The following is a 288,358-nucleotide window of genomic DNA, read 5'->3' as shown; positions in this document are numbered from 1 at the left end:
GTTATCCTTTTTATTTTGCCCCTTTTTCTAAAGTGGCACGGGCAACAAAGTCCAAATTAAATGGAATCTTCTTAGTTGTTGGTAAAATCATATCAACATTTCAGAACAATTCGTCAACCACAACTTGTGTTATCGCACGGAAACGAAGTGTCCATAGACGACGACGACTGCGCCATAACATAATACGACCGCAAGTTTTTTTTCGTCGTATAGTTAAAACGGGTGATTTCGTTCTCAAATTTTCTCAAAAAGGGAGCTTTGCCAAGGTTTTGTTTTCTCGAAATGTTTGGCAGTGTTTTATGTTTAGCAACAGACCTTAGAATTCCAAAACTAGTACATGTATTCGGAAATTTCAACATACCATGTACATCTACATTAGAGATATAAAACCAAATATATATAGGAAAGAAATGAAGTCACTTTATACGCTTCCACAATTTGATTTCCGGGGGGAGGGGGGGGGGGGTTACTGACTTTTTTTGCTGGTAGGTTTGTTGGCTTTCTGTTTTAGTGAGGATGTTTTACTTTTTTTAGCGCATCAAGAAATATGTTTTCATAATTCCTAACATTTTTCTCATTGGATAAAATTTCTTTCAAATCATTTTTAAATGAATGATGCCATACTATTTACCATATCAGGATGTAATTTGATCATTTCAATTGACCAAAACGTACTAAAAAATAATATCGAATCCGATAAATAAATAATAAAACATGTCGTTTGTGTTATTTTATGTAAAAATTTAAAGAAGCACAATTTTTTTTACACGTAACAATTATAGAACGATGTACGTCGCAATAAAAAAAAACGTCGAAATTTTGCCGATTTCGACGTTACCAAATATGACACCAACACCGTACGCTACGTCAGAGTGTTGAAAGCCTTCCCACCCGGTTTGTGCATCTCAAGTGATATTAGGGGGTCCCGATGTGCTCATCTACTTGATGGGCTTTAGACCTTTTACCTTGGAGACCTCCCATTCCTGAGTTCGTAAACCTGGCGGCATTGTTGGAGGATCCCCTCTGTGTTCTTCACCTTTAATGGACAAAAGGCCCTTATCGTCCCTTGTCGGATCTGAATGGGGATATGCAACATGTAGTTGCATTGATTGGTCACCTGTGTTTTCATCACCCTTGATGGACATTTGACATTTTCCATGGGATCACCCACTGTTGCGAATGGGAATACTTGGTAGCATTTGGGAACCTTGGTTGTTCATCCCCAAGGAAGTACTGTCCTACATGTACCTGTGTACCTAACTCACTTATGTCCGAATGTGATGAGTCAGATTCATACCGCTTTTTAGGAGTTTAGGCGGCATGAGCTGGGCTCCCATGAGTTGACATTTCTCTGTCTCGATTGGGTTTAAGTGGTACCCAATGGTCTATTGGACGATCTTAAGTACCCAGGCATGGGGCTGTCTGAATTGTTGTTAACCACTGAACTTAAATGTGCCTTTTATTTCTGGGCAATGAGAGCGGGTCATCCGCTTACCCTCTTTTTGGCGATGGACTACGGTGGTGAGGGATTTGGCCTGGTGAGCCTGCCTCAGCTCTGGGTGGAGCCTCTGGCATTGCTATGGTTGGGCCCTTTTTGTCTTATGTAAGAAACTACCTTGATGGGTTTTGAGCCTTTCAGGAGTGGTTTGTCTTGGAGGGGTTCTACTAGGTGAGCATGTCTTGTCAGTTGATGGACCCTCTGATTTTGCTACGGGTATAACCCTTTCTGACTTACATAAGGAACTGCTTTGATGGGCTCTTAGCCTTTCCTGAGAGATTTGCCTTCGCCCTCTATCTAAATTAGCATTTTGCAATAGTTGATTTTTTTTAGAATCGACCTCTTCCTTTAATGTGTACCCTCTGACCTAACTCTGACCTACCATAAATAGCTAGGTGAGATGTTCCTCTTTTCGTGGTGTGTGATGTTTTTTTTCTATCCACTATTGTAATGCCTGATGTGAGTACAGTGTTGGTTCAGCCCAATTACAAATTAAAATACTGGAAATATTACACCTCACTTATAGCTATCAAATTGATCAATAGTCTAGGCCCTGCTGTCATACAGCACCTGGTCCCTTCCGACAATCTCCTTTGTTAAATTGGAAAAAAAGAGTACAAATAGTACCAAATAGCAGTAACAAAATATAATACAAAAATATCAGCTGTGATGTCTTTCAGTGTAATTACATACAAAAAATCTAGGTATTATTCCCTTTCTGGCTACAGAATTAACCAATTGTCCAGGCCCTAACGTCGCACAACACTGGATCCCTTCTTACAATTTCCCAGGTTAAATGGAAAAAAGGAGAAAAAATACCAACAGTGAAAAATATAATATAAAAATGTTAACTGCTTATGTTTATCCGCCAACATCAGCACAGTTGAGTGAAAACAAGTCCCTTTTCCTCCCAAAACCGGGACAAGAGGTCAGAACCAACTTTAAGATGGCTGTTGCTGGAACGTATGGTCAGGCAGCACTTTCCTAAAAAATGTTTAGAGAGCCTGTGTTTTATTTTATTTTATTTTTTTTTAATCAACTACCCACATGTGAAAAGTCACAGCGCCAGTTAAGTAACTGGTACTACTTACTTGTAGTTACTTTTGGGTGCTTCTGGGCTCCAGTTTTTGTGATTAACTTTGAACGTCTGGAGCTAGAAGACTGATACCTAATTTCTGGGCAGACCAACCATGATCGGAGTCATCACTACAACATCAATGGACTTGTTTACTTAATTAATGGCAGATGTTGGGAAAGAATTTTTCAAATGAGCCGTTTTTCAGCACTTTTTACAAATATTCAAAATTATAATAGGTCATATTTAACATTCGAAATGAAATCCTGTAACTTTAATGAGCTATTTCCAGCTTCAATGGGCGTATGGTCCATGACCTATACCTTTCCCAATCTCTGAATGGTTGTGATAAAGTGACCACTTTATGCCCAGTTAAAACTAATTTTTGTAGATGTTGTTTTAGTACCATTTTGCCCGGGTTATTCCTGCGTTTGGAACCCCCTTTTCGTTGAATTTTTCGAATTTTTTTTATTAATACCGTGCATTTGTTTTGGCAATAAACGACCATCAATAGCTTAGAACCCTTTTGTGAATTTCTAGATCGGACCAGACCTTGTTTACATTATGTTTTATGCTTCAGACTGCACATAGACAGATAGTGTAAGAAAAAAGAAGACACTTCAGTTTGAATTCTGGCACTTCGTTATTCTATGGAACATGTAAGTTCAATTTACTTCTCATATTTGGTAAAGCATTTAGATGTAAAAAAAAAAGTACCAGGTCATGTAGGTATGTGCTGACAGTTTGCATTATATAAAATAAAAAAGTTACTGTTTGCGTGTACGAATCAGCGAAATTGGAGGGACCCAGGCTGGACATCGAGAACATATACTTTATGTATACGTTATGATGTATCTTCATTTGATCTTAAGACTTTCAGTAAAGCTGCTGTGTCATTTTTTTACCTAATTCCGTGTACTGCTTTTAAAATCAAGATTTTATCAACCTTTTGTTGTGATGACTTTAGATTTGGGGATAATTTATTCAAAGGGATTGAAAATTTAATAGTTTCTAATGTGTTTCATTGTCATTTACGGAGTTATCTCCCTTAATTTTGAACTCTATAGTACAATCTTTATGATTTATATCTCCTATGAACAAGGGTTACAGGAAAAGCCACTTGTTAATTTATGTTTACAATAACATTTTAAACAACATATCGAAAATAAAAATATGTAGGTTTTCCAACCATGAATCAAATTTCGTATAATTTTAGCTGGAATACTACGTAAGTTAAATGTCATTGTCAACTTAAATTATCTTTCAAGATAATAAGACGTCATCCTGAACTATTTATTATGTTTCAGTGGCCATGTCTGATACGGTGAAGACCGTTGTACAGCTGGTAGTGATGGGAATCTGTTTTTACAGCTTTCTCTGGATATGTGTGAATGCCGATAAATTTTTACTAATTTTACAAAGTATTGTATAATACGAGGATGTGTTTTGAGTCATTGACATATTTAATCTTCATTGGATAACATACTGATGGACGTATGATGTGACATTTTTCTCAAAACACAATGCACATGGATACATCGCTGTTTATCTCCGTCCCATTCCTTTCCATTTGCCATCTTATGATATGTAGCTACAAATATTTTACGATTTAAATATAATATTTATTTATCCAAACGCATTGAAAATATTCTATGTTGCAAAACTGAGAATATAATTAATATTTTATTTTTACAAGTGATTTGCGTCGATTGGTGATGTAATTTACGACAGACCCCATGAGTGACAAAGTTATATGTTTGTGTGTGTACCACGTATATAAAGTTTGGATTTCTTGTATAGGGTTAAGTTTGTTATTCCTAAAATATAACATATCGTCGCTTTATGGTCTTTGTTATACCAATTGTCGTTCTTTTAACATGGATGCACACGAACTCTGTCAAGTGTACAGTATATTGACGGAATCGTTGTATGAAATATTTGAGTGTATTAATTCAAGTGTGAATATACTTGACTTTTTTCGGCAACAGTTGGAGGTCAACAGAATTATTTGAAAATCTACATTTTTAAGTGATGGGGTTAATATTGAATCCGTTTTTTTCTGTCCATGGCTTTTTGCACAAATTTGGAATATTTTATTTTTGTTTTCTCAAGATAATCCAGCCCCCCTTTCAGAATAAAATGGTCGGTGCCTGATATATTGTCCTTTTTATGGGGTTTGGTAACATATTTTTAAGATTCTTTTCACGTGCATATTTAATACAGAATTCTTAAAAATAGAAAGGTAATGTGAGAAAAGCAATGGCCTTAAGTGCGAGGGAAAATCCGAATTATGAAGTATAAGGTTCCCTTTCAACGAAGGCGAATTCATGCCCTTTATCATATTTGCCGAGTTCATTAAGGACATTTTCATTAGTGGGAAACGGCAAAGGACATTCCAAATATATGTAAAATAATAGGTCGTACAGTTTCGGATTCGGCGTAGAATGCAGAGTTTTATGAAGATCTCTCAAACCAGAAGTTTTTTGTTTTTTTTTGTGCACCACTTATTGTGGACTTCTTTCTGTACTGTTGCGAATTACAGTTTATAGCTAGAATAAATTAAGGCTCTTCCAAGCAACATTTGTTTGAAAATTTCATAACACCTTTAGACATTTGGACGATGTTTCGGGTCTAAACGATGACTTCAATATTTATCCTAAAGACATATATCCTGTATTACTACCTTCGAATAAAGCAAATATTGATAATAAAGAATTGTTTCTTTATCTTAGTATCCATATCAATAATGGTAAACTTAATACTAAAATTTATGATAAAAGGGATGATTTTTAGGTTTTTGTTCCTTCCAAATACCTTACGTCACCGGTCTATCACTGGAACTTCCCTACTCTTTCTGAACACCACACAAAAATATAGCCCAAATGTAATTCCTTTTCTATCATTCAATACCTCTTTATAACAAGTAAATATATTACAGTTGCGATCACTTCTAACCTCTGTTAAATTCTGTCAGAATCGGCCAGGAGTTCTGTTCTACGACAGCAGATAGAACAGAAATCCTGACAGGGTCTGACAGAGGCTGTCCTGGGTCGTGACAAAGAAAATACGAAGAACTGTTCTAAACTGTCATACCCCTGGACAGTTCCTGACACTAAATCTCTCTATTCTTTGTGACGTAATTTAGAACAGGAAGTCCGCGATTAATAAATGAAACTGTGTGACTAATGTATATTAGCTAACCCGATTGGGAAACAATTCTTGATTTCAAAATTTACATTGAATTTCCAATTGTATATAGAGAACTCGTCGTGATCATCATCTCACATTCACTCGATCTTGTTCATGTTCCAATTTTCGTCGATCACGGTCCAGTCACTCATCGTTCAAAAATTATCATTGTTTACATGTATATTTTTTTTTTACATTCTGTCATACATCTGTGATATTAATTAAATCAAATTATTTAATTATAAAATTAAAGGTCTATGTTTCTGTTCGAAGTGTATAAAAGTCGTAACAGATAACTTTCAGAATTTCGGTAATTCTCACGAAGTTCAAGATTGACAAAGTACTCTTTGAGTGAAAGCTACTTTTAACAATATAACGGTCACAAATCATTCTAAAAAATGTTAAAATTGACAATTTTGCATTAAATGGGTGACTGATACCTAAATATTTCGGTAAAAAATTCTTCAAAATGCCACTTTTAGCAACGAATATGAGTGATAACACTTCCAATTTCCCTACATAGTCTGTCCGTAGAAAATGAAGAAACTAAAAATGTTAGGTTCATATTAGTGACTGTGACGCCATTATTTCAATAAAAATTCTGCAAAATGTATGAGTGCAGGCAGTTTTGCTTTTCATGAGGTAGTCCGAATTTTCTCTGACCCTGTAACCCTCCTCTTTTTTATTTGGATATAAAAAAGAGGAGGGTTGCAAGGTCAGAGGAAATTTGGACTATTCATGAGGGTGTAAAACTATTGACGAAAATCTTATTTGTTCAATACAACTATCCTGTGAGTGACTGTGACTCATATATTTCTGTCAAAATTCTACAAAAATGTCATACAATGTATTCCAGCATATGTATGAGTGCCCACACTTTCAATTTCTGTGAGGGTCTAAAATTAATGACTAAAATGCTGAATTTTTCAATATAACTATCATGTAGTGGCTCTGACACATTAATTTGAGTCAAAATTCTTTAAAAATGTCATATTCTTGCAAAATATACAAGTCTGTACACTTTTAATTGGTATGAGGGTATAAAATAAATGATTAAAATGATAAGTTTTTCAATATTACTATCATGTGGTGGCTGTTTTTTGTGAGCCATATTCTTGAAAAATGTATGAGTGCCCTCACTTGTAATTTCCACGATGGTCTAAAATTAATGATTAAAATGCTATTATTTTCAAAATAACTATCACATAGTGGCTATGACATATTAATTTGAGTCAAAATTTTTCAAAAATGTCATATTCTTGCAAAATGTATGAGTGCAAGCACTTTTAATATGCTAGAGGTAAAATAAAAAATTCTTGACCTAAATGCTAATTTTTTTCAATATAACTGTTATATAGGGGCTGCAACATATTATTTTGTGTCAAAATTCTTAAAAAATGTCATATTCTTGCAAAATGTATGAGTGTGCACACTTTAAATTTGCTAGAGGGTCTAAAAAGAATGACTGAAATGCTAAATTTATCAATATTATTATCATGTGGCTGGCTGAGTCAAAATTCTTTAAAAAAATCTTATTCTTGCAAAATGTATAAGTGTGGGCACTTTTGATTTCCACGAGAGCCTAAAATTATTGACTAAAATGCATTTTTTTGTAATATAACTACCATGTGGGTGACTGCGACTAATATATTTCGGTCAAAATTCTTCAAAATGTCCTATTCTTTCAAATTGTATGAGTGTGAACACTAAAGTTCCATGAAGATCTAAAATTTCTGAATAAACTGTTTAAAAATGTCAATATATATAATAGGTGATCTGTATCATGCCGGTGTCTAGATCTGCAACCAAATAGAATTCAGTACAAATTCTTTCAAGTCAGGGGCGTAGCAAGTACAACATGCAATAATTTTTGTTGGTACTGCATGCCATACATAAAAGTCGGGTAAAATTTGAAAAAAAAAATCAAGTTTAAACATAGCAAGGTTTCCTTCCCGTCGTACGAATCATGATTCGGATGCTACGCCTTTTTTTGTAATCACGTTCATGTACTGTATGAATTTAGGTTACAGACCACCAATTCAACCAATGAGCATTTGGAACGTAGGCAAAAATAGTCCTACGCAGAAATTACCCCTGTTCCTCATAGTGCTGTGAAAAAAGTTCTCATCTCATTTAAAAAATTTAAAGAGTTTCTGAAAGGAAAAACATTTCTGTACATTTTATAGGTGCATTTTGCTTCTTGTGATGTGAAGCCTAATCTCCATAATGATTTCTAAATATACCCCTATCTTGTGAAAACACTGGGATTTCCCATGCTATTTATAGACACTTCACTTCCAGTGACCAGTACTGCACTGCAAGTCTGCTAACCCCACATGCCATTCTGAGGATTGTGAGCTGACATATGTAGAATCATGCTGATATATAGTCCTCTGCAGGTTAAAAATAAGGTAAAGTCCAGAGAAGCCATTGAATATTGTGAAATTAGCATAGAAGCCTATGGGAAGTGGTTTCTAGCCAGAAATTCAGTCAGAGAAGTATTCTCGAGCTAATTACTGTCAGAATCTGTCAGGAACTCTTCTAATCCAAGTATCTGTTCTACTTAGAATAGTTCCTGACAGGAAGATGTCAGGACCCATGACAAATTAAGACCGAGCTTGTCTCGGAAGTCCTGACAGACCCTGACAAGATGTGTCGCGGGTCAGAACAGTTTCTGACAGTTTAGAACTGTTTTATGACAGCGAATCCTGACAGGATCGAAGAGAGGTTAGAAGTGATCGCAACTGTACTTGCAATTTATCAGCTCAGTAATATTTTATTATTTGTGCAAATGAAATTAGTCTTCATATCAACTCAAGATATGAGGGACTCTTTTTTGGCTTTGAAAGATATTTAGTAATAAATTTACATTTAGGGAATTTATTTCTTGCAGTAATGTGCCTGGAAGGATAAAAAGTGTTAAATATTTTCATTTTAACACATTTAAGTCAAATTATCCACCCTATCATTAATATTTTACCATTTGTAAAGAGGAAGTGAAAAGCAGTGATTTTAACCAAGTATAATTGGCGGGAAAATTCAAATTGATAAAAGTGTCAAGTTTTTGAAATCTTGTATTAAAGAAATTATTTTCTTAAGATGATATTGGGTTTATTTAAGTTAATATTGTTATGTAGGATAAATACTCTGTTGATATAGCTTTTGAACGTTAAAGCTCATTAACTTTTTGATAGGTGAAAAAAAGGTGAAATGGAACAAAATATGTACATGTGTGTGAAGTTGGATCAGTAGTATAGATTGACTTTCAGTTCTTAATAGTATTTAAAATGCAATTTATGGTCATTATTTTATTTAACATCATATAATCTTTGAAATTTTGTTCCATGCTACACAGCACTTTGATTCATTCCCTAGTGGCCACTATTCGTTTTTAAATGTGACATCCCCATGTCACCATCATATGATGGTTTACATATCACAATTGGTTCGATTTGTTCTGTTCGTAATTGTAACAATATTTCGGACTTTAACCAAAAGAATCGTAGTATAACTGAAAAATTACTATATCAAGGTCCACATTCATTCTGCTATAATCTAAAATAAAACATTTCGATAATGTGTTTTATACAGTAATTGCCGTTTAAAACCTCAGTGAATATTTATCGGAACTTCTCTAGGGTGATCGGATTCACATGTCAGCAGTATTTGACAAGCATTTGTTGGAGGTCCGTCTAGTGTGAATAAAACAAAATCAACTATATATGTACTAATTTTCATCAGCCTATGCAGAAAAAACTATATAAGACTTTAAGCAACCGGCCTCAAACAAAACAAAAATAAGTGATATGCATTTTTATGAAAAATACCATTACCGTTGTTATATGATCGAAACTCCAAACATCCACCATATATGTATAAGATTATTTAACATTATCAAGTGATGGTAAAAACAACAATATTTCGGATAACTGATATCCTTCGTCGGTATTTTGAAAAACAACGCGATTCTGTCTTACGCGATCTTAGATTAACAAAGTTCCATTTAGGTTAAATATGTCTTTTGTAATTTCTTCCCGTTTCAAAATCAATTTTGTTATTTTGATCTTGAACTTTGTGAAATTTTGCTAATCCAATATCTCGTTACATAGCATCTCATTGTTTTACAATTGTAATACCGATGAAGGATATACAAGATTGATTATAACTGACTATTATTAAGACGGTTTATACAATGTACATACAAAAGTTTGTACCGATATGGATATTACGTTTTAAGAAAATTTATACGATTTTGCGTTTTGTTGACCACTCGTGATTGGTTAAATATTAAACATCCATCCGCCGTTGATGAAAATATTTGAATCAACAATATGCAAATGACTATAAAAGGAAAATCCATCCACCAATGATGATATAGCTCCATAAATGAAACGACGCACTCTAAGTGCGCACGTTCAAACCAGTTTAATCTGAATTACGTGCCTGTGTGTGCATTGTAATAATTTGACCTGGACGCCGAGACGAAAAATATATTCTATCTATTATCCACCAAATGATTTTTAAAAAAAATCGTAGACATTTAGTTCGATACAAAGATTAACTTATTTCCAAAATTAGATAAGCAAACTTTTACCACCCGTAACCATCTGTATATGATTATTTAGACAGCCAGTAGATCTGTTGGAGGGGAACGCCTCACCCTCCAACAGAATCTAATGATTGTCTAAATCACATGAGAGCTTATTAGTTATAATACAATAAGCAAAATTTTCAGTCGGCTAATGACCTTATTCGGTGCCTTAAGCATATTTGAATAGTAATTTATATTACTGATTCAATCAAAATTGTACTTTTTCTTCAAGGGTATCGATAAAATTCACAGGTACACCTCGAATGCTCACAAGCACATAGCACACTTTTTTAAATATTCGTTTATACTTAAAATTAAGTCGGGCAATAAATATATTTAACGACCCTAGGGTCGCTTATGATATTGAACTGCAGGGAACTAGTGAGATAACTTTACTTTTCTCATAAGGTCATGTGAGAAATTGATACGCGTGGGATGGATGGCGACTGTTCAACTATCACCACATGATCAAGCAGGCCGATGAAACAAGTTGGAAAATAGTGCGAACTTATTATACGGACTTCTAAATGAAATGAAAGATGCGAAATTTCTCTTGCTTGCTGATTTTTATAAACTATGTATTTAATGGTTATTTTTAACCCTTTTCATTGACTGTGGTCAGGGCTTGGAAACTTGATCGCGGATACTTGTGAGCTCTACTGTAAAATATGATATCCGCTTAACGAAGCAAGATTTCGCGTGATGCCCAGGCCATTTTCCGCCACTCCCGTGGCTTCATTTACAAAAAAGGAAGAAAATGAATGTTAAAAAGCATTTGAACTCAAGTATTGTAGAGATAACTCCTAATAGTACAGGTTGTTTCAAAATTGTAAAGATGTCATATATTGCGAATATTTTAACTTAATTTTTCTATGTGTAAACTTTCATTTTAAAACCAGCCTATATATTGATTTATTTGCTTTGATGTATGGACTTAAATATTTTTGTGTTCTGTATATTTGGGCCGTGTCTGTCCTTTTTTTGGTTTTAAGTCAACTCAATATGTGAAAACGTACCAGCCAACTAGGACCAAAACATAACTTTGGCCTTATGTAATCCGCGTTCGGATTTTACAGTATGCAAAACGAACATTTATTTCTTCAAAAGATATAAAAAAAAAAACATAAGTAGTATAGTAGGAGCTCTAGCCTTATTATTTTTCAGGTGGTACACCCCAATGCGTATGCGGATGATGTCATATCCGGTGGTCGTGGACCGGAAGTGACCGGTAGGGGAGAGGGAACAGGAAGTAGACTTAGATGGGGATCCATGACCAATAAAGGGAACATGGGGACCTTTTGATGTAGGAAGGGGGCTTAAAAGTAAGGAGGGCGGAAATAACCTCCATAGGTACCCTCATTAAGTGTCCTATTTAGTGTCATTATACAGAATGGTGTCAACAGGTAAGTATAAAAGGGTGGTGTATTATGACTAGAGTTATCTTTCTTTGTTTACATATTTTTCATTTTTCATTAACCTTCATTGTTTTTTTTTTAATTATTTTTGCGAATTATTTGTGCGTTATTTCATTGTCTTTGTGTAATAATGTCAAATTGAATGGGCACTTTGAATAGATTTTAAATTTTGATTTGGATTTCTTTGTGTTCAATGGATTGTGGAATTTAAATAGTTGTCTCACGGATTAGACAGATGTTTGAAACTTCCTATTTTACTGGTGATTTCAATAGCCCATGTATTGATTTTTAACCGTTTTTTATTGTGCTTTATGACTACATTATGGATATAAGGACGTGTTGTGCAATGTTTGCCCCTCGGACATTAATTTCTATTGTTGCTTTAATTATTTTTGTTTAATTATATTTAATAGTTTTTGTATTCAGTTTGAAATTTTGACTAACCAGTATTGATTATCCTGACAATTGTAAGGTTTACAATTGATGTTTACAGTCGGGACGTTAAGAGCTTTCGAAAGGTGTATTGCCTTTCATTTTTATTATAATTAGATTTTCATAGTCGACCATTTCATCACCTATTACAGTCCCACTCAACCTTTTCATCAATTTTATCCGTCTTATGGGGCACTATCGGGTAAACCGACTTTTTTTCATATTTTCAGTGTTTACATAACGCGTGTACTTGATTTGACCCGTTATGGGGTTGTATTGGGTAAAGCATTGATTTGTTGCTTTTTTTTCCCTCCATATTTTCATTCATAGTTTGTTTCCTACGACCTTTTTTCGTTTAAGTTTGAGACTTGTGTGCTCATTTAATGTTTTTATTTTGTTATTATAAGGAGATAAGGAGATTGAACTTTTTACTGCTATAGCATTTTCGATATTTACACGTCGCGTACACCCCAAACTTGCTTTGAACGTGTTATGAGGCTCTATCGGGTAAACCGATTTCTTGTTCATACTTTCAATGTTTACATGTCAGGTGTACTAGATTGGACCCGTTATGGGGGTAAACCATTGAACTACGGTATTTTATTTTTCTCTCCATATTTTCATTCGTGGTTTGTTTCCTTCGCCCCCTGTTTTGTTTAAGTATTGTATGATGGTTTTTTTATAAGGAACTTTTTACTGCTATAGTATGTTTTCAAGTTACTTACACTCAATTTTGACCCGTGTAATGATGCTCTGATAGTATATATATTTGCTATGCTGTCGCTAACGGTTTTAATAGGTGTTATTGGTTTTGAGCTACCCTGTTTTGTAAGGATTCTTTCTTTAGTATAGTTTTATTACACAACAAGATTTTTTTCTTTTATATTTGCTTTACAATTCACATTAATTGTTCCATTCGTCGTGGTGTCGTCTGTTTTTTGAAACCGGGTCCTGCTCGATTGTTTGTTCCATAAAGTGTTCTTCCCCTTTAAATAACACTTCACGATACGATCTTCTTATGATTCTGCTTTACTTGCCGTCCAAGTATCATTGGCGTCAAGGCTGTTTTTCCACTCTATTTAACCTTCTATTCCTTTCATTCCTCGGTAACATGACTTCTGGTGGTGTTCGTTGTATTTCCCATATAGCTCCCCCTTTTTTTGATGAACAATCCTCTCAGGTTCTTGCATCGTAGATCAATATGATTCATCTAGTTGAACTTTTGTAACTTTCTTGATTTCTTAAGGGGCGTTGTTTCTTATACAAGGATGCACGATATTCTGCTCTGGTTTCCACTAGTATTTGATATTCTGACGTTGTACGTTTTACGTTCTTAATACAGCTACATGATCTTTGTTCCGAAATCCTCTCTATACAGCTCCGTTTATAAGTATCACATCTGTTTTCTGGTCGACTTTTTTCTTTCCTCCATCTGGTCTACCACGAGGTCTTTTTGGGACCTCACTTTCTTTTGTCAGTTCATTCTTTGGTTTGCATTGTGCCCTTCCTGTCGTCAATTGCACGTATATGGCATCACGACTGTTGACCTCTTCTAAATGAATCCCTCGTCAGGGAACTATCTTGTAAATCTTTATTGCGCCGGGTGTGTCCATCTCCTTTGCAAGTCGGCCAAGAAGTGACCACATATCCTTTTTCATCTCTATTTATACTTTTCCTCATCCAAGAACACATCCTGAGTTTCCCATGGGAAAATGTTGCTTCTCAATCTCAAATTGTCGGGAGTGCCTTGTTTCATGTCGATCAATGAATATCCGTGGGGTTTGGTGGTGGCATATTCGTACGATGTCGACTTTGTACAAGGACTCCCCGACCTTGACACCTTGGATTCCAGAGAGAAACACTTGCTTGTTCTAGACGATATGATGAATTCGGTCACTGAATCTATCTCGCATCTCTTCAAGAAATATCCTCACCATAAAAATATAAGTGTCATGTTGCTGGTTCTGAATCTGTACAACAAAAACAAGTATCACAGAACCATCAGTCTGAATGCCCATTATCTGGTTCTGTTTATAAATCCCAGAGACGTATCACAGGCCATGACCATGGCCCAACAAATATTTCCCAAAAAGACAAACTACTTTATGAAATCGTACAGGTATGCCGTCGCCAAACCCCATGGATATTTTTGATCGACATGAAACAAGGCACTCCCGACACATAAGATTGAAAATTAACATTTTCCCATGGGAAATTCAGGATGTGTTCTTGGATGAGGAAAAGTATAAATAGAGATGAAAAAGGATATGTGGTCACTTCTTGACCGACTCGCAAAGGAGATGGACGCACCCGAAGCAATAAAGATTTACAAGATAGTTCCCTGTCGAGGGATTCATTTAGAAGAGGTCACCAGTCGTGATGCTATACACGTGCAATTGACGACAGGAAGGGCACAATGCAAACCAAAGAATGAACTGACAAAAGAAAGTGAGGTCCCAAAAAGACCTCGTGGTAGACCAGATGGAGGAAAGAAAAAAGTCAACCAGGAAACAGATGTGGCACTCATATATGGAAATGTATAGAGAGGATATACTAAATAATGCTCAGAAACCTAGCCGGGGCCTAGGCGCTCTGCCCACAGAGCAACTGGGATGTGTACCCCAGGTGGTGGAATGGGGTACCCCTGGCGTGTTACATGCAGGATTTGCCAGGCTATAATACGGAAAATCTGACCGCAAACCATAGTGGGCCACCGTGTTGGGAAAGATGCCACGTTCCTCGCACGTTAAATAACCTTGCTGTCGTATTCGATAGAAGTAGGAATCTTTGCGCTCCGCCACAGGAGGCTAAATTGCCCGACCCTGTCCACCCCTCCCTAATCTTGTGGCAATCAAAATTTGTCAATCCTATTATCCTTGTGCCCCATCCTTTTTTTTTTCATTTCATCATTTCATATTCATCGTCTGAATATAGATGATATATTGCTGCTCGGACGTTAAACCCCAATAATCAATCAATCAGCTGACATTTGCTAATACGTGTTGTGCCTCAATCTCTTCTTCTATTTATTTTGGGTTGAAATTATAGGGGAAAAGTTCCAAATTTGCGATTTCTTCGGACATCGTAATTAATTACATATTTACTTTCACTTTACAAACCGATTTCGTGACGTCACAGCTCAACCGGTCATGGTGGCGCCCATAGGCGCGAGAAATTCAAATTTTCTAATTATAAATCTCGATTTATTAATTAAGAAAAGGAAATTAATTTGTTTCAATTTAATTTTCATAAATATTTAACAGAGTAGTTTCGATATTTATGACTTGCACAATAAAATGGTCTTCTCCTTTAACCTTTAAGAAGTAGTTGTGTCATAATTTGACTAATGAGTAACTTTTTCGACCAATCAAAACCATACATGATTTCTCATTCGTACTAAATGTTTAACGGGGCGAAAGCTTTAGATGACAAGATTTGTCGGTGGTCCAAATGTGGCGGTTGGATAGTTATGTCTTGTTTAAATTGTACTGTTTTATATATAAAATTTACATGAAAACTATACATGGTATTACGCAAATTGTGATATTACAGAAGATGCCAACAGATTGATTTTCAGTCTGTCCTTGCCTGGTCAATGAATTTGAGTTATTAGAAGACTATTATTTAGAAAGGAATGCGAAGCGTGTCTACGGAATATATTAGTTCACAAATGACTGAATTTCCGGAAGATACTATCTGATGAATATTCATGAATAAACAAACAGCAAGAATTATCGATGAGAAAATCAGCCAGGTTGACTTTTTGTCATGATAAACAAATAGCACTTGTTAGCACTATAAAAAAGATATTTTTACGGAATCATTTTTGCTTTTAGGCGTAAATACATCACTTCCATTTATTATAATTAAATTTGTAAATTACGATGCTAATGTTTTACATTACTTTAACATTAGAAGTGGTTTAAGGTTATTAAGTTAATGTCCCGTATGTTCTATAGTTAGTCCAATTATTGCATACGAGTTAACGATCATGCATCTGTAGCATGTATATTTTCTAGTTTCATGAGTAACGAATGATGTCATTTGAATTCATTTAAGCGTGCACGTGGTGCACCGACTGGTGCAAACACCTATCCAAATCTCCGGATGATTGGTGTTTCCCTTGGGTTAAAGGTTACAATTTCATGGAGAGAACACATGTTCAATATACAATTTAATTAATGTACATATTTTCTGAGAATATGACCTCAAATTAACAAAAACCAGCATTAGATAAACCGTGACTCCGGCTTTGAAACAGTAAAACCTGCGTGAAGTGTTAGACACAGTAAAAAGGGTAAAAAAACTAATTTTTTAATAGTTAGCTAGAAACGATTTGAAAAACGCTTGCGTTAACACAAAGTTTGAGCAATTTTCTGTTAAGGATAAGATATTACAGACAATGGTTGAAGCCCTAAATGTACGATACTGCTTTTTTTACTGTATAAAATTATCCTAGGTATATAAACACTGAAAGATTAAACAACAACATATTTTTGCAGTGGTAACTAACATATTTTTTTTACTCATTAAGATATAAAAGGTTTTTTTCTTACCATTTTTGTCTTATTTGTTTCCAAGGAAACCATAAATGTATGGATAGAAATATTTTGTGTTGCATTTATTTACGAAGAGCTTTTAACTTAACTCTATTTATAAAGGAGAGAAATTGCATGATTTACGTGAGCAACTTGTTTTCGAATGAGTTTAAATTTAAAAATTTTAAGTCAACTTCTTATATATCGCCCTATTTCTCGGAAAATACACACATTCTAGAATTTAACACAAACTCTCTTTTTCAATATAAATAAAAAATACGCAAAATATTTTTGGTACGTGATTTATTTTCCATTTCATTTGATTTTATAAATCCGTTTTCTTTTCTTTTGATTTTTTTTGGAGTTTTTATCTGCTACAGCCTTAATTCGCAACCAGTACAAGAACAATTATAATGAAATGCCTTCTAGCGAAATATTTTCGATTATTTTTCTAGAAAATTACTTTATCGTTTTTAACATCGAATTTTGAAAGTATGCACATTCCTATAGGAGCTTCTCTGTTCTCTTGAAGTTGAAATTATATAAAAAGAGGAGTTCGTGTAAATGAATCAGTGACAATATTTTGAAAACGATGTTAGACAGTTCAGTATCATCATAGAATGTGTAAAAAGTGTTTTTGTATTGGTCAAACAATTAAATGATTTCTATATGAATAGATCATTTATTTGAAAGTTTGTGTTTTCCACATGATCTTGCTCATAGAAGCGTTCCGTAAATGAAAAATTTTTTGCACGATATTTAGAAAAGGTGTGTTTACCTGTTGTGCGTCTCCGTGATTCAAAAGAAATCTTAATTTTCATTTCATAATCTATAAATCTTACCAACAATATACTGAGATAATTCCATTCTTTGTTTTAAAGTTGTTTTTTTTTTAATTTATTCAGTTAAAATCCTGTCTGAGAAAATATTAGATATAATTCACCCAAAGGTTCATACGGTAAAAGAGAATTAACATCAAATTGCAAGTTATATTTTTCTCTTTTTATCTTTATACAAAAATCCAAATTAGGAATCCCTTCTACTAAGACAGTAACATATATATATCATGCACTGTCTACTGTGTACCTTATAATTAGAGACTCGTCGGGTTGGAATAATTGTTGTTTAAAGAATAAAGATATAAAATTCAACGGTCATAGCTCTATCCAACCTACACAATGCCCTTTATGATATTACATACAAATATTTTCCAAAATGACGTAGGAAAGAAGACATTACGCCACTTATGTTACTAAGTTACGAGAAGTGAAGCAAAACCTAAAATTTAGTTATAAATTATCAGACCATAAATTCGAAAACAATCAATTCTCATGGTGCAGATAGATACATGATAAAGATACACGCGTTCATTATGACCGCTATAAAACTACCCAAGTTTCAACTTTCAACTTGTAGCAACATAACTGTGCCAGAAGCCTAATTGTAAGTAGTCTTGCACGATACAAATGGGCAAGCTCTTGCATTACATATGAGTTGTGATGCGAAAACTTCGTAAGCTGGTGCTGAAGAGATGTTGCCACGGATGAAAGGAAAATTGACGGGAAGTCATCGCGTTTATTGTATATTTTGGTCATGAGTTTTTCGTTTCTATTGATCTCTATGTGCAGGGTGTCCTTCTTTTACGTTCTTTGGGTAGATGCGACCACTGTTGAAAGATGCGTCCACCACACTGGACAAATATTTTGTCGATTAAAAAATTCAAGTATTTTGACATCTTCTTAGCTATATTTGGAAGATGGAACCATCATTTCTTACAAAGTATGAGGAATCTCTACCAAGTTTTGTACGTATTTGTATTTAGGTGTACGGTCTTTTTGTTTGAGTAACAGCAATGTAAAACGTTTTGGAGTCGGGGTTCAACTAAGTATTGGGAATAGTAGTATAAAGGGATTGAAAAATCATATTGTATCTGATAGTAATATAGCATTGAGGGTTCCCAGCCAGAAGATCTTTCGAACTTTTCAGGATCTACATTAAGTGTATACAACCACGGGAGTAACAGGTGTCGTAGTAAGACTGAAGACCACCTTTCACAGCTGAGAGCATGGAAGTGAATAGTTTCAAAAGATGTTTGGTAGTACATTTTATAGATCCAGTTATGAACCGTAGTTTGTATAGATTCTTGTGGAGTTTTGATATCCAAAGCATGGACAGTAGATCACAATCATCGTCTTTAGTAGAGATACTCTTAGAGATTACGGAGAGGACACCACTAAGTTGTCATTTGTGTCTTATTCTTTTGTTTCTATTTGAACAATTACATATGTTTAAACTAAACTAAAAGAGATGTTTTTCACTACTTGTATCTCTTCTTTGGAGAATGTGGTATCAGTATAGGTCGTATGATTATTTTGTTCTTATTATAGCACATTTCAATATTTAATGACTTTGCTGTGGACTCTATTCCGTGGCTTGACATTTCTAAATATAACGAGAATACGTATGGTGTATATGTCAAAGAGACAACAAACCCACCGGGATGAAAATATCAGCCCAAGGCCATCCAGTGGTCTTCATTGAACGACGAGGAAGTCTTCATAGCACAAGAAGGCTCAAGCTGGCCCAAAACATCATTATACACAGATACAGCGAAAGAGTTGCCCCTATTTACTCAAGTAACATAGAAAATAAGCTGAAGGTAAACATGAAACAAAACATAGAGAGGCCAGAAATTCCCGGAAGCCCCCCCCCCCAAAAAAAAAAAAGAAAAAAAATGCAGCGGGGTTAAAGTACTTTGGCGTGGTCACAACCCCTCCCCGAGCCTTTACAATCTTAATTGAGGGTGTGGAAAAATATTACACAATTTAACACACTTAAAATCAGTTTAAAAGTTCTGATTCTTTTGTTACAATGGAAATAAAGAAACTGAATATGATTTACACAAATGTACAAACTTAGCAGTCAACTGGCATGTCAGTTCCAGACCAGCTAAAACCTACAAAAGTCATGTCCCCATCGTATGTAAAATCAATACCAATTATTCTTATGCGGGGTTCAGAATCACAGTACATCATTAGTCATACAATAAGGACACAACCCATGTCATGCCAAAAACTGCTTTAAAAATAGTGTTTTAATTTCTATGTAAAGATCATACGAGGAAATCATTGTTAATACCAAAAATGCTATCATTAAGGATTTGACAACAATATCAGAAACTACACCCCTTACGAATGTCTTGTATTCGAGGTACACTAATGTCTTTACACAGGTCTGTCTATAAAAAATATTGATATTTTTTATTGAACTCATTTTTCTACATTTTAGTTCTTTTGAAATTTTCTAGTAAATTTTTTCACCCTGCGTTGTTTTTTTTATTCCGCAATTTATTGCTTTGTGATATCAAGTTCTAGATCAAATTCAAAATTTTCAACAAATAATTTATGAATGAAGCATGTTCTTGGTGATTTTTCGTTTCCTTAATATAGTTTTGTCGATTCCAGATGTTTGACTACTATTTCCAAGTTGTCTGCTGCGCTTGCAGCATGTTACTGGGTTAGAAATGAATGGTTTAGCCCTAATGTCAATGTTGGTCATTAATGTATCTTAGTGTCGTATTTTACTTTTACTTTATTTTGAAGGATTCTCATCGTTCTGTTACCGTGGATTTTATTACTTTTGTTTTCGGGGTCTTTCAGAGCTTACTTGAAGGTGTGGTTAAACTTATTGAAAACTTTTTGGGGTTATACTAAGGTGTATTTGTTGCGTTTCACCATATTTTATCCTTTTTCTATCATTACTGCTATTATTTTCTACGCCTACCTCCGTTAATAAGCATTAGATGTAATGCATCTTGCAGACAAGAACAATGATGTTTTGGGCTTTGTCTGCTGGTACGATTACATATCATTGTCATGTATAGTAGATTTTGTTTTGGCTGCATCGAGATCCTTGAAATCTGACGTATCATTGACACTCATTGATCTACTTAGAGCTCTCATACGTTTCAAGCGTAAAGATCTCACAGATTTTACCCACTCTAGCAGCAAATCAAGGCCTTCTTATTTTCGTTTTTTTTGCAAAGTCCACAGCAGCCATAAGAATTTTGAAGTTATAATTTCAATTCATAGAGCGTTGTTCACGGTACATGGGACCTTAAGCAATGACCTTACGGAGAAATTAGTTTTTTTTAATGATGTTTGAATCTCCAGTAATGACGTGAATTGAAGGACCATATGTGAATGGAGAGTTTTTGCAAGATCAGTGGTTTAGCCTATAAGTCCACAATCTTGAGGTCCTGCACTACCCTTTAATATTTGAATTTTTGGATGCAATAGATGAAGTAAGGAATATTTTGGAGAAAAAAAACTGCGGAATTTGTTCGTGACGTTTTTATGTGGAGGATGTTAGTATTATTAATCGCATCTAAACCTTTTGTTGACAAACGGTAGAGGAAGAAATGAATGTTTTTCTTATCTTTTATGAACTATGTTTTTATTAACGTAAGTACTGCCCAGACTTCCTACAATTAGGTTTCTTGAACAGAATTATGCTGCTATAAGATTAAAGTCATCATTACAAAAGTCTTACATGTATGGTCGAAATCATGAACTTGTGAATCGTTACGGTGTATCCATCTGAATCACGAGATTTGTTTACCGTGTCAAAGTTTTCCTCATTCGTCTACCCCGGACGTGATATTTTATGAGCAGATTGGCGGATGCTTCTAGAAAAGTCGAGGTTACTTATCCTTCTTGTCCATGCTACCAGGTTTTAGTGTGGTCCAGAAAAAAAGTAACTAAACTGCCTGCACTGTTTTATAGACAGGAACTTAAAACATAAATTATCTTATTAATTTTACATTCCATTTTTTTTTCTACAGATCATTCAAACATTATCTGCATCTGTTCGAATAGTTTGTTTCACTTTGTTTTGTTTGGACGACAGTCTTTTAAAGTTATACAGATTAACAATACAGAGATACATGACAAGATATTGCATCAATAACGATATCATTTCTAGGAATTATCTAGTATTACTTTTCCTCGAATAATCACTATTTCCTGATTTGAATTATGATCTTAAAAACGCGACAAAAAGCAATAGAAAATAAAGAGATCTCCTTGCTTTCACAATCCAATTGCAGTGGTTGTAACCTCGTTTAATATCTTTCGGAGTCATAAGTATCTTATTTTTGTTTTAAGTAAATGCCCCTTTTAGTCTGGACAGAGATCTGCAATAAAAGGTCACGGAAAAGCTGTTACAAAGTTTAGCTTACTACCGTCTATACATGATTGAAGTCCCCTTTCGCTATAATAAAGTGCTAAATATCAATTTTCTTTGGTATTACAGTGTTTAGAAAATATTTTGAAAAACACTTTTTTTCGCGGTGTTATTGAGAATTATGAGTCGTTAAATTAAGGTAATGCTTATGTTGAATAAATGCATGGTGATAGTTGCCGTAAACATAAACAGCCTTGTTTTTACATCGATATACTATACTTCCAATTATGAACAAAACCCTTAAAGCGTCATTATATGATATTTTTTTCTCACCGTTTAATGGACGGTATAGTGTCAAATGGTAGATCTATCTGACTTAATTTAATTTCACGGTCCTGATTTTAATTGAACTGTTAATAACCAGATCTTCTCTTTACACAAGGGACCAGTCTGGACGCTTTTTTAAGTCGTTTTCTGTTTTAAGCTAATGCAATTTATTGCATATTAAATAGCAAACATGACGGAAATCAGATTTCATATTGTAAATTTTGTCATGCTTTTACACAAATCGGATCATTACAAGGTTTACGAGTAATATGGAATATCAAATCCTGCATTTTTTTAAAATGACAAAATGGATTAGTTTGATGGCATCTATTGGTCATTAATCAGATACATGAGATATAGGTGCTTAAGAGTGTCATATCGTTTGATCACATCCAATTAATCCAACACAACAACTTTGCAACACTACAGAAGGCAACCATTTGTTCATATAATTGATTGCGTACGTCCAATAAGAATTGCACTTTTACGAATAGTGTACATATTTTATATTATAATCATGATTAACATATTATTTTTGCAATATTTCTTTTAAGAATCAGCACACCGAATGCTGGCAGAATAGATATTTTAGACGACATTCATGATACAATCAGGCCACTTTGTCACACGACAAAGAAATTATACTTCAGAACACGACTTATTAAAGACCGAGGAGCAAGAAATAAAAACTAAAGTATGTGATTAGGTTATAAAGCAACATTATCATTTCGGCAAATACAGTTTATTCTTTTCAAGATGTTACCGGGTAGTATGATCAATTCACCATACAACCAACAGTGGCATGTTTTCACATGTCTCTGTTTTCTTGTCTATTATTTTATTTCATGGATCAGTAGTCACAGATTTTTTTTATAAACATTTGCATACTTCTCGATGCATGAACTTACTCAGCTACGTGTGTAAACTTGTGTCAAGGATATTTTATACTAGTTATTCTATATCACTATTGGATAGTTTTTTTACTGTTTGTTGAGAAGGTAGGCCTAGGGTAAGGGATACAACTCTTCAAAATCATTCAAACGTTTGTATTCAGCATTTTACATCAATCCTATGTAAGCAACTAATTTACTTGGATTCATATTATGCTGCTTCAAACAAAAGCTTGAGAGGCTTTGGTGAAATTAAATATAATACAAACACATCACTGATTTCATGAGTTATGTCCCTTACCCTAGGTCTACCTCCTTAAGTGCAATCTGTCAATGTTGTCGTTTAGTTTGAAGTGCAGGCCACGTTTAATGTTTCTGGCTCAGTCATGCTCTGTTGTTGCTTTTTTAATATCTTAGTCTTCAACAGTTGTCATTGCCTCATACGTTGCTTCAGTTTTAGTCATTAACCGGCTCTCATCTCATGTATTATCTCCGGGAAATTTTTCGTTACAAACAATAATTTGTCATATTAATGGTTTTATGTCTAAAACACCACGAACTCAAAAATCGTGTACTGACTACTCATACTTAATAATTTGATTAAGACCATCTATGTCATTATAGAAAAACGACGTGCTATCTAGGTTTACCCAAAGTTCTTGTACTTGTGTATTTTAGATAAAATCGAATTTAAACGTTCTTGTTTTAAGGAAGGGTAATCAAGGGAACCAAGGTTATAGCGGTAATCAAAAGAATGTAATCCAGGGACAAAGACCAGTCATGGAAAACAGACATACACAACAAAGAACATAAAGTAACTAAAATCATACATAAAAGTAACAAAAGCAAATGAGCAAATCAGACTCCACTAAAAACTGGGAGCATGGACCAGGTGCACCGGTAGGGTAAACGATGCTTTCTTGTATATCCCGATTGGTTCTTGTTTTATACGATGCTTCGTGTCCATTGTTTAGTGAGTGCCTATTATTATTACAAGGATTATCAATACATTATTATTATAAGAAAAACACAAGACGTAACACAAAATATTAGCACTAGCAATATGTACCCAAAAAAAAAAAAGATGAAGAAAAAAAGTGTCCCCAAAAGCTTCGGAATGGGAAGTATGTTCGCCTCCCCGGCGGCACCCATCACATTGCATATAAGAATAATATAGCAATAATGCAACTACCCGACACGAGTCACATCCAATCAAATTCGGCGATATCATTCAATTCAACAAAGCATTATGTAAATAAAGAGAACAATGTGGAAAGTATGGAAAATTATTCAGAATACACAAATTATACTAAGATAATCAAAATGCATCAAAAACATGATACAATACTAAATATTTGTGTATAAACGCCAGAACATTTGAACTTAACCTTACTTGATATAACATAGCAATAAATCATTTACTTGAAGATTTAAAAGGAATCTGTGACATTTCAAGACACCATCACGACGGTAGGGTGACCAAAAACTGCAACTTAGAAAATACCGTACTAAGTCATGTGACCTTTATCTTGCTCCGACACAGTAAATCAAGAGAGCTACACAACTGCAGGTACTAAGAGTCAAGTTCGGTAGGTTATCAATCCAGTAAGACGTGGAATCTAACTGAAGACATCATGTCTCATCTGTGAAAGTTCTTTAGTGATGATATCAACAAAGGTTAAGAAGTAAATTTGACTATATCCGTGCTTTAAAGAGAAAGTTCAAGTCGGTGTACAGATCACAGGCTCGACTAGTCCGATTTTCCTCTGACCCTGCAACCGTCCTCTTTTTTATTTGGATATTGATATGTCGAGTTGGGGTCAGAATGATGTGCCATACAAAAAGTTGGAGATTTAGCGGGACCGCGGAGTATCGCCCTTCACGCGCTTCTTACGACTTTCATGTCGAAATCGTGTAGGTGATGCATACCTAGTTCGATTCAGGATTCATTTTTCATTATGCTGATGAAAGTTTTATCGGCTATTTGTCAGTTTACTAGTGTATAAACATGTTTCATGTATGATGCATGCACATAGTAATAGAGAAAAGTGCAACATTTTGTCTAAACATGTAGGTACTCAAGTAAATTCGAAATTAACTTTTAACTAAAGGGAAAGACCATGTTGTTGTGAATGTCACAAATATCGAGTAATCTGTTTAATATTCATAAAAATTAAATTGAAACAAATTAATTTCCTTTTCTTAATCAATAAATGGAGATTTTTAATTAGGAAATTTGAATTTCCCGCGCCTATGGGCGCCACCATGACTGGTTGAACTGTGACGTCACGAAGTCGGTTTGTAAAGTGAAAGTAAATAGGTAATTGATTACGATGTCCGAAGAAATCGCAAATTTGGGACTTTTACCCTATAATTTCAACCCAAAATAAATAGAAGAAGAGATTGAAGCACAACATGTATAAGCAAATGTCAGACATCATCGACGAACAACGGGATTTGCAGCCAGGTGACTAGTATTTGTAAGGAAAATCGTATGGCTACTTCGGATGTGCGTGTTGCTGGTAAAAAAACTTTGAGAACATTTCTCTTTTATCATTCGAGCAATTGTAAGCTTGACAAGTCATCGTGTTTTGGTGATTAGATAAACATGATCGTAGAAATATTTACGGAATATTCTTTGTTTACATATTATTTGCAGTACTTGTATCAGTACCAAACCGACTTAGTGACGTCACGAGCCAATCGGAAGCTATCGGGAAAAGTCAATAAAATCTGGCTATGATCTTCCTTCAGATAGAGTTCTGCAAGATGGCTATCCCTTTATATTTCAAGGATTTCGAACTTCGCCTAGCCTTGAGCATTTTATAAAAACGCATTTTGCATTAAAGGTTATTTAATTTTGTTTACGTGGGTATGATTTATCACAAGAGTCTAACGTAATGTAAAGGTGGTCTTTCCCTTTAACTAATGTGAATGTTATAACTTTCGCCATAACATACATAGGTGAAGAAAACTCCTTAGCAATTAAACAAATTGAAAGAGAATGCGAAACCCTACAATTCAAGAATGTGTCCAACTTAAAAATAAAAAGCTTTGCCAAATGCAGCATGATAAAACCACAAACAATTAAACTCTGCAAGTGTGGACGCAATATTATTATTAATAATATTGACACACTTAACATAGAGACTGACAGTTCACTATGGACACATCAAATCATTTGGACACAATATTGCACATTTTGAAATTCAATATAAGTATAAAGGTCTGCTTTAGAGTGCATTCATGACCACTTTGTACTTCATTATCTCAAAAATAGGGTTAATTTGGTAGGCATACTTCTTAAAGCTCTTGTATTTAGGCTTGGATTTCAAATGGCATACATTGGAAAAAAAGTTTAAATATTGCACCTATTAACTCAAAAACCATATGAAATATCTGAAATCTGATTGAAACATGCAGGCATGGACTTTCATAAGGAATGTTATAAAAAAAAAAAAAAAAACTTGAAAATGCACCAAAAAAAAAAAAAAGATGATTTGTTAGGTCGTGGCTTCCTTTATAATTTGAAGACTGTAAAAGATATTTGAAATCTAATTGAAAAATGCAGACAAGGATTTTGATGTGAGATCTACATTTTTTTTTAAACCAAACCAGAAATAAACAAGTATTTTCCCCATTATTTCTTGAATCAAGGGGAAAAATATTTGTTTAGGGCCCCTTATTCTTACTTGGCTTAAGTCACAACCCAAACAATCAATCCAAGTCTATTTATTGTGGTATAGAACATTTGGGAAACAATACCATAGGCATTGCTATACTTTTATTAGAGTTGTATTGTTAAATTCAATGAATTTCTTGGGACCCATTTATGGCCCTAATTCTAACCCCCAAAAATCTATACCAACCTTCCTGTTGTAGTTTGCAACCTTGTTTTAAAATTTATAAAGATCAACCAACTAATACTCAAATTTTCACAAAAACCAAGTGTCTCCAGATGACCACAACAAAGCCAAACCAATATACGAGTGAACACTTTTTGGGGTCGTATAAATATTTGAGATAATTTGGACTCAGACCTGTGAATACATGTAGATATCTTTTATTGTGACCAAAGAGTATAATTTGGAATTTATTTCCTCATCTATAGTAACTTATTAGGACTTACATGTAGTCAACAGAACCACACTGGTATTCAGTTGTAAGAATCAACCATACATTCATATGAGGTACTACATATATGTATTACTGATAGTTTTTATAAAATGCAAAGAGATATGGCTAGATTTTTTCTGAAAATAATATTAATCTTTAACTTAGATCGAATTTCCTCTGAAACTGCGACCCTCTTTTTATTTGGATATCGCAACTCAACATATTCATGACTAATTAAAAAAGAGTAGAGTTGCAGGATCAGAGGAAATTTGAATGGTCTTTAGCTAGTTGCAAGTAATACATTTTGGGTAGAAAGTCAGGCATGAAAATAATGAAACAAAAAAGCTTAAATATGCCATGTATAAATCCATGCAGAGATGTTTGGCAGTGAAAAAAAAAATTCACAAGCTTAATATAATTGGGTTCCTTAAGCCCTCTCTTCCCCGTAGAATCTAACCAAAAAAAAAGACAAGAAACAGTTATACAGACATTCAGTTCATCACAAGTTACACTTCCAGTTAAAATCTCACATTGAAATAACATTATGTTAAACTTCAATATATTAAGAATCTAAGCGATTGAAGATTAAAAATAAGTGCAAAACATATTTATAAACTGCTATTTAAAAATATGAAGCAATTTAAAATCCAGGAGAAAATGTATATGATTGCCCTCTGCCCCCCCCCCCTCCATACACACACACCAATGCATTTCCATTAAATAGTTTAATAACCAGCTCGAAAATTGAGTTTAAACAATTAAATTAGGGTATTCTAAGGATGGGGTGCCATATGTAATATTTTACACGTCTAAAAAATTCACAGTTCAACCAAACGTATTGCAGCAGGTTTACCAAAAAATTGTAAATTGGATCCAACCAGGTGTTTTTCATAATATGTTGTTCCAGTACACACGCTTGTTTAGACACGCAAAGAAGGCGGTGTTTGTTGATCTCACGTGACCATCTGTGCATGACAGAATCTCATTTGCATACGACCAAATCTCGCTTGCGTCACGCAAAGTTGGAAATCGAAAGTAAATGGCTGCTGACCCTAGGTTAAGGCTTTCAAGCTTCTTTTTACCGAGATTTGATGACAAATAGCCAATAAAACTTACATCAGCATAAGGAAAAAATGAATCCCGAATCGAACTAGGTATGCATCACCTACACGATTTCAACATGAAAGTCGTAAGAAAGTGTGAAGGGCGATACTCCACGGTACCGCTGAATCTCCAACTTATTGTATGGCACATCATTCTGACCCCAACCCGAACATATCAATATCCAAATAAAAAAGAGGAGGGTTGCAGGGTCAGAAGAAAATCGGACTAAGGCTCGACAGAAATGGATCTACAATGAAATGTATGCACCATAGGCTGGAGATGTTGGTATATTGTTACTAAGAAAGTGTTTGCTAAGTCCAAATTATCACGTTTGTTATAAAGTTTCGATTTGGAACGTCTTGTATTATCTATGGACAAGTTAAGGTCTAGTAATTAGGGAGACAAAGGTCTATCAGTTGTTTCTTTAAATTCAACTCAAACTTAAGTGGAACCTTGATTGAAGCTTTACTATTCTTTTTTTTTACTCAAACTTCCCTCAACGCGCCTCCGATATTAATGAAAGACATGATATTCTTTAATTTCGTCTGTTCATAATTGTTTTCATATTAGTATTCTTTGATTATTCTTGATATCAATTACATCTGAGAACTTTGAATTTTGAAAACGCTCACTTAACAGAGCGCACAAAAGACTAACTATAAGCCGTCCACGGGACAATGTCGTCAAAGAGACATAATGACTCCCACTCATTGTTCTCTAAAATTACATTTATCGGCCAAAAACACTATGACTTTATTGAAATAAAAAAGGGCGAAAAGGAATATCGATTCCCTCCCAGTAAGTGGAAATGAATAATTTCTTAATGTTCAAATTGTTGTATAAAAAGTAAAAGTTTATAATATGACATGTTTGATCTTTTCCAATCTGATTTATATTAAGAATGGCACGGTGATTAAAAAATACGGGATCGTTGAAAATGATTGATTCTTGGTGTAAATGAGTTTTACGATAAACTTGTTTAGGGGTCATCTTTAATTAAATAACTTATTTTCATTCAGGGTGTTACTGTTTATAATTAACTGTTTGAGGGCTAGTACAGCGAGTCTTTCAAGCTGATGTGTCTATTATATAACAAGGATAAGTTCGTGTTTACTATATAACACTACCATGATTTATTACCCTACTTGTCTGCATGTTATGAATAAAGACCCTTTACCTATGTACCGGTTTACTTTGTATAAAATAAGACATTTTACCCTGTCGGTTTACCGGGTAGAAAATTCCATTATCGAACCGGTTTACCTGGCATTACCAAATACCCATTACCCAACCTGTTTATCTGGTATTAACAAAGACTCATTACCCAACCGATTCACCTATGAATAAAGACCAATTACCCAACCGGTTCACCTAATACACAACAAAGACCCATTACCCAATGGGTTCACCTGGTATAAACAGAGACCCATTACCCAATCTGTTTACCTGGTATAAACAAAAACCCATTATCCAACCGGTTCACCTAATACACAACAAAGACCCATTACCCAATGGGTTCACCTGGTATAAACAGAGACCCATTACCCAATCTGTTTACCTGGTATAAACAAAGACCCATTATCCAATCGGTTTACCTGGTATAAACAGAGACCTTTTATCCTACCGGTTTAGCTGGTATAAACAAAGACCCATTACCCAACCGGTTAACCTGGCATTAACAAAGACCCATTACCCAACCGGTTCACCTGGTATAAATAAAGACCCATTACCCAACCGGTTAACCTCATATTAACAAAGACCCATTACCCAACCGGTTTACCTGGTATAAAGAGAGAACTTTTAGCCAACCTGTTTACCATTTATAAACAAAGACCTTTTACCGAAACTGGTTTACCTTGTATGAAGAAATACCCATTACCCAACCGATTAACCTGGTATAAACAAAGACTCAACAGGTTACCTGGTGTAAACAGAGATCTGATATCCTACTGGTTTACCTGGTAAAAATCCCATTACCATATCTTTTTATCGGGTATTTTTGTGGAGTCCGTGTTTTTCACCTACTAGTTCTTTTAAATGGCATGGATATATGTTGTTTGTAGCATGCTTCTGTGTGACTAATGCAGTGTAGCAATTCTTTCAAGCTTTCTCATATTAATCATAGTGCAATTAAACGACTTTATAAACAGGTCTTTGTTTGATTCAATCATTCGGTCATTCATTTAATCTTATACCATAATTCAATGCTTTTAGCAACGTCCCCATATACTAGTTAATTAAATCTATACTAACATTCTTAGCTGCACGTCTACCAAATCCTGCCACTATGAATTAAACTATTTAGTTTACCCCCGATACTTGCATTATTTATTTTCTTAAACTTATATGAAAAACTGATGTATTTATGATGCTCATATATGTCATGTACTTGGATGCATAAATGTAAAATAAAACGATTTATTATATGCCCAATGAGAGAATATTTCAAATTGTCACTCACTTTAGATTGTTACTAAAATTAATGACAATACCAATTATTCTTATGCGGGGTTCAGAATCACAGTACATCATTAGTCATACAATAAGGACACAACCCATGTCATGCCAAAAACTGCTTTAAAAATAGTGTTTTAATTTCTATGTAAAGATCATACGAGGAAATCATTGTTAATACCAAAAATGCTATCATTAAGGATTTGACAACAATATCAGAAACTACACCCCTTACGAATGTCTTGTATTCGAGGTACACTAATGTCTTTACACAGGTCTGTCTATAAAAAATATTGATATTTTTTATTGAACTCATTTTTCTACATTTTAGTTCTTTTGAAATTTTCTAGTAAATTTTTTCACCCTGCGTTGTTTTTTTTATTCCGCAATTTATTGCTTTGTGATATCAAGTTCTAGATCAAATTCAAAATTTTCAACAAATAATTTATGAATGAAGCATGTTCTTGGTGATTTTTCGTTTCCTTAATATAGTTTTGTCGATTCCAGATGTTTGACTACTATTTCCAAGTTGTCTGCTGCGCTTGCAGCATGTTACTGGGTTAGAAATGAATGGTTTAGCCCTAATGTCAATGTTGGTCATTAATGTATCTTAGTGTCGTATTTTACTTTTACTTTATTTTGAAGGATTCTCATCGTTCTGTTACCGTGGATTTTATTACTTTTGTTTTCGGGGTCTTTCAGAGCTTACTTGAAGGTGTGGTTAAACTTATTGAAAACTTTTTGGGGTTATACTAAGGTGTATTTGTTGCGTTTCACCATATTTTATCCTTTTTCTATCATTACTGCTATTATTTTCTACGCCTACCTCCGTTAATAAGCATTAGATGTAATGCATCTTGCAGACAAGAACAATGATGTTTTGGGCTTTGTCTGCTGGTACGATTACATATCATTGTCATGTATAGTAGATTTTGTTTTGGCTGCATCGAGATCCTTGAAATCTGACGTATCATTGACACTCATTGATCTACTTAGAGCTCTCATACGTTTCAAGCGTAAAGATCTCACAGATTTTACCCACTCTAGCAGCAAATCAAGGCCTTCTTATTTTCGTTTTTTTTGCAAAGTCCACAGCAGCCATAAGAATTTTGAAGTTATAATTTCAATTCATAGAGCGTTGTTCACGGTACATGGGACCTTAAGCAATGACCTTACGGAGAAATTAGTTTTTTTTAATGATGTTTGAATCTCCAGTAATGACGTGAATTGAAGGACCATATGTGAATGGAGAGTTTTTGCAAGATCAGTGGTTTAGCCTATAAGTCCACAATCTTGAGGTCCTGCACTACCCTTTAATATTTGAATTTTTGGATGCAATAGATGAAGTAAGGAATATTTTGGAGAAAAAAAACTGCGGAATTTGTTCGTGACGTTTTTATGTGGAGGATGTTAGTATTATTAATCGCATCTAAACCTTTTGTTGACAAACGGTAGAGGAAGAAATGAATGTTTTTCTTATCTTTTATGAACTATGTTTTTATTAACGTAAGTACTGCCCAGACTTCCTACAATTAGGTTTCTTGAACAGAATTATGCTGCTATAAGATTAAAGTCATCATTACAAAAGTCTTACATGTATGGTCGAAATCATGAACTTGTGAATCGTTACGGTGTATCCATCTGAATCACGAGATTTGTTTACCGTGTCAAAGTTTTCCTCATTCGTCTACCCCGGACGTGATATTTTATGAGCAGATTGGCGGATGCTTCTAGAAAAGTCGAGGTTACTTATCCTTCTTGTCCATGCTACCAGGTTTTAGTGTGGTCCAGAAAAAAAGTAACTAAACTGCCTGCACTGTTTTATAGACAGGAACTTAAAACATAAATTATCTTATTAATTTTACATTCCATTTTTTTTTCTACAGATCATTCAAACATTATCTGCATCTGTTCGAATAGTTTGTTTCACTTTGTTTTGTTTGGACGACAGTCTTTTAAAGTTATACAGATTAACAATACAGAGATACATGACAAGATATTGCATCAATAACGATATCATTTCTAGGAATTATCTAGTATTACTTTTCCTCGAATAATCACTATTTCCTGATTTGAATTATGATCTTAAAAACGCGACAAAAAGCAATAGAAAATAAAGAGATCTCCTTGCTTTCACAATCCAATTGCAGTGGTTGTAACCTCGTTTAATATCTTTCGGAGTCATAAGTATCTTATTTTTGTTTTAAGTAAATGCCCCTTTTAGTCTGGACAGAGATCTGCAATAAAAGGTCACGGAAAAGCTGTTACAAAGTTTAGCTTACTACCGTCTATACATGATTGAAGTCCCCTTTCGCTATAATAAAGTGCTAAATATCAATTTTCTTTGGTATTACAGTGTTTAGAAAATATTTTGAAAAACACTTTTTTTCGCGGTGTTATTGAGAATTATGAGTCGTTAAATTAAGGTAATGCTTATGTTGAATAAATGCATGGTGATAGTTGCCGTAAACATAAACAGCCTTGTTTTTACATCGATATACTATACTTCCAATTATGAACAAAACCCTTAAAGCGTCATTATATGATATTTTTTTCTCACCGTTTAATGGACGGTATAGTGTCAAATGGTAGATCTATCTGACTTAATTTAATTTCACGGTCCTGATTTTAATTGAACTGTTAATAACCAGATCTTCTCTTTACACAAGGGACCAGTCTGGACGCTTTTTTAAGTCGTTTTCTGTTTTAAGCTAATGCAATTTATTGCATATTAAATAGCAAACATGACGGAAATCAGATTTCATATTGTAAATTTTGTCATGCTTTTACACAAATCGGATCATTACAAGGTTTACGAGTAATATGGAATATCAAATCCTGCATTTTTTTAAAATGACAAAATGGATTAGTTTGATGGCATCTATTGGTCATTAATCAGATACATGAGATATAGGTGCTTAAGAGTGTCATATCGTTTGATCACATCCAATTAATCCAACACAACAACTTTGCAACACTACAGAAGGCAACCATTTGTTCATATAATTGATTGCGTACGTCCAATAAGAATTGCACTTTTACGAATAGTGTACATATTTTATATTATAATCATGATTAACATATTATTTTTGCAATATTTCTTTTAAGAATCAGCACACCGAATGCTGGCAGAATAGATATTTTAGACGACATTCATGATACAATCAGGCCACTTTGTCACACGACAAAGAAATTATACTTCAGAACACGACTTATTAAAGACCGAGGAGCAAGAAATAAAAACTAAAGTATGTGATTAGGTTATAAAGCAACATTATCATTTCGGCAAATACAGTTTATTCTTTTCAAGATGTTACCGGGTAGTATGATCAATTCACCATACAACCAACAGTGGCATGTTTTCACATGTCTCTGTTTTCTTGTCTATTATTTTATTTCATGGATCAGTAGTCACAGATTTTTTTTATAAACATTTGCATACTTCTCGATGCATGAACTTACTCAGCTACGTGTGTAAACTTGTGTCAAGGATATTTTATACTAGTTATTCTATATCACTATTGGATAGTTTTTTTACTGTTTGTTGAGAAGGTAGGCCTAGGGTAAGGGATACAACTCTTCAAAATCATTCAAACGTTTGTATTCAGCATTTTACATCAATCCTATGTAAGCAACTAATTTACTTGGATTCATATTATGCTGCTTCAAACAAAAGCTTGAGAGGCTTTGGTGAAATTAAATATAATACAAACACATCACTGATTTCATGAGTTATGTCCCTTACCCTAGGTCTACCTCCTTAAGTGCAATCTGTCAATGTTGTCGTTTAGTTTGAAGTGCAGGCCACGTTTAATGTTTCTGGCTCAGTCATGCTCTGTTGTTGCTTTTTTAATATCTTAGTCTTCAACAGTTGTCATTGCCTCATACGTTGCTTCAGTTTTAGTCATTAACCGGCTCTCATCTCATGTATTATCTCCGGGAAATTTTTCGTTACAAACAATAATTTGTCATATTAATGGTTTTATGTCTAAAACACCACGAACTCAAAAATCGTGTACTGACTACTCATACTTAATAATTTGATTAAGACCATCTATGTCATTATAGAAAAACGACGTGCTATCTAGGTTTACCCAAAGTTCTTGTACTTGTGTATTTTAGATAAAATCGAATTTAAACGTTCTTGTTTTAAGGAAGGGTAATCAAGGGAACCAAGGTTATAGCGGTAATCAAAAGAATGTAATCCAGGGACAAAGACCAGTCATGGAAAACAGACATACACAACAAAGAACATAAAGTAACTAAAATCATACATAAAAGTAACAAAAGCAAATGAGCAAATCAGACTCCACTAAAAACTGGGAGCATGGACCAGGTGCACCGGTAGGGTAAACGATGCTTTCTTGTATATCCCGATTGGTTCTTGTTTTATACGATGCTTCGTGTCCATTGTTTAGTGAGTGCCTATTATTATTACAAGGATTATCAATACATTATTATTATAAGAAAAACACAAGACGTAACACAAAATATTAGCACTAGCAATATGTACCCAAAAAAAAAAAAGATGAAGAAAAAAAGTGTCCCCAAAAGCTTCGGAATGGGAAGTATGTTCGCCTCCCCGGCGGCACCCATCACATTGCATATAAGAATAATATAGCAATAATGCAACTACCCGACACGAGTCACATCCAATCAAATTCGGCGATATCATTCAATTCAACAAAGCATTATGTAAATAAAGAGAACAATGTGGAAAGTATGGAAAATTATTCAGAATACACAAATTATACTAAGATAATCAAAATGCATCAAAAACATGATACAATACTAAATATTTGTGTATAAACGCCAGAACATTTGAACTTAACCTTACTTGATATAACATAGCAATAAATCATTTACTTGAAGATTTAAAAGGAATCTGTGACATTTCAAGACACCATCACGACGGTAGGGTGACCAAAAACTGCAACTTAGAAAATACCGTACTAAGTCATGTGACCTTTATCTTGCTCCGACACAGTAAATCAAGAGAGCTACACAACTGCAGGTACTAAGAGTCAAGTTCGGTAGGTTATCAATCCAGTAAGACGTGGAATCTAACTGAAGACATCATGTCTCATCTGTGAAAGTTCTTTAGTGATGATATCAACAAAGGTTAAGAAGTAAATTTGACTATATCCGTGCTTTAAAGAGAAAGTTCAAGTCGGTGTACAGATCACAGGCTCGACTAGTCCGATTTTCCTCTGACCCTGCAACCGTCCTCTTTTTTATTTGGATATTGATATGTCGAGTTGGGGTCAGAATGATGTGCCATACAAAAAGTTGGAGATTTAGCGGGACCGCGGAGTATCGCCCTTCACGCGCTTCTTACGACTTTCATGTCGAAATCGTGTAGGTGATGCATACCTAGTTCGATTCAGGATTCATTTTTCATTATGCTGATGAAAGTTTTATCGGCTATTTGTCAGTTTACTAGTGTATAAACATGTTTCATGTATGATGCATGCACATAGTAATAGAGAAAAGTGCAACATTTTGTCTAAACATGTAGGTACTCAAGTAAATTCGAAATTAACTTTTAACTAAAGGGAAAGACCATGTTGTTGTGAATGTCACAAATATCGAGTAATCTGTTTAATATTCATAAAAATTAAATTGAAACAAATTAATTTCCTTTTCTTAATCAATAAATGGAGATTTTTAATTAGGAAATTTGAATTTCCCGCGCCTATGGGCGCCACCATGACTGGTTGAACTGTGACGTCACGAAGTCGGTTTGTAAAGTGAAAGTAAATAGGTAATTGATTACGATGTCCGAAGAAATCGCAAATTTGGGACTTTTACCCTATAATTTCAACCCAAAATAAATAGAAGAAGAGATTGAAGCACAACATGTATAAGCAAATGTCAGACATCATCGACGAACAACGGGATTTGCAGCCAGGTGACTAGTATTTGTAAGGAAAATCGTATGGCTACTTCGGATGTGCGTGTTGCTGGTAAAAAAACTTTGAGAACATTTCTCTTTTATCATTCGAGCAATTGTAAGCTTGACAAGTCATCGTGTTTTGGTGATTAGATAAACATGATCGTAGAAATATTTACGGAATATTCTTTGTTTACATATTATTTGCAGTACTTGTATCAGTACCAAACCGACTTAGTGACGTCACGAGCCAATCGGAAGCTATCGGGAAAAGTCAATAAAATCTGGCTATGATCTTCCTTCAGATAGAGTTCTGCAAGATGGCTATCCCTTTATATTTCAAGGATTTCGAACTTCGCCTAGCCTTGAGCATTTTATAAAAACGCATTTTGCATTAAAGGTTATTTAATTTTGTTTACGTGGGTATGATTTATCACAAGAGTCTAACGTAATGTAAAGGTGGTCTTTCCCTTTAACTAATGTGAATGTTATAACTTTCGCCATAACATACATAGGTGAAGAAAACTCCTTAGCAATTAAACAAATTGAAAGAGAATGCGAAACCCTACAATTCAAGAATGTGTCCAACTTAAAAATAAAAAGCTTTGCCAAATGCAGCATGATAAAACCACAAACAATTAAACTCTGCAAGTGTGGACGCAATATTATTATTAATAATATTGACACACTTAACATAGAGACTGACAGTTCACTATGGACACATCAAATCATTTGGACACAATATTGCACATTTTGAAATTCAATATAAGTATAAAGGTCTGCTTTAGAGTGCATTCATGACCACTTTGTACTTCATTATCTCAAAAATAGGGTTAATTTGGTAGGCATACTTCTTAAAGCTCTTGTATTTAGGCTTGGATTTCAAATGGCATACATTGGAAAAAAAGTTTAAATATTGCACCTATTAACTCAAAAACCATATGAAATATCTGAAATCTGATTGAAACATGCAGGCATGGACTTTCATAAGGAATGTTATAAAAAAAAAAAAAAAAACTTGAAAATGCACCAAAAAAAAAAAAAAGATGATTTGTTAGGTCGTGGCTTCCTTTATAATTTGAAGACTGTAAAAGATATTTGAAATCTAATTGAAAAATGCAGACAAGGATTTTGATGTGAGATCTACATTTTTTTTTAAACCAAACCAGAAATAAACAAGTATTTTCCCCATTATTTCTTGAATCAAGGGGAAAAATATTTGTTTAGGGCCCCTTATTCTTACTTGGCTTAAGTCACAACCCAAACAATCAATCCAAGTCTATTTATTGTGGTATAGAACATTTGGGAAACAATACCATAGGCATTGCTATACTTTTATTAGAGTTGTATTGTTAAATTCAATGAATTTCTTGGGACCCATTTATGGCCCTAATTCTAACCCCCAAAAATCTATACCAACCTTCCTGTTGTAGTTTGCAACCTTGTTTTAAAATTTATAAAGATCAACCAACTAATACTCAAATTTTCACAAAAACCAAGTGTCTCCAGATGACCACAACAAAGCCAAACCAATATACGAGTGAACACTTTTTGGGGTCGTATAAATATTTGAGATAATTTGGACTCAGACCTGTGAATACATGTAGATATCTTTTATTGTGACCAAAGAGTATAATTTGGAATTTATTTCCTCATCTATAGTAACTTATTAGGACTTACATGTAGTCAACAGAACCACACTGGTATTCAGTTGTAAGAATCAACCATACATTCATATGAGGTACTACATATATGTATTACTGATAGTTTTTATAAAATGCAAAGAGATATGGCTAGATTTTTTCTGAAAATAATATTAATCTTTAACTTAGATCGAATTTCCTCTGAAACTGCGACCCTCTTTTTATTTGGATATCGCAACTCAACATATTCATGACTAATTAAAAAAGAGTAGAGTTGCAGGATCAGAGGAAATTTGAATGGTCTTTAGCTAGTTGCAAGTAATACATTTTGGGTAGAAAGTCAGGCATGAAAATAATGAAACAAAAAAGCTTAAATATGCCATGTATAAATCCATGCAGAGATGTTTGGCAGTGAAAAAAAAAATTCACAAGCTTAATATAATTGGGTTCCTTAAGCCCTCTCTTCCCCGTAGAATCTAACCAAAAAAAAAGACAAGAAACAGTTATACAGACATTCAGTTCATCACAAGTTACACTTCCAGTTAAAATCTCACATTGAAATAACATTATGTTAAACTTCAATATATTAAGAATCTAAGCGATTGAAGATTAAAAATAAGTGCAAAACATATTTATAAACTGCTATTTAAAAATATGAAGCAATTTAAAATCCAGGAGAAAATGTATATGATTGCCCTCTGCCCCCCCCCCTCCATACACACACACCAATGCATTTCCATTAAATAGTTTAATAACCAGCTCGAAAATTGAGTTTAAACAATTAAATTAGGGTATTCTAAGGATGGGGTGCCATATGTAATATTTTACACGTCTAAAAAATTCACAGTTCAACCAAACGTATTGCAGCAGGTTTACCAAAAAATTGTAAATTGGATCCAACCAGGTGTTTTTCATAATATGTTGTTCCAGTACACACGCTTGTTTAGACACGCAAAGAAGGCGGTGTTTGTTGATCTCACGTGACCATCTGTGCATGACAGAATCTCATTTGCATACGACCAAATCTCGCTTGCGTCACGCAAAGTTGGAAATCGAAAGTAAATGGCTGCTGACCCTAGGTTAAGGCTTTCAAGCTTCTTTTTACCGAGATTTGATGACAAATAGCCAATAAAACTTACATCAGCATAAGGAAAAATGAATCCCGAATCGAACTAGGTATGCATCACCTACACGATTTCAACATGAAAGTCGTAAGAAAGTGTGAAGGGCGATACTCCACGGTACCGCTGAATCTCCAACTTATTGTATGGCACATCATTCTGACCCCAACCCGAACATATCAATATCCAAATAAAAAAGAGGAGGGTTGCAGGGTCAGAAGAAAATCGGACTAAGGCTCGACAGAAATGGATCTACAATGAAATGTATGCACCATAGGCTGGAGATGTTGGTATATTGTTACTAAGAAAGTGTTTGCTAAGTCCAAATTATCACGTTTGTTATAAAGTTTCGATTTGGAACGTCTTGTATTATCTATGGACAAGTTAAGGTCTAGTAATTAGGGAGACAAAGGTCTATCAGTTGTTTCTTTAAATTCAACTCAAACTTAAGTGGAACCTTGATTGAAGCTTTACTATTCTTTTTTTTTACTCAAACTTCCCTCAACGCGCCTCCGATATTAATGAAAGACATGATATTCTTTAATTTCGTCTGTTCATAATTGTTTTCATATTAGTATTCTTTGATTATTCTTGATATCAATTACATCTGAGAACTTTGAATTTTGAAAACGCTCACTTAACAGAGCGCACAAAAGACTAACTATAAGCCGTCCACGGGACAATGTCGTCAAAGAGACATAATGACTCCCACTCATTGTTCTCTAAAATTACATTTATCGGCCAAAAACACTATGACTTTATTGAAATAAAAAAGGGCGAAAAGGAATATCGATTCCCTCCCAGTAAGTGGAAATGAATAATTTCTTAATGTTCAAATTGTTGTATAAAAAGTAAAAGTTTATAATATGACATGTTTGATCTTTTCCAATCTGATTTATATTAAGAATGGCACGGTGATTAAAAAATACGGGATCGTTGAAAATGATTGATTCTTGGTGTAAATGAGTTTTACGATAAACTTGTTTAGGGGTCATCTTTAATTAAATAACTTATTTTCATTCAGGGTGTTACTGTTTATAATTAACTGTTTGAGGGCTAGTACAGCGAGTCTTTCAAGCTGATGTGTCTATTATATAACAAGGATAAGTTCGTGTTTACTATATAACACTACCATGATTTATTACCCTACTTGTCTGCATGTTATGAATAAAGACCCTTTACCTATGTACCGGTTTACTTTGTATAAAATAAGACATTTTACCCTGTCGGTTTACCGGGTAGAAAATTCCATTATCGAACCGGTTTACCTGGCATTACCAAATACCCATTACCCAACCTGTTTATCTGGTATTAACAAAGACTCATTACCCAACCGATTCACCTATGAATAAAGACCAATTACCCAACCGGTTCACCTAATACACAACAAAGACCCATTACCCAATGGGTTCACCTGGTATAAACAGAGACCCATTACCCAATCTGTTTACCTGGTATAAACAAAAACCCATTATCCAACCGGTTCACCTAATACACAACAAAGACCCATTACCCAATGGGTTCACCTGGTATAAACAGAGACCCATTACCCAATCTGTTTACCTGGTATAAACAAAGACCCATTATCCAATCGGTTTACCTGGTATAAACAGAGACCTTTTATCCTACCGGTTTAGCTGGTATAAACAAAGACCCATTACCCAACCGGTTAACCTGGCATTAACAAAGACCCATTACCCAACCGGTTCACCTGGTATAAATAAAGACCCATTACCCAACCGGTTAACCTCATATTAACAAAGACCCATTACCCAACCGGTTTACCTGGTATAAAGAGAGAACTTTTAGCCAACCTGTTTACCATTTATAAACAAAGACCTTTTACCGAAACTGGTTTACCTTGTATGAAGAAATACCCATTACCCAACCGATTAACCTGGTATAAACAAAGACTCAACAGGTTACCTGGTGTAAACAGAGATCTGATATCCTACTGGTTTACCTGGTAAAAATCCCATTACCATATCTTTTTATCGGGTATTTTTGTGGAGTCCGTGTTTTTCACCTACTAGTTCTTTTAAATGGCATGGATATATGTTGTTTGTAGCATGCTTCTGTGTGACTAATGCAGTGTAGCAATTCTTTCAAGCTTTCTCATATTAATCATAGTGCAATTAAACGACTTTATAAACAGGTCTTTGTTTGATTCAATCATTCGGTCATTCATTTAATCTTATACCATAATTCAATGCTTTTAGCAACGTCCCCATATACTAGTTAATTAAATCTATACTAACATTCTTAGCTGCACGTCTACCAAATCCTGCCACTATGAATTAAACTATTTAGTTTACCCCCGATACTTGCATTATTTATTTTCTTAAACTTATATGAAAAACTGATGTATTTATGATGCTCATATATGTCATGTACTTGGATGCATAAATGTAAAATAAAACGATTTATTATATGCCCAATGAGAGAATATTTCAAATTGTCACTCACTTTAGATTGTTACTAAAATTAATGACAATATCATTATGGTATTTAATTGCTAATTACAAATACACTGGTTCCGCTACAATTTATGCTAATAAAGGAGATCCCTTATCACTAGCAACTACGTCATAACCCCGTCATCCTTTAAACTTGGCTATACAATCAGGTATCAAAGTGCAAATTGAGGGGTTAACCATTCGAGCATTGACAAGATAACTATTTAACGAATATAGTTTGAAGTAAAATTTCCATTTAAGTATTAGTCATACATTTGTAAACCGTGTCTGGCTTATTAAGATAAGTTTTGATTTTTCATTCTATCAGAAGCAACAACGTCAAGCTTGCGATGTATTAACTCGCGACGAGTTAAGAACTGAAGTTTAAACAAAGGAAGTCAAAAGAAGTTTGTTAGTCTTCAAAATAGAATAAGGAAATACTCATAATACATCAAAAACAATAAAAAACCTGACAAAAACATACATTTTAAACAAACATTTTAGTATAAAAGTACATACAGTACATAAATAATCGAAAATTTATAGTTACTGTAATATTTTTATTTCATTATATGGGTACTGTATCAGTTCATTTCTTCAAGATTGAAGTCATCACTACACAACGGGTCATAGTTTTCCCTTCCTCGTTTGTCTACCCAGGACTTGACTTTTTATGAGCAACTTGGCGGGTGTTTCTAGAAAAGCAGAGGACGCTTACCCTACCGGTGCACCTTGTCCATGCTCCCAGTTTTTAGTGGATTCCAAGTTGCTCATTTGCTTTTGTTACTTTGTATGTATGATTTTAGTTACTGTATGTTCTCTGTTGTGTATGTCTGTTTCCATGTCGGGTCTTTGTCCCTGGATTACATTCTTTTGATTACCGCTATGACCTTGGTTCCCTTGTTTACTCTTTCAATGCATATCCGTTTTTTATCAATCAACAAATTCTTTCTTTGAATGATTGAATGATTCCTGTTTTGATGGCGTTTGTGCGTTTTTCTATTCTTTGTGTTGTATGATTTCGTATGACCCGTATCTTGTTTTTTTTTGTCCTATGATTTAATCAAGAAAACGTTTCTAATTTTTGAAACGTTTTATAAAAGCTGTGTACTGGCCCAAGCCAGGTTGTTGAGTATAACCTGTACAAACATTAGAAACATTGCTTATAATCTAATAGCTAACAAGTGATAGTCCAAATATTGATAATTAATATTTGAACCGCAAAGTGTAGACCAACCGTTAATTACTTTAATGACGTCATAGTTCCAAGTCAGATTATACAATTCTATAATCATAATGCCTTTTTGTGCATTATGATTAGTTGTTCACCTTTTACGACCTTTCACCAAAGTCCATGTACATATCGTGAACAACATAGCTACCGTCACTTCGACCATACAGAGGCTTAAAACGGTATTATCTGCCTTATTCCATTCATTTTCGCTTATTCAAAACAACAGTTTTTTTAAGGAATATAGTCATCAGTAGCCCGTAAATAGTATGAATATTGAAATTGACAACTATGCCACGCTGTTGGTAGAACGGTGCCATTTGCAATGTCAATTTCGGATGTCAAATTCACTGAGAGAGCTAACAAGAAAATAATAATAATATATTTCAGATAGGCATTGGAATTATTAGGATCAGAATTTTACACATCGGAAAATTCTGAAAATAAAACAATGTTTAATCCTGAAATATGACCTGTTTGCTCAAATAGAACAAACGTATCAGAAAGCTTGTTACAAATCAAATTAAATCAAATATTGCGATGCATTCGACTTGCAACAACGTTTGACGGCATTTAGCGTATTTTAAGAGGCAAAATTCTTGATCCTGCACCACTACAGGTGCACTATATGGAATCTACACGATTTGTTGACAAAATTAAGATAGAGCTCTTTTATCAATGAACATATTAGGATTTGTGTGGACATTTGTTGATAGATTTTTTTTTAATATTGTTAGGTTAAATAAAAAATGAAAAATATTTTACAAGTAAAATTGTGCAAACTTGTGTCTTTAACTGCCAATTTCTTTTTTTATTGGCGCAATTCATATACTTTTGAAAATGCAATTAGGAAAAAATGATATCCGAATGTACCATAGATATCCATTGACGTGACATAAAAGAGAGTGAATAAAGCTGGACCCACGCTGTGATAAATAAAGGGTTGTATAGCGTGTAGCTACACATGTTTATGGGTATAAATTTGTATTGGTCTTTTGATTGGGAAATAATAATTCTTTTCTTTTAGCAATACTATTTTAACCTGTTAACATTCTTGTCTTTATGGCTTCCGTAAAAATAAAATAAATATAGAAAACATCTGATCAAAGTGTCTTACGATCAAACCTTTGGGAAGAAAAGGGGAAATTCTTTTAGACATTTAAAATTATGACATTTCATTAAAATCACAATGTACGTGTTTCGTTTGTTTGTTTGTTCTGATTTTGATTTTTGTTTTTGTTTGTTTTTTATTTGTTTTGTGTGTTTGCAGAAGAAAACATAGACAGGAAGAAGTAAATATCAAAGACGAGTTGGTTTTTTTTCTGAGGATCCATCTACACTATGACAACCGATATGTTCAACGTGTCATAATTTTTCATTCCTGTTTGTCTACCCCGAACTGGACTTGACGGTGGTTGTTTTAGGAAAGCAGAGGAAACTTACCCAACCGGTGAACCTGGTCAATGCTCCCAGTATTTTAGTGGAGTTCGAGTTGCTCATTTTCTCTAGGGGCTTTGTACGTATCATTTTTGTTAGTTTATGTTCTTTGTTGTGTGTTTTCCATGGTATTTATCCCTGGATTTCATTCTTTTGATTTTCGCTACAATCTTGGTTTCCTTGATTACTTTTTTTCGCATATGACAGTTTATATGATTATGCAAAATAAGAAATGATCACTCAAGATATATATGTAGTAAAGACAATTAAATGATTAACACAGATCAATCAATTGACACATAAATTGAGTAATCATAAAGTCTGTCATAAATACCCGGATGCTTCCCTGTACTCTCGTACTCTATAGGGCTATCGCAAGGGAAGCTTCCCTGCTCAAGACCGTACTTTATCGGGCTATCGCAGGGGAAAGGTAGAAATTTCTGGCTTTTTTATAAATTTCTTTTCATTTTTAGTTTACTTTTATGTTGTTGGAGTCTATACGAGCAACTATTTCGCTGTCCCTGTGTATAATATTCGGCCAGCTGCAGCCTTCTCTATGGTGTGAGAGTTTGTCGTCGTACATTAAAGACACATGGGTGGCCTTGAGCTGACATTTTTCATCTTTTTTTTTCGAATGTCATTTATACAGTCTCTTAAAGCAGAAATTAATGAATGATCTTGCGTAATTATCGGGAATTTTGCCAATTTATGTAGAAATATTTTTACATGGACATGAGGATCTATCCAACAAACAAAACGTACTACTATATATTGAAGTCTGTTTTTGAATATATAAAAGAAAACTCAAAGAGATTCCTTGCTGCTTAAATTTCAATTACCTCCGTTGAATAGGCACACCATGACACAAAAGCACACAAGTCTCATTTTGTTTATCTTTTTTCTTCCATATTTAACCTTTTAAAGCTTTTTTCTCTCTTTCTTCATCTGTTTTATATGACTAATTTTCAAAAAATATATTTCTGTATGCTCATGTTCATAAGATTATTGTATATTTCTTTAACGGGAAAGACTTCATAAGTAAGATGTACTTCTGTCTAATCCCTTTTGTACGTTATTCGACAAATACAATGTTTTTAAACTAAAACAATTTTTGCGTGGGGGTTGTTGTTTCTTTGACATATTCACCTTATCCATTCTCAATATAATTTTTAAATGGAATATTTTATGAGTTTTATTCAAGTTTTGCATCGCCTCTCAATTTTTTTAAAGCTGCATTAGCTGCCATTTTCGTAAATTTTTGTTTCTGTTGAAATATACCTTAACTTTATTTTTACTGAATTGTACTTTTCCTGTATTACTTCATTTGATATCCACAAATAAAATGCATGAAATACATGAAATTGGGGTTTATATATTTATTGTCTTGCAAGACAAACAATCGACCTAGATAAATCAGTATGCATGTGACTTCTTGTGACCTTAATCCGCGCATGTGCTGTAAGGGTCATTTCTTTAATAACAAATCTGATTGCAAAGCGAAAGTGGTTATTCAACGGTAAGGAAGACCGACGGACTCAAGCAGTAAAAGACAAAAGTTCGAATATAACGCAAGGATCCTTTTGAAATTTACCTATTGTAACATAATGTGGCTCAGATATGGTCATTATTTATTTGAAAATCAAAAAGTAGATGAAATGAAAACAAGACACGTGCTTATCTGTGTATCCCTTATTGTAATTTGTTTACAATGGTTAAAGTATTTTTTACCCAGTTGAATGTCCTGTCGGCGATCTTCGGAAGTAATGGCGAAAAATAATTAGATCAGAGCTATCGATCTTCTCTGATATGAAAAAAACGTTGTTTTCACAATATTCTGTAGATATTATCGACATTTATTGCTTCAATTGCATTATTACTAACTTATTTCATTGAATCAGCAAAATTCAGTAGAATCAAAACTGGAAAAATTTGGCAGCTAATGCAGCTTTAAGAATGGCATTGATACTTTTCATTGTATATAATAACATTCATTTTGTATTATAATCTATGTATTTATCAGTGTATATGACCGATCTGGTCAATGTGTCATAGTTTTCCTTTCCTTTTCGTCTCGCCTTGACTTTTTATGAGCAACTCGACAGATGTTTCTAGAAAAGAGGAGGACGCTTACTCTACCGGTACACCTGGTCCATGTTCCCAGTTTTTCTTTGAGTCCGAGTTACTCATTTACTTTTGTTACATTGTATGTGTTATTTTCGTTATTTTTTGTTTTTTGTTGTGTGTGTGTCTGCTTTCATTGTCTGATCTTTGTTCCTGGACTACATTCTTTTGATTTCTGCTAGAATTACTCTTATATAGATTTTGAGACGTTAATAAACAATTTATCTGTCTATCTGTAAATAATTATTAAGAAGTCGAATAACGAGACAGAGACTTCGATGAGTTAAAATTAATCGGCACATGTCGGTAACTAGGTCTAATAATAATAATCTTCAAACAATCCAGTGGACTGTTTTCCGTAAAGAATGCGAAGACAGTGACTATATATTACGGTATATCATATTTTAGATCAAAATATATCCTTTTTATATGCATTATAATTGTTTGTTGAAACCATATATCGCATGCCCTATATCGCACCCCTTCACAGGCCATCCTTAAAGTATGGTTGAACAATATGATATAATGATCATGACATGTCAAAATCTATATCAGATGAAGCCGGAAGCAAGATATAATATTTTTCACCAAAATATTTGTATAGTTCATCAGACTCTCCGAAACCCGATTAAAATGGACGGAACTTAACCTAAGTACCTGTACTCTGTATATTAGACACTTTAAAATGCAAGTAGAAATGAACCAGACGTGCTTAAATTACATATTTAACGTAAGTTCATAATTATGTAATTGAAATGTGAACAATCATAATGTGATGGACAAAATATAACGAATCAATGAAGAACTTAATTTTTATTTTTGAAATGTTTGAATCTTGAAAAAAGATAGAACCATTACTAGAAGTATTGAAGAACAAAATAAAACAACTAATATAAGTTGTTAGTTTAAATACCTTTGAACCTGCAAATGGTTTAAGAGAATGCCTGCACTGTCGGGAAGATCAGATTTCGACTAGTTTGTTTTCCATTCAAGTACATTATTTATTTATTGTGCCAAGTTCACTTATCTAATATATAACGGTTATCCATAACAGCAGTGTCAATCCAACATAGTACCCAAGTTTATGACATTTCATCAGTAGTCAATAGACGAGCAAGAAACAAGTGTTTTTGTATGATTATAGAACGTTGGTTTTGGCTAGTCACGGGTTTGTCTGTGTCCTTGAATTTCTATCCCTTATCGTTCTTTTTTATTGACTTCATTTTAATCTTAAAACTCAGGTTTTTTGACAGTTTTACCCTTTAAACTGATAGCAAGCTCCATTTTTTCTTCCCTTTTATCAATATCACCAGGGATATAAAATTACTACATCGTTGCATAATAAATGAATCAGTCAACAACTTACCAACATTTATGATTAATGTACTATAAAAACAAAACTGATATTTTCAATTCTTCAATACAGCAATTTAAATTAAAAAAATATGGTCGTTCAAAAACTACCCTCGAATAATAAGAGTGTTTATTCTTAAACACTTTTCTAATCAGAAATTCTAACTTCAATTTCCAGTTTGCGTTACTCTAAATAAAAATAGTACATACATTGAATACTCTTTGTATGCTAAAAATTTCAAAATATCTTTTAACACTATCGGGATCAACGCAAGTTTAGAACTACCAGTTGTCTTTAAACTACAGTTGTCATGTACAAATCTAAAATATCAAAATCTTTTGAATGTTTGATTTTCCCATCAGGCAATAAGGTGATCATTTGAAAAAATATCAATATTTTACTTAAGGCGTCATTATATTGGAGAATATAATTTGATACATCAACATATTTACTCAATAAAGCACTGTATGACGAGTTTGTAAATAATCCACCCGACACAATTGAACAAGCAGAATAATTAAACCCTCCCATATTTCCGAAAGGAATGGCGGTAATGCCCACGAGCCAGAGTCACATGGCTCTCCCACTAGCGTATAACAATGTATGTTTAAAAGGGTGAGAACTTGATAGGAGAAGTATTGATTTGGCGGGTATATTACACTCTAATACGAGATAACGTTATAACTTTTTGTAAAATGGATATTTCAAGGCACATATACTTCCAAATTTTAGTGACAGCAATTTTGACTTTTTGTTTTACTATTCAAGAAACTGATACGTGTTTTATTAGGAACTGTCCACCTGGTGGCAAAAGGAGCATGGATACTTTAACCCGAATAACAAGACAGGTATTATTTTTGTTTTTGTTTATACAAATCAGTTCTGTTTGAAATAGTTTTCTAGGTCCTCACGCATAAAGCGTTAGGATTTCGAATTGACAAGTGATTATTGCATAACCACTACAAGGTAAAAAAAGTTATGTTTGAATTTGTAACTTGAGGTTGTAAATGGGAGGCGCCATGTGGACATGATATAGTCGAAATCATTTTTTGTCTATTTGTCTAAATATGACATTGTGGTTGTTGAAATTATCATTATAGCTATTAGCATTATTATTATTATTATCATTATAATTATTATTAACATGTTCTTAGTAAGTGTTTCATTTCACTCGTTCGTATCTTGAAAAAAATGTCTATATGATTTGGTATTCCTGTTTTCAGTCGTAGATGTTAATATTTACTGATGTCATCTTAAATCAAGCAAACTTAGTTATTTCTAAAACAAACTGTGGACTTCAGCAGAGATTGTCTCCTTTCTTTCGTAACCGTCATTAAACTAATTTTACTGCATTTAAACTTTACAAGTAATTCGAGTAAAGGGCACAGATGCTGAGATTCAAATTGATATGGAGGAGCGTCTCGGAGATTTAATTCTATACTTAGTTGAATTTTGCTTAATTAAAGATTGATAGCTAATTCGCAATATTTGACTTAACTGTTCCTAGAATAAACACCGAGAGCTGATGTCTGGAGAAAGACCAATTTACGGTCGTTTTTCATTCATGAGTGTACCGGATAAGAAAACCCTAAAATTCTGCAAAGATACTGTCGATATATACAGCAAAGGCGGTGATAGATTCACGACATAATGATGCATCAATACGCATTTAATCTTCCCCTTTAAAATTATGCAATAAAAGCAAATAAATTGTATTTTTTAAAGAGTAATTAAAGAATCTTCGACATCATGTCATTTTTAGAGAGAAAATTCCTCACTGGCTTATTTCTCATTTGGTCATTTTTTAAAACAGAATGAAAGGAGGAACTTTAGAAAAGCAGAGGACGCTTACCCTACCGGTGCACCTGGTCCATTCTCCCAGTTTTTAGTGGAGTCCGAGTTGCTCATTTACTTTTGTTACTTTGTATGTATGATTTTAGTTACTTTATGTTCTTTGTTGTGTATGTCTGTTTTCCATGTCTGGTCTTTGTCCCTGGATTACATTCTTTTGATTACCGCTATAACCTTGGTTCCCTAGATTACTTTTGCATGATGAAATGCTTCATGTCTTTTTATGTTTGGTTATTTTTTAACTGTCGTTATTAATTTGTACAAATAATCTGAATGAATATATTTTTGAAGTTGTAGGATTGAGTTCGCGAAAATCGCGATTAAGTGTCTCGAAAATTTCATGGTTTTTTCAACACGACTATACAGTAAGCAAGTAGTGGCAACTTTAATTAGATATGTACCACTGATGCTATATAAGAATAAAGGTCAAAATTAAAGCATTACACATTTTGTGCACAACTAAGCAAAAAGCTTAAGAATGAAATGTGTTTATTTCATGATATCGGCTTAATTTGTTCATAAAGCGTTGGTGGTAATTATTTTAGTCTATTAGTACCACAAGGAATGTTAATTCATTGAGATTTTCAACAAATTTTTCGAATGCATAAAAATAAGGCCGTTCATAATGTTAAGATTTAAAATTAGTACAAATCAAAAACGAATTTGCATTTACTTGTGTCATAAATCTTTTGTGTTGACACAATATATTCTGACCCATCTAGGTGGTCAAAATGTAAATATATATGCTTCCGCTATTGCCCTTAAATTGCCTTTATTTGCTGCTTTGATCATTTCGGTGGTTTAATTTGATATGACTTTCTCTTCTACATTTTAGTTGCCTCTCTTTAACATCGAGTGCACTCTGAATGTCGTGGCATAGTGCTTAAAATAATTATTACACCATTCCTTTCTCTCCCTTTCATTTTTACCATAAGACAGCAACGTTATGACCACATCGTCCAGAAGCATAAAAACAACTTAGGAACTTAGGTCTTAGATCAAACCTGTGGTTGATGATAAATAAAAGATTGTTAGAAACACAAAATTTTGATCAAAGCATCACTTTCGTGATATTCAAGTAATAAAAACCATAATTAGAACGTTCCTAATTGGTCTACAGAAGGCAAAAGATGAATTAAATAGTTGGTATAAAAATCATAGTTTTGTATTCCTCATAATCATTGTAATTATGTCTGATCGAGGATAAAACTCTCTACAGTATGGAAACATATGTTTAGAACTAGGACTACTATGGACATATTTTTGCAACTCACTAACTTCATATTTTGCCCCAATCAAAGTGAAAACATATGCCTTTAATGATTGAAATCATATGGGGAACATTTGGGGGTCTTTTTTATTAATTTTTTTTATAAAAGATTAACATATATATTTATATTTTGATTGAAAACCTATGTTTAAATATGTTTTTCATGGTGAAAAACACAGGAAAAACATATCTTGCAATTTTTCCTGTGTAGATTCATTCTACTAGTTTATTTTTCTTTTTCTTTCATTTTTTTTCTTGTCTTTTTCTATCTTGCACACAATGTGAAATTTAGGGACGTTTAAAACCATGTACACTTAAGTTCTTAAACGAATACTTTGAAAGAACAACTAAAATTTTACGCTACATAACAAAACCATTATTTAAAACTGATAGCATGGTTATAAAGTAATTGTTTGAAAAGTAAATTTTGATTTTATTGCTCGTCAAGCTTTCTAGAATTCATTTAAACTAGAATAGAGAGAAATATGATTGCTGTCTTCCCTCGACTTAAACCAATCATGAATAATGTCTGGTAAATGAACAAAACGATAAGTCAGGTACATATATAATAGTACATTTTTTTAAATATTATTGTAATAATAGATTCTAATGAGACTCCGATACCACAAAAATAAAACAAAAGAATGAATACAAGGTTTCAACGAACATTGCAAATGCGATTTTTTCCTTCGTTTAAACGGGAAGCTGTTTTTAATCATGTACAATATTTATTGTTCTTGTAATGCATGAATAGTGTTACATTGTTAGGACGATTAAATCACTCTCCCAGCTTTAACCAGTTTTGATACATTATCCGGTTTCAACACACGTGCTAATAGCCTTTCTGTGTTGTTGTGAGGCAAAATCACTTGTGGCTTTAAATGTATTATTAACTGACGCCTAAATCCCCCTGACACCTATAACAGGTGCCTGCATATTGATTTCGTATTATTTTATTTCCTTTTCGTGATAAGGTATCACTTTTTACTTTTTTGTCTAATCTATGAAGTACGATTTTTCACCACACGGTCCAAAATTGGTAAATGTTTGTTTGTACAACAAGGATGTGGATATAGTGAACCAGACAACAACCGCAAATGGGCAGTGATTGAATAGTTTTGAATAAGCTTGTAATGCTGTAGGATTTAAATCACCTTCTGATTTGAAAAAGACGCGGTTGACGTCAAACCAACTATAATTGATTGACAGCAATTAAGAGGGCACTGGATTATCCCTGTATGTTCTGCACCATATTATATATAATAGGGTCCGAAGGCGGGAATTTTTGGCCTCTGTGTGTCTTGTTTCATTTCCACCTTTAATTTATTTTTATGTTACTTGAGTATATAGGGGCAATTCTTCCACTGTACCTATATATAATAATGTTTAAAGGTCAGTTGCAGCCTGCCCTGTGGTATGAAGGTTTTTTCGTCGTTCATTAAAGACCAGTTGGTGGTCTTGGCCTGACATTTTCATTCCGGTGGGGTTGTTGTCTCTTTGACATATTTTATAATACCTATGCTTGTTATATCCCATAACATCATCCATTACTTTTTTGACCAACTCTGGGAGGCATAGACGATTATTGTTTTACGGTATTTTCTTTTTATCCTCTGAAAATCGTCCATCTAAATATTCAGCGGTTATTTACCCTTAACATTTATTAAGAAAAATATTTTTCTATCTAAAATTATAGCCGGAACACGAGACTTTAGGTGGACAGTTATGGTATGGTATATTTTTGTCATGTAATGTTTATTAGGATGTCATTAATTTGGTACCCAGCATCACGATGAAACTGATATCGACCGAATTATAATTATAAGTCTGATACCTGATACAAAAGATATATGATAAATTAATTGTTATTTATCAGTCAGCAAATTCTTGAAGTAAAGCTGAGTTTATAAAAAAAGGGTATCGATATCAGATAAGGCTATAGCATATTTCTTTATTCAAGGAATAGTTGATAGATTCAGGTTCTATGCTTGGTTTAACCCTATATCAGTATTTTGGTATTTTACAGCGCACCTCGTCTCCATGAACTTTCGTTTCCTTATACAAAAAAAAAGAGAAAGGTTTCAGCACTAACATCAAAGCAAAATATAAATTCATACGCAAACTATTGCCCCGCATAGGGCAGCTAAAGTGATAACTGCTTAATCATTCGCAAAAAAAACAAACACATGTAAAGTACCAATAGCAACTGGTTAGTCTTTCATTACATGTATTGTCAGTGTATTCATTGTTTGTATGGAACAGGTAATGCCTAGAGTTCAGTGTTTAGCAACAAGTTAAATCATGATTATTGTAGCTATTTGCAGAAGCGGCACTCACGCTTGCTAGAGTTAGACACACTGCTGCTCTAACCAAAACCGGCCACAGATTTTCCTTTGAAAACCTGGATACGAATTGTGATTAGCTTCGTTGTTTACAACTAAACTCTAATTATCGATGAAAGCCGTTGTAACCCATATAGGGAAAAGTTTTGGCAGTTCGGCCAGTGGTTACAGTGTGATTTACTTTATCAAACCACAATAGTATTTATAATGATAGTGACGGATGAGCCAGAGTTAAGCTATAATAGTCTCGTACACTAAATTAGTATCTAGGGAAATAATATACGAGCATTTTGGTCGTAATGAAATATGAAAGACCACACCACCACTTTCGTTAAGACCACGAAATACAACAAATACAGCAGAGACAATCCCTATAATTACAGTGATGATATAACTTGCTCATTTATACCTTATATAGATGCGATGATATGTGCTAAATGTTATCTTGGACGTGAGTTGGAATGAAAACAGAATATAAAGGTGATAATGGCTAGTTATAATATTTTAACTGGTGATTAGATAACGTCCAAATATAAGAGAGGGTCAGTTTAGTACGATATATGTTATTTGTAGAGCTATGTAACTGACATTTTTCTTATCCATTTTAACTTTTTAACTTTAAAAAAACTTTTATATATTCTTTCTTTCGGGAAAGAGTTTAAACTATATTTTCTTTTTTTATATTAACAGTTTTGTTACTTATAATGTTGTGAGTCAATGGCCAGAAACTTGCGAAATATCTCAAATTACTCTGTACAAGCCCTAAGAAAGGCGGTTGGTGAATGGCATGAACATTCTCACCTCGGAGAACCTATATTTAAATAATAAACAGAAAATATATGTTAACCACAAAAAAAAACTGCTTAATTTTGCTGGAGATAAAAGGAAGTTCCATGCGCACATTCTACTAGCACAAATTTAAAACTCTTAACAGATAGTTTATAAAATGAATCGCGAATTTACGTTTGATGATTCATTAAGTTTCTGCACTGTTCTATTTTATTCTTTAGTTTAAATGATCGGGTAATATTTTCAATGAACAGCTAAGTAGCAAAACAAAGGTCGCCAATTCAATGTACTCTACTCAGTGAATTCCAGTTTTGTTAAGTCTTGATTTCTCTTTAACTTATTAACTTTAAGAATTCTTTAGTGTTGTCTTATGGTGAAAGGCTGTTGGTTGCTACAATCTACCGATTTAGTGTTTTTAAGATTGTTTTTTTTTTATTATTCAATTCTTAAAAATTGCTTAAGATATTACTGGCCGTATCCTGTACAAAGAAAAAAGAAAAAAATGCAATATATGTTTTGAAAGCACTCGAAAACATGTTTTTCAATTGTTCAGGACCACCATGAAAAGTATATGAAAAACACATGTTTCTGACTATTTATTCAAGAAAATCATGTTAGTATTTTTGTTTTCAATAAGATTTTATGTATGTGATATATAAGGATTTGAATTTAGTAATGTAAATGTTATTATAACTACCGGTAAATGAGGGGTATTACAAAAATTACCGAACTGATAAAATCCAGGTAATAGTCATAGTAAAGTCTGTCTAACACAGGACAATATCAGGGCTAAAGTGTAATAACATTACTTAATTCAAAAGTTGTATATGTAATGATTTAGAAAACATATGATTTCATGCATTTTCACAAGCGCAAAATGATATAGTTTACCAAGATCCTTAAGGCTTGTTTCCATGTTTTTTTCATATATTTTAAAATATATGAAAGCATATGTTGCTATTTGAGTTTTTCTTATAAAGTTGACATATTAAAAAAATACACATATAAGTGATAACTGGAGAAATGTTTTAACATAGATACGAGATGCTGAGTGTTGTTGTATTTATGATGATTAAATTGAACCGTGCCTTGTAATGGAATTATCTTAAAACGTGTTAATGCATGTATAAGTAACCGTTAGTCTTGCTTGTTGATGACAGTGAGATAAAACTACTTGTGCCGCCTAATGAAAAACGTAGTTGTTGATTGTATTTAACTGGTCTGATAGCATTGCACTTTATATTGTTTAATTTATAGGCAGTTGATATCAATTAAAGCAGACTGCACATAATTATTACTTTGATGTAACTGAAATTATTGTGTTAGGTAAATTCATAAAATTTGCCATCAATTCACTTTTTATTGCATTAAAATCAATTAGTGGAATCCATTTACATCTAATTTGACTGCAAAACCTAAACTTGTGACATTTTTCCTAAAACAGCCTCTCATGACACTTGCCCTTTTTAAGGTACTAGCTTATCAAAATTTGCACTTTGATTTTAACAATAAATGGAGATAATCAGCAAACGAACTGAGACACTCAGAGACGGAGATGCTGTAATGGCATTAACCTCCCCCCTCCCACATTTTATTCAGACACTGGAACTTAATTCATATTCAAGGTAAAATCGACTATAGTACTATAGAAAGTGGACATTTCAACAATTCGACAATTAGCTTATATCTTTTAAACATTTACTTCATATTTGTTTTCAAGTGTTTGTCTCTTGTCTCGAGTAGATAGGGTAGTATACGCCACTTAATTAAGATATACATATGTTTTTTTTAATATAGAAAATACAGAAAACGAGGGGTATCTTCAACCTAAGTACCTACACTTCGACATTCAGATTTACTAGGCTGCGTTCATCTTAAAATAAAAAAGATTTAGACATTTTTTTTATATTTATAAGTCTTCATATCTTCTTGGAAAAAATATATATGGAAGAATGGGGGTGACCAATTAATCAGTATTTCAAGTGAAGATTTCCACAGAAAATTTGTAGGAGTGTACATAATGAACAATGTCATGATAACTTTGTGGATAAATAATACCGATATTAGTTAGGGCTTAAAGTAACCATTCATCAGTAAAAAATAATCTTTAGCAAAGCCATGCATTTATTCTGAATTCAAGTTATAGCCACTACCGTTCATAAATCGTTTGAAAAGTTATTTTATTTCGATTGAGTGAACATTGATTTAAAAAAAAAACAAAAAAAATGGCCAGTTCCATGACACTGTATACCATTTTGTTGTTGATATTGCCGTTCAGTGAAGTTCTTCATCACAGAGTTAAAGATATTAATTCAGTGATATTCCATTATGCATGGTTAAAATTGAACTTGTAGAACGGGTTTATGAACTAATAAAATAAAGAAGATGAGAGTGTAAGACAAAATCGAAGTTGTACTCTGTGTTACTATTATCGTTCCTGGTTTACTCTGTGTCGGGGTTAGTACGACGCTTCAATGACGTCCCTGAATTATACGTTACCATATTGATAAATAGCAATAAATGGAAACGGAAAATATTCTCAGCTTAGTTAAGTGAATCAAGGGATCTTCCGAACATCTTTTGACTGACATATCTGTCCTGATACAATGAGTAATGTTTATATAATTCTTTATTTTGCATTTTTTAAAATATAATTTGTTGATACGACTGATTATTTCATAACGGTGTTCAATATCAATGCTGTGGTGACGAGGGTCTATTCAAAATAATGAAAAGTCTTTGGTGGGTATATGCATTTGCTTTATGTCTAGTTTCGATTATGTCTGAGTGTATTGATGCGTTATATTTTGTTAATGATAGTTTTTATGGTTTGCTTTTTTACATTTGGTAAAACGCATGAAATGTTGAAAAAAAACTCAATGACACATTCGTACGATGCTAGGATTAAATTATTATGATTAATCAAATAGTAAGACTCAATAAGTAAATTCGTAGAACCATTATACCAATAATGTTGCGTACTCACCATAATGGGTCGATAGACCTAAATACATGATAAAATTCTTAGAGAATCATGTACATTTGTAATACATTTTTGTTATTCCAGTGTATGTCATGTGGTCCCGATCTTAGTGGACAATGTATTGGGCCTGACATTTGCTGTGGACCATTCGGATGTTACGTCGGAACTATAGAATCATCCGTGTGTCAAAAGGAAAACGAAAGTACCCACGCATGCGAAGTAGTTGGTGAGCCATGTGGTAGTAGAAATCAGGGCAACTGTGTGGCAGATGGAATCTGTTGTGATTCAGGTGAGAAAAACGTCAATAATAATTCAAAGTAACGAATACTACGTATTACCATTTAAGAAAGGAGCAATGAATTTTTTACCTAAAATAGCCACTGGGTAACAGTTTATTAGAAGCTGAATACATTATGTTAGTTCATCAAAACAAAATTATTACCGATATGTGATTAACAGTGTCACCAATTAACTTTGTAATCATGAAGCAACGATAACGGTATTTTATGTATTTTACAAAAAGCATTTATTGTATGTTTCATCTGCGTGCTAAACTACCATTTGATTTTGTTTTTATTGGCACTTTCATAGCGTTCTGCGTTTTATTCAAGCGATAAATGGCTTTAGTAATCCATCATCTGTAAAGTACCATGATATGGAAATGTCCATTCCGGGTACATTTCATTTAAACTCCATTGTCGACGAGCCAATTTTCCTGATAAATATTTTTATTTCTACATAGTTTTCCAATGTACTTTAAATTCACATACATGGTATTCATTTAGTCCTGTTGTAAATGTCTCACCACACTGTTCAACCAATTGCTGTCATTTCCGCATCGGGATTTATTCAAGATTAGGACTTAAACTAGTCATGGCTTTGAATTTTGAGAAAATAAAGATGATTAATTTTACTCCTATTCCACATCCCCCCAATTATTTGAGTGCAGTAGAAAATGCATGTTTGTTAGAAATATGAGTCTGTGGCATTATTTAGCATCACTTCATACTTGTGGCATAGTTTTTCATGACCTCACAACTTCTATGGCATTATTCTAGTTCAATTTCGAAGTAAGAGCGTTCAGAGATTAAACTATCCAAGCTATAATGACACAGGTTTTATAAATACACTTCATATTTGTATTGAGGCACAATTTATCTTTTCAGGCGCCTGTTCTTTTAACGCAAAGTGTAAAACAAATAACATGAAGGATAATCAAGCGATTTTAAACGTTCTGAACGAATTGCTGCAATCACGTGATTTAACAGACAAATGAAACGCGTTCTATGTGTCACGTGTTTTCTCTAGACCCATCACCGTTGTTGGAGACGATGAGGACCAACATCAACAATTGTCATGTCTTATGAAAAATTATCGTGAGTGGGTTAAATGGATGAATAAAAGTTACGAATAATTGAAATGTTATTGACAGTCAAACTTTTAGCAATTATGAACTGTTCTTTCTCTAGATTGGTGTCTATCAAGGTCAATACGATTTGTATTTCTCAAAATATGTTATTGTGTTATAGCTTAATCTTGTTTGTCATGTATATTTGGCTGAATAAAATGTACCACTACGTGTATATCAGGATGTTTATCAAGTAGAAACAATAATGTTTTTCAAATATACAATTAAAAGGGTGCATTCTTCATTAAGCCTACATTGACAATTATTATTAGAATGATTTAGCTAATGACCAACCCGTTTGATAATTGTGAAATTTGAAAATAAAAAGGCAAGAACTAAGTTCATGCTTTACTTTTAGTCGAATGTCGAGTTACGAGTATAAAACATAAATCGAGTTGCTTAGTTACAGCAGTCTGTTGGCGAGATGCACGAAGAGTTGATTCTACAGCATTTTACCAAATGCAGGCGCTGAACAACATTGTCATATACATCAGAGCAGCGGACATGATCCAATTAAATATATGCAGCTTTGCATCGATTTTAGAGTTTAAAGGGGACACTAAACTTGATTTGTATGTACTGGTAGATTTTAGAAAAAATAGTAAAGAGTAAGTCTTACATATTGATGGAACGTTAGAGAGTGATGCAGAACATAACAAAATATATAATAAACATCTGCAGTATGTTCAACATCACCATATAAATATAGTTTTCCCCTTTATTTCAACCCAGCGAGACTGTGAATGACTGTATTATCCAAAAAGTTTCACGATATATTCTTTAGACCAGTTAATATTATAGACTATGATGGTAATAGCAAGACTGTACATGCCACCTCAGTGTCTCCAGCAGACCTTGCATTGCGACTTATGGGGAGGGAAGTCTGGTTCGCGCTTGCAATCGATGCATTAACTACAAGTGACATTTGTTAGTTGTTTTTTTTTATAGTTAAGAAATACCAAGTATGTCGGGTACAAAGCCTGCTCCTGTACATTCTTCACTTGGTCGCGCTGGTATGATAAACTTCGGAATCAGATTGTTGTGTCTCAACAACATGCTACATACCACAACAGCAGTGAAAAAGGTATATTGTGTTTTAAGTTTGGTAACATGATACACAGCTGAAACTGCATATACCTTATCAAGTACCGGTTTGGTATGTAGCATGATGTTGAGAAAATACATTTAATCAAATTCAGAATTAAGAATGCAATGTTTAACCCCGAAATAAATTTCCATTGAAATCATTGTTGAAGTTTGCTGATTTTGATGGTCATTTTAAAACAAAATGGCGACTTTTAGATAAAATATGAAGCTGCCATTTACATTTAGAATGTCATGTTCACCCTAGACATCAAGTTTCATTGAAGTCGAACAATGTTGAAACTTTGCCGATTTTTGGCGACCACTTTAAACAAAATGGCGGCTTTCTAAAAAAAGTGATTTCAGTTATTTCAATCCTAGTTTCGGGGGTTTAATACATCGTATCTACCCCCAAAGAACTTGAGATAAAGGATACTAAAGACACCATGAAGTCAGCCTCATATCTTGATCTGCACTTAGAGATCGATGGTAAAGGAAAACTATTGTCCAAACTTTACGAAAAACGTGATGACTTTTCATTCATAATTATCAGCTTTCGTTTCATCAGTGGAAACATCTCTTCAGCAACTGTGTATGGAGTTTTCATATCACAACTCATACGCAGACTTTTTGTATCACGCTTAACTTCTTACAATTAGGCTTCTGGAACAGGGTTATGTTGCTACAAGATTGAAGTCATCACTACAGAAGTTTTATGGTCGTCATCACGAACTCGTGGATCGTTACGGTGTATCCATCTGCACCATGAAAACTGATTTGTTTAACATGTCATAGTTTTCCTTTCCTTTTTCGTCTACCCCGGAGTTTACTTTGTATGAGCAACTGGGCGGATGTTTCTAGAAAATCAGAGGACGCTCACCCTTCCAGTTTTGTGTGGAGTTGCTCATTCACTTTTGTTAGGTTGTATGTATTATTTTAGGTACTTTCTGTTCTTTGTTGTGTTTATCTGTTTTCCATGTCTGGTCTTTGTCCCTGAATTACATTATTTTTTGTATTTCCGCCTGAATCCTGGTTCCCTTGATTACTCTTTTAGCAGGTCAAGAAGAGGTATATGAGTAATTTTCATACAACTGGCGGCCATTTTGAAATTCCAAAAGTAGCTTGCACTCCCCAGGCCATGCTTGATGTTTGAGCTAGTTTTGATATGAATCAAATAAATGTTCTTCAGTCGCTCAGATATCGTTACGTTCAGCAAAATAAACTTCAATAAGCACCGGTAGAGTAAGCGTCCTCTGTTTTTCTTAGAGACATCCGCTGAGTTGTTCATAAAAAGTCATGTCCAGGATAGACGAAAGATAAAAGAAAAACTATGACACGTTGAATAAATCAAATTGCATGATGCAGATGGATATACCGGAACCATCCAAGAGCGTTAAGAGAGTGATTATCAATGGTATTCGGGCAGTAAAGAAGTAAAGAACTTAACTAAAAGAGTGTTCTGGTATTTGAAGCAAAAAGTTCTGTTATAAAAATGTTATGGTATCTAGGAATAGTAAAGAAACCTGACTAAAATGATTTTGATATTTGGGGCAGTTAAAGGGAAAGACCACCTTTGCATTGTTAGGCTTTTATGATAAATCATACCCACGTAAAGAAAATAAATAACTTTTAATTCAAAACGCGCTTTTATAAAATGCACAAGGCTATGCGAAGTTCGAAATCTTTGAAATATATGTGGATAGCCATCTTGTAGAACTTTCCTATCTGAAGAAAGATCATAAGCAGACTTTATTGATTTTTACCGATAGCTTCCGGTTGACTAGTGACGTCACTAAATCGATTCGGTACTGATACAAGTACTGCAAATAATATGCAAATTCCGTTGTTCGTCAATGTTGTCTGACATTTGCTTACATGTTGTGCCTCAATCTCTTTTTTCTGTTTATTTTGGATTGAAATTATAGGGAAAAAAGTCCCCTTTTTGGACATCATAATCAATTACCTATTTACTTTCACTTTACAAACCGACTTCGTGACGTCATAACTCAATCGATCATGGTGGCGCTCATAGTCGCGGGAAATTCAAATTCTCTAATTATAAATCGCGATTAATTAGTTATGAAAAGGAAATTATTTTGTTTCAATGTAACTTTCACGAACATTTAACAGATAATAAAGATATTTATGACTTGCACAATAAGATGGTCTTCTCCTTTAAGAACTCTTACTTTAACAGAGAGTTCTGGTGTTCGGGGGCAGTTTGGTAACATGACCACAAGAGACATCTTGTATTTAGAGGCAGGAAAAAATGATTATTTTAAGGTTCTGGTTTTTGAGGGAAGTAAAGAAGTAAAGAACCCTGACAAACTGAGTATTCTGGTATTCGGGACAGTAAAGAACATTGACTATTAAAGTGTTCTGGTATTCGATGGTAGTAATGAATCCTGACTATTTGAGTGTTCTGGTATTCGAATGTAGTAAACAACCCTGAATTCGAGGCAATAATAACTCTGATAATAAGATTGTCCTGATTTCCCGGAAGGGAATATAAAAGAATGTCTCGTATCAGGGGTAGCAAAGAACTTTCCCTAACAATGTCAGGTATTAGGGGTAGAAAAGAACGTTTACTGACAGAATGTCTGGTATTAGGGGTAGTAAAGAATATGTACTAACAACATCTCTGGTATAAGGGGTAGTACAGGAATGTCCGGTATGAGGGGTAGTAAAGAACCATTACTAACAGAATGTCTGGTATTTGAGGTAGAAAAGAACCATTACTAACAAAATGTCTGGTAATAGGGGTAGTGAGGAAACCTTACTAACATAATGTCTGGTATTATGGGTAGAAAAGAAACTTTACTAGCAGAATGTCTGGTCTTATGTGTAGTAAAGAACCTATACTTACAAAATGTCTGGTATTGGGTGTAGTAAAGAATTTTTACTAACAGATTATCTGGTATTAGGGGTAGTAAAGAACGTTTACTTACAGATTATCTGGTATTGGGGGTAGTAAAGAACGTTTACTTACAGATTATCTGGTATTGGGGGTAGTAAAGAACGTTTACCTACAGATTATCTGGTATTGGGGGTAGTAAAGAACGTTTACTGACAGAATGTCTGGTATTAGAGAGTTTACTGACATTATTGTTTTTGGAAGCAGTGGATTTGTTCCTCATTGTTATTATACATCACTAAGCTATTGATAGACGCCGCTGCATATTTATTTTGCATGGAAGTTTGAATTTCTCGTCTATTGTAAGGTCGTTTGTTTTAAATAACAATCATCCTTGACCCGTGAGTGTTTTCATTTTTTTCTAGTAATTTTGGATGATAATTTGACAAATATTAGAAACGCACTTTTCCCTCAAATCCCACCTAGTTGTCACTATTTCAAAGCTTGTGTATATGATAACTAAAACCATCAGGATTCGTGTTTCAATTATTTGTATATCCTCCTAATAAGTATGTATACATTTTAATGTTATATGATGATAAGTATGGAACGTATAAGTCATTGATTTCCTTGGCAAGCAAGATAATAATTTGAAGGAAAAAATGACTTTTTAAGAAATCAATTATAATATCAGATTTATGGTATTCACTGCGCATTAAACTTCATAACTTGTCTTTTTAAAAACTAATGGTATATATTTTTGATTGCATCATTACATCTCAGTATACCAGTAAATTAGAAGCAATTACACAATATTCATTTTTCAGTAAAAAAACAGAATTTCCGTTCACGTAAAATACAGATTACGCTGTCATAGCTGTGCCGCATGAAAGAAAGAAATATCGTCCTTTTTATTGTTGCTGAGCTCGTTCAGTTTTGCACTTGCTTCTGTCTAAATTGTGCAACACATACCTCATATTGGTATACTAGCAAAATTATATAAAACTAACCTCTCCACCATACAGGTTTGAATACTTGACTTGACTTACTTGATTTATTTCCCTGTCTCCCTGTGGTTAATTGGGCAATGACCAAGTCCTCTCCATTCTGACCTATCTTGTGCATTCCTTAATGCATTTATCCAAGACCGGAACCCTTTCCGTTCCTTTTTGACAGTTCTCCACCTATCCTTTGGTCTTCCTCTTTTCCTCTTTCCTGCAGCAGTCCAGTTAGGTGTGGTTTTGACTTTCCTAGTGTTACATATTCCTATATTCCCCATAATACTTATCTTTTCTAGTCCTGCACTTGTCTTGCTTCAGTATTTGAGATCTTTTCTGGCCAGTATATTTTAAAGATGTTTCTACACTTGTGGAGGAAGGTGTCTGCGTTCTGTTATCTTTCAGGTTTCATTTCCATATAATAAAACAGATATTACGTTTGAAATGAAAAGCTACATATTGGGTTTTCTTTCGACTTGGCTTCTGTTCCAAATTGATCTTATCTTGTGGTCGGATGTTCTTGTATGTTCTAGCCGTATTCGTATGTCTTCATTTGTTCCTCCGGTGTGACTGACTATTGCACCAAGGTATACAAACTGTTCGATATTTTCTGCTGTCACATTATCTATTTCTATATTCACCCTCATTTCTGTGGTCTTTGCAGCTTTTATCTTAATCCCAGATGTTCAAGGTGTTGTTTTTTTCTCTGTATATGATCTTTTGTGCTGGATAAGAGGGTTCTGTCGTCTTCTAGTCTAGATAATCTAGTTTTGAGGTAATGTTCAATATTATGCCAGTGTCGTTACTGAAAACTTTATTTCCAATAATCTAGTCAATTACTAATAGGAACGGAAAACCAGACATATTAAGCCTTTGCTTAACTCCAGATCTAATGATGACCCATTCTGATATTACTGTTCCGTCGACTATTGCACATTCACTATCAGTATACATACCTTTGACAAAACAAATATTCATAATACCGCATCATCTTCCAAATTGTGTCGCTTTGAATACTTCCGAATGACTTTTCCTAATCGATCCAGCACACTGTAAAAGAATATTGCGTAAAAGAAAAGATTTGTCATGTTGTTCATCTCCCTGCCCTACAACCTGCCTGCTCATGTCTTTGGTGTTTGTCTACCTCTTTGGATAATAAGTAACCCTTTACTTTCGATGCATTTTGTATCAAGATAATGCCTCTCCAATTTCCACATAGAATGAGTTCGTCTTTTTTGCCAATTTGATGATGAAACCTTTTTTTTAAGTCATTTGGTATTTTTGCTTCATTTCATACTAACTTGATTTATTTAAATATCTGATCAGTGGCGGTTTCTATATCTGCTTGTCAAAATTCAGCGGAGATGTTATCTGTACCAAGTGCTTTCCCATTCTTAATGCTTCTAAATATTTGTCTTTTTATGTTTAGTTCGTGGTGTTATGTTAACATACAATTCCTCCTCATCATGGCCTGTTTAGTATTTCGCAAAATGCTCTCTCTATCATACTACATTTACTTATTTAATAGCATTCAGTTCCTTTATACTATCAGTCTGTTTGGGTTTTTTCTTACCAAGGAGTTTTGTAATGTCATAGTCTCCTTTCACATTGCCATTGTTTGCTGCTGCTTCTCCCTTATTTCCCAACCCATCTAACCATTGTCTTTTGTCCCTCCTCTTACTTTTCTTTACATTTTTGTCAGTAGTTTTTATTCTCCCCTTAGCTCTTCCCTTACTCTGTCTGATCTTGTTCCATCAATCTACTCCTTTGGTAATCTTCGATTTTCCACTTCTTTCCAAATATTACCCCTTAGTCATTTATGAGTAGTCCAAATACTGTTAATGCTGTCTCATTCTGAGTGACATTGAAGCCTTCCCATTCATTCCACCTCATTCGTTGTTTCATTTTCCAATATGATTAATCTATTTAATTGCAGTCTGAAGCGTTGTTTAAACTCTGAAACCTTTATTTTGCATGTTTCGTATCTTTTGGATAATGAGGTATTTTTCCTATTGTATGTAGCTTTAACCTTTAGGCTTGAATACCAGCACAGATATAATAACACCAATGTGCATCATGCCAAAAGCACACATTACTGCCATTGATACACTAATGGATTAATTGAAAGAATTTACCTTTTTGGAAGCTGGATTTAAATTGACAAAATAGGGAAAATGTAAATCAAGGTCAGAACTCGCAAGGCTTGAAATGCATGTACAAACGTATACGCCGATACTAACAGCAAACCTGAACCAAACTGTTAAATAGCAACACATAACATGTGATATCAACTCTGAATGCTGATAAAATATGCACTTGACATGACAGTGATACAAAGTTGAAGTTTAATTGTGTTGGTGAATATCGGTAAGGATGAAAACTAAAGGCTCTAGGGAGCATCAATTGTCCAACTGTCCAAATATTTCGTTCCTACTTACCATTTACCAAAACTTGAAGGAAATCAGTCCAAAACAAGTAGTTTTCGATGCACGGACGTGAGGGCGAACAGACGGGTCAAAACATTATACCCTTGCAACTTTGTGATCATTGTTTGCATTTGTGGTTGGGTGTGTGAAGGGAAAATTAGATCATCTGCAATGCTGCTGCAAGGGTGGTTACTGGATACCATTTTGTGATTGATTCGTTGTTATTTTCATTATCCAATCAATTGTCAAAGGACAAGAAAAGGTGAAATCAGGCAGCCTTGTCGGACTCCAGATTCAGACACTGAATGACTCTATCAGTTTTGCCCCATGTATAGTTCTATAGTTAAGTCATTCTTAGTAGCTCCTGGTGATATTTACAATCTTTAGAGGGACATCATAATGTCTGAGTAGCTTCCAGATAGTTTCTCTGTCAACTCAGCCTCATGACTTCTCGAAATCGATAAAGGTTACATAAAGGGAAAAGTTCAATTCGGTAGCTTGTTATAATTTGTAGTATTGAGATTTGGTCGGTGCATGATCTTCCTTTGCAAAACCAAGTTTGTTGGTCTCTAAGCTTGGGGTCTACTTTTCCCTTCATCCTGATTAGCAAGATTCGACTGAAAATATTTCCGGGGACTAATATTAGCATGAATTGTCTGTAGTTACTACAATTACTAAGAAAACTTTTTTGGCAGTTTGATGAGGTACCCTTCTTTCTAAGTCAACAGGTATATGTTGTCATTCCGCATGTATATAAAGTGTGGGTTAAGCATATACATGTTCAATGTCTGCTTTTAATGCCTCTGTTGAGATATTGTGTGGTCCTGAGGCTTTGTCAATATTTACCTGCTTTATATTTTGTCTGATCTCTTATTAACTTCGTAGAATATCTAAATCATTTCCTGTTGCTTGAATAGAAAGAGGTTTGCTGGTGCTGGTCGGTTGAGCAGATCTTCGAAGTGTTCTACTCATCTTTGGCGTTGATTTTCTTCACTTATAATTCCTGTAATATATTGTAATATCTTATACTTCCAATGTTGTATGAATTCCTTATTTGTTGGTGCAATGTTCTTTTAAAGTTAAAACTTTAATCTGGCTACTGCGAAGTGGTGATCTGAAGCCACGTCTGCTCCCCTTTATACTCTTACATTCAGTAAAGTTCATCTAAACGTTTTGTTGATGCAAATATCGTCGGTCTGGTTTTCAGTAGTGTGGTCAGGTGAAACCCATTTTGCATTGTGGATTATTTTATGAAGTAATCTAGTGCCTCCAATTACAAACTTGTTTATAATATAAAATGTATAAAAAGTTCCAAAATAATCTTAATCGAATATTTTTCAGTGCAATCCTTTTATGCCTTTTAAAGAGTAATCAAGGGAACCAAGGTTAATCAAAAGAATGTAATCCAGGGACAAAGACCAGACATAGAAAACAGAAATACACAACAAAGAACATAAAGTAACTAAAATCATATATACAAAGTAACAAAAGTAAATGAGCAACTCGGACTCCACTAAAAACTGGGAGCATGGACCAGGTAGTAAGGGTAAGCGTCCTCTGCTTTTCTAGAAACACCCGCCGAGTTGCTCATAAAAAGTCAAGTCCGGGGTAGACAAACGAGGAAAGGAAAACCATGACCCGTTAAATAAATCAGTTTTCATGGTGCAGATGGATACACCATAACGATCCACGAGTTTATGATGACGACCATAAAACTTCTGTAGTGCGATACAAAACGTCTGCGTAGTTTCGGCAAGTTCTGGCATAACGTAAGAGTTGTGATATGAACACTCCATATGCAGGTGCCGAAGGGATGTTACCACAGATGAAAGGAACTTTGACAATTCTGAATGAAAAGCCATCACGTTTGTCGTAAAGTTTGGTCAATAATTTTCCTTTACCATAGATTTCTAAGTGTAGGTCAAGATATGAGGCTGAATTCACAGTGCCTGTAATATCCTTTAGATGGTAAAACTCATGCTGAATGAAAGTCGAAGAATTGCGACAACCAACATATACATACTCACATATAAATTACCGAAATTAGCACATAATTTGAAGCCCTAAAACACTACGGCTTCATTCCTTGTATGAAGCATTGTAACTACAATAATGCAGTTCCTTTGATATACTTTGGTGGGACTCATCCATGCGGGATTTGGCTTCCTTTAACGATACTTCCTGTATATACTTCATTTTTTTTATCTTGAACTTCCTAGCATTTGTTTCTGATACTGCTGGCTAAAAGAAACACGAGTGTTGGTTTAACGTCAGAAGAAAAGGGGTTTGACGGATTTTAATACCCCGAGAGGAATCATGTTTTTTTAATAATAACCCTGATTAAGGTTATCCTGAACGGAATGTCAGAAACAGTGGAACCTCAATTATGAAAGGTGTCAGGAGTGGCATAACCAGCTGCTAATCAAAGTTGATGCTTCAATCAATGACAATAATCTTTTATCATGTTTGTCTTTCGTTTGTTTTGTTTGTTTGCATGTTTGTTTTGTTTTTGTTTTTATTTTGTTTTTTAAATGATTTGGATGCTTGAGCATCTGAGCATACATTCAAGCTATGCCCTTGGCGAATGAGTGATTAAATACAAAAAATACCAGTTTTATATATCGTAAATTTGGATATGTGTTTCAAGGTGTAACCTCTCATCAGCAGCATTAGAATCAAATATTTAGGAAGAACATAATCAAAATATCACTTGTATACAAGAAGTACTCATAACCAAAACTATCGAAAGAGGAATCGAAATCCATCACCGAGAGGTTCTACCATATGCAATGCAAGGAATGAAGCCTCGGTGTTTCACTTATTTTAAAATTTGGAATACTGCAAGATTTCATGAATAGGGTAGATTAAATATGATATTATTCGGGGTCAGACAAGTCGGACTACTGGGTTGGTGAATACATTCGGGGACCTCAGGTCCACCAGCAGTGGTATCGACCCAGTGGTTCTTAAATAGAAACAATACCAGTTTTATATATTGTAAATTTCGATATGCTAAACACGTGTTTCAATGAGTAAAAACACCAAAAATGTTGTGCGGACCAGGGACTGTATATTAGTCCTAGTGGTTTACACCAACAAATTAACAATTTTAAGAATACGAACACATCGATTAACATCCGTGTCATCTATTTTAATAAAGCTTTCCATAGCACGTATCGACCATCAAACTAGAAAATCTGTAGCCGCTTTATGATTCAAGAAAATAACTCAACAAAGTCATACACAAAATAATTTCCTAATTGGTCCACTTCTGCCTAAATTGGGTCTCGGATTTTAGTGTCGAAATATTGACACTGCCAGAGAAGACATTGATTTTGAAGATGATATAGCTTTCACTTCGTCATCATAAGATCCAAGAAAAAACACAAATATTGATAGCCATGCGAACTACCTATATTTTAATACATAAAAAACAATATCTACTGAGGTCAAAGTGTCAAAGGAAAGCAGGTAGAAGTAGCACAATGCATTTAAGGAGATGGAAATGTCCGTATTGGAAAAGCCAGATACATTTGCATCACAGAATAAAATGCTTCGCAGACCCAACCTTGGTACGACCGCGGAAGTCAAACCAAGAACAGTTGGGGCAAGTATGGACACACCATTCAACTTGAAACAGCCTTGAAATTTGATTACGATTAGATATTCGACACATAATAAAAAATTTGACCAGCACCAATAAGGTCATGTTTAGGCTATTATTCCTAAATGATTCTAGTCAAAACCAGCCAAATCAATCCAAAACTTCAAAAAAAGCGATCCATTCCCTTTCACAAAAGTAATCATCCTGAAATCATAATGTTTTTTACCAGTCTTAATGGGAATATACCCATGCATATGTAAAATTTACACGAGATCCAATCACTTTAACTCAAGTTAGTATACGGATGTATGGAAAATGCTCATTTCAGGCCCCTTTTTGACCCTAAATTCCTACAAGATTCAAGTCTAAACCCCACACAACCAATCCCAGTCTTCTTTTTTTGGTATGACACCTTGTAATACAATATCAAAGAGATTCATTCATTAATATGACAAGTTACTGATTGGACATTAGGAAAATGCATGTTTCTGGCCATCTTTTCTGAAATGTTCAAATCTTTACCCCCAAAGTCACTCCAAATCTGACCATTGTTATATACAATGTTGGGGAACAATATTCTATATATTCCTATGCTTTTACTGGATTTATGTGGTTAAATACTATGAAATGCTTGTTTAGACCCCTTTTGGTTTTTAATTCTAAAACAATTGGGTCTGTAAACCCCAAAATCAATACCAATCTTCCTTTTGGGGACTGGAACCTTGTTATAAAACTTTATAAAGATCAACCAACTAATACTCAAGTTATATAGTATCTACGGACAACGACGCCGATGATGACACGAACGAAGAGAACGACGATGATAGGCCATATCAATATACGACCGAATTTTTTGGCATTCAGTTAACAAACAAAACCTACAGTACCAAGGTACAGATTTCTTAAACCCTGCATATGGTTGTTCTCTGTCCTCTTGTATGGTGCTGAGTCTTGTAAGATTAACAACAGTGTACATAATGCATTATAAGACTATTCCGTATTTTTTATGTACAGGGTATTAAGGAACTAACAATATTCACATTTTTGAAGAATTACAGAAACGATGATTAAAACTGATAGGTTATTATCGCATATTGCAACACAATGCCATTCCTAAGGTTGAACTTTGAATGACTCAACCAGAAGATGATTAGGCTACGTTAAGACGATCCTGAAATGGAAAAAAAACATGGCATAAGGAAGGACATTGAGCCAAATTAAGTCTTTGTAAGAATCATGCAAAATCTGAAAAACGTGATACATCCCAAAAAAGGCTACACATTTTTATTTTTGTAATTAAGTTGTTTTATGGGTCTATACTATGAAATGTGTAATTATTCATTCAAATCTGCCTGCTCTTAGGAGATATCAACATTGAAATTCCAGTAGATTCTATTGTATTTCAGCGTCATTTACAGAGTTATCTCCCTTAATTTTGAAATCTACAGTGCATTCTATATAATTTTTATCTCCTAAGAGCAGAGGTTATATGAAAAACCACATGTTAATTTCTGCTTACTATGACATTTCAAACAAAATATCAAAAATAAAAATATGTAGGCTGTTTACCAATGAATCGCATTTTGCATGATCCTTAGCTGGAGTGCTACTTAAATACAATGCCTTCTCCGTCTATCATCGTAAGTAGAATTTTTTAATTACATACAACAAGCATACTTTATCAAACAAGTATTCCGAGGAAGGCAATATTAGATTTTAGTTCTTAATACAATATATTTCTGTATCAAATCTGCAACTGTTTGTGAATTGTGTGGACCAAAATATTTATTTTAAACTTTTTCAGGGCCATGATACTTATTTCCAAAAACTGCCAGTCAATCTTCAAAATCAAATGATTGGGCCTTACCTTACTACATAGAATAAATTCTGATATTTCATTACTTTCATAGAAATCTTATTTTCCCTTTTTTTTTAAGAACGTGCGTTTAGTAGACAAGATAATTTCTATTTTATTCCATGATTGAAGAATTAATAATTAATGTTTGCATGTATTTTTACTGAATAATTTACAATAAAATGAGAATATTTTCTTCAAAAATAACATACTGAACAATATAGCAAACTGAATCAATCATACAATTATTGGCCATATTTCCTGGCTAATCAACTATGATTTTTACATCAATATCAAACTATAATTGTAAATGGTGAACTTTGTGGAAGGATAAACTCTTCCTACAGAATTCTGATTACATGACACAAAAAACACACTTTACAATTACAATAAAAACTATCCTTATTACAAATCTTCAATATCATCATTTAAAAAGATCAGTATTTTTCATAAAGATCTATCCCTAATTACGCCAACCCTCTTTTCAAACTCATTTCAATGACACATAGAGCATTCCTAACACAGTTTAAACAAAGCTTGTACTGACAGCTTAATACTAGTATGATAAAAATCAGTCCTATCATCAATGATTTCCTATTAATAACAAACAAATAACAAGCCAACTGGAAAAGTAAAATTTATGGAAGGGAAAAGTATAAAAAGTATTTATCTTTAAAAGAAATGGCACCAATACAATGTGCAATCTATTTTAAAAAGCAGAAAAAACTATATCATAAATTTTTGAAGCAAAAAGCGTTTGCTATTAAACCAATAATTTTATTGTATTAAATTTTAAATTAGTCACAGCAATGTTTTAGTGCAATATAATATACATGTCATTCTAGAGAAATAATACTGCATGTGATATTATATAAAATCTGAACAACTAAGTGTGAATTTTAGAATGCAAATATAATTAGCATAAGAGCTTGTTTGCTGATTTAATTCAAACTATGTTGGGAATCATTAAAACTAGTTATCAGAAGAATCATTAAAACCATGAATTCAAATTGAACATTATCAAAACTTTATACACTTTTGACATGAAACATTTTAACTAATTTGGAATGAATCTAACAATCAATCATAAATGTTCTAGTCCCTAGCAGTGGTACAAGATCTCAGTATTTCAGTTTATTTTTTCTCAGACTATAATAGGCTACAATCCATAGGTTCCAGGTGAGTAAGGTTCCAAGTTTTAGGCCCTTTTTAAACATAACCCAGGTCAAATATGATTCTTGCAGCTGCTTTATAAATTTATTTATTTCATTATCATTTAACCTTTAATTTAGACTTAATATCTTGATATTGATTATCTCCTTTTTGGAGCTATTAAATCAAACAAATAATAGTGTTAAAATGATTGATGAAACACTATCAAATCAATGGTAAGCAAAAAACAGACAGAATAGTTCCTATTACACCTTTGAAAAAAAGGTAGGTGGGGATTTTTTTTATTTTTTTTTTTTTTTGTATTTTATTTTTTTACATTGAGTCTATAGGAAAAACATTCTGACTCTTACAACACTGAAAAACTTTTAAAAAAATCCTTAAGGGTACACTATTTTTAGCTGAAAAAAATAGGTGGGTAGGTAATAGGAAACAAACATCTTTTTAAATTTGGACTTGAGTGGTTATGAGGTTGTTAAAATATCCATTGGCACTTATGATGTACATCTGAAAGAGGTATTACTTGTTTAGATTTTATACTATGATGATTTATGAGGTGTATCAGCCATAAAAAAAACCCTTCACAGTCTAACCACTAGGCCAAAGAAAAATTGATCTTGGGTACTGGTAGATTTTTTAAAATTTTATAAGATATTGAACTCAAACCAAGAACATACTCTTTAGCCAAGTGCTCATACATGATGATGACATTATATTTTTGGTAAATTAAGATGGGTAGTTAACATATACTTGCGTGATAAAGATGATACATAATCCAAAGTCACCTAATATTAATCAAGATATAATCTTTTACCTTGCAACAATAAATAATAAAACTTGGGACTCTTTTGTAGAATGTATAATTAGTGGAGCATACAATGCTGTTTTACAGGCATAACACAACCAGTACATAATCTACTAGTATTTGAAATCATTAAAAGGTTGTTATTGCCACACTTCATCACCATAAGAACAAGATTATTAAATTAAAAAAAAAACAAGGCACTCCAACAAGCCTAATTTCACTTACTGTAGGTATAGTAAGAAAACTACAACAAATCAGCTCTGCCATCATAATTTTTGAGTGAATATCAGGGTTTGAAATCAACAGAAGCCCAATTGCTCTTGGATGGGTTGTATTAGCAGGGGCAAGTCCATTTCCAAGGGAATTAGTCTGCTTGGAAGTCAATTTTGTTTACTTGCATGAAAAAGTATATATAAAATGAATTTACACAGAGAAAAAAAATAATATAAGAAATGCCTAGAATGCAGTATTTTGCTCTGTTTACCCTAGCCTTAAACAACCCCAATCCCCTGCTGTAAGTGTACCTTGATTACACGAGATGCCCCAAGCCCCTCTACAGCTTGCTGGACAACTAAAAAGAAATGAAGGCAAATCAAATTTAATTGTCACTTGCCCCTTGGCGAGTTTATTAAATTATTTAATTCTAACCTTGAACATGTATTGAAAATAGGAAGTAGATGTGTAGAACTCCTTTCATTCATCCTTCCTAACTAATTCGGATAGGAAGTTCATCTTTGACATTTGACTAACCATCAGTGGATTTCACCAAAACATTGTACTGGTAAGTGTAAAATTGTTAGTAATGATGTCATAATAGAAAATAACATTGTGTTGTCATAACTTACAAATAATTTTACACTTACAATGTTTCTGTGTAACTGACCACAGAAGCTTACATATTGTCTTGCAGTGAACAATACAGAAAGTAAATCATACATGTATGTACTAAAATGTGGAAGTCCTCAAAATTCTCATTTCTGCTTAAGCTAAGTGTTAGTCCAGATATCAGCCAAAATAGGTTTTCCTATAATGAGCTGATGAAAATTTGAATGAAAGATCCAATCACTGAGCCACCAAAGCCACATAAAAAAGAGGATCATTTCTAGAGGGCATTCAGATCAACAACCAGAGTAAGCCCCAGTAGTTTCAAGAGTTGAACTCTGTAAAACTTACAGAGCGGAACCAACATTGGATTGTATATGAATGACCTTTTTATCAAATCTTTCCATGCTGGTTAGTTTAAGGAAATGTTAACTACAGACAATGATCGATTCAAAGTGATAATTTACAAAATGTAAGTTTACTTTGACATTGCCTCCAAGTAATATCCAATACAGACAATATATGTACATAATTATATGTATAATTACCAATTCAATTGCACTTGTTAAATACATTTACGTAAACGATGACACTTAATAATCATACAATTATCCACACAAAACATACTTGAGCTAGCTTGAAAAACAAAATTATGTACCTGTAAGTGAAAATGTACTTAATTACTGATACATGTAGACGAGTTGGAATTCAGTCAATACATGTATTATGTACACCTATTGTAAGGATTACTATAGTTCAGATTTAAATGCAACTTTGAAAAGAATGCATATATGTGTTATTAAAATAATTCATATTAAAGTGCTTACATACAAATAAACGTTTCATGTCATTAAAATTCAGTTGTAATTTATCGCAGTCGAGATGTATTGACATACTCCTTAAAGTCAGTATTTTTTTTTACAAAAGAATGTTCAAAGGAGCCTGGTTGCATTAGATAATGGAACATTAAATTTTAAAAATTTAATTCCAATCACTAGCTTCTGAATTTGCAGTGTATTTTTTCATGCAAAATTAATTAAAACTCGAACATCAAAGAATAATTTCTTTGTTTTCCTATCCAACTACCTCTCACAATCTTATTAGGTTATATGCATCAATACTAACATTCAGCTACCAGTACTACAACACAGGCTGATGAAAGACTACCTTTCCACTCAGACAACCTGACACAAGCATACAATGCTGAGGAGAAAATTTACAAGTCACTACAACGCTACTGTGAGAAATACAGCTCTTTACTTCAAACATTCTCAATGGTCTAATGGGGCCAGGTGAAACTAAATCACAAAGTTCTCTACATTCTGGATCAAATGATAACAATCGCACTCCAAAATCAAATGGTGAACACACAAGTCTTCCATCACTACTGAAACACAGCTCTTTTATGAAGCCTCTCCCAACATTAAGTTCTTCTTTGAAATACAAAAGTCTTTCTCTTCTCCTTTCATGCTGGCCTAAACTAAATCTACTATAAAGTCTTCGGTGAAAAGTCAAAGGCATTTCTCCATTTTCAAATTCATAAGCACCAATCATACTTAATATTTCAAGAGAACGACTGCTAAATATAGACAAGTTATTAGAAAACATTTCATCAGATGACGATTCCTCTGTAGTGTCAGAATCTGTAAAGTGAGCATTATGTCCATTTGGAAGGTCACCATTCACATTGATTCTTCGAGGGTGATACCCATTAGCAAGAGTCTGTCTTTCCTCAGTACTAAATAAATCACTGGAAGTGCTGCCTTCAGGAGTTTGTTCTGCGGAGCCATTTATATCTTCATTACTAGCATCAGAATCAGGAGATAGCGGTGAGTCTATAGCTGAAGTCAACAAAACATATGGTACAATATTTTGTTGTGATACAGGAGTGTTTGCTGAGGAAGTTGGAAGTGATATTGGTGGAGGGGAAACTGAGGCATCCATATCTGGTAGAGGAGAATTAGAGTAAACATCCTCTGAAACCTCCTCCTCTGGTTCCGACTCGTAATCCTGAATGTCATGTACACATGTCCACTGAAAGATCAATAAATATTTAAACAATGAAACTGGTCCAAATAACTAATACGTTATTTACTTCATATGCTGTGCATTCTATAAAGATCCTACACTAGAATATCAGTAGCTTCACTTCAAGTAAGAAAAAAACACACAAGCCTTTTCAGCATAAATTTATAACAAAAATAGAAATGACCTTTACAAAAAACAAAACAAAAATTGAATAAATAGTGAAGACAAACTCAAATTTCGTCATGTCACAATAAGAAAATACTAACCTCAGACTTGCAGTCTCTACTGACATTGCGTGACAAAACACACCAACCCTGAGGATGGATCTAAACAAATATTAAAAAGATGGAATTACATGTAGAATTAAAGAAATCCTGTTCACCACTTTAATGCTTTGAAACAACTTCCATTCTTTATTAGATACTTAATGACACAAATATAATGGGGAAACTGATGAACAAAGGAATGCACTTATATGTTAATGTTTGCAAATTTCAAAATTCTCATGCTGTTATTGGAAAAAAATATGAAATTTTGACATATTGTAGGATAGCTTATTTATTGTTATTTGATATTTGATATTTGTTTATCACATAGGTGATGAAAAGCATGTTTGATTGATGGCGTAAAATAAACATATTAATGTATATCTTATCTGTAATTAAAAACCTTAGTGGGCACGCTTTCAATACAATGCATACAAATTTGCACTCTTTTCAGAAAGATTTAAATCCTTTTACACAAATAATCATAGTGCTGCTAGCATATACGGATAGTTTCAAAGATTATATAATGTAAAATAGTCACATTTCCAAATTACTTTAGACTTTTTTCTTAAATGTTTAAACTGAATGCTAATCTTTAATATTGATGTCAGAAAATACCCGAGTATTTATTCCTACACTGAAATTATACTCAAATAAAACCAAATTCAGCTTAAGAAAAAGACACTTTTAATCAATTTGAATTTTCCTGAAAATTTTATTTGGTGAAAATGACTACTATTTACTTCCTTTTATTGACCATAAAATATTTATGAAATGATGAAGGATTTGACTAATAGGTGCATTAAATGGAACATGCTGGTGGACCTGAGGTCCCCGAGGGTATTCACCAACCCAGTAGTCAGACTTCTCTGACCCCGAATAATATCACATATTATTTACCCTTTTTATGAAATTTTGCAGTATTCCAAATTTAAAAATATGTAAAACACTGCTGCTTCATTCTGTGCTTTGCATATGGTAGAACCTCTCTGTGATGGATTTGGCTTCCTCTTTCAATAGATTTGGTTATGAGTACTTCTAATATTTTGATTATGATCTTCCTACATATTTGATTTAAATGCTGCTGATGAGAGGTTACTCCTTGAAACACGTGTACAGCATATTGAAATTTATAATATATAAAACTGCTATTTTTTGCACTTAACACATATAATGTTTCATGACACATTCTGCAAATCTCTTTTACTTAACACCTTTCAAGATCAAAAATTGATTTGAAGACTTGATCTTAATTTTATTTGCAGCAATGACAGCATATCATTTAGCTGAATAATTGCCTGAAACATATATACTGATTATGAAAGAGACATTGATTGATATTAAAGGCACAAGAAATTTGTGAGCTATGGCTCACTAGTGATATCCTCACCATCAATCATGATATAAAGAAAATTTACAGGTAAACAGGAAGTTATTGTTAATTTTTTCCAAAATAGATCCCAATATATCGTTTACTTACAGGAGGAATATCTTAAAATTTCAAGCTGTGATTAGTAGTTGCCGAGAAAAGGGCGACAAAAATTTCAACTCTCAAAAAAATAAAGTAAAAAATAAACAAAGTCCTTCGTAAACAGGAAGTTAACGGCAAATTTTTTGAAAAATGTATCCAACCATACAGCAAACCTACAGGAAGAATGTGTTAAAATTTCAAGCCAATGTGATAAATAATTGCTGAGAAGCTGTGACAAAAAAAAATTAATTATGGACACACAGAAACATGGACACACGAAAACACACACACACATAAACAGGGACAAAGGTAAAACAGTATACCCCCTTTCCTTTGGATCGGGGGTGTAATTATATGTGGACAATATTTTTGGTAGTGTTCAGAAACAGTAGGGAACAGGTGCCATAATAAGGTATTTTGATCCTGATCCTGAAGGATCAAAATCCAAACAAGAGGCTCTTAAGAGCCTGAATCAGTCACCTGGTTTAATAACTTTAAAAGTTGAATATATGCAACACCAAGGAATAGTCAAACATTTAAACATTAATCATCATTCTACTTATGTGAACTGAATAACATGCTAAAAGTGAAAAAATCATTAAAAAATGCAATCAATAGATTTGTTCCCAAATTTGTACCAATCATAGATCTTTACTTACTTTTACATATATACATTAAAATTAATCATCAATCTGCTATTGTTGTTAGCAACAGGCAAAAACAGGGAAACTTGTTATAATGACACTTTTTGGGGCAATATTTCAAGAAGTGTCAAATTTACACCAAAATAGATATTAAAATATTGAACATTTTAACAATTTACATTAATTATCAATCTGCTTTCACTTTCTATATAACAGGCAAAAACTGACAAAAATGACAAAAAATGTCACTTTCAAGAACCATAACTCCTAGAAGGGTCAACAGAATTTTCTAAATTTTTGGTAAGGGACCGTAACGGATAAGTTTGGGAATAGACATGTGAAGGATGATTGTCACCAAGTTTTATCAATCCTGTTAAGTGGTTTCAGAGAAGATTTGTAAAGAAAAGTTATTGATGGACGATGGACAAGGAAGACAACGACAATGACTACCATGGACGCCAAGTGATGACAAAAGCTCACATAGTCTTTTAAGCTAGGTAAGCTAAAAAGTGGTCCCCTTTAACGAATTCAGTGAATATCAATCCTATCCAAGATTTTATATCCACAATCTATTCACCAAAATTCGGAAGAAATAGATCATAGAGGTACTATCCAGCCAAAGTCATTGATTTTTCATTTAGTCACCAACCAAAATAAAATGCTTTGCAAGACATAGCTTGATAGGGCTGCAGTGGCCAAAGCCTGAACAGTTTGGGCAAGTATGGACACAACATTCAAGCTTATAGACTTGCTACAAGTCCCTCTTTATTATATATGATACAGAAAATCTATGTAATTAACCTCTATGATAACACCACTACCAATTTCTGTGAAAGTATCAAAATCAGACTACACAAGTCCCTCTCTCCCATAATAATTAGTTGATTTGCTATCAGAGGGATACATGCAATCAATAATTTTTTTTCATATATTCTATAATATAAAGAGAGGGACTTGCAGCAAGTCTATCAAGCTTAGAACAACTCAGGTTTTGAATTGTGATTAAAGTTTCTGATACAGAATGAAAATGTTCTGAAGCGTTCTAAAAATTTGCAATTTCGCATTTCTCTTATTTAACCCGATATCTGGATTTTGGACTAGCTTACAGAAAAACTGGATTTTGGAATAGCTTACAGCGAGACTGGATTTTGGACTAGCTTACAGCAAGACTGGATTTTGGACTAGCTTACAGAAAACTGGATTATGGACTAGCTTACAACGAGATTGGATTTTGGACTAGCTTACAGTGAGTACTTTTGAGATTGATACAGCTTGTTGTCTTTTGTTCTATTTGTTAAAGTGTTTGTACTCTGTTTGATATCAAGAGTTACAGCCAAATTCAACAGATTTTTTTTAGTGCATTTTATTGTTGTATTTTCCTACTTCTTTATCAGGTTAGGGGGTGTTTAGTGCTCAGGCTGCCACATACTTTATGTGCCTGTCCCAAGGCAGGAATCTGTAGTCCAGTGGTTGTTGTGGTTTTTTTTGTACATTGTTATTCGTTTTACTTTTTTTTTCTATAGATTAGGTTGATTTTCATCTTTTATGAAGTTTCACTTCATTTATTTTGAAGCCTTTTACAGCTTGCTTTATGGTATGGGTTTTACCCATCATTGAAGGCCTTGTGGGGACCTGTAGAAGTTTAATTGTTCATTGCTAGACATTTAGTGTATGACTGTCTCATTGGCAATCAGCCAATCACCACATCTCCTATTTTTATATTGATATTATGATCTAAGAATAGGAACACCTAGAATTTTTGTTGTTGTAACTGGATACTGCAATAATAATCTTACTTCACTTATAGTACATTTTTATTGATATAAGGAAACACTTTTTAATTATTAGCGCTCTTGCTTTTTACAAATATATGAATAACAATGTAATAAGTTTAAATCCCTTTCACTACAAAGGATAGATACACTATTGAATAAGACCTAAAAATAGACGAGTGAAGTAATTTCTGTGTGCTGTGTAATTCCAACTATATCATTTATTTTATTTCATAGACAAATCTTATAAAATAATTAAAATATACTATTGTAACACTAGCTTGGTCCAAAATACCAAAATAAAAATACATGATAAGATTCAGCTTCATAGGACTCCCACTTGTTTTCCCTTGACATAGGAAAATGCTTGTTCCGTTTTTGGTTCCTTTTTCCTAAATGTTTCAAGTCCAAACCCCCAAAATCAAATTTGGAAACTTGTGGTAGAATATCAAAGAGATACATTGTTTCTGATTCCCTTTTTGGGCCCTAATTCCTAAACAGTTCATGTCACAACCTTAAAAATCTATCCAAACCTTGCTTTTGTGGTACAACACCTTGTGGTACAATTTTAAAAAGATCTATTCACATTTAATCAGGTTATCGTCCTGACACCACAAAAATGTTAGGGTTTGGCCCCATTTCCTAAATTTTCCGTGTCAAAACCATCTGAACCAATCCAAGCTTATCTTATGTAATACGGCACCTTGTGGTACAATAATGAAGTGATTTTTTCAAGTCTCTACCCCCATAACATTTATTCAAGCCGTCCTTTTTTGGTATAGCACATTGTTCCATAATTTCAGAGATCCACTAACTAATAGTGAAGTTCTTGCCTGAATAGTGAAGATACTGTATGCAAGTCATCTCAATGTTTGTTATGGCCCCCTTTTCCAAAAGGATTGGGTGACACAACCCCCCCCCACACACACACAAAATCAATCACAGTTGTCCTATTGTAGTATGACGCCTTCTGTTACAATTTCAAAGAGATTCTCCAGTTATTATCTGGAAATCATCTAAAAATGCTTGTTTTTTGGACCTTTTTTTGGTCCTTAATTCCTAAACAATTAAGTCACAACCCACAAAATTAAGCCCTGGCTTCCTTTTGACGTATGGTACCTTGTAGTGTATTTTCATAAAGATCTATACACTCAAACTACTGTCCAGACATGAAGTGTCAAACGAAAAGCTCCCAGGAGCCTGTATCGCTCACCTGGTTAAATTTTTTGCCTTTCAAGGGCAATAACTCTAACAAAGGAGCTGTCAGACAATTTTGACTCCATTTGATTCACTGGAGACTTTAGTAAGCCTTATAATAAGGATCAATTCAGCAATTGAAAGCTATTGGCTAATAAACCTAACAGATTTGGAGATGTATGCAAAAATCTGCTCTCTGACCTCTATGTTCTATTTTTAGTAACAGCAGCCATGTTTTTTTACAGATCAAAAATCAAAACGGTCATTTTGTGCAGGATACTCTAAGGAACAACCATCTTAAATTTCATCCAAATCCATTCAGTAGTTTCAGAGGAGAAGATGTTTGAAGAAATTGTTAACGACAACGACGACGAACGCCAAGTGATGGCAATAGCTCACCTGGCCTAAAAGTGGCGATGATAAAAATAACAACAACAGCATGATACCATTATACTACAAATGTTTTGCAATCATATAAAAAATTCTATAATTTGAAATGGAGCTCACATTAATAGAAAGATACAATTCATCAAGTTTCTAAGAAAACTGGTGGCAGCATTTTTGAGTTATATGCAAAGTGTGAATGACAGATGGATGGACACCAATATACCATGATACATAGCACAGAGAAAGACATGCATATATATTGCAATTTAAGACCTACTGGTCATTAAATCTTTTAAGTCTACAACATTATCATGGGTGTTGTCAAGACAATATGTTCATGTAATAATTTTAAAGATTTTACAGGTACAATTTTGTCATAAGAAGAAGTATACGTACATCCTTGTTAGTATATTTTGTCATTGGAAGTCTTCCTCATACTGGTATAATCCTATACATGGAACATGCTATGTCAAGGGAAGTAACCCATGTACATACCTGTATTGATGCTATGTCTCCAGCTCCATTGCCAAGAGGCCAATCATTGATTATTTCAAAGTTGTTTCTCTTTCTCCTGTCCAAAGGAGTATTGTCCCGTGGTTGACTTCTACGTGTAAGAAATCGGTGAGGTAAAAAATCCTTCATGTCTTCTCCAAGATTGTTGAGGTCTAGATTACTAATCATTATAAGCCTGCCTTCCTGTGTTGACACTAATAATTTAGAGCAGTCTGGTGACAACTTGGACCTCATTAACATTTTGTGAGAAAATACTTTCTTGCCCTCTATTTTTCCCTCACAATAACTGAAATGTTAAATTCAATGAAAAATTACAAAGTATCACAACTTTTTCCAAATTCTTGATGTACTAGTAAAAAAGTTTCTCAAATGTTTTTCAGTACAGTAAATAACTCCAGTAGGTGTGCCACTATACATTTAAAAACTGTCTAAAATTAACAAGAAACCAATCTCCACCTGAATGTTTTGTCCTGAAACCCCTCCTATAACCTTTTTAAAAACATTGTGTACCTAAGTAAAGCACCTGCCTCAGTAGCAAAACATAATGTCTAGTCCAAGAAAAATAACAGTAGGTCAGGCTTTATTCTCATATTTTCATATTTAATAGCCACCATCATTAGACTATTCATTTGCAGTATTCTGAAGGATAGGGACTAGCTTTGTAAAAATAGCCCAAAGAACAAAATCAGTATCAGGTATGTCTTATAAGTTATAATTCCAGTTACAAAACCCATACATTACTTCATAGTAACTTTATGGTATTGAATAACATTAATTTATCATCTTTTGCTTGAATCCTGATATCCCTACTTCACCTGAAATTTAACCAATTAAAAATGTTGGATTATCTTGTGTGCATTATTCAATAATTATATTTTTTTTCTTTGAATGCACATATATATGACATCAGATCATGTCTCAATTTCCTATAATATAAGTAACAGTTTATCAGTACATTTAGGAAAAGAAGCTTATGTTATTTGTCAATGTACCTAACAGTTGGATAATCCTCTTTGCAGGTGTCTAGCTACAATAATTGTTTTATTAGCACATCTGCATATGATACTTGACCATCCTATGAAGTTTCATTTAAGTGCATAGAATGAGATTTAATCACTTAAGTTTTGAAGTTGGATTAACTTTCTTTGCAAGTTTCCATCATTAATTACCTTTCTGTGCATATACATAAGATGCATAAGCTTTCAACACAGTTTCATAAAAATCCCTTGAAGGTTTTAGAAGGATTTGCACTTACAAAAAAAGTGGACAGAAAAATGAAATAAATTTAACACAAAGTTGTCCAACAATTTCGACTCAAGAAGTCTTTGATAGGTATTATCATAAGGATCATTTCAACAATTGAAAGTTTCTTTTAATCTATCATAGTTTTCAAGATTCAGACTGAAAACTGTAAAAAAAGTCATTTTTCCCCTTTCAAGGCCAATAACTCTTACAAAGAGTTGTCTAACAACTTTTATCCCTGAAGACTTTTGTAGTCCTAATTAAAAGGATCATTTCAGCTATTGAAAGAATTTGGTTAAACCTAACAGTTTTGGAGATATATGTGAAAAACTACGGTCTGACCCCTATGTTTAATTTTAGCAATAGTGGCCATGTTTTTTGACAGATCAAAATTGCCCACATCAGTTCTATGCAGTTCTATAAGGTACACCAAGGAACACTCATACCAAGTTTAGTTCCAATTTATCAAATAATGTCAGAGGAGAAGAATTTTAAAAGAAATAACATCAAAAATAGCAAAAAACGTCAAAAAAGGGCAACAACTCTAGTATGGTTCAATGGATTAAAACCAAAATTTATCCAGAGATAGATCTCATCATGCTGAACACTTTTACCTCGTCACAATTTAGCTTAACCTAACAGTTTTTGAGATATATGTGAAAAACTACTGTCTGACCCCTATGTTCTATTTTTAGTAACGGTGGTCATGTTTTTTTGACAGACCATAAATCCCCACATCAGTTATATTCAGGATACCCCAAGGAACATTCATACCAAGTTTAGTTCTAATTAGTCAAGTAGTTGCAGAGGAAAAGAGTTTTGTATAATTTTAACGACAATGATTGACGACAACAACAAACGCCAAGTGATGGCAATAGCTCAAATGGCCTGTGGCCAGATGAGCTAAAAAAAAGGTTGAAAAGGGCAATAACTCCAACACTGCTTAACAGATTAAAATATAAATTTTACCACAGATAGATCTCATCATGCTGAAGATTTTTAACTATGATAAAATGTGGATAAACCTAACGGTTTGGAAAATATATGCGAAAAACTACAGTCTGACCCCTATGTTCTATTTTTAGTAACAGTGGCCATGTTTTTGACAGATCATAAATCCCCACATCAGTTCTATGCAGGATACCCAAAGGAATCTTCATACCAAGTTTGGATCCAATTGATCAAGTAGTGTCACAGAAGAAGATTTTTGAAAGAAATAACATTACAAATAGCAAAAAACGTCGAAAGTAGACAATTACTCATAACATGGCTCAACAGATTAAATGAAAATTTGACCATAGATAGATCTCATCATGCTGAACACTTTTACCAAAGTCAGAATTTAATTGTGTCTGAGGATAAGAGTTTTGAAAAAATTGTTAACCACAATGACATATGCCAAGTGATGGCAATAGCTCAGATGGCCTTCGGCCAGGTGAGCTAAAAAGGTGCTTTGTATATACCCATGCAAACAAAGTTTACAAAGGTATAATTACAGCAGACACTTATACAAAGGATGATAATACTGCAGCAGACAAAAGTATACCTGTTTATATCCCAAGTAAATATATTTCCATCAAACCCTGAAGTCACTAGTTTCCCACAATCAGATGCATATTCAATGTTCTTAACCCAGCTTGTATGGCCACTCAACAAGTGCAACTTGGTTTTTAAGTAACGAATATCCCACAAGGCAACATTGTTGTCATCTGAACAAGTGGCAAGCAGTCTTGAGTCTAAGAATCTGAAAGTATAATATACTATCAAAAAATACCTATATATGCTTATATAAATATTGTCTGAATACTTACATGTGTATCAAAAAAACTATGTAGTTTGTCATTGGGTCAATTGTAGGACATTTGCTGACATAATCCATGATAATCTGGGGAACAATCAATATAAATTCAACTTAAAATTAAAAGCTTTTGATCCAGAATTTTTCATAAGTAAAAGCTCTCATTTTTTTCCAATTTGATCTAAGTATATCTTTTGTGGCAGACTAGTTATGAGCTGAAAACACATTCAAAGGGGTAATGTTGTTAAGCCCTACATGTATTTCACGCCCATTAACACAACAAAAAATATTTTCAGGAATGGTGATCTAAATGTTATATTCAACTGGAGTTTTTTCAAAATACTTAGTTCAATGGATCTAACCTACTTTTACATCACATTCAAAGTAGATAATTTGAAAATTTTATCTATTATAGTCTATACACTGATGTTCACAACTATATCTACATTTAAATTAAAAAAAAAACACAAACTTGACTCACAAGAAAATACCATCTGAAGCAACTATGGTTCAAACATATTTTTGTTACACTTATGTGGACACTTTTTTACTTCAAAATCAGTATATAATAATCAAATAAAACTATTTTTTTTACTAACATTACCACAAATACTTTAAGTAGTTCTGATTTTTAGCTATTTTGATTCTACCCCTTTGTTTACTTCACAAAAAGGTAAAAGGGCATTAACTTTGATATCATTTATTTTATATTCTAGGTACCCATTTTGCATTTTTTTACAAGATAACAGATTTCAAACTTCTACTAACAAAATATGAATTTCTTACTGATAACATAGAAATAAAGTCAATGACAAACAAATTGTTTTTAACAAAATCATACATCAAAATAGTTTAACAGTACTAATTTGTTTACATTCCTAGTGATTGTGGTTAGGTGCAAGAAACAGGTTTACATGTACCTTAGAAGTTGCTCCTACAATTATTTAAGGAATTACTTAGCAGGTTACTTAGTGCGCACCACATAATTAAGGTTACTTCTTCAAAGGCCAAGGAAATATAACAGCCACTCTTTATATTATAATTTAATTTTAAAATCAAATTTAAGAGTATATCATCAAAAAAGGTTGATGACATCATATTACAAAATTTGGTTAATGAGATGATATACAGAAATTTTTAACCAATCAGAAAGCTTGTTACTTCTGAAATTATGATGCAACATCATGAACACTGTAGGCTTTCAACTATGTTTATAATGTATAAGTCAATCTAAGATATGTCATGTAATACGATAAAACATTGTATATGTACTTGGTTATTTGAAACAGTTGACTTGATGAACAATAGTTACTTAGAAACAACTAACACAAACCTGACACAATTAACACAATCATCATGAGCTTTATTAACTTCTGTGACCAGTTTGTGTGAGAATGGATCAAATATAAGAACACTGTGACCTTCACATGCTGCAGCCAAGAGAGATCTGAAAATAAAGGCCACCCAAATATCATTACAGAGTGCTTATACAGTAAACTACTTTTTTATGATTTGACTTTTTACACATTAGTTCACAGGATGGGTTTGCACTTTATTATTCATTCCATGTGTATATGTACATCTAAGGCAAGACTAATAACTCATCAAGTTGTAAATGCCAGACCTCTTTATCAATTTAGCTACATGTAATAATAAATTTAAAATGAAGAAATAAAAAGGTTATACAGTTTGCAAGTCTCGTTCTAGTTTTGTTTTCCGTACTTGAATTTTCAATGTAGAACATAAATGACATCTGAAGACTGATCTGCATTTTCTTGTTTACTTCTGGAATCTCCGAGGACTGCATTACAATGCAAAATCTTCTATTTATTGGCTTTCTAAATATTTTTATCAAGACCCAAGTAAAATAAAATCTTGTAATTTTTTATCATTATTTTTACAAGAGAAAGATTTTTAATTTTTACACTCCTTAAGACTTCTATGTTTCCCACACACACGATACCCAAACACATGCTAAACGCTAACCAAACGCAAGATAAACAAATGCTTCTATCGTACGTTTAAACGGATGCTCCTATCTGTTGTTTAAATGCATGATAAACGAACACTCCCAGCGTGCATTTAAACCAACGATAAACGAATGCTCCTAGCGTGCATTTAATACATGATAGACAAGCAATGAAAAATAATAATATTAATAAATAAAGAAGGAAGAAAAAATAGAAAATAAAATTATTGAAATTACATAAATTAATAATAGCAAAAAATATAAAAAATAATAGTTGAATCAAGGAAATAATAATTTTAATAAAAGTATAAAAATAAATGAACGCTTCTATCCTGCGTTTAAACGAATGCTCCCAAAGTATGATTAAACAGACGCTTCTGTCTTGCGTTTAAACAAACACAAAATGATATGTAAGTGCACAATAAACGATGCACGAATGCCAAAATGGGAAACATGAACGTTTCAAGGAATGTAATACTTGATTCAACGCCCTGTAAATGACAAACTTCTATGCATTTGAATGGAAGATTTGAACCCATTCTCGTAAAACCACACAAAAAGACTTACATACATTGTAGCCTATACTAAGGTTACAGTGAACACATCCAAAATTACAAATAACATTTAATGGGAATGCCAAAAGTGGCACTTCATGAATTAGTGTGACAAAGTTTTGGAAAAAAAAAAAAAAAAAACACTACATGTAGTATCATCACTGAAAACTGCTTGATTTATTTCATCAATCTAAAAATATCAGGATATTTTTACACTGTCTTGCACTTTTTTCACCAATAGTACAATGTGTATGTACATGACACACATGACATATGGTATAAGTAGTGGGTTGAAATTCCATTCCTCCATATTCCAACATTGTCAGAAAATAGCTTGCCTGACAACCTCTAGCATAGCTGAGATAATAATAATATTCATTGAGCCATTTTTTTATCTGACTTTTTTGCCTTACTTGATTGTTTTGTTTTTTTGTTGGGGTTTAACGTCAGAGCAGCAATATTTCAGCTATATTCATGCGATTTTTGCCTTACTAAACAGGCAACCAAGCAAAATAAAACTTGCCTCCAAAGATGGTACAAATGTATAATTATGGTACAACACTACATGTACATTTTATGTACATTGATTATTTGGAACCCAACCTGAAAAATCAATATCCAAATAAAAAAGAGGAGGGTTTCAGGGTCAGAGGAATTAATTAAATTCAGACTAGACATGGGTAGGTAGTTTTAGTGTGGCCAAATCACAAATATGCGAGAAGTTCCCTCTTACCCATTGGGAGAAAAGTCAAAATTGAATATTCCCCCATGATGGCAACTGTTTGTTTTTGTAGGATCCCATGTGTATGTTGCATTGATATTGGAGAAAAGTGATGAGCATTTTCTGTTGGATTCTCCGTCGCATATTTTATCGCCAAGCTCTCGAGTTTGAACAGATGAAAACAGTGGTCTTCGTTTCCTGTGCTGATGTCGAAATGACATATCAAACTATGGTAGTCTTATTCAAGATAACTGATGTTTAAAAAAAATCCAGCATTAGATGTAAAAAATGAGTCGAAATGGGCTGGCAGAAAAGTCTAGAATACTTCCGAGTGAAGGAACAGTCTACAACCTGGCTACCATATCGCAAACTTCTGGGTATGGCCTAAAATGTGTAACCCGTATCCGTACCCGTACCAACCTTTCCCCGTACCCAAATAATAAGTTGGTAAAATATTCATTCTTACGATATGTTAAGAACTGAAATTGCCTGAGATATGCAAAAGTGCGTTTCATTTTATTTCTAATCAAGAAATAATATATATTTTTATGATATTTCTTGTTTAATCGGTTTTCTGAAGTCAAATGATCTAAAATGTGTAACCGAAAGTTACCGTACCCAACAGTTTATTGACTATTTCTCACTTTCCTGTCCGAATTTCACGTTTTTTCTAAAGTCATTAGAGGTTACAACTTCATCTTAAGACATTGGATAAAGTTTTTAAAGCTTTGATATTGTTTTGAAAAAAGAAGTGATTAATTGAGTTTGAACTCCCTGCTGTTCCTAGCTCCAATCCTCGTACCAGCAAAGAATGGATACAATCTTATTCAGAATGAAAAACAAAGTCTCATAAACAGAATCTAATGAGACTTTAATTTATCGTCAAGGAAATTAAGATAATATTATGATGTTCTAATGTGAAATATGCATTAATTTTTTACAAATAACAAAAATACCGGACTTTGATTTTGGGTTACACATTTTAGACCTTTTGAAAACAGAAAATCGAATAAAATCAATTCATTCGACAAACATTTTAAAAATAATTAATTCTAGCCTTACCATCAAGTCATTTTGTAAATGTGTACCAAGTTTAAGCCGGACATATCACGAAATAATGAAGAAATTGGAAAAATAGTATTTGTTACGGTGAAAAGTTGGTACGGGTACGAGTATGGGATAGATATTTTAGACATACCAAACTTTCGGGGAAAAAAATTAAAGCCAGCGTTTTCAATAGCAATAAGTAACATGTGAAAGACACATATTTTACATTGAAATAAGTTTATTGTGGGGAGGTTTTTAGTCTTTATCAAGAAGACTGAAAAAAAAAATGAGTCGCAATGGCCCAATGGAAAAGTCCACAATACTTCCGAGTGGAAGAACAGTCCACAACCTGGCTACCATACCGCAAAATTATGGTAAATTCCTAGGATTCACGGGAATAAATAAGTTTTTTCAAATGTTTTTTTAAATGTTTTCAGTAGTAATAAGTAACAGGTAAAATACGTGCACTTTTCGTTGAAATGCGTTTCGTTTTTTGGGAAGTTTTTGGTCTTAATCAAGAGGAATTCTGATTGAAAAAAAAGTAGCAGTTCTAGATGTAAGAATATCGTTAGTTGAGTTACACAGAGCAAACCTATTCAATTATCATAGCTACCTACAGTATAAAGTTTTTTTGTTTGGTTGTTTTGAAAATATGTAAATTTGTTATACTGAATTGGACTTATGAAAATACAGACTCGTTCATATGTTGAGTTTTAAGAAATTTCATGTCTACGAATCTCTGCATCAGGTTCCGCATTTTCCCTGAGATTTTTTCACTTATTTTTTTTGAATCAATAAGATCTTTGAGCTTTTTCGTTTCGGACCCATCTGATATCTCATACGCTCGTCAAGGACGAAGCGTTTTGTATTATCCCTTTCGAAGATTTACTTATTTTTATAAGAAGCACTCCAGCTAAGAATCATGCAAAATGTGATACAAGGTTGGGAAGCCTTCATATCTTTATTTATTTTTTGTTGTTGATATTTTGTTTAAAAATGCTATAGGAAACAGAAAATATCATGTAGATTTCCATATAACCCTTGTTCATAAGAGATATAAATTATGTAGAATGTACGGTAGAACTCAAAATTAAGGGAGATAACTCTGTAAATAACACTAAAATACAATAGAAAGCATTGTATTTTCAATGTCCATTATCTCCAAAGAGTAGGTAGATTGGATTGAATATTTTTTACATTTCTTCATATGGACTTATAAAGAAACTTAATAACAAAATAAAAATGTGTAAGCTTTTTAGGGGTGTATCATATATCACATAATTTGCATGATTCTTACAAAGACTGCTACTGAAATACCATGTGTAAGAATCAGGCAATGGGTGACACATCATTATTCATAATTTGGTCTTTTTAACTTAGATATATTTAATATATAATTAGAAAACAACCAAAAACCTATTTAAATCTGTGACTTAGATTTTTTTTACTGTTTATAAAAGAAAGATTTTCCCACATTTTTTCCATAGCGCATTTCATCTAAGTTTGGCCATGAATTTTAGACAGAGAAGTACTAATCAGTTGTTTTGGGTGTGCGTTCGGTAGTACTTAGGAAGGGACGGGCGTATCACGCGCTTATGACACAGTCGTCTCTTTTATTTATTTATTTTTGTTTATATTTTTTCATTGATAGTGCACAATAAGCTACTGTTATATCGATTTTATGGATGTGATGCAATATTTTACTATTTATATGGCAAGCCAAAGTGGACAAAATCAATATTTTGTAATATTAAAAATTAATTTTTTGATTTGATATTACAAATTCCTGATTGAGTAAGATTACAAAATACCACACATTTAGTAATATTACATATTATTAGAAAATGAATTTCTAATATCAAAAAATCAATTTGCAATATTGCTAAGTCAGTCACATTTTTGTTATTACAAAATGATTTTCTAATATCAAAAAATCCTTTTTCAATATTTTGAAATTCAATTGAATTTTTAATATAAAAAAAATTATTTTTTTAATATTAGAAAGGGGTTTTGTAATATAAGAAATCAAATTTGTAATATTAAAAAATGAATTTGTAATATTAAAAAACCATTTTTAATATTAGAAACACTAATTTTTGTCCACTTTGGCTTGCCATATATTTATCTGTTATAGGTCTGATCATAGGTGTATCTATATCTTTTGGAGAGGTAATTGTATGTTCTCAGTTTTTCTTGTGTTTTTGTATATATTTACAGCTAAGCCAAATCAGACAATATACTTCACAAACACTCTTACCGGTCGGATTTTTAACTTTTACTACCAAGTTCAAAGTTCAAAATATTTTACTTTACCAATTATGGGTCCACAGGAGCAATGACAAAACAGTAGTTATAGTTAGATGCACAGATACATGCATAAAAAACAATTTAATATACACAATAAGAGTTTGTTTTGTACAATCGTGTACTTTTTTTAAAATTAAAACAACAACAAATTATCATTCGTGCACTTTGTCTGACAGTGAGACCAGAGAAGCAAAGAAAACCACACATTGTTTTCCAACATAGAGGAGCTTATAAAATGATCACTATTGAAAGAAATACTATTTACACTATTTAGTTCTTTATCAAAGGACGGTGATTAAGGAAGTACAATTGTTGTTGCATTCCTCATGGAGCCTGATGCAGAAAAACAAAAATAATCAAAATTAAATATAAACAAACATCTGCCTGCAGTAACTCTTCAAAAACAGGACACTTCTGGACAGTCCAATTTTGAACAATTTGAATTAACAATGATTAATCTGATATTTTGAACAACTGGGCCCAGAAGTCATAAAGCAACTGTGCTTAAGGATGTCCAACTAAGTTGAAGTGGGTCCTCCTCGTGTCTAATGCAGAAAGGAAGCTAAAATTTATATGATTTCAACATTTAAAGAAAAGAACTTTTAATGTTTATTTTTGAAATGATGAAAGTCTAAGTAAAAAATTACAACTGATAAGTCGACAGCTCACTATTTACTATCTGCTCAAAACTTTTAATATCAACTGAAGTACCCTCACATATCATCAGCCATATGAATAAGTTTGTCAACTTGATTTAAAAAGAAAATGTTGTTACTGAAACAGATATGCTGTTATATAAATGTTGTCTGTCTTGATTGCTGTTATATAAATGTTGTCTCTCTTGAACAAAGTGTGTACAGTTAAGAAGGAAATGGATTTCATCCTCAACTTTCCCTAAGTCACACAGCAGACAAAGTCTTTGATGTGGATGGATACCTAACTATATACCAAGACATACAGCTCTCTACATTGCATTAAAATCCTGCAGAAAAATATTTGCTGTAATTAGTATTATATTAACCATGATACTGGTTTCTTAAAAATCCTTTCACTAAGGTTTTACAATAATATATTATTTCATTGTCATCAGGATAGAATAATAGTTGACCATGGGCCACAATACACATTCTTGACTTTCAAATTCTGCTTACAATAATTGGAAACGGTCTCAAAATAGTCTCTAGTGACTTGATCATTCTGACAGAGCTGCCCATAATCATTCCAACCACTGGTCAACAGAACTCCCGTGTCTGTAAAATAGAATTATAGCATTAATTACAGCGCTGCCTTAAAATCAGGCAGAAGCTTATGATTAACGATTCATGCATTTTTTAATCCCAGATATATTCTGATTGGATAACCTACAAAAGGCCTCATATAAACTGTACTCAAAAATAAAAGTGCAAATGAAAGTTGCCCACTACAGATATTAACACTTAAAATTTTGTTACATTCCACTGCAGAAAAGTACAGGTAAATTTCCGGCAAGAATTTTTACACTTCAACCAGTCAAAAATATTTCATGATATACATGTATAGCAGATCCAAGGAAATGAACATAGGAAGAGTGTTTTTTTTTAAACTAACAATGAATTTGAACAGTTTCTTTAATCATCTTGATGTATAATGAATCACCCCTTCCTGGTTTTTAGACAGAATCATACTTAAGTCATATTTTTAATCAAATGATGAAGTTGCTCGAAAAAAAACTAGCATGTTTATTCGTCTAAAAATGAAAGTCACAATAAAATACTCAACTTGTAAAGTTAATGTATTTTGGTTGTTAATTTAAAAAAAGACATGGTTTATCAATGCTCAACTTGTCATACTTATGACCAATTAACAGTACCCGAAAGGAGGGCGGTATGTCTTGATCCACAGCTAACTTTTCCAATGTTGAATTTATCAACAAAGTCTACGATACATGGCAGTGATTGTATTTGGACAGGGTCTATATTCTGTATGAACACCATTGTTTCAGATGGATCTATATCAATTGTTTTTGGTGTACACTGTATAACGTTAGCTTTTTGAATTTGAGAAGTATATCTATCTTTTCTGGAAGTCTCCACATTGCTGCTTTCCAAGGATTGCTGTATTGAGTTGAATACCGAATAAGATTTAGCTTGGACGGATGGCGATTGGGATTTAGCCTGGACGGATGGCGATGGTAATCCAAGCTGTCCACTTTCATTCCAGCCCCAGCAATAGATGTCACCACATTCTGGAACACGAAAATAATTTAAAATCACTGAACGGTGCATACGTCCCAAGTTAAATGAGACTATATATCTATTTCTGAAGCTGAGAATACATAAATTACAAATGGAACCTGTATTGTGTTAACTTAACTTAATTAAGTTAAGTTTAAAAGCCCCCCATAGGTCTTTTAAGTCTATTTCGTCAGTTTAAGAAAGGGCCTACTGAACTATCAACAATAGGGAGATCAATTTACATCTGACATTGACCAAAAACAACTCATTGTAAAAAAGAAAATTTTTGGAGGGTCATTGTCCTTTTGCTATGAATTGTGCCGTTGAAAATAAAAAAGTGGTGTAATATGAGAGATTTCTGAGAGTATTTTTTTCCTTCTTTTTACTAACATACATTATACTTACTTGGTATATTGTTACAGGAAAACTAAAATTCTTGTGCACATATTACCGTAAGCTTAAAAATAAATGTAGTTTCATGTAGTATAAAAATTAGGTAAGGTATGAAATCTTAGAAGTTGGCAATGGAATACCTTTACCTGAAACAGCAACCGAGTGCCAACCACCAGCTGCTACAGACACCATCTTAAGCCCCGCCAGACTTTCAACCAATTTAGGTTCTTGACAACTGTCAACAGTCCCATGTCCTAACTGGCCTCGGCTTAATAAATGATAAAATATATTGTTACATTTTGTTCCTTCTGGATTTGGAGACAGAAAATATTTGGTTCAATTACTCAATGAATTTGAACATTTTGTTTCTTATACTAACGAAATAGTGCGAAACATCTTAAAATATTACTCATATTAAAATCTAAGACTATCACAATGAAATCATTTTACATCGTAACCATACACACCTGCCATTACCAAAAGTAAATACTGAACCACTCGTATCTAGAATAACAACATGTTCTTTTCCACAACTAATTTCCTGTACATCAGAACATACTAAGGATGCAGAAATAGACAAGGTCTGCATGGCACTAGAAACTGATTGCTGTTTAATTTCTTCTTGAATGTTTTTGCATGATAAACATTCGTTAGAATCTATAAAAAAGTAAGATAAAAAAACTGGTGTACTATCTGTTATTCAAATGTTTAAAAAGTGTTAAGATACGTGTTCAGGCTCGACTTACTTTGAATTGAAGTAAATAGATAAAAAAAACTTATAATATAAAATATTGGAACCAACATAGACGTTCCTCAAACGTTGCCATTATCACAGGTGCTACAAAATCGGTTTCTACGTCTCTATGATTTTTTTTTAAATTTCTTTATCTTTAAAATCTACAACGGCGATCATCTTCGAATGGTGGGTATTTTTTAAATTTCCTTATGACCGACCGGAAGCCCTTATGTGGATCTATTTTCAAACCAAATATCAAGTTTCTATGATTTTTGGTCCTATTTTTTATATATATTTTTTTGTCTTTAAACGGCGACCGTTTTGAAATGGTGGCCATGTTTAATAATTCTTATAGTGATTGAACATTTGCATATGGTGTCCTATTTTTGTGCCAGATTTGGTTCCAATACGTTTTTGAGAAGATACGCGAGCAAAAGTATACGGAAAAAAGAATTATAAAACTAAGAACAAAATAGTATATTCCCCCAGTACATTTGGGGGGGGGGGATAATGACTACAGAACGAAGGCGTAACAAGGTCCGGTGCAGAAAAAAAAATGGTTTAATTGAAAGACTTCAACTAAAGCTTGACGACGCGCTTCCCTAATTGGTCAGTCAATGCGCCTTTCCGTTCTTCAATCCCCGTATCCGCCCCTCCGTAGACATGATGGGCCAGCCATGAATATAAAAATATATACTGTGTGCACAAAATAATATGATGTGCGAACAAGTTATGAAAATATTAACCTCTTCGGTGGTCTCGTGGTAGCGTGTTCGCGTCCATTGCGATGAAACTAATCAAAGACAATGATTCTCCACTAAGCAAGCGCTGTATAGGAGATAAAGTGATGACTGGTTGGCTCAGAGTCAAAATAATGTGTCCGAGTGGGTCCGACTGGTATAAATCGGGGTCTGTTCGAATTACCAAACGTTTATTTCGTCCTGAAATGCACGTCAAATATATGCCACAGGACGTTAAACGATGATCACGCAATGCAATAATATGCGCACAACAAAGTATAATGCACTTCCAAATAATATTGTGTGCACACACTTTTTCCCCCTTGCATGTCCCTACAATTTATCAGCGCTCCGTATAAAAATCGTCCCGCCCACTCCTCATAAAAACTTACAATGGTGATGATTTTGCTTTTAAAAAGTGGACTGATATACATGATAATTTTGATAAATGTTGAATTACACTTTTAACTGTACATACCTAGAAGAAGGAGAAGATCCCTTTCAGTTGATTCGAGTCTTTTTATTTTACTAGGTTTTACTTCAGGTATTGTCAATGATATATATTCACAATTTTTTTCTGAAATCATTGACAGTCTGTCGGAATTAAAAACCACCAAATCTTGTCCAAGAAACATGGCATCAACAACATCAGGACCATGAAAATTGTTTATTTTCTTCTGATACAACTGTGACTGGTATCCAGATATTAGTAGGCGGCCATCATCTGTAATAAAATATGTAGATTCAGAAAATTGTTAACACTGTTAACACGGGATTCCTCGTCATCAAACATGATTTTTTTTTAATAATAGAGAAGCAACATCGACGTCTGAAACAGGATGAATAAAGTTTTACATTTTGCACTACACCAATTATGCATGGGAATATTGGTTTATTCACATTCATCCCTTTTATCTCAACAAAAAAGAATAGCAAACATACTAAAACTAAAACAATTGACGAAAAATCAACAAGAAACGATTACTATTAACCCTGGTAATCTAGTTTGATGACTAGACACGAGAGCATTGATTATAACAGTCATTTCAATCGCTAGTATTTCAACAGCAAAACAAGCAAAATACACTTAAGCTGTAGAACAATCAACAAGTCTACAAAAAAAATAATTTTATATTTTAGCCCAGTATAGTACTAGTGCAACTGTGAAATCCACAGTCGATATAATACATATTTTTTGTGATTACTGATATGTGCTTGACACTGTATGCTGTTTATACCTCAGTGTACACATCGCTTTTCGGTGGTGGGATTGCATACGTTTACCTTTTTGACTGTTATTATTCGATGCTGCTTTGATTTATAATGTGAAATATAGGAAACTGTCATTCATATATCAGTATATCGTTATTGAAATGCATTCCTGTAATAGTGTACCTAGTTAACGGCCTGTGTGGAAACCCCCTGCGCCCAAAAACTCAGTTTCTTGGTGCTCTAGACAGCGAATGGATATCATACCAAGAAAGAAAGAAAGATGGTAAGGGTTTTTTTTAATGGGACCCATGCAGAACATGTAGTTCGAACTACAAGAGTTACTCACTCTTTTATCTGTGTGCTTTCTTTTTGAGAAAATAAAAGGCCATATTTGTTGTTATTGTTTCGGTTTTATGGACGTTTAATGAAGGACATTTTAACAGACTATAAAATCCTTGGCTAAATCATGGAGTATATATTAGATAATATCCATTAAGTTCCTTGTTAAATAGTTCTCCTATTGTCAAGGAGGAATAACTGCAATAGAAATTGTTCATTTATGTCTAAATACCAACATACAAATAACCGCTAATAGTGGATAGTTTTACGCATAGTTCGAATCTCCCATCGTTTTATAGATTCCATTTAGCAACAACTTCTGAACTGAAATGGTGCAATTATACGTTATATCTGTTTTGAGAAGATTTTGGCATATTACTTACTACCCCTGGATACTATGTTGCACCATGATGCTCTGTAAAGTAAATCGTCTTTTGGTTGTTGTTTTAGTCGCAATTGTTCAGAGTTTGAAACAAACTCAGAAAATCCATGAAAATTCAACATTGTAGACTCACATAATTGCACGTTGTATTTATGCGGAAAGACTGGTATTAAGATGTACCAACAATTTTATCCAATCGCAACCGAGAAAGTCATTATTATCCAAAATGGTGCTCGAAAGTACAATTGTCTGGTAATATTCTATGAAAACTTAATTTACCTCCTTATAAAACGATTTACATTACCAAATAAACCAAAATTATGCATTAAAAAGCATTAACATATAAGCAATTTCATATTTCTTCTTATGGGGTCGTCATACCGACAATATAAAGTTTTAAAGGCAACACTGGTATGACCAGCAAAATTTGATGTGTTTTTTTTACTTGATGAACGAAAACAATGCTTCCTCGTACTTACCAACTAGAAATTGTTTTGAATATGCTCATGGCCTTTTTAAATTATAATTTTTTAACAAGTCATCCCGATCTTCAGTAAATTTAAATAATTTCCCCTGACAGTCACAGTGATTTAGCTAGTGCTCGCCATTTTCGCCATTGACATTGTCGACAAAAGTGGCGAATTTCTCTCGTGCACGATTTGTCACTTGATATTTCACTCCCACCTAAAAAAAAAATGTCGGTAAAAAAGCCTCTGATGTTCCCATGACCCTATAATTGACAACTTTATTACCTTTCCCAAGCCAATTAGGGTTTTACAATAAACAATCATGACCAATGTTTTGATTGCATCACCTTTGATCACACCTTGCTTGATCACCTGGTTGAGGCTAATTATCCCGACAAACAAATTAATTAACGGTAATGATTTGTTTGTTGAGCGCTGTGACACGTTCTCAAAGTACTCAAAGTGTCATCGCATGTATTTAAAATGGAAAGATGTTTGGATTTTTCAATCACAGTTCGAATCGCAACTATGTCCGCCATTACGAACTAATTTAGTTCGTAGTCACATGACAATGTACCTAAAGGTCAAAAGTTTAAAAATAAGTTTAGTACGAAGAGTCGCAGTGATCGACTATTAAAGTCAAAATTTAAACTTATAAATTGAGGCTCAAAAGTTAATTTTGAATTTGATAGGATACTGACAATGATTATAGGCGTCTAACTGATTTTTCGTCTTCTAATATAATGAAGGTGAAACCTTTTAACGCTCATGTAGAAACATTAGTTAAAAACAACTTTGATAATTTTTGTCAGCTCTGATTTGATATATTACACCTAATCAATAATCTTCAAATGTGGTAAATTTTGTAATGATGTATGTCCAAGCATTATATTAATTGTCTTGTCTGATATGTCTATTGGCCAAAATGTCTGGCATTCATATGGAATCATTGGTTGTCATGGTATGAATTGTCCGGCACTGATAAACATTATCATTCTTATATTGTTATCATTTGCAAAACATCTTAAAAGATTTTTTTATTCAATTTAGCTTTGTACCGTTTAGTTATGTTTTCATTACGATTTGATTCATTTTGTTGAATTGTTTCGTTTGGATTCTTTCTTTTATCGATTATTTTTGTTTTCGTTTTGTTTCATTTTCGTTTCGCAATTTTTATGACCCAAGAATTATGGGTAATATTGATTACGTAATTTTCGTAAACATCTGGGAGCCATACTGCAGGTTATTATGGCCAACCCTATCTTGGAAAAGCTATGATTCGATTTGTATTTAATTATCGAAACTAGCGAATATCTTCAGAGGCTGGTTTGGCTGTCAATAGCATATATACAAGTATACGGAAATGAACCTGCCATTATGCTGTTTTTTTTAGCTCCTGAAAATGAAAGTACATACCCAGATATTGATGCGTTTTCTTGCCATAAGTATACAGAACCAAGTTGATAGTATAACCATAAATGGTCCCAAAGGGGGCATATGAAGAGTTTTTGTTGTACCTATTACAGGAAACTTAACCCTTGTCGTGCTACGCCCGGACCTGTTCGGGATAGGACCATGTTCCGATTTATCAGTTCTGGCAGTTTAAATCTGAGTTTAGGGAAGCACAATCTGTGTCCATCTGCAAGCAGCGTGACTGTGCTTTTAAATGAGGCTATCTGATATAGAGTTTGTTAATAAATAATGACCTGAAAGCTAAAAGAAGAGGTCAGGAGTTTCTGCTGTCGAAAAAAAAATAGATTTTTTGGAAGTAGGGTTTATTTCTCGGACCATCGCCAGAGCAGAATTAATCTGTAGTACTCTATTTCGCCTGCAAACTAAATAAGAATGATTTCTGTCACTACCATTTCAATGATAACCCCTTGTATTGACTACTTCTGGTTTATGGACAGAGGCCAAAAATTGGAAAAAATCCTCATTTTTTCACACGAATGAACCTTCAGAGGGCTCCTGACCCCCACTCTTTACTGTAACACACTTTATTTGGCTACATTAGCCTTCACCGTCTTCACGCTATAGGATGAATGTGCTTTGGTTCCTGATTTGTTCCCCTTGAACCCCACAGGTAGCAAATAATGACCAGAGGGACGAATTGACCATTTTCGAGTGACAGACCCATTTTCACGCATTGGCCCATCCACCCCACCCATTTTTAATTTATATATAACTACATGTATCAGCATCAGTACCATTGTGCTATTAATTTGCATAAGTTTGCAAAATACCAAAATCTAGACTTTCGTTCAGAAATGCACAGCATGACAAGGGTTAAAACTTCAACTCACTCCTCATCTACTGTATCTCAAAATACCCACAATACAAACCCATCACCATACCAACTTAATATAACTGTCAGGACCAGCTACTATATTTACATTTTTTTTCAAACAATACTGTTGTAGAAATTACTTTCACTTAAAAATGTTTAAACAGCAGTTCTAAGGTCAGATCATCTTAATATTCTTCCTAGCTGTCTTGTATATTATTGTTAATGTATTATTGTGCACCTTCCATGTACATGTAGATGTAGACGAATAACAACAATAATTATGCGTTTATCATTTATTTCTCATTTTGCAGTGTAGACAACAGTGATTTTATGAGAAATGGTGATTTTGTGCCAACACGATTACAGGCACAACAAGATGCGGTTAATTTGGTTTGTCACTCTAAAACAAGGTCTAATCCAGAGAATAATGTAGGACTTCTGGTTATGTCTAAGTAAGTTATTTAATTATCAATCACCAATAACTATTTTTTTCATATAAAACCATGTCGTCAAAGTAATTACAGAGCACATGAGTGTTATAGTGGGAAATTCTATAAGTGTTATTTTTTTCAATGTTGGAAAGCACAATACATTTCAATGAACAACAAAAAAATGACCTGTAAAAATCTTTTTTATCAAAAGTCTTCTCCTCCCTACATTTTATTATCATCAGAAGCTGGTTGATATCAAGTACAGAACTTTTAATATACCAACCTATTAAACCCAGTGGGCTGGAACTGATCTACTAACTTAAAAAATAGCTACATAGGAAAGTAAATTGTTTATGATATCAGATTGAAGGTAAAATATTATTTTACTTCACTCCTGTATCTTTTTAGAGTTTTGGGAGATAAACAGTATAGCAAATTGGCATGTTGGATCAAGCTATTTTGATCCAGTACTATGCAAATCTCATAGTTCTTCAACATCTTTATGCTGAGAAAGTTCTATAAACTGTTACAATTTCAAAAAGTTTTGTAAATCTTTTAGCTTCTCTTTTTAATTTTAACAGAATGAAGTAAAATAACTTTACTTCACATACTGTTACATTTGTATTTTATTTTTTAATGCTGTAAATCTTTGTAAGATTTTTATTATTGTCTTTTGGGTGTTTAAAAACACTCAAAATACATGTTCGGCTGCAGATACTGTCAAATGCAGTTTCTACTCTTGTATAAACTTATTATTTGAACATCTGTTAAAGTACACATGATTTTTGTTCTTCATACATGCATGTATATTATGCAATTTGATTTTTTTTTGCTATTAGTGTTGAAGTTTTAGTAACCTTGACATCAGATGTTGGTAGAATACTGAGTAAACTGCATGGAGTTCAGCCAAAGGGGAACATCAGATTTGGTACAGCACTAAAAGTTGCTCATGTAAGACCAGTTACAGATATATTTCTAGGAATGTAAAAAAAATGCTTTAGTAACAACTAAATTCAGTAATTTTTCTTACCTGTATACATCAGCCTTGGGCTATGTTGCTGTCTCTTTGATACATGTACGGTCATTTCAAAGGTCTACTCTTTATTTGATTTATTTTTTGTTTTAAAGTAAGACAACTACAAATTAAAATCCCAAGAAAATGTTTTTTTGTGTGTGTGTTAAATAGTATGTTATAATGCAACCAAAGAAAAAAATTTGGACAAAACATAAAACTAAATACCTTTACAGTAATTTCAACTTGATGTTTTGATTGTATACATTAAAGCTGGCATTAAAACATAGACAAGGAAGGAACCACAAAATGAGAATTGTAATGTTTGTTGGTAGTCCAGTGGAGGATGAAGATAAAGAGGTAAAATATTGGTACACTTTTACAAGTTTATATTTACAAAAGAAAAATAAAAGACAAATACATTATAGAAACTTCATTATGCCCCCATGCCCCCCTCCCCCACAAACACACACTGGTGGGGAGACATTGTTTTTGCCCTGTCTGTCCATCACACTATTGTTAGCGTTACCTTCAGACTACAGTACTAAATTTAATGAAACATTAGGACATGATATGTAGTTGTTCATATTACCAGAAACTTATGATCCATTGAATTATGTGAGTTTTTTTTTGTTATCCCTTTGAACTTTGAAACGGGGGTAGACATATGTGAAGAAATTATGCATTGCAATCATGTTGTAAAAAAGGTGGGGAAATGGCAATGGGAATGCCAATGAAGGGTGGGGAAGTGGCTGTCAGATTGCTGTCATAGTAAATAAAACAAAAAATAAATCACTGTCTGGTTTCAGCTCAGACTTTGAACTCTTATTGACTTTATTGGAAGTAATTGTAATGGAATATTTTTTTCAATTTGATCAAATAATTGTTATTGACTTTCATCTATAAGATTGGTCACGTCTAATCATTATCACCATTTTGTGTTCTGGCTGTTAGTTACATTCAGTGTTCTCCTCAGGGCCTTTTAGTATCATGGTTATGTGCTGCTATTTTGATTTAATGTGATGCCATCTGCACTGATCTTCCTGCAAATAATGTTACAAATATGATGTTACAATTTTAAAGGAGAATTTCAAGTTTGCCAGGATGCCATTTGAATTTTCCAGGGAGAATACTGACATCAAATGTATCCTGCTTGTACAGTTTTTATGTTTCAGTGGCTTAAGTCTGTATAACATGTAAATGTTTTTTTTTCAACTAATCTTAAAACACTTGCATCATAGAATGCATTTATTCATTGAGTGAACATTTTTGGACATGGTATTTCTTCAGAAAATTAAACTACTTGGATGTTAAAACATTGGTTTTGCTTTCCAGCTTACTAAACTTGGAAAAAAGTTGAAGAAAGAAAAGGTACAGATTGATATTGTTAACTTTGGAGAAGAGGTTAGTACATGTATATCTATTAAATCAATTGGCTTTTTATACCCCCACCTTAATGAAGTTTTATCCTGTCTGTCTGTCTGTCTATTTCCTTAGCAGCTAGCAGCATTGTTAGGAAACTTTTTGGGATGTATTATAACCACACGGAGATGTGCATACTGTATGGAATTTATGTTTGAACAAAAATTGTAGAAATGCTGGCTGTTGAATTGAAGCATTTTTCAGTAAAACTTGGTCTCATACCATGTTCATATCTCTACCTTTATGACTTACAGGGTTGTAATCTATGGTGTGTTAGATAACTGTGTTGAGATGTGCATATTGTCAAGAATTTATGTTTGGATAAAAATTTCAGAAATATTTGGACAAATATTTTAGAAGTGATGGCTGTTGGACTTCAGCTTTTTTCATCAAAACTTGGTCTGATGCGTTGTCTGCAATTCCTCCTTAAATACTTACAGGATTGTTATGAAACTTAATGGGGTGTTAGATTACCATAAAAAGATATGCAGATTATCAGGAATTTATGTTTAAATAAAAGTTGTAGAAATGACAGCTGTTGGCAAAACTTGATCTGATGGTTGTTTGCAAATCCTCCTTAATGGCTTGTAGGATTGTTATGAAACTGAATGGAGTATTAGATTACTATATGGAGATGTGCATATTCTCAGGACTTAGTCATATTGTTTTATAGTGTTATTAACAAAAAATAATACTAATTGCTATTTGGGTTGGGTGTTTTAGAAATGGCATCAAATGATATGAAAAGGTTGTAGTCTATCCACCATAAAAATTGTGTCCAATATGAATAGTATGTCCACATTTGTCCCCAAATGTACAGAGTTCAACAGGAAGCAGGGGTATTAGTCTCGTTAGGGGCAATGTTAAGTTTGTATTTAATCTGGTGAATCACTGGTTAAGTAAATTAATTTACATTATGGAGTAGATTTGTTATATAGAGTAGTTGTATTCCATTTAAAAAAATACCTTGTGGCCATTACAAGTCTTTAATTAAATTTTGAGTCTAGTTTCATGTTAACAATAGTGAAGTGTTTTTTTGTTCTGCTAGTGTTGAAATTAATGGACAATTTGTGTGGCTTACTTACCTTTTGTCAATTGTAAACTTTAAATGTTTTACTCAAATGTAAATGGGTAAAAACTAGATAATTTTTACCGAACTCTGGATGAAAAATGCTTTAAAGATCTTTTCAAAGGGTCCATATTTGGTACAGCAGAATTAGTCAAAATTGACTTCAGAAGCAATTTTGGGTTTTTGTTGCAGTTGCAATAGTTAGCAATGTAATTATATTACAAAAAAATATTATCCCAAGCTGTAACCATATTAGTATAATGAAACTAATCATATGAGAAAATAACAACATTCATTATGATACAGCATATATGTTAGTAGAGCTGGACTTAATTTCAGTATTTTGGAATGCTATATCTCTTCTTTTGGTTTTACTACAATGAAACTATATTGCTTGATTATACATACATACATACGTACATACATACATACATATGTATTTCAATTTACAGGCTGTGAACACAGACAAATTGACTACTCTAATCAATACAATTAATGGTAAAGATGGCACAGGGTATGTACATAGCATATTACTGCTAATATTAACTTCCATGTTTTCCGGACTATAAGTCAAAATTTTTTTCAGCAAAGTGTTAGCCTCAACTTCTCATCCACTTCAACTTATATAAGGATTTTTTAAGAAAATTGTTCATCTGCTGCTATCATTTTTCAATGAATATGATGATGTTAATAAAAACTTCAAAATGGTTAAAATATATAAACAAACTCTAGAAGATACATCAACAAAACTCTTTACTAACTGCAAAGACATTATCGAGTGTTCTGGAGTTATCAGTCCTTTAATATGCAAATTTAAACCCATTTACAGTATGTCGTAACACATTCACAGGTGGCTCAAATTATAATCAGTTATGGTGTTATCTAAATGGCTAATTGCAATAAAATTTACAGGTAACAATTATCTTTTATTGTATTTTGTAATACCAGGTAATATTGTTTATTAATTCCTGCTTGTAATTATGACCAATTCATCAAACAAATTTTCTGCTTATTTCACACATGGGTGCCCACACTTGACATGTTTACAATTTCATACACCTGATGATCTAAGGCTTCAGAGCCATTGATGCACCATTCAATACAAATAATTGAATTCAAAAGACAAAGTACACTTTAACAAAAACACAAATATTAATTTAATTCAGAAATACTATACGAAGTAATATCGCTGGCATAATATGCTGTTAAAAACAAACCGCTCAACTCGGATCTCCGCTGACATCTCATAAATGCACGAATGACCCTCCAGTTGTCTGCAAAATTCGACTTAGCTATGTTTTTTTCGTTGATTTTGGTCAAAATTAGGCATTGGACTTATACTCCATATCGACTTATAGTCCGGAAAATATGGTATATAATTAATAACAAAACGTGTTTGAAAAAATTGACAGTTTTAATAGATTAAGTGAGCTGGAATCACTAGAACTTCAGCTGCTCCTACATTTAATGATTTTGCAATTGGAGTTATCTTTCTTAGATAATTTGAATGAGGCTCAAATTGTTTAAAAAAAAAAACAAACTTTTGGATCCTATCCCTTGATCTGTAGACTGAAAACAAAGTTCTTTGTCAGTTTTTATTAATCGGAAAAAGGAAGGTATACATTTATAAATTTATTTTTTATGATTCATTATCCGGAGACACTGTTTTCGATTATGAGGGTTGGATGTTGAATGAAATTACCATAATTGATACTGGAAAGAAATCTTCAGAACTGCCTTACTTACGGTACATTCACACACAAACAGTCTATGATTTGTAATCAAACTACATTAAAACAACAGGTCCCATTTAGTAACAGTACCACCAGGTCCATTGCTATCAGAAGCACTTATTAACTCCCCTATCATTGTTGGAGAAGATGGTTCTGGTGCAGGATTACAGGCTACTGGTTTCGAGTTTGGTGTTGATCCAAATGAAGATCCTGAATTAGCATTGGTAAATTTACTTGCTTTTTGTGAAGGTAGATCATGCTTGTTACAAGTAGCATTCTTTTCTGTCATCTTGCAAAATAATACAGAATATGTATTTTAATTGAACAAATAGTGTTTAAAATGATGTAAAAACCATGTCTTTCAATATTTAAAACATATCTTTTTTGCATTATTACAATCACTAATTTTAAAAAGTCTCTTTCAAGGGGGAAATAATTGGTGGGAAAATATAATATAATTTTTTTTTTAAATTATACCATAAACAATAATATGTCTGTTTAAAGTTACATTATAAGCATAAATGAGGTTGATAGGTCGGCATTTTATTTATTTTTTTTTTTTCGGCACAGGTTTAACCGTTACTGATTTTTTATTCGAGACTGTGTGGCAAATACGCTTTGGTGAATGTGAAAACACCTGGTTAACACAAACACTAGTATGACTTGGCTAAATTGTACTTCTGTGTTTAAACAGAAATTTCTCAATTTTAATTTTTTTTTATTTTCAGTCTGCTTATAAAATGGCTAAGGGTTGGTCTGGTAACCACACACAGACATATTTTTTATGGCCTTACAAAAGAAAACAGTGTGGTGACCCCAATTTTCTTTTTGAAGTGTGAAAAAAAGTTCTCTTTATACAATTGTTAAAGAAATTTACAGACCAGTTTTTTAATAGTTCGCAAAATAATGATAATTACTTACAGAATCTATATGAAATATTGTAAAAAAAAAGTCACCTAGTTTTAGGCTCAATTATATCAAAATTAAGTTTGGTGACTGGTGTTTTTTTTATATCAAAATTTTACAGTATGTTCATTCATTTTCATCTTAGAGAAAAGTAAGGAAAATTTATCAACTAAAATATTGGGCATGATCTACCTTAAGTAAGAGCTAATATCAATACTGCTTTGATTTGTCTCAGTTGCTGAATTTACTGTATTTTTCACTGTCATTGTTACTGTACACATTTTGTGTCCAGATAATAACTTTATATATGTATATTGTACTACAATATGGCATACCACAAAAGCAAAGCTTTTATAAAATTTGGGGGTTTAGACTATTCAAAAATATGGGAACAAAAAGAAGCCAGAAACATGAATTTTTCTGTTGTATGGTAGGGATCTATGAGTTTATTATGACGGGCCAAATTTCAGCCCAATTCCCAAAGGAAAAAAATAATTATTTTCCCAAAATGGCTTTGAATTCCCAATTGCGTTTGTCAAATAAATTAGCTGTAAATTTTGCCAATCGGATAGTCTCCAAATGAGAACAGATACCCCTAAAAGTGAAACATGGCAAGAAATCAGTTGAACTCTTGTTAAAGAAGGTTTTAAAAGTCTTCAAAAATGAGAGGGAAAGTTAAATGTGATTGTCATGATGTTGTGCTTACAAAACAGTAAATATTAAAAAGGATGATGCAAATGGAGACAAAAAAGTAACTAGTCTCTTAACTAATGGAAAAGACAAATTTTAAGGCATGACAGATGAAGATCTTGACAGTCCTGTTAACCTGTTTTAAGAATTAAAAAGCTAAATTTTTGTTTTTTATAATTTATAGCATGATATTGTTCTTTAGTTGTACTCCAACCAATTAAAACACATTGAAATGTTTGATAATTTTATTTCAGATCTTATCAAGTCATGAGAACTGTCAAAATATCTTTATTTTCATAACTTCATATACATGTAAACAAAATATAAGATTTGTGGAAACATGGTAATGTTTAATACTGATACAGGCATCAAATGTCAGATAAAGGTGGGTTAAACAAGTCCCAAAATACTAATAAAACATCAACAACTTCCCAGTTGACCCAACCCTGAAAAACCCCTGTATGGATAATAACTTGTGTAAAACCATGTGAAATATCACTACAAGTAAGGCTGTGATTGACTTTGGGGTGTAACTTGAACCTTTGAGGGTTTAGGAGTTTAAAAACCCAGATATTTTCCTAGTTTCTGTGTAAACCCTGAGTAAATGTGTATGATTCTCAATGATAATGTACTGCATAGAAGGGACAAAAATAAATTGATTATTTCTTTTGTCTAAACGCAAATTTTAAGATCTTTTACTACTATCATATTGATCAGAGACATATGTTGTAAAACATTCAATTATAATTCAAATTTAGAGCTGAAACAAGTTTGAATTGTTGTATTCATACCTGTACAATCTTGTAAGGGTTGAAGTCTGTGGTCATATCAAGCTGCAGCCTTGCGAAATATTTTTTTTATATTACTCAACAAAAGCTGTTGATTGCATTGTAATTAAAATAAACAAAGTTTTCATGATATAATATATGTAGGTATAGATTCTCCTTCATTAAGTACTTCTCTGTCTAAGAATCCGGCAAAATGTGTATAAGGAGTGGCACATGAAGAAAAAATACACAGAGATTTTATTGCATTATCCAAGTATTTATACCTCGTAACATCAATAAATTACTGTCAAAGTATTTGTAAAGTTTGCCTTTTTAAGATATTGATAGGGCAAATTTAGTTGAAATGCACTATAGAAAAATGGTGTAAAAACTTTTTCCTTATATAAGCAGTAAAAAAATATTGATGTCACCAATGCTTCAGGAGAAATTTAAATAGCTTTTTAGTTGTTTTCTAGATGTATTTGAATATTTTTGTGGCCAAAAAAACCAAATTGAAAATTATGATGTGCCACCCCTTGCCTTATTCTTAAACAGATTATTTTAAAGTGGTTTAAATTATTTCTCCACTCAAGATGGTGAGATTAAAATTTTCAACTTACAGGTTTTAGCGTGCATGTTAAAATCTTGGTTTTACCATGAAGACTGGAGAAATACCTGTAACCTTAATCAAGACTAGGCTTCTCCCATGAAATCTGTAGAAAATATAAAATGGCAATAAATCTCACACAGAAAATTAATCATTCCTTAGTGGTTATGTTAAAAAGTCAAGTGCTCTGGTTTAGAATTGGAGAAATAACTTTATTTACTCACTGTTAAGCTTCTATGATTGCTTAACATGAAGTACCCTGTGAGCTTTAGTTTCAGTATGTTGATTGCTATTTATTATTCACTATTCAGAATTACTGATTTATACAATATTAATTTCAGGCATTGAGAGTCTCTATGGAAGAGCAAAGAGCAAGACAGGAAGATGAAGCAAAGAAAGCTATTGAGTCAACAGCTGCTGAAACTGCACCAGTCCAGGAAACTGGTGGGTTACAGTTCTTGAAAAGAAAAATAATTCTATTTTGATTTACATCCTTTAGATTTTTGTCAGTCTGAACAATTTTTGTCAGTATTTTTTTTCAGTTAATGAATCAAATAATCAATGCTTTTTTTATAAAGACATGTAAAATTTTAATTTGTTTTCTACTCAATGTCATATTCTATGTAATAGATATTTTTACTTTCCTGAAAGTTTCATCCTCATTTTGCTCGCACAGATTCATTATCCTTCTGACTCTCACCCTTTAATTTTGCCTTCTTGCTCACTTTCATCATTGTCATCACTGCCATTTTCTCTCTTCCTACTATACTCACTCTATTTCTCTTCTGGATCCAGCTTTCAAGAAACAAGTTTAATTCTTAGTCCATGTGGACTTGCTGGTTGCATGAAAACAAATGATATCTAATCACATACATATATCTGTATTGAATTTCAGGAACAAATGACGAGGCTATGCTGAGACAAGCTCTTACAATGTCCCTTGGACAAGAAGAAGAAGCACCAACAACACCTAGTGGACAAAACTTTAGCTCTCTATCAGAGGAAGAACAGATAGCTTATGCCATGCAGCTGTCACTACAAAATTCAGGTTCTCACATAGTAATTTAATTCATTTTATTATGTTTTATACCATGAGAGAATGACAAGAAATGTCACAAATTTATGTTGGTGTTACTTTCTAATGGAGATAAGTAAATTGAAGTTTTATTGATGTCACTTGTGCATGTGGCAGCTGTCATTTCATTTTTATGATTCTTTATAAAAAAAAAAGTAAAGAAAAAAACTGATCAGTATAAATCAATAATAGCAGAGCAATGTGTTATGTTCAAAATCTTAATGACACTAGTTCTATTACATTTATTTCTGGTCTTGTTGTTTTGTAAAATTTTTAGCTTTCTTTGTGATAAGCAAACATAAATATTTTTAGGTTAAAGTGACTAAATCCAGATTTTAAATACATGTAGATATACCACAAGCAGTTATTACATGTATAATGACTTCATTATATACTGCTTTTATGTAGTACATTTGTATCTGAAGTATTGTAATGTCATGGAACTGAGATGATTATACACATATACCTAGTTATTTCCAAAGAGTAAAGGCTTGGACACACTAAATATCTTGTCAGTAGTTAAAAAATGGTTCCTTTAGGCACATGAAAAAAGATCACAAAAGGGGTGATAATCGGGAACAGTGTATTTCTTTTTGTACAGTATTTCTAGTTTTTAACCCACTTGGCCAAATGCCAGGTGAGCTATTGCCATCACTTAGCATCCATAGTCGTCATCATTGATAACTTTTCATAACTCTTCTCCTCTAATACTACATGACCAAATTGAAACCAAGCTTGGTATGACTGTTCCTTGGGGTATCCTGCATAGAACTGATGTGGGGATTTTTTTTATCCTTCTAAAAACATGGCTGCCATTACTAATAATAGAACGAAGCGTCGAACAGTAGGTTTTCGCGTATACCTCCAAATCTGTTAGATTTAGCCCAATTCTGTTATGGAATCTGAGTGTTCAACATAGTGAGATCTATCTGCATTTAAATTTTTGTTTTAATCAGTTAAGCCATTTCAATGTTTTTTTGCTATTTTTAATGTTATTTCATTCAAAACACTACCTGACCAGCTGGGACCAAATTTGGTATGAATGTTCCTTAGGCTGTTTTTGATAGAACTGTTATAGGATTTTTTTATCCTTGGAAAAAGGCCTACAAAAGTATCCAGGGATCAAAGTTTTCAAACATCTCCTTGTAAAAGTTATTGCCCTTGAAAGGTGAAAAATGACCTTGTTTACAGTTTTCATCCAATAACTTGAAAACAATGATAGATAAAATGAAACATTCTATGCTGAAATGATCCTTAAGAAAAGGCCTACAGGAGTTTGCCAGGATCAAAGTTGTCAGACAACTCCTTGTTAGAGTTATTGCTCTTGAAAGGCAAAAAATTATATTTTCAACAGTTTCCAGTCAATAACTTGAAAGCTATAGTAGATAGGATAAAACTTTCAATTGATGAAATGATCCCTATGACAAGGCCTACCAGTTTTCTTTGAGTCAAAATTGTCAGACAACTTGTTAGAGTTATTGCCCTTGAAGGGCTAAAATTTAAACAGGTGAGCGATTCTGGCTCCCATGAGCCTCTTGTTAATGTTATTTCTTTCAAATATCTTTTCTGGAACTACCAGACCAATAAGTATAAAACTTAGTATGAATAATATTCATAGGGTATTCTGCTTAGATCAGATTTGGTGATTTTTGATCTGTGGGAAATTATGGCAGTTGTTTCTAAAAATAGATCAAAGGGGTCAGTCAGAAGTTTTTCTCATAAATCTCCAAAACCATTAGGTTTAGCAAAATTCTTTCAATTGCCAAAATGATTCTTATAAGGCTTCAGTGTTCATACCATACTGGCCCTTGCACCATTGGTGCAGATATTTTATGTATGGCACACAAAAAGTGTGGCATGTGGGCCCTTCAGGTGCACAGCATTATGTAGGTCCATCTCTGAATTTCCAGATTTTTTTCGGTTCCGTGTCCTGACGCGTTACTTTATTTAAAATGCCAATGGCTTGACCATTTAGTAATAAACAGGAGAAGCAAAACTTTTCCAGCATACTGGTCGAAACGACTTAAACCGCAGGTGGTGCTGCAGGGGACATGATTGTTTCCCTGACCCTGCTGAAGGCACCCAATAAATTTCAGACAAGCTGACTGACTGAAAACAAACCAATGCTGCCGGTAAACCTAGATAATTTCAAGTAAAATGGAAAAGTGAATGTCCATGGGCCTGGGTGGGGTATGATCTGGATAAATACAGAGAGTCAAAGTGGAGATGCAACAGCAAAATGAATGACAATTTAAATCAGCAGAATGCCATAATAAATAAACAACTTCTAATATTTTGTTTTACTTATTACTTGAGTGTATATAAACAACTTATTTGATGATTCTCTCTTGTTACAAATTTATCAAAGAATGATCCCTTATCATACAGCCATATTGGCCCCCTTTCTTATGAAAATGACCCCTTTTTTATTCTCAAGGGGGCCACTGGCCCCTTCTGCAATTTTCACTATAAACGTTGAGGCCTACAAAAGTCTGTATTGGATCAAAGTTGTCAGACAACTTTTAGAGAAAGGTGAAAAATGATGTTCTTTTGCAGTTTTCAGTCAATATGTTGAAAACTATAATAGATAGAAACTTTCAATTGATGAAATGATCCTTATAAGTCCTACCAAAGTCTTCTTTGAGTCAAATTGTTGGACAACTCCTTGTTAGAGTTATGGCCTTTGAAAGGCAAAAATTCAACCAGATGAGCGTTTCAGGCTCTTGGGAGCTTTTTGTTTTTTTACTGGCTTTGAATGTCCCAATATGTGGGCATCTAGGGTATGTGACATACTCACTAAAACTCGTTCATTTTCTTTACGTGTTTTTGATGATTATAAATTTAAGTGCTTTAATGGTATTTTTGATGATGTTCTTTGAATACTCTATGTAATTTTTGTGCCAAATTAGATAGGTATATAATCTTGATAACTCTAGTTAAACTAAATTGTTGAAGTGGGGAACATTGTGGCATTGCTATATTTTGCTGGTTTCTTTTTTTCTTAATTCCTGCATAAACATAGTTTTCATCATTTTTTTTTCTGATTTTTCTAATGTCCAGCCTTTTGTTGAAAATCTAGTAAATTATGATAGAAATTTCATTGCAATATTTTTAGCTGATAATACGACAGAAAACACACCCGCCCCTATGGATGTGGATGAAGAAACAAAGACACCTGTGCCAAAGAGCAAGGAGGAAGCTACGGTAATAATGTATTTTCAGTTGCATTTAATCAATAAACATATGTTTTTTTAAGTAATTTGAAAGAAATATTTAAACATTGCTTTTAAATATTTGAATATATAAAATAAATAAAATAACGTCATATCCACTCAGCCAATCATAAGACAGAAGACGTCACTGGTGACCCGGGGTTATATTTGAGAGAAACTTGTGGAACGAAAATATTACCTGGGCTGCCAGGTTATACACTATACTAGATGTATTTTTGTATTTCTACAAAAGGGTGGCCATGCAGTAAGTAGAATTTTTTTTAATATTAAAGACATTTAAAATTATGTCAGCAGTGTATAGAATATATGGTCCCTGATTATGTATAAGGGCTGGTGTAAAAGGATTTCTATTTGTGATGATTTTTAAAGGCTGGGGAGTTTCTTCCTTAATCAAATCTCGTATATGCTATTTGGATGGTCTGGAAAACATTCTTGCATGCTGGCAGAAAAAAATTATGTGCTTTATTCATATGCAGTGTACATTTAAGTTTTAATTTATATCTTTACACCATACTGTAAATTACAGACAGTATTTAAATATCTTCTTTATGTCAGATGCAAATACTACTCTAAAAAGTATACCATTAAAATGGCCCTCATTTTCTCATGCAAAAGTGACTAAAGCTTTCAAAGTCCTGGAAAAATCCTGTCTATGCATAATATTGTAGACTGTTTTGTATTTAATCTCTTGCTGGTACACTGTAGTGTGTGTTCATACTGTATGCAGGGCCTAGCCTAGACATCAATAACTATGAGAATTTTTTGTCAGTTTTGTTTAAAAAATAACAGTATTGATATTTTTGTCTATGTTATCGAATATGAGACAGGAGGTTTAACCTGTAAGAAGATGAAGTGTAAGCTGGAGATGACGTATCATTTGATATGTCACTTCCTTCATGACTTTATCTTCATGTCTAACTTTTCCTGAACTTTTTTAATCGATTTGAAAAATATTTTAAAAACCATTGATTCTAGAATAGCCGTCTAATAATGGGGTAAATTGTACAAACTTTCAAACTGGAAATAGCTCCTAATAATGAAAAATCTGTACATTGAGTACAGGCATGGGTACAGTGTACTTATTTTAGAACTACCTTCATTCAAACTGTTCAGCCATTTTGTTTCAGTAATACAGGAGTCCCAAAGAGTTGCACAGGATATAACTTTCTGTCAAACTGAAATCATGTTCTCTGTGCTTCCAATGTTAATGGTTAAATTTGTGTATATGTGTAGGAAAAGTAAGCACAAAAAAGGAGAGGTTTTTGCTCATTTCTCCCTCTGTATACAAGACATTTATAGGCAGACAGTTTAAAGATTTTATTAGTCATAATTTTGGTTTTTTTTTATTATTATTTCCTATTTCATTACAGGATGAGGATTATTCTGAAGTGATAAATGACCCATCATTCTTACAAAGTGTACTGGAAGGATTACCTGGTGTTGATCCTCAAAGTGAAGCCATTCAAAATGCTATCAGCTCTGTTAAAGATGGTTCTAAGATGGACAAAGATGATAAGAAAGACTCCAAATAATTTTACAATCTCAGTAGATGGATGAATGTTAATTTGTATGGACCTTTTGTTTGTTTCACTCAGTTCAACCAACATTATTGGATTTTTATTAATGAATAATCTGTCAACATGTTAAATATTGAAAAAGTACATCTTTTAAAAAGCAATTTCTTTTTAAGGAAAATATCTTGTCTATAGTCATGCAGATGAAACATAATATTTAAAGAACATCCAATATTTCAGGGTGAATTTGGTAGGATACTACTGAACTATAAATTTGATGAAAACATATGAATATTGATTTTTCAAAAAAGATACCTACTATCGGTATGCATAAAAAATCAATTACAATGAAATTCACTGACTTTTAAAATTAAATGGTTCTCCTCATTGCAAATATTTGTTAAATATTTAAACCTTTCATGACTAATGTCAATTTATGTGATTTTTATGTGTAACAAAACTCACCCCTATGTATGCAGGGCGGGTTCAGGTGAGGGCCAATGGGCATATGCCCCCTTTTCAAAGAAAAAAAATCCCCCAAATCTGTCGTAATTTGCTAAATATTTTATTGAACATGGCAATTTATCATATTTATACATTAAACATGTCACAATCTGGTTTCCTTTTATACCAATTCTCGTATTTATGCCTCTCCTTCATAAAATCCAGATATGAATTTCTTTTTCTTGTCAAGTGCATGATCTGTAGAAAGTGTTTAACTGGAATATTCTATGCTTTTCAGAATAATTGGTAAACAGTGTGAATGAAACTTCTGTGACTAATAAATAATTGCATTTCAATTAATCATCTCTTTTTTATTGCTGGTGTTATTTTATACCCCACTGAAGTATTTGGTGGAAAATTTGAATCAGTTTCCTCATCTGTTATTCTGTCCATCCGAATTTCATCGCAATTATCAGGACTCTCAATTGATTGATTCATATTAAATTTGGTATATAGCTTTAATGTTGTAAATGATTTTGGTTGATGTTTAACATCAACTTCCTATTTTGTAGAAAATGGAACCAGGATTAAAACGTTAATTAAACAAAATTAAAGAATCTAAGGATAACGACCAAAGAAAATGGACTCGCACTAAAAAGAACATGAAATAAATAAAATAACCAGCACTTAAAACAACAGTAACTGAGCAAGTCAAACTACACCAAAAATTGAGAGCATAGACTAGGTGAAGCATCTTGTTTTTATTTCTGGAAATGCCTGCAGAGCTGCTCTTAAATGTCTAATCTGGGATAGAAGAAAGAATAAAGAAAAACCTATTACGAATTATGATCAATAAAAACGATGAAGACCTTGTTATACGTTTCTTTATCGAAATACATCCTTCAATGTTCTATACATAACCTGATATAACGTTGATGGCGGGAATAACGTTAAGTTAACGAATGATTAAATGAATGAAATAGTCACTTTTTACAACACAATGTTAGGATGAACTAGGCACTTTTTGTGGTGCAGATAGATACACCTTAACGATCCATGAGTTCATGGTGACGGCCATTTAACTTATGTAGTAATGCCTCATCTTGTAGCAACGTAACCATGTTCCAAAGCCTAATTGTAAGAAGTCTAGCACGGAACAAAAATTCTGCGTTATTTTGGCAAGCGCTTGCACAATGCATGATTAGCGATATGAAATCTCCACAGACGTGTTGAAGGGATGTTGCAACAAATGAAAGGAAAGTTTACGATACGAAATGACAAGTCAATGTGTTTGTGCTATATTTTTGTCACGAGTTCCATGTCCATCGATATCTATAAGTAGGTAAAGATGTGAGGCTTTTAGTATCCATTATTGCAAGTTCCTAAGGGTAGATGAGATGTACAAAATCCCCGAATCCTGAATTGTTTCATAGCAAATCGTCCATATAGCGGAAACATATATCAAATGATCTAGTCTCATAAGAGTGAAACGGGAAGCACAAGTTGTCCCACTTGGAATACACTCCCAGCACACTGGACAAATATGTAAAAAAATATCCAGCAGTTTGACAACACACTCGGTATATTTAGAAGATGATTTGGAAGGTTTTTTTTTCAAAGTATGAAGACCTCTGCCAAGTGCTACGTATTTGTATCTAGGTGTTCAATATATTTTATTTTTTTTAGTAACGACAATGTTTTTGAGTCGGAATTCCAACTGAGCATTGGGAATAGCAGTATGAAGAGTTGAAAAATCATAGATGCTAATATTATTATTATAATCATAAGCCTTTAAAATTTTATGATAATCTAGGACCTTTCGAATTTTCGACAGCTGTAAGTATGGAATTTAATTGCCTAGAAAGAGGTTCGGCAGTACATTCTGCTGATTCAGCTACGCAACATTGTTTGTACAGTGTTTGTGGGGAGGAGTCATTATTATTACTGTAAAGGATAAAGGAGACAATTTTCGTAAAAATCTTCGGTGCCACTTGACAGCAAAATTCCAAATGTGGCATGTGGCTTCATAAAGATGGAACATAAATTATGAGGGGTTTTGGTGCCTGTTTGATATCAACTTTTTTTTAGTTTTTAGTAACCTGCTCATTACAGTGATTCTTTAACAATTTTGGATTTACTGTAGGGAGAATATGACATATAGAGGGTCATCTCATGAAATTTAATCCACACGATAAACTTAATAGATAATCGAGTTAGTTAATACAGGGAGTTGATATTACACTAATTTACAGTCCCTAGTAAGTTAATATAAGAAAGACATTTTCATTTCCCAATTACTTGTTTCTTTATTAAAATCCTGTGCAGAAAACTCAGTCTCTCAGTTTTTATAGGACCACAAAAGAAAATGCTTTGGAATAATGGTATGGCACTGTCCAACCTTTTGTGTATATGGTATATTCGCTATTTCAAAGCTCTACACCTATGTCACACTCTAAAAAACCGCACCTCTGTGTGCAAATTAGTACAGTACAACGGAAACAACTTCGCTAATTTGTAACGAAAAGTACCAGTGATTTTTTTTCTAATCCAGTATAGCGGAGTGATATGTCATAAATTGGGAAGCGGTTATAGGCTAAAAACCACTAATTCCACTTCCCATAGACTTCTATGCTAATTTCACAATATTCAATGGCTTCTCTGGACTTTACCTTAACTTTAACCTGCAGAGGACTATATATCAGCATGATTCTACATATGTCAGCTCACAATCCTCAGAATGGCATGTGGGGTTAGCAGACTTGCAGTGCAGTACTGGTCACCGGAAGTGAAGGGTCTATAAATAGCATGGGAAATCCCAGTGTTTTCACAAGATAGGGGTATATTTAAAAATCATTATGGAGATTAGGCTTCACATCACAAGAAGCAAAATGCACCTATAAAATGTACAGAAATGTTTTTCCTTTCAGAAACTGTTTAAATTTTTTAAATGAGATGAGAACTTTTTTCACAGCACTATGAGGAACAGGGGTAATTTCTGCGTAGGACTATTTTTGCCTACGTTCCAAATGCTCATTGGTTGAATTGGTGGTCCTATAGCTCTGCGGAGAAAATTGCCCTGGTCGTCATCATTGTCTGTAGGTACTTGGTTTTTATACGACCGCAAAATAACGAGGAATTACAATTGGTATCACGTTGACGTCCGTCAACTTTCGTTAATTTACAATAAATTGAGTAAAACTCATCGATCTGTTTTTTAATTTTGAATTTTGGTCCCGGCCCTTGCTGAAAGGAGAAAATAAGTGTTGCGATAAAGAACTGATAGAACATTTTTATTGTTAATTTGATTTTGATGGTGTTCCTTTTGTTATTGGAGTTTCTAAACAGAAAAGACGTATCGTTTACAACCGTTTGGGGAATTATAGGTGTGCGAAAATGGACCATGAACCAAACAAAATATTTTAAAAATAAATTTTTGGACAGATTTTGGAATTTTATTGTTAGATACCTCATGAAATCCCTGCCTCACCCGGGTAAACCCATACCTTACCAAGCGGTGTTTATCGCAAATGCGGTTTACAAACAATTTCGCGAAAATGGACACCTGGAGTACAAAAATTGATCCTTAGGAAAAGTGGTGACTGTTTATCAAGCCTTACACCATTCCCTCGTTTAAAGGTTTTCTCGTTAGCAAGTGATTCGAAAATTGAAATAACTATAGTAGATTGAGAGAATTTCTAGTTCAAAGTAACAAATTTTCATTTTTTATCTGAACTTTTCACAAATATTGTTGTTTTTTGGTTTTTTTTTTTGGGTAAACGGGCAAGTCTAAACACAAAATGACATGTATCTTCTTTTTAAAAACAACTCATAGAAGCATTATCAATCCCAAATTTGAAATTATTTGGAGATAAACAAAGATTTTATCAATGCACCTATGCCGAGAATGTGTGGCCTTTAATGCGGTTGATATGACAGTCTAAAGAACCAAAATGTCGCAAATGCGGTTAAATTCTATTATTTTACGACATGTATAACAGTGATAAGTTATGGTTATTCTTAATAACAATTAAGACACATGAACCGATCCCTACTTTCATTATGATTTGCATAGATGAATTACATGTGAATATCACTGTTTTGATTATACGTTATTTTTTAGGATATACATGGATTTTATACGTTCATATTGTGATAAAACGAATAATGACTTTAAAATCATAAATTGAACATTGCATGCTTGAACACTTAAGAGTTCATTGCATGAGTGTAAAGCTGCATTAGCTGTCATTTTCGTAATTTTTTTTTTCTGTTGAAACATGCCTTAACTTTGAATTATTTCTACTATATTGTACTTTTCCTGTATAATTTCATTTGGTATCCACAAATAAAATGCAATAAATACATGAAATAGGTGTCGATAAATATATTGTCTTGCAGACAAAAAGTCAATTTAGATAATTTCGTATGCATGTAACTTCTGGTGACCTTAATCCGCTCGTGCGCTGTAAGGGTCGATTCTTAAAAAAATGATTGCAAAGCGAAAGTGGTTAATCGACGACAAGGAAGACCGACGGACTCAAGCCGTAAAAGAAAAAAGTTTGTATATAACGCACAGATCTTATTATAATTTACGCATTGTGATATAAAGTGGCAGAACTGAACATATTTAGCAGCTAATGCAGCTTCAAATAGTACATGTACATTTGCATAATGTTTCTCCTTCGTGTAGAATAGAATAATTTCTATTTCATTAAGCACACCCTACGCTTACCTTTTTACCAGTAACATCAAAAAGTCAGTAATACAGTTGAATGAATATATTTATTGTGAGAAGGATATCAATGATCAATGACCTTGTGTATATATACAACCTCAGGCCAAATACCACAAAAAAATTAACCAAAAAAATGTTACACGTATAATTTAGTTTTTATTTGCAACTTATTTTGATCCATACCAGCTTGATTTAGAAATGAGGGTCCAGGGGTTGGATTCATCTTTTCGTTGGAAAACCGAGTGCAAAATGTGGGGGAAAAAATTAGCAAATGATAGCCTTTAAACAACCATTTAGAAATATCTGAATTGGACCCCTTCCTTTTCATAAAATATGGATCCGCCATTGTCGTACATTTCAATGTATGCATCCTCCCGAAAGTGCAAGGTTCACTTAAACTTAAATAATGGGTAAAAACAGAGCACTCGTCCAGGAGGTATTTGCTACCAAAGCATTTTAATAGAAATCTTCACGTGCATTGAAATAGACCATATAGGTCAGTTTAATATCTTGTTATTCGAAAAAAAAACAACCAAGATATTTATACATGTATTATACATTTAGGATATTCGTGAGATTAATCGAAAATCATAATTCAAATTTTGGATTACATAAGTTTCGTTAAATGATATGGACTGAAATAAGTTGTTAGGTTTAAAAAATTTTCTTATATTTATCATCGAACATATTTTTAGAGCACATAATTGTAATTCAACCGCTGTAAAAGCAACACCACATCATCGAAAAAAAAGTCTAATTTTCTCTTAAAACAGTTATTTTTCATAAATAACTGATTTATATTATCAAATACCATAAATTAGGTACATCGATCCCATGAAAAAATATGCGTTAGAATATGTTTATCTCGAGTGATATTTAAAAATCACGGGGGAGGGGGTGGGGTAACTTAACTTTAGGTAAAAGGGTACGGGTATGCGGCCCCGATAATTTTTACCCACCCCATTCATATATTCTGACCATGAAAACTGACACCCATTCATATATATATAATGCATTTATGTAACCCATTTATATATATGCGTTTATTTATCAGTATCTACATATCACAGCAGGATGTTGATCAGAACAAATGGCATGGTATCTAAAGACATCAATATCATGTCAGAGCCAATTGGATCCGTTCATGCTTATCAGTCAAGTGATAAAAATAGCAGTTCATTCCAATTATTATAAAACATACTGATAATTATGACGATATTTCATTATCAATGATCTTATTCTCATGACACAAATATCCATTGTTACGCAGTAGAATTGTTTCCTTAAGATAAAACACTCATTATACTAAAGGTTAAAGTTTTAATAGAAAATATAACATCAATAGTCAATCGTGAAAAATTGATCAAAAATATTTCAAGTTTATTAAGAGGCTGCATCAAAACAACAAACGACCGGTCGTCTAACAGGAACAAATCAAACTTAGCAAGTGTAACATACTCGACGCATCCATTACTCACGCCTCAGTCCTGTTATATTTTAAAGCATAATTCAACGGAGTGCAAATTTGAAGTGGATTTTATGTATGATGACAATAACAGAATAGCCGGCGTATGTGGTCAGTTATACATGCAGACTGGTTACCATATTGGTTTGTCCGGCTAGGAATACCGATCAAGCTAAAATTTCCTTTATTGTCTTTGCGTATCGTTGCTTCGACTAACCCGTTTCCTGGTTGTGTTTGTAACAGAAGAAGAAATCGTTGTTCCTTTTCATTTTCGGGTTCCATGAAATATTTCCATATGGAAAAGAATTCTACTTCACCTGTATGCTTCAATCCGAGTGATATTTCTTGTGCTTGTTTGACCTTGCTAATTTCCAGTAATGCACATTTATCTTCATCTGGTTTTAAAATTAAGTTAATTTGCTCTACGACATAATTGCTCATTTTTTGTACCATCGGAGTACCCAGTGGTATGTTCTTCGAACTATAACATGAACAATAATTTTCTGGTATACCTGCATGAAAACAACTTCGATGTTTTGGAATTTCCGAAAAAAGACTTAATCCTTTGACATTTCGACGATTCGGATGTCCAAAATCAAGATTCAGTATGTCTATCAATGTTCTATAAATATCGTAATGCGATGTCAGTTTCTGAGTATTATATCTTAAATTTCTAAAGGCTGCTGGAAACGTCAACTTGAAATTCTTAGGTGGTACAATAAGAAGAAGTGGCATTCTCTCCTCAATTCTACCAACATACGTGTTTCTTATCTTATCAATTCTAGAACCGTGGTCACTTAGGAAGAACAGGAAAGAGTTCTCAAGATGGCCATTTTTATCTATCCAAGAAATGAAATCTCTGAAATCGTTATCTCCGAGCCCCAGAAAATTAACATATTGATGGCTAAGATCGGTGAGCCACGAAAGTCCAAATCTCCGCTTCTTAGTATATTTACGAATAAAGTCTTTGAAATAGTTAACAGCGAGTAAGTGTTTTGGTGTATTCCCATAACATAGTGACGACTTCTTTCTTATATTTATTTTATTTGCTTCAAAACCGATCAGGGCATCATCTAAAAGAGTTGATATCAGACTGGTCTTTTTCACTGCACGCCAAAAAGGTCGCAAGTAGTGGTCTGTCGGTTGTTTCTCAAATCCCTTTTTTCCTAAATTAAACATTTGCATTTCTGGACTATCCTCCCCGAAATATGTGACATAACTTTTACTAGAGAAATTTTTCCATATGAAAGGATATGAATCGAACACACCAGTTGATGGCGGAAGTTCAGATGTAAAGGGTTCTTTGCCAGTTAACATTGTAACTACATTTGGAAATGTGTTGTCACCTGTTTTCATGTGGCCTTTAAATTCCAGAGCCTCTAACTCTTCCGTCAGATATTTATACGTCAAAGGGAGTTTCCGGATTCCTGCCAAGCGAGACACTGAATCTAATCCAAAAATAAAAACACTGTATTGACCTTGACCCTCTGGTTTTATGTTTTTTTCCTCATATTGCGAACTTGCATGTAACAACACTTTGTCCATTTTAAATTTTTTTTTGTTATCCAAACATTTAACTCTCAAGAAATCTGATTTAATTTCAGTTGGATTTACGAACTTGTTAGCTGAAGAGAAAGTGACATAATCATCGTCTTGTCGATAAATGTTGCTATATTCACATGAAATTTCGTTGAGATTTTGTTCGTATATAACTGATTTGTTGAATTGAAGTTTGCCTTTGTCGTCAATAAACACTACAGTTGATGTGCTGTCACAAACAATGGGATCGGGTTGCCAGTCAAACTTCAAGATGGACCGATCCCAGGGATCTATATCGGGCAAGATGCACTCATTCTCAATATCTGTATTTATAAACGTGTAACGCGGGTCTACGTTTACTTTTGAAAAGATATACAAACCACATAGTAAGCACAACAGATAAATCAGTGTTTTGTGCTTTCGTCGTCTGTGCCTCATAGTTAGTTTGTCAAAAAAATACCCCATTTCGGTGCAGAGGAAATACAAAGTTTAGCTAAAAGAGAACGGCATTTTCTGGGTATATCAGTACAGCCACGGTAACTATACACAGTCCCAAGGTGAAAATTGGCATCATAGTGTACTGAAATATAAAACAACTAGGTATTAATGAATATTTTTTAAGACAGATTCATGAACTTTGATTGACAAACTTTGTAAATCCTAAAGGAAACACACATATGTGGACAGGAAACTATTTTCTGTATAGCTAAACCAGTGCTCCGTTTGTTTGAATCACTTCAAGGGAAAAAAAGAGTACTAGTATAATATGCGAATGTTGTAATACAAAGATTCAAAGGCTTCTTCGTCATTTTCTATAGGCTCCAATGCTAATTTCACTTAATTCAATGCGTTATGGAGCTTCTACCTTAAGTTTACCCTGAAGAAAACTATGCATTACTTAAATGCTAATAGTTCTTATGAGATGGCATTATGAGAACGAGAATTCCACTACATTTCTGAATTAGATATTTCACAAAGTAGAGGCTCTGCCTGAATTGCTCACCTAGTTCGATAAGCAACATTCTATTTTTGTACAAGCAGCCATAATTTTTCTTTGATAAAATTTCCTAACGCTCAAACCTATGGAACAATCATATCAATGTCCAGTAGTGTCAAAGGAGATGGTTTTTTAGCAAAAAAAACATCGAAAAATGTTAATTACCCCAACATGGCTGAATAGATTTACATGAAAATTTGACCACATATAAATCTCATCATGCTCAGCGCTTTCACCTAGGTCAAAAGTTTGCTAAACGTAAAGGTTTTGAAGATAAATGCGAAATATTTCTGTCTGACCCATATATGTTCTATTTTGGTAACATTGACCATATTTTTGACGGATCATAAATACCCACATCTGTTCGATGCAGAATACCCTAAGGAACATTACATAACAAGTTTAGTTCTTTTGGTCTGGTAGTGTCAGAGGAGAAGATTTTTTAAAGAAATAACATTAAAAACATAGCGAAAAAAATTAAAAAGGGCAATAACTCTAACATGGTTACACAGATTAACACGAAAATTTTAATACAGACAGATCTCATCATGCTGAAAACTTTTATCCTGTCAGAATTCGGCTATTCCCAACGACATATATGCGAAGAACTTATGTCTGACCCCTATGTTCCTTTTTTAGTAACAGAATACTAAAACAGAATAGAATAGAAAACAGAAAGTTGTGCTTAAAAACAGTTACTCATATCTTCTACCAATCCAAGCAGTTCAGGGTAATTAGTTTTCCCGCTCATCAGTGAACGAATCTTAGATAAGTGATAAAGAAATGTATACTACATGTATATGGTACCTGGATTAACTAGTTTGTGCATACTAGTGATCAAACGGGAACTTCCCCGAAAACTATCAATAAATGATAAAACAGCTTGAACGTGTATTGTCTGTATTTTGTCAGTTTAAAGTGAGATTCTTTATAGTTAATGAGAAACTTGAATGATTTTGTTATAAAAATGATGAAAAATAATGGTTTCAAACCGACTCGCGAAATCAAACTACATGCATGGAATTTACAGCAATCATGGTGACAAAAGGAAAGTTAAAAAAATATATAATAATCGATACATTAAGTGGATTGATTGACCTATATTACTTTACCTGATATAGTTATTATATATTTGAAGTGACATAATGACGGAGACTGAAATAGATATGGTTAATGAGTTCAAACAATTTATTTCGAAAAAGTTCGGCTTATGCACTTCCGTTTCTGATATTGTCGCCAGCTTGTAAAATATTTTCAGCTGGCATCTGCACCTGTACTTCATTGTTGTCGAAAAAAAGGCGGTTGTCTTCTTAGTTGGTCTAACATTCTAAGATCATCGGTGTTCTTGATCTGAATTGCCCTGCTTTCAGAGGTGATCTTTACATAGATTCTTCCATCAGATGTGAAGTCCGAGTCTATTTCACGGTCGTATTTTTTTTCACTCAGGGTTCTCACGATTTTAGATCTGTACTCTGTGCGGTTTTCTGTGGTAAAGATCTTGTCAGGATGGCCTTTAAGTGCCTTTTCGCATTGTATACTTTCTCCCGCTTGCGGTACGATATAAAGCGGACAATAACTTGACACTTACCATCCCTAACTCTTCCGATCACATCTGAGCGCCCAATATCCTGTTCTGATGTATCCACCTGCAACTGTTCTTTACATATATTTTTCACAATACTGTCAGTATCAACAGGGTGTATGATGTTACCTCTCCTATCTATAGGAACCGGCACGTTATGGAATCCGAGTTTTGTGCGGCGCGAATACTGTTCTTGATTTTCTATTCGGTCTTCAACTATTTTATTGTAGAGTTCATCATTGTCTTTCTGGACCTCCTGTAGAGACATGTTATTGTAGAGTTCATCATTGTCTGTCTGGACCTCCTGTAGATACATTATCATGTTTTCTTTCTCTTTGATCATGTGCACTATCGTGTCTGCTTGTTTTCTTATCATTTGTCTCTGTTCATCTATTTTTTCTCCTGTTCATTTAACCTGTTGATCAGTGGTTGGATTTGTTTTTCAACACACACTTCTATTGACTTGGCTATTGTTGTTGTTATTGTGTCAATTAAGCTTGCTGATATTTCAGGTATAAGTCTATCGAGGACAGTTGAGCTTGTAAGTGCCTCGATGGTTTTGTAAGTTGTTGATTTTCTAGGAGCAGGTTTTTTTTTATTAGCTACTTCTCTCAAGTCACTGACTGAATTGCGTCTATTTTGTGTCTGCGAGTCATTCTGACCACTTACGTCGTTCAAGTCTGATACCTGAGACGAGTTTTCGTCAAGACCATCAACAAAATGTTCAAGTTCTAGGGTCGCCATCTTGGCAATGTATAAACAATGTACAGACTTAAGGTAAAACTACAGTTTCTCAAGTAAATTCTAGTAAAAAAAAAACAGTTTTAAGGCAATTTGAGGTAAGTAAGCAATACGTTCCTCCAGGTGAAGCCAATTTGGAGTTTAATTCATTATGATACACATTTTTCCCGATTTTCGATGTGCTCGATTAGATTACACAACCTTTTTGCGCATGCTCTTCTTTAAAAAAATCAAAATCATATTAAACATTTGATTTCAAATTACTCGAGTGTAGATAACTAACTGCATACTAATGTGTTTTGAGTCTTCTACTCGTGTGTCAAAATATTGAAGTACTAGTAACTGTTTCCACGGCAACTGACGTGTTGAAGATTTTATTGTGTGGTATCAGGGAGTGTATGTAATAAACAGTCCCTGGTGGTACTTACGACAATTAATACCGAAAATGGTCAGATCTGTTTAATTTTATGTTCAAAGTTGTATTTTTTATATACGTAACGAGAAAGCAGTTTTGAAGAATTATTGTTGATTTATCTTCTACCTAAAAAACGGCTTTCTTTTAAAGTAGAGGGGCAACTGTTCCATCTTCCTACTATGCCAAAGTTTGGAATATCATAACTTGTCTAGATCATGTAATAGAGTTATCCTGGCTGATAATTGCCTTAAAAATTTTGTTAGAAAAACTTTAATATGTCAAATCATTTTCTTTCCGATTCTCTTCTTCCCTTAAGGAGTTAATTTATGAAACATTATATAGCGATTGGTTTATTCTGGTATAGGTTTAACTTCGGATAGTATTCAGTGTACTCAGTACTCAGTGTAGAAGTTGTTCTAATAATATATCTGAGCAAATGGTTTTAGAGGAGTGCAGATTAGAAGAATAAAGTTTCTCATTTATTTGTACCGGTATTTGTTTATTCTTATAGAGCCGTGAAATTAATATAATGTGTTTCCAACTTACCTCGACGTAAGCGATAAACCATGAAAAAGACACAAAAATCGATCTTTCAAAGTATGATTAAACAACCTCGGTATTTCAAATCAAAAGGTTACTTGTTTGAATTATTTTCATCGAGAATATGCATAAGGTCACTTACTTTTTTTCAAAACTTGTTAAATTAAACTCCATGTTATTATTCGTTTCTTTGTATACACGATATTCACTAGCTTTGACATTTTTATTAATGCCTGGCTATATTTTAAAAGGATAAGGAAACACGATTGTTTGATAAATGCAAATTATGTCTTACCAGAAAGCAACGAATTTCTAGTATTAACGTCCTGTTGATTTGACAAGGGTTAACTTTTTTTACATTTGCCACTCCTACATCCACTTGTTTTGGTATAATTAGAACACACTTCCTAGTGAAACAAGTGTTTCTTATGGAATTTTAAATGTGACTCATTCTTTGTATATACATGCATTATTGCTGTAAATGTGGATTAAAAAAATAGGGGAGATAACTAAATAGTGGAAACCTTCATAAATTGTTGATGACAAGAAAAGTCAGTCGATGTTTAGGTCATTATAATCCAACCTCAACAAAAAAAACAACAATTAGCAGTACAACTCATATTCATAAAGTTGTCAAAAAGACGGTGCATACACGTGTAGTTTTTAATAATGTCTACATAAAAATCACTGTGTTTACATGAAGAAGCTTATTTCCCCTGAAAAGTTGTAAAAATTCTTAAAGAAAATACAGCGGATACTAATTGTAAGCCACGCTGTTAGCACGGGGTATAACACCTATACAGAACAACGATCAATCTGAGTTGAAGGTAACGATCTAGCGAAACCCCAAACACTTATTTTGTAAAACATCTCTCATTTAAAGCCTCAAACGCTTTGTCTGTTCTTTAGACAATACACAAATAGAACTTACGTTTCATAAAAAATAACAGAAATAAGTTAATTCTTGTCTTCGGGTAGTTAGAAGATCGTCTGTGCGGAAATAAATCCTTCCACATAGATAAATATTGATTAATAAAGTGCATTGTACATGCAAAAAAAAACTTAGTGTTTTGTAAATGTATATTCAGTACTTGTAAAGTCTATATACAAAAATAGTGCACAAGTTATGTATTTTATATAGGTTATGGTCGGTGTTTGAGTGGAATAAATTAGGTCAGATGGAAATGGAGGATAGTACTCCTACTTTCTTAAAAAAAAAAAAAAAAACCCTTCACATTCGACTAGGGAGATGGACATTTATTAAAATGAAAATTTTTTTACGCAAATTTCCAGGATTGATTATTCCACTTTAATGATTGTTTTAGTCGTTAAGAGCTCTTCAAACACTCTTATCAATTTGTAACCGATCGCAACAACTCGAAAATCATTCGCAAAAAGTCATGAACAGTTTGTATGGCACGCCAAAGCTGCCTTATGTTGACTGATAGTTAAGTTGTCATACCTGTTAAATTTGGGGTGATACTTAATCTTTTTGTGGTCATAGTTTTCCACTTTGTGGTAATACTTTTCCACTTTGTGATCATACTTTTTCATTTTGCGGTCAAACTTTTCTACTTTGAGATCATATTTTTTCACTTTATTGTGATAAATTTTCACTATGTTGTGATATTATTTCACTTCGTGGTCATACATTTTCACTTTGTTGTGATACTTTTTTACTTCGTAGTCAAACTTTTTAACTTTGTCATTTTGTGATCATAATTTTTCACTGAGTGGTCTGTCATACTATTTTCTAAGGTGTTTTAAAGGAGTTAATAAATTATTCTACCCCGCAAACATAGTTTTGGTGTATTAACCGGTCCGTGTGTTCCCCTTTCCTGTACGCGCAACTCCCAAACCAGGTGGACAGGGGAGCAGGAACAGGGAGTTATAGAAGCGGGAACTACAGGTTCTCAGACTTGAAAGGAAGAAAGCACATTTACGCCAGCAAATTGAACAAGAAAAAGACAGTTTGCGGACTTTGCAAGTCTCAGCGATGAATTCCGGAATGCATTCGCTCAAGACAGGACCAACGATGTCACCTTCACAGTTTCCTTCAAATACAGATGTTGCAGATATGACAGCGGACTTGGAGATCGCCGTTGGACGATTGAAAGGAAAGTGGTGGGCTGAATCAACAGCTGGAACGTACGCCACGCCCCTGATGACGTATCTTCAGTTTTTGCGACGAGTACAAACTGCAGCCGGTACCATGTGACCAGAAGACTATTAAGATTTATATCACAAATTTAGTGGACAAGAAGCATTTGGCATATAGTTCTATTCGCACCTACTTGAACATTATTTCTGTTTTACATAAGATGCGCGATATACAGGATCCTATTTCTAACTCTTGGAATATACAGCACTTACTAACGGTGTGAAAAGAGAATTAGGAACAAGTCAATCCTGCAAAGCGCCAGTTACGCCGGAACTGTTATTAAATTTAAGGAACATTCTTGATTTGTCAAACCACAACCATATTGTTTTTGGGCAGCTTGTTTGACATGGTTCTTTGGCTTTTTAAGACCAAATAATTTTCTTGTAAAGGGAACGTTTAATCCCGACCTTAATCTTCGCAGGGTTGATGTATTACCATGTAGCTGGGGTATGCTTTTTCGTTTAAAAGTAGTTAAAACGCTCCAATTTCGTTCAAAACCAATAGAAGTGGTATTGCCTTGTTTAAGTAATCACCCGTTATGTCCAGCTACAACCATGTCTCATGTATTAGCTTTAGCCGGAGATCCTCTGGACCTCCTTTTTCTCTTGTCAGATAAGTCATGTTTAACGTATATTGTTTTTTTAAATCCCTTCCGTTTTGCTTTGCAAAATTTAAATGTAGATACCGCAAGCTATGGTGGTCATTCCTTTCGCCGAGGTGCCGCTACCTGGGGCTGAAAAGCTGGTCTCTCTGACAACGAGATTAAGTTACTAGGATGTTGGTCAAGTGATTGCTTCACAAGATATATAGATAGTGATGTTGATCAACGTTTAAAAGCTATTTCCTCCTTCTGTACCCTCTTACCCCGTTAAAATCCTTCTTTGGGTTTGGAACTTTTATTACATGTATCTGTTTATCAATGCAGGGGGCATGTTTGTAATTGGGGGGTTTGTTTGCTGGGGGGTACCAAGCTATTAAATTTGCCATACTTATTGTTGTATATATATATACATATGCCTATCATAGTAGTAATCATACAAAGTAGATAAAACCAGTAATCATACTGCCTTCGCCTCTTTCAGTTAATATAAAGTCTGCTATGGATAAATTTTACTGACTCTTAAGGATAGTACAAATTTATGAACTCCAGAAAAAAACGGTTTTGGATGTTATTGTCATAGTATTTCAGGAAGGTTACAAGGCGACTGAAACCGTCTACTCTGCCAACAACAATAAATAGGCAACAGAATAACTTATGATTCGTATCGACATGCCAGAGATGGTTAGGGCCCATAATATTGTAAACTCTTCTGTGAAGTCTCACCCTTCTTCCGTTTACCTACTCCATGTGCATCTACGGGATGAATAGAATCACGAAGACGCCATCTTTGAATGCGAAAACCTATCGTAATCAACATTTGTTTTAACATAATTTCTCCGCTCAGTGAATAGGTTTTTGTTATTTCCAATAGTGCAGCATCAAGTCCACATCGTTACTAATTGAAGAAAAAATCATATTTACTTAGACCGAATTATGACATTCTACGATATACTGTCTGTTCTGACACTACTATATAACGAGAACAGGTATGGTTAAAAAGACAACAACCCAAAGTCAGCCCAAGGCCACCCATTTGTCTTCAATGAACGACGAGGAAATCCTCATACCACAGGACAGGCTGCAGCTGGCCCCAAAGCATCATCATACACATGTAAAGCGAAAGAGTTACCCTATATACTCAAGTAACATAAAAAAAATAAACTAAAGGAAAAAAACAAAACAAGACATAAAGAGGTCAGAAATTGCTGACTTGGGACAGGCGCAAAAAATGCGGCGGGGTTAAAGTACTTTGGCGCGATCACAACGCTTCCTCTTTAAAATCTGGCCACTGTGGAAAAATATTACACAATTAAGCACACCAAAAAATCAGTTCAAAAATTTTAAGGTTTGAGTCCCTTGTTACAACGGAAATAAAGAAACTGAATGTAAATTACACAGATGTACAAACTAAGACTACTAGCAGTTAACTGACATGCCAGCTCCAGACCAGTTTAAACCTTAAGTTATGTCTCCATCGTATGTAAATTCAATCCAAATTATTCCTATGCGGGGTTGGAAATCATGGTACATCATGTCATACAATAAGAACACAATCCATGTCATGCTAAACTGCTTCCAGATACAGTGTTTTTAATTGCTATATGTAAAGAACCTATAAGTGATTCAATGTTAACACAAAACAAGAGGCTCCAAAGAGCATGAATCGCTCACCTTGCTAAATTTTACTTTTCAAGGACAATAAATTTAACGAGATAATGTCCAACAATTTTGACTCAAGAGTACTTTGGTAGAACCTAACAAAAAAATCATTTTAGCACTTGAAAGTTTGAAAAAAGCGTCATTTTTCACCTTTCAAGGGCAGTAACACTTACAAGGAGTCGTTACATTCATACCAAGTTTGGTTCCAGCTGGTCTGGTAGTGTCAGAGAAGATTTTTGATGGAAGTAACATTAAAAATAGTAAAAAAAATGTGGAAAATGGCAATAACTTTAACATGGCTTAACATATTAATACGAAAATTTGACCACAGATAGATTTCATCATGCTGAACACTTTTACTAATGTCAGAATTTAGCTTAACCTTATGGTTTTGGAAACATATGCGAAAAACTACTGTCTGACCCCTATGTTCTATTTTAGTAACGACGGTTCTTTTTTTCGCCGATCGAAAATCCCCACATCAGTTCTATACAGGACACCCTAAGAAACATTCATACTAGGTTTGGTTCCAGTTGGTCAAGTGGTGTCGGAGGAAAAGAGTTTTGAAAAATTGTTAACGACGGATGACGACGACGACGGACGCCAAGTGGTGGCAATAGCTCTTTCCTTGACGATTTAACAAAATCATAACTATACCCCTTACAAATGAGCCTATTCAACGGTTTATTTAACATATTGGGTGAGAGATACTCGCAAGGATTAATCATTTACAATCTGTATTTGAGAGAGAGTTCCTTGTATCGGTTGAACAATTTTGTGAACGTTTTTACGAGCTTGCGATATCGAAAACCTTGATATACATGTAGTAATATTTCGGTTATATAAAGATTCCTTTCGTTAAAATCTGAAACACTGTGATATGTAAACACAATATGACGGTGACAAGGGGACGTCACCATCTAAAAACGAATAGTTGACAATAGAGAATGAAAAAATCACCCCTTTTATCGTAAATTTTAGTATTAAGTTTACCATTATCGATATGAATACTAAGATTAAGGAACGGACATTCTTTATTATCGATAATTGCTTAATTCAAAGATAGTTCTACGGGATACATATCGTTAGTATAAATATTGAAGTCATCGTTGTTTAGAGCCAAAATATCGTCCAAAAATCTAAATGTGTCATCATTTTTTTCTAATAAATGTTGTTTGGAAGAGTCTTTATTTATTCTAGCCTTAAATTGTGATTCGTCACACTGCAGAAAGATGTCAACAATATGTGGTGCACATTGGTTCCCATGGGAATTCCAATAACTTGACGATAAACGTTTTCGCCAAAGCGTACGAAAATGTTGTCTAACAGGAATTCGAGTACTGTATTCATATCAAAAGAAGTCCAATTAACGTAGTTTTTATGTTTTTCGTTACTAAAAATGATCTGAAAGAATTCGAACAAATATATTTACATCCCGATTTATGAAATGACTATTTGATAAGATACGTGAATTTTGTTTTATGAGATTATGTGGAAGTGTAGTGTATAAAGTTGAAGAAACAAACTTTTTTAAAAATTCGAAAGATCCAACATGAGCATGTAATTTATCAAGCACTTCGGGGAGTTTTTTCAACACTCCAAAAATAGTTAATTTCACTATTTTCATAAGCTTTGTCACAAAAACTTATAATCAGTTTGTTTATGGTACTGAATGCACTAGTAAGTAAAATAGAAAGTAAAGTTGTAGAGCAATGACTTCAAGAGGAAACGAATCTATAATTATAAGGTGATTTGTGAAGTCAGTACATAAAAGGAACTTCCTTATTACTAGGCTCAGCTTATAAAGAGGTAGCGAGGAGTTTGTATTCACAATTTCACTTTCTGAAAATATAGTCAGTTGGAATGATGGTGAATTCGTAAATTCTTTTTGTAGAATTTCAATATAAAATTTAGGACAAATAACAATAATATTATTTGCAGCTTCATCAGCAGGAATTCCTTGATGAGTTCTTTCATTTTTTTTAATTCGGGGAATACGATTTTGATGTTGTTTATTAGGAGTAAAGTGTTCCTTGAAATGTTTTTATTCGTATGTTAATTATAGTTTCATAACTGTTTTGAAGAAAAATCTAATGCTTTCTCACTTTGTATTCATTTTATACAATACGAATGGATTGAGTCCTGGATGATGTTACGACATTTATTCCAACGTATAGTGGCTGGAGGGCGATACTTATGTCCTTTTTTGAATAAATATTTTCAGCTCTCGGTCTTTAACTAGTATTTCTGCCATTTCTGATATTTCAAAGTCTTGGTCCAATTAATTTTGTAAAGTGGACATCGGAATATCAAATCTATTTTATGTTGTGTATTTACAGCCACCATATTTCACAAATTCAGTTCTAAGTTTCAGCACGTCTGATGTCAGTGAAATGCCTAATGTTTTTATTCTTTAGCTATCCTCTTCAGCTGATAGCAAACATATTATGTCCGGTGTGACTTTTTATCTCTCGAAATTTGCATTTAAATGAGCAAATCCGATTGTTTTGAACACATCAGATATTTTAGGTTCGGCCGTTTTGTTATTTTGTTATTTTTTTTTAATTTTTAATACAACAAGCTGGAAAATGTCATCATAAAATGTAAACTTGAAGGTTTTACAACATAATGAATCACTTCGTCACGGTCAAGTATGATCACCAAACAAAATTGTATCACCACGAAGTAAAAAAGTATCATTACAAAGTGAAAAAGTAACACAAAAAATTAAAACATGTATGACGACAAAGTGATATATAGTATTACAACAAAGTGAAAAAGTACCATAAAATTTAGTATGACCACAAAGTGGAAAACTATGACCAATAAAATGATTAAGTATCACCACACAGTTAACAGGTATGACAACAAAATGATATCAGTCAACATAAGGCAGCTATGGCGTTCCATAAGTTTGCATGGTTAGCTATCCAAATAAAAAAGAGGAGGGTTGCAGGGTCAGAGGAAATTCGAACTAGAGTCCTGGTTACTTATTTATTTTTGTTCTTATATACGTGTTATTTTGATAATTTAAATGTTGTCTGTTGCGTGCGTCTATATTCATTACATTTCTTTTGACTTGTTTATTACTTGTTACTTGTTTTTATAATATGGTCTCTTTCTTCCTCTTTTTGGTTGTTTACATACCCGTAAGCCTTTTTGGCTGTTTTATACCCGTACGTGCATATAATTCAATTTATAGTTAACATGAACAATACTAATTCTTAAAGTCATTATACATTCCTCCCTTTCTGAAAAATAACAATTTAATCAATAATGACTAAGCACTGTCCTATCACATTTGCCTAGACGTTATCCTCGGATTGTGTCCTTTTTCATTTGATTTCCCTCTAACGCGAGCACTTTGCGAGCCCGCCTCTTATCAAATGGTAGTTCCATGGTATGACATCTGCATATAGACGAAGAGGCTTTGATTGTGGTCATATAAATGCATGTTTTTAAGACTTTTTCAGACCTTACCTTGTACTGAAGCGTGTTTGTTTACATCGATTCCCTGTCTCCATTCCACACTCTGGAAATCAAAGTTAGGTACATTTGCTTTCAAAGACTAGTGCAGTCATGCATGCATTTCATCTAGTACAGAGTTTATAAATAGTTCACAATTAAAATGTAATGGAAAGTGGCCAAGCAGTCATGCATGCATCTCGATGTAGTACAGAGGTTAAGTTGTCATTTTTCCATAATACCGTTTAATGACACAAATGCATGAAATGGCCAAAATGTATGTATGGTTGCTTACAATCTTACGACAGGATTATGTTGGTCATAGCTCACAGTGGTTGCTGTTGTGAAAATTATACAGTCGTAACCATAACCTGGTTAACTTCATAGGATTGTCAGTTTTCAATATGACTAACTTTCTCCCATCAGTCATATATTTTCGTCCTCTTCTACCAGAAAATGCCTTTCACGAACACCATTGCAAAGACTTAAACTATGTTTGTCGACTTATGTATTTATAGGCATTTCCATACAAAAAAAAACAAACAAAAACAAAAACAAAAACTAAAACAAAAACAAAACAAAAACAAAAACAAAAACTAAACTAAACTAAACTAAACTAAACTAAACTAAACTAAACTAATACAAAAACAAAAACAAAAAAAGTGTCAAAATGTATCCTTTTGAACAAGTAACGAGTAAATTGACAGATTACATTTCAGTAATAACCATATATACTCAGTGATCTAAATTTTGTAATGATTGTGATATAAATAATATACAATATAAATTAATTCATTAACTAATTGTCAGTAATTTCCAAATCCCTTGTAAAAAGTGATATTTTATGTGATTTAATAAAATATGTTTTCTTTTTGTACATTCAATCAAAGTACTCACGTACTGAATAAAATTATATCGATCGTTTGAATTTTTACGCCTCAAATAATCGTAAAATTGAAAATCTATGGGCGAAAAGAAAAGTACGGGGATCGAATTCAGACACATATTAACACAAGCTTATTTTTGTAAATGGTTAATATTGAACTCTTTGACTTATTTCTTAAATCCACCATTCTGATTACGAAGTCCATTTAATAAACACACAACTAAATTCGTAATGCATCGTAGCAGTGCGTCAGTTTGCGTAATATCCAGCTTCGTTGTTGCTTTACATGGAACATTTAGATGAATGAACATAAAACTCCCAACATACTGCATAATTGAACTACAAAGTTGGCCTTTTCCAGTTTCTAAATTTTCGAGTCGAAATTCAATTTAAAGATCTCCAGGTCGAAACTGTCTGTCAAATTATTCAAAATGAAAACACAATTATTGAAATAAAGCATGCCCTTATATAAATGTCCCTCTAAACTACCTACATTTCTCAGTTGATGAGCGACAAGCACAAATCCTACACCTATGTGTCATGTAAAAGCGCTTAGGTTCTGGGCACCTTGTTCCAAAGACACGTACATTAACATAAACGCTTAAGTCGGAGATTAAAATTTCAACAATTATGTCTGGTGCAGGAAACACTATCCATGCACTTTTAAGGCCCTGAAGCACTTACAGCTCTATATAATAACACATGGCCAAATAGCCAAATAGAATGATTAATGGTATTACAAAAAGCAATATCACGAGATCACAGATTGACACCATTCTTGAGAAATCCATTTTCGAAATTCCTATTCCATCGTCTATAAGTAAGGTTTCAATTTTATTTATCATATTTTTTATATCCGTTTCTCGATCGGAACCACTGCCCCTTTTAATAAATACATTGATCCGCCAGAGCATGCTTGAAATATCTGAAAACATCTCTTCCTATTGATACTCAGTATTTCTCTTTATATTTCATTTCTGTGATCGTTGACTATAATCTCACATGATTTTTATTTCTAGCTAAACATCAAATGGTTTATTGTGCGTTAAAGAAAAAAGCATTTGAAGGAAACTTGAATATATCGACATATTGAATATCTGCGATATGACTGTGATCCATCTGTGATATGACTGTGATCCATCGTTTATATGACTGTGATCTATCTGTAATATGACTGTGATCAATTTGTGATATAGATTTTGTTGCCTGTAATATGACTTTTTGTGATATACTTATTACTTTTGTTTGTTCATGATGCTTGATTCTGACTTATTCGGCTATTTTACAATTCGTTCTAACTGTGTTTTATATAACTGTTTAACTTATCTGTGCTGTTAATGATTGTTATTGAATTATTTAGAACTTCACAATTGATCATAGGTACTGTAATCATACTTTTGTCACGGTTTAAAACATTTTATCTTTGTCCATAGATTATCGATTCCCCACTCAATTTGTGATTACCAGTCTTCGTGTGAAAAAAACGTAACGAAGAAACTAGTCGAGCATGTTCTGTAGAGTAGTAATTAAACGTTGAGCCCAAATCTATTACTTTGGTAAAAAATAATTTAGATGGACAATTCAGAGACATACCAAATGAAAAACATCCGGATTTGTCTAATTCTTTACACATGGCTAGAATGAACAAAATTTACCCTGAAATATGGAATAATGAAAATATGTATTAAGAGAAAAAAAAATTGAAAATAGGGGTCATGGTTCTCAATTTTTCAATATTTCGTTTTTAACTCATTTTTGGTGGGAAATTAACAAAGAAATATAGAGAAAACACCGTATTTCACAAGAACTTCTGTCTGAGTGGTATACCTAGACCATCCTTACTAAAAACTAACACGATATTCCTTATAAAATTTGCGCATGCAATATTGGCGTAAAATAAAAGGTGTATCGTGGTTCTAGTTTTCAACTACCATGGGCGAAGTTGACGTCGAACGTAAAGAGTATCGATCGACGACGTCCATCTTCTATTGAAAAATTAAGCACCATTTGTGTAAGAATCAGGCAGTGTGTGGCACATCAGTCATTGTGTTAAAGATTTTCAATGCAGTCTCACATTTCTTCCTCGGTCCTGAGACAACCGTTGGAATCATGGTTATTTCTTGTGACAGTTATTTTCCGTAGGCTTAAAATTAGAAAGCCTTCAATTAGGAATGATTTCAAAAATTCGCCGGAAATCGCACATTTGGTCAAAATCAAGACACTTTTGCACAAAATTTACCTTAAATTTTGTACTACAATAGCGCACACTCATTTTAGACTTAATGCACAGTTTGATCATTTCGCATCTTCATATCAGTTAGTTGTACAGTTAGAGAGCTTTCATAAACAGTTGAACAATATTTTACACCAGCCATTTTCACACGTGGGACTTCACGGTGAGACTTTTGTGTGTCCAGACAAACAATTAATTGAATTTGAGCAATCTTTCAAAATAAATTGCTCTTGGACAAAAAGGACAGAATTATTAATATTTGGTAAAGTCCGGCTTGGTTCAGGAGTGTTGCCATAGAGCTGAAAATGTGGAAAAGTTACCGAGAATTCCCCTGTTTTCAGATTATGAATTCTCACGCATTTATGAAAACCGTTTGGGCAGTGTGTAACAGAACGACATAGTTGGGTAGTTGTATCCAAAACATAGACACATTTTTATTCTAGTTTTACAGCAGGGGTCAGATAAACTCATGTGAGCGAGATTTCGTGGCATGGTTAAATGCACTGTAATTTTGCCAGATTTCTGTTTTTTCTTTAATTATTTGGATTTTTTTTATTTTGTATTTTGTTTTTGTTTTCTAAATCCAGTCCCAAGTGTGACCTAAAGTTTAAATGCAATTCTGTCATCGGGCATCTGTAGTGGAGCGGTCACTGACGCCGGAGATCGGGGTTCGTACCCACCCAAAGATGTGGCATAACTTTATTTGAACTATGATTGTCAAAAACAAAAAAAAACAAAAAAACAAAACAAAACAAAACAACAAATATCACGAAACCTTGACTTAGTTTGATAACCGCATAAAAGGTATCACATTTTCGATCAGCATTTTTCCTTTAAAAACCTTTCAGTTGAAAACGGACAATTTTTAGATATTGCGATTTTATGCAAAATAAATAGTCATCAAATGAAAGTCAATTCTGTCAAACTCGGAATAAACTCTTGAGATCGATACAGAATACAAACATCTGAACAAATAGAACAATAGACAAACAAGCTGTATCTACCTGGTAAGAGTACTCGTTGTTTCTGTAAGTATGTTCAAAAACCAAAATCAACTGATAAGCGCACCTAGTTTTCTCAGACAAAGGTATCAATAAAAACACATCCAATCATACTTAGTGAAAACATATCATAAAACGTCTAAGAAAAACAGGGTCTTCGAGCAAATACTAAGATAAAAAGTACTGACAGGAAGTAGGACGACGGGCGACACTTTGAAAAGGAGGGATGCCAGCCGAGGTTCCTCAGAAAAATGGGTTGCTAGGACATTACTTGCCATTTTTGTCAATTTTACACATGAAAATGACAAATTTTCCAATAAAATGGGTCGGGGGGTACCAATCCCCTGCACCTCCTCTCTCTCTGATTCGCCACTAGACGAAATGTAATAAAATTAATTGATATTTAATTTATTGACCAGGGAGTCAATATCAGAACCAATAAAAACACAATTCAAAGATTCAACAAATAAGTTTGGAGGTAACAAAGGTACATGTTATCAAATGGGGAGTGGGGATATCAAGTAAGTGAGTTATGCTGACATGTTTTCTAGTTTTCAGAGTAGTGGTATACAATCTTACATCCATGCATCAGTCTTTCTTTTCTTGATTTGAATTCCATTAAGGACTTCCATTAAGGCTCTACGTCCTTCCTGAGGTATATCAGTCTTTCCTCTTTAGTAAAATACTATTTTTTCCCGATTTACAGTGTTATTTTTCCATTCATTGGCCATCTTCACCTTCACAAAGTCCGATGGCATCTAGTCAATACCTATCCATCTGTTCTCTCAGTGCAGTTTTTCATGCAGTATATGAACATAGACCTAACATCCTTGGTCACATATTCAGCTAGATTCCATGTCTTACCAAATCAACAGCCCACTCATCTTCACGCTAAAAATACCGGATTCCACGCCACTGCTATATGATGGGAGTCACTTGCAAAGAAGGACATACCTACCCTTCTGTAGTACCAGTACCTGGTGTTACTCCCAATGTTGGAGTTCATAATGTAAGTGCCTTAGATTTTTGTGCGCTATTTTGTTTTTGTTTGTTTCTTTTCTTTTGTTTTTTTTTTAATATGTTATTGTATTTTATTATGTTGTCAACAGTATGTAAGGGGTTTGCATCTGTTTCCTATTTTCACGTACCTGTCACATCTTTTGATTCTGATATCTCTGAACTGTCTTACTGTATTTGAGGTAAAGGTATAAATATGACGCGAGAAGCTATGCCAGATTTCGCTTAATTTTTAGTTCTGGTGGATAAATGAAACGAAGTCAGTTTCCAAATTTATGATTGTTAATTGCTAGAACATTGTCAATAAATCGATAATCAAGGTTCATAACATTCTTTTCTTTCACAAGATTTTAAAGAAACTTCGATTCATACGAATAAAGAAACACATCCGGCTAGAACAAGGGCACAAATAAAGGCCGTATATAGGAATGTCAATGATTTGCTGAAAAGTGTCCCTCTGAAAGTGACAAGTATGTTGTTAATAAGAAAATCTAGTAGGCTAATCACCTATTACTCGGTATTATTGCTTTCGTCTGTTTTATCTGTAGTGGTGAAATATGTAGAATTGTGACCTAATAGAACAAAATTGTAAGAATTGAGATTCTTGCAGCCTAATTCTTGTGAATAATTTCTTTCAATTTATCGTGAGGAAAAGTAATAGTGAAAACTATAAGTTGTCAATGTATAATGCAATATTATGTGTATGTGCTTTAACCCCCGCCACATTTTTTGCGCCTGTCCCAAGTCAGGAGTTTGTGGCCTTTGTATGTATTGTTTCAGCTCACTTTTATAAGAATAATGAATTTGTGAACGATAGTCACGTTCAAAAGGCAAAATAAATAAATAAATAAATAAAAAACTAAATACAAATATGATATGAACGTAAGAAAGTATTTGTTAAAAAAAATGATAAATGTGAGCCCAAAATTTCGGCCTACGGGCTTTGTCAGGGACCAAAAGTATTAGTTTTATGTTGTTGTAGTATATGGGGCAAGTATTTCGCTGTACCTGTGAATAATGTTGTTTTAGGGCCAGCTGCAGAGGAATTACTATATGTATCCTTGCTGAGTGTTTCACCAGTTCGGTAAATTCGTTATCACCCCGATTACAAAACAGTTGAAGCTCTATTAAAAAGTGGCACGAAATGAACCAAAAGAATTCAAATTCGGAAAAACTAGCTACCAAAGGGAAGCCATGGAGTGTATATTTTTATCACTGATTCTAATTACATACACTCCCTGTCCTGGCGAAAAGCGCAACAAAGAATAATTTGATCCAAAAAATCATCATTGAAACATTATGTTGACTATAATAAAAACTAGTATCTAAATACGCACGATACCATTTCGCATCCCATTTACCTGTCAGTTGAAAAATTGCATATGCCAATATACAAATTTGAACTTTAGCGCGCATTTTACTTTTTATTTATACGGAAAACTCCGATTAGCCTCTGACCAATCACATTTGGAGTTATTTCCCGCCGTATTTTACCGAAGGGAAGCCGAATCGTCCATGGTGTCTTCCGGTGAAGCAATAGTAGAAGTTAAATTCTACAATTTTGAGAGGGAAACACTCAAAGTTAAGACAAAAGGTTTCTAGACTAGTCTAGGTTCATTTGAGTTTTTCATTTGTGTCCATTGTTAAAGAATCATGACATTTTAGAACATTTTACGCGTGTTTTTTGCCCTTTAGCATGTGTTCATCGCCACTTTGTCTATGTTTGTCAATATTTTACACGGGGAAACAGCTTGTCATCGCACACGCTGTTGTTCTATTTAAAAATTCAGTTACAATAGAACTTGGGAAAGTATCCTTGATACTGTTATGCAGTGTCAGGACTCTTTGTCAAAATATTGGCCTTCTGCATCCATTAGATGAATGGATAAAACTTGAAAGTTGGGAGGTTTAAAAACTGAAAGCACTGTGTATGCATTGGTAGCCAGTGGTTGATATACAAACAAAAATGCAGTTTCAGTGAAAGTGTTCCTTCACACATAGTTGGTCGGTTACCCTTTATCTAGTATTTTTAATAGAAATTTTAATAAGAAAGTAGTTGATCAAATCTTACTAGAGATTAGATGAATACTATACATACCTTTGAGTGATAATTTCAGTCTATTTATATACGTTAAATGCATAAATTCTTTGGCTAAAATGAGAAAAGGGAAGATATTTGCTAAAACCAAAGACATATTGTCATAAAGTATTTTCGTGTTTTTAGTGTGTAGTTAGTGGATTTCGAGTTGCTCTTTTACTTTTGTTACTTTGTATTTATTGTTTTGGTTATTTTATATACTGTATGTGCAGTTTCAACATTTATGTGGCAGACTTAAAGTCTCAAAGCATTGTTATTTTTTCAATTTCTAATAATTTCTTATGAAATTTTGAGACCTGTGTTAATTGTTTTTATTTTCAAATATGGGCCACAAGCTTTAACATTTATGGTAAATATTTTGTCAAAAGTTCTTAAGGCAATAGGCATTCTTGGTTGGAATGTATACAAAATGTAAGTTATTGACCATCTGGCCAATGTTTCCTGCATAGAAAAATATAAAGAAACCAAGTGTTTTGACCAATTAGGCAGACTTAACCAGTGTTCCCGCCTGCCCTTTTTAGGAGGGCGCCTCGCCCTTGGTGCCCTTCCCGCTGCCCTCGGTGCCCTCTCAGCTGCCCTTAGTGCCTTTTTTGTAAAATATAAAATTCCCGTTTATGTGCCTCCAATATGATAAATATGATTGGTTTTATGAATAGGCCGTTGGCAGTATTGACACCTCAACAGTTGCATATATCCGGTCAGTCATTGATTGATTTTATGGCTTGGGTCGTTAATCAAATATCATATAGTGAGGTCAAATTACAATTTAACTTACCAATCCTTTGATGTCGCTGTTTATACAATCACTGTTAATGGGCTTGGGATTAATTTCTTGATCACATTTTAAGGTTTTTTTTTAGCGTGCTTCTCACTCTAAATGTCAACCAAGCCGAAGATACTAATAAAATGTGAGTCTTTTTGATAAAGTTTCATAATCGTAATTCGATAGCAATGCCTTTGTACAAGAGACGTCTCGCTCTACTTCAGAGTGAAAACCTGAAAGTTGCAAAGCCGAATTGTTTTATAACCTCGTTCTTCAACAGAGATTCCACTCGGTACTTGTTATTTCTACTTAATAAAATTTACTTAAAATATGTCCCAAATCGTGAACTTGCAAGTAGATTATTTATTTTTAGAATAGAAAGTTGACTGCCAATATGCATACGATTCAATTTAAAATTTTTATTCAATCTTATCATGTCTTGTTAATGAATTTCTGTGACGATTTTTAAAATTTTTTTATGCAAATGAAATCAGTCATGTATGGAAATATCTGAATTTATTTTTAGAACAGAAAGTTGACTGCAGATAGGCGTACGATTCATTTTTGAAATTTTTTTAAATTCTCATGTCTTATTCACTGATTGTATCTTGAAAATTACTTGAAGTCAAATATATACAAATCGATTTGAAAACTACAAATTTACTTATATTTATGATTCAATCGTTATCTTGCCATCTTGCAATTTAAATATAGTTATATTTGTACCTGTTTGAGCGACCTTCTGATATCTTTGTTCTAGTGCTTATCAGTTTTTCAACATGAAGGTTTACTTACTCATCTATTGTTACATCTTAATATTGTCTACATTACTATGATGTAATTTGTCTTAACACTAAAATAAAAGAAAATGAACACTAAGTTTTTATTTCCAGTTATTACTTGTAGATAGCAACTACCTACCAGCATTTACAAACACAAAAATGAAAAGACAAATAACATTTATTTCTATCAAATAAACAGCATATTCATGTAAATATATGAATAAGAAAAGAAATGGGGAATATGTCAAAGAGACAACAACTCAAGCAATGTATTTTTGACTAAATGGTTAGTTGATTGATGGCTGCCTAGATACCTCTAAGTAACATTAAATGTGCATTGAAAGTACGGCTGGTAAACGCTCTTCCAAGCATACACATGTTTGATAAGGTGCCCTCCTGATGAACCAGCACCCTTCTGCCCTCAGACCCAAGCTGGAACACTGTTAACACATTTTTGCGTTAAGGTTTCCATGTTTTGCATGGGTGATAACAAATTAAAAAAAGGATTTGTTGGTGTTGTGAATTTGTATTTTCATCTGTTTTACATTTTATACTACTGTCAACACAAATTTTAATCTCTCCACTCCCAACAGTGGAGTCACTTTTTCAAAAATTGTGATTAAATTCACCTGTTTTTATGCAAAGGTATATTCAATGGTTGTAGCAGTTTAATAACATTTCAGTAAAGTACAGAAAAAAAAATGTTGAAAACTATAGAAATTGAGCAATTTTATCCTGGTTTTACTTTGGTGGAGTCTTAGTGGAGGACATGAGTGACTCCACTGCGAAGAGTGGAGAAATTAAAATTTTGGTTGACAGTAGTGTACTAGTATTTATACTTTGTATCCGTATTATGCTGGTGACATTATATGTTTGTTACGTTGACGTAGTGAGAATACAACCAACTTTTGTATGCTGTAAGCATGTTTTGTTTGTGTGATTTTATCAGGTGATTTGTGTTCAAATAACCTGTTCATCTTTGACTGTACATGTATGCGATGATGATATTGATGATATGTGGATGAAGCCGAATAAACTTATTTGCTTTTTATTATTATATTTTTACAATCACTCAACCCAATTACATTGTTACACTACAACACAACATGATTCCGCAACAGTTGGCAAGATTTCCATACATGTACTTAAATGTTATGCATCATGTGTGTTGATTTGACCAAGTTTGTTTTGATGACCTGATTTGATATGAATCTAACATATCTCTTAAGCAAGAGTCCGGAAACGGTAAAAAATGCCAGTCAAATTTTGCAAAAAAAATTGTCAACCCTTATAAATTACACAGTCTGCATGGTTTTATTAGTGTATAAACATCCTGACTACCAGTCTCCTAATTGTTTATTGGAAATTAATTGACAGGTGTGTATCAATATTAGCCGATGTGCAGCCATGTGTCACTGTGATTTACCTGTAACTAATTAGTTAATTGCATTATTGAATTAACGGTACACATGCAGTCCCATTGCGCATATGAATTAATTGAATAACTCCGAGAATTTTCATACATTTATTAGTTGATTAATTAAGAAAAAAATTGACAAGTCCACCATTTTCCCGCCAATCTTTCAGAGGTAACGAAAGCACATAGAACTGAAACTATGAATCAGTCATAGTTTGTAATTATTGGTTCATCAACTGAATCGTTTCGACGATTTTCATTTATAAATAATCAACATTTTTTTCATCACTTGGAAGTTTTCGGCTGTTTGCCTATGTGATGAAAAAGAGATAAAATGTTTTGTTTACATGTTAGAACGTCCACGTGTAGTTGAAACCAAACTCTTTCACTCGCTCTAATATTTTGGAAAGGACAGAGTATGTGATAAAATAACCCAATTTCCAATATTTATCTTAAAATAACTACATAAAAAAGTTTTTGAAGTTTATTTTCGATCTGAGCATGTAAAAGACTGACACAAACGTCTGCTGAAGTTAGATAAAATGTCTGGCATGGGCTGTCGAAATTTCCGGGCCCTTGCCCTTAAGTTAAGAAAAATGTTGCATTGAATCATTTGAATTTTGTTGGATAGGACCATTTTGTAAATAGGGAGCGAAATGTTTTGGGGTTTTTGCCTTTTTTTTACTTTTATGAAAGATTTCACCAGCTGTGTAAATGTGTACTTACTGGGGTTTTGAAAATATCAGTAGAAGTTGAGAATGTTAATTTGATCTTACAGGATGAAGTATGGACAGTGAGTCTGCTGCGGTACCGAATCAACGAGCAGTTTCCCCTTCATCTCCTACAAAAAATCCAGTCATGAATGGCACATCTCAAGCCCCATCTGGTTTTAGGCATCACCTTCCACAGATACCTACCATGAATAGAAATCCAAAGATTGCTCAAAGCAAAGCTAGTGCTAAAAAAGAAGTTTCAAGTCCTCCGAGTGCAAACAGTGCTAAACTTGTGGTAGAGGATGCAGGCAAAGTTGTTACAATGGATGCTGAATTAAAGCAAGAGATTTCAGTTCAGAAATTACCTGAAGATGGTATGAAATAACTAATTGTAATACTACCTTGTGGCTCTTTTAATATAGATGATGCAGGTGCCCTTTTGTTTTCATTTTATCTGTCTGTCAACAAGTTTCCACAGTAAAACTTTAAATGAAGATGAACTTTCCTACATCTAAAATTTGCTTCCCAAACTTAATAAATCAAGCTTTCTACTTGCCAAAGGGGATTTGGGGTATAATTATCAACTGTCCTACACCAAAATTGCACTTGCCCCAGGAACAGGAAAGTGGAATCTAAGAACACTGATTATGCCATATAAATTTTTGGTAAAAGTTTGATAAATATTTTTGAAATTTTTTAATACAGAAATCACAGCTCAAAATCTATAAATTAGGTATAGTGTTGAATTGAATTCTTTTACATGCTTTGATTGACTTTTAATTTTTAATTGAAAATACTATATTTTAGTAGTAACTTCATTTTTTATGCATATTTCACAGATCAGTAACTTAATCTACTGCTGAACTGAAATTTTTGCAGGTAACATATAGAGAAAAGCATGTTAAATTTTTGGGAAAACTTCATTTTTTATGAAGGGTGACAGAAATAAATTTTTTGAGGGTTAGATTTGTGTTATACCATCTTGAATTCAATTATGGGTGAATGGATTTTAATCGCCTGAATATAGCTGAAATATTGCTGCTCGGGCGTTAAACCCCACAATCAATCAATCATGTAATTTCTGGATTTGTGACAGGGTCCTTTTGGTATTTCAGTTTTCATTCAGTACCCTATAATATATATTTGTTTGTTTTGTATATGCATAAAGAAATAAGTTTTTTATCAGTAGTTGGTGGTTTTTGATGACTTTCAGAACCAACAGAGGGTAAAAAGTTGCCTGAAGAAGAACAAATTACAGAAAAATCAGAAACACCTGATCAAAGCACAGAGAAATCTACAGAGGCAGAGAAGATGCCACAGTTAGAGCAAAGTGTTTCAAAGACACCCGAGAAACCTGCAAAATCATCTCCCAAAAAAGGCCCGGCAAGTTACAAAAACATATTTGAAGATAAAGTAGTTGAGGGAAAGAGACAAAGAAAACCTAAAGTGATAGATGATGATTTGATATCATCACCAAAAACTGCTGTCAAAACACCTGAGGTAAAAGGAAAGGCTGCCATTATAGAAGAAGTCATTGAGAAACCTATTGAATGGTTGGTTGGAGATTGTCTCTGGGGTAAAGTGGCTGGACATCCTTGGTGGCCATGCATGGTGGCCTTTGATCCTAATACTGGCATCTACACAAAAATGCATGGTAACTGATTGATATTTGTAACAGAAAAGCCATTATATAGGGTCGCTTATCTTGCCAATTTTGAACATGAATGAGAAATATTATTACTGCTCTTTTTTCCATTCAGTTGTTTGACTTTGAATTAATTTTGTGTTTACTGTTAAAAGTCTTTTGCAGTAAGCTGAGTTTTCAGTTTATGGTAAATACCTTTGAAGTTAATTATATTATAGAAAGAATTGATAAAAACAATATTCAGGACCAACTATTTTTGTTTTATATTTAAGTTAACACGAAATTATGCTGTTCTTGTATAAAAATTGCAATTCTTTGAAATAGGATGAGGATAACCCCATTCCTAGCTCTATAAGATGAATTTAAACGGGTGCAAATTAATGAAGGAACTATTCTCTTCATAAGTAAATGCAATTAAATGATTTATAGGTCACTGGTGGTTTATCAAACTGGTGTACTGTAAAAGTAGTAAAATAGTATCCATGAATTTGATTTTTAAAACTACATAAGCCTTATAATTCTTTAACTCCTCGAAAATTAATACTCCGAAATGTTCATCTGACAATATTTTAATTTGATGAGAATCCTGCCATTTGATTGGTTTGTTCACAAAAATCAACATTGTTTCAGTTGTATAAACTAACATGCTATTTAGGCCATGCCCACCTTTTACGGAACTACTTTTTGTTTTTCAACATCCAAAACGTTTTCAGTCACATTGTAACGTTGAAACGTTTTTGTGACAATAAATTATTAACCAACTTAATGTCCGCCGGGTTTATGTCAAATTCCTGCTTTAATAACTGTGTCTTCAATTTTTCCCAGTGATGAAATGACAGCGTCTTGCCGCTGATTTTAAAATGGCGGCCAGTTTGTTTACTAGAATTACTGCACCGCGGGAAAAGTAAAGTTGCTGTTTACTCAGTGTTAATAAAAGTGATGGATATATCATTTTTTTATATTTTTAATTAAAATATAATGAATTCGAATGGATTATGTTTCAGCGTAAACGGACCCAAATCAGGTTATAGCGTATCAACTAATCAGAAATTGAATACATTCATAAAGAATTTGTGAAAATTAGCTACCGTGAAAATTAATATGTATATGGATTTTAATTTTATTTTTTATTGATGGTTGCTGCTTATTCACAACTACAAGGTTTAAATTTGATTTGTTTAAAGGAAAAGCCAGACAGTATCACATGCAGTATTTTGGTGATGAATGTGAAAGGGGCTGGGTTTCATCTTCATCAATAATGGAATTTAAGGGTAAGAAAGCATATGATGACCATGTGAAAGAAGTCTTTGAAAATGCTAAAAAATCAGAACGTCAAAGACTAGAAAAACTGTACAAGACTTACCCTGGTCGTTTAAAAGCTTGGAATATTGCAATTAAAGAAGCTGAAGATGCATTATTATTATCCAAAAATGAAAGGAAGCAGAAATATATATTTGACTATGAACAACCCAAACCTGTGGCATCAGAACTACCTGTTGAAGTTACCGATACTATTCCTATAAATGGTGATGCTGATAAAGACACAGAAAAAGTTGAAGATAAAGTGAAAAAGAGGGTTTCATTACCTGAAAAAAGGTCCTCACTTCCTGGAAAGGAAAAAAATAAGGAGGGTAAAGTTCAAAAACGTAAATTAAGTTTAGATGTTACAACTGCTCCAAAGTCCAAAAAAATGAAAGTGCTGAAAGAAGAGACTTCTGTTAGTAAGGTGGATTCACCAAAATCGTCACAAACAGAGGGTTGCTTTGAAGTATTTTGTCAGAAAAATCGTGATTCAATGAAAGAGGAACATCCAACATTTACTGATGATAAATTGAATGATCTGATGAAACAGCAATGGTGTATGATGAGCCAGAAACAAAAGTCTAGGTACAAGTCTAAGTTTGCATCCGATGAACCAGGTTAGTTGTATTTTGGTTTGAAATCTGAGTATAATTACCAATATAATCTAATATGTTTAGAATTGGATGATTTGAAAACTCAGCAATTTAACCACGGATACATGTTTTCATTAATGGATGCAAAAACACCCAAGTCATCCAAATGATATTAATGTTTCTACTGTAATGCAGTTTTTTGTTTCCTCCTCTACTGTTATTTTACTTGTAGCGCTGTACATGTAAAATACCCGAACAATCACATGTTGGTTTTATTTAGGATACATGTCCCATTCATTTTTATGATAGAGTTGTCAAATCCACAAAAAATAAATAGCCCCCATGTTTACATGCAGGTGGGGTGCTCCCTAAACAATCAATTGTAATGGTTTATTGCCCTCAAAACACAGTAAGTACTATGCTTTCACAAATTACTGGGAAAACACTAGGTACCCACAAATTAAAAGTACTTTACAGTTTTTAGAAAAGAGTGACTCAAACTTTGAAGTCAGCTTACAATGTACCTTGTAAGAAGAGTAGAAATGATAAGATATTCAGATTCTTTGAAATTGAACTTTGCTTGTATCAGGTATTCTTTTTTTTCAATGTAATGCTTGCAATATTTACAGGACTCAAGCTACTGGGCGATTTGGGCAAAATATTTGCCCTGAGGTCGCTAACTTCCCCTTTAGATGACATCAAAAGCAAAGTCGCCCTCTCATTTTAAGACATTGCCCCATGATTAGGACTACTCTACGTCTTTAAGTGTTATTTTGACCAGAATTATCTGATAATAATTCAAACAAAAATGGCGCCCATCTTAGAAAAATATTTACAGGGCTCAAGCTACTGGGTGATTTGGGCAAAATATTTGCCCTGGGGTCACTAACTTCCCCTTTAGATGACATGAAATGCGAAGTTGCCCTCTCATTTTCAGACATTGCCCCATGATTAGGACTGCTCTACGTCTTTAAGTGTTATTTTGACCAGAATTATCTCATCTGATAATAATTCAAACAAAAATGGCACCCATCTTAGAAATTTTTTTAAAATCGGTTGAATATTCGGTTACAAGCAAGTATTTAAATCAGTTTTTCGTTTCAAACATTCAAAACAGGATACAGAATGAACATTCTTCATTCCAGCTTACAATAACTCATGTTTTATAATTTATATTTCTTTAAGAAACATGCAAATTTGTTGTGTAGTTTCTTGGACTTAGGTTAAATTTATTGGAAGAAAACCAAAAAGCGTTATTTTGATTTTTGTGTTTTATAACACTAAATTCTCCATTTCTACAGAACATTTCTTAAGCTTTTGACCGTACCAACCACTACAATATGTGTCAATAAAATTTTAGTCTTGATTTGTTTAAGTGGGAACAATGTTAAAAAACAGAACAAATAAAAATTCCAACAGAATGTTAATGCCGGAAATTTTCTATTCTAGTGATGATAAAAAAGGCATTGCATTGCAAGAAGCTTTGCTTTACTGGATCATATATGTATTTCGCTGTGATAAATTTGGTAAGGGGTAGAGGTATAGAAATTCAATCTCATGAATATATAATACCGTCAATCATTCTGTCAGGAGGCTGTTTTCGTTTTGTCCAAAATATTTAGTTAGTTACATACATGTATGTAGACAGTAGCTTCAAGAAAAAAGTAACATTTATCTCAATAAAAAAATAAACATATAAAAGTGCCTGCTTATATTGTGTGCATGTAAGTAACATACAACACATATAATTTAAAAAAAAAAGTGTTCATGAATAATGCACATGCGTGTTCCCTTCATCCTGACCATTCCTCACTTCTCCCTAGTGTTTCTGGAAGAGAAATCACTTCTACCTATTTTTCTCAATTAGCTTGAGCCCTGATATAATGCAAGTGTGTAAGAGGCTGATTGCCTATATCAGCTACATGTATATAAACACAACTTGTTGTCAGGTGTAAAATTATCAGTTAACATGGTTACAGCTCAATTTCAGGGATTAAAAATATTTGGAATTAAAAAAAGGCTTTCAAAACTGCAGAGGAATGTATATTGATTTTTTATTCTCTAGTTCAACAATTGACACAGTTTGCATAGATTAGAATAACTTTTACAAACAAAAGTCAAGTCTCATAAAGACAGATAAAATGACTTCAATTTTGTAGCTTTTAATTCAGTTAATTATATTTCTAGTAATTCTTTTCTAAATAGAGCCTAAGAAAAAGCGTATAAGCAAACCTGCAGCAAAGAAAGTAGAGTCAGATGAAATGGAGGTTGATGTACCAGAAAAAGAGGATGTTTCCAAGAAGAAAAAACAAAAGGTAATACCTGGGCATTAAATTCTACCATTTCCTTGTGTTCCTTACATCTTTTTAAAATGCTAAAAAAATATTGTTTGCCTCTCTGTTTGTTTTACTTTGCCAAGCAAATCAAACCATCAATAAGCCTATTCAGTATTGTGGGGAAAAAAATTTAACATAATAAGCCTTTAAAATTTGTAATATCTTTTGAAGTGGGAATTCCATCTTGAGAAATTCTGATGAAAAAAAAACCGATCTCACCAGGTATATAATTCGGTATATGTTTTGGTGATGTTGCTGTGTGCAGGTAATTAAGATATGTGTAGACAGTATTATCAAGTAAGTCAGTGTTTTATGCTTGCGAAGTCGGGTATCACTTAAAATTGTCTCTTAACATTCCATTGATGTCCTATTTTTGTTTTTCAGACTGAAACTGAAGAATCAGAAAACACAGAAAAAGAAAAGATCCCAAAGGTCAAGAGAAAGTCCCTCAAGGAATCTAAGTCTGTTGTATGTAAAAGTTTTTCTTCAATTTTTTACCTATTATTTTATTCTTCGGTGGACAAGATAAAAAAATTCAGCCTAGCGAGATCATTACATCTAAATTTTAAGCAGAGGTTCATTTAAAGAGAAACAGATAACTGATAAAATAAGGGGACTTATGGGAATTTTGAATTTATGAATTTTGTAAAAACAATGATTCAGATAAGAGGGGCCATGTTTTTTTATCACATTCCTGTTGAAAATATCCTATTAAAATAAAAAAATTTATACAAAGAATGTTAATGAATGGTCCATTGAAATTCTGAAGGTCATTAAAAATGGTCCATTCTTAGAATTTTAATCCCAATTACTGTGAAAATTACCCCTTTTTTTATTTAATTTCTTAACGCAAGCATTTCCTCTTCAATTATTATTTGACTAAAATATACATACCTTGGACTCTGTAAATTTGATAAACACATTTTTTTACTTATCTCCTTCAATCACTTATATTGGATTGTTTGTTCCATAATCAGATTAGTTACATTTATTATTTCTGTTTATTTTCTGAATTTTTTGTCAATTAAATATGGTTCTTTCTTTTTGACTTTTGTTATAGTAAGGGACTACTTTTCTATGAACATTTATCTTAGGATCTAGTTTGAATTGGTTCTTTAAAGCTGTCATTGTAATACTGTAGGTACCAGAAACTATGGAGTGTGATGTTCCAGAAGACGCTACACCTGAACAGGAAGATCAGGTATACAGAGAAAAATGTTCTCATTACATTATAGATAAAGATAATGTAATAATTACTTCTTCAAAAAAGTCATATAGAAATTGAACAAATAAGTTGTTTCTGTAAAAAAGTATGTATACAACTGCTGTGTGAAATTTTTTTCAAAACAATTTTTTGACAATGTTTATTTTAACCAGATACATCTCATCACGACATATAAATGGTAACTTTATGTTTTATGTTTAAGGAGAATTCAAAATTGGCAGCTCCCAAACCAACAGGGATGGAAAATGAAGAACCTGAGTTTGAGATCTTAAAACTTACTACATCAGGACCACAGAAAGCTGAAAAAATCTGTCAGATCTGTGAAAAAGATAGTGAATTAGTAGACTGTACTGGTCCATGTCTTGGTACATTCCATGCTAATTGTTTGGGTTTAAAGGATGCTGCTGCAGAAAATTTCAAGTGTGATGAATGCACAACAGGTAACATCATAATCATTATTTAGGCTAAAAAAAATATATGCTAGGTTCTCACGCATCGCACATCCCTAAAAACCCTCCCGCATCTGCGATTTTTATTACGGTAAAATCCAGTCTGGAATTGACTTTTAATTAGTTACAGAATCATCTGCCCGCTTGACAGAAATGTAAAAAGTATGATGTGAATGAGGCTGTTATTTAACATTGATCATTAAAAACGAAAGTAAAAAAATTTTTTTTTTAAAAAGTGGCCTGAGAACCTGGGCATTTTTTTTTGTATTGCCTTAGACATGATTTTTTCCCACACTCTTTTGCAGAATTCCCATATTTTAAAACAGGATTTTACTGTTACAATTCATTTCTTTACTGTATATTTTCTTCCAATATTGCCAATTTCCATGTTTGTGGACCTTGTAAAATCATCCCTATTCATTTATATCCCCAAAAGCACATACTATACGTAATATAATAAATACTTACACGATTTTTTAATGTTTAAACATCTTTTGATACAAATTATAATTTTCTAAGAGATGCAAAAAAACTGTTTCCACAAAGATACATATTAACTGAATACTATATTGTAATGTACCCAGATGTTGGTAGTTCATTTTAGCAGTTGTGTCAATTTTCTTAATAATATAAACTTGTCTGGTATGTTTCATTAGTGACTTGAGAACCTCTGTATGTAGTGAGGTTGGGAAAGTGGAAAAAAAATGTCAGTGGTTATATACTGAGCTGTTGTGAAGAGAAAATGTATTTAAATAGAATTCTATTTAACTGTTAATACTGAAATCATTACTTTGCCTGCCTAAGCTTTAACTTTCATGATGTTTTATCATAAATTTTAACTTAAGATCTTAGGTTGTGTAGAAAGACAGAAAATACACTTTATTTACAAGTTTCCTAGGTGAACATGTATATTTAACATTTTAATTTTTTAGGAAACCATTCCTGTTTCAAATGCAAGAAAGCTGATTCTCAGACAAAGAAGTGCTCTGTTGTACAGTGTGGTAAATTTTACCATGAAGACTGTATTAAAAGTTTACAGTATGCGAAAACAGACAATAAAAATTTTATCTGTCCTCTACATGCTTGTGAAAGTTGTTGTGCAGAGCAAACTAAGAAAGACAGATCAACTAAAGGTAAAGTTCCACTTGTTACGTTCAGTATGTTCATGTTTGTGAATAATTTATTTAATGAATATTAATAAGTTATGACATTTTAGGCCATACAAAAAAAAATGCCTAGGTTCTCAGGCTACTTTTTAAAAGGGAGGTTTTTTTGTGGTCGGAAGGAAGTTGAGTTTTCTTATAGATATTTCATTGAATTGAGCAATTCTGTAAACATACAGGATGTTGAGAAGTTAAATAAAATACTCCATAGCATTTAAACTTTACTGGAATATGAGATGTGGCAAGATATAAGAGCCATCTCTCCGCCACGAGATAAACTTTCGTGTTTAATGATCCATGTTGAATAACAGCCTTGTTCGCATATACTTTTTACCTTTCTGTCAAGCGTACAGACGATTCCGTTAATTAATTAAAAGTCGATTCTGGATTGGATGTGAAAATTTCCGGAACGGATATGAAATTCCCAGATTTTACCGCAATAAAAATCACATGCGGGAGGGCCTGAAAACCTGGCATATTTTTTTTTAGTCTTAATATTATTTTTTGTTTTTAGAAATCATAATTCCAAGACTGGTTTTACAGTTTAGATCGAAATCAACCAAATTATGAGAGAAGACTGTTTTACCTGTCTGTCTTCCACAATGTTGTACTTCTATTTCTTATCATGTTAATTATTTGATTGGGAAATAAACCTTCAAGATTTACAGTGTATTCAGTATAATGCAAGACTCATGGGATGTTTCACAATTAGATACATGGATTTTTTTCTACAGGAAATCATGGACTTTTACTGAAGCTATAGGGAAGACATTTTTTTTTCTGAAAAAAAATATCCATTATCTTCAATTATTTTGCAGGAGCAAGACTAATGAGATGTGTAAGATGTCCCACAGCCTATCATATTGGAGACTTTTGTATTGGAGCTGGCAGTCTAGATCTGCCTGGTTATAATATTGTTTGTCCAAAACATTTTAAACGATCCAAGTCTAACAAGGCTGTCCATAGTCATGTTAACGTTTCCTGGTGTTTTTCATGTAATAATGGTAAGAGATTTAGCATGATTATTTCCATAGACCAGAAAAATATAATTTGTGTTTCCTATTACAACTTAAAAATAAAGTATTCTGATTTAAGTGTTAATAGAAAAGGTGACAAAAAACTTAGGGGTACACTATTTTTAACTAAAAAAGGTTGGTTATGGTAATAGAAAACACACATCGTTAACTCTTAGTAAATTTCCACTGAGTATATTGGTTAATGTAATAATGTACATGACTCAAAAAATTCAAATAGTTTCAAAAATTGATAACCCATGTGTAATATACTGTAGAAAATAAGTGGACATCGTTTGATAAATTTGATTTCATCAGGATTAATTTTCCTGGTATTAACATTGAGAAATTATTATTGAATTGATGGCTAAGTTTTCGTTTTGAGTTATAATTTCATTGATAATTCTTATCCACAAAATTCAAGTTTTGATCCCCAATGAACATTTCTGCTTTTACAGTAACTACTTTCATAGTAGTCAAGGACTAAATACTGTTAATTAAGCAGAAAATGCTTACAAAATGATACATACAGTGTAAATGATACATACAGTGTGAGATCAAAGTTAGAAAATGTACATGCACAAATATTTCAACTACATAGACATACTTCTTGAAAAGTATTATTAACAGTTCATCAATATTTCTGGTATTTCAGGTGGCTCATTGATTTGTTGTGAGAGCTGTCCAGCAGCTTTTCATGCTGAATGTGTGAAAATAAAGTCAACAGAGGGAAGTTTTTATTGTGCTGAATGTGCAGCAGGGAAGCGACCTTTATATGGTGACATAGTTTGGGTTAAACTGGGAACGTACAGGTAAATTTGTCATCACATATTTTATTGAAATAATACTTATTTTGCTTATGCAATAAAAGCATTGCAATTTGTTTTCTTATGTAAGCTACCCCTTTACTATCACACTGTAACATGTCTTCAGTCCTTACATACAGAATCAACAGAATAGACCCCACACCTAATCCACCAGCCAAGTATAATTTTTGTTTCAATAGAAAAATTAGTAAATAATTGATTACTGATATAAAAATATGTGATATACAGATTAAAACATGGTCTTTTTAATATTGCCCTGGTTGTCAGTCCTGGATTGATATTGTCACTCATTGCCAATGTCAAGATCTTGGGTTGATAAATGGGCAGTATTAAAAAGACCATGCATTGATCCTTTAGGAAACTTGATGTAGAAGACCTAAATCTTAGATATTGGGGTTTATTGAATATTAACAAATTTGGTCAGTGAAATTCAGACTATTCTGACTATACAATAAATTTCAAGAAGACTTGTTTTTCTTGTCAGAGTTTCAAGTATGACAATGAACAATGAGTTTCTGTATCAGTACCTGTATCATTTCTGAAATATTTCAGATGGTGGCCTACTCAGGTGTGTCATCCAGCTAATGTACCACAAAACATACAGAATATGCCGCATGGTGTTGGTGAATTTCCAGTTCAATTCTTTGGGTCAAAAGATTATTATTGGATCCACAAAGGAAGGTAATGTATTTGTTTAACTTTTTCATGTGGCAGTATCCCATTACTGGCTTGGTTCTAGTCAGCATTAAAGAAAATCGACTGAAAACCTAATCAATTCAGTATGATTTGTAAGTTTTTGTTATAAGGTTTGTAAGTCTCGTCATGTGACTCCGTGGTTTCACGGGAATGAGTCCTAGTCTACCATTCAAATACATAGAGATTTGCCATTTTCAGAGCATTAGGTTCAGTAAATAAAAGCAAACCATATTTTTGTGTAAAAAATACATATAAAAATGACAAATATCTATTTCCACATGATAAAAATGTTAAGAAAAAGCATAAAATAGAAGATTTTGCTTTGCAATACAGTGTTTCGAAATCCCGGAAGTAAACAATAAAATGCAGACTGGTCTTTGGATTTCAATACGTTCTACATCAGAAATTCTGGTAAGAAAAATGAAACTAGAACGAGACTTACATACCCTATTAATGCAATAGATAAGCTATCAGTTTCTTTTAGACTTATAATTATGAAAAGAAATTCAGTTGTTTCTATGAATTAAGTATTTGAACAATTGCTCCTAAAATATGAAGGAATCTATTGTGGTATTGTTTGTATTTAGAATTTAAGTTACAGAATTTTCTCATGAATCAGTAGGTCAATTATCATGAAAAAACACTAATGCTGTTAAAATAGATGGTCAACATAAATACATGTATAATACAAAAAAAGAGTCATCATTTTTACCCAGGGTATGCAGTTATAATTGACATATGTTGATAGGAAGCCTTCCTTTATACTTGTTCGAAAATTCTCTTTTACCAAGCAGTTTGATACTTGTATTGCTTTTCATTTGTATCTCATATCTTTGCAACTTGTGTCTGTATTTTTTTGGCTATATTTTGGTAATGTGTTGCCTTGTTTTGTAGGTGTTTTGCATTCCAGGAAGGTGACAAAGCCTCTAAGGAAAATACAGCAAACAAACACTTAGCAAAGATATTCAGTAAAGGTAATTAATCTGTATCTATTTCTGTATTGAACAGACACCTTAACTAAGATAATGGTAATAATTATGTACTGACACTTTGTATTTTTTTGATTTAGAGGTTTTCAGGAAGAAATCTGTATTTTAGTTTGACTCCTCAGTGTGTCCAGACATGCCTTACCTCATATACATATGGTACATGATGTTGCAATTCTTTACTAGAATATTCGAAGTACTTGGGAAATTGTTTATACTTTTTAAGTCGAGTAAAATTTACATTGTGAATGTCATAGCTACTTAAATTCAGCTTCTAATCAATGTTATTTTTTTAAATCCCCTCTCATTAGGAGTCCTATACTGTGTTTACCTAGTCTCTTTCTTTATTCATAGGGCTGCAATTGGTGTCATGTTTTTTTTCACTTATACTGGGTTGAATGATTTCATATTTCATATTTGGTATGTAGCTTTGGCATGATTTGTACAGGAATGTCTTCATTTTTAGTATTGCTGGATTTCTATTTCCTGTTTATGAATTTGATTTTGTTTGTATGTTTGTGCAGGTAAATTATGCACAGCATATGGTGTAACCTGTTGTAATATATTTATTGTAGGCATGTTAGTTGCCTTTACAATGTGTTCAAAATATTATTTTGCGTATTACAGGGGTAACTGAGGCAACAGAAGCATTTAAAGTATGGAAAGCAGTAAAAGCCAACAAAGAACAGGTTGAAAAAGAAAAACAAGACAGAAAACCAGCTCCATTTAAATATGTAAAGGTTAATACTTGGGTTCATATATTCTGGTTGTTTCTTGGAATGATTTAAAGTCATTGTGTCATGTGTCATATGTCTTGGATTTTGATATGACTTTACACAACAGACATATAGACTTGTCTGTTCTGTAAAGGAAGATTTCACTGTGTCATTATAAGGTAACAGATTATTGTAAATTACTCATTAAAAAACTGCATGTATATAAATCTGTAGGTTAAGCTTATGCATGATAATATATTTAGACTGATATTTGAAACAGCAACAGGTATTCAATGAAATGAGAAAATAAAAAAAATGATAAGAATACTACAGTTAATATCCAGAAATATTAAGGTACACCAGACTTCTGTAGTAATACATCCTACGGAGAACCCTGACTAATGCTTCTCAGTTCAGTGTTCTTCTAGTCTTGTATTTGCTTCTATATATTTTCTTGAAATGTATTTCCAGGCCAATATTCCTATAGGCAGTGTACAGATCTACAAAGCAGATTTAACTGAAATACCTCGCTGTGAATGTAAACCAGAGCAAGATCGACCATGTAGCTCTGATACAGATTGTTTGAATAGAATGTTGATGTATGAATGTCATCCGGCAGTCTGTCCGGCTGGTGAGAAATGTCAAAATCAGCGATTTCAGAAACGAGAGTATCCAGATTCAGAACCCTATAAAGTTACGGCCAAAGGATGGGGTCTTAAAACCAATGTGTTTGTGAAGAAGGTATGTAGGCTATATATATATTTTTTTTACAATATTGTTTGCTTTTCTATTTTATCCTAGCATTCCAGTGCAATCTTGCATGCAGTTTTTAAGTGAAGGTAAAATTCAGCTTCGGATGCGCTATGAAGGATGTTGTCTACATGAAAATGCATATTTTTAGACCCCTACCATTGACTTGTTCCAAAGGGGATTTGAGATTTGTACTCCCTCAGTCAGTCCAGCAAATCAGTTTTCTGCACTTTTTTGTCATGCTTGAACATATTCATTTGATTTTTGGGTACATCGCTTAACCATAACAGTTACAGGTCAAAGTTAAATTTTGTTGAAATTTAAATTCAAAATATCAGTTTACTGCACTTTTTTTCGTCATTCTTCCTGAAACACATTTGATATTTGGTACATTGTTTACCTCGACAAGTTACAGATCAAGGTTGAATTTTTTTCTAGTCTATTGATTTTTTGCTTTTTCAGGGATAGTTCTCGGACCATTAGGCCCGTCAACATGAAATCCCAGGAAAAAACCTGATTTGTGGCTCTTGAACTTAGAAAATTAATGCAGAATCATGCATGATGTTTGCATTCTGTTCTCTCCAACATAATTTCTTCTGTTAGCGAACCTTTTGTTGTCATGCAATACTCATAGAATGCTTGATTCTTTTTTAAAATATTTTTTCATTTTATTAATTATGTTTCATACCAGTATTTCTTTATTTTTGTAGGGACAGTTTGTGAATGAATATGTTGGTGATTTGATTGACCAGGAAGAAGTGAAGAAGAGAATAAAGCAGGCACATGAAGACAATGTCACCAACTTCTACATGTTAACCTTAGATAACAATAGGTAAGTCATTTCTATATCTTTTCAATTACCATTTAGCTTAAATATATCTATCGATTTACTCTCCATTAGACTGCCTTCATTATATAAACAAAAGAATGAAAAACTATTGTAAGATTGCTATCTTGTAAGATATTATTCATTATAAAAGATTAGTTGGTGTTTTTTTTATGCTTTAGTGAACTAATCAATTAAGATGTAATAATTTGATGAATATACATACAGATGGCTTTAGAAACTATACTGCTGTCCCTAGTATGAGTATACATACAGATGGCTTTGGAAATTATACTGCTGTCCCTAGTATGAATGTACATACAGATGGCTTTAGAAATTTATGTTTTTCAAAACTTGAGATCTATTCATGAAAATTGGAAAGTTGTTAAGCATCATGTATTTTACAATACTTGTGACTAAGGTCTCTGTTCTCATGTTAATTTTGTTTGATTTTAGGGATGGTTAGCCACTTGTATAAAATATTTTGTATCCTTTTTAGAGTTATAGATGCAGGTCCTAAGGGAAACCTGTCCAGATTTATGAATCATAGTTGTCAACCAAATTGTGAAACACAGAAATGGACAGTTAATGGTGATGTTAGAGTTGGTCTTTTTGCACTACATGATATCCAACCAGGTAAAATGCCTTCACTAAATACTGGGTATATATGGTGTCAATAAAAGTGAAAAAGAGTTTTATATTTTTTGAAAATATACAAAATTTTTTTTTTCTTAATATTGCAAGAGTAATCAAGGGAACCAAGGTTATAGCGGTAATCAAAAGAATGTAATCCAGGGACAAAGATCAGACATGGAAAACAGACACACTCAACAAAGAACATAAAGTAACTAAAATCATATAAAGTAACGAGCAAATGAGCAACTCAGACTCCACTAAAAACTGGGAGCATGGACCAGGTGCACCGGTAAGTTAAGTGTCCTCTGCTGTTCTAGAAACACCTGCTGAGTTGCTCATAAAAAATCAAGTCTGGGGTAGACGAAAAAGGAAAGGAAAACTATGACACTTTGAACAAATCAGTTTTCATGGCGCAGATGGATACACCGTAACAATCCACGAGTTCATGATGATGGCCATAAAACTTTTGTAGTAATGACTTCAATCTTGTAGCAACATAACCCTGCTCTAGAAGCCTATTTGTTAGAATTAAAGCACGATACAAAAAGTCTGTGTAGTTTTGGTAAGCTCAGGCATAACGTGTAAGTTGTGATATGAACACTCCACACGCAGGTGCTGAAGGGATGTTGCCACAGATGAAAGGAAAGTTGACAATTTTGAATGAAAAGTCATCACGTTTGTCGTAAAGTTTGGTCAGTAGTTTTCCTTTACCATCGATTTCTAAGTGTAGGTCAAGATATGAGGCCAACTTCACAGTGTCTAGTATTTTTTATCTCAAGTTCTATGGGGTAGATGCAATGTATCAAATCCCCAAAATTAGAATTTTAAAGATAATACATCATCTATATAGCGGAAACTGAGATTAAAGGATCTAACTATACGATATTTTTTCTTTCGGATCAGATCAGCTATAAAGTCAGCCTCATAAGAGTGAAGGAATAGGTCAGCAAGTAGAGGAGCTTAATTTGTTCCCATTGGAATGCCGACTGTTTGCAAGGAATAGAATCATAATTATGGACTTTAAAAGATAATTTTCTGTTTACCAAGGTTCAAAATGCGTTTAAATTAATTTATACATTTAAAATGTGTCAGGTGTAGGCAAGTGTTTAGATTTTTCAGGGTTCAGTTTAAACAGATTTCACAGTACAAAAATTTTAAAATAACAATAGTTAAAGGAGCTTATCATTTTTGACCTGCAGTATTCAGTTGTCTTTTTATCTAACAAATAGAAGAATAAAAAAAGGCAATGCATAAATTTACATCTTATTATTTGTAACTATAATGACTTACAGCTAGTTGAAATTGACCAGTTCCAATTTTAGTACAAATCTAGGTCGGCTACTGAGTAGTTTGAATAGCTCTGTAGGTAGAAATCTGCCTACATTATACCAATGTGTCCTACTTATCTACTTTAGAACACCTGTGTGACCTTTTTGGACACTGTGTTTTAATTTTGTATAGCTGTAAATTATGATGACCTCTGAAGGCCAAGTAAATGCAACTCACTGAGGCCATTTAAGTCAGTGTTAAATTTTCTATACTGGTACATTTTCAAGTTATTATTTTAGGGCATCTTATATACACAGTCACTTTAAAACCAAAGAAAAGAAATTAAAAATGATACTAGTATTTACTATCATTTTACAAACATTTCTGTAACAACTGTTTAATATTAAGAAAAAGAACTGTTTAATATTATGATGGTCCTTAGAAGGACTGCTGCATGCATTTATATTGCAAGTTGAAAACATGACCATTTTGCAAAAGTGTAATGAATATTACCATAACTTTAAGCTCTTAAAACTACTTCATCTAGAAAGAATCTGTTTAACAATGTATGAGCATCAAATTCTTTTTTAAAAGAAGTTTCAGCATTCAGTTCAATTAAGTAATTAACACTAAAAATATGCTTCGACTATGAATATTTAAATAAAATGAACAGTGTTATCCAATCAGAAACAAGTAAATAACTTGTATATAGAATATAAGCTACCTAAACACAGTGGTTGTTGGCATGATATAGAGGTTAAGGTCATCATAATTGGCCATGTCCAAAAGATCACACAGGTGTTCAGTGGTAATTAAGTAGGTCATATTAGTATGATGTAGGGCAGATTTCTACCTAGAGAGCTATTTAAATTACTTAGTAGCCTACATAATTAGTATTGATCTTGGAACTGTTTTTTTTTTTCAATTAGCTGTAATAATAACTTTGTTTACAAAATTCATTATTGAGCAACTAAGATGAACATATTTAAAGCTTCATTTTAAACAGTAAACATGTATTTTTAGGATCAGAATTGACTTTTAACTACAACTTTGAATGCCTTGGTAATGATAAAACTAGCTGTTCTTGTGGTGCTCCTAACTGTAGTGGATTCCTCGGTGTAAGACCTAAGGTAAGACTACTGTTTTCTTAATGATGTCACCTTCATTGGAGATTTTATTGGCCTTCCTGTGTACATGTTTTCTATGAATTAATGTAGGCTTTAACTTGAGAGCCTTTGTAATGATTTGAAAGTATGAGGGTTGATTGGTTTTGTATTTACTTTATGTTTACAAGAAATCTGTCTGAATTTCAGTGTAAACAACCGCTTGTGTGATTGATATGAAATTTTATAAGTAGTGCAGCCTGATGGGTTGAATACTGTGAGTCACTTTCATCTACCATATTTTGGCACACTTTTTTACTAGGAAACTAATTTCAGAACATGGGGTGCACATCAGATTATGTTTACAACCACCATACTTTCGTTTTTGTGTGTCAATTAACTAATGTTGTCACATGGTTATTGAGGCATTGCAAAGGGTATTTAGATGTTATAATTATGGTTTCACCTGTTAATTTTATATCTAACAAGCAACTGACATATTTACTGAGGGGATTAATTAATCATGACGAGGACACAAGACAATTAGTTACCAGTAATATCAAAGGAGATTGTAAATTGTTTTGCAACGTGTATATAATTATGTCTTTATGATGTACACGACTTGTTAACGATTTGAAAAAAGTAATTAAAATACACACAAGTTTAAACATTTTAATTACTGAATAACAAAATCTTGGGCTCATTGCTCATAGAGCCCTAAAATATTTCCATTAGACAAAGTAGTCAGTTTTAAAAAAATATTGTTTTTTATGCATCGTATTAAACTCTACTTCATAGTTATTGGATATTCTACTTTTTGAAAATATTGGCTTCCTTTTTTCATTGAACTAATATTAAAATCCTTATCCAACGTAAAAACTATAATTTTTAAACATAAACCCTTTATGTATCCCCGATACACATCAGAGAAAATTCTGCATATCATTATCACGCTTGGCCGAGCTTTCAACACTTATGCCCTATTTGATGACTGTCTGCATTGTTTGCTCAGACCCCGTAATTGATTGTAGTAAAAACAGTCCTTTTTTAGAATTAGCAATCTCTAGAAATTTATTACTTTCAATAGAAACCTTTCAAAGGTAATCAAAACATGTCCAAGCTGACAATTTCAGCTATTGTCTATGTTACGCAATTATTACCTGAATAGTAATTGAATGCACATAAACACAGACAAAACAGATAAATACAAACAGTAACAAAAACAATATTCTTTGTTGAAATAAATACACAAAACAGACGAAATGGTCCCTTCTATTTAAACATAAATTAAAGCCAGTAATGTTCATGGTTCTAACAAGTTACGCTATTTTCACCACGTACAATACATACATACATCGGTAAAAAAATTGTTTACATCAACTTTTAAAGGAAAAACCATTAAACACAAATGCCCACTATACACACCAAAATATGGTATATATGAAGCTTTATAATCATTGGTTGTATCCTTGATGAAGCTCATCATTGTCCCACACCCCTACATGCTCCCTAACAATAATAGTGGGATGCAGTGGTGTTAGTGAGACATACTTCTTGATACTGGTCTCATTGACAAATCTCATTTAGGTCTTATGATTTACCAGATTACCTATGGTGCAGGCATACATGAATTTTTATATGACCACAAAATATTTACGGCAGTGTTTTAGTATGGCTTTGTCATGGTTGTCTGTGTCATGACTTGGTTTTTATGTGATAACTTGAGTATTGGTTGATTTTTATAAAATTTCAAACCAAGGTTTCAAACCACAATAGAAAGGTTGGTATTGATTTTGGGAGTTATGGCCCCAACTGTTTTTGGGGCTAAAATAGTTCCTGGAATTTAACTTCAAAAAAGCATAAGAATGTCTATGATATTGTTCCACAATATTCTATACCAAAATGGTCAGACTTGGATTGTTTTTTTTTTCTGGAGTTTTTTTCAGATATTAGGGGTATAAAAGGGGGCCAGAAGCCTCTGGGTTTATTTTTAGTGCAATTTTGAAGATTTTAATTAGATTCCTCATGGAAATCCCTGCCTGTCTCTTTCAATCAGATTTCAGATATTTCTTACAGTTTTGGAATTACAAGGGGCCTAAGGGGGATAGCCCCAAAGCTTGTACTTTATTTTTGGTGCAATTTGATTTTTTTTTTATTGGAATCTATGAAAGTCTTAGCCTCAATACAAGAGTTTTAAGAAGTGTACTTTCCCAATTAGCCCTAACATTTACTATTTTTAAGTCGCTAATATTGTTAGTGACTTCTTGCATTCGTAATTTCAGTTCTTCACATTTGCATAGGATTTGCATAATTATATATTACTACTCCACATTAAGCTGCTGATCAGTGCTGTGTTTACTGTCTAAGCTTCAAAGTTTTAGCTTCATACAAGCTCTTAAATATTATACACGTTTTCTACTTGTGTTTTTGCTTGAATTAGAATTTGAAGGTTTCATTAAAAGTTGAAGCATTGAACTTGATACAGTTTCCAGTTAAGACACAGGGGCTCATTACAATTATCTATGTAGGTCATATACAATATCAGGGCCCCGAATTGCCTGAATATAGCTGAAATATTGCTGCTCGGGCATTAAACCCCAACAATCAATCAATCAGGGCCCCGATATCTATATATAGCCATTGCTAGTTGTTTAATCTGGTTGCTGGTTACCAGTTGTTTTGATTGAAAACATTTGGGTAAATATGATTATGAAAGAGCAAGGAAACCAAGATTCTAGGGGAAGTCACCCAATTTTAGAGCATATTGCATTTGTGCCATTTAGATGTTGAAAGTAAATCAAAATCAGTGGCATAGAAATTTGACGATTAGCAACTTAGAAGACTTAATGAAATAATGAGGTACAAAGTGATCCATTAATGCACCCTGAAGCAGACTTTTATGCTTAAATCAAATTTCAAAATATTGTGTCCAAATGAGTTGCTGTGGCCAACTGTAAGTCCCTTTGTTTAGTGTGTCAAAAACTAATGTTGTGTCCACACTTGCCTCAAATGAACAGAGTTTAACTGGATGTGGCCATATGCTGCGCTCTGTGAAGCTTTTAATTAACTTTGATAGTATGGTGATTTTTTATTGTAGACTGCAGCTGCTGTTGCTCAGGAGAAAAAGGCAAAGGAAGCTAAAGGAAAAAAAAAGAAAAAGAGGCGGAAACCTGATGTAAAGAGAAGTCATGAGGATGAATGTTTCCGATGTAATGAAGGTGGAGAGCTCATCATGTGTGACAAAAATGGGTGTCCAAAAGCCTATCATCTAAATTGTCTCAAACTTAGTAAACCTCCTCATGGTATGTTGAATAATATTGGTAGTTTACTTTTGAAACCATTGTAAGCTTACTGGAAATTTACAGACTCTCTTTATAAATAAACCAACTTGTTAGTACCATATATACTTGCCTATAAGTCAGATATTTGGACTCAATTTATAACTGCTGCGGAGAGTTTCCGACTAACAGAGGAGATCTCAAATATGAACAAAAATTTTTAGCTTGAAAATGTCAAAAGCTTGACAATTGATATTAATGTGACATGAACATTGAACAGCCAGACAGGCGCCGTTTATACTAATGTTAAATTGTAATTTCTGTTTTAGGAAGGCTGTCTTCATCTCCTACTTTTTACAGCTAATATATGATGCAGTAAAAATATTTACTGTTTAGTCTTTATAATTCCCACACTACTGATTTTATTCATATTTTTCACTCATCCATTTTGTGTATTGATTTTTACCTGTGTACACTCATATAGGCAAAAACCAAAAGGTGTAATAGAAACATGACCTAATAATGTACCATAATTCGTGAAAAAATTAATAAATGTTTTAGTTGGAAATGACAGTTCTTTCAGGAATTTCTTTTTCTTTAAGATAAAACCTCTTAACTTAATGAAATATCTTCAAAGGAGTTGTTAGAGCTTTATAAAACTTTCTGTTTCATTCTTTGTTGTTTACTATATTTATGATTTTACTTTCAGTTATTGGTTGTACCAAAATTAGAATGATTGAGAAAATCCACATGTCTTGTCATGAATTTAATTATTTGCTACTATAAAGACAACTCTGGCTTTCAAAACTCTTATTGTTTATTCATAGGTAAATGGGATTGTCCATGGCACCACTGTGATGAATGTGGAAAACCTGCTACTAAAAAGTGTGCCCTTTGTCCTAACTCCTTCTGTACTCAGCATGAAGAATCTAATGTCAGGGAAGTAAATGGATTCATCCTTTGCTCAGATCATGAAGATTCTGAGGCTAATGATCTGTATGTGTCAGACCAAGACGAGCGTGGATCCAACAGCACACGATCATCAGTTTCTGATGTCACATCAGAAGATGATACAAAACAGGTAGAGAAGAAGAAGAAAGGAGAAGGGAAAAAAGGGAGGAAGACAGGTGGTAAATCTCAGGATGATCCTTTAGCTGTAGCTCCTATGTTTGATGATAGTGATGATGAAGGTTTCTCAGGACTTGTTATTGATATACCTAGTATACCATGATTATAAAACATTGTAAATATTTGGCTGAACAGCATGAACTCATCACTAACCATATTCATTAAATAATTGGTTTTATTTGTTAGCACTTTGTGTTTTTGTAATTAATATTAAGTACATTTATTTTTATTTTAGGTATCACTAACATGCTGAACACTCTTGTGAGATCTTTCTTGTTATTTTTATTACTAAGTTCCCTGTAAAGTAATCGATTAAAAATTGTATTTAAAAAATATTACTGATAGTGAATGTTAGCAGTGACCCAGTATGATTATACTTTAAAATGAAAGCAGTATAAATTATTTTTCAATCAAACTACATGTTCATTGTAAATTGAAAAATTGTATGGTCCATAAAAATAAAATTTGCCGTTAACTGATCGGACCAAAATCTGATTCTTGATATAATGAAATAATTGCACATTTTGAAATTGATTTTTTCCACTTTAAAAGCAGTATTTGTTTCCCAATAAAGTCTGAGAGGTATATTGTGTATTTTTTTTCTTTTTTGCTGCTGGGAATATTGCTTTTTATTCTTTTTTTGGTGGCAATAGGTTCCTCATTTCTATTTTTTCAATCTTCCAATTGACCTACAACTTTGGATAGATAATAACCTCCCTTTGCATCAAAAATAAAATTCCTTTATTTTCACAAATAAACTTTTTTAAGTGATATATAAAATTTGATATTGACGACAAGAATGTAGTAAGGGAGAACTTGATATTGTCGGACCTGATTTCTTCATTCTATCAAATTCTATTTTTACTGCTACAAATCTTATTTTGCTGATTATTTACATTCAACTTAGCCAAGTTGTACACTGTTGGCATTGTAAAATCAGGTCTGTGTTATACTCTCTGTACAGGGATTTTGCCATGTGATTCTGGTTAAAAGTTATTGTATATAGATTGTTGTTTTACATTATGTTAATATTTAATTGTGTTTTATCACATTTTATCTTAAGTAAAAAAAAATACTACCGACTTTTACCATGGTGGAAGATATTTATAAAAAGTTCCTAAATTTTTCCAGAAAATTTTATCATGTATTTTATTGTAAATTATGGTGTAAAAATACAATATTTTACCTTAGTTTGCACAGAGATATTATATTTATTGTGAAATTAACTGTCAGGGGAGATAATATGCACAACTGTTATTTGATTCTTTTATTGTTTTCCAGGTTACTTTAATTTGTGAGTTATATTATTGTAGGCATTCAGAAGATTTATTTCTGAGGGGAGAAAAGGGAGTTAGCAGGATGCAAATTGAAATAGATATTTTAGTGATTGTAGATTTAGTATTAATAATCTTTGGAAGCTTGATAAGAAGAAAACATACATGTTTGACTTGTTAAAGAATTCTTAGATACATAATTATTTTAAGCACAAGACATATACATGTTTTCATATTTGTTCATACTCTAAAATAGTTAATACTTAACAATTAACAAATTGCATGGTATTCATTTTTATGTTGCAAGATTTAAAGACTGACATGAAATTGTTAATATTACATTTGTAAAGTGTCATGTAAATTGTGAATTAAAGCTTGGTAGATATCCATTTTGTGTTTTAATAGCCTCGGTGATTTTCAGTCATGATTGAAAGTCTGTTGATTTTCTCTTACACTGTAAAAAGTTATGAATAACCAACATTTGCAAAAAAATCTATTCACTAGACAGGAGATCAGGGACCAATTTCTCAGAAAGTTGTAGGTGAAAAATTGATTGTAAGTTATGCAGTAACAAAGCTATTTTCTGTTATGACGTCATTACTTATGATCAAGTTTACACTTACAGGGTTCGTACAGGTCCTTGAAACCTTGAAAAGTCAAGGAATTTCATTTTGAAAAGTCATTGAATCCTGTATATTTGCCAAAAGTCATGGAATTTTATTCAAATGACATATTGTTTTATATAGTGTTGAAATAAGCAATCTACAGTCTTCTTTATCTCACGTTTGGGGAAGGTAAGTCAAGGGGGAATAATCTGTAAGTGTTCAGGGGCTGGTTTTCGTTTGTGAATGTCATAAAGGGAACCAGATTTAACCGGTGTTAAAACATCATGACTGTATAAAACAAAAATTCTAGCTTTAGGAATGTGTTCCAAACATTTGGCATACATAAATATGCATACAATAATTGAAAAATTAAAAAAAAAAGATGTGCAATTGTGGTTTTGGGTATGGAATATATAAAAAAAAAACCTGAAAAGTCCTGGAAAATTGGAACAAAAAAGGTGTATGAACCCTGCACTTAAGACTTTGAAAATTTGATGCCTGATAATTAACTTCATACACATGTCATTTCAAAGAAAGGTGATAAAATACTTCATAAAAGAAATTCTATATCAGGCGTGTTCATATTTCAGCACAAAAACAAAAAAAAACTCGTTGACACAAGTAAAGCATTGCTAATGGTCCATTTAATATGACTGCTATTTGGATTCCTGTAATGGAATGGTGCAGCTGTCATCTGTAGACACTTGGTTTTTGTTTGATATAAACTTGTATTTTAGTCAATGGATATTGATAAAATAAGCAACAAAAGGGAGGTTGATTTTAAGGCTTAACATGCACTTGTTTAATCTACAATTCAATTCAATATTCAAATGTATTCTTCGGTTGGAATGTGTTTTTTAGCTCACCTGACCATGTGAGTTATTGCCATCACTTGGCGTCAGTCATTAGCTCACCTGACCATGTGAGTTATTGCGGTCACTTGGCGTCTGTCATTAGCTCACCTGACCATGTGAGTTATTGGCGTCCGTCATTAGCTCACCTGACCATGTGAATTATTGCCGTCACTTGGCGTCTGTCATCAATGTTGTGTTCAACTTTTTTTTAAAAACTCTTCTCTAAAACTACTAAACCAATCACAACCAAACTTTTACGAGCGTTCCATAGGGTACCCCGCATAGAACTGATGTGGAGCCACTGTTACTTAAAATGGAACATAGGTGTCGGACTGCAGTTTTTCGTTCATATTACCAAAACCGTTAGGAAATAGTGTTCAGCATGATAAGATCTGTCTGTGGTCAAATTTTTGTTGTAATCTGTGAAGCCATGTTTGAGTTATTGCCCTTTTTTGACGGTTTTCCCTATTTTTAATGTTATTTCTTTCAAAAATCTTCTCTGAAACTACCAATCATGACCAAACTTGGTATTAATGTTCCTTATGGTGCTCTGCATAGAAATGATGTGGGGATTTCTGATCTGTCAAAAAAAAATGGCCAAAATATAAATTCTTGGGATAAAAAGGAATCACCTGGTCTGTTTTAGTCCTCTATCTAGCAACTCTTCTTATACAGTTAACACCTGTAGATTTTGATGAAATTTTATTGAAAAGTTCATGGTTAGGGAAATAATCCAACTTTGGCATTGAAATGTAGGTCTCACTAACCACTTCTAACATTTACATTACTTTACATGTTAAAGAAGTAATTTTAAAGGTTTCACTGTGAATTCCCAGGACAAATGACATCTTAAAGTTCAATACCATTGTGAAGTTTGGAAAGTAAGGCTTTCAGAATCATGCTAATGGTACAATGATAGTAGAAATTCTTCAGAAAATTTACTTGAATAAATATTACTGAAAATCCACATTTTTACCTTTTCTGCTAACTGACAGCATGGAGGCAAATTACTCACACATGTAAACAATATTCATACACTTTTGTAGTAAACTACAAATAAGATTTTAAAGTACACATTCTCAGCTTTATTTTGACCACTTTTGATCTTAATACACACAAATAATGCACTTACAATACATATTTCTAGGTTCAGTGTGTTTTTGGTACTACATAGTGGGGGTGGCCATTTGACCTGGAAGTGGTTAGTCAGACCTTAACAGGCTTTAGTCCACTTCAAAAACCGGTTAGGGAAAGTGCCCATCCGACTTGATAAAGTAAAACACAGAGGCACCATCTAGGATTTGCACTATACAACGAGCACTTGTGGACCTTAAACAAAAGTGAACAAAATTGTAAACTCACACCAACACTCATAAGGCAATCCTAAAATAAAAAAAGTTCAGAAGAACATAGTTTCTGATCAAGTGACTTGGGGGGAATACTTAAATATGCAATTGTGTGAAGATTATTAAAGCTGAGACCTTTCCTAGCTTATCTAAAACTTCTTATCAGTTCCAGCTAGTGTCTTACCAGGACAGAATCAAAACTGGTATATGATAAACTAAGTATTTTGAAATAGATCAAATACTTTTTGTAAATGGTTATAAAATCTGATTCTATTTGAAAAGATATGTCTTTATTTCATTTTCAGAATTTAATTTCTGCTACATTGCATTTCTACATACCAGTAGTAAAATGGCACATCAACAGATCTTGACCACTATAATGAGAACTCCGAACAACAAAACAACATTCATATACACTGGGCAAATGATAACCATCTTGTCATTTTGAATATAGTATGCTGTTTTTATCAGGGTAGTACTTACTCACAAAAATTTTAGTAGAATTATCAAATTAAAATTGATACAGTTTAACTCTGTTAACTAAAATAATCCCAATTTTTATAAATGCAAAATTGTATAAATTAATATCAAATTGTTATTCAAAATAATAAAATAAAATTTTTAAAAAAATTTGAAGCTTCTTTGAGTTACACTTAAGTACAGGTTTTGTTGCAAGAGTTCCCATACACCAGGCCCAGTGCTCAAAACTTGAAAAATTAAAAGAAAATCTTTTAACTGTTTGTGACGTTCTATATTTTGATTGGAGTTACTTTGAAAATTAACAATTTTCTCAGACTTGAGTACAAAAATGTATTTTGGAAGTTTGTGGCGCTCACACCAGAACCCTAATTTGACAGTCTTAAGTAATACACAATATTGCACAACGATTTGATAAATAATCTATCACCATATTCTTTTTTTCATAACATATAAAACAGTAGCAAAGAAAAATACTAATGCTAAAAATATAAGTAATTTGTCAGTAAATTGTCTCCTATCAAATTTAGTTATAAGTCTCTGAGAGTTTTTGATGTGACCAGTCATTGCCTTCATTTCTTCTTGGGTACTGGTAATAGTTCCTGATGATTTTACTGCAAAAATATATAAATATATCAAAATTGGTCAATTATTCTAACAATGAGTTCAGCATGCAGTCAAAGGAATCACTGGGAGATGATCAAAATTTGATCAGGCAGAATTTATTTGTATTTTACATTGGTTATATACATGTAGGTGAATAATGTCAAATATTAATTTTAGTAAAGATCAAACTCATTTTTTCAAAATCACAGCTGTAGCCCACTGCTTAACACTCATTGTTATTTCTAGAGAGAATTTTAATGTTTATTCAGAGTACTTTAAGATAGCTCAAACCGAGAAATTCAATAACCTTGTCCTGATCTATTATAAGAGTACTCATTTTTGTGGTGTACTAATTTCTGCTATTTTTGCAGTAAATATAAAATCGCAAAAAACAGTACCCATGTAAGTGACTTTGTAAGTGAATATGTACACTTAACAGATCCCTTGAAAATTAGTAACTGCGAAAAATGAATACATTTACAGTTTTTGATGATATTCTTTCATCACATTCCCCCTTTTTTTGGTTATGGTAAGTACTGTAGTGTGTTATTTCTTAGTTCAGCTGAGTTTATAACCTTCCAAGAATTGATTGATTTGTGAATTTTACCCATTCACAAATCAATTATTGATACAGCCAGATCAAAGCTAGACTGGTTTCTTTACAAGAAGACAATACAAGTTACTTACAAAGAGTTGATTTGGTGCTTTCACTTTGTGTAACCTGGTCTGAAATTTTCCTATTAAGAGCCATTAAATTTTCAGTTATACTTGTGGCAGTCTTGACCAAGCCTTCCTTGCTGTTACCTCCCCTGAAATGAATCAGATTAAACGAGTGTCAAGCTAAATCTTCAAGAGTTTTTGGCATGAATAATGATATTTTAGTTATTCACAATAATCAATTTATTATTCTTTTTATCATATAGAGTTTCTCCATAATTTAAAGAACTTCACAAAAAGACCATGTTGCTTATCTCAAACCCCTATGTGAGATCCCCGAACACAAAGTAAGTCTTGTCATAATAGAGGACATCTATGTTTACATCATTTCATTTTTGTTTCAGCTTTTCTCCTTTAACCTGACAAATAAAATTCGTCCCAAATAGTGTTTCCAAGGGGGAAATATAAGGTGGAGGACCTGGTCTGCCTTATGGTTGATTTTTTTAAAATTAATAATGTAGAAACCTATTGAAAAAAAAAATAGTGGAGTTGCACCCATCTCTCCCTTTTTCAGAATTTGTGGATCTCAATTTATTTTAGACCTACCTCCTTCTGAGTCCAGTGCCTCCATTTAATAGCTGGTCTTTCTCAGATTTATCAATAGCTACTTGGGCTGTTAGATTGGACTGTCTAAGTGTTGATATTGTACTGAAAATATTACCGTAATAACATTTTATTAAATATGTATGTATGTATGTACCAGCACACCTTATGACTACCAAAATTAAAATCTTCCAAAGAAACTCAGATTTGCAACAATATTAATGTCTGTTATTGTCAACACAAGTATTAACTTAGATAAAATTGTCTGAAGTTGTCAACCTTTTTTACTCCTGATCTGCAAATTTTGTTTAAAATTAAAAAAACTGAATTTTTTAAAATGATATTTTGGTAGTTATGTTCATTGGTATCAAATTTCGTGATTTCTTGAATTCATGGATTTCATTTGGCCATTTAAAGTTTTCCATTGAAATTGGAATTTGTGCGTTGTCTTAATCATGAAAACCATTACAGTAAATAAATCAAGTTTTTCATTGAAATTTGAATTTGTGAGTTGTCTGAATCATGCAAACCATTGTATGAATCTCCTGTGACCAGTAATTCTTCTACTATTACTTCTAACAATCTTACTTAATTAATTGTTGTTTGTGATTTTCAACATCATGTATCAAGTTTTTTCTGTCTTCCTCTCTATCTTGTTCATTAGCAAGTCCCTCTAAATCCTAAAAGAATTGCAAAGAAATAAAACAGGTACAAGTCTGCGAAGAACTAATTTCAATTTATTGGAACCAGCTGCTAACATTTGAAAATGTCCATAATGGTTTTATCTGTGAATTAGTCCTCAGCAACAAAAAAAAAAAAAAAACAAAAAATAAAACATTTCATGGACCTTCAAATTCATTTAAGTGTTGTTGTCTGCCTTTTTGAGATAAAAAAACCCCTCTGATTTACCACTTATTTGAATTGTGGTCAATATTACTCTTTGAAATTTTTTATTTTGGAACTCTCATGGGGAAACAAATAGTGACACTTAGCAGGTATAGTTTATATGTCCAATGCCCATAACTTAGTCAAAACTCAGCAAAGTAGAATAAAGTGTAAACTTATGAATAACCCATTAAGATATACCAAAAATCAACTCAAAAGCTGCAAGTGTTTAGATAAAATGCGGGCAAACTGTTGCTTTGAAAGTATTCACATGTACATTTTTTGTATTTTCTCATTAGGAAGTAATTAGTTCAATAAGATAACCAGTTCATTTCCTTATCCAACAAATTTAAAAAAAAAAAAAACATGGAAAGCAAAAAGAAAACAGAGACCTATTCATTGAGTTTCAATAGGTTTAATTTATATCAATAGAAAAGTGTAGGCCTATTCCATACAGTTTATACATGTATTATGAACAAGCATGTATGAACTATAAAATCTAAGAATTCATGTTTTTCTTTCTCACTTTACTAACTTTAAAATAAGTATACCTAGCACTTTTTAATCTACCTCTATTTTCTTTCTCAGCTTACGAACTTTTCCTCTGATTTCAGTATTAATATCCTCTAAAATTTCTTTTGAATCTGCTTGAGTCCTTATATCCTGAAAGGAAAAACAATTATCATGTACCATAAATTAAGTGACCAAGTTAAATCAGGACTTTGTCAAATTGGCATCTTCCTGTTTTAGTCTTTTAAGAATCAAAAATGCAGCAGATTTACATGAATTTGTATTAATTACAAACATAAAATGTGCATTATCAAATGAAATATTCAATAGGAATCGGAGTTGCACTCCATTGTGCATCAAATCTTACTGTAAAAATGTGCACATGTATGTTTATTTCATGTAATGTGTGTGCCAAGACTAATATGGAGTAGGCATTTACTGAAAGGATTTACCTCAATAAAAATTGTTTAATGAAATTAAGTCACAAACCGAAGTCTAATCAAAGTGCTTTTAGCACTAGAAGTTTTTGATTCTTGTGAAATTTGTAGCATGAACAAAATTTCAAAGAATAACCGATGTAAATGAAAACTGTGATCATAAATTGCATTTTTCATATTATTTAGAACTGTTTTTTCCTAATACATATAAACTGATTTCATTCAATACTAAATATTACTGAAAAGTATAAACTATAATCAGAAGTTTAACAGAATCCAACTTCATCTCTTTCCCAAATTTTTAAACCTGTCCAAAAGTAACTTTGCATTTACATTCAATAACTATATTAACAGCATATTTATCCTTGATACACATAATACTAAAAAAGGACACTTATTATCAATTTGAATTTTCCTGCCAATTTTACTTGGTTAAAATCACTGCTATTCACTTCCTGTTTATCAATTGGTAAATATTAATGGTAGAATGAAGATTTTTACTGATAAATGTATTAAATGGAACAAGCTCAACACATTTAATACTTCTTGATATATTTCTGCAAGAAGTAAATTCCCTAAATGAAAAATTATTACTAAATATCTTTCAAGGCCAAAAAGGAGCCCCTCAAATCTTCACTTGATTGGAAAACTAGATCTTAATTTTATTTGCATAAATAACAGAATATTATTGAGCTGAACAACTACAAGAAACATATTTATTGGATATAAAAGAGATATTGAATGGTGTAAATGGAATTACATTTGGACTATATTTTTGTGTATTGTTCAGAAATAGTAGGGAAGTTCCAGTGATGAACCGGTGACATAAGGTATTTTGATCCTCAAGGATCAAAACCCCCCCCAAAAAAAACTGTCCGGATACAAAGCATTTTCTTAAACACTAAAAAGAAAGGAGCCTGAATCGCTTGCCTGGTTGAATTTTGCCTTTCAAAGGCAATTAATTTAACAAGAAGTTGTCCAACAATTTTTAATCAAGAAGACTTTGGTAGGACTTATCATAAGGATCATTTCAGCAATTGAAAGTTTCCTTCTATCTGTCATAGTTTTCAAGGTACATGTATTGGCTGAAAAATGTTAAAAAAAAACTGTCATATTTCATCTTTCAAGGGAAATAACTCTTACAAGGAGTCTTCTGACAACTTTTATCCCTGAAGACTTTTGTAGGCCTTATAATAAGGATTATTACAGCTACTGAAAGAATTCAGCTAAACCTAACAGTCTTGGAAATATATGTGATAAACTACTGTCTGACCCCCATGTTCTATTTTTAAAAATGGCAGCCATATTTTTCAACGGATCAAAAATCCCCAATACAGCTCTATGCAGCATACCCCAAGGAACATTCATACAAAGTTCAGGTCCAATTGGTCAAGTAGTGTCAGAGGAGAAGAGTTTTGAAAAATTGTTCACAAAGACGGACAATCGTGGACGCCAAGTGATGGCAATAGCTCACATGGCCTTTACCCAGGTAATCTCAAAATGGGATGGTTATCATTAAATTGTCAATTGCTTATTTAGTTGTTTACTTGTCAACCAATTTGACACTTAATGATATGCAAACTAGCAAATATGACATCACTAATGAGATTGGCAAACTCTCCTATTCTGAAACAGTTACGGCCATAATCCCAAATTCTTTCTTTTGTGATTTGGAACCTTCCTGCTAGTTGTTAATTTTTTATAGTACAATCAACTGATACTAAAGCTACCCCCAATAAACCCATGTGCCAAAGAACAGCCATGACAGCACCATACCAAAATTGGCAAAAAAACTAGGACTGGATCAACTGGGCAAATTTCCTTAGAACTATAAAGAAGAAATTTTGACTATGGCAAAATACGATAGATTGATTATTTCACGACCATCTGGGGACAGACTGACGAGATACCGATTAGAAGTAATCACAACAATGAAAACAAAAACTCTGAACTACATTCGTATACAGAATAAACTAGACTAGCAATGTAAATGGGTTTCGGGTCGTTTCGCCCTTTATGTGAGTTGTTTCGCCTTTTATGGTGGGTCGTTTCGCCCTTTCCATATTAATAAGGAATTTCTCCTTATAAATATTATTTACTACTATTTTAGCCTTCGTTCTCGATTTATTTATTTATTTATTTATTAATTTATTAATCGCCGCTACAACTGACTGGATGACAAACTCAAGGAACTGTGGACCATGTACCAGGTCCCTTCCACTCAGATGACAACAACGTTCCTCAAGAAGATTGGACATATATACCGATTTTGCGACTGATGATATTGTGATCCAGTGTTTTTGAACGATGTAGTGACTATTATATTTAGTGCTTTTATAATTCCCATGATCATGTTGTATTTTTAACCCTGTCATTTACTATGTAAACAGTTTGTTGTAACAATGTGCTAGTAATTGTGCTCTTATACTCATGAATTATTTAAATAAATGTTCAGAACTTATATTAATCTCTTCTGTCATCACCATATATCACATTTATTCTCGAGGCCCTGCCGAAAAAGATATATAATGACATAATTGGTTATCAATATCTTCCAATTTTCTCATTTCTCAATAAATATCTCTTGTGACATTGCCTCAGAATCAGCAACTGATGGGCTTTATCTGAAAGAAAAAGGAATACCAGTACAAGTATCTATCGATTTAACAATTAGATCAACCCCTACTATACAAACATTCAAGTTTTTATTCACAGAATAAACATGTATTCTTACCTGTCACAACACAAGCCAATTAAACACATGTATATCCAATGAGGGCGAAACGACCCTACAATAAGGGCGAAACGACCCTGCAGTAAGGGCGAAACAACCCGGACGAACGGGATAAAGGGCGAAACAACGAGAGGGCGAAGAGGAAAAAGGGCGAAACGACCCGACGCCATGTAAATGTACTACAATGTATCTTGTCATTCTTGATCTCTGAGCTATTCAGAATTGAAAGCGACATTACCTGAATGCATGCTTTTATTTCAAGGTCTAATTTTACAATTTCTTGAAGACAAATTCTGACTTGAATATCTTCCGCAGCCATATAACATTTGACAGATGGAAAAACCAAAATAAGAAATTACATGTGTCCGGAAGTAAATAAACGAGTTTTGGTTGTCGTAACATTAACCCGGTTTTGATACGGGCCATTTTGGATAGCTTTAGGAAAAACAATTTGGCACTTCTGATACTTACTAATGTTTAAAAAATCATGGTAATAAATGCAATTTGATTTATTTTGAGAAAAATATTTTAAAATATTTAATATGTCGTAATTTTTTTTATTTATTTACGGCAATGTTTACTTCCTGAAGATTAACCACGTTGACATTTTAACACTGATTTAAAAGGTCAAAATTTGTCGATGATGTCTTTTCACGTGGAGTTAACTTAAAATGCATCGGAAGTAACCACAGGAGGGATCATTGGAGTTGTCTATTATTATGATAGAGCGATGCACTTTTCTGTTTACTACTAAAGTATATAGTCTTAAACTTAAAGTGCATGAAATTTTGCATACACCTGCATGTTAACCGACAACCAACAGACTCACTGAAGAGGTGATGGTGTGAAACTTGGATAATTTATATGGGAAGGTAATCCTTTTTCATAAATGTTTATTTATTTCTTCCGAAATGTTGATTATCATAATAATGACAACCACATGGCCTTGATAGCCCTGGGTGAAATGTTTCTGACAAACATCTTTATATCAGATTTGGTTTCGTAATTTGTGCTATTGTTTCTATTGTCCATAATGAATGGTTTCATTTCTTCCATAGTAACTTTATTGTATCTTTGATTTCCTGAACTTTGTTCGTCATCTTCATTGGTAGGACTAGGAATACGAACATATGTAGCTTCAGGTAGATTAAGTTCTTGTACTTCAACTGCAAACTCATCACCATTGCCAGAAATCAAATTGGATAACATTAGTAATTCGTCCCTTTCTGCTAAGCTCCCGTACGGTATAATATCGTCCACAAGCATGTCCATGATCTCCTTTCCGCTTTTAGCCATTTTGTCAGACTTACGTTAGGTTATACTCAAAATGTAGTTGGCAAATTCAGCAGATGGTCATCTTCTGATATTTTCACATTAACAGGGATGTCAGCTTGTTTACAAATCAAAGTGACATCATCAAAATTTTTCTCTTCTTGCGAAACTATCACTTCAAAAAGACTTCAATAGTATAATAGAATAATAGAAATGTAAAAAATGTAAATCACCTTGTCTTCATTTTGGTGACCAATCAATACATGTATGCTCGGAAGATTGATACGTGTTCATTTTGGTCTTTATACTTTGTAAATATATGTGATAAGACTGTTTCAATAATGGTTTCTTTTTCAGAATATACTTTACCTATCCTTCAATGATTCAGCAATGGATTCATCAACAACTTCAGAAGTTATCACCTCGACAACTTGTTGTCATAGTTACAGCCTTTATTCTGATGGGGATCTTAATTTTCCTGTCAATAGATGTGCTCGTGTTAAGTTATTCTAGTCATGACAGTAGTAATGTTCGAGTAAATAAAGTACAACATGCACCAACAGAAATGTTGGCATTAACATTTGGTCCAAATGTTCATTTTGGTATAGTTATAGACTGTGGTAGTAGTGGAAGCCGTGTGTTCATCTACTTCTGGCCACCACATTCTGGTAATCCCAGTGACCTTCTCAACATACAACAACTGATGGATCCATCAGGCAAACCAGTTGTGAAGAAGATTACCCCAGGTACACTACATGTATTTATAGCACACATGCACATTATGCATTCAATCAAAATAAAATTTTTTGTGGCATATCTGGTCAACTGAAACTCACATTAGATACATTTAGTAGAAATAAAGTAAAACATGTATTAAATTTTATTTGGGGATTTCTCTCTATAGATTAAGAATATCATAGTGCTTAACAGTATAGCACAGCTCGATAGGCTATTAAGAAAATTATGGTACAGAACTACAAATTATGCTTTATTAATTGGCTTTCTGCTGATGTATTATTGTTTATTGTTTATAACTAATGCTTTAATTTGTTCAAGTTGTTAGATAAAAATATATGCTGTATTAACAGTAGAGCATCACTGGTAAAAGAAATTGGAACTGTGTGCAGTTATCATTTTTTTACAGGAATTGTGCCATAATCATTGTATTCTTCTTAAGTACTTATGGTTTATTGTAAGGAGTATGGTTGAAGAACAATTTTTTGTTTATTGATAGGTTTAAGTACATTTGAGAAGAACCCTGGAGCTGCTAGTGACTATATTAAACCTCTATTGAAGTATGCTGCTGCTCACATTCCATCTGAACATCATGCTGATACACAACTGTTTATACTGGCAACTGCTGGAATGAGGATGATTCCAAAGGAGTAAGTACCACATTGTCATATTGTAGGTTACAGACCACCAATTCAGCCAATGAGCATTTGGAATATACACAAAAATAGTCCTAAGCAGAAATTACCCCTGTTCCTCATGGAACACAAATTTTTGTGTTCATTTTTGTGGTAAGATTTAAGAATTTAGTTTTATTTAAAACACTGTTATGTAGGGATCAGGTTTTAAAACTTGAGTATTTGTTGGTTTTGCTGAGCATTATTTGTGTACTCACTCTGTAAGGCCATAATAAAAATATCCTAGATTCTCATCCCCTCCTGACCTGAGTTTTTACTCTCCCCAAAAGTTTTATTTTGATTTTTAGCCCAATTTAGGTCAATTTCTTCAAAATAATACATTTTTCACTAAAATTGATAAAAAATGAAACATGCCTGCCCTCCCATAATTTGATCAAACTGGAGGAGAATCTAAGAATTTTTCTATTATGCCCTATAGTGTATTTCTGTAATATCATACATGTACATGTGTACATTATGTGATGTGTTGGAAGTACAAGACATGTACTACTGTTATAATGACTTAGGGACCAGTAATTGATAGCTCATGTACTATACTTAACTTTAATAACCTTTCAATCTATTACAGTATAGAAAACACAAAACACCTTTCATTTAGGGTTGCTAAACAGGTTGTGAAAGCTGACAAATCAGCACACGCATTAGATTTTATCTTGTCTGTTCTTTCTGGAGGTAGTCAGTTTTACAAATAGTAACTGGGAATGCTGCAAATAATTATGAAATATTATCTGTGGCATTACAGATGTTACTGGAATGGCTGATCCATATTTTGGTATACCTATAAGCCTAGAAAATGCTACAACTTATAAGAATTTTTTTCAAGTCCACTTGTTTTTCCTGCTTCTTAAGAGACAATGTTTATAAATAATCAAGTATCATTTTGATATTAAATGTTGGGTATACCACTGATTGTTAATGGAGTACTGAAAAACTGGTTGACAATTGTTACCAATAGAAATTTTTATGTTCAAATAATGATTAGAAACAACTCAATCAACAATATTTCATCAGACTGAAATACTGATATCCATGAATTGTTTTTTTTTTTAAATTCCATAACTTTGGAATGCTTGTAGCCACTCCCAATCTTTTTTTGATTAATCTTTAATTGAGCCATGAGTGTTGACAGAGAATGTAAATATAGAAGTCTTATACAGTAACAGCTGTAATCTATTGTATTCTTTAGTAATCAGAAACATACAACATAATCTTGAACTTGTAAATGGCATTGTTATAAAGATTAAGCCATACTTGATCAGTAAAGTTAAGGCACACATGGTAGTAATGCTGTAACATGTTTTTTAATGTACATTGTATATTGATGGAAGAAAAAATTATTTGAACCTGTAGAACTCTTTTTCTTAGATACATGTACCAGGTTTTTACTGTCTGTGCATTAAAATGGAATTCCTGATAGTAGTCAAACAATAGAAATTACTACTAGGAATCATTGTTTATCATCAATACTACCATTCTTTGGTAGTGGTGTAAATTAATTATTTTGTGCATTTATTATTGTGATTTTTTAATTTTAAATCCAAAATGCCATTTTAAGTTTTGCTCTATTCAAATTAATCCTTCTATGAGAAATTTAAAATGAGAGTTTGAATTATAATTACATGTATGCCTTTTCAAACATGGCAACAAGTTTTGAACTCACAGTAATAAAGGAGAGACAAAATATATATCTATAAACATTTGTTGCTGAAACACTCCTACACAAGAAAAAATGCAACATACATCTTTTATACATGTATGTTTTAAAACACCAAAAAACTTGTTTCTTATCTGTTTTTCATATGTTTTGGATTGCCATGGAAAATATACCGGTATGAAAAACATATGTTTTGGACTAACAAATTAATTCATGAAAAACAAATAAATAAAAATCATATGATAATTATATGTCTTCCATAGGACATAGTGAAAAAGGTATGGTTTTCACATTAAAATGTATGAAGGGAAAATGTTTTTTTCTATGCACTTTTATACGCACAAAAACATATATTTCCATATTGGTCCCAAACACATGTTTCTATTTGTTTTAAAACATAAAAACATGTGTTGCAATTTTTCCTGTGTAGTCCATGACTTAAAACTTATTGTTTATTTTCAGGAGTCAGAAAGCCATATTTGATGACCTGAAGACTGACATTCCGAAGGACTTCCCTTTTGTTTTCTCTGATACAAATTTTGAGGTGATCAGTGGGAAGTTAGAGGGAGTTTATGCTTGGATAGCCATTAATTATGTTTTACAAAAGTTTGGTCATGGTGAAGATGGTATGTTGATGAAAGTTTTTTTTCCCATGATTTAAACATGCAGATGTTTGTCTCTAATTTTAATTCTTAATATCTTTATAATAATACATAAAGTATAAACATGTTCCAACGGTAAATATATGAGTTCTGTCTCGCCAATAACTACTACCTATCATACTTTCCTTTTTGATATTGTTACCTGAGCATTGTGATGTGTGGATTGCTTCCTGTGTTTGAGGTGCAGCTTCATTTCCAAAATAAGGAATGTCTCTTTCAAAGATAGATGTTAATGTTTTAAATTTTATGTCTCTTACTTCAGTTCTTAGCTGTGTATGCACTTATATGATACCAATATGGTCTAATTGATTCAATTATTTTTTTCCCCAAAGTTTCATCCCTTTACACAACCAAATAAAATTCACTATTCTTATGCTGAAATTCGGTCTATAGATACTTTGTATAAAATGGCAGCTGTGAAGAAATGTGTTGCCCCTTTTCTGATTTTTATCCGATTTCTTTATTATTTTATATTTAAAGAAGACTAAAACACATGAAACGAGCACCACATAGAAATACAGTGTATACATTTTATATTTATTTGTTCGTCTTTGATTAACATATTGTTGTACACCACTGACTGTCAGTCTACATTTTAACTCAAGAATACACTGATGGACTTTCATAATTTGATGTAATGTTTGCCGCATTGAAGGGAGCTTTCTTTTCTTTCTCATTGCTTTCAATTTTTTCGTTCCAGAGTTGTTTGTTTGAGACTGTTGACACTTAAAAATGGGAACAACTGTGTTATGTGCTTTATTGCAACAGTGTGTTTGTAATGGTTATGAAACAGTATAAAGAAATCAAAATTTATCATTCATATTCATTATTGTATTAATGGTAGTTAAATGGATAATTCCAGATCATCCTCTGGTTTGGGTAGAATCTCTGCACAATGAAGTATCCTCCCATCGACCTCACATGAGGCGTAGAACTGTTGGAATGTTAGACATGGGAGGTGGTTCATTCCAAATAGCTTATGAAGTTACTGGAAAGGTTAGTTTGTACCAGTTCATTGTAAATGGAATTGTCATGTAGATATTTCTGTTAAATGATACTCCCAATATTTTTAATGGCATTAAAAGTTGTTTTTTTTTAATATCCAGACTCTAGGTGTAGTAATTACACTTTCAAGATTTTTTTAAGTAAGTTCTTGATAGTTAGGGATTTCTTTTTGCATTTAACAACTACTGGTACATTGTATAGTATTAGATGAATTGAAAATATGTTCCTTGGAAAGTGTTTAACTTCATACTTGTAATTTTACTGAAAGTAACCAGATCTTGATAAGAAATAATAATAAAAAAAAACATGTCATGTACTTGTATGATATTTTGAGGGGTCACATCAGCTAAGAAAATATATTTGCTGATTAATAAACACTCCTTCACTGTTACACTATGTTAAAAGCAACATTTGTATATCAAAACTTTTCCCTTCATTTATACTGTTAGAAATAACCTTTGTTTATTTTGACCAAGAGACCAGAAAAATCATTTTTGCATGGTCATTTGTGATATTATATTGTACATGATATTATATATTCAAACTTTTAATCACAGGATCAAAATATACCAAGACACAGATTGGCAGAGTTTAACCTTGGTTGTCAGAATGATGATGTTGAACACATATACAAAGTGTATGTGACTACATTCCTAGGATTTGGTGCTAATGAAGCAAGAGAGAGATATGAAGAGATGCTAGTCAATGAAGCTAGTTATAAATTACAGAAAGAACTTGCCAATGTCAATAAAAGGTAATACTTCAAAGTTGTACATTGTATTCAATAAGTCAAAAGTATTTAAATTCATGGCTTCTGTAATATGCAATTCAAAACTCTTCTGACCAGAAATGTGCTAATCAAAATCTAACTGATCAGTCCTGAAGTTTACAATTCAATATCCTTCTGACCAGGCCAGGCCTAGCTCTTCAAATTTGCACCGAACGTGCAAATTATCAATTCATTTCCACTGACGAAACCAGAAACATGCAAGTTAAAATCTCTCTTACCTTGTAAGAAACATGCAAGTAAAAAATTCTATTATCTGTAGTTTGAATGATCTTGCAATAAACATGCTAGTAGAAATCTGACTGATTTGATTAGAAACACAGAAATCTCACTTATGATGACATGAATGCCAAATCCCTCTCCTGTAGCCAGAAACAGCACTTCAGAATTCCACTAATTTGGGAAGAAATAAATCAAGATTACACTCTTCAAGCATTTATTCTTATTGCATATTCTTTAGATTTTATGTATTTTAAATTTTTGGATTACTGTTAATCCATTAATCTGAAATTTATTTGCAGTGAAGGGCTTCATGCAATACACAAACACCGAATCATTACAATACAAGATCCATGCTTGCCAAAAGACTTATCATATGAAATCAAGAAAAGTTACATATTGGAGGGTACAGGAAATTTTACTGCTTGTCAGAAGTCACTCACACCATTGTTGAACTTGTCAGTGACATGTGAACAAGAACAGTGTTCAATGAATGGTGTTCATCAACCTGAGATCTTGTTCAGAAACAGTGAATTCTATGGATTTTCAGAGTTTTGGTACACTATGCAGGATGTGTTCAGGATTGGTGGACCTTATAACAACAAACGGTTTGAAGAAGAAGCAAGGGTACGCTAATGTCTTTATTGTCCCTTAAAACATTTACCTAAAGAACTATGCAGTTCAATTTAGTTCATTTATTTAATTTTATCAAAGATGACTTCCAGATGTAGGTTTTGACTGTCAACATTTTTTGCTCATCTGGCCCAAAGGTATCTGTTCTCTTTGTCGCCGTTAACATTCTTCAAAACTCTACTACTAAAAAACCTACTGGACCAATTTAACCAAACTTGGTATGAATGTTTCTATGGGTATTTTGCATAGAAATGATGTGGGGAATTTCGATCCTTCGTAAAAACAAGGCTATAGTTACTAAAGATAGAACGTAAGGGTAAGGCAGAAGTTTTTCATATATATCTCCAAAATTATTATGTTCATCAAAATTCTGACAGGATTAAACTGTTCAGCATGGTGATATCTATTTTTTGTTGTCAACTTTGAGATTTATCTGTGGTCAAATTTTCTTAAATTTATTAAGCTATGTTGGAGTTATTGTTCCTTTACAACGTTGTTTTGCAATTTTTAATGTTATTGCCTTAAAAAAATCTTCTCTTCAGCAAGTACTGTACAGAGTTCAAAGAAACTTGATCTGATTGTTCTTTAGGTGTGAGTACATGTATTAGGAATTTTTATAACAAGAAAAAATCCATCCGCTTTTATAAAGGTAGGATGTTGCTTATTAAGCAAGGTGAGCGATTCTGGCTCTCTAGAGCCTCTAGTTAATTTTAAGTTTAAAAAATCAATGCCATTGTCTTTATTAAAATAAAATTAGAAAGGTGATATTTTTATATGGCATATAACTTTACTTAAAATTGTGTAAGAGAGAAATATATATATTTATTAGTATATTTAATTATCTGAATTTCAGAGATTTTGTTCAACGAATTGGTTGATATTACAGTCATGGTATGAACAAAAACTATATCCACAGGCTGATGAGAAAAGATTCAGGTAGTTTATGTATAGATATATATTGCATGTTTAGCAGTTACGCTTTGCCTTGAGTTACATGTAATTCTGATTTGAATATATGCTATGTTTGACTGACGTACATTTTTGCTAATGATAAAAATTCTGATACACAGGTATTAAATAAACATAAAGAAATGTAGTTACTGGTAAATAAGTTAAAAATGTTTATACGTCTTATACAGAACTCAGTGTTTTAAGGCCTCCTGGCTGACTGCAGTATTACATGAAGGACTGCGATTTCCAAAAACTTACCACAGTTTACGTTCAGTGCAATTTATACAGAATAAAGAAGTACAATGGACAATGGGTGCCATTCTCCACAGAACCAGATATCTACCTCTCAGGTTTGTATATTATATAAAAAGCAGTTGTGTAATTGTTTCCCAAACCCATAACTTAACACCATCATCTGTAATTATTTTAATTGAAATAATCCCTTGTTCCCCTTATTATCTCTTGGATTGAGTTGTTGAGTTGTCTAAGGCTGTAAGGTTTATATATTTAGGTCTCAAAAAGTTTTGGTAATTTGCAGTTATGATGTTTACTGCAATTTCTGCCTCATATAGAAAATGTGCATTTAGAGAAGTATCTTTGACACAAACTTTCTCTACATTTAAAAAAAAAAGACTCCACCTGTTCAAAATCTTTCTGAGAAGACTTGGATGTTTGTATTTTTCATTTTTCTTATACTTCAAGAAGAAATGTGACAAATATAGGTTTGTCTTTTTGGTGTACCAAGCAAACATTTTAATACTCTGTGTTTTAATATATTTTTTTATATTGCCTAAATGAAACACTTGAGTATTTTTTATGGTTAAAGTTCTTGTAACCTGATATTTTCTAAACTTTAGGTTAATGAAACCTAAATTAAACCAAAATTGGCAACTATCAAATATGATTCTGATAAACACTGACTGTGATGTTCAAGACCAAAGCCAAGAGAAAAGCATTTGATATAAATTATCGCACCTGAATTGAAGTGGAATAGCATCAGTTGGTGAATACTTATGCTATTATATGATATTGTATTTTAAAGATTTTTATTTTGTTTTCTTTCTTAGATATAACTGTGGGTCCATATTTAGCAAATGTTTTATGATGCTGAGGGTCATATGGCAATAAATAGGCCAGTTGGTCTCTCCCAAAATTATACGGACAGAAATGTAGCTAGGGGGCTATTGGATTTTTCTTTGGTGACCAACCGGTCCATATTTTGTAATATAGCCCTTACCATCAGGAACTATTTATTATAAAACCAGGATCTTTAATTTTAAATAAAAATAATTGCATGTAAGAACTCCTTTTAGATTTTAATCAGGTTTTGGGAACATTTTTATCTTTCAGAGCATGTAATCAGTCCAGGTAAATGCAATGATAAGAATGTGCACTCCATTTTCCCCAATTCTTCCTACATATGGGTAGTTACTGTGGACTTTTATAAACCCTCTTGTACCACATCTTTTCTCTCTTATCACTTAACTGATTAACATGTTAATATTTTGATTAAAAGAATCATTACCAGAGAACATCATTCAAGGCTTCATACAGGGCTGTGCAATACTACTATACATTTTTTTGGTTTTAATCAAGTTGTGTGATATACATGACAGTGCATACAATAATGACATTTAGATGATAAAGAGTCTGTATTCCCTTGATTAATTGACTGATGAATGACCTTAAACAGACAACTGAACATTTGACAATGAAATCAAAACTTTTTTTATAATACAATATATATTTAAATCTGTGTTTAATAGACAATTTAAATCTCTTGCCAATTGTTCAATTCACAACTCATCAGAGGGTCTTCATTTTATCAAGGGATTACCAATATATCCTGTTAATGTCATCATTGTACATGCTATAAATGTTTACAGATAACAACTGCAAGAAATTGTATCTCATTTAATGAGACATTAAATTACTGAAATGTAGAATTTCTAAGTAGCTTACTATAAATGAGGCAAAACTATAGTCGGCGTCACATAAATAACATACTGTTAAAATTTGAATAAAATAGTGTATATATGTGTTTGAACAAAGAGTACATTAGAGATATTTGCATCTTTCTTTCATTTACATATAGAATAAATGTATTACACTCAAAAATGTAGTAACTGATATCTCTATTGCCTTGAATAATAAATCAAAAAATTATTATATTTTATGTATTTCTACAAAGAAAAGATTTTTAGAGCATTAAACATTTTTGAATGAACATAGACATACATACTGTAATTTAACAGGATGTTTGAGTATTTGTTATATTATTAATGTTGTATTAAGCATGGCCATATATTGTGTGTATAAGATGCCATGGGCTGTTGATGTTGCTTTTGACATGAGATTATACCTAGCAAGTTTTGCTTTAAAGTAAAGCTGTTAATAGAACAAAAGAATGATAGTTACATTTTATAATGTCTCTCTCTCTCCCCTTTTGATTTTATTGGATTATAAAAGATCTGATTGAACCCGATTGGCATATGCAGGGATGATTTTATGAGGTTGTCAAACAAAGCGGAAATTGGTAAAATCAGAAATAAATAAACAGTAAAGAAAAAAAGAAACGTAACGTTAAAATCTGGATTTCAATTAGCGGAAATCCACTAAAAGCAGAAAAAAAATCATCCCTGCATTTTTGTATTCAACATTAATACATATTAGGTTCCATGGACCTTTCTATGAAATAAAATATATTGTCAGCCCCCCAAAAAAATGATTTTGAAGAGGACATTGATTGGTCAATATATTATAATATATTATTAATGATAATAAGCTTGAAAAATAGTACCTGTGAAATTGAATTTAACATTACAAATCACTTATTATTTTTCAAAGCTGCACATTTTTTTTCATTTCACAGAAACAGCCCCAAACTATCAACAGTGCAAATGAATATATTTTCATTTCTCTTTATCCTATTCTTGGATTTATTCATGCTATAGTTATTCACTAGAAAAAAAAATAATACTAAAGGTATGTTACGTCTACTTTTATTGTTCATTACAGGGACATAGAAAGATTATCACAACAGCAGCAACAAAGAAAACATACATGGACTATACAGAGGACTGTATATAACAATGAATACTTGATATTGATGTGTTTTATGATAGTCTTAACTGCAATAACTCTATATGTGAAGAGATTAAAACTGTGTCCTAAGAGAGCTGATCTGTCTAGAGTGCCTTCAATGTCCTATTTTATGACTGATGAGAACCAAAAAGAATCTGGGACCAGATATAGTAATGCTTATTCATATCCATAACTTGTCAAAAAGTTTTGCTTGCAGTAGTTTCTTGGTGATTTTTGTTGATAGTTCAATGAGAAAACCACAATTTGATCCAGATATTTGTATTAATATTTCTTTTGCGGAAATTAAATACCAAAAGTCCAAATAATTTACTAATCCTAGGGTTTTCTTTTTCATAGTTAATACTATAGGACTGTGTTTATATTTGCTGAAGAAGTGTATACTTTTACTGAGGTGATTCTGAAGATGCATTATGATGTATTATTCAATTCACGATTTGTTAGTATTAATAATTCCATTTTAGATTATTGATATGATTTTTTACTACATTTTATATTCAATTTTGCATGATTTTTCTCAAAATATGATTTTTCATTTCTGTTAAAAAATACAAATCAGAAATAAAGTAAAACTTTTCAAACTCTATTAATCTTCAAAAAAATCATACTGCGTAGTATTTAACATGCTGTATTTATTTTTATGACATTTTTCTCATTCCCTATGTCCATATGTGTTGTGAAAAAGTAAATTTTTATTTTTAGTAAAATACTTAGGTAATGGGGAAGTGTGCTTTTACAGACAGTATGTGTATTAGTGTTGTGCGTGTTGGTATAACTGGTATACATGTGTTGTGCTCTGTGCCATTCATGATGAGTGATTGTCAAGACAGTTGTGTGTGCATTTGTTGGCAAATTTCGCTTTTTGATGCACCTGAGAATTTGACAAGTGGATGTTGGCTGTCTAGAAAATGCCTTTTAAATATTGATAAGTTATATTATTTATCTATTTATTGTGTATTAGGTATTTTTTTTAATAATTTGCAATTATTTCTATATGTTATTGTTTGAGTATGGTATTTCTTATTTGTACTAGTCATCACAATTCTCTAATGAGAGTTGAAGATTTTTTTCATGTAGAAAGAGCTTGTAATATATGTACAATATATGTTTATAAACAAGAATTTTCACTTCAAATTTGTTTAAAAGATCATGGGAATCGGTCCAATATTTGATGACATGTATTTGTTTTTTTTGAGTTTTTAATTATTTTTGTCTAACCTAAACCTTTCTTTGATTGAACATTTGTTTATTTTAGTTTAAGTTTTTATTGATTCAAAATGCAAACCTAATTCATGAAATAGTAAATAATATATGGAAGATTTATACAGTATTTGGTTAGGAAGGGTTCATACATTAAATCGAATATCAGTATTTTTTTTTACAATTATAAGCTATGATTGAACTATCTTTGCATCTTATGTAGTGATAAATGTTACTCAAGATGTTTTTTTCAAATATGCATTTGTTCCTTTTTCATCAGTAACAGTGATTTTGTACTCCATTTTGTAATAACAGTTATATTGTACTTTTTTTTTACTATATGTGTATTTCATCTTAATTAGGAATATTTTTCAATACAACATACTTCTGAAGGAAGGATAGAATTGGTCTTCTATTTTAGAATAACAGTGGGTAGTTGAAGTGATTGAGAAAGCTATAGAATAACCATGGGTAGTTGACACGATTTAAAAGGCTGTAGAATAACAATTCATTTAATATTGATAGAAAGTTGTTCAATTCAACATCTGTGAATTGTCATTTGGACAATGGAAGACCAACTTGATCACTTGAACATCATCATTATTTGCACTTAAGGTCGCCGTTATCCCCCTTCATCTTATCATGTACCCAGTAGGTAAAAGTTTTATTGTAATTATTAGTCGAGTTTTAATTGAAACATACTTACTGTAATCTGTATCTAAAACTAAAGGCTCAAGAGAGCCTGAATTGCTCTTTTGATTAACCATTTGATTATTTGAAAAAATTGAGGAATGAGACAGGCTAAGTTAAAATCAACTAAATTGTCAAATGCAAGAAATGCTTTTCATAGCATTTTCATGACCTGAACGAGAATTTTGCTAAAGGCAACAATTTTTAATTTTTTTTCAAAAACCTGTCTTATGACCCCGAAGTTCCGTTTTTAGTATAGGCAGCCATATCTATTCACAGATTAAAAATCACAACAGTCATTTTGAGCACAATACACTAAAGAACTATTATGCTTATTTTCATTCAATGATCTTAAATGGTTTTAGAGAAGATTTTCAAAGCTGTACATGTGAAAAAAAAAAAAAAACAACAAAAAAACTGTTTCGGGGTTGTAACTCCTACATTAGTCAATGAATGGTTTTGATAATTTTGGCATAGGTCCTTCTCAAAGTGCTTAACAATTTTACCCATGCCAGAAATTTGCTAAAGGCAACGGTTTTTGAGTTATATGCAAAAAACTGCCATCGGACCTCTATGTTCTTTTTTTAATAACGGCGGCCATGTTTTTTCATGAATCAACAATCCCAACAGTCATTTTGTGTGGGATACCCTAAGGAACATAAATGCCAACTTTCATTGAATTCTGTGCAATGGATTTTGAGAAGAAGATTTTTAAAGTTGCACATGCGAAAAATGCAAAAAAAACTGTTTCAGGGGCTGTAACTCCTACATCAGTTGACCAATCATTTTGAAAATTTTGGTATAGGTCCGTCTCATGATGCTGAACAATAACAGTCGTGCCAGAAATTTGCCAAAGGCAACGGTTTTTGAGTTATTTGCCAAAAACTGCAATCTGACCCTTATGTTCTATTTTTAGTAACAGCAGCCATGTTTTTTCATGGATCAAAAATCCCAATGATCATTTTGTGCCGAAAACCCTAAGGAACAATCATGCCAAGTTAAAAACCTGTCAGTCCAGTAGTTTCAGAGAAGATTTTTTAAAATTTGTCCACGACGACAGACGCCAAGTGATGGCATAAGCTCACTTGGCTTCGGCCAGGTGAGCTAAAAAAAAATCGCCCATAAATTTAGTAAAATTAAATGTTAACATTTCGATGAAATAGTCACATTCTGAAGTACAGAGAAACCTATTAAAAGTGAGTCTCTTAGAACTAATATTTTTCTGACGCAGTCAGTATAGAGTTTGCTTTGACACATGACATTCATGATGCTTAATCATGGCAACCTAACCGATATAGCTTACAACCTCGTATTTCATTGGACAGCTGATAGCAACAGTGAAATTTTAACACTCCATTGGGGGCATTGGTGTCTGGAATATTTTTTATCACTTTTATGTATTGAATAATCATTAATAAATTGAATAATTGGAAATAGTTTACTTGCAGAACCAATAAAATAATTGAAACATGAAACATAGTAGTGATCACGAAGTTCACCAAACAAAATTTTAAGCAGATTTGGGTGTTATCAAAGAGAAAATATAGGTTGGCTGTCTTTTTAAAAGATATTACTTGTTTTGGTTTAGCAAGTGTTCAGTTTTAACAAGTTCAAAACATAATGAAACTTACATGTAGGAAGATGTCTGGTGTACACAGGTTACTGGTATATCTAGGATTTGATTTAAACAGGTTTCATACATTTATATTGAACTGTAGATTTTACTATATATTTGTCCTTAATGTGTAACCAGGTGTTACATTTGTACATTTTCATGAAACATGGTGCTATAATCAATCTCAGCATTACAATCAACATGTATTATTTTTTTTTAAATTATAATTTGCTTTGAATGCTAACCAACAGCCCTTGAGCTGTTATCAGCTCACATTTCTACAGTGATTGAGTTTATACATGTACCTGAATGAGATTATATATACAGGTACATGCTAGGCAATATGTTCTGATTGTTACCACTCATACTGTATTGGTCACTAAAGACAATGGAAACCCTGAAAACATAAATGTATCAAATTATTGTACACATGATGTAAATATTACAGTCAATTGATTTTTTTAAAAATTATCTGTAATCCTAGGGATTGTATATAAAAATATTTACTTTTTGGAGTTAGAAGTCAACTTTCTGTGAGGTATTATACTAAAAAGTGAACTTATAAAATGTTATTACTGAAAAATTCTATCAGTAAAATATTTCTGTTATAGCTTTGGTGTAGTCTTGTTTATTTATCTTGCCATGCATATTCTATGTTCAACAACAGATAAATGTGTTACAGTCTTATCCTCCTCCTACTTGGGCTGGATTAAAAAAAGCAAAATGGTTTCTCATATACATATGTAGATGTCCAACTTCATGTTTTATCTGTTTCACTATTTATAATGCCATTTTTGGTCTTTGTACTTCAAGTGTGAGTGACAATAAATTACTACATGTATGTGTCAGAGGACAATCAATGGTAAATATTAGAATTAAATGACAACTGGAACCATTGGGACCAAGCCCACAAACCCCCCACTCCAAAAACTTAAGTCTTATGACTGACATAACAAGGATTAGCAAACAAATAACCTTCTGAACTTGAAACATATCAGTCAATACTGAAACATAACATTCAACAATTTATTTTGAATTATAAAAACATTTTGAACAATATAAAAAGTACAAAACAATATCAACGAGATTTCTGTCAAGTGATTAACACTGTTCTTTACTAAATAGTATTTGGCTGCCATAACTTGAATATGAACAAAAATGTACTTAAAAATACTAGGAAGTGTAATGGACCAGAAACATGAACACGGGCCATAAGGTACATACTATCCCCTTTGAAGTTCTAGGTTTTACATTAAAATCGTTATTTTGAATTTCACCGTTAACATGAAAGCTAATATAATTCAACACAGTAATGATCAGTCATTTCATTGTTCAGTAAATATAAGGTCTTCACACTTTTCTGGTGATTGTAAATACATAGGTATACACAATGAAATTAAAACTAAAGTAATTAAAAACACGTTAAAAACACTAATAAATAAAATTTACATCTCTCTTCCGCAGTTGTTCTCTGCAAATCCACAAACACTGGTAAATAAAACTAGTAATCTGAAAATGCTGGTAATATCTGCAAATAAAACTTGTTAGGAATGGACTATTTGTAGTTAAGTTATTCAACCAAATGAGCCTCGAGTTTTACTTACATTAGCAAGTTGTTATATAATAAAAAGTTATGTAATTTACCAATCTAACTTCATCAGCCCAACTTTAAATTCCTTTTTTTAAAGTTTTACCAGCTTGGCCCATCAAGGAATTATACCAAAAGTATACTTAGTATTTGTTATAATACTATCAAGTTTGAAATAAATACTGTTTGTTAATTGATTATATATACCAAAATTACAGATGTAATCTTAAAAAAAATTAGAACTCAAAATAACTACCATAGTTGTGAAAAGCAAATATGTTGTAAAGGGAGGTGTTATTATAAATTGAAAATTTTACCTTTCCTACTGAAAAGACTAATTGGCATATTTTTGTGTCCAAAAAAAAAAAAAAAAAAAAAACACAAAAAAAACAAAACACAAAAAATCTTCCAATATTAACATGTGAGAGTAATGTCACAAAGTATGGCTTCAATATAAATTGTAATTATTTCTTGCAAAATCTGAGAATTTGCTGATGGCTTTTTTATCTGGTTGTATTGACCAAACACTTAAACAAAGTAAAGTGGTCAAAAATTGTCTAGATACAATAGGTTTTATTAGCAAGAATATTTAAGTAGTTGAAGCATTAGGCCAATATTTCTAATTAAGTCAAATGTTTTTCACTAATTTGGCAGAATTCCATTTTCCACTAAGGTATCCATGTTTTGTATAAATGAACAGCAAAAAAGGTTTTGAGTATAAAACTTGGCACATCTTCTACAAAATATTAAGCAATATCTACATTGACTTGATCAAGTTCATTCTCAGAGCTAAATTTAATATAAAACAGTCTGAAATAACAGCTTGAACATATCACATAGAAAGATAAAGGGAAATGTACCTCTGAATAACTTCTGATTTATTTTTTATGAGTTTTTTTTTTAAAATGAAACAATTAAACAGTTCATCAACTGAGTGCTACATTTCTCATAATGAATACAGCAGGCCACGTAAGGCTCTGTGTTAAAAAAAAAGAAGTAATACATATTTTGTGGTCAATTTTTTTCAAAAGTATAATATCAATACATTTCTCTACCAATATGACTAGAAACATGATATGAATTGAGCCATCAGAACACCATCATAAATCTTCAAATAAAACCATGATAAAATATGACACGGATTATCTCTCTTGTTCCACACGATTGTTTCCCTTGAATTTTCACTCTCATCACAAATATGGCATAGTATACCAAAAAAGATCTAGCACTAAATATTGCACTAACAGGATCAATCACTTCTTGCTCTTTCCACGAGATTTACTGTCCATCATTGCCTTTTTAGAAGGTGGTCTACTGTCAACAGGATCCCTTGTAGGTATTAGTGGGTCATCTATCTGGTAAACTTGTACAAGTTCCTATCAGAAAACAGATCAGTGATATAGATTTATCAATAATTTAATAAGTGTCTCATTCTACATCTAAAAGAAACATGGTATATAGTAAATAAATGGTTCAACCTTCAGATAGTGTAACTAGGAAATTGTTTTCTTATACCCATTTGTGATGATTGTAATGATCCATTAAAAGGGGGAGCAGCAACCAATGGCGGCACTTCGTCAGGAAAAAAATTTGAATAAAAATTTTAAAATATGTTTAGAATGATCAATCAAAAGGTACATCTAGTAATCTGCAAGGTTGAGGCAGAGATTAAATGCCCGTCTGCCGACCTCGAAACAATCAAGACATGTTACATTAAACTAAAAAAAAAAAACCATTACATACTCTCCATTCCGCAGGAGTAATTGATATGATTGTCTGTCTGTTTTTAGATTTCTGTTGTCCTCCTCCATCTTCAGAGTTCTCTAATGGTTCTATAAAACAAAGGAGTTTAATAAGTACAACTTTGTCCTTTGCATGTATTTTTACATTCAATGTCTCATCACACAGGTAGAAGGATAGAAGATGCAATATAACGATAAGGCTACTACAAAGTACGAACAAATTGCAGAACAAATTGCTACACCCAGCCATATATCCCTTGTACCTCATAAAATTCAAAGCATAACATCTAAATTCTATTACTTATGTCAAATTTGTTGAATCAAAAAAAAGTTTGGCAAAATTCAAGTACATTAATTGTTGAACAATCCTTCAACTTTAACAAATATAATAGCTGGAGTTGTGTCTGCTAAGTACAATTACGCAGCTCAGTCAGACAGACTGATGAATGGACACAAACCATCATGTAGTTACATGACAAATTATTTAGTCATAGGTGAAAGCTGACAAAAAGTGAAAGACAAACAGCTAAATGTATAGTCAGACTGAGAATGGAGTGCTTTTAAAAATACTCTTAAATTTAGCCCTGATCAAAACATCCCTCAACCAGGGGTTAAAAATAGCCCTCCTTGGCAGTGGTAACAATACTGCCTCTTATGCATGTATCACTCAACAAAAAATTATTTTTTTTCCAAAAAAGCTGATTGAAGATTAAGTGAAACAGATAGATACATTTTAGTGTGTTGAGTATTAGGTTTCTCAACCTTAAAAATCCAGTGTAACACTTAAGAATATATACACGTGTAACAATTATTCACTATTGTATATTTTACTATTTGTATAATAGTTCTAGCAGTTCCTATTTCGCAAATAAGACATGAAAAGTGACAACCAATGTATTGTAAATCTTTCATCATTGATATCATATCAGGATAGAACCAAAATCTTAATGTAGCCTTATTCTATTCATTACCAAAATTATTACTTCTGGCTAAAAATTAAATTATGCTACATGATACTTTCACTGACATTTGTCAACCAGGTATCATTAGTACTCACTGGAATTAGACCAACATAAATAGCTATGATCATAAAGTTTTACCTATGATGGGTAAATTATCCTCATCTAAACTGACTTTTGCTAAACCATCCTGAAAGTTGATAAAATTTTGTTGTAAAATCACGTCTTTTAAAGCAAAATAATAAGTGGCTGAAGAAGTGTGAATTTCAGCCTTTAAGAAAAGAAAGAAAAACTGATAATGATGCACTCTAAGTAGGCCTTAATGTAAATCTTGCATGCTGAATACATTGTTTCTCTCATTTTGATACAAACTACAGTGAGGATAAACTTATCTAATAGTATTTAAATACCTAAATTGGATAAATAACTTACATTGTTTTTGATTACCTTTAAAGAACACGTCTGTTAACTTTTTTCTGTGCATTCAAGAAGAAAAAAAAAGAATAAAAGAAAGATAAAATTGAAACAAGCATTCTGAGAGTATGGCAAAACAATACATAGTCCCCTACCAGCTATTTATATCATTGACCCAAATACTACCTTGGAGCATCAAGTATAAACAACAAACTGAGGAAATGACCTTGAATTTGAACAGAAGAAGGGATATGGACAAAGATAAGAAAGATATTCAAATCCATTAAACAGATGCAGATTTGCAAAGTTTTGTGCACGGACAATTAAATAGATTAGCTTTCCAATTCCATACCAATCTAAATGAATAATAATTGTCCAAATTAGGTTTCAAATTCCATACCTAAATGAATAATTACCCAATCTTTTGATATATAGTAACATACTGTCACATTGAGATTATGTTAACAGGTTTTCTTTAGAAAAAAGCACGCAAAATTTAAACTTTGGTATAGCGTGTAAAACTGAAAGTTGGTAACTTTGGAAAAAAAAAAAAGCAAAGCAGAACGAAATGTAAACTTGATCTGTAACTCATTAAAGTAGACTCACATACAAAAAATCAGCTCAATATCTGAATTTCAGTATTTTCAAGGGCTCATCACGGAAAATTTTGGTAAATTTTCAATGTTCAAGGGCCATAACTCAGACAAAAATCAGTGGAGCAGAATGTAAACTTGATCAGTAACTCATAAGAGTAGACTCACATACCAAAAATCAGCTTGATATCTGCAAGCATTTAGAAAAAAAGTGTGGAAAACCTTTGGCTAAAGCTGGTAGGGGACAAATTAACCTGTGTGAAAACTCTAGCCACAGAAAAAGCCTGTCTAATCTCAAGTCTAAAATACAAACCTTTACTAAAAATGATGTGTAAAAAATGTTTTCTATTGTCTGCCCAAATGAGTGTGGATTTAAGACAAATTCAAAGAAGCATATGGGTAGTTCTACAATAGAAAGTTTATGATTTAATATACTTATTTTATATAAAAACATAATAAAAATTTGAATTACATGTAACATAACAGCATATTTCTATAGGTTAACAGCATAACAATAATTAAGTACTGATGCTAATCAAAGGGAACATCCACCTGTTTTGCCAAACATATTTACTGTTCAGCTTCTGGTCTGTTTTAAATGGGTGATGTACATATTTAAATGAAAAAAGCACAGGATATAAGGCAAAATCAAGTTTCTCAGTTGAAAATATTTTCCAGTAACCTGTTTTCAGAGGAGATTTCCGAAACAAACATACCCTCAAATACAGATATTAAAAAAAATGAATGATGTAGAAATTCTATCAGACATTTATGCCAGGTATGATTTACATTTAAAGCCATGCAAATTTATCTTATCATATTTTAGCAACAATTAAACTTGTCCAAACACTATGAAATTTAATCGTGGGAATAAAAAGCTTTGCCAAGCTCAGCATGATAGACTGCAGCCAGTTAAACTGTGATTGAAAAATTAACTATGATGACAATAATACCATAACATAATATAACAGCAATTTTTTGTGGTAGATTAAAATTCCTCTTGAACATATAGAATTATTTAACAAATTCTTGACAACTATAATGGTGCTGACATACAACTACATGTATATCCTATATCAACACATTCTGTGTTCCTAATGACTGTATGATTTTTACCTTTGGTCTGTCTGTATAATCTTTGCAGTATATCAAGGACTCTCTCTACTTCAGCTGTTGTAGCCTCATTCTTACCACCAGAGTCATCAAAAGAGTCCATCTATAAAGATGTTCATAAAACACAATGAAACATTTAGAACTAAGTATTTGGGTAATTAGTCCATTTTAACCTTATCACACAGTGTTTAGCAGAAACAGTATTGTGTTATCTGGGCAGTCGATTTGACTAACATTGTCATTGGTTATTGCTAATATTTTTTAGTTTCACAACAGTAGCCTTAGACAGAAAATATCATGCAGAAAGAACAATTGAAAAGCAGTAAAATCATGATAATACTGTTTATCCTTACTTTCTTAGGTATAGTTTCTTTATCTATCACATTATCCTTCTCTTTCTGAACTTTGTTATCTCTTTTCTGAGGTCTCTGCTTTGGATCTCTATCAAAAGATCCTGCCCTGTATCAAATGAAAAAAGGTATTCATCAATAACTCCATTCTTCGGTTAGCTCTAAATTAAGTGATTATTACAACACATAATAGCACAAGTACAAACAAATCTTGGCTTCACAGTGAATATAATAAAAAACTGGGAGCTTATAGATAATGTTGGTAAATATCAAGGCTACAAATACACAGGACAAAGGAAAATATTGGTGTTCTCCCCAGGTCATTGCTATACAATCTGCACTTTGTTATCTGATAATAGATTTAGATAAAATGTTTTACAGACCACTGTTTTAAGACTTTGGGAAAAGCCTAAAGAGCAGTGCTGTGCATAGCATGGTCTCAGAGAATCAGAGTTTCTGTCCTTCATTTAATACATGTAGTTGTATTGGAATGAAAGTATCAGCCATTAATGTTATCCTTAAGTTATTTGGCCTTCATAAAACAATGCAATTCTCAGTTTCAACCATTTAGCATGGTATGTCTGAGTCTGTTTATAACCTTACTTACATGAAGTGGAAAGGTGGGTTTTTACTGAATAATTTCTGTCCAGCTGCACCAAGGTTTTTCCAGCCATCTGGAGATATTGGACTATCATTTTCTGAAGGGGCATTATTTTCCCTCCTTATAAATGCAATCTGAAAAAAAACATGGTACAAAGCAGTTTTATTTTTCATCAATACAAAATGACAATAAACTAAAAAAAATCAATTTGGAAAAAAATAAGCAATTAAAAATAAATGTTTGATTTCCTTCATCTTCAACAGAATATTGTTCAATGGTAATTCTCAATGATGTCATATGCTTGAGTAAATTTCTCTTTGTCACAAGTTTTGATCTTGTCCTTTGGATACTTGTTACAGTAGAGAAGGAAGTAAAATGATCAACATTAACAACGACAGGGTAATAACATGGAAAAATATTTGACTAACCTGTGAACAGAATGTAACTACTTTTAGAAAAAATATCTGACTTGATCAAGAGATTTAAATGATTCACAATTTGTTGAAGGACACGAGAGACATCATCAGCACTTGGAACTTTTATACTTCTAATTTTTCTTGTTTATATACTATACGTTCAATTTTTCTACACATTCTTGGTGATTTTTCATATTTTGATACAATTATAATCTGTATTGCGGAAAGGCATTCATAAGTATGAATACCTGTGTATAATCAATTTTGTTATATAAAATAAAATATGTTTTAATAGAGTGAAATAAGACAGTGTGGTTTATGGACTATGAAGAATAAGAAACACTTCATATACCAGTAATGTCAGCATCAAAAATCATAAAGTAAGTGGTTCAACTTTAAACCAGAGTGGAATTCTTAATGCATGAAGCTGGTAACCATGACAGCATTAAATTTATCTTTCTTTGCTTCAGCTATAAAGTGACTAACCAATTTTTCTGCAAACTCAATTGGTTCAAACTTAACAAAATCTGTGTTTAAATGGTCTGCTTGTTGTCTTGCTAAAGACGATATTGCCAAGATAGTTGTGGAATCAAGAGCTCCCTCTCTAGGTGTCTTCACTAAAAAAAAAACATAGAGAATAAATGTTATCATATAGATAGCAGTGATTTATTGAATTTTCCCTGTGAAATAAATAAAATTTGGTAATTCAGCTCAGTCTCTCTCCCGCCAAAACATCACAACATTGATATCAATCTGTTGATCACAAAATTTAAAATTACCGTATTCTTCCTTGTATAGAGTACACTTTTTAAAACTTCCAGGAGGGGGGGGGGTGTGGGGGGTAGCACAGATATTTTTCTGGAGACATAATTTTCAGGAATCTGATTCAAAACCCGAAGTAATCAACAAAAGACAACATTGAGCCATTTTTGTATTTTTAAGAAGTTTTATGTGAAATAAACAATTAAGTTTTACTGCTATTTAATACTTGTTTTATCCACTGATGCCACTTTCTTGCATTTCATTGTTAGTACAAGAAACTACGATTCTTATTTTTCTCTCAAAACATGCCGTCCTAATTCTATCTTCTTCACCTGTGTGTGGTGGAGTGTCAAATACACAATAATGGAAGAGCCAATCTGTCCTCAGGCCCATTGTCATTTAATTATCAAATAACAAAGATCAATGTCAAAGGTGAAACAATTGTCACTAATTATTTAATCTGCTTAAACTGTTTCTAGGAGTCAAATATCAATACACAATCTTGGCAAATAAAGAATCTTTTTTTTTCAATAAAGGTCAGACTTGACACCATTGTTTTAGTGAAATACTCGATTTGCATACAAACAAAAAATGTAAACATATTAACGAACACGTTGAATGGATCCAATACATCGCTGCCAATAAATGGCTTGCAAATGCAGGGAAACATAAAAGTAAAATTTTTATTTAAAAGATAAATGATGAAAGGATACACATTTCACAGAATTTACCAGAATCCTTTCATCTCAAGATAGTCTTCGGGTGGTGATTTTTCCTCGCTTCATGGTGTGCATTTTACACAGAAACTTTCACATAAAAACTTTTTCTGTCGATCTCCCTTGCCAAGAAGGGGGTGTGCGGAATACAGGAATGTGCCCAATACAAGGAAGAATACAGTAATGTTGGAAATAGCAACAAATTATGGAGAAAATCTATATATATAAATATGATGATGATTAACCATAACTACTACTTGTTAATCAGTGCTGTCGTTTTTTAAAGTATAATTGATGATTTTTGGGGTTATAATAATTTTGTTGTTCAACCTTTTAAAATAAATTGAGATATGTTGAGACGATTTGAAACACACTACTATGTAGGACCTCGTACTGGTATTCATTAACAGAATTATTCAAAAAACAATTTTATGATCTGCTATCACTTAATCACTTGATAAAATATTTTATTTCATCAGATTTAGTTACCTAGCATGTGTTTATACCTTTGTCTTACCATTTTTATTGAGTGTATTGGCTGCCTCAAGAGCTTCAGATAAATGTGTTGATGCTGGGTTGACACATTCATGTTTGTTTTCTGAAAGATAATTGTTATAAGACTTATATATTTTTTATACTTCAAGCTTCTTTCAGTCAACTTTAAGCTTTTCCCATTTCCTAAACAATACATATGAATGGTTAAGTTACCAAATATTACATTAAATTTAAAAGAAGCAAGAAAAATAAACGTTTCTAGCATTGTCTATACCTGTTTATATATACAGCTTGTTGTCATTTGTCTTATTTGTTTAAGTGTTTGTATTCTGTGTCCATAAGTTAAATCTGAATTCAACAGATTTTTATTTTTATGGTGATCTGTAGAAGTTCGATTGTAGCTTAGCTTTTGGTGGATGACTTTCTCATTGGCAATCATACCACATCTATTTTTATAATGTCTGACTGACTGGTAAGTTTTTATCAAACGAAACAAAAACTGTCTGATCAACATTTTTCTTTCTGTAATTGAGTACAGTGTATTTACTGCAAACTTGGTATAAATCTTCTAAACAGTGAGACTGGTTCCATACCAGACATTTATTAAATCAAAGTGCTGTTAGTACTGGAGGTTTTTGATTCTTGTGAAAATTGTAGCATGAACAAAATTTCAAAGATTACATGATGTAAAATAAAACTGTATCATACATTTGCCTTTTTTTTCCATATCGTTTAGAACTGATTTATCCTTAATATGCAAAATGCATGTATATCCATAATACTGATCCAACTTCACACATATTTACCAATTTTGTTCCATTTCACCTTTTTCCCAAATTTTTAAACCTATCCAAAAGTAAATTTGCATATACATTCATAATTATCATACACTGTAATTATACTTTTAAACAAAACAAGTTTCAGCTTAAGAAAATAACTTGATGAAAATAAGAACTAGACAATTTTATCAATTTGAATTTTCCCGCCAATTTTAGTTGGTTAAAATCACTGCTCCTAACTTCTTGTTTATCAATGGTAAAGTATTAATGATAAGATGGAGAATTTAAATGTGTTAAATGGAACATGCTTTACACCTTAAATGCTTCTTGACGCATTACCGCAAGAACTAAATTCCTAAAATGCAAATTTATTACTATTTCAAGACTAAATAGAAGTCCCTCAAATTTTCAGTTGATTTGAAAACAAGATATTAATCTACTTGGAAGAAATAATAGAATATCACTGAGCTGAAAAATTGCAAGAAACATATTTACTGATTATAACAGCGGTATTGAATGATATAAAAGAAAATACATTTGGACTTTATTTTTGTGTAGTGTTCAGAAATAGTAGGGAAGTTCCTGTAATAGACTGGCAAAATAAGGTATTTTGATCCTAAAGTATCAAAAACCCAAAAATCTCAAATACTGAAATAAAATGCACTTCCTGATTAAAATCTTAAAATACAGAAGTGGCCAACATAAAGTTCCCATTGACAGGGTTTTTAGCTAGGATTTTGAGGGCTTTAGTCACTTATGCATCAAGCACAATCGACATATAATGGGCAGCAGAATTTTGTAAATAGTCAATAGTATCATATACTGAAGACATAAACACTCTTAATATATTCATTTTAAGTTTACAGATACAGGCATTACAATAAATACAATAAATGTTACTTAATAAAATAAAATAGTTACTATTAGAAGGATAGATTTTTTACATTATGACAAAGCTTAGATGCATTCAGTCTAAAAATAGCTACTATATGACAAAAGCTACGATTATGGTATGACCTGACACTCAACTAATAAACAAGAAAATCCTCCTGTCCTTTGCCAAACACCATACCTCAAAAGCCCTCTTCAACCTAAAACTCCTCAAATCAGAAGGATGGAGACAGGTCTTCAGAAGAGAATTGATTGATGAAACCTTGAGCCTGTTCCTAAGATAGGCCTTGATCAAATTGTACCCACTAAATCCCCTCTCAGTCACCAGAAGATAACACAGAAACTAGACAGATAGAAAGGAGGTTGGCCAAATTGGCATAGTCAACTTTAGAATGTTGAACTCTGTAAGCGGTTGCTTCGTGATGTCTTACAGCTGGGTGGTAATTTTTTAGTAACCTTTGACCCCAGATCATGAGAAGAATTGAAGAAGTTTGTAATCATTGTGATTTCATTTCAAAAAGAAAAGAGAATCGTAAAATAAATATTTATCGTTGATTAATGCTTCCAAACTGTCCGCTATTGCATTAAAATTAATTGAAATCCATTAGATTACCAGTCACACACTGGAGACATTGTATATAATGTGTGCATTTAAATTCCTAAAAATACATAGCTATATATGTTGCAAGATCCGTGAAGGGTTTGTTTTTATATGGGAGTAAATATCGGTCGGTATCCATTAAAGATCGAAATCATTTAACATGACTAATCCTTAAAATAAGGATATACATGTTATATTTTAAACGTACTTAAAATCAGAAATGTCTCCGAGTCAACTCGAAGCTTTTTTCGTCCATTGAAAACGACCAACTGAAGTTGAGTGAGAATCCTGGGATTATCTTTTGTGGTCCTAATGATCAAACGATTGATAAATTGTTGTTATTTCAAAGGATTATTAATAATGCACATATCAGGAATGCCAGGTTGACAACAATACCATGTATTTCACATCTGGTTGACCAGGTAATTACCAAACTTGGGATCATAAACTTGTCAGAGCATAAGGCCAGGTGAACTTTTGATTGAAAGTTTTTAACAACATTAATATTTATGGTCACGAAAATTTATCTGGAACACTTTCTTGGATGGAATTATTTTATACACTTTTCCAATTTTAAGTGATGAAAACCATCTAAAACATTTTGATAATTTCAGAAATCCTTTCACAAATGGCAAAAATGACAAGCGCTAGCTAAATCACTGCACTGATCAGTTGATTATTCTGTTTAAACTAAATAGATAGGTAAGGCCATAAAAATAGACAAGTGGGTGAAAATACAGACCCCTAACAAGAGACACATTCTAATGATGCATACAACTGATGCATACAACAATTTGCATGTGGATATCAAAATCTTGACAATAAAACTTTTCCCGGTAAAAAAATTTTAATAACAACTTCTACTAAATAACAATAAGGAGAAAGCCCCTGTGCTTATATTTGTAAGAAATATTACTTGTAGATTACATGTTATTGTTAAACAATCCTAGTTTCGGGGATTTGATACAGCGCATCCACCCCGAAGAACTTGAGATAAAGGATACTACTGACACTGTGAAGTCAGCCTCATAATTGACCTAAACTAAGAGATCGACGGTAAAGGAAAACTAATGACCAACCTTTATGACAAACATGATGACTATTCATTCAGAACTATCAACTTTCCTTTTATCTGAGGCAACATCCCTTCAGCATCTCCCTATCGAGTTTTCATATCACAACTCATACAATGTATGTTATGCCAGAGCTTGCTGTAACTACACAAGATTGGAGTCATCACTACAGAAGTTTTATGGTCATCATCATGAACTCGTGGATCGTTACAGTGTATCCATCTGAACCATGAAACCTAATTTGTTCAACATGCAATAGTTTTTTTCTCTTTCGTCTACCCCCTCGTCTTTTTATGAGCAACTCAGCAGGTGCTTCTAGAAAAGCAGAGGACACTAACCCCACCAGTGCACCCAGTGTTTGGTGGAGTTGCTCATTTACTTTTGTTTCTTTGTAACTGTAAGTATAAATTTAGTTACTTTAGATGTATGTTCCTTGTTGTGCTTGTCTGTTTTATTTGTCTGGTCTTTGTGCCTGGATTACATTCTTTTGATTTCCGCTCAAATTTTAATTCCCTTGATTACACTTTCAAGTCGCTTCCACTAAATTTACAAAAGTCACAAAAAGGGGTCTACATCTACAAAAAGCATCTTTTTTGTCTCCTAATATTAGAACACACCACGGAGGTCTTCAAGAATATTTCGATATTTTAAACGAATCTGCAATCTTTCCTGCTTGTCCTGAGTAGTTTGCAAAAATTCTTCGGGAATGTCTTCGTCGTCTTCATCGTCTATCGTCGTTTGATTGTTGTTATTTTTTGATTTTTTCGACATTTTCTCATCTCATATCTTAGTGATCAGTGAAATTTCATATCAGTACAATGTTCCGGAACATTTTCCCTGAAATTACTAAAAGCCGGATGGCGATCCGATTCCGAAGCTTTCCTAAAAAGATAAAGTGCGTTTCATATACTCTAAATGACTATATGAAGCACCTGTTTAGGCTTATTTGGTTCGACAATATAAAACGCCAGTCTTATTTTCAACTGCAGTCACCGCCTTCGCTTTTTTATTGTAAAAACATAAATTCATTTGAACAGGAATTTTTATACCTAATATAATACGCCCGATTTGAACATGCACAAAAAATAATCGAAAAATTGAACAAAATGTAAGATCTAATTATTTTTTTAATATTATGTGAGGCAATTCGATTTCAAATAAACTCATTTCACTGATGAATTAACACTTATCATAGAAACAGTTCCACGACCCAGCTAGAAAAAACACCAAGAGAATATCCCATGCTCCAGCTAGAAAAAAAAAAACACCAAGAGAATGTCCCGTGCTCAAGCTAGAAAAAAAACACAAAGAGAATGTCCCGTGTTCCAGCTAGAAAAACACCAAAAGAATGTCCCATGCTTGGCATCATAGGAAAACCTCAAGTTCGAATATCGCCCTTTAAAATCCTCGGACAATAATTATATATCTATTATATAGATAAGTAGTTTTATTAGATAAAAAAATATCAATTTGTACAAACAGTACAATTTTTATTTTATAAACATGAATTATATAGTGACAGCTTAAATCAGTGATCGAAATAAAAGCCAAAACTGTATAGTATATATCGCCAATACCATGATGATAGGTTAAGTTAATCAATGTAAAGTAAGAAATATATGTTGATATGCAATCGGGATAACTCATGACCCCACACATTCATCTTACTTAATATATAATAAAAAGTAAAAATATCTCATGACTTAAGAAGGTAATCATAATTGATAATATATTATATTGTTCGAAAATTACTAGATAAATATTATATATTAGAAGAAATGTGGAAAGACGAACGGACAGACAGACAGAAAAAAAATCCTAGACATGCCCAAACTTTTTTGAGGTCGGTATAGAAAAGGAATTAAATAAACCTAAATTTAGCGGATTTCTTTTTATTTGAGTTGGTACAAAGAAAAAAACCCTAAAACCCTCGTAAACTACATGAAGATTGATTCAATTGATCCTGAAATATACCGATTAACACTTTCGTGGACTATGATACCAGTTTCATATTAAAATGTCCTCCAAATTACATTCCTCCGACAGTCGGACACGGATGAACCGAGTTGATGGTAATAATGATGCCCGTATAATGATTATGATAAGAGAACAAGAGAACCCAAGGAGCTTGAATCGCTCACCTGGTTAATCTTTTTTTCTTTCCAGGCAATAACTGTAACAAGGATTTGTCCGACAATTTTGGCTCCAAAAGGATCATATCATCAATTGGAAGTTTCATTCTATCTATTATAGTTTTCAAGATATTGCCTGAAAACTGCTAATAACATATTTTTTGCCTTTCAAGAGCAATAACTCTGAAAACTTTGATCCCCACAAACTTTTGTAGGCCTTATCATATGGATCATTTCAGCAACTGAAAGTTTCATTCTATTCATCATAGATTTCAAAATATTGGCTGAAAACTGTAAAAAAACGTCATATTTCTTCTTTCAAGGGCAACAACTCTTACATGGAGTAGTCAGACAACTTTGATCCATGGGGACTTTTGTGGGCCTTATAATAAGGATCATTTCAGCAACTGAAAGAATTAGCCTAAACCTAAAACTTTGTAGATATATGAGAAAAACCTCTGACTGACCACCTATGTTCTATTTTAGTAACGATGGCCATGATTTGAAGGATAAAAAATCCCAACACCAGTTCTATGCAGGACACACGAGTGAAAATTCTTACCAAGTATAGTTCCAATTGGTCAAGTAGTGTCATAGGAGAAGATTTTTGAAAGAAATGACATTAAAAAAATGAACCAAAACATCGAAATAACTCCAACATGGCTTCACAGATTAAAACGAAAATTTCACCACAGATAGATCTATTAATGCTAAACACATTTAGCCCGTCAGAATTTGGCTAAACCTGACCGTTTGTAGATAAATGCGAAAAACTACTTTCTGACCATTATGTTCTATTTTTTAGTAACGGCGGCCATGTTTTTTTACTGATCAAATATTCCCGCATTAGTTCTGTGCAGGATAACCCATGGAACATTATGCCAGAGCTTTCCGTAACTACGCAGAATTTTTGTATCACGCTAGACTTCTTACAATACGGCTTCTGGAACAGAGTTATGTTGATACAAGATTGAAGTCATCGCTACAGAAGTTTTATGGTCATCATCATGAACTCGTGGATCGTTACTGTGAATAGTGTCAGAAGGTAAAAGTTTTTAAAAAATTGTTAACAACGACGACGACGACGACGACGACGGAGCCAAGCGATGGCAAAAAATGAGTAAAATCAAAATCTAGTATCCAAACATTGTAGCCTGATTTTACTATGTACATAAAAAAATATCCACATGGACAAATATTTATGGCACTTTTTTTTATCAACACCGCCTCATATATTTCCCGCGAACAGTCAACGATATCAATATGCCATCGCTATGAATGTCAATCAATCAAAACATTTCTTTTCTCGGCATATATCAGGAAGTAAACAATAATAAAATAATAATAATATATATATATTACATGACACACCAACATCAACCAAACAAATAAACCTTACAACAGTCAACGACCTTAATCAACTTCCGTTGGACTAAGCAATACATTAGTGCTCAATGCCGTAATTAAATGATTTGAGAAAATTTAGATTTATACATTGTTTTTAACTTAAGTAGTAGTCTTTTTAAAAATCAGACAGGAGGCGATTAAGTCATGTCAAATACCCACCGAATTTACTTTTATTACTTTTTCAGAAACAGTTTTTGATCACATATTGTTTGGTTGTTGAACTATGAAAATAAAATTTATATAGATTATACATGAAATTGGCACTTAGCAAGAGTTATCATTCTTTATTTGGTTACCAATTGGTTGCTTTTAGTTGGAGATGAATGCATTATTAAAAAAAAAAATGCAGATATAAATGCTGTTTATTTGTTTGGGTTTAACGCCCGAGCAGCAATATTTCAGCTATATTCAGGCGACAGATATAAATGCAGAAATAATTATCGTAATATGAAAGTATGGCATATGTATACCAAAAAAAAACGTCGTTTGTTTGGTATATGCTTTTCTTCACCATGAACCTTGGTACCATTGGCAGTGTCTGAATTTTATGTTGACTGGTACTTTTTAAAAATAATGTTACCCCCATGACATAGTTTCGAGAATGGGGTTAGTGTTATTGGTAAGGTTTCAATAGGTGACAAGTATGTATTCATGAATGAACGAATCCTCATTTTTGACCACTAGAAAAGGTGCCCCAACAATACGTATTGCGACAAACAGCTATACAGGACTACGATGGAATTCCACATCAAAATTGGAAGATCCAGACTTTGCTGACGATCTGGCTCTTTTATCATCAAAATATTAGGATATACAAAGCAAGACACAGAGACTGAAATGCAAGTGGAATCAAATTGGCCTCTAGAGCAACTAAAGTAAATAAAGCAAAGATCCAGTAAAATAGATGAAAAGGAAATATAGAGGCTTGCGTTGTAACATCAGCCTTAGGTTGTGATGAGGATATTACCAATTATAGATAGAAAGGCAACAGTAGTTAAGGCAAATTGGGAGTTCCGGAAAATTTCCCATCCAAACAAAGGTCAAATGTAAAATAGCGTTTACGTGGCATCCTGAAAGAAAGCGAAAAATTGGTTGGCAAAAAAAAAAAAAACAAAAAAAAAAAAAACACGGAAGTGAACTCGACGGAAGGACGGACACAAAAAGGTTAGGTGAGGTTGGAAATTTAATTTTTTCACCTATTTTAAAGTCAGGATCAAATTATTGCAAAGTTTTTGTAAATACCTGTGTAGAAGTTTAGTAGAATAAGAAATAAATCTTGATTTTATACTCATTTCATACCCAAAAATGAAAAAAAATAAGGATAGAGCGCAATTTAATCAAACTTGTGAAATTTTCTATTTAATATTACAAGTATGATAAATTTACAATAATACAACATGGATAACAACTGCATATGTACCGCCTTGTTTAGGCATCTTTAGTACAGTTTTGTAATCACAGGACATCATGTTGCAAACCACGTATCGGAACATCTAGGTCAACTTGTTTAGGAAATATGCGATTTATAAAATTAAACTTGATTAAGTTTATATTCCAGTGTATGTTCTTTCTAAAATTGTAAATACACACACATATATATATATATATATATATAATTGCATGAAAGGAAATATCAAGTTTTAAAAACGAAATAATGATAATCGCAAAAACATGATATTTTGAAATTATACAAAAAGTTGCATTTTCTGAGTAGAAGCATTACTGAAATGCTAATGAAATTTCAATTGACTTTCATCCTTTTTTTTGCGTATCGAATTGATATAAGCAAAACAAAACAACCTTGATTAGATAATTTGTTCTCATACTGATCAATGTTAAATTAATTACCAAAGCGAGTAGAGAGCTTCCTTGGTAATGAAACGGTCTGCCGACTTGAGTGAAAAATGATATCTTTATACCCCAAGTTATACAAATGATAACGCCGTATCGCCCAATCAATTTGGAAAATAAATCTAGATTCTTTTTGTCTTCAAGCTTCAAGAAGTATAGGAAGAAGAAATAATTAATTAGTTTGGCCGTGTCCACAGAGTTTCGAGGAATTAATTACCTGTAACGAAAACTCTGTATCTAATTCCTCTAAACGAGTATCTATATGTTCATGAACCTTTTAAGTTTCGTTTGTATAGTTTTGCCTAGTTCATACGACAATAAAGTGTTCAGCCAACAGATGAATGTGGTATCGGCATCATATGCAGCAGTCAAAGACTCTGGGAAAGCGTCAGGCACTGTAAAGGAAACAGCAGTGCAGGTACTATTATAGTCATTCAATTTCCATCAGAATATATTGATATTGACATTACAGTTTTCATTTCAACTTTATAAGTGTAGTTTGCTCTTTGATGATTGTTTAGAACCCGGATGAATTTCCTGATTTACCCGATAATCAGTGTCGTTGCACTTTCTGTACAAAAGATAATTGAAATTAATTTGCTGAATTCGTGGTATTTCATCGTCAGATATTACAATAATTGAAACAGAACGTTATGCGATATCCGCCCCAGCACCAGTATACTTCTGTCATTGTCCCGACATGGCAAGGCTCAATGGAAAACCACAGGAAATAAAACTGTCAATCTCATCTCTCACGTAATCAGATAATAATCTACCAGAAGAGACAAATGCCATCAAATCTGTAGGATGTAAAACCTCGCTTAGAAAAAAAAACCGACAGTCTACTAACCTAAAACATTGATTTCGTCATATTAAAACTCAATTCTTTTTAGATATATCAGTGGACGGACAGGAATTAGTAATTCTTGGCGTTTTTAGGATTGTTTCATAATCCGCCTAGGATTCTGTCGCACGTTTTTACAAGCTTTCGAAGGCGTTCCAGTAATTCCAACTGGTTACAATGCAAGTTTGTTTACACCGCAATTGCCCCATTTAAGAAAGACGTCATTTAAACACACCTAGTCACCTTCGTCATCACGTAACAGTCATTGTACGTTTTTTTAATTAAGTCATTTCATATAAACAAATCATCAAAATCGGAGAAGAATAAGTCATTGGTACAGCATTGTTTAGTGTTGTTGTTTATGACCCCACGCATTAATTGTTTAACATTAAACACGTACGGAGAAGTCTTGAATTCAAGGAGTTTCTATTTACATTTATTGCCATTTTTATCTTGTTTGGATTTGTTGGATTTGGATCGTGAATTCAAAGTGAAAGTAGTTTTTGTATTGATTTAAAATTAAAATACACAGTTTATAAACAAAGAAAAAATAAAATTATTTACGGTATCTTGATCTGGTACGAATATTTTTTTTCAAATGGACAACCGTTTACCTATCCTATCTCGCCCACTTCAGCTATCGTCCCCTTTTCAATGTCTAAATAAACGTAAAGTGTATGTACGATGCTCGGTTGTAGGCTCTGCTTAACTCATATTAATTCTTTCAGGTTTCTTCTCTTTGACTGACAATATAGGGCAGCATGAGAAATGAGCATGTTTTTAATGTTGATTCTTGGTTACTTGTAACAGGATTGCCTAAAGTCAAATTATAATAAAGAAAAATATTGCAGTTTTGAGAAAGAACAATTGTTTCAATATAACACCAAAAGACCATTTTGACAACCTTTATGCATTTAGAGTGTATGAAGTGCAACCAATTAGGAACAATTATGCAAATGAAGTAAAAGTGAATTTAAGCACGAATCTATGATAGATACTGCTGTAAACAAGGGAATGTATGAAGGGACGGAAGTTGCATCGTTACTAACTCTATTGTCAAATGTGTCAATAATTAATCGTATGAATATCCGTTGATGGCCTTTGTCATGCTATGTATAATCATCGTCAGCATTTAAATGCAAATTTGTCTGCCTTCAAACATTTTACTGTTATTAACTAGACAGGAATGTAAATTCAATTCTGTTTCTTAATTTTCCAACTGACAGAATTGCTATTAAAATTGGTTGACATTTAGCATGTTATGAAAAACGTCGTCAATTGGCTCAAGATAAGATACGGTATATTTTCTAAACTGTCGTTCCATTGCTGCACACTTTGATGAAAACTGCTGTGTAGTTAATGACGGAAACGAAAATTGTGATTTTATCATCTTAATCCGGTCTTTGTAAATTTCTCGTAATAACTATCGTCTCTTCTTTGAAGTTAATTATATACCATATAAGTATTTACTGTGATTGCACTGTAAATTTGTCCAAAACAGAATGCTAACATTCATCATACAGCATCTAAGACATCTGTTATCAGCAAATATTGCTAATTATAGAACATGCTGCCTAGACATGGTAGAAGACTGGACAACAAAAAGTATCAGTGTTGCTTTTGTCTGCAAGGAACACCCTTTTCATCGATTCATGTCATCATAGGTGTCATAACATCTTATTATTATGGAATTGTCAAGAAAAAAACTAAATCTTTTGACGGCTAATGAATCGATGGTACCATTTGTTATTTCGTGGCCATGTTTGAGAAGTTAGTCAAGTCCAATTTAGAATATTTTTACTTCTCGATATTTCAAGTTTTCATATTTATGGATCAATAACATGATGTGAAGTATTTACTTCTAATATCATGTGTAGCAGTGTGGACTTAAGAAGTAAATACAACCTTATGCTTCATTAACAAAACGTCTCTTTACTTAATACTTTAATTCTCTTTGTGCGTCTTTCTTCCAAGTTTTTATTTTTTCAGCTATTCTTTCGACCTTTCTTTGATTTTCTAGATTTTGAAGGTCGTTTCCTAAATTCATTATCATAACTTTGTATTTAAAGAAATAAGACGGACTCCACAACACTACATGCAAATTCCACATAAATCAAAGCAAAATTTTACATTTTGAACATTGAACGATACATAAGAAAGCCTTCTGATCATATCGGATAGAATTATATAAATCTAACAATAAATTACTTCAAAAGAATTTTAATGAAGAATGTCTACATTTCAAGATACAAGTTTCTTGTTCAACTTTTCATCAGCAGCTTTAATAAGCAATAATTCTCCAAACTTGATTAGCTTTTGAATGCCTCTGATCAAAGATATTAACCATTTTGATTAATGCTTGAGATTAGAGACAAAAATAATGTTCCTCATTGATAAATTATAATAGCAGATTTATTGATGAAAGATTTGTTCTTTCGTCTCTATAAATTTTAGAGTTACAAGCCAAGCTCAAAAGAGCCTGTTCCCCTCGTCATCCAGTTATATCGATGTGAATGTTAACCAGATACTTACGATAATCTGATTTTTCTCGAGTTTTTACAACTAAATGCATACACAGAACTCAACTAAATTTAAAATGAAAATAAACTATTGCGCTTTTCATGTTTTTGTTTGTATGTTCCCGGGTGACTTGTTTACACTGGAGTTCTATTTTAGAATTGATCTATCAATCGTTGTTTTATATAACTTGAAAGCCAATTTTTATTTGGAATAAAACAGAAAAACTGCAGTTGTTAACTATCAAACTGTTGAACTGAATTGCATTGCCTTCAGATAATATTGTCAAAGCTACAGTATGTAAGAAGTAAGATAAGTTATGTTTGCTTGCCAGTAATAAGTTGTGAACAAGCAATTAGCAGTTTTTAAATTTTGACATCATGATCTAATGAATGGCTGCCAAGTTTACCATAGATCATTGATTAATTGGGGTTGATTTTTTTTCAAGCTCAAGACTATTTAACTTATCGTTTACTCACAGTACAATTTATCTAGTTGGAACTGCAAACCAAATTTCAAATCGTTTACATGATTTTTGTCGGGTTAAATTAATGAAAATTTACAAAAATCTAAAAAGCAACAAAAGCATATCGTCACAAAAGGAAGATGATCTACCAATCCAATCAGATTAAACACTCCTTAACTCGTCCAGCTTAATCTTTGTACCAAACATCAAATCTTAAAGATTTCCAAGTTTTAAGACACCCAAAATAAGCAACAACAAAGAATTACAAAAATAAAAAAGAAAAAAAACGTATACCCTGAATAAAGTCGAAAATCTAACACATGATCCAACCCGTGAAGCTAAAGCTGTTTACCAGATTCAAATTTGTTTCAATGTAATGTTGCAAAGTTTCATGCCACAAAATCTAACGAAATTATACAAAAGCAATAAATGTTAATACAAATAGAAAGAGTAGGATACACACCGTCCAACTAAAGGTTCATATCAAATATCAAATCGCTCCCATGGAGTAGTCAAAGTTTAACGGGAGAAATAATTAGTAAACTCTAAAAAAAACAACAACAAATTTACGGCAACTAGAAGTTGAAAATGTTTTGGTTTAACTGATATGACAGAACATTAAAATAGAAAGTTTGATATACTCTAAGTTTTTCAGACCTGTTGATGCATGTTTTGAAACGAACCGAAACCCACAAAATACTAAAGATTACAAAAAAGACACACAATAAACAGTTGGACAAAAATTAAAGTCCAACACATTTTATCTTAATTGATTTTATATCATATAATAATATAATAATAACAATAATAAGAAATTATTTGATTAAAGAGTCACACATTGATCTTACAGAGCAGTCAGTCATATACAATCACATATAATAAAAGATCACCATCCGGCCTATATAGACTTCTGAGATACTATGATATACATTAAAAAAAACCAATTAATCTACACCAACAATATAAAAATATATATTAAGCGTTCAATACGATCCTGTTATAATATGTATATGTCTTTTTTTTCTTTTTTAAGAACAGTATAGAGTGATCAACATGAGCATCAAAGGCACAAAACATACATACATGTCAAACTCATAATACATCTATGGATAGCTGTGTATTTCATTGCTGTAATTCGAAGGAGGGCGATACAGTGTGAAACGAACAAAAATCACTACATTATACATTTAAAACACAAAACGAAACAAAATCAACAATATCGGCAAAGATAAAACTCCAACCTAATTTATCTTAATTGATTTTAAGTCTCCTTCCTTGCCTTTTAAAGGCAGTTTTATTTGATAAATACTTGTTTCGAATAAAACAAGCTTTGTAATCTTGTCACAAAATAAACTGTAACTTGGGCCTGTCAATAAGATTGGATCAATTTTCACAGACTAAAAGGAAAAAAAACTGGAGCTGATTGAATCATTGGGTTGAAAACACTGGAATTCCATGTTCATATTTATTTTGAACAAACACAAAGCATTGATGATCTATATATATATAAACAAACGCTTTAACATCGTACTTTCTGACTTAGAACCGTTCATTCCCATCTAAAATTAAAACGGGAAAAGAAATACCTATAGTGGTGTCTTCCTGTGACAAAGAATATATTCTGTTGAAGTTTTAAAAAATGCCTGCGTTAAATCTAAACATACACCAGGACAATAACAACACACATAAACGGTAACATCATACTTATTTGCATGCTATAATTCATCTAAAGACTTCACCTTTTATAATGTACTCAAAAAGAATATGAATTTTTAATAATATATATCTTCAAGTGAAGATAAATGATGATAAGAATATCAGGACTTATCATAATACCTAACCGACCAGCGGCGCGGTCATTCTCTAACACCAAGAGAAGCCATCCAGTCTGTTACTTAGATGCAAAGGATATTGGTCTTGTGATATTATTAGAACTTTGTACAACAGGGATTCTAATTATTTCCTTGATAGAACAATACAAATGATTAAATTTTGGAAAGAAATATTTGTACAAACTATTGACGAAGACCTTGGAGAAAATGTCGTCTGGGTTTTACGCCTGTTATCCCCTGCCTCGTTAGTCAATGTTGGATAATTAAAGATTGTGGGATTTCTTTAATGATGCCGTGATCCAATAATTAATCACTTGTTAGTTCGGGTACGCGGTATGCAAGGGAGACAATCGATTCACTCAATAACGGCAATACCAAATGACGTGCATACAACCGAACCGAGATGACATGAATACAAACGATGAATAAGTATTGAAGTGTCAATATATCATTAACGCTCTGTCAAATTGGCCACAAGTGTATGTAAACAATTATTATGACCATTAAAGGTCCTGAAGTTTCTCAAAATAGACTATCGAACGAGATGGCTATTGAACGCTCAATAGTATTCTGTCAAAGCATCCAAAACTAGTAGATATAGCCCAGGAAACAATTGTTTAATCATATAAACCACAAGTAGACAGTGATGCTGTTTTCATGCCATTTCGATAACTTGCTTTCCATTTTTCTTACATAATAAGAATTCATTTTACACAAATCAAATGACAAATTTTAACATACAGGACATTGATCTCCGAAGAATAAGCCATAATAAATATAATTTTTATAGTTTATAATCAGTTGTTGGTTTATTTTCATTGAATCCATCTTTCTAAAGATCAGTTCCTACGTTAGTATTCATTTAAAATATTTTTTATTGAAACACTAATGAGTTTGTATTTAATAAGTTATAAAAGAACTGTGTCCTATCACAGAAATCTGACAATATCTTTGAACGCTCTCAATTTCTGCATTGTATATTAAGGATATATGCAAATTTCAAAGGCTCTTACTTTAATATACTTCTCTAAATAAAACTGTTTGCAAACTAAATATTTACATGAATAATTTTTCCAAACAAAATTTTGAATTCAATCTGCTTTGATAAATAGAAGCGAACGCCTCACAAGATCAAAGTACTCTAATGGCCCATTTTGTAAAAAGATAAATCCATATTAGAAATTGAAATTCCCAATTAACGATAACATATACGACACTATAACTAATATTGTCATGGTCGTTGGCTGAGCAAATTCCATAAAATTGACAGTGGACTTATTCTTTATCTGTACGTCCATTTCACGGTATATAATTAATACTCGATCTGTACTTGACAGCAAAGATTTATATGATATTCTAAGCGTACAAACAAATTTAATAAATGACAATGATATTGCATATTGATAAACATCCTCCTGTCGGTTCCGTCAATACGAACATTAACAAACAGTTTATAATGTGGTTTTGACGAGTCGTACTATATCTGTCCATGTAAATCAAATTTTTTTCGATGGTTGATTTGTGGGAAGTGGTCAGTCATTTAACTGAAAAAGGTCGTTTTTTTTTCTTCCGAGGATTCACTAAATCATTGCTTCATAACATGAAAATTCATGTCTTTTTTTAAAAATGGGTGGAATCAAAGCTGTCTTGAGATATATTTGGGTTCTATTAATTGCTAGAAATTTAAGATACTTTTGACAAACGATTTCTGCTAAATATGTGTTAATCTATTAGCCCAACTAGTTCTGAATTGTTCAACAGTCCGTTTGAGGTTTATAAATCTTAGAGGAAATTGACCAAATCAAATTACTTTTTTATTTATTTTAATTAAAATTACATATAGGTTCAGCTGAAGTCAATATTTAGGACTTTCCTCAATGAAATGTTTTCGTGGTGTATCCATCTGCACCATAAAAAACTGATTTGCTAACGTGGCATAGTTTTTCTTTCCTATTTCGTCTACAATGAACTTAACTTTTTATGAGAAACTCGGTGGCCGTTTCTAAAAAAGCAAAGGATGCTTACCCTGGTCCATGCTCCCAGTTTTTAACGGAGTCCGGGTTGCTCATTTACTTTTGTTACTTTGTATGTATTATTTTGGTTATTTTATGTTATTTGTTATGTGTGTCTTTTTTCCATGTCTGGTCTTTGTCCCTGGATTATATTCTTTCGATTGTCGCTAGAATCTTGGTTCACTTGATTGATATTGCTAAATGCATCTTTATATGTATTGTACACACAAGCACAAGTCAAACTTGGAAAAAATATCTTATACATGTAACATCTATATAACATTAACAACAAAAGTGCAAACACCATAATGTAAAATAAATCTATAGCAGTTAAAATCAAGATTTTAAGACTGAAATTCAAATTGTCCCGTTCCTAAATGTATTATCCAGTGCAAGCTAGCATTAAATTTCTTTCAAAAGTTTCAATTTTTTCAAATTTAGATGAATTGACCATGAGATATTTTATGCCATAATCCAGCTAAATACCAACACCAATAAATATAAACAATTAAAATTTTCTTAAAAATCTGCCAATTTGTCACTTATTATTGCCAGCATGCACTGTACAAGATATATAGGCTAAAGTAAATTTGCATTTCCGAACAAAAATCCGTTCTGGTAAACTAAATACTAAACTGTATATTTATTTTGAAATTTGATGTTAACACTTCTGTTTTCAGCAAAATATGGCTGTAGTATTATGTTTTGTGAAGGAACGAAACATGCCTATATATAGAATATTTTATAGTGAAGCATTAAGCAAAGTTTTCAGTAACACAATAATTGCATTCTTTTAACATCTTGACTTAAATTTTCTTGACAATTAATGTCCTAGATTTTGAAACTTAAGCCTATTGGGAATTTCTTAGGTCTTTTGAGACAAAATTATGAAAATATTTTTCAGAGTTCATATGCTCTTAACAATAATAAATGTAGTTGAAAATTTGATGATTAGTATTTTGAAAAATGATTATATCGAAAAAAATCTTTTAGAAAATTTACAAAACTCAAGTAATATTTTAAGAAAATTTGAAAATCAAACGGTCTATAACTTACCAAACAATAAAACTCACACCTATAATAACATACTGGTATAAATGTAGAGGTTGTCTGGCAAGCTATTTTCTTACTTGGTGCCATCCTAACCTCTAGCATCTGACATGATGAAAGCCACCGCAAATGTTAATTAGCTAAACATGTGTTGTCAAAATGACCAGCAATTTTGAATCAGGTCACCAATTTTACGGAATACAATATATTTTTGACAAAACGAACTTAAAGTTGGTAAAGGCAATTCGTTGGCTAATTTGATATGTTCGTTTCGCAAATTTTAAAATCCGTAATTTTATCATCCGGAATTACACACTCAAAAAGCTAAAAACCAAATATGAAGTTCATTTCAACTGCTTTTACCAAGGATTTCCAGGATTGCTGGATTTTCTCATCAGGTAGGTCATTGTTTTTCTTTAGTTTAGTCACCTTCTTCCGTGTAATGGTAAAGAAACTGTATAAAACGATTTAAATGGAAAATAGTTTACTATAATTCTGCCGATTTCAAGGAATGGCGGAACGAGTGTTATGCAATATGGCGTTCGGAAGTATTAGGTTGGAGTATGGAGGAACGGAATTCCAACCTCTTACGTTGTAGGAGTGGTATAAATGATGCTTTTCAGAGAACCAGAATAGAAATATTGCTCAGTGCCATATTTTGGTTTCTTATTTCGATTTTTGTTCTGTTTGAGTAGTTCTTGTATACAATTTACTTGAGAATCTTTATCTTCCTATGTTTTTTATCCTATTGCTGATGATGAAGGGTCAGTCCTTCAATATGCGTGCAGGTTAATGAAATTTGCAATATTTATATCATAGGCATTTTTGCATTTACATGCATGCTTCTAGATATTCATGCTTTGCTAGTTATGTGTTGTTTTGGTTATCGTAACTGTTAAGTAGCACTCCAGCTAAGAATCATGCAAAATGTGATTCATGGTTGGAAAGCCTACATATTTTTAGTTTTGATACTTTGTTTTAAATGCAATAGTAAACAGATATTAACACGTGACTTTTCGTATAACTGTGTTCTGAGAGGATAAAAATTGTATAAAATGTACTATATAATTCAAGATTAAGGGAGATGATGCTGAAAACGACACTAAAATGCAATAGAAACTATTGGATTTTCAATGGATAAAACCCCCTAAGAGCAGTAAGATTGGAATGAATAATTATATAGACCTATAAAGCAACTTAATAACAAAAATAGAAATGTGTAGCCTTTTTGGGGTTGTATCACATATTACAAAATTTGAATGATTCTTAGCTGGAGTGCTACTTAAATATTGCATCTATTAGATATTATCAAATGGGTCAAAACGAAGCAAGCAAGTTTATAAATTACATGAGAGTCATGTGTGTCTAATGATATTTCGAGTAGTTATACATAAGTTTTACAAATCAAAAATGGAGCCGATTTTAAAGATAAGACAATTGTAAGAAATATTACATAATATCTTTTCATGACATTCCATAACACTTATAATTAATATCATTACACAGATGAGAACATTATCCATGTAAAACCTAAGTGTATACTTTATATAAAAATAATGAAAATAACATAACTCGTTGTAGATACTTTGCAATTCCAAATTCTTTGGACAAAAAAGTAAGGACACCGTAAGGACAGCATGAACTTAAGTTTATATATATTTGATTCTAATGATGCTGTTGAGAGGTTATTCCTAGAAGCACATGTACAGCAAATAGACATTTACAATATATATGATTGGTATTTTTGTATTTAGAAACGAACTTTTTTTTCCCAACAAAGTGGTATGGACGTGACATTGTCGCAATAGAACGGATGGTCACAGGGAGAACGTAGTGACATTGATAGATCGTAGAACTTGCAGTCTTCTCCGTCAGCATTGCGTTTTCGATTTCACAATAATGTTGCTAGTACGACCGTGACAATTTGATAAAAGTTTCCCCAAACCGCACAACAACTGATGAAAGATGAAAAAAAAAAAACACAATCATGAAGATCACAAATATCACTAAAATCAACTCAACTGCAGTCCCATCTTCAAATTTTCTCACCCCGTACAGGTCCGAGTGTTAAAAGAATAGGCCTGCAGCAGAGCTAAGCTTGCCGGGGGCTAGGCGCTCTGCCCACAGAGCAACTGGGATGTGTGCCCCAGGTGGTGGAATGGGGTACCCCTGGCGTGTTACATGCTGGGGTTGTCAGGCTATAATACGGAAAACCTGACCGCAAACCATAGTGGTGCACCGTTTTGGGAAAGATGCCACGTTCCTCGCACGTTAAAGAACCCTGCTGTGGTATTCGATAGGAGTAGGAACCTTTGCGCTCCGCCACAGGAGGCTAAATTGTCCGACCTTACCCATCCCCCTTTATCCAATGGCAATCAAAATATGTCGACCCTATTATCCTTGTGTCCCATCCTTTTTTTTCATTTCATGTTCATCGTCTGAATATAGCTGAAATATTGCTGCTCGGACGTTAAACCCCAACAAACAACAAACAAACATCAAATTTTCTCCATTGTTTTCAAGATTTTTTTGAAAGATCATAATGTGATCGTTGCCGTGTATTGTTTGTATTAATTGAATTGATTACTAGAATTCAGGAATTATGACTCTGTAAAAAGTAGTCACATTCAGAAGGTAAAAAGGAACTAAAACAAATAAAACGTGAAAAAAGAAGAATGGGTGGCCCAAATGTGTTAGTTCGGTAAGGGCAAGCTTTGGCCTCAAGGATGGAAAACACCAGAATATATGCAGTTTTTCACTCTTTTACCAATAGTCGTAGGCGTGTTCATACTCATACTTCATATATTTTGTGTATAATTGTCAGTAACAACTCATGTGAACATATCTTGAGTGAACAAATGTGTGGCAACTTCCGTTCCACTCAAAAACCATCTTAAAAACTGCAGAAATATTAGAAGTTTAAGGTTTTTGTAAAAATTACATAAATACATACTGTTATTTATGGAAAAATGTCATATATTTCGTTAAAAGAGCCTGTATTTAGTGTTTGCGACCATTTTACTACTCTACTTCTACCTAGAAATCACCTTGAATCAACTTTTAAAAATGCACAAGTTATGAGGCTGAAAGGGAGCCTTACCGAACTTTCCTCCTTTTTGGCCTTACGGTCTTCGTCAGGGGCGAATAGCGCTAGACGAGATGAGAATTACACATTGTCGACACGACTAAAATGACCTTTGCTAATATCAAAATAAGATCTCTAACTTTGTGTGAAGACGCGCCATGTTATAGGATTTTCCGCTCTTTTTCACCTGATCAAGTTTCTAGACGGACATTTATTTGCATATCATAGGTCTTCACTGTGGTTGGCCTCTCAAAAATGTTTACCGAATAGGCAACCTTTTCAATTGGTGACGCTTTGTTTGTGTTTTTCAAAGCAATTACCTAATCCCTGTAAGTCTCACCCACATAAACCATTATGAAGCGTTTGCAAACCACAGGGTAAATGATATTTTCTGAGGTGCAGGAGAATATACTATGCTCTCTTTACCAATAGGAAAGCTCCGCATTTATATAGGGACTTAATATCCCACTCCATGATATATACTACTGATTTTTTGGTTCTATGGTTGCTATATGTCTGTCATCATTTTGGTTTTTAATTTATTCGTTTACTTTAATGCTTCTTGATTTCAAACTTTCATGAAGAACTAAAAAAAATATCTCAATTATATGTATGTAAATTGGACATGTTATTTGAGACTACAATGCAATGGTGTCCGGCTGCCAAAAACTCATAAATTGTGATCCAGCTCTGTCATACTTAAGATCTTTACATCTTCACTTTAGTATATTAGTTTTAGTTTTTCGGAAGATAGAAACCACATTGATTTTTTTGTCGGCAAAATACAATGCAAATACTTCATGAGTAAAGTTTTGCTGGAATCAGAGTTGGTTAATTATTTGATTGATTGAAGTTAAATGATTTCATGAATTTTAGGACGAAAACGTTTGACCACTTGAGACTTGCTTTGCTGAGACGGAAGGAGGGTGTTGATATTGGCACTTTGATTTTTGCATCGACGCTATTTTTCCTACTTCCTTATTTTTATTTTTGCCCTCCATTCTATTAGATAATTCTCCCAACATTCCCGCAATTTTCTAACTAAGTTGTATATGTTGGTGTAAAAAAACACTTAATCGTTAACAAACAACTATTTCATATACATTGCAATTTCGAAATGCGGGAAACGCATATAAGGCTTCTATTTAGTATCCATCCTGCAAATGACGTTCTTCCTATACCACTACTTTCTATTCCATCAGGTATATGGCCCGGATATATAGAAGGAGTTCTGACATGTTTAATTGTTCATTGCTTGGCAATTGGTAGATGACTATCTGATCGGAAATTATACCATATCTCATATCTTTATAAATAGGAGATATCGCTATGGTTTGTATCTGAAACAGCTACCACCGCTCCATGAGGTGTATCTCAGACATTGTTAACATCGATATAAATAATTCCTTTTGGGTCAGCAGTTGGAACTATCTAAATGCCCCATTTTCATGACAACCAAGACGAGTACTTAAGACAAACATAAAAATCCTGTAATTGAAGTAATATGTACACTGGTATATTTGTCATACCCAATATTGTCGTTAGTGACTACATTTTCGAAAATCAAGGCGTGGTAATGACCAGTCGTTTTCTCAGTATTGCTTTTGTACGAATAAAATGCTGCATGTGTTTCGGTTGTACAAGTCGTTTGAATCACAAGGGATAAAAGACGAGATTCTGGAATAAAAATGGTTTAGTGATTAGAACATAGGTTGAATTATCAGTTTGTTCAATAATTGAAATGATGTTCATTATTCTAACTTTGGAAAATTAAAGTACATGTATCAGGACACGATCTTCAGTTAAAACAATGAAATGATCATGCTGAGAACGATTTATAACATACTTTATATGAAATCTTAAGTAGCCTTGATGTATTTAATTGGCCTTTTAAATAATCCCCGCAGAGTTTGGTTTTATAAGAATGATATATATATATATTATAAATTATTGAACCGATATTTTACTGACCAGTTATGGTACCCATAATGGGCAGTTCAAATTAAAATATTAATTATTTGTGAAGCAATAAAATCAAATTAGATCATTTTCAACTTTGTAACAGTGTACAATAGTGAAAAATTTTATCGGGGAATTTTCCGTATATTTCAACTATCATTGGAGTTTTCTGAAGCTCTGACAGTTTGGAATATACAAATACAAACAGGACGACCATTTTCTTTCAATTCCGTGTGTGTATATGATATGATAAATGGACAACAGTTTCGTCAATTTGTTTCATCTATCAGGACATTTTAATGTTCAATTATTTTTTTTTTCTCTAACTTTATAATAACAAATCAATTACAGACTACTGGTATTACAACATCTGTACATCTTTGAATAAAGCTTGAATAACACTTTAATGATGTCGGAAAATGAACATGACATAACGATTTTATCAACACACGCACACTTTGAATGCAACATGGAACAATTAACCATTTTGCCAAGAAATTGAACTGCAAGCTTAATTTAACAAATAGGTAGTAAAAGATAAGTTATTAAAAAAAGGAAATTAAATTTGAATACTTTTGAAAATATAATCACTGATTACGAAAGACATGCGAGAATAGGTGTGTTGAATCCAGATACTCGGTAAAATTTACAGTGGAAACGGGGCCCGTTTACATACCATAATACAAATTGCAAAAATGATATGCACTAACCAATTGTCACTGTATGATGCAAAGAGTAATTAAAGGGATTAAGATTCTAGCGGACATCAAAGAAATCAAGGGACAAAGGCCAGACAATGGAAACAAACACACACAACAAAGAACATAAAAAAACCAAATCAATACGTACAAAGCAACAATAGTAAATGAGCAACCTGGATAAATTATCGTCAACGTTTTGACATAAGCATTCATAGAAATGCTTTTACATAAGGCTTAGGGGTATGAATAAATATCCCCATGCATTTCTATATGAATTTTGATGTTTTGAACCAAGACTTGTTTTCTTTAAAACACAACACAAACATTTTTTTCATAAATGAAAGTATCATAATAATAGTGCTATGGGTTGTAATATTAAATAATGTCTTTCAGTGATCTGCTCTTTCGCTGATGTTCTACATTACATTACCCAAGAGAAATTCGTTTCCTGCAGAATAGGCTTTAGAATATGCATTTCATGTACATTTCATGTATTCGTAAATTATTGCTTTTAAGCTAAATTCGTTTTTCGTTATAATTCTCGCATGGATCTTGATTAAGTCTTATCTGTTGCTAAAAGTTTAGGTCCTTGAACGGCAGAGATAAAAAAGAAATAATAAAGATATCTGTGCCGATAGACAATAAACAATCTTGAAAGAAGAAAATTTAAGGAAACCTTTGAACTAAACGTTATAACAAAACTTTCAATAAATGCATTTTAATTTGACTCATTCATTGAAATTTATTTGAAAGAAGTTCAAAATTGATTGTTTAATTTATTATTTTCAACCTAAAATGTTACTGTTACATTTGTCCTGTTTTCTTTCAGATTGGCAGATATATTTTACTTTGATATTCTGTAAAGAAGATATTCTGAAGCTCGTGTTTCGGTTCATCCTCCATAGGACGCGCCTGGCAAATGTCATTTTACCGAAATCATTTTTAATGATGAGCCCAATTAAGACTTTCGCCCATATTTTGTTATTAAAAATTTCTTAATGATCTTGGTAGGTGTTGTAGGGCATCAATGTTGGGCATCACAAATATTTTCTACATCAATGAATGCCATCCGGTTGACGTCGACATTGTTCCCTCCTATAGTAAATTGTAAGTAAAAAAACCACCTTTAGAAAGATAGGCACTGCTGATGGGAAAGAACCTTACTGGGGGATTTTCTATCTTTAAAGTCTGGATGTTGATTAATGTTATATGTCAATTTAACCATGTTTAAATATCGGAAAAAAGATCAGTTGGGCAATTCCAGATACATAAATATCGGAATGGCATGATCATAAATAATAGGAAACAGAGACACATACAATACAGATAACAATAAAATGCAATTACAAAACAATTTAATACCCAAAAATTAAAGCACTTGCAATATGAACTCCATTACAAACCAGGAACTAAATCTGCATCAGATGCTACGGAAGGGTAAGCATGTCTTGGTTCGCCAGCGGCATCCGTCATATTGCAAGTGAGTGAAATCCCGTAAGCGTTAATATAACTGACGATATCTTGTCTCATCTGGAAGATAAAATTACATCGGTCAACCAAATTAAGATGATTATAAATCTTCTCTAGTGATGGAAGAAACAAAGGCTGAACATTTGCCTGTCTTATTACCGTATTCGATAGTATTTTCGCTGTTAAAAACTGTAATTTGGTAATATATTATCTGTACGTTATAGGAAAAGCACAGACACTGATGACCCAAAGGAACTGTTCGTCATGATAAATACAAAATATGCCTATCATATTAATATTGCATATTTTGATATGCTACACATGCGTTTCAAGGAGTAACCTATCTTCGTTTTTATGAAGTGAACAAAAAGTTTCTGCAGTATTCACCTTTAAATCATTAAAAGTTTGATCCTTTTACATCCGACATGCACGACAGTAACGGGTCAACTGTGAAATGCATACGCCATACGCAAAAAAAAACAAAAACAAAAACAAAAACAAAAACAAAAACAAAACAAAAACAAAAACAAAAAAAAAAGGTAAATTGCTACTAAGACGGGGAAGTTTACAAATGGAATGTCAAAATCATCACACTTACCTGCGTCATCTATTCATGAGTTAGGGTGTATATATTATCCATACAATCCTACATTAATAAGATAATATAATAGTTTTATCTTTATTATTTCTCTGATGAGTCAGATTATGTAGAATTATTTGATCAAATAGAACAGATTGAAGGACATAATTGTTTATTCTTCACTTGTAACAACAATAACTCCTCAACCGATAGCATGTCCGTTCATCACATTTTACATTTTCAGCAACTGTAACCATTTAGAACAACATAACAAAACATACAAAACAAACGGCCATTCTATCCCACTGTTATGTTAAATAAGAACATTGTATATTGCATTAGAGATAAAAGTTCCGTCAACCAATCCTCCAGAGTCAATGTTTTGGATATTAATCAGAAAATTTTAATGTTCTATCAAAGAAAACATTTTTTGTGATTTGCCATATCCAAAAGATTCAAAACATTTTAAAATATTTTTTTCTGAAAAGAAATAAACGAATGTTTTCCATAGGATTCTCTATATAAAATGAGCATGGTTATGGTACGATATTGGAAACCAAGTTTAATGTGTATTATATCCACAAAAACTTAAATGTCTATAATAGCCATAAACACGTTTTCTTATGTTTGAAAACTTGAAAGTGCCTCAAAGAGCTTATGATACCCTTTTCTTTCTGGTTTAAGAATATAAAAGTACACCGTGTACTTCTACTTCATGTTCTTAAACTTTTTTTCTTTTAAAGACTCAAAACATTAGAAATTCCATCATAGGGGCAAATGGCATTGAGGCAGTATCATAGTTTCAGTATTACACGATGTCTTTTAGTGATCTTTGCTCTCACTGATGGTCATTACCCCAAAAGAAATGTATTCCCTGTAGATATTTAGAATATTTATGCAATGTACATGTCTGTAATTGTTATATCTGAAGTTCTCAGTATAACATGTTTTCGTAAACAGTTTCTTTCGAGCTATATTTTGCCCAGTGCAGGTCCAGGTGTCAAAAGAATAGGCCCGCAGCAGCACTAAACTTGTCGTAAAAAGCGACTAAATACCAGTAGTGCTCAGAACCCTGGCCGGGGGCTATGGTGTTCTGACCACAGAGCAACTGGGTTGTGAGCCCCAGGATGTACAGGCTATAATACGAAAACCTGACTGCAAAACGTAGTGGTGTAACGTGCATGGAAAGATGCCACGTTCCTCGCACGTTAAAGAACCCTTCTGTTGTCATATATCGGAGTAGGAACCATTAGGCTCCGCCTCAGGAGGTTCAATTGCCCGACCCTACTCACACCTCCCTATTTAAAGTGACAATCAAAATTTGTCGGCCCCATTATCCTTGTGTCCAATCAATCTTTCATTTCATCATCATTTCATGTTCATTTTATCATCCATTTCATGTTCATCGCCTGAATATTGCTGAAATATTGCTGCTCCGGCGTTAAACCCCAACAATGAACCAATCAATCGAAATATATTTGATTTTCGTTGTGCACGAAACTTTATGAGTTAAACCTTTTCCCAATATTTCTGCACCTTAAACTTAAAGAATACATTGTTGGTAAACAATGTATCAATCTTGAAAAAAAAAAATAACCCGAACAGTAAACAAAAAAGTATAAACAAAATGGCTTAACTTAATACGTTTTTAATCGACACATCAAATAAAAGAACTTCTGCTATTTTTACTGTAAGTTAAGCCATTTATTCGTTTAGACAAACAAATTTTTATTTCATATTCTGTATAGAAAATTTTCTAAAGCTCGATTTTGTTGGTAAGCATTTCATATTTAAAAACAAATGTTTTTCACATGCTATGCATCGCTGATGAAAAGGTACTACGAATCTTCTTCTAAAGAATGATAAGTTATAAACCTGAAGTATATAATACATATAAGAAGTCTAATTGGGTGAGGCAACTCTACTATCTTACTTGCTAGTACATTACTACGTAGATATATAGCACGCACAGCGAGGATTAACATAGTATGTTAATACAAGGATGCATACATATATATATATAACCAAATATAAACTACACCACAACCAACCCTAGAATCGATGCGAGGTTGCACATTTGCGATGCAAATTTGGTCGCTCCCTCAGCAGGATTCGAACCCCTTCTCTTCTCTGACATCTATGGCAACACCGCCTGCATGCATCGTCCAACGCTCTAGGCCACTCGGCCAAGTTGGCTATATAAATACGGAGGTCCGGGCGTAAAAAGAATAGGCTGGGAGCAGCGCTAAGCTTGTCGTAAAGGGCGACTAAATAGTGCTCAGAAACCTAGCCGGGGGCTAGGCGCTCTGCCCACAGAGCAACTGGGTTGTGTGCCCCAGGTGGTGGAATTGGGTACCCCTGACGTGTTACATGCTGGGGTTGTCAGGCTATAATACGGAAAACCTGACCGCAAACCATAGTGGTGCACCGTGTTGGGAAAGATGCCACGTTCCTCGCACGTTAAAGAACCCTGCTGTGGTATTCGATAGGAGTAGGAACCCTTGCCCTCCGCCACAGGAGGCTAAATTGCCCAACCTTACCTATCCGTCCCCTTTTTCTAGTGGCAATCAAAATTTTTCGACCCTATTATCCTTGTGTCCCATCCCATTTTCATTTCATCATCATTTCATGTTCATTTTATTATCCATTTCATGTTCATCGTCTGAATATAGCTGAAATATTGCTGCTCGGACGTTAAACCCCAACAATCAATATAAAAAATATAGCTATCGTTATCCGAGTGATACTTCCTCGTAAGTAAATCTAGAGCGCGAATATTAGCACATGATGTAACTGAACAGGACAACCTCTGATGGTATGGAGTAAGACAATGGAGGATCTGTAACAGTATACAAATACAGCCACACCAAGTATATAATACATATAAGAAGTCTAATGGGTTGAGGCAACTCTACCATCTTACTTGCTAGTACATTACTATGGAATATTTGAATATGTATATACGTGAAATACAAAAGATGTGAATATTCCACACAAGTTACTTGTAGTTTTTCAGTCAAGTAACTATAACTCAATTTAATTAGTGACAAAAATTTTATTTATTCAGGTATAACAACTTGAAATTCTTTGTACATTTATAACATGTAACCTGCTATACAGAACACGTTTACTCAAAAAGAGAAACGGAGCCGTAAATTGGAAGGAGGTCAGCAATTTCATAGAATATTTTTTTTAATCGAGTAGCTTTAAAAATGTAGAATGTAGAATGAGATGATCTACAAGATCTGATTTATATACATGTAGATTACAGTGGACATGGGCCATCTGTGATCGCACATGAACGAACTGAAAAATATTTTGAAGAGAAACTTTTTCTCGAATATTGTTTTAAGTTAACCTGACAAATTTATATTTTGTTAAACAAGAGTTGATGTTACGATATCGTTTTAGTTTAGGGCGACGTTGGACGGATAATTTCCTTTCCTCTTCGTCTACATTGGACTTGACTATTTATGAGCAACTTGGTGGGTGTTTCTAGAAAAGTAGAAGATGCTTACCCTATCGATACACCTGGTCCATGTTCCCAGTTTTAGTGGAGTCCAGGTTGCTCATTTACTTTTTTGCCTTGTACGTATTATTTTGGTTGTTTCATGTTCTTTGTTGTGTTTGTCTGTTTTCCCTGTCTGACATTTGTCCCTTGATTGCATTATTTTGATTTTCCGCTCATATCTTTGATTACTCTTCCAATGGATCTCTTCGAAAATTGGCACTGACTTCGATCACAGTCATTTATTTGATATAAAGGTTTCTTCAATAAAATTTTCAAGAAAAAAGAGCATGCATGTCGTATTTTACCTGAGATTCCATCTAGCTATATGTAAAAGATGATTTAGTATAGTCAACATTCAGTATTTTACCAAAAGGTAAATTGAAAAGTTGCTTGATTTTTGTGAGTGTAGGACGGATGCCCTACATTATCTTACGAAGATAGCAGTTTTAGTTTATCAATTATCCCTTTTGGGGTTAAAGAATCTTTGTGTTTGTTCTGTTTTGTTGTTTATTTCATGTGTCATGATTGACACGAAAGACTTTGAACCTCCACATCTTACCAAATATCTACTTCTTGTAGATCATTCCTATAAAGTCTACTTGACTCATTTGCACCAAAAGTACCCTGACGCTTCGTTCCTTGTATTGCCTATCGTAGAACACCTTGGTGATGGATTTGGCTTCATAATTTGAGTACTTCTTGTAAACATTCCATTTTGAATTTTGATCTTCCTATATATTTGATTGTAATACTGCTGATGAGAGGTTATTCCTTGAAACATGTATACAGCTTATCGAAATTTGCAATGTACTATGAAAGTACTATTGTACCAATTTCCATGGTTTTCGTTGGTAGGCCAAACTATGAAATTTGGTTTCCAACGTAAAGCAAAATCCCATTGATGTGCCTACTGAAACCCCCAAAATCACAAAGTCAAGAATCCATGAACATGTGTTTCTACCCTAATTCACGAAAATTGGTATCGACGAATTAAAGTATTTTCATATTATATGATTGGTATTTTTTTTGTATTTAGTAGCAAATGAAAGTAAGACAATTTGGTACGTTGTAATCTTCTGAGAGACGACTTAAAGTAAACAAACTGTTTCCACTATGTTAAGAGAACAGGCACCGTTGATGGTCGTAAATCATTAATAATTTATCTTACAAATGATACCAACAATTAATCAAACCAACAAAAGATCCTTATCAACGAAAATATATTCATTTTATATTAATGAACAAACACAAGAAACGCATTAATAAACCATTGAAGCTGTATCATTTTTACAAGACGTGGAAGGCATGTGCTATAAATGTTTGAAGTATGTCCGTTGACCTTTTTTAAATTTCATGTTTTCCATTTTGAGGTCCATTACATAAAGATCGTAGACATTACACTTTGACTTTGATTTATGACTATGTGGTAATATTTCAGCAATAACTGCCTGTAAAATTAACAACTTTCTATCGTCAACATCGCCTAGTATGCATCCTTTAATCAATCTTACCGTCCTAAAATAACTATTTCACCAATCAATGGAACTCCTTTTTCATAAAATCAGGTATCTGATTAATTCTAGTGTTTTAGAGACCCATTTTTTGCTTGCTTGTTTGTTTGTTGGGGTTTAACGCCCGAGCAGCAATATTTCAGCTATATTCAAGCGATGAACATGAAATGGGATTGGACATAAGGATAATGGGGTCGAAAAATTTTGATTGCGACTGGAAATAGGGAGATGTGGGTAGGGTCGGGCAATTAAGCCTCCTGCAGCGGAGCCCTATGGTTTCTACTCCTATCGACAGCGTGCTTTAACGTGCGAGGAACGTGGCATCTTTCCCAACACGGTGCACCACTGTGGTTTGCGGTCAGGTTTTCCGTATTATAGCCTGATAACCCCAGCAAGTAACACAACAGGGGTACCCTATTCCACCACCTGGTTCACACAACCCAGTTGCTCTGTTGACAGAGTGCCCTAGCCCCCGGATAGGTTCTGAGCACTATTTAGTCGCCTTTTGCAAGCTTAGCGCTGCTGCAGGCCTATTCTTTTGACACCCGGACCTGCACGGGGCCATTTTTGTTTGACTTAGTCATGAACTTACTTGTTTGGTTATATCATTTTTGTGTCTGTGATTTAATTATCTAAAAGAGGGTGTTTTATCATTATTTATGTGTATACTTGTGGACGAAAGCAACTGGTAGGTTGAAAACCAGTGTATATTTTGATAATGTTGTAACTACTAAAACGTGTATATCAGAATGGTCTATTGATAGACATATTCTGAGTGGCAAATATTTAACAATGGAGAAAAAACATCATAGTTAGTTTGATCCCTCTATTCATTTTTCCCTATTCCACCTGTGAGTTTTGTAGTATATTATGAAAGTCTCAAAAGCTTATTCTAGTAACTGTATTACCTTAGTTTGTATGCCGTGTAGCAAAATCCATCGAAACAGTAACTTTTATCCTTGGTGCATTCACATTTAAAACAACACTTGATCAAGTTTAACAAGTACAAAGAGTAATCAAGGGAACCAAGGTTATAGCAGTAATTAAAAGAATGTAATCCTGGGAAAACAGACATACACAACAAAGAACATAAAGTAACTAAAATCAAACATACAAAGTGACAAAAGCAAATGAACAACTCGGACTTCACTAAAAACTGGGAGCATGGACCAGGTGCACAGGTAGGGTAAGCGTGTCCTCTGTTTTTCTAGAAACACCCGCCGAGTTGCTCATAAAAAGTCAAGTCCATGGTAGACGAAAGAGGAAAGGAAGATTATGACACGTTGAATAAATCAGTTTTCATATGGCGCAGAATTCATACACCGTAATGATCCACGAGTTCATGATGACGACCATATAACTTCTGTAATGATGACTTTAATCTTGTAGCAACATTACCCTATTCCAGAAGCCTATTTGTTGGAATTCTTGCGTAATACAAAAAGTCTGCGTAGTTTCGGCAAGCTCTGGCATAACATATATGAACGCTCCATACGCAGGTGCTGGAAAATTGACAATTCTGAATGAAATTTCATCACGTTTGTCGTAAAATTTGGTCAATAGTTTTCCTTTACCATCGATTTCTAAGTGTATGTCAAGATATGAGACTGACTTCACAGTGTCTGTAGTATCCTTTATCTCAAGTTCTTTGGATTAGATGCGACGTATCAAATCCCCAAAATTAGGATTGTTTAAAGATAATACGTCATCTGAGTTTAAAGGATCTAGCTAAACGATATTCTTTCTTCCAGATCAGATCAGCTATAAAGTCAGCTTCATAAAAGTGAAGGAATAGGTCAGCTGGTAGAGGAGCACAATTTGTTCCCATTGGAATGCCGACCGATTGTTGAAAAAACGCGTCCACCACACTGGGCAAATATGTTGTCGATTAAAAATTCCAGCATTTTGTAAACATCTTCTTCTGTATATTTGGAAGATGATTTGGAATTATTTCTTACAAAGTATGAGGAATGTCATACCAAGAACTACATATTTGTTTCTAGGTGTACCATCTTTTCTTTTTTTGGAAAAACAACGATGTATTATGTTTTTAAGTCGGGATTTTAACTGAGTATGGGGAATAAAAGTATACAGTGTGGAAAAATCATAGATTTTAATGCTATTATATTCTGATAATAGTCTTCAACTGATTGTCTCCAAAAGGTCTTTCGAATAGTTTAGAATCCACTACGGGAGAAACAAGTGTTGTGGTAGGACTGCAGATCGTCTTTGACAGCTGTGAGTATAGAAGTTAAAAGTTTTGAAAGAGGTTTGGTGGTACATTTTGCAGATCCAGTTATGTAACGTTGTTTGTATGGATTCCTGTGGAGTTTAGGAATCCAGTACATACACGGTAAATCACAATCATCGTTCTTGGTAGAGAGACCAAAAGAGGATAGCACAGATTTATGGTTCTCCACAATCTCTTCTTTGGAGAGTGTGGTAGCAATATAAGTTTTATCCCTGCTATCATTTTCTACGTCTACCTCTGATAATAAACATTTGATGTAAAACGTTTTGAAGACAAAACAATGTTGTTTTGGGTTTTGTCTGCTGGTACGACAACATATTTTTCATGTATAATAGACAATGTTTTTGCTATATCGTGTGCCCCGTGCAGGTCCGGGTGTCAAAATAATAGGCCTGCAGCAGCGCTAAGCTTGTCGTAAAAGGCGACTAAATAGTGCTCAGAACCCTAGCAGGTTGCTATGACACTCTGCCCACAGAGCAACTGGGTTGTGTGCCCCTGGTGGTGGGATGTGTTACCCCTGGCGTGTTACATGCTGGGGTTGTCAGGCTATAATACGGAAAACCTGACCGCAAACCATAGTGGTGCACCGTGTTGGGAAAGATGCCACGTTCCTCGCACGTTATAAAGAACCCTACTGTGGTATTCTCCCGGAGTAGGAACCATAGGTCTCCGCCACAGGAGGCTAAATTGCCCGACCCTACCCACCTCTCCCTATTTCCAGTCGCAATCAAAATTTGTCGACCCATTGTCCTTGTGTCCCATCCCATTTTTCATTTCATCATCATTTCATGTTCATTTTATCATCCATTTCATGTTCATCGTCTGAATATAGCTGAAATATTGCTGCTCGGACGTTAAACCCCAACAATCAATCAATCAATCAATCATGCTACATCGTTGTCTTTGAAAACTGATGTAACATTGGCACTCATTGATTTTACTTAAAACTTTCATTCGTATCAAAATTAATGACCTCACGGCCTTTAACCACTCTGGCAGAGAATCAATGTCTTCTTGCTCTCGTTTTGTCCATTTTCTTGCGAAGTCCTCCACGGTATCCAAAAGAACTTTAAAGTTATAATTCTAATTAATGGAGCGTGGTTCACGGTACTTGGGACCTTTGGAAAGGATATTAGGCAGAGATTCTTTTTCGATGATGGACAAATCTCCCGTAACGACGTGACCGGAAGGACCATGAATGGAGAGTTTTTGTAAGAACAGTCAGGTGGTTTTGCCTTGAAGTACTCAATCTCGAGGTCCTGCAATAGCCTTTTATAATTAATATTTTTTGATGCAATGGGTGAAGTAAAGGAATATGAAATAATTGGCATGGATTTGTCTTTGAAATATGGGGGAATTTTGTTGGTAACGTTTTTGTGATGGAGGATAATAGCCAAATTAATTGCATCTATACCTTTGTTGACAAACGGTAGTGGAAGAAATGATCTTTTTTTTTCACCTTGACTTTTGACACAAACTTGTTTAAAGAGTCTATGGAAACCAATATCCATAATGATGGCAACAAGCCTGCATAATGATGAGGTAGGGTCAGAAACAGGAGTGTAAAGACTAGTTTTGTAAAGGGAGTGTAGAGTGAGAGTTATAGAATAGAGTTTGGTTCTAATGTGATGAAGTCCAAGAGGTTTTTGTATGAAAGGAAGGAGACTCCTTTCCCGTCTTGAATTTTTGTCAAATAAATTCATCACATTAATGCTATTGTTATATTGGCTTGAAAGGTTTCCCATACTTTTGATGTTGTCATTGCATCCTTAAGGTAGTGCAGTACCTAGTCTGCGTATCTATCCAGTACTCCTCTCTTTCCCTACGAGAGTTTTTACTTAGAACGGGACTGTTCGTAGGATGGTATTTTTTTTTCTAAAAAACGAACTTTCATAGAGGGGATTGAATTATCTTGTTGATTACAATGTTGATAAACTGTCGGGAATTTGGTGGTATTTATTCCCGAACGATGACCGCAAATTCTTTTGTTTAATTGTTTTTGTGTTTCACCGACACATATAATACGGCATAAGTTGCATTCTTATCAATATATTAAGTTTGTTGACTTGCAACTTAAGTCATTATGACTTCTTGTAGGTTTTATTTGTAAGAAAACTAGAGAAGTAAGAGTCGGTTATGAGAATGTTGCATGTTTTGCAATTTTTAATACCACATTTTGAAATAGTACAATGTGGTTCGTCATTGTTGTTGTCAAATATATCATTTAAAGTAATGGAACATGGTTTGATTATTTTGAAATAGTCAGAATTTTTGTACTGGAATAGATGGTCTGCAGATTGAACGTGTGATTGGGTACTTTTTGTTGGAATGGTCGGGGTACTATCCATACCAGATGTGAGCGTGCTGAGATTCCCATTTGGGGACACCAGATGAAGTACGAAATGAAACAAATAAAAACAGCTTCAAAAAGAGGAAAACATATTTACTGACCTCAGTGTTGTACTTTCTGATTTTAACGGTATTAAAATTGTAGATTTAGGAGAATTCTTTGTAATTAAGCTCCCATTACACCGCGTTTGAACTAATTTGGAATGTCATATAAATAACAACTGTGTAATTTATGCTTCATTTAGAGCAATTAGAGAGCATGTCACAGAGGCACAAAAACGAATTCCTCTACACAATTACTTGTTTAATCTCTTGCTCCAAAGACTCTAAATCAAAACAGGGAATGGAAGATCGTTAAATAACTCATTTTATCCAAACCATTATGGTCTATTTCCAAGATATGTTCTCTACGAATTTATTTTTTAACAATTTGAGTCAGATTTTCTGAAAAGCATTAGAGACCATCTTTGTTTTTCTTTATTTAACTGAATTATAGCTCTGTATTGAGAAGAAAACTTTTTTTTCGTAAATGGCTCTTGCAGCGATCTCTGACTAATATGTCATCAAATCACGACGTCTGATACAACGTTCGACAGAATTAAGTGAATGAGACAACACCTGGAACATCATAAGAACACGACGAACAAATCGGACAATACAAAATAATCGATAACGAACAGCACGGACCAAACTTACCTTGAGTGATCTCAGTAGTTCTGGAAGGTGAGTAACAACTTACCGTGGGTGATCTCAGTAGCTCTTGAAGGGCGAGCAGCAACTTACTACGAGTGATCTCAGTAGCTATGAAGAGGTGAGAAGTACACGTTTTTTTTCAAGATACACGCATAATGCTCATGTAAGGTCAAGTCCGACGTGGAGTAATCATCTGTGGCAGTTGAAGGTCGCTGATCGACACTCAATATTAGTCACTCAGGTTTTAGTGACGACCGTAGAATTTTAAATTAATCTAACTTATGGGCAACATAGCAATGACCAAGACGGTTTTGTGTAGCAAAGTTCTTTCTAGGACTTCGGATAAGGACCTCAATTTAAAAAAAAACGTTCTGCTAATTATTAGTAAATGATTTTATATGACGAATAATTTTTCATTTTTTAAAAGATTTTGAAATGTATTGTATTCATCAAAAAATGAATCTACACTTTAATGATAGCTGGAGATTTCTGGCTGATAATATCAGAAACTGACACTTCATATCGGACAATCTGGACATGGTGACGACTGCATAGCAATGAGCAACATTTCTTTGTTCCAGTTTTAGCTTTGCCGTCAGTTGTCAAGCCGCTGTTATGCTAATACAAAGTATGGTTGACAACTGAAAATCAAAACTAGAATAATTCAGTAGCAAAATATTATGTGTATACAAAAACTAAGTGATAGGATTGTGCAAACCTACATTCCCTTTGTTGGAGTAAGTTTTGGATAAAGTGTGCCTCAAAGGAGTGTGAAAAATACTCATCAAGTCAAAGTATACAATTGGTGTCCTTTGGGAATGACAAGAAATATATACAATTTTTGTTCTTTCGTTTCTTGTCCTTTTTCAAAAAAGCAGTTGGAATTAATTTTCACAGAATATATATATAACTTTCGCAAATACGATCTCTAGTTTACGATGAGTAAAAACCATTCCAAAATATTTTGGTTCACAAATAAAAAAAATGTTTTTGTCGTTCCATATTAGTTCGATGTTCATGCTAAGTAACGATTTTTGGGAGATTGCATTACGAAATGTTGCGTGGATGCTGAACATTATGTCAATATCATTGGCATATATGGTATGGTTTAATCGACTGAACACAACCTTTCTATTTCGTTGCTAAAAATTTCCATATTCCTCAAGCTTTTCATTTGCTAAGCCGTGCATGTTAAACAGGCAATATAAGTGACTTATTAGGAACCTTTTACTAGCCTTAATGTCTATTGTTTCGAATCGAGCAAATCTATATTTGGTTAATTTAATTTTTTCTCCATTAAATTAATTTATTTTATTTTCGGATTTTAACATATAAATAGAATTCTTAACTCATCCAATTTAACCTCATATCAATTTATACATCTTATAATATACGGAGTGGGAAGAAATGAAAGGTTGACGAAAAATTGCATCATTGGAAAATATTTTAATACTATTGAAGAAAAAAAGACTTTTACAACCGTAAAGCAGCTATGGATATTAAAAAATGAAAATTAATCACTTTGATAAAAATAATTTTATAACGATATTCAAAACTAAATGGGAATCATGGGGCATCTGTTTTGAGGATATACGTGTAATTAAAGTTACATTAAAGCTAGCAAAACTCTTACAAAGGGCATATCACCATCCTCATGAATAAATATCTCATATCGAGATTATGGTCTCAATTTTACAAAGCAGAATAAAAAAAAAGACGTCATGCATCAAGTTTACAATGGCACATTCTTAGAAGTATAAAAAATATACAATAAATAATTACAACATATTTAGCAGTCAACATGAAAAAACTGTAATAAGCGAGAAAAGCAATTGAGTGCAGAGAAAACTAAATGACAGGAAAAATCGTGTGGGTTTTATAATAAACTTATTTTCCGGTAAGCTAGACCAACACAATATAAAATGCATGTTATTTTGCATTATTGGCTAAGGTAATATTCTGTCAATCAAATTATTTTCTGTTTCTGTTCACAGTAGAAATTTCCGTCATGTTTTTCCTGTGATTTAACTAAACCGATCAGGCATGCAGCTTTATGATCGTACAAAATGTCATCTACCTGTAGTTATCGGCTACTCTGTAGCAGTAACGGAATCGATACATTGCTTCACTTGGTTCTCAAAATAACGCAGTTTTACAGACGATTAAATTGAAATGCAGTTATTCTTTTTTTTTTTTTTTTTTTGTATTTACCTTGTCCATAAAATACCACTGTATATCTATTTTCCTTATACTTGTATACTTGACAGAACAATAGGCGGTGTCATGACATTTTTAACATTTTTTCCAATACACTTGAAATTCATTGAAACACTTTCGAACTAATATTGACCCAGCTTTAAACAATCGTTTAAATGTTGTTTTACTTTAGCTTTGTAATATGTAAACAGTATGCCCCGTGCAGGTCCGGGTGTTAAAAGAATAGGCCTGCAGCAGCGCTAAGCTTGTCGTAAAAGGCGACTAAATAGTGCTCAGAACCCTTGTCGGGGGCTAGGGCGGGCGCTTTGCCCACAGAGCAACTGGGATGTGTGCCCCAGGTGGTGGAATGGGGTAGCCCTGGCGTGTTACATGCTGTAGTTGTCAGGCTATAATACGGAAAACCTGACCGCAAACCATAGTGGTGCATCGTGTTGGGAAAGATGCCACGTTCCTCGCACGTTAAAGAACCCTACTGTGGTATTCTCCCGGAGTAGGAACCATAGGGCTCCGCCACAGAAGGCTAAGTTGCCCGACCCTACCCATATCTCCCTATTTCCATTGGCAATCAAAATATGTCGACCCCGTTATCCTTGTGTCCCATCCCTTTTTCATTTTATCATCATTTCATGTTCATTTTATCATCAATTTCATGTTCATCGTCTGAATATACTGAAATATTGCTGCTCGGATCGGACGTTAAACCCCAATACACAAACAAACAATGTAAACAGTACTACACATTTTAGCAGTTCACCGCTTTAACTAGTGAGCTAGTGCCCTTTCTTCGAAAAAAGATGGCATCGGAAGCTCCTGGTTTAAATTAAATAGTTTCTGAACAACTTCAGAAAGAGAGAAACTTATCTTAATCTAGACAAACGTTAAATCGTATTCAAATGAAGCGACTACTTTACAGGACAATGAATACCCCTGAAATGCATTGAAAGACTTATCTACAAAAATTCATTTATCTATTCCATTGGGACGTAGCTTATCTCGGAGACCAATTAAAGTCTACAGTGACATTAATACAAACTTTTATCGGCAAGTTGTAAAGATCTCTTTGTATAATAAGTATTTTAACAGGCAAGTGTATACTGATAATTATCTTAGTATTCCCAAAAGCCTTTGCATCATTTAAATACTAGATCAGTCCTGTGAGATATGGTTTGTTCTGAGGATTTGTTATACAATATTTATATATTACTGGGAATAATCTTCATATTGATTAATCTGACTTCTTCTTTAAAAGAAATTATGGCAATAAGTTTGAGCTTAAAAGTACTCTGAGCTAAAACACTTTGTTTTCGAGCCAATTTATCAAAGAAAACGTATACATGTACTTTCATTCTGCGTGGGTAAAATTTGTGTGTGTGTGGTTTTTTTTTTCGCTATTGTATTGTATTGTATTGTACGCCACTGTAATTTTTTCTCATTCATCGTACTTCTTACATACAAGCTCTTCTGACTACAACCTTGAATGGAACACAGTTACATGTATATAGATGGTAATAATTATATTTTGGCATATTGTAAGTAATATCAAGGGAGACAAAGGTAAAATCAAAGACATAAAGACAAAGAGTTAAAAAAAACAAATCAAGACCGAAACAATAAACAACATACAGGAACCCGTAGAGTAGACACAGTCTACAAGAACACAAAAAAACTCAACTCGATAAACTAAAAAACAAAAAACAAAAACAAACAAACAATAAAAACAAATGCAAACAATGTCGTGTACCCCATGCAACGGTAGGGTAAACGACCATTGCTTTCCTAAAAAATGTCAAGTTGCTCATGCCATCTCCAATTAAAACTACGACACGCAATATCGGTCAACATCCTCATGGTGGATGGCGAATTTTTGAAGTGACGATATCAATCTCGAGGAATGATAGCCGTTCTCCGAAAGCTAATTGTAACAAGTCCTCATGATACAAAACCGTGTCAGAATTAATGATAAGAACAAATGACACTTGATTAAAAGCCAATAACATTATTGCTAAATGTTTTAGGAATAAACTCTTCGAGTCTGTATATACTCAGTTTTGATGTGTTCGGATTATTTACAGATTTAAGAGAAAATAACCCAAAACACTTTTAGCAAATAAGAATAAAACAAGTAAAAGATCCAAACACGATACTACATCCACCGTATCTTATAAAGTAACACTGAGTAGCTTTAGAGTCTATGATATCATTTTGATTATTAAGGCAATGTAATTTCAATTTTACCAACCTTTTAAACGGCATTCCTTCTATTGGAAACGTAAACATTATTTTCCAGACATCTTATGCTTCTACGCTTCAGGTTTGATTTCATCTAAAGAGCAGTTGTAAACATAAGGAGATAACCATAAAGGCATGAAATAGTGCAATTATGTTCTAATCGTGCTCTTTATGATTTTTTCCAGACGCTACGTAAAGTAAAGTCTAAATAGGCGCCGTTTAAAGTCTCGTTCTAGTACATGGGACCGTTTTCTTGACAGTCATTGCTCTTGAACTATTATAATGTTGAATGTATAAGATTGACGCATCATTTTTAAGAGGTATAACCTGTTATATACAGCCATGAACCTCATAGACTGATAGTTACATGTGTACTGACAATGTACTAACTATCGTAGATGCTGTCGAAAATACTCGCGGCTATTAAATTAGTAATTTTGAACAAATATTAGTATTTCATAGTTTTTTATGCGCTTCCCCGAATAGAGCAAAAGTAAGTACCCTGTACACAAAATAATACGTTAACATGCATAACAAATGAACTCAGGGAACGGGGAGAATGTATCCACGTATAAAGGACATGATTTAGTTTAAACAAATTCTAGTGACAAAAAACTTATAGATATACAAAAGTAATAGACAATTCGCTAAATCTCTTATTTGCAAATATTTAAGTAACTAGTATCTTTTTTTTGTATGAAATTAAGTAAAATGTAAATTTATACAGAAAAACAGATACATGTTTCCATGTATACACATGTGTTAAGGCTGGGATATAAACATAGTTTCAGGTCAAGGTTTTGTTTTGCTTATATTTCTTGGAACACAACCTTACACGTCTTAAGCCAAAAATGTGTTTAACGATACAATTTTTTTTTTTTATAAAATTAATATTTTATGTTGAAATGACTGTCAGTTCATAGCTGTCGTCGATAAAAATGGCATTAATAGTGTTTTATCATTTTAAAAGATAAGGAAAAATATGTTTTAGGAAGAAACAAATCATTTCCATTACCATCTTCGGTCAATACCGCTCGTCTGAGTGCTTTTAACAAATTTTATTATATGTTTCCAAGATATAGACAAGCTGAATCACGCAGTGGATAAAAATGGCGATCGCATGAATAGCTGTATTGAACAATATTGTGCTTTGGTCATTTATAACTGTCTGGACAACGTTTAGCTCTATCAATTAGTATAAAACTGGGAATAAATGACCAGTAGCTTTCCATTGTGTATTGTCATGATATATCAGTCTACAAAAGAAGTTAAAGGAGTCAACAACAAGAACGTTGACAATATTGTTAGCATTGAAAGGACACCGACAAAATCACGAAAAGCACTTGAATACCTTATCCATTTAACATCCTTTTGTTGCTACATATAGAAACTTCAAAACATTGGTTTTATGGTAATTCAAAATTAGTTTTAACAAGTCTTCAAATAAAGGTTTTACTCTTGCAAGTAAAACAAATATATATATATATATATATATATATTATTTCTGAGGCTTGTCTGAATATAGCTGAAATATTGCTGCTCGGACGTTAAACCCAAACAATCAATCAATCATATTTCTTAGTCTTTATGCTTAACTTCGTTCATGCAACTTGCTGAGTACACAGAGTTTACAACGAGAAAAAGCCCGAGCTCAGTTAAAAATGTTCTCTTTAAATATGTTTTCCCATTAAGGTCTATTATGAACACTGTGTGTTCCACTGTCTAGTGTTTTGTCTTTTTTATCATTTCGATCTTGTGTAACATTTTTGCTTTAAGTTGAAAGTGGGTTTGAAGACTACACTAGAAACTTATATTATGTTCACTGTCATTAATGACAATATCATGAATTATGTTTGACTTAACTTTTATGATTAAAGTTAAACAAACAGCTGTTGTGTACCATTTGTCTACCATTAAGATAAATGTACCAGTTTACTGTAGATTTCTATAAAAAAAATTCTATTTCTCAAAACAATAAATACAATATGAACATATAAATCTGTTGATTTCTATTATAGTAGTCTAATGACAAAATGATATCAACAATCCTGATGTTGACAAGAAATTATGCGCACCGTTTACCTCGCAACAAAGGCTTGACGTCTAGTTTAAACTAAAATCAATGGGCTATACATATAAGTTAGTCTTAAGTTGTTGTATTTCCCTAGCTAATGACTGAATTATTGAATGTATGAAATGAAACTGTTTGAAAAAAAACATGAATGAAGTCATACAGGATTGTTTACTACATACTCAGCAGATCCATGTCATCCATAAACTACAACAAACTCTGTGATCTGTCACTAAGGCTATAAAATGTTTAAGTACAGACAGAAATCGAGGGAATATTTTTAAATATGAATAACGGCTGTCTAATAAAATACTTAACTTTAACGTCAAAACTTTAAACTAAAGTATGAAGTTATAAAGATGGTGATGGCTTTTCTTCATAATATAACTGTTGCATTAATTTAGCAACGCAATAATAACAAAAATGATTATTTCGTCCTACATTAACCGTATACTGACTGTTGTGGTTTTTGAGGGGGGAAATCTGCACCTTACCTACACATGGATTATATATAGTTAGAATTCTAAATTACAAAAAACGCACCTTGAACAATCTTTACTTAAATAGTCAGATAAACCCTAATTATCCTATGGAGACAAAAATACATGAAGCAGTCATTGATTGTATGTCGAGAAGTCCTAAAACAATTGAGATATAATTTTGATACTGGCGATGGTATTCCCATGTGTACCTCTTCAGTTTTAGATATGGCCTAAGTCTCCTAAATTTGATTTACGTCTGCCCAAACTTATTTCTTCAATTACGTATCGTAAAAAGATCACAAGTTGGTAACGTAAATCACTTAGGGATGCTCGATTTATATAAATCGATTTATATAAAGGTTTAGCAGCATTTTGACATTGATTATTGAAAGAGACAAAGCTTGTTTGAAAGACCAAAAAGTTGTATGAACTTGAATGTCATTAATACACATATATACTCGTTATACATCAATTGATACACACATTTAAGATGTAATATTGAAAAAAAAATTTGATATCATATTACAGGTTTTGCATTCTACAATAAACCCTCAGCTTAAATGTTAATGAAGTAAGAAAATTTAATTTAAACGTTTTTTTTTCAAATTTCAGTGCTGTTTTATAAATATTTAGTTTTATAACCATAATACTCTTATTTTGCAATTATTCTAGAATGATTTTTTTTGCAATTTATTCCTCGCCCGTTATTAATAATGATACGAACAATCGGCAAATGCAGTTCTATCCTTCAAAAATCTATTTTGGGCTAAAATATGCATACCATAAGCAATTTTGTTTTCATTGCAGGTAAAATGAATAACCTTAACCATAACCATAATAGAAAATTGAACGATAAATTCGTTTGATTCATCTTGTGCACCAGTTGAGCTGAATGGTAGATGGAAGACTATAATTGCTGACGAATATTTGTATTCCAAACTGTGTTCATAAAATATTTAATTTTGGCTTTAAAAAATTGTACCATTAACGTCATATTACTGAGGAAAGTAACATTATTTTGTGTATATAAATATCGCACTCATTAACAGTATCTTTCGTTTGTTTGGCAAATATGGTAAACAGAACAAAATACGAAAACACAAAGAACTTCAGATCATGCAATCATGAAGCTTACTGAAATTGCAGAAAAGCCATACTAGAGAGTTAGTAGCATATATGTTACAGCCAGATTAAAATAGGTATCTCAAATCCAAATGTAAAAAGACGGAATGAGAGAAGAAACAACTGTTAACTGTGGGCAAGTTAGAAAAAGAAAAAAAATCTTGTAGTATTCTGAAAAATTCCCAACGATGTTAGAACTGTCATATTTGCGAAGCAAACTTTTGGTCGTTCCTTTTTACCCTTTGACCTTTAAGAGGCTCTTCTATGGAAACGCAAGTGTCCTGTTCGCAATTCTGTTTTCCGATTGGCAAATTCACTGATGACTTAGTGGCGTTCGAAAAAACTGTAAAGAAAGTTGAAATTGCGTGCCATGTGTTATTTTCCTGAATGAAATGTAGAAAATTATATGCAGAAATAATAAAATTTTACTGCGTCGGTTATCTTTTTTTTAAAGAAAGTACTTGTTTTAAATTATGACTTTTTTCTTCGTGCGAATTCGATGAAACTAACAGATTCTGTATAAACAATCCACTGTCGACAAAAACTCTTGTTACAATTTTAAGTAAATACAGAAATACCATACACTAACGCCCGAATTTCGTATTTAGTTTAAAACATATTGTTCATATATGGTTAAAAAGATCGACAGATTTTTTATGGTAAAGAAAATACAATTGATTCTATCGATTTAATTCAATTACCCACAAAAATATTTCAATTAAATCTTTTAGTATTTTCGGATAAAATCAAATTGTTAAGCTTAATTCGTATTATTTATATCGACTGAGAAACCAACATCCGGACCTACATTTATCTCTTATTTTGGGTACAACATTTGCATGTTCATTGTTATTTGTCAAGAACAGTTGAGAATATCACATCCGTTATAACAAGGCATAATTTAAAGGCTGTTATTTTGCGATTTCAGTTTTAGATTAACAGTATAGTTAATAGAATATACCCATTACCGCAAAAAAAGAGTTCATGGTATTTGCAGACATTAAATTTGAAAAATGGCCATATTTTTGATATAATTGATCTCGGTGTATAATTGAATAGGTGTACAATGAATAACAGATATGGTAGGCATACAAACGTGACCAATTATAGATATGCCATAGTCACATTCATTTGTATAACATTCAGTGTATAGAACCTTTCAAGGACATGCGTTAAAGAACAAATAATCAACTCTTTATATATGATGAATGTCTTTTTAGTATCTAGATTGAACTAGATTTTGGAAATTTGTTTATCTACGGTGCCTCGACATGGACATGCAAATAAACTTCATTTTACGAGCACACAAGCGTAATAATATGATATGCACACAAAACATTAAAATGTACGTATAAAATCGTGTTTGTGAACACATCATATGTTTTCTGTGTATGTCCCTGTCAGAGCTCCGTACAGATCCGTTATGGATTTTTAAATGCTTTGGCTTGGCCTTAATTGTAAGTTGACAGACGCATTTCATTTCAAGGAAAATCTTAAAACTTATATAAGATATTTATACTTCATTCTTAGTTGAGTCAAGGATAAGTTTCCACGAATAAGTAAAAGCTATTAAGTAAAATATAAGTAAAATGTGACGTAATTTGCATTTTTTTTTATAATCGATTAGTTGTGGGTAATGAAATAAACATAAATATTTTTCTTATTTTGTATAAACTTTAAGTCATTATACTCGCTGACATAGAAAAATATCACCGAAAGGAGGTTCAAAATTAAGATAGATATGTTATAAAACGTTAGAACATGTGTATAATTTTCTGTGCATAACAAATGTCATTTCAATTGTTATTGCTTACTTGTGATAGTTAAGTATCTTTCTGTATGTGTTTTTGCACATTAAAATAGCAATGTTATTGTAAAATTCCAATTTTAAGTGTTAATCGTAGAAAATATGCGATCAACCCTGATTTGTAGTGTCAAAGCTGTGCACTGCATGCTTCGATAATGGCATAGCTTTGATTAAAAAAAATCTCAAATGCATTTCTTATCACACGTAATTGCAACTTGTATCAACATGAAGTTTTTGAAATAGTCTTTCAAATACAAAAACCATAAAATAGCGCCATCATAACGTGGAAAATCCGAATGTTTATATCATCCGGTGTTTCACATAAAAATGACAAAATATCATGAATTCTAATGAAAACAAGACATTTTTGATTATACCTCACTAATTTCAGCGTTAACAGTAGCATAGTGTTGAAAGTGACACATTCGTTAGTTTTAATCATAGTTTCGTGTTATGGGTTCCAATTTTGATTAAGGCATAGAAAGGCATTGGTTAGAAAGTAGTAGAGTCGTTATGACGAGTTTTTTATACGACCGCAATTTTTTTCGACCGTATAATGATATCACCTTGACGCCCTCGTCGTACGTTAAATTTAGTTTATTTACAATAACTTGTGTGAAGCCTGAGTAACATATTGTGCCTAAGGACTTGGTGGTAGGTGAAGGTTTTTGCCCGCTGCTTTTGGGCATAATGGGCTAAAAGTGGGTGAGTGCTACTATTAGAATTGATACGAAAGGTTTATTGTTGATCCGATTTCTAATGATTCAGATGTCAGTGGGTTCTTGTTGGAATTCTGTTTGAATTTTTTTTAATGGCTAGGCATATCTTTTTCGAGTTAAAGGGATACAAAACTTGGCCATGCCCCAAAAGCCTACTTTTTTTAGTTCAATTTTGAATTTTTTTTATTGTATTTCTTGTGAAATTCTTGCTTGCGTTTTTCAATAAAATTATAAATATCTCTTACAGGTTTCGAGTTATAAGATATTTCAGACATCTCTGACGCGTTATAAGGGGTCAAGGGGCTACACTAAAAAAAAGTACTTTTTAAAATTTTTCGTTCCGATTATTGAATTTTGTTTATTAGATTCCTTATAAAAATCCCTGCCTGCATTTTTCAATCCCATTTCAGACATATCTTAGGGTTTTCGACTTAAAAGGGGTCGGAGGGGTCACTTCCCAAAATATCTACTTTTTTTTTTATTTTTGGTCCAATTTTGAATTTTGTTTATTGGATTCCTAATGGCAATCTCTGCCTGCGTTTTTATTCAGATTTCAGATATCTCTTACGGGTTTCAAGTTATAAGGGACCAAAAGGGCCACATCCCAATTAATCGACTTTTTTCCGATGTCAAAAACATTTCATTGAATTTAAAATTTTGTGCTATATTTTGTCCAAACCTCTAGTTGTGTTCATAATGATCTGTAGTCCCTTTGCTTAAGTGTGTCCAAATCTAGTATCATGCGTGTCCACACTTGTCCCAAGGGAACAGAGTTCGACGTGCTGCTGTCGTACAAATTATATTTCACATCATAAAAGAAGGGAGCTATACAACATTGAGTTCTCATCAACTGATTACCAACTATAATGAAAAATTATTACACTATTTATGGATGTTCAAATGGTCGAATGGACCATTGAAACAATTTTTTTTTATTACAGATTAATATATCCAATTATCTGTCCTTGAACGTATTTTATTGACCAAACTATTGACCAAACATTACGACAAACGTGATGACTATTCATTCAGAATTGTCAACTTTCCTTTCATCTGTGGCAACATCCCTTCGGCTCCTGCGTATGGAGTGTTCATATCACAACTCATACGTTATGCCTGAGCTTGCCGAAACTACGCAGACTTTTTGTATAACAGGGTTATGTTGCTATACGATTGAAGTCATCACTACTGAAGTTTTATGGTCGTCATCACGAACTCGTGGATCGTTACGGTATATCCATCCGCGCCATGAAAACTGATTTGTTCAACGTGTCATAATTTTCCTTTCTTCTTTCGTCTAGCCCGGACTTGACTTTTTATGAGCAATTCGACGGGTGTTTCTAGAAAAACAGAGAACGCTTACCCTACCGGTGCACCTGGTCCATGCTCCCAGTTTTTAGTGGAGTCCGAGTTACTTTTGTTACTTTGTATGTATGATTTTAGTTACTTTATTTTCTTTGTTGTGTATATCTGTTTTCCATGTCTGGTCTTTGTCCCTGGATTACATTCTTTTGATTACCGCTCTAACCTTGGTTCCCTTGATTACTCTTATGTATCTGAAATTTAGATCAATGAAATTATATTTTAACGCAGTGAAGTAGGTCTAAAAACGAGATTGGTTTAGTTAATATATTATTAAGTAGAATAAAAAAGTGTTACATGGGACATACACAAAAAAGCATCCTAATCGGACATTTACGTAGGAAAGTTAATCGTTTATATGAATGAATTGCTCGTAACTGAAAGAGATGTATCGATGTTAGTCATGACGATATGCCATCTATTTTGTTTTCATCTAATGACCAAGTTTAAAGCATGATAGAATCCAATTCATCCTTTATTTTTAAGAGTTTGGAATCAATTGAAGTAATTACTTGAGGTCATGCCCCTTTTCACGCATCACCAAACACGCAACACAAGTCCTTGTACTCAATATATTTCTAGTACATTGACAGATATAGGATATGACGCCAACAATAAAGATGTTGCAAAATAATAGAATTAATCATTCTCCGAACGGAAATTGTTCTTTTGTACAAATTTACACGCCTCGCGATAAATGCGATGTGGCCGGAAAAAATCACTCAGCTCCAAATAATCGAAAACGTTTTCATTCTTAGTTTGCGTTGCTTCTTGGAAATGTTTATTATGTACACACCACTTAAGGTACCTACCATTAAATACTTCTGGTGTTTACTTTTGGGAGAAACTAAACATTAATCAGCAGCAATATTTGTCAAGAATTAATTTATGATAGTTTAGCATTCAAACAGGAAATAAAAGGCATTTTAACCTTTATTTTTTGCTTTCCATGCAACTTTTTATTTTTCTGGCAGTGTTGAAATGTCTGTATATCAATATTTCTTTGCATGCCATGTTGTTGTATATCAATCGTATGAAAAAGAAGAAATTGTTAAGGGTAGCATTTGAGATCCCATTGGGAATTAGTATCATCACTTAAATCAGCAATTTAATTGTTTGACTTTGGTAACTTTTCGCTGTGTCTAAGGTTACTACACGACTATTGTTTGACTTTGGTAACTTTTCTCTGTGTCTAAGGTTACTACACGACTATCTCTTTGATCATTTGATAGTTGGCTCGTTGTTCTACAGTATCGGATCAAGAAACTTCAAAAACTGTGTGTGTGTGGGGGGGGTGGCCTTAGAGGGGTTCCACTGCAGTAATTTCAGTGATTTTGTAGATAGTTTTGTTTGTCACCTAATATGATGGTCAGTTAGGTTGTCGCCTATAGATATTTAAATTGTGAATTTATCGTTTAATTAGTTTCAAAATATTATCTAAGCGTTTACAATACATTCTATGAGGCATGATGACATGTCTTATCAAAATATTTACCAAAGTATAAGTATAATCTGGTTTTTAATTATACATTGCATAAATAGAGTATCGAAAAATATTGACATTTTGTGTTAGTCATTAATTCCTGATTTTCTATAAAGTAACCTTGTTTTTATGGGTAATGCCAGAGCATGCGTTATCTTAGGCTACGAACATATGGCATGTTCCTGCTCTGAATAGTCCAAATGTCCGAGTTGTATCAGTGGTTTTATGATAGCACTTCAACTTAAATCAATTCATACAGTGACATGGAAGTTTTAACTATTTTTTACTAGAGACTCTAGAAAGCTTTTCTAGAAGCACAAATATAGTTTATTTGAATTTTGAAGTCTAAAGGTTTTAAAAAGGCGATCATGATATGGATATACTGGCAGGTTTTTAGAAACAACAGAATTATTTTGATAAAATATATCTCATCGGAGGAGTCATAATAAAGTTTCAACACAAAACGGCTTTATTCAGTACTATCAGAAGTACTAATTTGTCGATTAAATACTTCTGTCCTTTTTTAATGTTTAATTTTAGACAGAAGCAAATAAAGCACTTGATTGTCTTTTTGGACTTTCAACCTATTATAAGCCTTGTCATTTTATCAATGGTTTTTAGATTTAAGAGTTAAAATCGTCGTATTAGGGCTTCCAAATATATCTATAGGATAAAACATTGACTAGCTTCAATCTAAAGAATAAAATTTTCACTTATTTTTCTGTATGACTTATGATTTTTCAGGCATTGGTAACTGTACGCTGTATGTTCTAAGAGAAATAAAGAGAACATAATTGAACAGTAATCAATACAAATAAAGTCCATTGTTAACGCCTAGCCAAAAAAGAGACACACATCATAGAATATGTTATAACCAAAATAATATGCATATAAGAGCACAAGTAAATGAATTCATGAAAACTGAGAGCATGGGCAAGGTCAAGCGGTAGGGTAAACGTCCTTTGTTCTTCAAGAAACTCCACCTCAGTTGCTCATAAAATATCCCATTCAGGGTTAACGAAAAACGAAAATAGTGAGATAGTGAATAAATCGACTTTCATGGAGCATATGGATACACCATAATGATCTATGAGTTTATGATGACGACCATAAAACTTCAATAGTGATGACTTAAATCTTGTAGCAATATAACCCTATTCCAGAAGTTTGATTGTAAGAAGTCTAGCACAGTAAAAAAAAGTTTGTGAAGTCATCGCATTTGTCGTAAATTTAAGTCATGATGCTGCGCATAAAACCCCATATCTAGGATTGTTTAAAATAGCAATGTCTTACACGGATTTTTTTTCAGAAGAATCAACAAATCAAGCTGATACACCAGGGGTGCTTATCTTCCAACTGTCTTACAATCCACGTTGTAATACTACATACTATAATATTATTTTAAACTGACCACTTAACTACGACGGACACACAGTGACAACAAAGTCTTACCATTGTCCAGGCCTGGGTTTCATTAAAATCTCAAATTGAGATTTTCCTCAAATTGGCAATTTCAAGTGATTTGATTGGTCGGAATTCGAGTTGAGGAAGGATTTGAGGATCATGACGTCCAGTGGAAATCAAGAGCTAAACGTTCTCTCTTATAAGATTAATTTTTTTTCTTTATTTAGACATACTCTGGTTTAATTGTATACATGTTATCATTGTCCCCAGTCATATATTCATACGAGTAGCTTTACTATAACTTGTGATTGCATTTACAAGAAACAGCAAAGTTAATCTGGAAAAAAAGTGTCTAGCATAAATACAAAAAAACTTTCTTGGAGGCTATACGTACCACATTGTAAAAGTCATAGTTTAGTCCTTTACTAAACTAATCGTCTGAATAAATTGGATTTTCTTTCTATGTAATCAAGGTAAAATTAAAATGTATCAACAGAGGATTAATTCAAATCCATAGTTAGGCAAACAATAAACTGTACAAATCTAGAAACAACAGAAAGTATTGATGATTTGAACAAGCAGTTTCACTGTAATGACGTAAATGGGACGCACAAAAAGATATTTTACGCTCAGACTTACTTTACAAATATACAGCCTACAAAAAAAAACCAAAACAAACAAACAAAAACAGAAACAAAAAAAACAAAAAACAAAAAAAACAAGAGGTCAATTGCTACGACAATTTAACTCACAGAACTAATAGCTATGTGTAATACTTCTGATGATATTTTTCAAAAGATTTAATAACTACCATCAACAAAAAGCGTCAAAAGTTAAATGAAGGCGGGGTGTCATACACCGTAAATATTCCTGACTGAAACCATGAAATGAACGCGGAGTGTCATACACCGCAACTATTCCTGATTTAAACCATCAAATGAACGCGGAGTGTCATACAACGCAACCATTCCTGATCTAAACCATCAAAGGAACGCGGTAATTAAAATCATAGTCTTGAGTCCAACTTGACATTTTAAAAACTAACTATGTGTAATAGTCCGATTTTCAAACATACATTAAGCCTTTGTATCATTATCGGTAGTCCCTATAGGTCAAACAGTCAAAGTTAACAGATTTATTTCAACTAAGTATACAGTTTGATTTAGCTATAGACCATTACAACGTGGGTAGCTGAAACCATCGTTAATATGAATTAATAAAGTGTCTATTTTCATTCCTTACCTCTACTTGTTTCTCTCACTAGAACATAAAAATTCAGAGTCAACTCTATACTCGATTTGTCTGTGTTGAGTGAAAAAAAATAAACCAGGTCAAATACATAATCGCTGTCGATGACTTTATTGTTTTGACTCGTATAACAAATAATGCCGAACTGTCGATGACTTTAATGTTTCACTCGTGTTATGTCGTAAATATTCTGAACAAGAATTCTCGAAAACAGAACTTTTTCAACGGTGTGAATTATTTTGATTGGAAATGTTCAGCATCAAAATTGATGCATAATAATTCAATTGATAAGCTGATCTTTAAAAATAAGGCCTACAAAAAAATCTTAGATTATACTGTAAGGTGTTAATAATTCCATCGGAGGACGAAAAATAAGGTTTATTTTGAAGGTTAGCCAATATCGTGAAAACCATAATAGGCGCAGACTAACATTCAATTTATAAAATGCTCCTTAAAAAGGCCTACAAAAGTCTCCATTAAGTCAAAGTTGAGGGATTATTCCTGGTTAAAGTTATTGGTTAAACGGCGAACAAATGCGTTTTTAGCAAATATTTTGAAATCACTCAAGGTTTCCATTGACGGTATATTTTTTTATTTAATTCATAAAGCGATATGAAATGAATTCCTGATCAGCGATATAAGACCATTGAGGCATTTTGTTAATTGATGACAAATTTGATGTTACTTGCTTTATGTATATGTTTATGTTTTTTTTTTCTTGCTTATTTTATTTTTTTTTAGGGGTTGGTCATTGGCAGAGACTTTTTTTGCAACTATAACATGTTTCGTTACATCTTTTTATCCAAATCATGTTACTGTGATCCACAACCTTATTTTTAAAGGATTTTATTGTGTAAACATTTTATGATATCATTATTTCTAAAACGCTTTGTCATTTTTTCAGTTCTGGCTAAAGCCATTGCTGCACAGAACAAGAATTTCGAGTTGAAAATTTCGTACTCACGCAAACATCATACTTAATATGTTTACTAAACTAATTCATAGTTTGTTACTTATTATGTTGTCAGCAAAAGTACATTATTTCGTTATTTTCATAAAAATGGACTTTGAACAGACATGCCGATTCGTTGTCATTTGAGACATTTTCTGCTTAACAAAATACCGTTACAATTGTTTAAATTAGTGTAAAATTAGACGACAGGAAATAAAAATCAAACAAACAGCCAATAGTTATTATCGCGCCCGATGACACCATACAATTTAAAAGTAAAATTGAACTACTATTTCTATATATAGCCGCCTCTACTTACTGAAGTGTGTGTAATTTTGTAAATGAATTTCTCAAATGATTATACAAGTAAGTAATTTAATTTTCCTTAGTAAACTTGGTCATTATCAGCTTAATGTATTTCTGCTTTTTCTAATCTAACTATTCACGAATGGAAAAGATTTATTTGTCACTGGGTTCAAAATGATCGAGTCAAGTAAAGGCTTTATGTATTATACATACGGAACTGAATTACAGGCTTGTACAACCGATGATATGGCAGTCACTTAATCATACTGTCCATTTATTTAGTCAAAGCAGAAATGACAGGACCCGTTATGATTCATCTTTGGCCTTTTTAACCTTGAAACATTCTTCATTCAACAAAGCTGTGATAGTTGTACAAGTTACACACAGACAGCATGTTAAGTTAGTACCTGAACATGATCTTTACAGATAGAGATGGTTTGAATCAGCAGTGTCACTGCATTTGCAAATCAGTACAACGAACGTTTTTTACTTTGGTGTCAAAATAACCTTAGTCTGGTATTGTTATGATGTACATTTGAACGACAAATAAGTTTTCTGCCTCATATTCGAAGGGCACAATGATGATTGTGAAAGTTGTGTAGGGAGTAAGATTGTTTTTTTTTCACCCTTTTTTTATTTTAAATTATAGATTGAGACATAACAGTTTGCACGTTTTTGTTGATGGGGCAATGATCTGGCTGATTTGGAGTGAAAATATGTTTATACCTCTAACAATATATAAAATTGCTTGTATTTGATTGCAACAGTGCTTACACCTGATGGGTCCTTCATTGTAAACTTTAAAAAAAATCCATATTCATATACCATTCGTTATTCAATAATAGTCAAGTTTTTTTTTCTAATTCAGCATATTTTACTTGTCCAGGTAGATCCAATCTATAGTAATTATAGGTAGTGAAGGTAATCTAAAGAATAATATCATACTAAATAGTCATTAGATTTATAATCCAATTATCATATTTGTATGTCAATTTTCACTATTACCTTCCATAAAAGGGATATAAAAATGTAAACCATGCCTAAAATTATTATTACACCTGCGTGACTTATCATGGTTTGTTGCTCAGGGTGTTTTGATCCGGACTTCGTAAAATTACATCTGAAATACCTCGATATTACAAATTAGTTTGAAAATATGAGAACAATTCTATAACTGTCACATTGCATAAACATTAACTGCAATAATGATACAATAAAACCTACAGCTATGGTGTTTATGTTCGTTCAATTGATTTGACTGAGAGTACATCGTCACATTATTGCTTAGAATGGCCCTCATTGCAGCATATTGAACAGTCTGAATGGGTCTCAAAAATACTTTGTGTTAGTCAATAACAACACTTAACATGCCAATAAAATAATAATTACTTTTACAATAAATTGATCTTTACGCTCTTAACTCAAGGAAATTGAACAATTAAAATTTCTTTTATTTAGTAGAAAAAACCCAATTGATTTTTATCGCTTAAAAATTACGTAAGTTAAGTATGGGACCGTTCCGATCGAAAAAAGAAGAAAAGAGTCATTCCAGCTTTGTCACAAGATATGCTGGATGCTGTGATGATAGTATATGAACTGCGATGAAAATCATTTACCAATCTTTTATTTATTACCCGTGTGATACTGTAATAAATATCAGATATCTTATTGACCTCGTTATGACTGTGATGTTTATCAATTGCAAGGATTTCCGCAACAAAAGACAGTATCACTTATATGTCATCAGATCAATAAACTTAATAAAAAGACCTTCATAGGATAAACACCCGAACTGTTACAGCTAAGCTGACTTGATGCAACATGATTTTCATGGTTTTTAATTCCAAACCGCCTGTTAATAGTATCATAATGTATCTAAGCTGTGAAAGAATAATCAAGGGGACCAAGATTCTGGCTGAAATAAAAAAAAATGCAATCCAGGGACAAAAATCAGACGTGGAAAACAGACAAACACAACAAAGAACATAGAAAAACTAAAATAATACATACAAAATAACAAAAGTAAATGAGCAACTCGGAATCCACTAAAACTAGGAGCATGGACCAAGTGCACCGATAGGGTAAACATCCTCTGCTTTTCTAGAAACACCCGTCGAATTGCTAGACGAAAGAGGAAAGGAAAATTATGACACGTTGAACAAATCAGTTTTCATGGCGCGGATGGATATACCGTAACGATCCACGAGTTCGTGATGACGACCATAAAACTTCAGTAGTGATGACTTCAATCTTATAGCAACATAACCGTGTTCCAAAGGCCTTATTATAAGAAGTCTAGGGCGATACAAAAAGTCTGCATAGTTAGGCAAACTCTGGCATAACGTGAGTGGTGATATGAGAACTGCATACGCAGGTACTGAAGGGATGTTGCCACAGATGAAAGGAAAGTTGACAATACTGAATGAAACATAACATTAAGGCATATATAAGTAATAGATGGGATATTTAACAAATGGAAGCCACTTTACAAGTCGATTGAACGAAATGTTTCTTCCACTAATATAGATTTATCCTACTGTCATCGTCTTCATATACAAATACAAGGAGATGAATACAGTTTTATTTTTATTAATTTTATGTACATTTTTCTGTATCTTTCAACAAAGCCAATGACTATTCGAGATAACTGTGAAGCGGGGGGAGGGGGGGGTCTTCATTGCATTTGGGGTAGCACATCAAGAAATTACCTCTATAATTAATAGTAATTACTGATAATCAATATAAGAATTTTATCCTCTTTTCATTGCAGGATAAAACAATATTAGAATGTACAGCCTGTATGTGTACTTCACGCTTTATACTGACCATGCTTGACAAAGCCTCACATTTTATCCCGTCCCTAAGCCTCATGCACACACATGCCGTATTGTTCGACCCTTATATTGTAGATAAGACGGAATACACTTATGTATGCTATGACAAGAACATACCTGTCATTGACATCTCCATCCAGCATAATCTCACTTACAATATGATTTATATGATTTATTTCCGTCTCTCAAGTAGGACCTCTCAGGTAATTTACATGTCCCCTCCATTTTTCCTTCCAGTTGCTACTTTCACTGCTTCGGCCTTGAATTGACACCAATATCTTTTCTTTCTCATGACATCAATATTTGTGGATTAAGCCCAAATAATCCTTATTCGTTTGTTTATTTTTGTCAATTTTATATGGCCAAACTGTTTCGGACTTGCTATGATAGAATACCATACTTCATACTAAATTCTCCCAGTGGCCATTAGAATAATTGAAGACCTATAAATTTTATTGTATTGTTTTGTAGTAATGAACTCGTTATTACATTTCACACGTATTCTCAGTCGTATCCCGATACTAGATGTATTTTAGCGATGTAAACTAATTAATGGGCTCTCATAGTATGTTTGTCTTCTAGCTTTAAGCATGACACTTGGGAAATTATTGTTAAGGTTATCCACACTCCAGCAAAAAGAGCTAACTTTATTTCATTGTTCTGATATTGGAATTTAAAATTACTAACTAACTGATAACCACAGTTTAGAAAATAGTTCCGGATATTGTCTCGTCATCGCAGAAGGATATTCCCTTGCATCCTTGGCTGATACAAATAAATTATGGAGAATTATTTTAAAGACGCTGAACTATAAGAATTAGTGGAGATATGACTTTAATTTGTGCCACGAAAATGAAACGGTAAGAACATGTATGCTCTGTTTTGGGGAAAATAAACCAAAAAAAAAAGGTAAGTCCACGAAGAGCAATGTTACAATCATCAAATGATCATTCATACGTCACGGTGACGTACAAAAAAAAATAATAATTCAATGATAAAATGTATATAGTCAATAGTCCCAGGCTGTCAAAGGTGTGTCCGATCCATCAAAGACGTCAAGATTCAGTATTTAATCATTTGGTACTATGAATTTTATTATACTATTGTATTATGTATGAAGATAAATTATTATACTCGTCAAAAATATATCCCTTATTTCATTATGGTCTGCTCTTGTTAATTAATTCTTACAAGTGAAAGAAATGTAATTAATTATAAGACCCACCTTTCTTTCATTATTTTACTTTTTCTAGATAAATGTTGCAGATAATTAGAATAGTAATGCAAAGATATGAATTGTACACAAATATATCCTTACTCTCAAATATTAAGAGTTTGTTTGTATATTTTACATGGGGTATGCATGTTGTACGTTGCTTAAAAAACAAAGAGACGCCAATGAAATTCTAATGTCGTTTGGGTAACTTAAAATATGAAACCACAAATACTCGATGAAATCTGACTAAAAAATTAATATAATTATTTTTTCTCCTTCGTTTTATATCATGGTGATTTGTTTTTAATTATGTGCATTCATGAAGATATTTTACATAATTACATGACAATTTAAATTGGATTTTTACCACATCATACATGTATACGATTTGTACTTCTGGAATGTTTTTAACTTCCTGAGGTAATATGGATCCCACTTCGTTTTAAGTAGTCAACTTGTCATTATCAACACATGGACAAGGGGTTAAACCACATCTCTCCTCGTGTTACCAATCATTCAATAGTTGCTATATATGAATATGTGTTGAATTTACATCTCCTCCCCGTTACGGTAATATCTAGACAAACATATCCAAAATAATTACAGATTTGTTTCTTATTGAGAAAAATCTTTAGAAAAACTAATTAAAGAATTTTGAAATATTATATCATGTGATCAGGTGCATAGCGAAATTCTTTTTATATAAAACATCAATTTTCATAACGACTGTTTATTTAATACAACTTTAAGTAATTCATCATGTAAAGAACGGTTAAGGAGAATGGAATATGTCGTGGATTTTAAATTATTTTCACGATTCCACACTTCAAATTGAAAAGTAAATATCTATTATTTACAAAGGAAGACTAAGTAAAAGAACCATTTTTAGTTCTATAAAAGTATTACCCACCCGTGACATAGCCTCGTCTGTTAATAACTAAACAAGTATTTTCACCGGCGTTTTACAGCCTCGTTCAATGTTATGAATGCATTTTAAAATCTCAGATTGTATTTCATTTTAGTATTAATTGCTGCAAGTTGAATAACAGTTTGCACATATTCTAGATGTCACTTTGTGATAACGTGTGGATTTTAAGAAGAATTGACATAATAATCAGTGAGATTTTTTTTTATCATTTTCACCTTCATTTATTAATGGTCTTATATTATGGACTATTTAGATAGAAAGGATAAAAATCATAGTCCGTATAAAATGTAAATTAAATGATTTTTAAACGAAAACTAGTTAATTAATACTTCTGTAAATCTACGATCTTAGTTGAATATTTTTATGAATAAGAGATACCACGTGTAGAAAGAGGCAGGATCTTAGGTGAAAAATCGTTATCAAAATGTAACAGTATTACTTTGTGCAATATTAACTGGCGAATCAATGATCGACAAAGTCTATATATCTTATTCTTTGTTTAAAAATTTCAGTTCGAAACCGAAGGATATGGAAAGCATTTATTTCATAATTATATGATTCTATTGGTAGGCAATTGATTAGTTATGCATTGGGAATGCTCTAACAGGCTACAGAAGAAAAACTAACTATTCCTATGGGTTAACTTCTTATTCAGCGAAGATCACTACTGGGAGTAATTGGTTGATTTGTATGACTACAAGTATTGTACGCTGTGTTATAAAGGTGTGATAGAGATATTTGGCCAGATATAAACAACTATATTGCCGCAGAGTAAATTTAAATCGGAAATCTGTTGAATGTATGGATTGAATTTTTGTTTTTTCAAGGGATCTATATGAATTTTCATAGAGTGGTATTCAGTTTATAGGTGAGGATATTTCAAATGAAGGAAATATATAGACAATTACTTACGTACCACCGTAGAACTATGGAGTTTCAAATAATTCATGCGAAAAATGCAATTATCGGAACAAATATTGAGTTTTAAAGTGGAAAAGAAAACAAACGGCCAGTATTTATAAAGTGTGTACATAAAATTAAAACTGTGTTTACATGGAGTAAAGTGGGAAAGAGTGTCATAGTGTTACCAATCGATTGCCTTGTTTGTCATCAGGACTCCCAGTCAGTATTATGTCAGGCAGGCATGGGCTCTTTCTTACTGGACCTACAAATGATTGAAGACTATGTTAAGCAATTTTTCGGGCTGGTACCTATCTTCGGATAGTCCAAATTATACAATAATAAATACATTTAATGGAACTAATGATACTGAAGACAATGGAGCAGGAGGAGCGTATAGTCTTGCGGAGAGTATCATCATTGGTACTATATTGTCATTGTTTATTATTTTGGCGATAGCCGGTAATATTCTTGTTTGTGTCGCTGTATTCACGGACCGTCGACTCAAACATCTGAATAACTTACTTCTTGTATCCTTGGCCATAGCTGATCTGTTGGTGGCCATGCTAGTGATGACATTTGCCGTTATAAATGATATTCTTGATAAATGGATTTTTGGCGCTACTTTCTGCAATATCTGGATATCAGGCGATATCATGTGTTCCACTGCATCAATTCTTAACCTTTGTGTTATCAGTTTAGACAGATACATTCACATTCGGAACCCTTTTCGGTACGAGACGTGGATGAACTGGAAAAAGATCGCGGCCATGATAAGTGCCGTATGGATCATGTCCGGTGTGATCTCTTTCATTCCGATTCATTTAGAATGGCATAAAAACGCTGAAGACCGAGGCAAACCACTGGAGGAAAATGTTTGTGCCATGGAGCTTAACCCTGTCTACTCTGTTGTTTCGTCCACAATTAGTTTTTATATTCCGTGTATTGTTATGTTAACAATTTACTTACAATTGTATTGTTATGCACGGCGACATGTGAATAGCATAAAAAAGACGCAAACTCCGCAATTCGGCGCAAAGTCTAGTTCTAGCCAGGATCACAAAGCTGCCGTTACATTAGGAATAATAGTGGGCGTATTTCTATTTTGCTGGTTGCCTTTCTTTATTGTTAATCTAATAGCTGCATTTTGTAAATGTGTTCCTTTGATTTTGTTCAAAATATTAACTTGGCTCGGATATGTCAACTCATGCTTAAACCCCATAATTTACAGTATATTCAATCAGGAGTTCAGAGATGCATTTAGAAGGATTTTATTTCCAAGATCTTGTGTCTCAATAGAACACCGAAATGGGTACGCCTATCGTAGTCCTAACAATTCTTTTGCAAAAACGGAGTACACTATGCGAACGGTTGAGAATGGCGCTCAGACAAAAGACTTGCTGCTCGAGAAAGATGGGGTAACAGCTTTGTAAAGCATGTGTGATAATGTAAATATACCTATTTAACGATAATCATTATTTATAATCCGGATATTTTATTTATATAAAACTTATTTCAACATTTCTGATTTCTTTATAAATTGAAATAAGTAACAAATGTTCCAGCGGGACGCACGTCACCGCAATGATTCATTTTCCCACTATAAATCAGATTTTAGTTGTAACGATTTTATGCTTAATGGAGCAAAATCACTACTTAATTCTATAAAATTCTCATTTATGGACGATAGGATTCTCTCATTTACCAAAAAAAAAAAATGTTTTACTCTATTATTTGATAGAATACAGTTCTGCTTGTTTAATGTAGCACTGGAGATAGTACATTTAACAAAACGTAAAACGATTATGGAGCGTATACCTAAAATAAAAACTGCTTCACACAAAGTTTGTATATCAATTTGTCGTATGATATAGTTTTATCGTTTAAAATCTTGGTGTATAAATGTTCATAAGATCAGTTATCTATTCATCTTTAGATCTCAGTAATTCATAGGAGTAAAACAGCAAAATTTAACCATACAGATTTAAGTAAGAATCAGGTTCAATGCCATGTATGGTTTTCTAGCAAAGAGAAACAAGGACCGATTAAATTCCTATCATTTCTAAAATTAACAGCAAAACTTCATAGACATATATATGTAAAATATGCATTTGTATACCAGCGTTTTTACTGAAGTTTTCAACGTACAATAACCTTCTACCTAACATTTACAAAGAGTGGGATTTAAATGCGTGACGTTCGTGTCAAACATGGCTTATAATGGGAGGGGATATATTTATAGAAATACCTTTCTTATTTAGTTGACAGTCACAACAACTTTATAATGATCTCCGAGATTCCAACTCTCTTTTGATAAAATCAGTGTACATGTTAAATTTCTAAACTATCATTTATTTATAATGACAAAGTATCTCCAGGAGTTTACGTTCTAAAGGGGTGAACGGTCTATATAATGAGTTGGACTCCCATACATGCATGGTACATGTATTCTTTATGTCGAAGTTATTGAAATTATATATTGCTTAAAATATTTTAAACACTGTCCAAGTGAACATGGGCTCATTGCACTACCCGTTCTATATAACGAACTCCAGACGGCATTCTATTTTAACGCGAAAATACGAAATTTAAGGTACATTAAAATAAATATTGCAGGCAGACATATGTAATATGTTAAGGGGAACCACTTAAAGTTACAATACCATAGTACTTACCATAGATACTTTCAAACTGTCAAATTTTCAACAACTTGTTGGTCCACAACGTTTTTTTTAAACTTCATAACTGCAGTAACATTCTATTACAGTATCAAAAGACTGATGAACGAAATCAAGTTGATTCATATGAAGATGTAGGTTAAAAACGAAAACAAAGATGACAATTCTTTGCCCAACTATTTCAGGATGATTATGGGTCAAAATAAGACAAAAGACAAGTGAAGAATGTTGTAAGAAAAAAGCTGCATTAGAAATGTTTAGTATTTGTTCTCCTAAATCAAACTGTGTCCATATCTCATCTAACCATCAGTTGGTCTGTGGACACTTTACTTAACTGTATCAACTATTGTTCTACCCTTCCATATAATCTTTGAAGAAAATGTAGTACTTGAGTGTAAAATAATAAAATTACCGGTCCAGTATTTCACCCAAAACATTACGATTTATATATATTTATAATTAGTACTGGTTCCCCAATTTAAATGTTTCCCTTTTAAATTGCTATCAAATAATCAGATAAAGCAATGTTAATGCGAAATCACAACATATATATATTGTCTATACAATTGTCACATTCCACCCATATACCAATACTATATGAAACATATATTTTACAAGCAACTACAAAGGTTTTTTTTATTTTTTTTTATTTCGGGCATTGTACCTTCCTTGCGTAACCACCCATCTCTGCAGGCTCAACAATAAAGAAAAAATCAACTTTGTTTGGATGACTGCATGACATTGTAGCATGTCTACGTTGTAGTTTTGAACAGTATTTATATATATTTAGGCTGATCTATTTTCATATCACATCTATTATCAATCTTCGGTCTTAATATCAGCCTGGGAGCCGTAGTGCTCGAGGGATGATAATGATGTGTGTGAACAATAATAACATATTATGATACTTTAATCGCATACTTAATATTGTGTCTGGTTATATTTTTCAATCAAGCGGAAAAAATGACTTCATGGGGGCATGTAATTAAAACCTGAAACAATAATATTATTCCTGATATGCCGAACTTCTAAACTACTGTCTAATAATTTAGGAAAAATCGCAAGGTTAAATTTAACTGTATACTCTTATTATGTTGAAACACATTTCAGGTCTTTGTTTTTGTACTTGTATCTTGCAATTGATATTGGAATTTAAAAACTTGACGCAAAATGTATGTGATAAACGTGAATGAGTAGTCATTTGGAAGAATTTCAACTACATGCATATTACAGATACTGAAAAATGAATCCTAAATTTCAACAAGGACTGTAAAATTAAAAAAGAAAGGAACAACTCAAACAAACAGAATGCAGTTGTTGTTGTTGTTGTTTTTTTTTGTTTTTTTTTTGTTTTTTTTTTGTAATAGGCTGAAATGCAATTATGCATTCATGATATTCTGTGTGTTCAACATAGACGAAAGGCGTCGATTTCAGAAAAAGTCGTAAGTGAAATTGTTACGATCAACTTTACACTTACAGGTCCATTTTAGACATTTATATCTTCCATTTTTTTTTCTTTTACTGTTTATATTTTTTAACATTAAGTTTCTTAACAATAATTTTTTTGAGAAATACCAAGCATTACTGCTTCTAAGATATCTTACTTGAGCATATATAAACATATGTTTTAACCAAGATGCTCTATGTCTAAACGGTTTCGCGCACCAGACACTATAGAAATTATCAATCCTTTTAATGCGACCGGAAGAAATTTATATATTTATGTAAAAACAATGATTTCTTCGGATCAGTGCTTTGGCTATAAACTTAAGTAGCTCTTTCGTAAAATTAAGAAACCTGATTATATGGAATCTAAAGTTTGACAAATAGGTTCGAAGTAATCGCACAGAAAAACGCAATAAAATCTTATTGATTTTTACGCTCAGACGAATATAAGCCGAACATATTTGAAAGTTATCTAAATTTGTGACAATTTGAAGCTAAAAAACAATGAAGTTTGAAATCTTCACAAAAATAATGAAACTTTTCGGTGAATAATTTGAAAAGCTTTCATTCTAGGTCGAATTAAGTATACAGTCTACGAAACATGTCAGCAAAAACCTTAATTCTAATCTTATTTATTAAAATCATACTACTACTAAGAGGTCGTTAGATAGTTTATGGATTTTTTTGGTGAAATTTCATCTCTCTCAAAAGAGTTTTTTGTAGTCTGTCAATAATAGGTGAATTGTACCAGGCCCTTAAGTTTCAAATTTCAAATTTCAATTAAAAGCACATTATTACACATACTTTAACGCGTTTAAATATGTATTTGAGGCTCAATTAGGATATCTTTTCTACAATATTTTGATGTTAGAGTTTGTAAATAACTAATGTTTGTTAATCGGTGTCAAAGGCATTATGACACTGTATTGATTTTACTTCATTAATCTAAAAAACAGAAGAAATTCTGCTCAAATAAAAATTGCCGATTTTTTGTAATTGTGAAACGAATGTGTGAACTTGCAAATGCTGGAGTTTTTGAAGTCATGAGAAAAAAAACATATCATATAGGTTTCAAATAGTAATTGTGACAATTTTTAATTGTTTTTTTTTTCTTTTCTTTTTTCTTATTGCGATTCATTGCTTTTATATTCATACAATTTTTAAATTTTGTAATTGCTTCTTTTCGTTTTCGTACTCGTTTTTATGTATATATTCTAAATTCGGAATGGTCTTTAGCAACCTCTTATATTTGTAAGATGTCTTTAACATTGTTGGAAATGACATACGTAATTCGGAAATGATTGTTAGAACTTTAAATGCAGACGCAATACGAACTTGTATTCAAGGATGTTGGTCGAGACATAACCGATATAACAATATAGCAATGCATTATCAACGAAGTCGTAATTTGAGTACCGAATAAAGCTTAAAATAATATATCTTTTCATGTATACAATATTGTTAGAACAATAAAAAAAAATAACACTTTCTTTTTTCCGAAAACAGATGTTTCAAAACTGACGCTGTTTATGAAATGGTAATTTAAGATACAATTGTAACCATAATTTTTATACATGATGTATTTGTGTCGTGAGATATCTAACTAAAAACGAAAAATTAACAGGAATCGTGTTTTACTTTTGAAATAATCGCATAGTTCATAAATATATCTCTTGAATATTTTGTAAATAAATCATGAAACATTTAAGCAATAACAAAAGGAAAAACTAGGTCAAATTTATTTATCATATTTACATTAAATGAGCTTGCTATCCTTTGTAGTGTTTTGTTTGACTGCTGGAAACAAATTTATATCATTACCATCTGGAGTATTGCTGTTATTAAAGAATCATTTCATGAAAATTATTATAATTATCTTAAAATACTAAATCAAACAACGTGGAAAGAATGTCTTTGAAAGTTACTTTCAATAACAATTTTATCATTATTTGAAATCTGGTTTAAAAAGCTGTCCTCCTTTGAATATTTATTGTATTTCTTCCGGTAGTTTGAGGCATTCATACAACAAAGTGTATGAATACTAATGCATTAACTTATTACAGAAGGTAGTCTTTGTAGGCTTTCTGCGAACGGGTATGCTGTACTGGCTTTCTGTTTGTCTTTTTGCTATCAGACAATACCATACAAGACACACAGAAAAACAAATAGTGACGTGTGGAAACGTCCGTGAGTCAACAACACAAAATGAACAGTTCTGATAAAACATAAGAGGGCATCTCCTATGTAATAAAACCAGCACCATGATGTAACATACACTAATGAATTCTTATACAACTATCATCTAAATCATTTAGATGCTACGATGATTTAACACTTTGGAATCAAGTTTTATCGTATTTTTTAACTTTTTCATCACGAAGAAAATATTTTGATTAATACGACACTTTAGGAACAGCAGTATATTATATTATGCGATTTTCAGTACGTAGCTAAATAAATTTTAAGTACTTGAAGATACGAAGAGACGTTTAAGACCTATTTTTAACACAATCTGTTTGAAAACGACTGTGAAGTTGAGTAGATATAAACATCAATCAATCACCACGCTGTCAGAAGAGGTCTTCGTCAATTACCTGGGCAATATTTACCTGTCTCACCTTAGATAAATACCCCCCGATAGAGAGATAATCTCCAACATTAGATGAGAAGAACGTCCTAGATTATTACAGGATTATATTCTATAGTTTATTACTTACTGAATGATTTATGTAATATTTGATGTCTTACAAATGTTGTGTGGGTTCTCAGAGATTAATCAACGCAGACAACAGACAGAATGGTAAATTAATAGAAAAGGTTATCAACGGACACATTGCTTTATTGATGTAAAGCTTATAAGTATTTGATGCATTATTCAATAGATATCATAACACCTACTTCATAACAAAGCCACTAAAGTCTACAAGTACTTGATCATTTATAAACAATTAGTTTACTTGAATTGATTTATATTGTTGTCAACATTTATTATGAAATCGTGATGTCTGGATGCTATTGTATCAGTTATCATAGCAAATTTACAAATGCCAAAAAGTAGAAAAAGGACACTATTCCTCAGGGCTTTTACATTTCTGTTTGCCCTTTCAGTTTTTCGAAGTGACAAATACACTCTTTAAACCTGAACATTTGCCCTTATTATATGGGAACACATATGTCGAAGTGCAAGATTATCGAAAGCCCAGTTCCTTTTTACAATAAATAGCTTTTTATTTAGCACTTAATATCTCATAATTTTCCTTAAGGTGTTAAAAGGTCCGTCAAAGAATGTTTACAAAATCGTTAATGATATACAAAATAGGCATAAAAACTTAAGCTTAAATCTTTTTCTTGAATGGACCTTAGGTAAACATTAATTTATAAACTTCAATGTGTTTTCGTTCAATTTGAGCCCGATGATAAAAAGAACATTTTCGGGTTTTAACCTATGGAAAACCAATAATTGCAAACTTATTGAATGGAGCTTTAGAATTTAGCTTTAGAATCCTAAAGTTTGAGTCGTTATTGAGTCCCACGCATCCTTACCGATCGTTTCGAATAAAACATATGCAATAAAAAAGCTGCTATGTATTTGGGTTATTGCTCATTTTATTTTTTTACCTATTTAGTTCAATGATTTATCTATCAGCTATCATTTATGCCCACATTTTCTGGGTAATAATGATATTGCTGAACTTTATTTTCAATTGCGTTTTTTTATTAACTTATGGAATTAATTATCAGTGCCTCGGTTAATATGTGTGATGATACATTTTGTATTTTAAAGACCCTGATTTGTTTAATATATAATACCCGACAACAGCATCTGTATATAAGGGCCGATAATAACATATAAAAGCAAAGGACGCTTTCCCTACCGCTGCACCTGGTCCATGCTCCGAGTTTTTAGTGGAGTCCTAGTTACTTCCGTTTCTTTGCACGTGTTATTTTGGTTATGTCATGTTCTTGGTTGTGTGTTTTCCGCTGTAGTCTTTATACCTAGGTTATATTCTTTTGATTTCCACTAGAATTTTGGTTTCCTATCCTGTCACATAATACCAACATCACAAAGAACAAAAACATAACGAAAAAAAAAAAAAAAAAAAAAAAAAAAAAAAAGCAACTAATAAAACGGTACAACCCCCAAAAGAAAAAACAAAAACAAACAAAAGCAAAAAACAAAGAATACGAAAACAATGACAAATATGAATTAACTTTATACATGTATTTGGCAACTTTATTAGAAATTCATCTATTTTCCACAATGATTATACAAATGAACATGATCTGAATAGTTCTGTGTAACAATGCACAATGATAAATTAGATAATGAGATTGTTTCGGTTCATTTGTAAATCGTCAGTCTAATTAAATCAAAATATTTCCACAATTACTCTCGGTTTAGCTTTACACATGCTTCAAAGATCTCGATCATAATCGGTAGTTATAAATAGACATTAAAGTGTGTTTCGATGAAAGTGTTAAGAAAAATATTTCTGACAATATTTCGATTATGAAAGACAATTTAGATTATGTAAATTGATTGGTTTGCTTTGTAATTTTGAAGCAATTATTCGTTGATATATGCCAGAGATATTCACAGTTGAACGTAAGAAATCATCAGTTATTGATATGCTGTAATACCAAATTAATTTTTGAACACAAAAAAAGATTTGCCAAAACGTGCTGGATATTCCATTCAACAACGCAAGTATTAACAATCCATCACAGCAAGGGTACACATCATCAGTAACCACCTCGACCTAGATATAGTAGAAGCAAGTGTTCAGTAGGCATCACAACAACAAAGTTACACAGATAGCACATCATCACTAGCCAATACGACAAAAATATAATGGAAGTAAATGTTTTGTTGCCAGCACAACATCAAGCGTTAAGTGATCAGTAAATGCTGTTAAACTGATTTACATGCATCACGTGTTAAGTACTAAACTAAAAAAAAGGTACACCTAATGCAAGTATTCAGCAGGCTCCTCAAGAAGGTTACCCATTAAGACAAGCGTTAAGTAAACAAAGGTACACAGAAATTACGTGTACAAAGGCATTCTTAATAAGGATACAAGCACCTTTCAGTAGCAACCTCAACATAGATACATTAAAAGCAAGTGTTCATAAGATGTCGTATTATTTAATTTATAGAGCAAGTGTTCATAAGATGTATTATTTAATTTATAGAGCAAGTGTTCTGTAAACAACACATGAAAACAGGAAGCACATGTTCAGTAGCTTACTCAGCACGAATGCATATAAATGAAGTATTAAAAAGGAATCTCAACACGGGTATAAAGATACAAAGTATGCAGTAGCTTCTTAAACAAGAATACATAGGAAGCAAGCTTTCATTATTTAACTTCTCAAAAGATACACAAAAAAGGACCTGTCTAGTAACCACCTCAGAGAGAGTACACAGTTTTTCAGTTTTCAGAAGGAACATTTACAGTGTTTCAGGAACCAAATGTAGGAAATCAGGATAAAGAAAAATCAAATATGGTATAACTTAAATTAATTTGATCACTTTTTTTCTGATTCATATCATCTAGCCCCTGTTCCTTGGTTAGGTAGAAAGAACTGTCATACGGACTAAAATATGTTGATTACGACCAGTTCCAGCAAATGCATGGACATAAATACTGATGAGACTTTGAATTTAATGTATATAGGCTACCCATTTCCTACCAGCTACTGGATAGAATTAAATGTTACATTTCCACATACAATCCATGTACAACAGGATTCCATTTTGCATATATTTGAAAATGAATATTTTTAGATAAGGTCTTAGCAAATTATGGTCTTTGCTTTTTCTGAATAAAGGATACCAATCCGTGCAACTCCTACACCACTGAATCAAATTTATTGTTTTTTTAACAGAATATTTATAAGATATTCCCATTGAACATCTCGTATTTCAGAACCGATCAAAATGTATTTGAAGGTACTTCCTGTTTGAAGCCGTTGTTGATATTTTGACCTCATGATTTCAGGTTAAGGGAGTGAAGATATTATTAGGAGAGCTTTGCATACAATGTTTCAAGTTTGGAATTAAAAAATAACACTGATGTAGTCACATGCTTTGATATACATATGGCTGAATATAAAGAATAACTCTAGAGGACGCTTACTCTACCGGTTCACCTGGTCCATTCTCGAAGTTTTAGTTAGTCCAAGTTGCTCATTTACTTTTGTTTCCTTGTACGTATTATTTTGGTTATTTCATGTTCCTTGTTGTTTGCTTCTTTTTTTTACTCCTGTTTCTGCTAGAATATTGGTTCCCTTGGTTAATCTTTCTAAATAAACGTTAAATTTAATTAATTGGAACAATAAAGCATATACGTTGAAAAAATAAAACAATAAGTACTATTAAATTCGGAGTCATACTTGTGTCCTCACCACTCAGCGATCCGCTCTTAATTTGATTAGCTGGTTAAATGCATCCCAGATTAGATCAGATGTCTCAAACAATACAATTTATGGATCTGTCTAGTTTTAGCAAAGTGTGCAGCAATTATTCAATGGACAGTCTCTCGTGTTGAATAATTTACATGCGGAGATTTTAGCTTAGAGAACTTTCATGGGATGCTATTTCTGTGAAGTCTGAAAGTTTCCTTGTTTGCTTCATTTAATTTAAGTTTTGAAATTCCGTTGATCAAATATTTTAAAACATACTTCTGTAAAGGTCGCTTGGGAAAGTAGCAAGTTTTTGTGTTTAAAATTAGATTCAAATCTGAACTACCGACCAAGCTATGGGATTACTTTTATGGATGTCTTGATGGGGATGAATGAAATTAGATTACAATTTTCGAAGAGACTTTTTGAACCAAAAAGAAGAGTTTTTCAACATTCTTCTAATGAAGTATTGTCAGTGAAAAGTATATTTAATACCACAGGCAAAATAGTTTGTACTTGGAATCAGATATTCTTATTGTGATTTGGTAATTTAATACATCCTGAATCTTATGATATTAAACTAAAAGCTTTTGGGAGCGATATAACATTGTTGGCACTTGGGATGTATTTGTAAGGTTTTCACTGAATAAGTAATTGTGTATCTCCGAACTTGTTTTTTTTTTTTAGCTTTTTTCACATTCTTTGTTAAAATATGTGATAGACCTAGGAATGGATAAAAAATTGATAAAATGGGGTTATGGCCAAGAAATAATAAATAAGTGTGTCAAATATATCGTTTGATCATTTCTACCCAAAGGTTGCATAAAATTATAAAAGGCGCTATGTAAAAAACGACATGATTAATGCTGATCTCTGAGACACGCAGTAGATAGTGACCATCAGTCGAAATAAGCGTTATCTGAAGAGTAAATACAGGTACTTTTAAAGTTTATAAATCAATGTCCATTTAGATAATTGTTAAATTATTTTATGGGGTCTTCAATGTCCCTATAAACAGATCAATTTTCTCTTTATACTGACAAATGATTGACTTTAAAAGGGAAACAAAAGATAACATTTAAGGAAAGTTATGGACGGGTATTTACCCTTTGTTGACCCAACGCATCTCTTGATTATACTTTCATAAGAATCAAACATTAGATAAGAGACTGAAATATTTTGTTTTAATAATATCTGGGTGAAGAAATGGTTAACCAATAATTCATTTCTCGTATATCGTATAAAAAACAATTGTCACCAGACATCTAATGACATTTTCGAAAGTAAAAGCATGTCAACGAGAATAACAAAACACTCCCTGTAAGTTTGTAAATAAACGTAAATCTTCTGCCTAAATGGGTTAATTTCATGATCAGATTAGACCAATTTTACTGTCAATATTCACAATAATTTATATTTCCCCTGTTAAACATTGATGACAATGTAAAACCCAACTGGAACTTCTTCAAACGTATTTCAAGGATATTTCAATATATCACGTTATGAAATGACACAGATTCGTTCCTAGCGTTTTCTGTTCTAGAAGAATAAAGTGAACAAAATTTGAAATACAAATATAAATCTTAAAACAATCCTTCCTTAAAGCAACGTCCATAAAAAGATGTTATAGAATATAGTCTAAAGAACGAATGTTTATTGGTCCATGAGTAAAAAAAAACTGGCCTTGTTTCAAAACAATATCTGAAGTCTTTTTGTGTCATTTTTTTATTATGTTTACTCTTATATTGCACAGATATATATTGGCAGGGAAGAGTATTTTTTTGCAAATACCCCTCCCTGCCATGATATATCTGTTCAATTACACAAAAAATCTGCTTAAAAAGTTGCAAAAAATTGTTTGATTCTTACCAAGGGACTAATATTTTTTGTCACATTATTCCAGCTTCTGAGACAATCTGGCTGAATCCCTGCTTCTGAGACAATCTGGCTGAATCCCAGCTTCTGAGACAATCTGGCTGATTTGATCAAGCAAATTGCATATTGTCTTCATTTACAGTTGCAACCCAACTGCCTGCAGACAATACCGTGTATGAAAAGGTCGAATCTTTCATGGATTATCCAGAACATGATCATATTTTTATGGGAAATACTTGAAACAAAGGAAATAATTTCCAATCATAAATCTTTACAAATCAACTGTTAGCAACCTTTTTTTTACTAAATTAAACTCATTTACCAAATTCGAGGAAAAATGTATTACAAATAAAAAGAAGAAATGTAATATTGCGGTCGATTGTATCAAATACACAAGTATTTGACACTTTGCTGATCTTGTATGCGGAAATGATTTTTGATTCAAGTTATAAACACTTCCTTTTTTGCACACATTTTAACTAATTAAGTGAACTATTTATAGCAAACGACATATTAAAATTGTTCACATGAGCGAATTTGTAGTGAGGCATTTGCACATTTAAGGAAAAGATTCTATAGTGATATAGCAGTTTTTTAGTATGGTAATAATGACCCTAAAGGAAAAGGTTCTGAAGCATTAAGTACGTATAACCGTTCATTGACTTCCTGTTTTTAACAAAGACTTGATACCCCTCCTCAATTCCTCCTATAAATGTCTGGGAGCTATTTTTATAAAAGTCCTAATTTTATATAAAACTCCTACATATTACCACATTCTCTTTGACAATTTTTTTTAATTTGCAGACCTTCCACAGACCTTTATTTCTAATTCAGAAACAGTCAAATACCACAAAACTAACCTTATTTTGTCCTTTTGTTGTTGCACTTTTAACAAAAAGTATATAGAATGTATATGGAATTGAAAAAAAAATAAGCATCATTAGTTGAGTTGTGTGAAAGTTGTCAAATTAGAGGTCCAGTAAAAATAAAATAAATAAAACACTTGTCAAGTCAAAACATGATTTTATTTTTGTTACAGGCAACTAGCTATAAGCGTTCCATGTTCTTATTGGGAGAAACTTTTTCTTGCAATTAACGTGTCTGATATTTTCCTCATATTTTCATAATCTTAGTTTAGTTTAAAATTAAATTCAAAATATTTACCTGTTCGACGAAATCGAGGGATTTTTCGGATACAACTAAGTCGAAAAATTAAATTTCCAGAGACAAGGACTGAGCAGTTACAGTAGAACTACTGGACAGGAGGATAAAATAATGTTTTTGTAAATGACAAACCGAACAAGTAGATTTTTATTGAAATGCTGTTTTTAAGATATAAATATGCCACACCTAATACTTTAGTGTAACCCTATGATTTTAGACTTCATCTTCTTGATGGGTGACCTTATAAGGTACAGGAAATATTAAAGCAGAGTAGATTTTTGCCTTTTTTATATTTTTTTTTCTTTTTCTTTGTATTTTTTTTTGTTTTTGTATCTTTTTAGGGGGAGTTGCTGTTATGAATGTTTATCTCCCTTCTCATATTATTTACATTATTGTTTTGTGTTTTGGAACAGTTTTTGTCTCCTGTAGGATACCTGTCTAACAAAAAGCAACAATAGGACGATCTGCCTATCGGTTCACCCAGTCTTTTGTCTAATTTTGTGGTAGAGTCTTGGTTACTCATTTTTTCTGAGTAATCTATTTATCTAATCATGTTTTCTGTGTATATATTATTAGTTTTCTCTCTTAGTTTTCTGACTTTCATATTTTTAATAGTGCTCATTGTTGAATGCACTCAGGTATTGGTATGCATGTCGGGTACATTGGTATGTTTAGTATTTCATTTTTTCTCGAAAACAGATTGGGCTGATCATTATTTTCTTAAAAAGATAGATTTTCATCAATAGCATGATACACTTTTGTAAAGTCCAGGAGTTGGCATAGTTATCATTTGGTATGGGATCAAATATGAGAAGATAAGATTTAGAATTAATGTCATTAAATGATTAAAAACCGATTCCTGATTGCAAAAGTGTAGGACTATGAACTATTAAACTGGTACATTGCTAAAAATAATCAAGTATCACTTCAAAAGTCCTTAATTCACTTAGTCAAATTCTTCCTTCTATGCGATTCATTTAATGTGATGATGTTGTATATGTACAAAGGGAATGACCTGATTTGTTTTGTTCAAACTACGAAATAAAAACAATTTTGTGGGTCAGCAACACTTTGGCATAACGACGCAATTATCGAATAGAGCTGGAACGTCTATCGAATCTCGGCATTTTTTTCATTCTATTCATATCCAGAAACAATCTATCCATTCTTTAAATAACTCTAATGGAATTAAGAGTTCCCACCATGTACTTTAAACTCGACATTGATTGCTAATTTAGTACTATGTGAGTCTTCTGGTGTAATCTGTACCAAGTCAGGACCATTGCTGCTCCGGTGGTGTAATATCTATTTTGCCAGATTTATTTTGGACTTGACTTGATTATGAAACTGATTAGTGTGCGGTAATTTTGTTGTTACCCTTATTGAAGTGAGATCGCGATAAGTGAAATCAACCCCAAGTCTAATGACTCAAGTAGATTCTAAAACAAATAACTTAGAGTTTATTCTGAGGGTCAACCCCTTCATACCACTATTCTCCATTGCTGAAATCCCGACTCATAAACCTGATACATCGTTGTTACTTTTTGAAAAGATAAAACACCCAGATACAAATACGCAGTACTTGGTAGAGATTCTCAATACTTGATTTAATTGTACATCATTGTCTAAATAAATCGAGCCCCGTGCAGGTACGGGTGTTAAAAGAATAGGCCTGTAGCAGCGCTGAGCCCGTCGTAAAAGGCGACTAAATAGTGCTCAGAACCCTAGCCGGGGGCTAGGACGCTCTTCCCACAGAGCAACTGGGTTGTGTGCCCCAAGTGGTGGAATGAGTTACCCCTGGCGTGTTATATGCTGGGGTTGTCAGGCTATAATACGGAAAACCTGACCGCAATCCCTAATGGTGCACCGTGTTTGGAAAGATGCCACGTTCCTCGCACGTTAAAGAACCCTACTGTGGTATTCTCCCGGAGTAGGAACCATAGGGCTCCGCCACAGGAGGCTAAATTGCCCGACCCTACCCACCTCTCCCTATTTCCAGTGGCAATCAAAATTTGTCGACCCCGTTATCCTTGTGTCCCATCCCTTTTTCATTTCATCATCATTTCTTGTTCATTTTATCATCCTTATCATGTTCATCGTCTGAATATAGCTGAAATAGTGCTGCTTGGACGTTAAACCCCAACAATCAATCAATCTAAATAAATCGAAGCTGAAGCTACTGTTGTTTAAAATGCTTGAATTCTTTTCTCGACATCATATTTGTCCATTTCAACATGCTGGGAGTAGATTGTGTTCCTTTACTTGTTGACCTATTCCTTTATTCTTAAAAGGCTGATTGTACAGCTGATCTGATCCAAAAGAAGGAACATCATTTAGTCAGATTTTTTATTTTAGTTTCCGATATAAAAATGACGTATTGTCTTTAAACAATCTTAGTTTTGGGGATTTTATACTTCGCATCTACCCCCCAAACTTTTGATAAAGGACACTACAGATATTATGAAAACAGTCTTATATCTGGACCTACAATTAAAGTTTATTAAAAAGGAAATTCATGACTAAACTATACGACAAACACGATTATTTCTCATTCCTTGTGGAATTTTCAACTCATAACTCATACTTTATGGCAGATATACTGTGCTAGAATTTCAAACATTTTGCTTCTAGAACAGGTTTATGTTGCTACAAGCTGAAAATTATCCAAAAAAAAAGTTGTTTGGTCGTCATCATGAACTCGTTGTTTGTTACAGGGTACCCATTTGCACCATGAAAACCGACTTGTTTGCCTTTTCATATTTCTCCTTTGCTCTTTCGTCTACCTTGGTTCCTTAGAAGTGATATTGTATGAGCAACAGCGGGTTTATCTAGAAAAAAAGTGGTCTCTTACACTATCAGTGCACCTGGTCCGGGCTCAAAGTTTTAAGTGGAGTTTGGAATGCTCATTTACTTTTGCTTCTTTGTACGATTGTTGATTCGGCTATTTCATGTTCTTTGTGGTGTGTGTATGTATTTTTCTTTAACCTAGTCTTTATCTTTGGAATTTATTCATTTGATTAGTTGATTATCGCTCGAATCTTGGTTCCCTTGATTATTTCATGTTGTGTATTCCATTATTTTGTTGTAATATTTGCACCATAAAACTTAATAACCAAAGTATAATGTGTAGTGTTTTACTATAAATATTTATATAGTATTAAGAATTTTTGGGAACTACTCATTGATAACATGCGTTCTCTACAAATGTTTGACCTTTTGAGATCAAATTACTTAAGAATTGTACTTCCATTCACTCAGAACACTATTTCGCATTTTGAAATTAGATTGATAGAAATCAATTTTTTTCCACGAATTAGAATATTATGCTATTAACAAATGCAGCACATGGACTGTCACATAATCACAATGATTTCATCTTTATTAAATGGCATTTTTCTCATGCAGTAATATACCAACCCCTGCATGTGATGTTTTTATTCCTCAGTTGTTAATGTTTGTCAGAACACTAAGAGACAACTCTGACTTCTCAAGACGCCGACGCTGCTTTAGAGACTGACTTTTGGACCAAGGTTATAAGAAAATGAGTAGCATACGCAGCCTAAAAAGTTTAAACTCCGATATCCATATATTATTTTTAAAAATTATGTTTCTGACAAATATTTATAAATAATGCTTGTTCAACTAATGTCTACAATTCAATTTTGTGGTGTTTTTTACGTGTATATTAATAATATTATTTAATCTTAAACTTGACGCACCTTCCCCACAAAGTTCAAGACTTTATTTTAATAAATCCTGGCTTTGATTTACATATTTTTTTTATTTAGTTCTTTTTTCCCCCTTATTTATTGATCATATCTTTTGCACTCTAGATAACTACTATTTCCGATTTTGACTAGTGGAAATTTTTTGCTGCCCATTTGTGTTGAAATATACCAGAAATAATTATCTGTAATGAAAGCGTGAGGTTTAGGGCGTTATAAATTCTAGTTTAATCAAACTTTCATTTTGAAATGCCTGTACCAAGGCAGGACTATTACGGTGGTTTTCCAACTTTCCGGTTTTTGCCCTGATATTGCACATATTTGTACGGACTTTTCTTTTGACTACTGCCTAGATTTTATGAGCACGATAATTTTGTTATTACCATTGATTAACTCCACTGTTGATTGCTTCAAGAGAGTGTCATGAAAATGTTATTTTTTCCTTATTATTATGGTAAAATGTACAAAATTAAAAAATCAAACATTTTACTTCTAACCAGGCTCCCCATATACAAAAAAACATGTCATGTAATGATAACATAAGGCTTCAATTGTGATGTTAAACATCGACTCTTGGAGGTCAAGACATCGAACTTTGCATGGAAATGCTGTATCTAATTACAGAAAATGTTGTTCGACTATAAATTAATTTACAATGATTGATGAGACAAGTGTGCTATGAAATTGTAATTATTTAAAACTAATCCATGAAATTAAGACGAAACTAAGAAAGAATTAAAATGAAAAGAACCGTAAAACGAGAAAAACAGTACATGATAATCAATGAAATAGGAAGCTGATATTTCAGCGCATTGTTTGTCAGTAGATATAATTAGGTTATGTAACCAATCGCTCATTGCTGATTTAGTTAAAATCCAGAGTACCGATTAAAGTCAGACAGGGCATGTCAATATCAATTAAATAACTTAAATAAGGAAACTAAAATCGGTTAAATCGAATACGTTTAGATGCAATATTTTTGACAGCAAAACTGTCCACTACAGCAGAGACGTCACGCTAGGTATACCTGATGCTAAGATAATCGTGTCTATTCCAAAAACAGGACAACTCGAAAAAGTACAAGAGAAATTAAATCCTTTTCTGCCAATTAGATAATGCCTTTCTCGTAACAATAATTTTGTGTTTTTGTTATACAGTCTAATGAAAATATGATCATTTAATACATTTTATATCTATATGAACACATAGTTTGCATTACCATAAGTTTAAGAAAAATGATGATTGCCTAGTTTTCAATCTAAAAAACGAGATTTCGGAATTCAACAAAACCAATATGAGGAAACTCCTAGAGTACGAGATAGTGTCATTTTAAGCATCATGTTTAAGAAAAGAAACTTAGAATTATGATATAACATTTGCTTCTTTTTTAATCATGATGTCACGTTTTCGGAGAGCAAAGTACTTTTTTCAGTAACAAATGGTTACAGTATTTTAACAACCATTTCATGATTCTTCAGAATAGTCGTAATTGTTTCAAATTGCTGAATTCTGAACTATTGTTAAGTATTAAATATTTTCATTCAAGTGTGGTTTAAAACGTAGTTTCATTGTTTACTAGAAGTTCCATTTCAATGTTTTAATGGAAAGATTTTCAAAATTCTGCAATAGAAAAATTGTATAAGAAAGTGACGACTTAATGTCGTGATAGTCCACAACTGTTAATTTTAACTCTTAATGTTCAATATAGAATAAGGTGGCGCCACGTGTCCTAGGAAGTGAACAGCTGCAGAAATAGATGCAAAATGTCTATGTTACACAACGGTTGGCGACAATCTCTTCTTTATATTTTAAAAATTAACGAGATGTATATGTAAATGAGCCTTTTAATTCTTTTCACCAGGAATGAATCTGAGGTCTAAGAACGGATGAGTTTTGTTCGTTATTTTTTTAGTAAAATATATATTATTTATTGTTATTTTAAATGGGCCTGCGTTATATGCATTTGTAACTGAGTTTCTTTGTTTGGTTTGTTATTTCATTTTGTTGTCAGTTGAAAGAAGTTTGTTTTAGGCAAAAGTGTCTCGCCAAATGCACAATCTTTGTACAAAATATTAAAATGCAAATCAATTGATAACACCCTTGGCATTCCACAAATATTTAATACAAGAATAAGGTCACAATCGCCAGTAATATTTCACAAAAGTCTAAAATATAAAATAAAAACTCCTGTATGATATGATGTTGTTGTCTACTAGATGTTTCACATTTAGACGAATTATTCATAATCATCTTACAGTATAAATATAGAATTTTTTTTAGGTATTTAACATATGACACGTATTATGAGCCCGATGTTATTTGTGTCAGAGCGAGAGACAACTACTTCAGTCTTAATTAGCAAGGGATAATAAAGCATTGGATATAAACATACTAAAGGTGGTGGTGTTAATGTCTTTGAATTCTCTTTTGATCGCACCGACCGAAAATGCTATGTGAAAAAGTGTCTTTATATCATATACAAACGTCAATTTGCCAAACATTACTGAACACCGATAAAAGCTTATGCGATAACTGGATTGGTAATTGGTAGCAGGTATTTTTTTTTCCATTTTAGCCTGCTTTAGTATTAGTTTTGAAATATATAGGTAATTCTAAGAATAATTCAATCAAATTTAATAATACTATAAGTAGATATGATAAAAAAGGTACCTTGTAAGTGTTAAGAAATAAAATGATATTATTACAAAGATTAATTAAGAAACTGTGTAAAATGAGATACAGAACAAAAAGTGAAAAATGAATTTGCGAATACAGAACAACATAAGGTAAAATGGAAAGGTATAAAGCAATTATTTTGACAATACATATTACTCGCAATATTTATGTCTTAAGAGATATAAAATCCCAGTATTAAAAAATGCTGAAATACGACGTTGCTTTAACCCCTCAACACTGAGGTATTATTTAAACATGGATATACAATATTGTAATTTCTTTGTTGTACTTTAATAGAACTTATCGACGCTAAATTCGGCTACCTATTTGGGTTTTTTAGTACTTCTTGTACACAATTTTTTTTAAATCTTGAACTTCCTACGTATTTGGTTCTAATGCTGCTAATGAGAGGTCAATCATTAAAACACGTATACATGATACCAAAACTTGCAATATTTATGTATTTTTGTATTCCAAAATGCTTGAAGGCGATTTGCCATTGATACACGCCTTACATTTAAAGTTTCATGTCCTTGAATATTTTTTGATCGTTGATTTATCACGTTTGAATATTTTTTCACTAAGCAGAAGTTTTTTTTTTTAATTTCCACGTCCGAGTGTCAAAAGAATAGGCCTGCAGCAGCGCTAAGCTTGTCGTAAAAGGCGACTTAATAGTGCTCAGAAACCTAGCCGGGGGCTAGGCCCTCTGCCCACAGAGCAACTGGGATGTGTGCCCCAGGTGGTGGAATGGGGTACCCCTGGCGTGCTAATGCTGGCGTTGTCAGGCTATAATACGGAGACCCTGACCGCAAACCATAGGGGTGCACCGTGTTGGGAGATATGCCACGTTCCTTGCACATTAAAGAACCGTGTTGTGGTATTTGATATGAGTAGGAATCTTTACGCTCCGCCACATGAGGCTAAATTGCCCGACCTTACCCATCCCTCCCTTTTTCTAGTGGCAATCAAAATTTGTCGACCCTATTATCCTCGTGTCCCATCCCTTTTTTTTTCATTTCATGTTCATTGCCTGAATATAGCTGAAATATTGCTGCTCGGACGTTAAACCCCAACAATCAATCAATCGTTTTTTTCATTTTCCTGGTATAATTTTGAATTGTTTTAAAGAAGGAAAATATTGACAACCAAGTCAATCATAATCTTGTGGGAAAATCCATAAAAGTTGTATCGCCTCATATGATTTACATAGTCAATGTTGCATAAACTTTTTGTTCTTCTCTCACCTTCCTTTAGCGTGACTAGTTTGAGGATAAACTACAGTACACAAGCTGAATCCGTTCTTAATATTCCTGTTAAATCCTGGTGTTGTATTTTCGGAAAACAGGAAAGTTTAACAGGAAAAATAGTATCATTTTGATGGATACATTTATGATGTAAATTTGCTTACTAGTACACGCTATTTACGAATCAACATTTTTTTAAATTTCTTGCGTGTTTGATTTCATTTGCAGTTTATTATTAATTATTTATTTATCTATTATTTTTTTTTTTTGGTGCTTCGGTTTTCTCAATTTGAATTTTCTCCTTTGGCATAAGTTTTGAATATGACTATAAAAGCACCATTCAATAATCTTTTTGTACAGATGCTACACTAGCTTATACAGTTAAGAAAATAAATATAACTCAGGGCATTTGTAGAAATTTAATTGAAATTAAGACAATGAATACCTGTCATTGTTGTTCTTAACTTATTTTTTTAATTAGTATCTACATTGCAAAACAGTCTTGAAAATAAACTTAAAAAAACAATATAAACATAAAAAGCAAGAATAATACGTTGGTACAAGCAATTTAGAGAGTCCTTCACCAATATTCCACTTTACGTTAGAGTCAGTTTCATAGTAACTTCACAATGTCACGTGGGGAAAATACAATGATGTACAATACTACATGTCATTATGTCAAATTATGATGATCCCTTATACACTTGCTAATTAAGGCGAAAATAAACAAACCCGACGGCAGTAGTGAGAAGATTTATATTCTCCTATCGAAATGATGTTGTTGATAAGCTCGGAAAATAAACGTTCCGGTCTTCGTAAGTGGATTGATAAATCAGGAAAAGATATATTGGATGATAATTTGAAATAAAAGAAATAAATCCATTGTTATTATTGTCAGTGACGAGAATATATTGTAATGGTTGTATAATATATCATGTTTGGTTTTGTTGTTGAATTATTGTGGTTTCGTAAGCTTGATAATTCTAACTTAAGCACAGATTAAATCCTATTACAATTGGGAAAATATCAAGTGACCCAACAATATAACAAACGTCAATTGATACAAAAAAAAAGACGAAATACCTATACTACTTTTTAAATACAAATTAACAAATTATTAAGCACATACAAAAGAAAAAAAATGTTTTCAAGCATGTCTTTATGGTGACATGTATTAAAACGAACATATTTGACAATCTTTTTATGTTCTGTGTGCCTTTGGATGGCATTTTGAATGGGGATTTTTCTTCCTTCAGTTGCAACCACTATTTCTATTTCTATCGCGCTAGAACTCTAACAAATAGGCTTCTGGAACAAGGTTATGTTGCTACAAGATTGAAGTCATCACTACAGAAGTTTTATGGTCGTTATCATGAACTCGTGGATCGTTATGGTGTATCCATCAGCACCATGAGAACTGATTTATTCAACGTGTCATAGTTTTCGTTCCTTCGTCTATCTACCCCGGACTTGACTTTTTATGAGCAACTCGGCGGATGTTTCTAGAAAAGCAGAGGACGCTTACCCTACCGGTGCACCTGGTCCATGCTCCCAGTTTTTAGTGGAATCCGAGTTGCTCATTTACTTTTGTTACTTTGTATGTATGATTTTAGTTACTTTATGTTCTTCGTTGTGTATGTCTGTTTTCCATGTCTGGTCTTTGTCCCTGGATTGCATTCTTTTGATTACCGATATAACCTTGGTCCCATTGATTACTCTTTGATTACCGATATAACCTTGGTCTCATTGATTACTCTTAAAACAATGTTTTATAGAGAAAAGATTCTGATTAGGTGTAATATTTATTTTAAAACTCTCTTCGTGATATAGTAACAAAAATTACGTTTCAGACGTTTTCTGGATTAAAACGTACACAAAACAATAATTTAGTTTATGAGATTCAATAGCAAGATTACTTTGCAGCTGGCCGAAACTTCATTGTTACAGGTCATTCTCGGGCAAATATTTTGTTAATTTATCTATTTGAAAATTTTGACATTCTTCTACAAACAAATAAATTTTCACTCTAATAGGAACAAATTCTTATTCTTAGCTCAATTGACTGTTTTTGTTTTTGTTTTTTGTTTTGCCAGTTATAATATTGAGATTTTGACCTACTTTTCTGCTTGCCAAAGAAAGTACTTTACAGTCTTATTTCATTTACCAAGTAGATTATGTATATTAAGGAATGTGTGAATATTCTAAATATCTGCATATATTTTACTCATTTCTCTGAATATTCAATGGGATGATTTTAAAGTTTTCAAGTGAGGTTAACCTTCATTACAAAAACTTACGACATATATTCAATGAGATGAATTGTTGATTAATGATATGAAGTTTTGTTGTTACACAATCTGGGAAAACTGCGGGTAAATGAAAATTCGAGGTGGAGGTGGATCGGAAACATTCTGTGTAGAGACAGCATTAATATGGACACCTGAAGGATGGAGAAAACAACGACCTGGAAACACTTGGAGAAAACTGTAGAAAATACGAAAATACCAATTATATGTATATTGCAAATTTCGATATACTGTACACGTGTTTAAACTGAACGAAACAGAAACACTTAATCCAAAAATTAATTGTATACAAAAAAGTGCTCAAAAACAAAACTAAAAACTACAAATAAGGAAGCTAAATCCACCAAAGGGAGGTTCTATCATGTGCAATGCAAAGAATGAAGCTTCGGGACAGGCAAGTCAGACTACTGAATTGGTGAATGGATGGTATACATTGCAGAGGCCTCAAGCAGTGGCAAGCATCGACAGATGGCTAGGGACATTGAACTACCTCGTGAGTCCATAAGGTTCCAGACAGAATATGTTATGTCATGTTAAAAAGCAACTCGAGTGCCCTTTACAAATAGAAATATACAACCTATAAAATACAGTTTGAAAATTGCTTTGTTTGATTAAGTGACTTACGTAGACTTGAAATCACGATAAATGAACCAAATCGACACAACGTAGTAAATTCCCGGCATACGATTTGATTATTTGATTAATATTCGTTGTGACGTATATCTTCGATGGCTCAATTTTTCATGAGGTGTGTTTCCAGTCCGTAAAAAATGCAATCGTCATACTGATTTTTTACATGTTGTATAGATTGTTGTTCCTGTCGACGTGGTCGTTGCTTTTTCTTTGTAACTTGGCTCTTTGGTTTTTTTTAACTTAGTCCGTAGATAAAATTCAGCTTTTTACACCGAATTGCTACATATACAGAAGAAGAAAACTATAATGGGTCAAGTTAATTTCCCATCAACGATATAGATATTTCCTCTCCACCGAAAAGTTCATCAATTAAGAAGTTTGACAAGAATCTAGTTTATCTTTCATGTATAATTTAATCTGATTTGATTAATTTCGAAACTTTCTGCTGGCCTTCATAATACCTATAATGACATTTGTCTTTGTGTAAATCGGAGACTCATTCCAGTGATAACAGCATTGTACTGCTAAGCTGATTATTTCCTGAGGTTTAAATATCACATAACTCAACTTAGATTCTTTAACCAATAGCAATTTGACTGACAACTTCCGATAGCAGTTGGGAGCTGATTGCATTGATTTTAAATATAATTTTTAAAGTAGATTTTGTACTAATTCGAAAAGAAGTATTTGTTGATAGCAAGTCAGTCTAATATTGTTTTTCCTTTGAATTTTCATT

General features: G+C 32.9%; 10 protein-coding genes, 2 long non-coding RNA genes and 1 pseudogene across 21 annotated transcripts in view; 8 read left to right on the top strand and 5 right to left on the bottom strand.

Moving 5' to 3' along the window:
- Nucleotides 1-5,288, top strand: part of LOC148622169 (uncharacterized) — a 9,619-nt gene extending 4,331 nt beyond the window's left edge. Inside the window, exons 2-3 of the long non-coding RNA XR_015920584.1 lie at nucleotides 3,154-3,232; nucleotides 3,881-5,288. This is a non-coding gene — a long non-coding RNA (uncharacterized LOC148622169). The remainder of the gene's footprint in view (nucleotides 1-3,153; nucleotides 3,233-3,880) is intronic.
- A 43,349-nt stretch (nucleotides 5,289-48,637) lies between these two features.
- On the top strand, nucleotides 48,638-58,887 carry LOC148622168 (terepressin/terephysin-like). The gene is made up of 3 exons (XM_088571785.1): nucleotides 48,638-48,917; nucleotides 57,389-57,593; nucleotides 58,471-58,887. Exons 1-3 carry the CDS (start codon nucleotides 48,765-48,767, stop codon nucleotides 58,578-58,580), a joined length of 468 nt encoding a protein of 155 aa, XP_088427911.1. The 5' UTR covers nucleotides 48,638-48,764; the 3' UTR covers nucleotides 58,581-58,887.
- A 12,735-nt stretch (nucleotides 58,888-71,622) lies between these two features.
- On the bottom strand, nucleotides 71,623-89,224 carry LOC148622166 (DDB1- and CUL4-associated factor 10-like). The gene is made up of 6 exons (XM_088571783.1): nucleotides 88,904-89,224; nucleotides 86,981-87,094; nucleotides 85,396-85,593; nucleotides 82,590-82,893; nucleotides 76,624-76,683; nucleotides 71,623-76,363 (listed from the first exon to the last, which is right to left on the bottom strand). The coding sequence occupies exons 1-6, from the start codon at nucleotides 89,110-89,112 to the stop codon at nucleotides 75,470-75,472; spliced, it is 1,779 nt and encodes a 592-aa protein (XP_088427909.1). The 5' UTR covers nucleotides 89,113-89,224; the 3' UTR covers nucleotides 71,623-75,469.
- Nucleotides 77,894-82,510, top strand: LOC148622167 (uncharacterized). The gene is made up of 4 exons (XR_015920583.1): nucleotides 77,894-78,043; nucleotides 78,955-79,235; nucleotides 79,840-79,984; nucleotides 81,953-82,510. It is a non-coding gene; the product is annotated as an uncharacterized LOC148622167 (long non-coding RNA).
- Nucleotides 89,225-92,841: 3,617 nt separating the features above from the next.
- Nucleotides 92,842-98,397, bottom strand: LOC148622165 (RCC1 domain-containing protein 1-like). 4 transcript variants are annotated; one of them, XM_088571778.1, is made up of 6 exons: nucleotides 98,262-98,397; nucleotides 96,806-97,051; nucleotides 95,319-95,508; nucleotides 94,998-95,119; nucleotides 94,095-94,469; nucleotides 92,842-93,495 (listed from the first exon to the last, which is right to left on the bottom strand). In XM_088571778.1, exons 1-6 carry the CDS (start codon nucleotides 98,380-98,382, stop codon nucleotides 93,332-93,334), a joined length of 1,218 nt encoding a protein of 405 aa, XP_088427904.1. In that variant the 5' UTR covers nucleotides 98,383-98,397; the 3' UTR covers nucleotides 92,842-93,331. The 4 variants fall into 4 exon arrangements, with proteins under 4 accessions (XP_088427904.1, XP_088427906.1, XP_088427905.1 ...); XM_088571780.1 differs by lacking the exon at nucleotides 98,262-98,397 and adding an exon at nucleotides 98,119-98,170; XM_088571779.1 differs by lacking the exon at nucleotides 98,262-98,397 and adding an exon at nucleotides 97,886-98,051.
- LOC148622164 (26S proteasome non-ATPase regulatory subunit 4-like) lies at nucleotides 98,390-116,273 on the top strand. The gene is made up of 11 exons (XM_088571782.1): nucleotides 98,390-98,512; nucleotides 101,326-101,466; nucleotides 102,285-102,396; nucleotides 102,731-102,817; nucleotides 103,793-103,861; nucleotides 105,401-105,462; nucleotides 106,752-106,905; nucleotides 109,993-110,095; nucleotides 110,547-110,699; nucleotides 113,842-113,930; nucleotides 115,330-116,273. The coding sequence occupies exons 1-11, from the start codon at nucleotides 98,487-98,489 to the stop codon at nucleotides 115,489-115,491; spliced, it is 1,158 nt and encodes a 385-aa protein (XP_088427908.1). The 5' UTR covers nucleotides 98,390-98,486; the 3' UTR covers nucleotides 115,492-116,273.
- A 5,685-nt stretch (nucleotides 116,274-121,958) lies between these two features.
- Nucleotides 121,959-128,385, bottom strand: LOC148622163 (uncharacterized). 2 transcript variants are annotated; one of them, XM_088571776.1, is made up of 2 exons: nucleotides 128,227-128,385; nucleotides 121,959-124,236 (listed from the first exon to the last, which is right to left on the bottom strand). In XM_088571776.1, exon 2 carries the CDS (start codon nucleotides 124,119-124,121, stop codon nucleotides 122,190-122,192), a length of 1,932 nt encoding a protein of 643 aa, XP_088427902.1. In that variant the 5' UTR covers nucleotides 124,122-124,236; nucleotides 128,227-128,385; the 3' UTR covers nucleotides 121,959-122,189. The 2 variants fall into 2 exon arrangements, with proteins under 2 accessions (XP_088427902.1, XP_088427903.1); XM_088571777.1 differs by lacking the exon at nucleotides 128,227-128,385 and adding an exon at nucleotides 128,074-128,219.
- Nucleotides 128,386-129,837: 1,452 nt separating this feature from the next.
- LOC148622162 (uncharacterized) lies at nucleotides 129,838-130,964 on the top strand (annotated as a pseudogene).
- An 11,477-nt stretch (nucleotides 130,965-142,441) lies between these two features.
- LOC148622161 (histone-lysine N-methyltransferase NSD2-like) lies at nucleotides 142,442-170,331 on the top strand. Of its 2 annotated transcripts, none has more exons than XM_088571773.1 (20): nucleotides 142,442-142,548; nucleotides 146,793-147,101; nucleotides 147,941-148,381; nucleotides 149,557-150,291; nucleotides 152,473-152,582; nucleotides 152,988-153,071; nucleotides 153,745-153,804; nucleotides 154,031-154,268; nucleotides 155,210-155,410; nucleotides 156,259-156,444; nucleotides 157,109-157,265; nucleotides 157,833-157,961; nucleotides 158,871-158,950; nucleotides 159,590-159,702; nucleotides 160,150-160,419; nucleotides 161,139-161,260; nucleotides 161,754-161,890; nucleotides 164,183-164,289; nucleotides 167,360-167,564; nucleotides 168,368-170,331. In XM_088571773.1, exons 2-20 carry the CDS (start codon nucleotides 146,801-146,803, stop codon nucleotides 168,769-168,771), a joined length of 4,080 nt encoding a protein of 1,359 aa, XP_088427899.1. In that variant the 5' UTR covers nucleotides 142,442-142,548; nucleotides 146,793-146,800; the 3' UTR covers nucleotides 168,772-170,331. The 2 variants fall into 2 exon arrangements, with proteins under 2 accessions (XP_088427899.1, XP_088427900.1); XM_088571774.1 differs by having other exon boundaries at nucleotides 142,452-142,566.
- Nucleotides 170,332-172,088: 1,757 nt separating this feature from the next.
- LOC148622160 (vesicle transport protein SEC20-like) lies at nucleotides 172,089-180,053 on the bottom strand. The gene is made up of 6 exons (XM_088571775.1): nucleotides 179,895-180,053; nucleotides 176,546-176,638; nucleotides 175,679-175,770; nucleotides 175,094-175,195; nucleotides 174,518-174,639; nucleotides 172,089-173,838 (listed from the first exon to the last, which is right to left on the bottom strand). The coding sequence occupies exons 1-6, from the start codon at nucleotides 179,973-179,975 to the stop codon at nucleotides 173,651-173,653; spliced, it is 678 nt and encodes a 225-aa protein (XP_088427901.1). The 5' UTR covers nucleotides 179,976-180,053; the 3' UTR covers nucleotides 172,089-173,650.
- Nucleotides 180,054-180,225: 172 nt separating this feature from the next.
- Nucleotides 180,226-191,690, top strand: LOC148622159 (ectonucleoside triphosphate diphosphohydrolase 4-like). 2 transcript variants are annotated; one of them, XM_088571769.1, is made up of 11 exons: nucleotides 180,226-180,528; nucleotides 181,286-181,674; nucleotides 182,163-182,313; nucleotides 184,475-184,638; nucleotides 185,537-185,670; nucleotides 186,237-186,433; nucleotides 186,988-187,312; nucleotides 188,172-188,254; nucleotides 188,458-188,619; nucleotides 189,620-189,637; nucleotides 191,288-191,690. In XM_088571769.1, the coding sequence occupies exons 1-11, from the start codon at nucleotides 180,521-180,523 to the stop codon at nucleotides 191,544-191,546; spliced, it is 1,890 nt and encodes a 629-aa protein (XP_088427895.1). In that variant the 5' UTR covers nucleotides 180,226-180,520; the 3' UTR covers nucleotides 191,547-191,690. The 2 variants fall into 2 exon arrangements, with proteins under 2 accessions (XP_088427895.1, XP_088427896.1); XM_088571770.1 differs by lacking the exon at nucleotides 189,620-189,637.
- Nucleotides 191,691-195,888: 4,198 nt separating this feature from the next.
- Nucleotides 195,889-208,791, bottom strand: LOC148622158 (EP300-interacting inhibitor of differentiation 3-like). Its single transcript, XM_088571772.1, has 10 exons — nucleotides 208,587-208,791; nucleotides 204,648-204,728; nucleotides 203,139-203,269; nucleotides 202,243-202,370; nucleotides 201,639-201,744; nucleotides 201,289-201,388; nucleotides 200,486-200,577; nucleotides 199,307-199,355; nucleotides 198,208-198,296; nucleotides 195,889-197,840 (listed from the first exon to the last, which is right to left on the bottom strand). The coding sequence occupies exons 1-10, from the start codon at nucleotides 208,738-208,740 to the stop codon at nucleotides 197,718-197,720; spliced, it is 1,053 nt and encodes a 350-aa protein (XP_088427898.1). The 5' UTR covers nucleotides 208,741-208,791; the 3' UTR covers nucleotides 195,889-197,717.
- Nucleotides 208,792-257,554: 48,763 nt separating this feature from the next.
- LOC148622157 (dopamine receptor 1-like) lies at nucleotides 257,555-264,991 on the top strand. 4 transcript variants are annotated; one of them, XM_088571767.1, is made up of 2 exons: nucleotides 257,555-257,652; nucleotides 263,141-264,991. In XM_088571767.1, exon 2 carries the CDS (start codon nucleotides 263,755-263,757, stop codon nucleotides 264,901-264,903), a length of 1,149 nt encoding a protein of 382 aa, XP_088427893.1. In that variant the 5' UTR covers nucleotides 257,555-257,652; nucleotides 263,141-263,754; the 3' UTR covers nucleotides 264,904-264,991. The 4 variants fall into 4 exon arrangements, with proteins under 4 accessions (XP_088427893.1, XP_088427894.1, XP_088427892.1 ...); XM_088571768.1 differs by lacking the exon at nucleotides 257,555-257,652 and adding an exon at nucleotides 261,268-261,286; XM_088571766.1 differs by lacking the exon at nucleotides 257,555-257,652 and adding an exon at nucleotides 262,610-262,759.
- Nucleotides 264,992-288,358: the final 23,367 nt, after the last annotated feature.

This window comes from Perna viridis, chromosome 3 (genome assembly GCF_037379345.1).
Source record: "Perna viridis isolate PV_CMFRI_1.1 ecotype Kerala chromosome 3, ASM3737934v1, whole genome shotgun sequence".
NCBI lineage: Eukaryota > Metazoa > Mollusca > Bivalvia > Mytilida > Mytilidae > Perna > Perna viridis.
The sequence above is the reverse complement of the archived record's forward strand: the minus strand, read 5'-3'. Positions and strand labels throughout refer to the sequence as shown.

Coding starts and splice junctions, on each gene's coding strand:
- LOC148622168 (XM_088571785.1), top strand. CDS start 48,765: ATGGATATTTCAAGGCACATATACTTCCAAATTTTAGTGACAGCAATT. Junction 48,918..57,388: donor TAACCCGAATAACAAGACAG/GTATTATTTTTG, acceptor TTGTTATTCCAG/TGTATGTCATGTGGTCCCGA. Junction 57,594..58,470: donor TGGAATCTGTTGTGATTCAG/GTGAGAAAAACG, acceptor TTATCTTTTCAG/GCGCCTGTTCTTTTAACGCA.
- LOC148622166 (XM_088571783.1), bottom strand. CDS start 89,112: ATGTCATTTCGACATCAGCACAGGAAACGAAGACCACTGTTTTCATCT. Junction 87,095..88,903: donor TTTGACTTTTCTCCCAATGG/GTAAGAGGGAAC, acceptor CTTTATTTTCAG/ATCTCTCTTGGCTGCAGCAT. Junction 82,894..85,395: donor TTTACTTGGGATATAAACAG/GTATACTTTTGT, acceptor TTAACATTTCAG/TTATTGTGAGGGAAAAATAG.
- LOC148622165 (XM_088571778.1), bottom strand. CDS start 98,382: ATGTTGAATTTTCATGGATTTTCTGAGTTTGTTTCAAACTCTGAACAA. Junction 97,052..98,261: donor CAACATAGTATCCAGGGGTA/GTAAGTAATATG, acceptor ATTTTATTACAG/ATGATGGCCGCCTACTAATA. Junction 95,509..96,805: donor GGATCTTCTCCTTCTTCTAG/GTATGTACAGTT, acceptor ACTTTTTTATAG/ATTCTAACGAATGTTTATCA.
- LOC148622164 (XM_088571782.1), top strand. CDS start 98,487: ATGGTGCTCGAAAGTACAATTGTCTG. Junction 102,818..103,792: donor TGGAGGATGAAGATAAAGAG/GTAAAATATTGG, acceptor TTTGCTTTCCAG/CTTACTAAACTTGGAAAAAA. Junction 106,906..109,992: donor AAGATCCTGAATTAGCATTG/GTAAATTTACTT, acceptor TATTAATTTCAG/GCATTGAGAGTCTCTATGGA.
- LOC148622163 (XM_088571776.1), bottom strand. CDS start 124,121: ATGGGGTATTTTTTTGACAAACTAACTATGAGGCACAGACGACGAAAG.
- LOC148622161 (XM_088571773.1), top strand. CDS start 146,801: ATGGACAGTGAGTCTGCTGCGGTACCGAATCAACGAGCAGTTTCCCCT. Junction 154,269..155,209: donor GTGTGATGAATGCACAACAG/GTAACATCATAA, acceptor TTAATTTTTTAG/GAAACCATTCCTGTTTCAAA. Junction 164,290..167,359: donor TCCTCGGTGTAAGACCTAAG/GTAAGACTACTG, acceptor TTTTTATTGTAG/ACTGCAGCTGCTGTTGCTCA.
- LOC148622160 (XM_088571775.1), bottom strand. CDS start 179,975: ATGGCTGCGGAAGATATTCAAGTCAGAATTTGTCTTCAAGAAATTGTA. Junction 175,196..175,678: donor CACAAACAACAATTAATTAA/GTAAGATTGTTA, acceptor TAATATTTTCAG/TACAATATCAACACTTAGAC. Junction 173,839..174,517: donor AAGCACCAAATCAACTCTTT/GTAAGTAACTTG, acceptor ATATTTTTGCAG/TAAAATCATCAGGAACTATT.
- LOC148622159 (XM_088571769.1), top strand. Junction 181,675..182,162: donor TGTGAAGAAGATTACCCCAG/GTACACTACATG, acceptor GTTTATTGATAG/GTTTAAGTACATTTGAGAAG. Junction 182,314..184,474: donor ATGAGGATGATTCCAAAGGA/GTAAGTACCACA, acceptor GTTTATTTTCAG/GAGTCAGAAAGCCATATTTG.
- LOC148622158 (XM_088571772.1), bottom strand. CDS start 208,740: ATGTCGAAAAAATCAAAAAATAACAACAATCAAACGACGATAGACGAT. Junction 203,270..204,647: donor CAATACACTCAATAAAAATG/GTAAGACAAAGG, acceptor TTTTTTTTTTAG/TGAAGACACCTAGAGAGGGA. Junction 200,578..201,288: donor ATTATACAGACAGACCAAAG/GTAAAAATCATA, acceptor TTTCTATTGTAG/AACTACCCATATGCTTCTTT.
- LOC148622157 (XM_088571767.1), top strand. CDS start 263,755: ATGTTAAGCAATTTTTCGGGCTGGTACCTATCTTCGGATAGTCCAAAT.